Here is a 288,358-nt window from a genome sequence, read left to right as displayed (position 1 = left end):
CTGGGCAATTTGCAGATGACACAAAAATTGGCCGTGTAGTTGAGAGTGAAGAGAATAGCTGTGAACTCCAGAATGATATCAATGGTTTGGTTGACTCGGTGGAGAAGTGGCAAATGGAATTCAATCTGGAAAAGTGTGAGGTATTGGGGAGGGCAAACAAAGCAAGGGAATGCTTAATAAATGGGAAGTTATTGAGAATGGTTGAGGAAGTGAGAGGCCTTGGAGTGCATGTCCACAGGTCCCTAAAGGTGGCAGGACAGGTGGACAAGGTGGTCAAGAAAGCATATGGAATGCTTTCGCTTATTGGGCAAGGCGTTGAATACAAAAGCAGGGATGTAATGATGGAACTGTATAAAATGCTGGTTAGGCCACAGCTGGAATTTTGTGTACAGTTCTGCTCACCGGATTATAGGGAGGACATAATTGCTCTGGAGACAGGGCAGAGGAAATTTGCAAGAATGTTGCCAGGGCTTGAAAATTACAGCTATGAGGAAAGATTGGATAGGCTAGAGTTGTCTTCTTTAGAACAGAAGAAGCTAAGGGGTGACCTAATTGAGGTGCACAAAATTCCGAGGGGCCGAGATAGGGTAGACAGGAAAGACTTGTTTGCCCTAGCTGAGGGGTCAATTGCCAGGGGGCATAGATTTAAGGTGATTGGTAGAAGGACTAGAGGGGATATGAGGAAAAACTTTTTCACATAGAGGGTGGTGTGTGTCTGGAATTCACTGCCGAAGTTGGTGGTTGAGGCTAAAACACTCAACTCATTTAAAAGGTACTTGAATCTGCATCTGAAATGTTATAACCTACTGGAAAGTGGGATTAAAATAAGCGGCTAGTTTCTTTTTTCTCTTTTTGGCCGGCGCAGACATGATAGGCTGAATGGCTTCTTTCTGCACCATAGCCTTTCTATGGTTCTACTTCCTGAGGTCCAGATTCAATGTTGAGGACAACCAGGGCAACTCCCTCCCAACTGTACACCATTGTGTTGCCATCCCTGGTAATGGTGGTGTTTGGGACTTTTTTTAAACTTTCATTTACGAGATGTGGGCATCACAGGCTAGGCCAGCATTTATTGCCCATCCCTAATTGCCCTTGAGAAGGTGGTGGTGCGCTGCCTTCTTGAATCGCTGCAGTCCATGTGGTGTAGGTACACCCACGGTGCTGTTAGGGAGGGATTTCCAGGGTTTTGACCCAGCGACAGTGAAGGAATGGTGATATATTTCCAAGTCAGGAAGGTGAGTGGCTTGGAGGGGAACTTCCAAGGTGGTGTTCCCATCTATCTGCTGCCCTTGTCCATCTAGGTGGTAGTAGTCATAGGTTTGGAAGGTGCTGTCTAAGGAGCCTTGGTGAATTCCTGCAGTGCATCTTGTAGATGGTACCTTCACTGTCGCTGGGTCAAAATCTGGAACTCCTTTCCTAACAGCACCCTGGGTGTACCTACACCATATGGGCTCCAGAGATTCAAGAAGGTGGCTCACCAGCACCTTCTCAAAGGCAATTAGGGATGCTAATGGACAATAAATGCTGGCTTAGCCAGCAAAACCCACATTCTGTGAAAGAATAAAAATATACTCATCAGAGTTTAGAAGAATAGCTGGTGATCTCATTGAAATTTATAAGATTCTGAGGGGGCTTGACAGGGTAGATGGTGAGAGGATATTTCCTCTTTTGGGGGAAACTGGAACTAGGGGGCACAGTTTGAAAATAAGGGGTCTCACATTTAAGATGGAGATGAAGAATTTCTTCTTTCACTGGATTGTTAGTCTTTGGGATTCTCTTCCAGAAATCAGTTGGTACAGGGTAATTGAATACCACTCAAGGCTGAGTTGGACAGATTTTTGATCTACAAGAGAGCCAAGATTATGAGGACAGGCAAGAAGATGGAGTCAGATCGGCCATGGTCTTATTGAATGGTGTAGCAGGCTCGATGGGTTGAATAGCCTAATGTTGCTCCAGTTTCTTATGATCTTATGAAACGTTATGTTTTCCCAAGTATCCAGGAAGCCATCATACACCAGCCTGAGAAAGGACTGCAAACATGTTACCAAGGAGATTAATATCTGGAGTTTGGCCTGGAAAAGTACAACTGCCCTACACAGGTCAAGGGGTGACTGAAAGCATCTTCAAATCACATCTCATACCTACGACACCACAAATCTCACTCTGCTCAATGCATTAGACCCTCGTTACACACCCAATAGCATCCCCTGGCACTCAGGTGCCATGCCTAACATTTGCATACTGCACCTTACCAACACACACATTCCAAAGCTGCCAGCAACACAACCACCTGTCACTATCTCCACATTACTCCACTTGTTTAGTTAGGGATGGCACATCACCCAAGCACAGTGCCACACAATCACAGTCCGCCCTCTCTCTTGTAGGAAAAAATAGCGTACAACAGGGAAGCCCAGAGAACCAGAGTGGGTGGGAAGTGATACAACCAGGGTGGAGTGCTTCAAGACTCCTTCCCAAGACTCCTGCAGGAAATGGTGCTTGAGATCATGGGCCGGGAAGTGATACAACCGGAGGAGTTGTCCTGGATGATGGATGATGCCTTATTCCCAGTCTTAACAACCTCCCCAACCTATCCTGAGACATGGCAAAATAAATAGGGGCAGGAGTAGAGTATTTGGCCCTTCAAGCCTGCTCCATCATTCAACAAGATAATGGCCAATCTTCTACCTCAACTTTACCTTCCCACACTATCTGTATACTACTTAATTCCCTCCCTACCTAAAAATCTATTGACCTTTGTCTTAACTATACCACACTCTAGCAATAGCAGTTGCAGAGTGGGAGGGCGCTGGTCATCAGCAGGGTCTTGGTGCGCATAGCCATTGGAGATGGGAAACAGGAGCTATCCTTGGCGACAGAATTAAATATCAGGCATTGGACACAATACTCACTCATGTTGACTTGATGGCCGCAGTGAGTGAAATATGAGCATGTATATAAGAACATAAGAACTAGGAGGAGGAGTAGGCAATTCAGCCACTTGAGCCTGCTCTGTCATCCAATACGATCATGGCTGATCTCATTTCGGCCTCAACTCCAATTTCCCACCCTCTCCCCATAACCTTTCAATCCATTACTAATTAAAAATCTGTCTATCTCCTCCTTAAATTTATTCAGCGTCCCAGCATCCACTGAATTCTGAGGTCGTGAATTCCACAGATTCACAACCCTTTGAGAAAAATAATTCCTCCTCATCTCTGATTTAAATCTACCACCCCTTGGCCTAAAACTATGACCTCTCGTTCTAGAATGCCCCACAAGGGGAAACATCCGCTCTACGTCTACTTTGTCTATCCCCTTTAGCATCTTATAATGATCACTTAAACAATTCTAATGTAATTCTTTAATCTCCCACAGGGCCGAGAGTGTACTGTCACAGGACTTCTGCAGATCAAGCTCAGCTGCTCACACTTTAGTGGGATCATTAAGGAAGGTTGCTGGGTTATCACCTGCTGACTCAAACATAACAAGTGGACAAGAGCAGGTGGTGAAGGCAGAAACATTTCTAAAAAGTGGACAGACACAAAGAGGCTTGATGTTCATGTAAATAAATCTTTGAAGGTGGTAGGACATATTGAAAGAGAAGACAGCTTGGATGTCATAAATGGAGATAAATTGAGTAAAAAACCAAGAAAGTTCTTGATGAACCTTTTTAAAAGCTTTGGTTAAGCCTCAATTTGAGTAATACATCATGCTTTAGTCACGACAGGGACCAGGAAGAATGTGATGATTCTTCTAACAGGTGCATAGGAGATTTTAGCAACAAGGTTAGGCTGGACTAGATAGGATTGTTCTCCTTGAAGAAAAGGAGACTGGGGAGAGATTTTATAGATGTGTACAAGATTATGACAGGTTTAGTTACGGTAGACAAAGAAAACTTGCTCCCATTACTTGGTCATACAGGGAGTAGTAGGAGACACAGATTTAAAGTTTGGGGCAGAAGATATAGGGGAATGTGAGGAATAAGTTTTTATGCAGTTGCCTCCAAGGGTTGTGAATGGAAATGATGAATGATTTCAAAAGGAATGAATGGGTACTTGAGGGAAATAAACTTGCATGGTTACGGGATAGAGCAGGAATGGAACTGTTTGGACTGCTCTATGGAGAGCTGTCATGGACTTGATGGGCCAATTGGCCTCCTTCTGTGCTGCTATGACTGAGTATGCACAGCTCTCTGGGGTAGAGAGTTTCAAATATTTACCAGCCTTTGAGTGAAGAAATTTCTCCTCAACTCAGTTCTAAATAGTCAATCCCTTATTCTAAGACTGCAATCCCATGATCTAGATATCCCAGCCAGGAGAAAGATTTTCTCAGCATTCACCGTCAAACCCATTAAGAATTCTATAAACTTTAATACGATTATCTCTCATTGTTCTAAACTCCTGGGATTATAGGCCTCGTCTGCTCAAAATCTCCTCATAGGACATCTCCTTAATCCAAGAACCAGTCTAGTGATTTTTCATTGCGCTCTCTCTGGGACAAGTATGTCCTTCCTTAGGTAAAGAAACCAAAACTGCACATAGTGCTCTGTGTGGCCTCACTATCGCCTTATTTAATTGCAGTAAGACTTCTTTACTCTCATACCCCAATTTCTTTGTAACAAAAGTTCACATACCATTTGCCTTCTTGTAAATCCCTGTGTGCTAACTTTCTATGATTCATGCTCATGGACACACATGGCAGTCTCACCATTCAAAAAATATTCTGCTTCTTTATTTTTCCTACCAAACTGGATAACTCCATACTTCACCACATGGTATTCTATCTGCTTTGTTTTTGCCCACTCTCCCAACCTGTCTAAATCCTTTCACAGCTTCTTTAAATCCTCCTCACTGCTTACGTTCCTACCTAACTTTATATCTTCAGTAAACTTGAATACAATACACTTAAAACCCTCATCTAAGCCATTGATATAGATTGTAACAGCTGAGCCCCAAATCCTGATCCTTGCAGTACATCACTAGTTATAACCAACTTGAAAATGTCCTGTTTATTCCTACTCTCCATTTTCTGTCCATTAACCAATCCTCAATCCATGCTAATATATTACCCCCAATTTGATGAGTCTTAATTTTGTGTAATAACCTCTTGTGCGACAACTTATCAAATTCTTTTTGAAAATCCAGATACAATCCTACTAGTTACATCCTCAAAGAACTATTAACAGATCTGTCAAATCCAATTTCCTTTTCATAAATCCCTGTTGACTCTGATTAACCATATTATGATTTTTCCACGCTCTGTCACCACATCTCTAATAATAATTTCTAGCATTTTGCTTACAATGGATGGTAGACTAACTGGCCTATCGTTCTTCATTTCCTCATTCTTCCTTCCTTTCTGAAATAACCTTCAAACTACCTTCAAACCATGGGAATTGTTCTGGAATCTAAGGAATTCTGGAAAATCAAAAACAATGGATGGAATTTTGACTGTGGCGTGCTGCTCCCAATGTAACAGGCACTCTGCACCACTTCCGTTCTTTTGCTCTTTCTCGTTTCCCAAACGATTCCAAAGAAAAATCTCAGTGCCAGGGCATGCACAAGAAACATGTGCAATTCCACGGCATTAGTGAAACCTGGCTTTGGCTAACAATGCTGAGCTTGGCAGGCTATAAAAGACAAAAAGGGATGCTCTGCATCACGACCACAGAGGGAGGAAGTTCCAGGGTTTATACCCAGTGACAGTGAAGGAATGGTGATATAGTTCCAACTCAGGATGTACTTCAAGTAAAATTTGCAGGTGGTGGTGTCCTATGTGTCTACTACCCTTGTCCTTCTGGGTGGTAGGGGTCATGGGTTTGGAAGGTGCTGTTGAAGGAGGCTTGGCAGGTTGCTGCAGTGCATTTTATAGATGGTACTCGCTGCTGCCACAGTGCACTGGTGGTGGAGGGAGTGAATTTTAGTGGGTTGTTTTTTCCTGGATGGTACTGAACTTCTAGAACATTATTGGAACTGCACCCATCCAGGCAATGGGGAGTATTCCTTCATACTCCTGACTTCTGCCTTGCAGGTAGTGGACAGACTTTGGGGATTAAGGAAGTGCAGAGTTGCAGAATTCCCAGCCTTTAACCTGCTCTTGTAGTCACAATATTCATATGGCTGGTCCAAATCAATTTCTGGTCAATGGTAACCCCTGGCAAAGCCATTTAATGTCAAGGAGAGGTGGTTAAATTCTTTCTTTTTGTAGATGGTTATGGTACACCACTTCTGTGGCACGAATGTTACTTGTTACTTATCAGCCAAGTCTGAAAATTGTTTATGTCTTGGTGCAAGCAGGCACAGCCTGCTTCTGTCTTTGAGGATACTGAACATTGTGCAATCATCACCAAACATCCCCAATTTATAATGGGAGGTCATTGATGAAACATCTGAAGATGGTTGGGCCTAGGATGCTACATTGAGGAGCTCCCGCAGTAATGTCTTGGGACTGAGATGATTGTCATCTAACAACCACAATCATTTTCCTTTATGCTATGTTTGACTCCAACGAGTGGAGAGATTGCTCCTGATTGTCATAAAGTTCAATTTTGCTCTTTGATGCCACACTTGGTCAAATGCTGCCTTAATGTCAAGAATGGTTACTCTCATTTCACCTTTTTGGGCCAAGGTTATATTGAAGTCTAGAGTTGAGTGACGCTGACGGAACCCAAACTGAGGATCAGTGAGCAGGTTGTTGCCACTTGACAGCACTGTAAATTACTCCTTCCATCACTTTTCTGGTGATTGAGGGTAGGCTGGATTGGCAATTTTCCAAGTTATTGGGGAGATGCCAGTGGTGTAGCTGGATTGGAACATTTTAGCTCGGGCACAGCTAGTTTTGGGGCACAGGTCTTCCGTACTATAACAAGGATATTGTCAGTACCCATAGCCTTTTCAGTATCCAGTGCATTCTACCACTTCTTGTTATCACATGGAGTGAACTGAATTGGCTGAAGACTGGCATCTCTGATGCTGGGAATCTCAGAAGGAGGCCAAGATGGATTATCCACTCAATGGGTGGGATTTTTCACACCTGCCTGCCGCCGGGATCTTCTGGTCCCGCCCGCCGCCGGGATCTTCTGGTCCCGCCTGCCGCCGGGATCTTCTGGTCCCGCCCGCTGGGGCGCCACCTCGCCTGCGGCGGGTCCCGCCCACCACGGGGCCGGAAAATGCTGGCCAATATTTCGGGCTGAAGATGTTTGTAAAATAAATGCTTCAGACTTATCCTTTGCACTGACATGCTGAACTCTGCTTTATTGAGGGTGGGGATGGTTTTACAGCCTCCTCTCCTGGTTGTTTAATTGTCCACTGCCATTCATGGCTGGCTCTGACTGGAATGCAGAGTTTTGATCTGATTCAGTGGTTGTGGGGTCACTTAGCTTTGTCTATAGCATGCTGTTTCTGCTGCTTAACATGCATGGTCCTGTGCTGTAGCTTCATCAGGTTGGTAGCTCAGTTTTAGATATGCCTGGTTTTACTCCTGGCATGATCTCCTACACGTCTCATTCAACCAGGGTTGGCCACCGGATTTGATGGTGATGGTAGAGTGAGGATTATGCTTGGGCATGAGGTACTGTATTTTGATTGAATACAATTCTGCTGCTGCTGATAGCTCACAGCGCCTCATAGATGCCCAGTTTTGAGCTACTAGATCTGTTGTGGTCACTCCTACTAATAGTATCCTGGGCAGATGCATCTGCGACAGGTAGAAGGTGAAGTTAAGGAGGTTTATCCTCTGGTTGGTTCTCTAGCCACCTGCTGTAGGCCTAGTTTGGTGGATATGTCCTTGAGGACTCAACCAGCTCAGTCAGTAGTGGTGCTACTGAGCCACCGTTGTTGATGGACACTGAAGTTCCCACCCAGAGTACGTTTACATTTTCTTCCTATGCTCAGTGCTTCTTTCCAAGTGGTGTTGAACAAGGGGAATTCATCAGCTAAGGGAGATCGGTTGGTGATAAATCATGAGTAGGTTTCCTTGCCCATGTTTGACCTGATTACATGAAACTTCATGGAGTCCGGAGTCAATGATGAGGGTTCCTAGGGACACTCCCTCCCAGCTGTATACCACTGTGCCACTGCCTCTGGTGGGTCTGTCCTGGCAGTGGGGCAAGACATACCCAGGAATGCTATGGGGGAGTCTGGGACATCGTCTGGAAGACATGATTCGATGAGTATGACTATGTCAAACTGTTGTTTGACTAATCTGTGGGACATCTCTCCCACTTTTGGCACAAGCTTTTATGTTAACAAGAAGTACTTTACAAGGTTGATTGGGCAGTGTGTAGCTTTGTTGTTTTTGGTGCCTTGGCTGATACTGGATAATTCATCGGTTTTATTATTCTTCGACTTTCCTGCATCAGTTTCGTATAACTGAGTGGCTTGCCATCCCATTTCAAATGACAGTTAAGAGTCAACCACATTTCTCTGGATCTTGTGTCATGTGTAGGCCAGGCTGGGTATAGACAGCAGATTTGCTTTCCTTCAGGACATTAGTGAACCAGATGAGTTTTTATGACAATTGTTACAAATGCATGACTTTGCAAGATGGTTATGTTTTAACTGGTCATCCTTAACTCAGAATGTTTTAGATAGGGGCATGGTGGTTATACTAAACCTCTGCCCAGATACAGGCCCATGTGAGCTGGTTGTCATGGGGAAAGAAAATTTGAGAGGCGATGGCATAGTGGTATTGTCACTGCACTATTAATCCAGGGACCCCTGGTTGCCACAATATAGGAAGGATGTGGTTGCAGTGGAGGGGGTGCAGAGGAGATTCACTAGGATGTTGCCTGGGATGAAACATTTAAGTTATGAAGAGAGGTTGGATAGACTTGGGTTGTTTTCATTGTAGCAAAGAAGACTGAGGGACGACCTGATCGAGGTGTACAAGATTATGAGGGGCATGGTCAAGGTGGGTAGGGAGCAGCTGTTCCCCTTAGTTGAAGGGTCAGTCACGAGGGGGCATAAGTTCAAGATGAGGGACAGGAGGTTTAGGGGGGATGTGAGGAAAAACTTTTTTACCTAGAGGGTGGTGATGGTCTAGAATGCACTGCCTGGGAGGGTGGTGGAGGCGGGTTGCCTCACATCCTTTAAAAAGTACCTGGATGAGCACTTGGCATGTCATAATGTTCAAGGCTATGGGCCAAGTGCTGGTAATTGGGATTAGGTAGGTAGGTCAGGTGTTTCTCACGTGTCGGTGCAGACTCGATGGGCCGAAGGGCCTCTTCTGCACTGTGATTCTGTGAAAGAAACCCAAACTGAAAAACTATTGAAAATCAAGTCGCAGTTTTCAAGCTTCAATGAAGAAAAAGGACAGTTTCTTTTTACAGAGGGACACTGAGAGAGAGAAAGGGAGAGAGAGAGAGAGAGAAAAGAGAGAGGGAGAGAGAATGCAGCTACTGTTGTGAAGAGCAGGAAAATACTTTTATCTGGTGTTGGCAACCAAGCAGGATGCTGGTGAGAGCTGGTCCTCTGTTTGAAGAGAAGGGGGAACAGGTGGCAGAGTTTTGGAGATTTAAAGGACAAAGGGTCGCCAAGGTGGGCCTTGCTGGCGGAAGTCAGTCTGAGTGGAATGATTTTTGAGGGATGCTAGACGATTTGACCTGGTGTGGTAGGGAGAGGTGTGCCTGCTGGAAAGCTAGAAGTAACTTGGGACTTAAGAAAGTATATATCTGGAGTATGGAGAACAGTGAAGGGAGTTGTAAGACATATCTTGATTGCATTAATGCAAAAGTATCTGTTCTATAGTTTGGTGTATAGGTTGCCTGTTAAGTAATGTATGATCTATGTTTATTGCAGTTTTTTGTCACTGTAAAAGTCTTAAAATGTGAAATCTGGCACCTTGGTTTATTTCTGGCGGTCGCTGTTCAATTAATATATTTTTAAAGTTATTGGTCTGTTTAGGGGTCGTAACACAATCAAGGTCACCATTACTGAGACTATCTTTTTTGTCCAGATTTATTAATTAATTGAATTCAAATTCCACCAGCTGCCATGGTGGGATTTGAACTTGTGTCCCTGGATCATTATACCAGGCCTCTGGAGTACTCATCCAGTTATAATATGAGAAAGTCTATACTTTTATTTCTGGCATGAATTAATTTGATATCTAACTCATGGTATTTCATAAAAAATATAGCTAAATTTATTATTTAGTAATGAAAAAACAATAAAATATTTATAGTTTCCATAAGTTCCCATTAACTGTGATGAGTCTTTTTGCAGTGGCAATTGAAAGTGAGTAAGCAGGGGGTCTGCGGGGCCTTTTGCTCCGCTGAGTGGTCTGCGGACAAAACAGTTGGAGAACCATGATCTAGGCAACATCCACCGCATTCCCTTCATTAACCTTGTCTGTAACTTCATCAAAAAATTCAATTAGATTACAAATCCTTGCTTAATCCTTAATTAACTCAAATCTTTCCAAGTGCCTGTCAATCTTTTCTTGATTATTACCCACCACTGATGGTAAACTGATGGGTCTGTAGTTATTATAGGAATGTCCTTACACCCTTTCTTGAATAGGATGGGGAGTAAATTGCCACTCTCCAATCCTCTGGCATCTACCCTCTATCTAGCAAAGTTTGGAAGATTTTGGCAAACCCTTCTGCTATCTCCACCCTCACTTCCCTGAGCAATCTAGGACACAAGCCATCCAGACCAAATGACTTATCCACTCTGAGCACTGCCAATCTTTTCAGTACATCCTGCCTATCAATTTTCACCCGCTCTATTACCTCTACCATGTCCACTTCTATCGAATTTTGTCAGAATCCTTTTCCTTAGTAAACACCGATACAAAGTACTCACTAAGAATTTCAGCCTTGCCCTGCACCTCCATATGTGACCTTCTTTGTCCCTAATTGGACCCACCCCTGTTCCTACTACCCACTTACTATTTACAAGTCAGTAGAAGATTTTTGGCTTCCTTTAATGTTAACTGCCATTCTCTCTTTGGCAGTCTTATTTGTTCGAGTAAATTGCAGCAAGCTGGTTAAAAAATCTCCAAAGTTGTGCAGAGGCAAATGCTAACTGCTTTCTTCTAATGTAAACACAACTTGTCATCTTATTGTAGATTTTGATACCTTCAGTTCTCTAGCTACTTTCTTCATATGTGACCGTTGAGACTTAGCAGCTCTAGCCATTACACGTCGGTTAAGTTCCTCTTCTATGGTTTCAGTCAAGCCTTCTATAATAGAACCATACGAAAACAGCTCAGAAAATATATAAGACTTATAAATCAAGTTGCTATTAAATCAAACTACAATATACATTAATTTATGCATTTATAATATAATTTGATATACTGAAGCTCATCTAAAAATGTGTAGAGATAGGTGTTAATATAAACCCTTTGAATATGATTTTATTAATTAGGCAATAATGTACACTGCTTTCTTGTGTTGAGCTTCTTGACTGTTGTTGCAGCTGTATCCAATAAGGTAAGTGGAGAGTTTGCCATCACAGTCCTGACTTGTGTTTTGCAGTCGGTAAAGAAGTTTTGGAGAACCAGGAGGTAAGCTAGTCGCCAGATCATACCCAGTGTTGGTCCTGCTGTGATATTCATGGCATTTATGTGGCTTCTGGTCAATGGTGACACCCAGAGTGTTGAGGATGCAATGATAATACCACTGAATATCGTGGGGAAGTGATTAGGCTCTCACTTCTTGGTGATGGTCATTAGCTGGCACTTGTGTGGATAAATGCTAGTTGCTACTTTACAGTTTCAAGTTCAGATGTTGCTCTTTATTCCTCTTTCTTTCAACTATCTAGCTAACCAATTCCTAAATGTTGACATACATTGAGAATTTCTTTGGAGTTCCTCCTACTCCACCACCACAACTTCACTGGGAGTGTGGCAGAACCCCATTTACACTTGTAAATGAGATTTCTGCTGCATTTCCACAAAGTTACAGTGACAAAGCAGGAGTGGCTCAGAAGAAGCTTCCAGCCATGGTTTCTATTTCAATCACTAATTCGAGTAGTACATCCCACAGTTTCATAACTCTTCATGTTAAAAAGTTTCTGTTGCTCTCAGTCTTAAATCTCTTACATTTGATCTTATATCTCCGTCCTCTCAATGTGGACCTTCAATCACCAGACACAATCTGTTTCTACTTTCTGTTCACAATTTTCAAAACCTCTATCAAACTACCCTATGATCTCCTCTGTTCTAATGGTAACTGCTCCAATAGTAACTGAAAGTAGCCTTTTAAGCATGAAGAAGTGTATCTATTGGAATGATCCTTTACCTTACCAGAAGATTTTGTACCTGCAAGAAGATGTTATTGAATACCTTCAGCTAGCTGTGAATTCTGAAACCAAAATGCTTGGAAAGAGGCATTGTACAGCCTGTTTCAATATTTCTGGGAAAAATGCTTTAGGAACTGTTTTGGCAACAAGGTCAGCTTAGCTGTCATACAAAGAAGCCTTTTATTCAGGACAATAAAGCTTTCAGTCAGCTTCTTTGAGGTTCTGGGATAGTGTTCTGCATCTCTCTGTTAAAAACGTTTTTGGCAGGCTTTGCTGTAGAATAGGCCCTTAGATTCAGAGTTGTCAATATCAACAGTTCTGGAACTGTCCTTGATAAACCTACACAGAAAGATGCACTGTCGTCATGGGTTATCTTATGTTTGTGGGACCACAACGTGGCAAAACCATTAGCTTATAGTTTCAGTCTATTGTAGAAAGTGCGGGAATTGCTTATATTGGAAACATTGAAATTGATTGACGTGTGTACAAAGCAGGTTCAAGGCCTGATAATGTAATGAGCAATTAATGTGTAGAAGTTGGACATAGTGTTAGAACATTTCTTGGAGCAGAAATGAACACACTCAAGTGACTGAAAGGCATATGGAGTTTAATCACCTTAGAACTTTGTTGATGTTAATCATGTTGTATCTCAATGCCTAATAACTATGTCACGATTGTACCCTTCTGTATCTTATCATCTTTACTTCCTGTATTGGAGCTTCTTTTATAATTGATAAAACATATATTCTTTGGACTAAAACTCCCTCTAATTTTAAGTACCAAAGACTGAATCTAACATGAATTACTCACGCTTTCTAAATGGCTCAGAGGAGCTTCAAGGCCAATCAAAGTGGAATTTGAATAGTCTCAAGCTTTTTAAGTGGAAGTTCAGGGCCTAGAACCCTTCATAAAACAGCATTAACTGGACATTAAATGGGAAGTTGAAGCATGGGTTCTCAAAATATAGGGCAGAATTTTACATTCCCCTGCCAGCAGGTTTACAGGCATGGGAGGCTATAATTTTTTTCGGAAGGCCTTTCCACTGGGTTCTCGCCCTTCCCAACCTCTCAGCAATTTTACGGTGGGACAGGTGAGGCCTCGGCCAGCTCCCTTCCCTTGCCTCAGTTGAGGCCCTTAAGTGGCAAATTAATGACCCCCAGTCTCCCCAATCTCAATTTTCTGGCAGGAGTGGGTGCTTCTATCAACAGCCTACTTTTAACATCCCCCCAAAAGGTATGGCCCCTGTGGATGCTCCCTCCCCACTGGCCTCTCTACCAATACCCCCAAGCCCCTCTGCTCACCCCACTTGCCTCACTTCCCCTCCTTGCCCCGAGACCCTCACACTTAATGGTCCTAGACTCTCAGGACTTGCAACTCTGGGGTCTGCTTGCAGAGTTCTGTCCACTGCAGCTTCTGGCACTGCTGGGACTAGAGACCTGCTGGCCAGGGACTTCCTCCCAAGTGAGGGGCGGAAGTCCCAACCCCAATCAATTAACCCTCGTTGGAGTGTTAAGTGGCTACGGGACAGCCAGCATCCGGGGCAATGTGCTCGCTGCCAACCTCTCGGATGATGGGAAGAAAAACTCCAACATCCAAAAAATCCTGGCCATAGTATTGATGCAATGGGGATGATCTTCTAAAGTTGGGATTCAGCACATGAACTTCTAGCAGTGCTGCAACCGTCAGCAACTTTGGAGCTGAATTGTTACATCCAATGCAGTTTTTGATGCCCCTACCTGACATGGACTGAAGACTAAAGGACAAAAGATCTCACCAAGTCTGTTTGTGCAATTAGTCTACATTCATCAAAATATTTTGTGATTAAGAAACATAACAAACTTTATACTGCAAAAATTATTGGCATACTCTCAATAGTCTTTGGTCCAGCACTGTTACTTTCAGTTAATTTCTGTTCCTCGAAGGTACAGACTTCCTCCAGTTCACAGGTTTCAGATATTTCATTTTTGCTGCTTTCAGTTGATGTACTGTCTGAACTTAGAATGCCTACAAATTCATCTGAACCAGATGATGTGGTGCTATATTGAAAAGAAAGTAAAATTATTTTGCCTGTAAATTTTAACATACAATAAATAAGTTACTCAAGTGTTTTCTCAATATTACTTTCTTAAACAACACATATTGGCAGGGGTGTAGTGCCACCGGCACCTCCTATTTTAAGGCTTTAGTATTCACCGTTGGATCTTAAACTCTCCTTTGCTGACTGGCATGGTTATAACGGATGGTTATACATCCCACTTGATTTTTCTTTCCACTGATGTCTGTGGAATCCACTCCATTAATTGTCAGCGACAGAGATGCTGTCAGACCTGCTGAGTTTTTCCAGCATTTTTTGTTTTTGTTTCAGATTTCCAGCATCCCCCGTGGCATTTTGCCTTTATTCCATTAATTGTCAGACTGGATTTTCAATCTGTAAGATTGGTGTTGATTTTAATCCTCACTGGCTCCAATATTGAAGCTACTTGTTTCCAGGAGTAACATGTGCAGGGGGTTTTGGCTCACTGATGGCAACAATCAGAACTGGAGGGAGATCCTCTTGCAACCACGTGGGTCTGCGTGACTTGTGATGCAGAGGTGGATGGTGTGGGGACCATGTCGAGTGAACTCTATCTGTGTTATTATGTGTGCCACAAGGGAAAGTTTGACCATGAGTTTCTGGAGTTTGAGTTCATGTTGGATGGTAAGAGTTGACCGGAATGTCCGGAGCTTGTGATGTGGCTGTGGATCTGGAGCCTGGGGAGGTTAAAGTGAACCTGGGATTCACAGTGCTGCCGCTGAGTCAATGTGCAACAGCAGTAATCCTCCTGTATAGCTTCCTGACTGTAAAAAAAATACACACCTTACAACTCCCTGCACACAGCTTTCTCATGAACAGACTTTTCAGTGTCTTTAAAGCTCACAGTTCCCAGGATCTAAAGCAGCATCAATATCCCCAAACTCTCTGCTGCGTTTGCCTACTGAACATTAATTCCTTGGCTGTGATGGCCTGAGGATGTGAAACGCAGTACAGTGTTTGCATTCCCTGCTGGCAGCTTTACATGGAATTTACAGAATAGAAACAGGCCATTTGGCCCACCTCATCTATGAACTCTCTTCCACAAAAGGCGGTAGAAGCAGAATCTTTGAATATTTTTAAGGCAGAGCAAGATAGTTTTTTGATAAGCAAGGAGGTGAAAGGTTATTGGGCTCAGGCGGGAATGTGGAGTTGAGGTTACAATCAGATCAGCCATGATCTCATTGAGATCATGCTTGAAGGGCTGAGTGGCTTACTCCTGCTCCTAATTGATATGTTTGCATTCTCATAAATCTTTTCTGTAGTCTTTCTAAAACCTTCACATCCCTCCCGTTGAGGCTGAACTAGTGTTTTATGAAGGTTCATAACTTGCTCGCTTTTGTACTCTGTGTCCTTATTCATAAAACCCAGGATTCAGTTTAATTTATTAACTGCTTTCTCAACCTGCCCTGCCATCTTTGACGATTTATGCTCATATACACCCAGGTCCTTCTGTTGCTTCATTTCCTTTAGAGTTGTACCCTTTATTTTATGTCACCACACCTGCTTCTCCTGACCAAAATGCATCACTTCACACGTCTCTACATTAAAGTTCATCTGCCATGTGTCTGTCCATTCCACCAGCCTGTCTATTTTCTCTTCTTTTTATATATTCATTTGAAGGATGTAGGTGTTGCTGGCTAAGCCAGAATTTATTGCCCATCCCTAATTGCCCTTGAGAAAGTGGCGATGAACTGTCTTCTTGAACCGCTGCTGGTGTGGTGTAGGTACACCCACAATGCTGTTAGGGAGTTCCAGGATTTTGATCCAGCGACAGTGAAGAAATGTCGATATATTTCCAAGTCAGGATGGTGTGTGGCTTGAAACTGAAAGCTGAAACTGAAATAAAGAATCTACAAGAGAGTTGTAAGACTGACCTTGTTATATAGTGCAGAAATTTTGGTAATATCAAGAATAGAGGAATGATGACTGGATACTAATGAGATGTAGATGCAGAGATGGGTATATGGAGTAACGAAAAAGGACAAACTCAGGAACCAGCAGATCAAGGGATCAGTGAAGATTGTGTGAGTATTAGAGGAATTAGCCAAGAAGAGATTGAAATGGAATGGTTATCTGTTATGGAGAGAGAGAGGAAATGTGGTGAAGTGAGTGATGGAGATGGGACTGCAAGAAGTGAGAGAAGAGGGAGGTCTAAGGCCAGATGGAAAGGGGCGGTGACAAGAGACTTATATGCAGCATGATTGGAAGCGGAATGGGTGACACTCAGGATGAGATGGAGAAGGGTGATCAACCAGCATTGTGGTGACTCCAAGTAAAATGGATGAAGCTGAAAGAAGAGGAACTATATATCAAGATAGAAGTTCTGTCAGCCGACAATGCCAATCCAATTTGAACCTATACCTGATGTCAAGGTGTCGTGGGGAAACTGCTGTGCAAAAGATAACCAACATCTCTCATCTTGCAGACTAGACTGTTCTCTGGAGCTCGGATGATTGAGAGAAAATTAGGACTTTCATGGGGCAACATTCAGGAGAACACTGATGCAAACCAAAATATTTTGTACATTGGCAGGCTTGCCAGGCAGCTTGTTGTCATTTTCAAGGAGTATTGAGGAGTCTGGTCCCAATGTGGCACAGGGTAACATGCAGAGCAGAGGTGGAGATAGGAGGAATGCTCCCAAATAAATCCCTTCATGGTTAGGGCCTTTTGTGGTGAGTCCTGCTCCTCCTCTCTCTTCACAGAGATTCCTCTCTCTGCAGACTTCTTCTTCATTTCATGGTCATGATGTAGACCAAGCAGTATTGCAACCACAACCTCCAGACCTTGGTCACCAAATCCTGTGACCTCCAAAAATATAGCATAGCCCTACTACGAAATCAGCTTAAGCAGAAGTAAGTCAAAGGTGCCTGGCCCTTTAAATAGTGCTGGCGTTGGGACTATAAGGCTGCTTTGCCTGATCAGCATTGGTGTTGTTAGGAGATGCAGGAAGATCCCGAAACTAATGTTAAATTCTAGCTAACTTGATGTCATGACAGCACCAGTCCTGCCACCTCTGGTACACGCACAATATGCCTTTGCTAGAGCCCTTCGCACCATGGAGCGCCAAGCAGCCAGTGCGATTTTCATGTCTCAGGGCATATCATCATCACCCTGGAGCCTTATATATGCCCTTAATCTATGTTAAAGGAAATTATAATATATTTGACAGTAAAATTCCTCTGGGCTCATGAATGAGAAGAAATGATAATTTAAAGTCCTGTAAAATTGAATGAGAGGAAGTGACTGAGGATATGAGATAGAATCAGAAGATTAGACCACCCAATGGGGATTTAAGATCATCACCCCAGATGATTATGGGTGAATTTCAGAATCAAACCAAAGGGATTAAAGAAAGATATGAGCATACACAAAATTGCCTGAGCCTGATTCACCACAGAAATACAGAGGGACCTCGTCAAGCCCATGCCAGCTCTCTGCAAGAGTTTAGCTCAGGCTTGCCCAGCCTTTCGCGTGGGGGTGGGGCCACATTTCAATTTTTCTTACACTCGAGAGGCTGATGAGCAAATTTCAGAAAGATGAGGTTTGGCACAGCATTAAACATGAATTTTTTAAAAAGCTGATGTGTGAAAAGAAACAATTTGCTGAACAAAAAAAAACACAATAAATTATTTATTACTCATTTAAAAAAAACTAAGACATCCATTCTAGTGTGAAAGGGTGATCATGTGCGTGTCCAGCTCACTCCCAGTCTCAGGGTGCTCAATTAGTCACCCTCAACCACTGTGGGAGTGCCTTTTGGTTGTGCGAGGGTGAGGGTGAATGAGAACCCTAAGACTGGGAGTGAGCCAGACACACACTCCCCTCTCTCTCACCCCTACCCCTCTCTCTCACACACACACACATGCACACACTCACCCTCTCCCTCAGATACACACACATACTCTCTCAGACACAGTCACTCACTAACACACTCTCACTCATCCTCATACACACTCACCCTCTCTCTCAGACGCACACACACACACATACACCCTCTCTCTTAGACACACATACGCTAGCTCACTCTCTCTCAGACACACACACTCTCACCCTCTCTCTGACACACACATGCTCCTCCTCTCTCTCTCTGACACATAAATGCTCAACCTTCCTCTCTCTCTCAGACACACACACACACACCCTCTCTCTCAGACACACACACATACACACCCTCCCTTTTAGACACATATACGCTCACCCTCGCTCTCTGTCTCTCAGACACACACTCTCACCCTCCCTCTCTCTCACAGTCACACACAAGCTCACCCTCTTTCTCTCAGCGATACCCACCCTCCCTTCCTCAATGACCCATCCACCCTCACTCCATCACCCACCCTCACTCCCTCACCCACCCTCATTCATTCACCCACCATCACTCATTCACCCATCCTCACCCACTGATCCACCCACCCTCATCCTGACTTACTTAACATCACCAAATCGGCTGTGGGTGCAACGAGAGCGGAAGAGAGGCCTGGAGCGAGGCCTGAGGCCTAGTAACGCCTGAACATGGGTGCCCACCCAGGGAAGCACTGAAAGTTGGTTGAATGCAGGGAGGAGCTGGGGGAATACGGGGAGGAACTGGGAGAAAGCGGACGGAGCTGGGCCTAAGCACTACAAGCCCGAGGGGGGGGGGGCGGTGGAAGCATGGTGGGCTGAGGCCCTGCATGCTTCAGAGTTACCAGTGTTCACTGTTCGTCCAATCACAGCATGGTTTTCTTCCATGGTTGGTGCTGATGGTTCAATAGTGTGTCTATCAGCGGCAAACATGGAAGTGAACCAGACTGCGACTGGAGGAGCAGGCCCCTGCAGAAATCTTCAAACTCACTGACCCGTCCCACCAGCATTTTTAATAAACGGTCTGGGGCCACATGGAGGGGCTTCGTGGGTCACAATGCAGCCCATAGGCTGGACAAGCCTGGTTTAGCTAATCCCACTCCCCCCTTTTCCCATAGCCCTGCAAATCTATCGGCCTCCACTATTCTTTCAGGCTGTGCATTCCAGATCACAATCACTTGCCAAAGATTTTCCTTGTCATTTTGGTTCTTTTGTCAATCACTTCAAATCTGTATCCTCTGGTTATTGACCGTTTTGCCAATCTTCCTCTCTCTATTTATTTTGTCTGGACCCCTCATGATTTGAATACCTTTATCAAATCTTCTCTCAACCCTCACTTCTCAAAGGAGAACAACCAAATTTTCCCAATCTATGTCTGAAGTCCTTCACCCCCGAAACCACTCTCATAAATCTTTCCAGCAACCTCTGTAAAGCCTTCACATCCTTCTTAAATATTGGTGCCAGAATTAGACACAATTCTCCAGTTGAGGATAAATCAGTGTTTTACACTTTCCTTGTTTTTGTACTCTATACCTCTACTTGGAAAGCTCAGGATCCCGCATGGCTTTTTAAATGCTTTCTCACACTGCCCTGCCTTGAATGGTTTATGCATACACACTCTCAGGTCTCTCTGTTCCTGTAGTTTATATTGCCTCTCCTCGTTCTCCCCAACAAAATGTATTACTTCACACTTCTCTGCATTAATTTTCATCTGTCATGTCATAGATCAAGAAATGTAGGGCTTCTAGTTCCAACCCTCGGGGAACTCCGCTGTATTTCTTCCTCCAGTCCAAAAAAACAACCGTTCGCCACTAGTCTGTTTCCTGTCATTAAACTTTGCACCTATGTTGCCACTGTTCCTTCTATTCCATGGGCTTCAACTTTGCTGGCAGTCTGTTATGTGGCACTTTATCAAACATCCATGTACACTACATCAACTGGATTATTCTCATCAATTCTTTCTGTTACCTCATCAAAAACATAATCAAATTGGTTACACACAATTTGCCTTTAACAAATTTAAATTTTGTCCTGGATTATTATTTCTAAAAGCTATCCCACTGTCGAGGTTAAACAGATTAGTCTGTAGTTGCTGGGTTTATCTATTTTGAACAAGAGTGTAACTTTTGCAATTCTCTAATCCACTAGTACTACCTCTGTATCTAAGGAAGATTGAAAGATTATGGCAAGTACCTCTGCAATTTTCTCCCTTACTTCACTCAGCATCCTCTGATGCATCCCATCCAATCCTGATGAATTATCAACCTTAACTACAGCCAGCCTTTCTAATACTTCTTATTGATCATTTTTTAGCCCATTCAGTATCACAACTACCTCTTCTTTCACTATGACTCTGACAACATCTTCTTCCTTGGTAGAGAAATGCAAATTTTCATTTAGTACCTTAGCCATGTCCTCTGTCTTTATGCATAGGTCTCCTTTTTTACCCCTAATCGGCCCCACCCCTCCTCTTGCTACCCTTTTCGTATTTATATCCCTACAAAAGACTTCTGGATACCTTCTTATGTTAGCTGCCAGTCTCTTCTCATATTCTCTCATTGTCCCTCTTGTTTCCTCTTTCACCTTCCCTCTGAACATTCTACATTCAGCCTGATTCACGCTGTATGATCAACCTGAAAGCTTCTATGCACAATTTTCCCTGCTTAATCTTACTGCCTGTCTCTTTCATCATTTAGGGAGCTCTGGCTTTGGATATCCTACCTTTCCCCCCTCGTGGAAATGTACCTCGACTGTACCTGAACTATCTCCTATTTGAAAGAACCCATGGTTTGATTGCAGTTTTGCCTGCCAATCTTTGATTCCAATTTATTAAACCACTGAAATGGGCTCTCCTCTAATTAAGTATTTTAACCCTACATTTCTGCTTCTCCTTTTCCATTGCTAATCTAAACCTTATGATACTATGGTCATTGTTCCTTAAGCGCTCCCCTACTGACATTTGATCCACCTAATCCACTTCATTCCCCAGAACCAGATCCAGAAATGACACCTTCCATGTTGGATTGCAAACATACTGATCAAGAAAATTTTCCTGAACACAGGTCAGAAGGTCGTCACCCTTTCTCCTCTTTACGCTATTACTATCTCAAACTATATTAGAATAATTAAAGTCCCCCTCTATCACTACCCTATAGTTCTTGCATTTCTCTACAATTTCCCTGCAAATTGAGTAAGGGACATGCAGCAACTAGGCCGGAGTGAGGTGGAGACCGAGTGAGTAGTGGATTGGCTCACATGAGAATTCGGTGCACGGGGAAAGAGATGTGGTATACATAGGAATTATTCTAAGTCGGGAATAGAAGCAGCTGAGCAGAAATGGACCTGGGCGTAAACCTCACCTTCAGAGCTGAGTTTGGAAAAAAAAATCTAACAGTGACATCACGGGAAAACTGTAAGTTCAGTGGTCAGTAAGGAATTGCTGTTAGGGAGTGTCTGTAAATTAGAAAATTGTATTATTTCTAAAGAAGTAGCTACTTGGATTTGAGTAAGAAACACTAGGAATAAGAGAAGTTAGGGCCAGTAATGTAAAGTAAAATAAGTAAACTAAAATTAACATAAGAGAAGTAAAGACATAGCAGGGCAGCTCAGTTGTGTGGAATGTGTGTCCTGTAATATGTGGGAAGTCATGGACACTACTAGTGACATAGACGACCACATGCGCAGGAAGTGCTGCCAGTTGAAGAAACTTGAGCTCTGGATTTCGGAGCTCGAAAGGTGGCTGGAGTCACTGTGGCATATCCACGGGGCTGAGAGCTATGTGGATAGCACATTCAAAGAGATGATCATGCCACAGGTTAGGAGCATGGAGGCAGAAAGGGAATGGGTGTCTTCCAGGCAGTCCAAGAGAACCAGGCAGGTAGTGCAGGAGTCCCCTGGGTCTTGCTCGCTAATCGGTTTTCCGTTTTTGATACTGGTGAGGGCATTGCTCCTCAGAGGAGTGAAGTCAGAGCCAAGTTTGTAGCACCATGAGCTGTACAGGAGGGAAGAAAGAAGAAAGGAAGGGCAATAGTGATAGGGGATTCGTTGCATGGGGGAACAGGCAGGCATTTCAGCAGCCATAGACATGACTCCAGGGTGGTATGCTGCCTCCCTGGTGCCCGGGTCAAAGATGTCACTGAGCGGCTGCAGGACATTCTTCTGGGATAGGGTGAACAGCTAGAGGTTGTGGTATCAATGACTTAGGTAGACAGAATTTAAGGAACTATGTAGAAAATTAGCAAGCAGGACCTCAAAAGTCTTAAAATACCTCAAAACTCAAAAGACCTTAAATCTCTGGATTACTCCCAGTGTCACATGCAAGTGAGTACAGAAAGAGGAGGATAAGGCAGATGAATGCATGGCTGGAAAGATGGTGCAGGAGGGAGGGCTTTAGATTCCTAGGACACTGGCTCTGGGGAAGATGGCACCTGGACAAGCTGGGACAGAGTTCCTTGCGGGGTTTTTACTAGTGCTGTTGGGGGGGGGCTTTAAACTAATTTGGCAAGGGTGTAGGAACCAGGGGAGAATATTAAAGAGTAATACCATGGTGCACAAAATACTGGGAGAGACAGATAGAACTAGAATAGAGAATAGTAAGTCAATAGGTGGAGTCGGAGCAAGGGAGAAAGTAATGAAGTCTAAATCAGGGTTATACTGCATGTATGTGAATGCACGGAGTATAGTAAAGAAGATTGGTGAATTACAGGCACATATTGCCACATGAAATTATGATGTCGTGGCGATAACAGAGACCTGGTTCAAGGATGTGCAGGACTGGGTGTTAAATATTCTTGGGTACAAGGTGTTCAGGAAATATAGGGCAGGCAGAAAAGGAGGAGGAGTGGCTGTATTGGTTAAGGAGAAAGAGGATGTCCTAGAGGGTTCAAGGACAGAATCAATTTGGCTAGAGCTAAGGAATAAAAGGGTGCGATTACATTGTTCTATGTAGACTATAGTCACCAACTAGTGGGAAGCATGTAGAGAAATGAATCTGAAGGAAAATTACAGAGAGGTGCAAATACTATAGAGTAGTTATAATGAGAGACTTTAATTACCTGAATATAGACCAGGATAATGGTAGTGTAAACGGCAGAGAGGGACAAGAGTTCCTAGGTGTGCTCAGGAGAATTTTCTACAGCAGTGCATGTCCAGTCCAACAAGAAAGGAGGCACTACTAGACCTGCTTCTTGGAAATGAGGTGGGTCAAGTAGATCAAGTGTCAGTGGAGGAACACTTAGGAGACAGTGATCATTGCATCATAAGCTTTAGGATGACAGTAGAAAAGGACAATGGGCAATCCAGAGTAAGAATAATTAAATGGGGGAGAGCCGACTTCAATGGGGCAAGAATGGAGTTGGGCCAGATAGGCTGGAACCAAAGGTTGGTGAGGAAAGCTGTAGCTGAACAATGGGCTACCTTCAAAGAAGAAATGGTTCAGGCACAGTCAAGATATGTTTCCTCAAAATGTAAAGGTAGGGCAAACAAATCCAGAGCTGCCTGGATGAAAAAGGAGATCGAAATTAAGGTAAAGAAGAAAAAGTGTGCTTATGACAGGTGTCAGGTAGAAAATACAATTAAGAACAAAGCTGAAAACAGAAGGTTCAAAGGAGAGATGAAGAAGCAAATAAGGGAAGCGAAGAGGGATAATGAGAAAAGACGGGCAACCAACATGAAGGGGAATCCCAAAGTCTTCTATAGGTATATACATAGTAAAATAAGGTAAAGTGGTAAAAGAAGGAATAGGCCAACAAGCGGCCAAAACGACGATTAACACATGGAGGCAAGCAGCATGGCTGAGGTATTAAGTGAATACTTTGCATCTGCCTTTACTAAGGAAGCAGATGTTACGCAGGCCATGGTGACAGAGGAGGAAACACTGTCACCAGAAGGGTTTAAAATTGATAAGGACAAGGATTTCTTTTGGTTCATCCAAGGTGGGCGTTGCTGGTTGGCCAGCATTTATTTCTAATTGCCCTTGTTCAGAGGGCATTTTAAGAGTCAACCACATTGCTGGTTGACCCATTGCTGTGGATCTGGAGTCAGGCCAGGAAAGGACAGCAGATTTCCCTCCCTAAAGGACATTACTGAACCAGATGAGTTTTTTTTAAAAACAATCGACAATGGTTTCATAGTCCTCAAACTTTGAATTCCAGAGTTTTATTAAATTCAAATTTCATCATCTGCCATGGTGGGATTTGAACCTGGGTCCCCAGAGCATTACCCTAGGACTCTGGAATAACAGCTCAGTAACAATACCACTATGCCACCGCCTCCCCCCAAATTAGATAAACTGTAGGTACTTAAAATTGACAAGGCGCCGGGACCGGATGAGATGCATCCAAGGATATTAAAGGAAGTGAGAGTGGAAATTGCAGGGGCACTGGCCATAATTTTTCAGTCTTCCCTAGACTCAGGAGAGGTGGCGAGGACTGGAGAGTTGCAGACATCACGTCATTGTTCAAGAAAGGTTGTAAGGATAAGCTCAGCAATTACTGACCAGTCATTTTAACTTTGGTGGTGGAGAAGCTTCTAAAAACAATTATTTGGGATAGAATTAATAGTCACATGGAAAAATGTGGGTTAATTAGGAAGAGCCAGCATGGATTTCCTAAGGGAATATCGTGTTTAACTAACTTGCTGGAGTTTTTTGAAGTGGTAACAGAAAGGGTTGATGAGGGTAATGATATTGATGTGGTGTAAATGAACTCCCAAAAGGCATTTGATATGGTGCCACACGACAGACTTGTGAGAAAAGTTATAGCTCTTGTAATAAAAGGGACAGTGGCAACGTGGACGCAAAATTGGCTGAGTAATAGGAAACAGAGGGTAATGGTCAATGGATATTTTTCGGGCTGGAGGAAGGTTTGTAGTGGAGTTCCCCAGGAGTCAGTATTGGGACCCTTGCTTTTCCTGATATATATTAATGATCTAGATCTTGGTGTGCAGGGGACAATTTCAACGTTTGTGAATGATACAAAAGTTGGAGACATTGGAAATTGTGAGGCAGACAGTATAGAACTTTAAAAAGACATAGACAAATTGGTGGGTTGGGCAGATATGTGGCAGATTAAGTTCAATTTATTTTGGTAGGAAGAACATGGAGAGACCATATAAAATAAGGGGTACAACTCTAAAGGGTATGCAGGAGCAGAAGCACTGGGTGTATATGTGCATAAAAGGACAGGTGGAGAGAGCAGTTAACAAAGCATACAGTATCCTAGGCTTTATTAATAGGGGCATAGAGTATAGTTCTGGGTTTTGTTTATCATTCAGTATGTTAGGGTATTAATTATACCCTATAAAACAAATTGAAAGAAATTAGCATCACAAAATAGTTTGAGATAAATACTTGATGCTGATGAAATCACTTTTAATGGTGCTCATATAGACGATTACGGGTTGGGGGTTGGGGGTTGTGCTGTAAGGAAATAGTTAAATTCCTTAAATTAACCTCAGCTTTAAATGAGTTTCTATTAGGAAACTGAAAATGTTAATTTTGTTAATAGCAATATGTTTATGGAGATTTAACAGTTACTAGATAGAGACTTTAGCTGATAATCATTCAGCTACATGCTTTCTTTGGCCCAGACTCCTCCAAGGACACCATGATAAGAGTGTGGCAAGTATTTTCTGTAAAAATAAATTAGTTATGGCAGTTAATTAGATGAGGTAATACTTTGAAACATGTGGATTCTCACACAGCCTACATGAAAGAGGGGTATTAAAAGAGAGATGATAGCTCAGACACTTCAATATTTGAAAAGGTTTAGTCAGCTAATTTACGTAATATGTGAATTCTCCAGCAATTCAGGGCTAAGGGGAGAAGGTGGGGGGGTGACACTAGCTAAATTGCTCCTTCGGAGAGCCAGCACAGACATGACAGGCCGAATGACCTCCTTCTATGCTGTAACTGTTCTGTGATTCTGTGAATTCATATTATTGTAAGTAGCATGAATGCCCATGGGACAGGAGCCATTTTCAGCACCATTTCAGCCAGAATTGCCAGTCCACATAATGTTCCTTGCTAATTTCCTCCTCCTGCAATGGAAAGAATTCCTAATCCTTTCTGCAGGTTGATTGAAATGTATACTATAATACTGTAATAACATTTAATATAAAAAACTTTGAAGAATACCTCAATGTTGTTGATGATAGCTTTGCAGAAGGAGCCTTATTATTTTTACAGGTCTTGGAACAGGAAGGCTGTGAAATTTTACTCAAGTTCTTGTCTGGTTTTCCACTTGTGTTTCTTATGAGGTTATCTGTGAATATAGTAACAAAAAGAAATAAACATATAGTAACATAGCATAAGTGAAACAATGTTACTCAAGTCCCTGTGAGTGCACCCAGTCTACTTCCATACTTAGAGGTGAGAGTCATGTCACTGATTTACAACTGATATACACTCAAGGAGCTTGACATCATCCAGGACAAAACAGCCTGCACGATTGGCACCCCATCCAGCACAGTAGCACCAGTGTGTACCATCTACAAGATGCACGGCAGGAACTCACCAAGGCTCCTTAGACAGCACCTTCCAAACCCATGACCACCAGCATCTCGAAGGACAAGGGCAGCAGACGCATGGGAACACCATCACCTGGAAGCTCCCCTCCAAGCCACTCACCATCCTGACTTGGAAATATATTGCCGTTCCTTCACTGTTGCTGGATCAAAATCCTGGAACTCCATCCCCAACAGCACTGTGGGTGTACCTACACCATAGGGACTGCAGCGGTTCAAGAAGACAGCTCACTGCCACCTTCTCAACGGAGGACTTTAAACTAACTCGGCAGGGGTGTGGGAACCAAGAGGAAATATTAGAAAGGAATACCAGGATGCATAAATATTGGGTGGGACAGATAGCACTAGGATAGAGAATAGAAAGTTAATAGGTGAAGTCGGGGTGAGGGAGAAAGTAACAAAATCTAAATCAGGGTTACTATGCATGTATGCAAATGCACGGAGTATAGTAAATAAGATTGCGGAGTTACAGGTGCAGATTGCCATGTGGAAATATGATGTTGTGGCGATAACATAGACCTGGCTCAAGGAAGGGCAAAACTGGGTGTTAAAAATTCCCGGCTACAAGGTGTTCAGAAAAGATACGAAATGAAAGGAGGAGGGGTGGCGGTATTGGTTAAGGAGAGCATTGCAGTGTCGAAGAAAGAGGATGTCCCAGAGGGCTCAAGGACAGAATCATCTTGGCTAGAGCTAAGGAACAAAAAGGGTGCAATTAGATTGCTTGATGTGATCTATAGACTGCCAACCAGTGAGAAGGACGTAGAAGAACAAATATGCAGAGGAATTGCAGAAAGAAATGCAAGCATAATGGAGTAGTTATAATGGGGGACTTTAATTACCAGAATCTAGACTGGGACAGTGGTAGTGTAAAGGGTGGAGAAGGGCAAAAGTTCCTAAAATGTGTTCAGGAAAATTTTCTACAGCCATATGTGCCCAATCCAACAAGAAAAGATGCGCTGTTGGACCTGGTTCTTGGAAATGAGGTGGGCCAAGTAGATCAAGTGTCAGTAGGGGAACATTTAGGAGACAGTGATCATTGTATTGTATGTTTTAGGATGATGATAGAAAAGGATGATAGGCAATCCAGAGTAAGAATAATTAACTGGACGAGAGCTGACTTCAATGGGGCAAGAACAGAGCTGGGCCAGATAGATTGGAATGAAAGATTGGCGGGAGAAACTGTTGCTGAACAATGGGCTACCTTCAAAAAAGAATCGGTTTGGGCACAGTCAAGGTATATTCTATCGAAAGGGAAAGGTAGGGCAAACAAATCCAGAGGTGCCCGGATAAAAAAGGAGATAGAGATTAAGATAAAGAAAAAAAGCGTACTTATGATAGGTGTCGGATAGAAAATTCAATTGAGAACCAAGAGGAATACAGAAGGTTCAGAGGGGAGGTGAAAAAACATATTAGAGAAGCGAAGAGGGATTATGGGAAAAGACTGGCAGCCAACATAAATGTGAATCTCAAAGTCTCTTACAGGCATATAAATAGTAAGAGGGTGGTAAAAGGAGGTGTAGGGCCGATAAGGGAACTAAAAGGGAATTTACACATGGATGAAGGGGCCATGGCTGGGGTATTAAATAAATACTTTGCATCCTTCTTTACCAAGGAGGTAGATGCTATCCAGGCCATGGTGACAGACAGGAAACTCTGTCACGAGAAGGATTCAAAATTGATAAGGAGGAAGTGTTGAATAGATTGTCGTTACTTAAAGTTGACAAGGCACTGGGACAGGACGAGATGCATCCAAGGATATTGAAGGAAGTGAGAGTAGAAATTGCAGGGGCACTGGCCATCATTTTTCAGTCTTCCCTGGACTCAGGGGAGGTGCCAGTGGACTGGAGAATTGCAAACATTACATCCTTGTTCAAAAAAGGTTGTAAGGATAAGCCCAGCAATTACAGGCCAGTCAGTTTAACTTCAGTGGTGGGCAAGATCCTAGAAACAATGGGCGGAATTTTCTGTGCCTGCTGGCAGCAGGCGCAATAGGTGGCGGGCGCGGACAACATGGTGCAATCTGGTTCACGACTGCAGGAAGGCAGGTCGTGATCATCCGTTCAGCCCGCCAACGGCGGGCCACTTTTCCTGCCAACTGTCAGCAGGGAACTCATTGTAATACATCAGCGTCTCATTAAAAGGCCACCCCGCCAGGCTCTGGATCCCCGCCGGATCATCCGTCCACGTTGGCAGGAAAGCAGGTCGAAGTGTTTCACAACAAAACGCAGGTCACGTGTACTTTGCAGCCTTCACTTTGGGGGAACTGAGATGAGTGAGCAACATCGTTTTCCACAGCTCGCCAAGGTCACCTGCTGCTCTGCAGGCTTCAGGGGCACCGGAGGGCTGGTATGGAGTGCCACCCAGGCCCAGAGATGACTAGTTGGGGTGGGGTTGTCCGGGGGCAACTGCTGCCTGGCCCCGGAGGCAACTGTACACGGGGTGGGAGGCTGGGTGGTGTCCGGGGCAACTGCTGCCTGGCCCTAGAAGTGACTGTACTCGGGGTGGGGGAGCGGGGTGGTGTCCGGGGCAACTGCTGCCTGGCCCTGGAGGCGACTGTACTCGGGGTGGGGGCGTCTGGGAGCAACTGCGGCCCTGGCATTGGATCCCGCGCACAAGCAATCGAGGTGGGGGGGGCAGGGTAGGCGAGGGAACTGGCCATGCATTAGGGATACCTGTATAAACTGACCATCCCGCTGCAACTGAGACAGTTCAGGCGCAGACACAGTGATATAATTGAGGTCCGGCTCCTAGCCTGCCCACCCACACAAGCAATGCGGAGACACCAAGGTGCCACTGAGCCCTCCAGACCTTACCCCCCACCACCCCGGCATAGACTGCGAGTCTGCAACCACTTTACTGGACCACACAGCAGTTGGACTGCACAAGTTGCACAATCTCCTCGCCAACGCTGGCCATGTAGCAGTCACTGCTGGAGGTGCTCACAGCCCCTTGCAATCTCAGCATCCCAGTTTGGACCAGTGTCCCCCATGTCGCAGATTGACAGGGCAGCCATGCAGCGCACTCATCTGTGGCCATCCGAGAGGTGGCCAGCACTTCCTGGGAAGCATTAAGGGACAGTCACACAGGGCCAGGAAAGGATGCTAAGTACACCCACAGAGATGGCCTACAGAGAGCAAGGAGGATGGAGGAGAGAATGACTGAGGCTCCTGGCCACGCAAAGGCAGGAGCAGCAACCTCAGGGAGAAGTGGCAGGAGGCGCTTGCACACACTGCCCAGGAGTGACAGTGAGCTGTGGCTGGTTGGTGTCTAGCGACACCCAGGGTCCATAGATGCGGCCTGTCATTCCTAAGATGACCGAAAACCAGTGTCACCAATGACTGCACATGTCTAGGGGCCTGGTTGCTCATATCTGCCACTTACTGCAGCACTTGGCGCCAAGGGGGCATGGAGGGCATCCACTGCCAGTGGCTGTGAAAATGACTGCGGCGCTCAACTTCGATGCTAGTGTCTCCTTTTAGTGCTCCACAGGTGACCTCTGTGGGATCTCACAAGCCGCCACCCACAAATGTATCCATGGGTTCACGAATGCCAGCTTCTTGAGGGCACACAGCTTTGTGCATTTTGCCTGGGACCAGAACATCCAGGATGCAAGGGCCATTGGATTCACCTAGAACTCAGGATTCCCACAGGCGCAAGGTGTAATCAACTGCACCCATGTGGCATTCAGGTCTCCGTCGCTACACATGGGGACTACATCAACCACAAGGGATTCCATTCACTGACTGTGCAGCTGGTATGCGACCACCAGAAATACACCCTGTAGGTGAGCGCACAGTTTCCAGGGAGTGTGCACAATGTCTACATCCTCAGTCGCTCACAGATCGCTGCAGTCTTCCAGGGTCCACAGAAGCTGCAAGGATAGCTCCTCTGGGACAAGGGTGACCCGCAGAGGCCGTGGCTGATGACACCCATGCGGCGACCTCAGACTGCAGCAGAGCGACGGTATAAAGAATCTCATGCTGCAGCTCACAACTTGATGGAACAGACCAATGGGATGCTGAAGATGCGGTTCCGGTGCTTGGACTGGTCGGGCGGTGCCCTGCAATATAGTCCACAGAGGGTGTCACGCATCATCGTCGTCTGCTGCCCCCTTTACAACCTGGCGCTCCAATGGAGAGACGAGCTGGCTGATGGGGATGAGGCTCTTGTACTGGCTAGGTGAGGCAGACGCGCTTGGGAGGCCCTCATAACTGCCAGATTTGAGGATGATGATGACGACATGCAATGAGGTGTCCCCATAGATCCTCACATCGCAGTTGTGAATGTTTGACTCCAGTCTGGCTTATAGCAGCGCCAAAAGCCTCTGTAAGAATGCTCCTGTCATGGAGATACAGTGGAGGCCCTAATAGTTGCTCGATCGCAGGAGAATGATGGCAACATGCAGTGAGGACACTCCATGAATCTTCACATAGCCTCTGAGAATGTCTGACTCCCGTCTGGCCGAGGGCAGCTCGCTTGCACTCCATGATCAGGGCCATCTCATAGAGAGGCAGCCATTAAACTTTAGATGCATCTGATGCTGTGTCCGCCCTCACCATCTGAGCCCTTCAGGAGCTGATGCACAGCATCAATAATCACACATGCTGGTGCGATGGGGGCCAGACCCACCTTAAATGTCCTGAGAGCGCACAGAGAATGCAAGAACTATGTAGCACCTGCCACTACGATTCTAGCAGCAACGGCCAGCACCACTGAGGAGCAGGCATCAGTAATGTTTCCAGGGAGTGTGAGGCTGGGCCGTCACTGTGGTCTGAAGGCTGCACAGAGCACAGGGAAGAGGACCTGGACTGAGACACCTGCCTTTTCCCTTGTGCAGAAAAGTTTCACATCTGAACGAGGAGCCACAGGCAGGGAGATATTCTTAGGAGTTTATTGGCAATGTGAACAGTACAAGTGACCAACACCCCTGCCCAGGCTGTGCAACTACTTTCCCTTAACTGCTATGTCTTGGTGCTCCCCAGACATCCACAGCAGAGGTGGAGGCAGCCTGCTGACTGCGACACCCTGCCTGTGATGACTGGCTGGCGTCCTCTGGAGGGCCAAGGCTTAGAAGGCCCCGGCCTGCTTTCGGGGTCCTGCTGTGTGGCAGTAGCATCCTCTTCGGCCTGTGAAGCTAGAGCTGCGGAGGTCACAGGAAGAGGGGATTTGGATGGGCCGGAGTCACCTGGGCAAATGACCCTGGGGTGTTCACATGCTGATCCTCCTCCCTACGGGTGCCCGAGGGCCCCCGGCTGACTCCATGAGGAGAAGGGGTAGCTGGAGTGAGATCGAACTGCCCAGCACCCCTCTCGTGTACACACTGTTGGAGGTCAACTATGGCATCAGCGATGGAGTTAAGCCCGCACAGCAATGCAGGAGCGACATTCTGGACCAAGGTCTCCATGGCGGCTGCCATCCTGCCAGTGTTGACCTCAGTGCATTGCAATGCTGGCGCTATCACCTCAGCCAGAAGATGGGCAGACTCCTCCATCGTGCCTTGCAATCTGAGGAGTGCAGTGGACATCCCTTCCTGATGTGCGCCAGCTTGCCTCTGCAGTTCCAGCAACTGTGACATGACCAAGTCCAGAGGCTCATCATCTGACTCAGATTCATCAGGTTTCTGGCCTCCAGCAGCCCTCTGAATGCTGGGGACCTGGGAGGTCCCTGCTGCTGCCTGCTGTGGATCAAACTGTGCACTGTGCTTACCAGTATGTAGTCCCATGCCTATTCTAGAGCTAGGTCCCACTGAGGTGTGTGTCTCTGCACTGGTGGAGGCTGTGGGTGAGCGCTGTGATGAAACTTGTAGGGGGGTGCATTCCGGTTCCCATTTGGATGCCCCTTCCAAACTAGCTTGAAGGCCCTGGGTCATGGACTCCACTGGCTCTTGGAGTGATGGGCCTGCGGAAACAAGGGGAGATAATTAGTGCATGGCAGTGGCCTGTGGCACAGAACACATTGCTCACAGCATGGTTGTCTGATGGATGTTGCACTGCTAGATCCTCACTTGGTAGAGCGGCGTCGACCTCAGAAGCAGGACCGGTCCCAATCATCGCCGGCCAGCTGGATGGCTCCATTCTCAAATTCTGTAAGGACCTTGAACTCCAGCATTCCTCCACCAGTCTGCGGCCTTTCCCTCCTGTTGTGAGCCAGTTTGTCCTGCATGGATAGAGATGCAGAGAGTGTATCAGGACGCCTGCCGGGCCAGATGATAAATGTGCCTGACCTATGCGGGTGATGAGCGGTCCCATTGACGGGCTGAGGACAACGCAGGTGTGTGTGAGAGAGTGAATGGTGATGACCCTTGAACTGGCAGTGAGTGAGGGCCCTGTGGATGAGAGATGGGTTTGTGAGTGTATGTGTTGAGAGTGATGAAAAGAGTGCCTTACCCTGGTGGAGGAGAGGAGATCATTCATCCTCTTGCGGCACTGGGTGGCTATTTTCTTCTGAAGGGCGTTTTCCCCGTCCATCGCTACCACCGCCTCCCAAGCTGGGTTGGTGACGTTGCTGCCCATCCTGCGGCCAGAGCAGGGGTACAGGACATCCCAGGGGGCCTCCACGGCATTCAGCAGTCGCTTGAGAGACATGTCATTGAAGCGGGGGGTTGCAGTCTTTTTTCCTGTGCTGGCCATTTCTCCCAGGCAGCGGTGGTGAATTGGTAGCGATGAGTGCTGTGCTGCGGCTGCCTTTTAAACATGGTGGCCGGCATGATGCAATGTCGGGATGATGGCGTGAGGACAAATGCGAGCCCTTCCCCCATGGAAACGTCATGTTTCCCGGGAATGCATAAATAACTAGTTGGGTTTGGGACAATATGGCACAAAAACCCGCTATTGCTGTTGGCGGGTAGGATGCCATTTTGCCCGTCCACTACTGCACTTAGTGCAAATCTGGGAAAATTCCACCCAGTTATTCGGGATAGAATTAGTGGTCACATGGAAAAATATGGGTTGATAAGGGAGAGCCATAATGGATTTCTAAAGGGGAAATCGTGTTTAACTAACTTGCTGGAGTTTTTTGAAGAGGTAACAGAGGGTAATGTTGTTGATGTGGTGGACATGGACTTTCAAAAGGCATTTGATGCAGTACCACATAACAGACTTGTGAGAAAAGTAATTGTTCATGGAATAAAGGGGACAGGAGCAATGTGGATACAAAATTGGCTGAAAATTAGGAAGCTGAGAGTAATGGTAAATGGATATTTTTTGGGCTGGAGGAAGGTTTGTAGTGGAGTTCCCCAGGGGTCGGTATTGGGACCCTTGCTTTTCCTGATATATATTAATGATCTAGATCTTGGTGTGCAGGGGACAATTTCAAAGTTTGTGCATGATATGAAGAGTGGGTGTGTTGTAAACTGCAAGCAGGATAGTGTAAAACTTCAAAAGGACATATGCAAGTTGGTGGAGTGGGCAGATAGGTGACAGATGAAGTTCAATGCAGAGAAGTGTGAAGTGATGCATTTTGGTCGGAAGACCATGGACAGACAATAGAAAATGAGGGGTGAAATTTTGAAGGGGGACAGGAGCAGAAAGACCTGGGTGGATATGTGCATAGATCATTGAAGGTGGCAGGACAGGTGAAGAGGGCAATTAATAAAGCATATAGTATCCTAGCCTTTATTAATAGGGGCATAGAGTACAAGGGCAAGGAAGTTATGCTGAATTTATATCGGACACTCATTGGACCTCAGCTGGAGTATTGTGTACAGTTTTGGGTGCCACATTATAGGAAGGATGTGAACACATTGGAGAGAGTGCAGATGAGGTTTACAAGAATGTTTCCAGGGATGAGAAACTTCAGCTTTGAGGATAGATTGGAGAGGTTGGGACTGTTCTCCTTGGTGAGAAGAATGCTGAGAGGAGATTTGACAGAGATGTCCAAAATCATGAGGGGGCTGGACAGAGTAGATAGGGAGAAGCTGTTCCCACTTGTGAAAGGATCATGAACAAGAGAGCACAGACTTAAAGTGATGTGCAAAAGAAGCAAATGTGACGTGAGAATGAACTTTTTCACACAATGAATGGTTCGGGTCTAGAATGCACTTCCTGGAAGTGTGGTGGAGGCAGGTTCAATTGAGGCATTCAAGAGGGCATTAGATGATTATTTGAATAGAAACAATGTGCAAGGGTACGGGGAAAAGACAGGGCAATGGCACTAGGTCATAATGCTCACTTGGAGAGCCGGTGCAGTCACGATAGGTCGAATGGCCTCCTTCTGTGCCGTTAAAATTCTGTGATTAGGCAATAAATGCTAGCCTAAACAGTAACGCCCACATCCCATGAATGAATAAAAAAATACATGTAGTCTATTTTTCAAATTTTATGTGAGGATCTGACTCACCTGTAATTCCAAGGCAGACAGGACAATGAAGAGGTCATTTTTGCTTGGATCACTGGTGATCCGGGACTGACGCAAATAGATCAAGTGAATAGTAGCTACAGATAGTAATTTTTATTATTGTCTTTATGTATACCTGTGTTTTGCTTTACAAATGCTGTAGAACATAGGGAGGCAGTGGTGTAGTGGTATTGTCACCACATTAATGACCCAGGGTAATGCTCTGAGGATCTGGGTTCTAATCCCACTGTGGCAGATGGTGGAATTTGAATTCAATATTTTTTAAAAAAACCTGGAATTAGAAGTCTAATGATGACAATGAAACCATTGTCATGAAAAAAATCATCTGGTTCATTAATGTTCTTTATGGAAGGAAATCTGCTGGCCTACATGAGGTTGATTCTGAAATGACTTAGCAAGCCACTCAGTTCTCAAGGGCAATTACAGATGGACAATAAATGCTGGCCTAACTAATGATGCCCACATCCCATGGATGAATTTTTAAAAATTCCTATTGAGTTTGGTTATGAATTAGATTTGGTTATGTGTTAAAAATAGAGCAATATATTTTGGCCCAGGGTAAGGCCATCTGTCTAACCAACTTGTTTATTCAATTATCCCCTGAAATTTTATAGCAAGTAATATAAGATACTGGAAAAACACTTTCCAACAGCAAGGAGTGAAAGGGTAAAATCACTCACAATCAATTAAAGGTTCAGGGGAAAACAGTTTGAGTACTCAAAATTATATTTTAAAAATCCTTCAAATTAGTTTGATCCAAAATAATTGGATGCATGATTTTTTTTTTGTAGTTAATACAACTATTTCAGTGGTAAATGTGCAAGTAAATGTGCAGTCATTACTACAACTTTCTTTGCAGAAAGTCAGAGTAATTTATGGCACAGGCCATGGAGTCTATGCCGGCTCTCCATGAAGCAGTCCAGTCACTTCCATTCCCCTCTCTGTCCTTGTAGTCCTGCAGGTTATTTCCTTTAAGTACCCATCCAATTTCCTTTTGAAACCATTCATCGCTTCAGGTTCCAACACATTCAAGGACAGTGAGATCCAAGTCATTACCACTTGATGCATAAAAGGTTTCCCCTCACATTCTTCGATCCCTTGTCCAAAATCTTAAATCTGTGTCCCCTAGTCCTGTGCCATCAGCTAATGGGAACAGATTTTCCTTGTCTACATTATCCAAACCTGTCACAATCTTGTACACCTCTGTTAAATATCCCCTCAATCTCCTTTGCTCCAAGGAGAACAACACCAGCCCATCAAACCAACATTGTCACTAAAATCCTCCATCCCTGGAAACATTCTGGTACCAGTCTCATTTTCCTCTTCACGTCCCCTCTCAACCTATTGCTTTTGACCTGGTCTTGCTTGGAAAATTCACCTGACATTCATTATACATCTTTTTTTGTTTTGTCATATTTTCTATCGCCTTTGTCATCTACGAAGCCCTGGTTTTGGTCCGCCTATCTTTTGCTCTTGTTGGAATGTACTTGAAGCGTCTCCTTTAAGACCACCCATTGTTCTGTTCCAGTTTTCCCTTTCAATCTTTGGTTTCATTGTACTGTGGTTAGATCCCTTCTCCTCCCATTGAAATTAGCACTCTTCCAATTCAGACAGTCTACTTTAGATTGTTCCTTGTTCATCTCCTTTACTAATCTAAACCTTATGATATGATGATCACTCTTACCCAAGTATTTCCCCACAGATACTTTGTCCACTTGGTTAACCTGATTCCCCAGCACCAGATCCAGCAATCCTTTCTAGTTGGGCCAAGAATATATTGATCAAGCAAATTCTCCTGAACACATTTCAGGAATTCCATACCCACCCCTCCGCATTGACACCCACCCCTTCCCACCCCCATCTTTACTCTTTAATCTGACACTATAATCAAATCAGTATTTGGGTAACTAAAGTCACCCAATATCATTGCTTTATAATTCTTGCATTTCCCAGGAGATTTGCCCTATTTCACTATTTGGAGGCTTACAGAATACGCCCAGCAATATGCCCATACCCTTTTTACTTCTTATTACAGTTACCCCCTCAAGGACATTCTTTATTTTCAACACTGCAATATCTTCCCTAATCAATACTGCCACACTTATCTCCCTTTTCTCCTTCCCTATCTGTTCTGAACAATTCATATGCTTGAATATAAAGCACCCAGTCCTCACCATTTTTAAACCACATTGTCATAGCCACTACATTACATTCCAATGCAGCTATTTGTGCTTGTAACTCATCAAGCTTGTTCACCAGACTTTGTGCATTTACATTTATGCATTATAATCCTGTCTTTGTATTCCTTCTTAGTCTGCTTCCATCTAACATAGAACTACTTCCTTCTCTAGTACTGTCTAACACTCTCACTTTATGCATCTTATTCCTCTTTTCTACTCCTACCTACAGTGCGCAGCCCCCTGCCACTTTATTTTAAACCCTCTACTGCCACACAAGTGAACTTTCCTGCAAGCACATTGGGTCCCAGTCTTCTGTCTCAGATTCAGAATCTGAAGCCCTTCCTCCTGTACCATGTCTCAAAGCCATACACTGAACCTCCTAATTCCCTATTTCTACTCTCACCAGCATGTGGCTCAGGGAGTAATCCAGAGATTATTAACCTTTGTGGTCCTACTTTTTAACTTCCTCACTAGCCCCTGGAAGTCTGATTGTAGAACCTCAACATCGTCCCCTCTCCCAGCCATGTTGTTTTAACCGATGTGCACCAGAACCTTTGGCTCACTCCTTTCCCCCTGCAGAATATTCTGCACCCTCTCTGTGATGCCCTTTCTCCTTGCACCACACCGTTTGGGACTCACAATGACAGTTACAGAAATACCTGTATATCCTCCTAACTATGAAATCTCCAAACAAGTGCATTTCTACTCTTTGCTGTTTCCTCCTGTGCAACCTCTTGCCATGGTTTGATCTGCACTCCTTCAAGGTGTCGTCACCCACAATGTTGAGTACTTTTTTGAAAGTGGCACACAACCCAAAGACTCCTTTGCTTCCTGCCTCTTCCTACTGTTCCTGATAACCACTCATCTACTGTGCTGAGCTCATACTGCATGTGGGGTGGCCACCTCCTGTAACGTTAGATCCAAGAAACACTCATTCATCCTGATACATCGCAGGATTTTAGTTGCCTCTCAAGTTCAGAAATGCTGAGCTTGAGCTGAAACAGCTGGAGCCACTTCCTACACACATGGTGCCCCAAGACAATGAAATGTCCTGAATTTCCCACATGATGCAGGAATTGCAAGCAACAGGCCACAGATACCCATCCATGATCTAAAAACAACACCTCTATTTTCTCTTTGACAGACTAGTTTGCACCTTGTTTAAACTATTAATTTTAATTAATACCCCTAGACTTGCTCCAAGCTAATACTCTTATTAATTCACTTACTGTTATACTTACCCAATTAATTTCCTAATTGAACAAATGGTTCAGTTTGGAGAGAGAAAAAGGGAAACATACTCACAAACTAATCACTAACCTGCTTCCCTCTGATATCACACTTTTATTTTTTTTGCGAATTTACTTTGATTTTCATTCTATCCATTATCTCTCTTATCACCATTTCTACTGATGGTTTGTCAGATTCTTCTTTAGTAAAAACCCATACAAACACTTATTAAGTATTCAAGCCTTGCCCTGAGCCTGTAAGCATATATCGCCCTCTATGTTCCCAAATAGGACCACTCCACCTTTTATTACCTGTAGTGTAAGAGTCTGGCACATAAAGGGTTAACATGGGACTGAGTACAGTCCTGCTCACACAGTGATATGAGAGAACACATGACCCACACAGAATCACACAGTGCAGAAGAGGCCCTTTGGCCCACTGAGTCTGCACCGACACGTGAGAAACACCTGACCTACCTACCTAATCCCATTTACCGGCACTTGGCCCATAGCCTTGAATGTTATGACGTGCCAAGTGCTCATCTAGGTACTTTTTAAAGGATGTGAGGCAACCTGCCACCACTACCCTCCCAGGCAGCGCATTCCAGACTGTCACCACCCTCTGGGTAAAAAAAGTTTTCCTCACATCCCCCCTAAACCTCCTGCCCCTCACCTTGAACTTGTGTCCCCTCGTGACTGACCCTTCAACTAAGGGGAACAGCTGCTCCCTATCCACCCTGTCCATGCCCCTCATAATCTTGTACACCTCGATCAGGTCGCCCCTCAGTCTTCTCTGCTCCAACGAAAACAACCCAAGTCAATCCAACCTCTCTTCATAACTTAAATGTTTCATCCCAAGCAACATCCTAGTGATTCTCCTCTGCACCCCCTCCAGTGCAATCATAACCTTCCTATAATGTGGCGACCAGAACTGCACACAGTACTCCAGCTGTGGCCTCACGTCTAGGGGTCAGTGTAGCATTGGACAGAGCTGTGTGTAGAAGCAAGCATAGAGACAGCCCCTAGTTTGGGCAATACTGTACATATGCTAATGGTTATGTGTTACCAGTAAACACTACTTTTCAACCTTACAAGCCTCTGAACCTCTTAGTGAAACCTCCTGAACAAATCCTTACAACATGGTGGTAATGAATGGAACAGCTCAAAACCTCACAGAGACTGCAGAAGAAAATTAAAATCTTGGAAAACTGAAGAAAAGTTCAAGAAGCGAAGGAACAGAAGGAAATTGCCAGAGAAAAACTCCAACGAAAAGCTTGGAGCTGAAGGCAGTAATTAAATTCCTCACTACAGCTGAAGACGCCACTGAATCCTGTGGAGGTCCAGCTTAAATACTCAGAGTGTGCAGAGTCAGCAGATCTAGCAGGGGTTAGCTAAAAAATTAAAACTCCTGGACGACACAAGACCTGAAAAAAATCTAAATACTGCAGTGGTCAGAAATTGCCATTTAAATCGCAGTCCAAGAGACTTGATTCCCGAGTCAGAGCCTGAACACATGGCAGCCAAGCTCGCTCTGAACAAAGAAAAAAAAAATTAATTAAAAATTAACCGCGACTGAGTAGGCAGCTTAAAAAACCCAGCAAAAGTTGGGATTTGATGCTTCCAAGCCCCGATAACACTGCACTAAAGCTGGGAAGACTCTGACCAGTCGATACAGGCAGCCAGTGTTGAAAAAATTTAAACGTTGGGATCACGAACGCCCTTACTGTGGGAGTCCGCCAACACCAGCAAGCGTGGGAAAACCCTTTATGAAGAAGCGTCCAGCGGTATCATCTTGGATTTTCAGAAACCTCTTAAAGCTGAACCTACAATTTAAAAAATTTAACCATGGATCAGAAATCCACTCTTCCAGACCAATTTGGACTTATCCAAATGTTTAGATCATTCACAACTTTGGGGACTTTAGGGAAAGAGATTCCTATACATGGTTCTTCCAGGTCTGGATATAAAGACAGAAACCGAACAAGTTAACACACTGCTTTATTCAGCAGGCTTGATAACTGCCAATATAATAGCTAGACAAGGAATCAACGAATCATTTGCAAAATTTGATAAGTTTTAAAATTATTCAATACTTATTTTAACCTCAGAAGTAACAAAATCTTTGAAAGGGCTAAATTTAATGAACATGTCCAGCAGCCAGGAGAACCTGTTGACTCCTTCATTGATGAGCTGTACTGAATGGTGGAAAACTGATTACGGTGATCTGAAATCTGAGCTAATCAGGGACAGAATAGTTGTAGGAATGGCGGACGAAGCACTCTCAGACATGCCTCAAGCGAAGGAAGATCTAGCTCTTGAGAAAACCATCCAGATTGTCAGGCAATCTGAAATCTGTTTGCAGCACAGTTCCATATTAACGGGCGAAACCAAGCCGTAGTACAAAGTAAACCCCACTGTCCAATTAATGAAACAGCACAGAAACAGGGACACTCCAGGCCAAGGAAAGCAATACCCTGGCTGACCAGTTGAGCGACTATGCCAGTGTTGTGGGGCAAAGCGTCCCCACATGCGTGATTAATGTCTGACAATTGCAGCCCAATGCTTCCAATGTAACTGAATAGGACACTTCAGGAAGCTGTGCAAAGCCAAAACATCAAAACGCACAGAAGATCCCAAAAGGATTCACAGGGTTGACATAGCACACCAGAGGACGCACAGCCATGCTTCTTGGGTGATCCTGAATTTTCGTTCAGGGATGTGGATATCTTAGTTAATGGCCATCTCACAAACTTTAAGTTGGACACAGGAGCTAGTGTTATGGTCCTATTGGACAAAGGACCATGGCTGGGAGACCTCTGGCTACGAACAACAGACACACCACTTTATGAGCCAAGAGAAGTCTGACGTCTGGCCACAGGCATAGTTCTGGAGCTATTAAGGTATGGTGGCAAACAAATCTTCAAGCTGATGTAAGTCATCTGTAACCAGTCTTTTTTTCTCTTGAACAGAGATGCCTGTGTAGCCTTGAATCTCCTGAAAACAACAGAAAATGTCAAGACAACCACTGTCATAAATTATACAGAATTGCAAGTTCCTGAGAGCTCCAACAAGAAAGATTCTCTCCACGGGGATTTTAGCTCTGAATTGTCTTCTCTCTTTGCAGAGCAAGTTTGCCCACTTTTGTTACAGATGCCAGAAGCCCCTCATTAGTCAAACCAGCCAACCATTCAGATGGTTACCACAACACCTCAAGTAGACGACAGTCAAGAGAGGAACCAGCAATGAGAAGAGCCTCAACCTCCGGCTCTGATGCCAGTTGGAGAGATAAACCCTAAGACCACAGGGCAGATACTGCAATCCCCAGCCAGCATGACAGTGCCATAAATGATGCTGGAACTGAGTAGCAGCCATCCATTAACGACAGCACACCACTCAGCCAAACGCAAAGGTGAGCTTACTAGCAAGTCACATCCTCACAACAGGAAGGGCCATCTTCCATCCCAGTGTGTGTCACGGTGAGCTGCACGAAGGCAAAGGGGGAAAAAAACTGTAGAGACAAGCCCAGAGTTCATCCCCCTGATAAAGCAATCACTACATTTGGGGAATCAGCAAAAAGCAGTTCAATGCCAAAGAACAGAAAAAGAGGATGAAAAGGCACCCAGATGCCATAAAAACCTTTGATTCAACAAAGCTTACCTGCAGCAACTGAGCCTACCACTCCTTCACCAGTAGTGATAACAAGATATGGAAGGGTTAAAAGGCCCACAGACTGCCTGAAACTATGGACTTAGAGAATTTAGGGAGAGAGATGGGGTAGTAGTAACGATGTGAATGCATGGGGTAATCTGGGATAACTTGTAAATACATTGAATAATGACTTGGGGGAGCTGCAGTATAAAGATCTGCCATATAAAGGGTTAATCTGGGACTGAGAACAGCATCATCCACACATTGATGTAAGAGAACACATGACCTGCACGTAGGGGTCAGTGTAGTATTGGACAGAGCCATGTGTAGAAGCATGCATGGAGATAGCTCCGTGCCTGGACCTTTACTGTACCTATGTACATAGTTTCTGGTAGTTAATAATGTTGAACTGCCTAAGACTACGAATACCTTAATAAGACCTACTGAACTACGCCCAGCACCTTACAACATTACCTCCTTACTATTTACATGCTGGAAGAAGGTTTTTGGGTTCCTTTTTATGTTGGCTACCATTGTATTCTCATTTTCTCTCTTTGCCAGGCATATTTTCCTCTTATATAAAAACAAAAAGCTAAAAGCTACTATTTTCCTCTTCACTTCCCCACTCAGCCTATTGTATTTGACCTTGTTTTTGCATCTGACATGAGTCATACATCCTCTTTTTTCAGAATCTATGTGAATAAACTGACAATTAAAAAATCCAAGAAAATTATGTATCTTTGAAAGCAGTTAAATCAAATTAGTAGATAAACATTCAGGTTGATAATAAGTAGGTACTATAGCATAACTTTAATATTCTTTGCATTGTAACAAAGCCAACATTTTTTCACACATATTGATAGAAAAAAATATTAAAGTATACAATCTAGTGATGTAAAGGTACAAGTCTTACTTTTTAAATGACAAAGGCTGTCTTTTCCGTTAATCTTATCCTCAACCTTGCGTGACAAGCTTTCACGAAAGAGAAAAAAGTTTGGAAATGCTTTAGATTTTTCTTCTCTGTCAGAATCAACAACATCCAGAATTCTTGTAAGCTGTCCTTCAGAGATGCCTTGAACACCCTAGGAATTAATGTGTTCCATGTTATTAATGGCAAAAATCTGAGAACTGTGAATACTTTGAATAAAATTATTCATTACCCCACTCATAAATGAAGGGTATTACAAACTGGTAATCTCATGGGTAATACACTATCAAGGTGAAACTATTCTTACTACAGAGATTGAATTAAAATGTATTAAGCTGAAATAGGAGCTAAACTGTTTGCCCAGTTTTGAAATGAATATGCATGAACTTTCAACTCTAATCTGCCTGCTGTCTGGAAGTGTTGGTACATTAGGATTAGTAAAAATAATGCAGACTGAATGCCCAATCAAAAGTACCAGGAAGAATGTTGTTCAATGGCTAAACATTACTGGATCAAGCAGTGAGGTGGACAAATCATATGAGAAAGGAGAAGACAGCACAAAAGACCTTCAGATGATGATAGCTGACAGGAGGAAATATTCTACTGAATCCATGGATATGCCAGCAATGTGGCAAAAAAACTTCAACTGTCTGTGGAAGGCTATCACATGGGGATTACATTAGAGATGCTCCAAAGATATTCCAAAGCTGTCAGAATCGAAGTAAAATGCGAAAGCGAGAAACAAGCATTAATAAGTTTATCCTGCCTTACAGCGAGCCTTGCTAGATACAAAGGATGTCCATTCATCCCTGCTGTCCAGCATTGTCAATAGCAGCAGGGCAGAGAATTTAAAATTTCAAGTGACTAAAGACCAATACAATCAATTACAGGGCAATCCATTGCATTGGCTAGATGGGAAAGTAAAAATTTATGCACACTTTTTAGAGAACTGCAACCAATAGCTCATATACTACCACCCATGGGTGGAATTTTCCATACCCATTAGCATGATGGACGTGAGCAGATATTTTGGAGGGGAGGCCAAAAATTGGTTTCACAATCGTCCACTCAGCATTCAGCATTTCTCCCCACCGGACGTCGGAAACTTCACTGTAACACATATGCATATCATTATGAGTCCTGCTTTCTGGATTCATCCCCCCACATCAAATTTACTGCCCATGTGGATGGGAAAACATGCTGGTGCAGAACGTCATGATAAGTGAGACATGCAGAAGTTGGTACTTACTGTCAAGGCCTTGCTTACATGTGGACATCTGAAGAGCAGATAATGCTAGAGCCCTACAGCAACTGGGCCCTGGAGGAACGTGCATTGCATGCTGGGTGGATTCTCATTGGCATGGCTCCATCGCGAAGCAGTTCACGGAAGTTGGAAGGTCACCGTTGAGGGTCTGCTTTGGGACTTCGGTTTCTTGGCCATGGTCTGCTATGGATGATCATTGAGGGGGTGGAAAGGAAGATGTACCAGGCAGTGGGAGAGGAAGGTCTAGGTTTGACTGGGAGAGGAAGGTGTACCAGGGGGCATGAGGTTGGGAGGGAGGAACAATGGTGTTGGGGGGGTGTGAGGTTGGGAAGGGGGGGAAAAAAGATGGTGTCAGGGGGTGGTGAGGTTGTTGGGGAGGGAATTTGGGGGGATGAGGGTGCAATGGCGGAGAACATGGCAACTGGAGAGGGAGGTGTAAAGGGGGAGGAAGGTGTAAAGGAAGGAGCTCAGAGTGGGGGAGGACTTTGGGTGGGGGAAAGAGTTCAGATTGGAGCAGGATTTCACTAGGAGGAAGGAGTTCAGAGGGGGGATGGAGTCTAGGGGGAAGAAGGAGCCTGGAGAGGGGAAAGAGTCCAGGGGGAGGAAGGAGTTTGCAGGGGAGAAGGGGGCTGGGGAGAGGGAGGAGTTTGCAGTGGGGAAGAAGTCCAGGGGGAGGATGGAGTAAAGGTGGAGGAAGAAGTAAGATGAGGGATGTCCAGCTGAACGTGCAAGCGAGGAGGGTCTGTGGAGTCAATGACTGCCTCCTGGGAAGTGAAATGAGGGTGGGTGTGGTAGGAGGGAATGGTGAAAATGAGAGAGGGCAGTGAGCTGGTAGGGTGGGAGGGTGAGGGTGTAACGGTAACAATAGGAGGGATGGCAAGGGTGGTTGGTGGGGACTCGGAGGCAGACACAGACCCTGGAGGTGGGAAGCAGGAGTTCGGGGAGGTCAATGTGGATGGGGGTGGGATTCTTGGGAAGGTAGGGAACGTGCACATTCACCTGGACATCCTGGAAAGAAAAGACTTCTGGCTGGTAGGTGATTGGGAGGTAGAAGGTGATGCAAGGGGGGTCGACAATGATGGGGGAAAGGCCATGGGTGACTTGGGGGAAGGAAAGGACTGGGTAGCTGAAGACAAACTTTAACAGTACCATGCTTCTAAAATTGAAAGTGAAAGGAGGGAACAGGTGTTGCACGGGAGTGCGATCAATGGATGGGCGGAGATGCAGGTCAGCTCAGATGGACAACTGAAAGAGAACCCCAGCAGGCAGCATTGAAAATGCTCAGGACATTGAGATGAATGTGATGGACAAAGGATTCGCATGCGTGGGAGAGTGCTTGCATGAGGCTCTGAAAAAGGCCCTCCCACACACACTCCTCCCTCCAGAATCACTCGTGGGCCGACTGCATGCAGTTGAACTGCTAGTGGAGTTTATTTTCAGATATATAAAGTGATAAAATGTGTTTACCTGTGCAACCACTTGTGATCAGAAATTCTTAACTTTTTTAGGCCTTATAAATGCTGCCCTGATATCCGCAACAGGGGTGGAGACAGCCTGTGCAATGATTCGCCCTGTTGCTTCAGATGACTTTGGCGTGCATCCTCTGGACAGCCGAGGCTTTGAGGGCCTGGCTCGATTTGGCTGTCCTCCGGTGGTCCATCTGCTCCCTCTGCAGTGACAGAGGACGAGGTTGAGGGGGTCAGAGGCAAAGGGAACTCGGAGGGAGAGGACAGCTTCAGATTCCTGAGTGGATGACCCAGGGGTGTCCAGCTACCGCTCCTCTTCCCTTCGGGTGCCCGAGGGCCTCAACCTGACTTCTTGCGGGGAAGGAGCACCTGCAGGGATGTCAAGGTGCCCGTTTCCCTCGTGTTGCCACTGCTGGAACTCCCATGGCTACCCCGAGACCTTGGTCCAGGACATCGGTCCTGCGCTGCTGTGTGGGCTGAACTCCATCGCTGACACCATAGTTAGCCTCCAGCAGAGTCAACAGAAGAGGGGTGTGTGCAGCTCGATCTCACTCCAGCTTCCACTTCTCCTCAAGGAATCAGCCAGGGGCCCTTGGACACCCATAGGGAAGAGGAGGATCAGTAGGTGTGCACCCCGGGGCCAACCAACCAAGTGACTCCGGGAGTGTCCAGCCCATCCAAATCCCCTCTTCATGAGACCCTAGCAGCTCCAGCTCCACAGACCGAGGAGGGTGCCACTGCCACACTGCCCAGGTCTCCGCCCTCCAGAGGATGCCCATCAAGGTCATCACAGACGGGGTGTAGCAGTCAGTAGGCTGCCTCCACCTCTGCTGTGGATATCGGGGGAGCACCAAGAAGTAGCAATGAGGTTAGGAAGCTTAAGAAGATGTAAGTATTACAGCACCCAGCGTGGGCTCGAACTCACGATCCTGAGATTAAGAGTCTCATGCTCTAATGATTGAACTAAAAGATGTAACTCTTTCGAGTTATCAACAGATCGCATGTAACTCTTTCGAGTACATTCACAGTTCTTGGTTTCCGGAGTGGGACATGAACCCACAACCTTCTGATTCAAAGGCGAGGGTGCTATGAACTGAGCCACAGCTGACACCTCAAGAAATGTAACTCTTTCGAGTTATCAACAGTCACAGATTGTAACTCTTTCGAGTACATTCACAGTTCTTGGTTTCTGGGAGTGGGACATGAACCCACAACCTTCTGATTCAAAGGCGAGGGTGCTATGAACTGAGCCACAGCTGACACCTCAAGAGATGTAGTTACACAAACTGGGCACAGGTGTTAATCACTTACACTTAATTTTCACTTTGTTAATAAATTCCCAAGAATATCTCCCTGCCTATAGCTCCTTGTTATGGTGAGCAGTATTCGTGTCACTCAAATGTGAAACCTTGGTTCCTGCATAAGGTAAAAGCAGGTGTCTCAGTCCAGGGCCTCTTCCCTGTGTAGTGTGTAACCTTCAGACAAAAGTGATGATCTGGCTTAACACTCACTGGACACATTGGTAATGGTGTCGTCATTGCTCCAGAATGTCGTGGGCAGGCTTCACAGATTTCCCTCATTCTCTCTGTGTGCTCTCAACACCTTTTGAGGTGGGGATGGTCCCCATCTCTTCAGCATCTGTGACCGGTGACGCTGTGCTCCTGAAGGGCTCAGGTGCTGAAGGCTGACAAAGGATCAGGTGCATTTAAAGTTTCACAGCTGCGCTTCCATGGTATGACCCTGATAACAGAGCGCAAGCGAGCTGTCCTCAGCCAGACAGGAGTCAGACATTCACAGAGGCAATGTGAAGATCTATGGAGTGTCCTCACTGCATGTCTTCATCATCATCCTCCTGGAATCTGGTGACTGTTAGGATCTCCATTGCATCTCCATGACATGAGCCTGAGCACTGAGGGTATGTGCGCTGCCATCAGCCACACAGGAGTCATACATTCACAGATGCAAGGTGAATATGTCAGGACTGTCCTCATTGCACCTCGTTATCATCCCCCATGAATCTTGCAGCTATGAGGGCCTCCCGACCGTGCCTGCTTTGTTTGGCTAGTGCGATGGCCTCATCTCCGGCATCCTCGCCTTCAAGAGCCTCATCACCATCATCCCCTTCAATGTCCTCCTCATTGGAGGGATATGTGCAGCTCCTCCTCAGCCAGGTCTTCACCCCTTTGCAGCGCCAGATTGTGCAGCGCACAGCAAGCGACGATGATGCATGACACCCTCTGGGGACTGTATTGCAGTGCTCCACTGGACCTGTTGAGACATTGGAACCTCATTTCCAATCTTCTAAGGGTGGCAAGAAAATAAATAATGCAAGCTCTGACCATTTTCAAATATAGAACAAAATCAAAAATGGCTGGAAAAACTCAGCAGGTCTGACAGCATCTGCGGAGAGGAACACAGTTAATGTTTCGAGTCCGTATGACTCTTCATCAGAACTAAGGAAATATAGAAATGAGGTGAAATATAAGCTGGTTGAGGGGGGTGGGACAGGTAGAGCTGGATAGAGGGCCAGTGATAGGTGGAGGCAAAGAAGAGATTGCCAAAGATGCCATAGACAAAAGGACAAAGGGGTGTTGACGGTGGTGATATTAGCTAAGGAATGTAAAACAATGGATGGAATTGTTTCATCTCCACCTTTTAGTCTATTTAGATCCCTTCCCCCCACCCCACCCCCACGAGGGCTATCTGTCACTTGCTCGTCCTGCTTTCTACCCTTAATGTCACCATTAGCACATTCCTTAGCTAATATCACCACCGTCAACACCCCTTGGTCCTTTTGTCTATGGCATCTTTGGCAATCTCTTCTTTGCCTCCACCTATCACTGGCCCTCTATCCAGCTCTACCTGTCCCACCTCCCTCAACCAGCTTATATTTCACCTCATTTCTATATTTCCTTAGTTCTGATGAAGAGTCATACGGACTTGAAATGTTAACTGTATTCCTCTCCGCAGATGCTGTCAGACCTGCTGAGCTTTTCCAGCTATTTTTGCTTTTGTTTCAGATTTCCAGCATCCGCAGTATTTTGCTTTTATTTTCAAATATAGTCTGGCTACAGGCAACTGTGGACTGTTAACATTGGAACCCTTATTTAAAAGCCTGAGTAATTAGAGGCCTGTCAGCCTAACCTAGAACCATAGGACCACAGGAAAGTTACAGTGCAGATAGAGGCCATTCAGCTCATTGTGTCTGCACCGACCAAAAAGAGAAAAAACTAGCCGTTTATTTTAATCTCACTTTCCACCACTTGGTCCGTAGCTTTGCAGGTTACAGCACTTCAGATGCAGATCCAGGTACTTATTAAATGAGTTGAGCATTTCAGCCTCAACCACCAACTTAGGCAGTGAATTCCAGATGCCCACCACCCTCCGGGTGGAAAGGTTTTTGCTATGTCCCCTCTAATCCTTCTACCAATCACCTTAAATCTATGCCTCCTGGTAATTGACCCTTCACCTAGGGGAAACAAGTCTTTCCTGTCTATCATATCTAGGCCCCTCATAATTTTGTACACCTCAATTAGTTACTATAAGAAAAACAACCCGAACCTACCCAATCTTTCCTCATAGCTGTAATTTTCAAGGTCTGGCAACATTCTTGTAAATCTCTCTGCACTCTCTCCAGAGCAATTATGTCCTTCCTGTAATCCGGTGACCAGAACTGCACACAAAATTCCAGCTATGGCCTAGCCAGCATTTTATACAGTTCCATCATTGGAACACATCCAAACACATTGAATCACAAGTCCAACAAACTTTACATTGCTTCTGGATTTTCCCAACAGCAGCAAACATGCAGTAGGGCAGCAATTAAGGTTCTTAAAAAGCCAACTAACTGGAATTTTATGATTCTTTCCGGATTTTACTGATGTCATACAGGGACCACGGGGATTTAGACCCTCACCTCATTGAAGGAGCTTAGTGCTGGCTCTCTGAACCAGCCATTGCATGCCAGGGAAGGTGATGCACAGAGAGAAGGGCCAAACAACAGCAGAAGGATGTAAAAGGTGGCAGCACTGAGGGGTGCTGCTGCCAGGATAACAAAGGAGCCATAGCACTTGCTCCCAAGGGATGATTCAGGAAATGGTGAAGCACCGTGTGGATAGGAGGCCTTGGAGTAGGAAAGAGGCCACCTGCTATGGACCTCATCCACACAAGCTTTGAAGCTCACATTGAGGAAGAGACTGAGAGTGAGGGAGGTCCAGGCACTGGCTGGGGCACATCAATATCTACAGGACCAGCAAGAGTGCCAGCCTTGGGGTGCGCATGCAGGGAAAGGAAACAAAGAGACTGATCAACAGGAGCACAGGAGAAGCTATCTCCAGGAGTCTACCATCCAAAACTGAACTATCTCCAGATGTTTGAGTAGCGATGGTAGCAAAAACTATGACACTTGAGTGAGGCCAACACTGATCTCTGAGCTATGTTCTAGGACAAAATGAGATCCATGACAGTTTATGGGCACTCAATGCTACTGGCACTGAACATCACTAGGGTTCTCATCTTCTACATCTCCAGCTCTTTCCAGGGATCCGCTCAAGACATGTGTGGGAACTGCCAGTGTGTAGCTCTTTGGTACATCATGAAGGTGACCAATGACATGTTCAAGAGGGTCGGTGCCAGTGTCTGATACCGCACCGATCCGGACAATCAGGTGGAGAAGTCCATTGGTTCAGGGCCATTACTGACTTCCACCAGGTCCAGGGTGTCATTGAATGCATGAGTCTGGCCATCAATGCTCTCATGAATCAACCAGTGGCATTCATCAAGAGGAAGGGTTTTCACTCACTCAATGTTCAATATATGTGACAACTGAAAATGGATTTGTAGCTAGCTTACTCTGGTTTTTAGCAGAGCTGACTCATCTGAGTCTTAGCTAGCATACATGCAGGGCTCTCAGTGCAGCTTGCAAACAAAGTGAGGCTTGGACAGAGTGAGCAGCTGAGAGTTGGTGAGTGAGGGAGTTCGGTGAAGAGGGGACAGAGCAGTTCATTTTTTATTTTTCTACCTTTTCCAGATTCTTACTTTGGTACAGAGGAAGAAGCTGATTGGTGAGCAATTGGCAAGTTATGTAGTTTGTAAGGTTAAGGTTTGGCAGGGCAGCTCAGCTGAGTGGAATGTGCATCATGTGGAATGTGAGAAGTCATGGATGTATCATGTGTCCTAGACAAACATATCTGCATGAAGTATCTCCGGTTGCAGATACTTAAACTCCGGGTTTCAGAACTTGAGTGGTGACTGGAGTCAATATGGTGCATCCACGAGGCAGAGAACTATATGGATAGCATATTTGGGGAGGTGGTCACACCGCAAGTTAAGAGCCTGCAGGCAGAGAGGGAATGAGTGACCACCAGGCAGTCTAAGAGAACGAGGCAGGTAATACAGGAGACCTGAGTCCATCTCATTCGCTAACTATTTTCCATTTTGGATACCAGTGAGGACTATGGTTCCTCAGAGGAGTGCAGCAAGAGCCAATTCTGTGGCACCATGGGTGGCTAAGCTGTACAGGAGGTGAGAAAGAAGAGTGGGAGAGCAATAGTGATAGGGGATTCATTAGTTAGGAGAACAGACAGGCGTTTCTGCAGCTGTAGAAGTGACTCCAGGAAGGTGTGTTGCTTCCCTGGTGCCAGGGTCAAGGACATCATACAGCAGCTGCAGGACATTATTCTGGGGGAGGATGAACAGTCAGAGGTCATATTGATACCAACAACATGGGTACGAAGAGGGATGAGATCCTGAAAGCAGATTTTAGGGAGTTAGGAAAGAAATTAAAAAGCAGGATCTCAAAAGCAATAATCTCAGGGTTACTCCCAGTGCCACATGCTAATAAGCATAGGAATAGGAGGAGTGAGAAATTAAACACATGGTTAGAGAATTGGTGTAGGAGGACATCAGATTTCTGAGGCATTGGGACCTGTTCTGGGGCAGGTGGGACCTGTACAAGTTAGACGGGTGGCACCTTAGCAGGACTGGGACTAACATCCTCGCAGGGAGATTTGCCACTGCTGTTGGGGAGGGTTTAAGCTAGATTGGCAGGGGGATGGGAAGCTGAGAGAGAAAACAGCCTGGGCAAACTTATATTGAGAGTAAAACTAAGTAATTTTGACTGGTGGATACGGGCATTAAAGATTGAGACAACATATGCAGCTGTTAGAGAGGTAATTCTTTTGGAAGAAGTTAAGGATTCAATTCCTTCGGTAGTGAGAACTCATGTGGAGGAACAGAGGGCTGAAACGGTAAGACAAGCAGCAGAGATAGCTGATGATTATGAGTTAGTTCATAGAGCTAAACCTTTTCTCGTCACCCTTTTAAATCAGAGAAGGATAGAAAATGGGAAGGTGAAAGGAAGGTGGATAGTCAGGGAAGAGGAAGGAAATTTGCAGGAAGTTTTTTCTCAGAATAAAAAAGGAAGGTGCTGAGGGTAGAAGTGACATTCGAAAATTGAGGTGTTTTCATTGCAATAAAGTTGGACACATGACTTTGTTGGAAATTGCAGGGAAAATCTGTTGGAATTATTAGGGTGCAGAAAAGTTCTGGAAGTAAAAGTACAGTGGGTTCTGAGGTTCAGGCACAGGAAAAACCATTGGTTTCTGTACAGGTAAAACAGGAAGAATCAGTGATAGGTAAAGAAATGGGAATGTGTTCACAATTTGCCCAATTAAGGCCCGCCCAACGGGAGTGGGTGGGCAGCGGCGAATGTGCAATGACCACCGGGTCCAATGGCGACTCGACAGCTTGCTTTAAAAAGTTGCTGCAGCCTGTCAAAGGCTGCGAATTATGGCCAGTGGAAGGGCTTCCCAGAGCGCTGCTGGTGAGCAGGCCTGACAGGAGGGTAGGGCAGAGGGGCACTGTGCCCCTCGTTTTTCCGATGATTGCCTTGCTGCCCTCCTCGAGGAGGTGGCAGCACGGCGGGAGGTCCTGGTACCCCAGGACGGGACGAGGAGGCCCCACCACATGACCAAACGTGCCTGGGAGGAGGTGGCGGAGATGGTGAGCTCCCGCGACATGGTGCAGCAAACCTGGGTCCAGTGTCGCAAGCACTTCAACGACTTGTTGCGCTCAGGAGGGGTGAGCACCATGTTGGCATTGGTCACTTAACCCAGAATCACAGAATCTCACAGTGCAGAAGAGGCCCTTCAGCCCATCGAGTCTGCACCGACACATGAGAAACACCTGACCTACCTACCTAATCCCATTTACTAGCACTTGGCCCATAGCCTTGAATGTTATGACGTGCCAAGTGCTTATCCAGGTACTTTTTAAAGGATGTGAGGCAACCCTCCTCTACCACCCTCCCAGGCAGTGCATTCCAGACCGTCACCACCTTCTGGGTAAAAAAGGTTTTCCTCACATCCCCCCTAAACCTCCTGCCCCTCACCTTGAACTTGTGTCCCCTCGTGACTGACCCTTCAACTAAGGGGAACAGCTGCTCCCTATCCACCCTGTCCATGCCCCTCATAATCTTGTACACCTTGATCAGGTCGCCCCACAGTCTTCTCTGCTCCATCGAAAACAACCCAAGTCTATCCAACCTCTCTTCATAACTTAAATGTTTCATCCCAGGCAACATCCTGGTGAATCTCCTCTGCACCCCCTCCAGTGCAATCACATCCTTCCTATAATGTGGCGACCAGAACTACACACAGTACTCCAGCTGTGGCCTCACCAAGGTCCTATACAACTCCAACATGATCTCCCTACTTTTGTAATCTATGCCTCAATTGATAAAGGCAAATGTCCCATATGCCTTTTTCACCATCCCACTAACGTGCTCCGACTTCAGAGATCTATGGACACACACGCCAATGTCCCTTTGTTCCTCAGAACTTCCTAGTGTCATGCCGTTCATTGAATACTTCCTTGTCAAATTACTCCTTCCAAAGTGTATCACCTCACACTTTTCAGGGTTAAATTCCATCTGCCACTTAGCTGCCCATTTGAACATTCTGTCTATATCTTCCTGTAGCCCAAGACACTCAACCTCACTGTTAACCACCCGGTCAATCTTCTTGTCATTGCAAACTTATTAATCCTACCCCTCACATATTCATCTATGTCACTTACCCAGCAGGTACGCTTTCCCTCCTGGTGCTCCTCTCCACCCAAGTCTGAGTGTAGTGATTGCATTGAATCATTGACGTGATGTGTCCTTCGCTGGGGGGGCCAGCAGATATTGCCCATGCCGAGGTCACCCTGAGAGGATGGTGAAGAGATGGGTTCTGCACCCACAGCATGTGGTACACTGTGACCCACATTACTGTTTTGGAGGCAACCTGGAGGAGCTGCGCCTAGGCGCAGTGCTGGAACTCCAGGGCATTTCAAAGTCAGGGCGAAGACATGCTGGGAGGGGAGCTTCAAGGTGGCGTGGCACCGATCGATCTGCTGCCCTCTGCACTCCACGTGCTTGCGCCTCCTTGCTATGGAAGGTTAGACTGTGTGGTGCCTGACGTGATGTCGGCAGTATTTGGCCAAGAGGGGGGGCGGGGGCAGGTTTAGCATTATTGTGTGAGTGTTCGACAGCAGTGGGGTGAGAAGATACTGGAGCTCTGCAATGTACCACTCTGGTTGGGGTGGGCTGTCCATGAAGTGAATCCAGGTACAAGTAGCACTAATCAATGCTCTTCTCTCCTTTTCAGGAGAAGAATGCACATAATGCCACCTAGCGGGTGAGGACTGGTGACGGGCCGGCACAGCTAGTGATTCTCAGCCGTTTCGAGCAGGTGGCCCTAGATTTGGAGAGGCGCCATGTGCCCAGGTCCACTGGTGTTGGTGTGGCTGGGGTCCCATGATCAGGTATGTTTGCCCAGCAGTGAGGTTACCATTGTTCTCCCAGCAGCCAGTGCTGAATGTTCAGCGATTGAAGTTTGCAACATGGCTTGACCATTGCTTATTGAAGGATGAGCGCATAATAATTCGGGGGAAAGGGATACACATTGATATTGTCTCCACGTTAACGGTCCTTGTTCTTCCTTTCAGCATCAGCGGAGCACGGCCGGGAGGAGGAGCAGCAGAGGCCCCCTCTCACACCTGAGGGCCCAGAAGTCTCACCAGCGTCACACCATCTCTGCCAGGCAGGGACCAGCGCAGATAATAGCACCTCGGTGGGAATTAGAACATCGGCTAGTGTCCCAGGGCACAGTGTTGAGGGCACTTCAGTCGCTGGAGGAGCTGGCAGAGACAGAGAGTGCCCATGGCGCTAGCAGTCGGAGGACGGCAGGGGACCAGGCATATGCTCAGTCAGTGCTTGATGATGTGCCTCTGGAGTCATCCGCAATGCAGCAAGCGCAAGAAATGCGGCCAGGTGTGCGGGAGCATCTAGTGGAGATATATGAGGCCATGCTTGGCTTGGTATCCATGGTGGAGGAGTCTACCCGGATTATCGCTGAAGCAATGAGCCTCCTGTCTGAGCACCATGCGTCCTCCATGGACAGTGTGGCAACTCTCATGGAGAGGCTCCTCCAGGAGACCCATCAGGGCTTCCTGGGGATGCGCTCTGACCAGCAAGCCTTCACATCGGCATTGACCTCAGCTGGTCAGTGCCAGTGTGGGAGATGGTGTGAGCATTAAGTTTCCTAGCTCGGTGGCCATCCATCCACAGTGAGAGGGAGGTCCGAAGCGACCTCACATCGCTGCAGCAGCTGCCTGTCGTCTCTGCAAGCTCCCATCAGGGCGCTCCAGATGAGGGTGGCAGCTCCTCCGCCCCTCTGCCAGTGACTGTTGCATCCGGTGAGGCTGCGACAACTGGGGAGGTGCCAGCTGTGGAACTGGCAGCTCCCTCCCAGGCGGGGCCAGCACTGGCTCCACGGGCTAGAGGACGACCATCAAGGTCATCGAAGTCAACAGGACAGCAGAGTCAGCAGGCTGTCTCAGATGCCGCTCCCAGCGAGGGGTCAGCACCAAGACGCAGCACCCGTAAACATAAACATAAAGCACTTTAGGCACACCACGGGTTTACTAGTGGTGCTTTTGTGTTGACCCGCAATGAAGTTTTCATGAGTTGGTGTGATTTTTAACACCATTTTCATTTTGTGTCATTAAGTTTCTTTGGTTGCAAAAATAAATGCGGACATGTCACCATGGCTGAGGTTGCCTCTTTTGTTCTGCAGGTGGATGGTTTACAATAATGTAATGTATGCTTTGTGGGGCATTCAGCTTTATTAACAAGGCCCTTAGTTAATGTTCCTATCCAGGCAGATTTTGCACGTAGGTCTCGAATATGGAGCATACAGCCCAGGCTGGTCCTGGAGGCCCATCCGTGGTGGGCTAGCTGAAGGTTCATTGGATTAAAGCCTCCCGGGTGTCCCTGCCTCCCTGGAGCATGCCCCGGTCAGCGTCTACCCCCTCAGCATTTCCCTGTGTGTGTTCATCCTCGGACTCACTGCTGGGCTCATCATGTGCAGTCGCAGCCACTGCGTCTACGTCTTCATCGTCCACGGTGCTCCCCCCTTTCCAGCGCAAGATTGTGGAGTGCACAGCATGCATCCACTATCACCGAGACACGATCTGAGGGGTAATGGAGTGTGCCCCCTGAGCGGTCCAGGCATCGGAAGCACATCTTGAGAAGACCAATGGCTCTCTCAACCACAGCCCTTGTGGAGGCATGGCTCCTACTGTAGCGTTGCTCAGCTTCTGTTCTTCGATGGCGGAGAGGCGTCATGAGCCACCTTCTGAGGGGATAGCCCTTGTCACCCAGCAGCCATCCATCCAGCTGGGCTGGAGCACTTAAGAAACCCAGCACCTGGGGGTGTCTGAGAATTAGGCATCGTGGGAGCTGCCTGGGTACCTTGCACAGACTTGTAGAATCTGCATCCTGTGATCACACACTATCTGCACGTTCATGGAGTGTAAGTCCTTCCTGTTGATGAAGGCACCGGGCTCACCTGCTGGCACCTTGATGGCCACATGTGTGCAGTCTATAGCACCCTGGACGCGGGGGAAGCCAGCAATCGCCACAAAGCCTCTGGCTCGCTGTGTCTGGCTTGCCTGGTCCCAACGGTAGAGGATGAAGGTCAATGCACGCCTGAACAGAGCGTCTGTAACCTACTTGACACAAGTGTGGACAACTGATTGGGAAACACTGCAAAGGTCACCCACCGAGCCCTGAAAAGAGCCAGAGACATAGATGTTGAGGGCAGCTGTGACGTTCAGAGCCACTGGCATGGGGTGTCCACCCACACAGTTAGCGAAGATCTCAGGCCGAATCATCTAACAGATATAGTTGACTGTCTCCCTTGAGAGATGGAGCCTCCTTCGGCACTGCACCTCAGACATATTGAGGTAGCTGCTTCACCACCTGTATAGCCTGGCAGCAGGATAGTGGCGTCTTTTGTAGCCCCTTCCGCCTTGGGCTACCTTCTGCCTGCTCCTGACCTCCCAAAGGTGGCTCCCCTGGAGGCTGCATGTGCAGTCCTGGCCTCCTCCCCCTTCTAGCCCTTCCTTCCTCCTCAGAGGAGGTGCCTCCAGTGGCGAGTTCAGCTCCCATTCCCAGGCTAAGGGCAGGCTTCCTGAAATATGCAGGCCCAAAAAAGATTCCACACTGCAGAGTGCTGGCTTGAAGGCCGTGAGTCTAGAGCATGCAGCTGGTATGTGTTTTGAAGTATTGCAGGACACACAGGCATGTATCAGAAGCTTTGAAACATCAATATTTGACAAAGCACACTCGTGACCCAATGAGCCCTCTTATCCTGCCCATGGATGAGGTTTATACAAATGTGTCCTATCTGCCTGCCCATTGTGCCCATGCGCCGACCCGAAGATTGCACAGGTGCCGAAAAATCGCGGTCGATTTGCGCATTAAGGGCCTTAAGTGACCCGTTAATTAATGGTGGGCGCGCATCGGAGAGCATCACATGCCTGCCCAACAAAATATCGCGATGGCGCGCGGTGATGTCGGGACGCTTGCCCGACATCACTGGGCGTCATTTTACATGTGTGCGTGTGGGGCCCACCCTTGCGTGCCAACAGGAAAATCCTGCCCTGTGTGTGGACTATCGAAAGGTGAATGCGGTGACAAAAGCGGATTCATATCCTACACCACGGTTGGAAGATTGTATTGAGAAAGTGGGATAATCAAAATTTATCACAAAGATTGACTTGCTAAGAGGATATTGAGATATTGGGTTTTATGATGCCAGATGGACTATATCAGTTTAAAGTCATGTCATTTGGTATGAAAAGTGCACCTGCAACATTTCAAAGACTAACAAAGTAATTGCAGGTCTGAGCAATTGTGCAGTTTATATTGATGACTTGATAGTTTTCAGTCTGACGTGGAAGAGCATTTACAGCATCTGGAAGAAACATTTACTCGATTACAAGAAGCTAATTTGGTGATGAACTTAGCTAAAAGTGAATTTTCAAAAGCGTCAAGTTACGTATCTAGGCCATACCATTGGACATGGTAAGGTGGCTCCAAGAGATGTGAAAGTCAAGGCTATCATGGATTTCCCAGTGCCTAGAACAAAACGAGAAGTTTTCAGGTTTCTGGGTACGAGTAGATTTTATTGGAAATTTGTTCCAAATTTTAGCAGTGTGGTTGCTCCACTGACTGAGCTATTAAAAAAGAACAAGAAGTTTCAATGGACACAGGAGTGTCAGAAGGAATTTGATAGTTTAAAAACTGTTTTAAGTACGACACCAATTTTGGCAGTACCCAATTATGCCAAGCAATTTAACTCAGACTCATAGGCTCATAGAGGTTTACAGCACAGAATGAGGCCATTTGGCCCATCATTGCCACGCCAGTCAACAAAGATCTGACTACACTAATCCCATTTTCCAGCACTTGGCCCATAGCCCTGGAGGCTATGGCAACAGAATTGAATATCTACTTAAATGTTACGAGAGTTTCTGACTCAACCACCCTTTCAGGAAGTGAGTTCCAGATTCCCACCACCCTCTGGGTGAAAAAATTCTCCTCAACTCGCCTCTTAACCTTCTACCTCTTACCTTAAATCTATGCCCTCATTTTACTGACCCCTCTACTAATAGAAAAAGTGCCTTTCTATCCACCCTATCTATGTCTCTCATAATCTGATATAAGTCTATCAGGTCCCCTCTCAACCTTCGCTGCTCCAAGGAAAACAACCCCAGCCAATCCAATCTTTCCTCATAGCTCAGGCTCTTCAGCCCAGGCAGCATCTTGGTAAATCTCCTCTGCACCCACTCCAGTGAAATTACATCCTTCCTATAATGTGGTGACCAGAACTGCACGCAGTACTCCAGTTGTGGCCTAACCAGTGTTTTATACAGTTCCAGCATAACCTCCCTGCTCTCGTATTCTATGCCTCGGCTAATAAAGGCAAGTATTCCATTTGCTTTCTTAGCCACCTTGTCCAACTGCCCTGCTCCCTTCAGGGATCTGTGGATATGGACACCAAGGTCCCTCTAATCTTCAGTACTATCATTCATAGTGTAACCCCTTGCCTTGTTAGCCCTCCCCAAGTGCGTTACCTCACACTTTTCCAGATTGAATTCCATTTGCCACTGCTCTACCCACCTGACCATCCATTGATATTCTCCTGCAGTTTATGGCTATTGTCCTCACTATTTACCACCCTACCAATTTTCGTGTCATCTGCGAACTTCTTGATCATACCCCCTACATTTAAGTCGAAACCATTTATGTACACCACAAACTGCAAGGGCCCCAGCATCAAGCCCTGTGGAACCCCACTGGAAACAGACTTCCAGTCACCGAAACATCCCTCTACCAAAACCTTCTGCTTCCTGCCTCTCAGCCAATTTTGGATCCAACGTGCCAGTTTGCCTTGGATCCCATTGGCTCTTACTTTCTTGACCAGACTGCCATGAGGGACCTTATCAAAAGCCTTGCTAAACTCCATGAAGGCCACATTAAGTAGATGGGAGGGCATGTCTTGATGAGGACATAAGGAATCTGCAAGGGGATATGCACAGGTTGAGTGAGTGGGCAAAAACTTGGCAGATGGAGTTTAATGTAATAAAGTGTGAGCTCATGCACTTTGATAGGAAAAATCAAAAGGCAGACTATTATTTAAATGGAGAGAGACTCTAAAAAGTGCAGCACAGAGGGATCTTGGTGTTCTTGTGCATGAAACACAAAAAGTTAGCACGCAGGTGCAGCAAGTAATTACGAAGGCAAATGGAATTTTGGCCTGTATTGCTAGGGGGTTGGAATTTAAAAATAGGGAAGTCTTGTTACAACTGTACAGGGTGTTGGCGAGGCCACACCTGGAGTACTGCGTACTGTTTTGGTCCCCGTATTTAAGAAATGATATACTGGCATCGGAGGCAGTTCAAAAGAGATTCACTAGGCTGATTTCTGGGATGAAGGGGTTGATTTATCAAGAACAGCTAAACAGATTAGGTCTTTATTCATTAGAGTTTAGAAGAATGAGGGGTAATCTTACTGAAATGTACAAGATTCTGAGGGGGCTTGACAGGGTAGATATTGAGAAGATGTTTCCACTCATGGGGGAATCTCAAATTAGGGGAAATAATTACAGAATAAGGGGACGCTCACTTAAAACTGAGATGCAAGGGAATTTCTTCTCTCAGAGGGTTCTGAATGTCTGGAATTCTCTACCCCAGAGAGTTGTGAAGGCTAGGTCATAAAGTATTTAAAGAGGAGGTATATAGGTTTTTGAAATATCGGGGAGTTGAGGGCCAAGAGGAGCTGGCATGAAAGAGGAGTTGGGGCCTGGGGCAGATCAGCCATGGTCTTATTGAATGGCAGGGCAGGCTTGAGGGGCCAAATGGCCTACTCCTGCTCCTATTCCTTGTGTTCTAAATGCATTACCCTCATCAACATTCCTGGTTATCTCCTCAAAAAATTCGATCAAATTTGTGAAACACAACCTTCCATTAACAAATCCATGCTGACTATCCCTGACTAATCCGTGTCTCTCCAAGTACAGATATATTCTGTCCCTGAGAATTCTTTCTAGTAACTTCCCCACCACCGAGGTTAGACGGCCTGGCCTGTAATTTCCTGGTCTATCCCTTTTACCCTTCTTTAATAATGGGACAACGTTAACAGTCCTCCAGTCCACTGGCACCTCACCTGTGGCCAGAGATGGTTTGAAACTTACTGCCAGGGTCCCTGATATCTCTTCCCTTGCCTCCCTCAGCAGCCTGGGATACATCTCAGCCGGGCCTTTCGATTTATCCACTTTTCAGGCCGCTAAAACCGCTAGTACCTCCTCTCTATCTATGTTAATTTCCTCTAATATTTCACAGTCCACCACCTTGATGTCTATACCTGCGTTGTCCTTTTCTATTGTGAAGACTGATACAAAGTGTTCATTGAGGACTGTCTTCCGGATCCACACAGATTACCTCTATGGTCCCTAATTGGCTCCGCTTTTTCCCTAGTTATTCTCTTGCTCTTTATATATTTAAAAAACCCCTTTGAGTTTTTCTTTATTCTACCCACCGATGCTTTCTCATGCACTCTCTTAGCTTTCCTAATATCCTTTTTAAGTTCCCCTGCAATTTTTATACTCCTCTAGGGACTCTGCTGTATTGAGCCCTTGGTATCTGCCATTAGCTTCTCTTTTCTCCTTAATCCTAACTATATGTCTCTTGACATCCAGAGTTTTCCGGACTTGTTCCCCCCTTTGTCTTTATGGGAACATATTTGCCCTGTACTCTTGCTATTTCTTCCTTGAATGCCTCCCACTGCTCTGACACAGTTTTATCTGCAAGTAGCTGCTCCCAGTCCACTTGGGCCAAATCGTATCTGATCTTAGTAAAATTAGCCTTTCCCCTGTTTAGAATTTTTATTCCCAGCCCAACTTAATCCTTTTCCATAACTATCCTAAATTTAACTGAGTTATGGTCACTATACTCAAAACGCTCCCCTACTGATACGACTTTCACCTGCCTGGGTGAAAGGTCCAGAACTGCCCCCTCCCTTGTTGGGCTTTCTACGTACTGGTTAAAAAAGTTCTCCTGGGTTCAACTTAAGAATTTTGCTCCCTCCCAACCTTGCACATTAAAACTATTGCAGTTAATATTTGGGTTGTTAAAATCCCCTACTATTACTGCCTTATTACTCTCACACTTCTCTGAAATTTGATTACACATTTGACCCTCTATCTTTCCCTGATTGTTTGGGGGCCTATAGTACACACCCAACAGCATGTTTTCCCCTTTTGTGTTTTTTACTTCTACCCATATGGCCTCATTTGATGATCCTTCCAGGATATCATCCTTCCTCACTGCTATAATTGATTCCTTGATCTATATTGCAAACCCCTCTCCTCTTCTATCCCCCTCTCTAGCTCATTTGAATACCCTATAACCAGGAATGTTGAGCTACCAATCCTGCCCTTCTTTTAGCCAAGTCTCGGTCATAGCTATGACCACTGGCCGTTGATGCAAGCACTGTTACAAAAGATGACGCTGGAATTGAACAACCGATAGAGTATTTTTCACGGAAGTTGAATGTACAATATAGAAGATATTCAACAATCGAAAAGGAGACTTTAGGATTGGTGTTAACGTTGCAGCATTTTGAAATTTATATTGCAAACAATTCATCAGAAACAATTGTTTATACAGACCACAATCCTTTAAAGTTTCTGGGCAAATTTTGAGACAGAAGTGCAAGGCTATTCAGATGGAGTTTATCACTGCAACCATTTAATTTACAGATTATACATGCAGCAGGATGAGAAAATCTGATTGCAGATGCATTAACAGTTGAAGCTTAAAGGGATAATTGGACATTTAAAACCTGGACACTGGGCTAGAATGATTTCTGTTGATACCAAGAATTTGTGTATATATTGTTATGTTAATGCATGCATCTGGTAGTACAGTAGTGTAACAAGTATAAGAGGTAATGTGAGATGGGTTCAAAAAATGATGCCACCTTTTTGAAATTATGACGGTTCATTTTTTAATAAGGGGCGGATGTGAGGAAGATATATTAATTTTTATAATGTTATTGGAATTTATTGTAAAGTGGAGTAATAGTGGGGTTTGTGTCTACGTCAATGTGTGTGACTTAACTGAACTAAAGGCAAGTTGGTCCGAAGGCTTTGATGTAACAGAAGATAATCTAGGTTTGAAATGTTAAGAGGTAAACATAGTAAAGGGAACATTTGCATTTTTAAATAAACCAGACTACAATGAATCCAAAAGAGGGAGTGAAATATTACACCTAGCCAGGAGAAGTTAAGAAACAGTGTGTTTATTTTTCCCAAAGATTACTGGTAAAATTAGTACTATAATAGATTTTATTATTAGAGAGGTAAAAGTCTAAAGACATAGTGAAACAATGGGACTTTGCATTCAAAGGGGAAAATATGTATAAAGGAGTGAAGGCTGTGTGGACGGGTAGGCAGTCTAAGATCTAAAACAAGTGTGAAAATACCTCTAGGGGAGAATTTTCTCCCCGTTGGGCAGGCTGGGTGGGAGCAGGCGCACAGAGCTGCCTCAGGGAGATTAATTTAAGAATAAAAATTGCGATAAAGAAACAAAAATTACTCAGACATGTCCCCTCGTGTGACAGTGTCACATGAGCTGGGATATGTTCATGCATTTCAATAAAAATTTTTACTTCATTTATAAAGCCCCCATGAAACCTCATCCCGCCCAATTCTGAGTTTTTCTAAGTGCCCAGCTATAACCTCTTTAATGATCGATTCTAACACCTTCCCCACAACAAATGTCAAGCTAACTGGCCATAGTTTCTTGTTTTCTGCCTCCCTTCTTGAATAGAGGGGTTATATTTGCTACTTTCCAGTCTAATAGAACCTTTCCAGAATCTAGGGAAGTTTGGAAAATTAACACCATACATCTGCTACTCATTAGCCACCTCTTTTAAGACCCTATGATGAAGTCCATCTGGACCTGGAGACTTGTCAGGCTGCAGTTCCATCAGTTTGCTCAGTACTGCTTCTCTAGTAATTGTAATTTCACCAAGTTCTCTCTCCCCTCCACCTCCTACTTCACAGCTATTACTGGAATGTTTTTTTGTATCCTCTATAGTGAAGGGAGACACAAAATATTTGTTCATTTCATCCATCATTTCCTTATTATTTATTAACACCCCATTGTCACTCTCTAAAGGACCAACATTCACTTTACTTACTCTTTTACTGTAGAAACTCTTGCTATCCATTTTTACAATTCTAGCTAGTCTTCCTCTCATACTCTTTCTCCTCATTAACCTTTTAGTAATTCTCTGCTGTTCTTTATACTCTGACCAATCATCTGACCTGCCATTCATCTTTGCACAGTTATATGCTTTTTCCTTAAGTTTGATGCTTTCCCTAACTTCTTTAGTTAACCATGGATGGTGGGTCCTTGCTTTAGAATTTTTCTTTATGGTAGGAATATGCTTATTCTGAGTATTCTGAAAATGCCCTTAAATGTCTCCCACTGCTTCTCTATTGATCTATCCCGTAGCTTAGCATCCCAGTTCACTTCACTAGCTCAGCTTTCAGGTCCACTTAGTTGCCCTTATTTTAGTATAAAACACTAGTCTTAGACCCACTCTTCTCCCTTTCAAACTGGGTGTAAAATTCAATCATATTGTGGTTGCTGCTACCTAGGGGTGCCTTCACTCTGAGGTCATTAATTAATCATGTCACATTATACAATGCCTAGTCTAATATAACCTGCTGTTTGGTTGGTTCCAGAATGTGCTGCTCCAAGAAACTATCTCGAAAACATTCTATGAACTCCTCATCCAGTTTTTTCAGTTTATATGTAGATTAAAATCACCCATGATTACTGCCATCCCTTTATCACAAGCACCCAATATTTCTTCTTCTATACTTTGTCCTACACTGTAATTACTGTTAGGGGGCCAGTAGACCACTCCCACTAGTGACTTCTTTCCCCTATTCCTTAACTCCACCCAAACCAATTCTACATCCTGATCTCCTGAACCAAGGTCATCTGTAACTTTTGCACAAATGCCATCCTTGATTAACAGTGCTACCCCTCCACCTTTACCCAGCTTCCTATTCTTCTTCAATGTCATATACCCCTCAACATTCTGGTTTCAATCCTTGTCATCCTATAGTCACGTCTCCATAATGGCTATCAGATCATATTTATTTATTTCAATGTGCGCTATCAATTTGTTTACTTTATTATGAATGCTACTCGCATTCAGATACAGATCCCTTGGTTTAGTCTTTTTGTTATCTCTGTAACATCTAAGGCGGAATTGTCCCAGATTTGCATTAATTCCCTAGTTATGTGGTTCCCAAGAACACTGATCCCAGCACAGTTCAGGTGTAGACCGTCCCAACGGTACAGCCCCCACTTTCCCCAGTACTGGTGCCAGTGCCCCACAAACCAAAACATCAGTCTTTAAGTCACATATTCATCTCTCTAATTTTATGTATCCTATGCCAATTTGCACACAGCTCAGGTAATAATCCAGAGATTATAACCTTTTGAGTTCTACTTTTCAATTTAGTGCCTAGCTCCTCATACTCTCTATGCAGAACCTGATGCCAGTTATGATGTAATCGAAATAAGTGCTATGATGAAACATGCTACAATTGAGGAAAAATAAAATAGTAAAGAAATTAAATACAGAGAAACGCATACTCAAGCTCTAGCCTTTAGTGACCCAAGGACAGTTCCCTTACAGTGATGCTTCCCATGCCAATCTTCTGGATGGGTATTCAAGTACAGTTGGGTTTATAGAATCCTTGGTGAGTGAAAATGGGAAATTATGTCCCTTGTCCTGGGAAGCCAAGAAAATAAAAAGTGTAAAGTGCATTAGCTGTGGAAACAGTGGCTCTAGTCCAAACAATCGTTGTGGGGTTTTACTCACCAATATTTTAAGGGAAATACTAAAAGAGTCATTCTGAGGAGAGTTGCCCATTGAATGCTATGTAACATTCCCTATGGGATAATGTGCATTCAACAAAAACTGAGTATTGGACTGCATTATGAAAAGAATGTTTGCTCAAATAAATTATTGGAGGTCCTAGAAGGGGGACATCTTGTAATATGATGTTACATGAAATACGGAAAATCTTCTTGTTCCTTTTTTTCGATTTGTTTTTAAATCGTTTGTGTGTGTTACAAAGTTTCAATTTAAAGAAAAGGGAACCTGTTAAATTATATTATCAAGGTTAAGGACAAACTGGTGAAGGGCATTGTTTTCTTAAGTACCAAGGGGACATATAAATAGAGACTGATGGGATGTTGGTTAGGGAGGAGGGAGACAAATGTAATGCTGCATTCTGTAAATAAATCTAATATCAACGAAAAGATTGGCATCTGGGGTCCTACTTCACCAACTGACTTTGGAGTTAACATACAACACCTGCTACGGGTCAGCACGTGTGACAATTAAGCAGGCCATTGCATTTCTGAAAATGCAATTCAGGTGCTATATCGATCCATTGGCACCCTTCAGTATACCGCAGCAAGGGTCTCACAGATCATGGTGGTCTGCTGTGCTCTGCACAACCTGGCGCTGCAGAGGGAGGGAGGCTTTGGACAATGGGGACCTCGTGGATCGCGATGCCTCCTGCAATAATGAGGATGTGCAGGAGGCTGCTGACCAGGTGATGCAAGATAAGGGACCTCCGGGTCCACAGGAAAGGTGCAATGAGATACGTGCAAGGGAGGCTCAGGACTTGCCTATATACAGGCATTTCTTGTAACCGTTATACTCTTTTAGAAACATTCCAGTAAAGTAATCACCCCAGCTGTTGCCTCCTTCACTATGCACTCCATTACCCAGTGCCAGATAAACACAGCACACAGTGGGAAGGCTGAGGAACTGACTAACCACAGCTTCCAGCCCATTGAGGGAGTAAGGTTATGGATGAGATCTCAAAGGGCAGCAAGAATTGGAAGGACAATCAACAACGGTGTGTGAACCCTTTATTAAATGGCACCGCAAAATGCGAGGCTTAACATCTATATATTCTATTCACCTGTGAATCCTAAGTGCAGCTAGGTGAACTTCTTAACTCTCTTATGAGTGCTTCCCCTCTCTCACAGATGAGATGGAGGCAAGATATTGATCTTGCTGTTCTGTGGTTTGGGATGGCCTTGGCAACAATCCTCTGGCTGCCTGAGGCCTGGAGGGCTCCAGCATGCTGAGGGGCTCCTTCACAGATGTAGGACTCTCCTATTTCAACGTAACTACTCGAGGCACTAGTGTCACTGGCAGAAGGGTTGAGGAGCCACTGTCCACACTCAGAGTGCCTTGGGAGAAGCCCCAGAACCCCAGAAGCAGAAGGCAGCCACTTCTCCTTCCTTACAAGGCACATTTGCACCTCACTGCTGACTTGAGAAGAATAAGGACCTGGTGGAGACTCCAGATGCCTCGACCTCTTCTTGTCTTGTCACTCCTGAATGGAACTCAAGGACAAGGTAATGGTATACATATCGGCGCCTAAATCCGGCCTCCATTGACTGGTCTGCTGTATCAGGTTTCCATGAAGATCGCCAATCTCTCCATGGAGGAAGCCATCTCACACTCACCAGAGGCATGGCAACTCGTAGCCTGGATAGATATCTTCTTCATCTGTACTTGGGTGTGCATAACCTCTGGAAGCTCTGCCAGATGTTTTATCTCTCATTGCTGCTGCATAAGTTGCTATATTGCTGACAACTCCTGAGGCATGTCTTCACCCTGGGGCTCAAGGTGGGCCTGACCTCCAACAGTCTTCCAACTGTCAGTGGCCTCAGCTGTCACAGCTTCTTCGAGATGCTCGGGCATGTCTGTGATGCGTTCACCAGTTTGTGACCCTGAATCTAATCGCGATGTGAGAATATCTGCGTTCATGGAGGGTACAGGTGGATGATGTGACAATCCCTTCCCCTCAGAAGTGGCTGATCTCTCAAGCTCTGCACACCATGGCCTGACCCTGACCTACACGAGAGAACAGAAACATTGAAGGGTTAAGGGCTTCCCATTTCTTCAACCCAACTATGCCTAAGTCCAGTGGTTGTATGTGCCATATGAACCCTTAGGCCCCTGTGCTCGTTTACTCACTCTATTGGGTGGGCACTCCTGCTTCACCATCAGCAATGGTGCTACCACCTTGGTGCCCTACCATTTTAAAAAGTCTCTTTCTCATGTGGGTGAGTATGTGCAGGTACGGCACCCTCCACCAGTCTGGCCCTTTCCTTGCTGTCGCGTGGTGTCTTCTCCAGCGAGCACAAGACAGAAGACTGTTAAGTCCCGCCATGGAGGCAAGCACAAGCCCATGCTGGTGGCAGCCCAGTTGACCATGATGGAGGACACCTGCATATGCCACCTACATAGAGCCATTTTCGAAGGAGCTTGTGGAGGTCAGCAATGACAGACAGGCGATTCTCACTGAGATGCAGCCAAGCTTCTGACAAGATATGCTGCTTCCTAACCCCTTTGTCACTGACTAGGTGGTTACTCTATCTTTACCAAGTCTTGCGCAGTCACATGAAAGCCCCAAAGGGAGACAAGGTATGGAATATTTACTTCTGTGGACCGAAGGAGATCATTGACACACTTGCAGCACTGGATCCAGGTTCTCTAGGTGACCTCACAGCTGCTGACCACATCTGCAATCTCTGTCCAGATTTGCTTGGTGAGTCAGGCAGGTCTCCTCTTCCCGTGCCTGGAGTGAGGTTTTGCAGTGGTTTTTGTGAACTGTGGGGCCACCCATGGTCTTCCTTCTGCCATTTTTGATGCAGGCTTCCACTCAGTTCCTTGGCAGTAGACAGCAGTCAGGCAGAAGCTGTTTCAGAGCAGGCTGCAGTGAATTTTTAACATTAACATTAAATATTTAAACATTTAATATTAACATTTTAAATATGGTGCCATGACCTGCTGTGGCATCAACACATCACCTGACACCATCTTAGGTGCCTTGTTTCTCACCTCTGCTGTTCAATTGTTTGGCTCCGGCCTCCCCACTAAGTTAATTGCCTTAATGTCATGAGATTGCATGCGGCTGGTTGCTGAACAGCCACAGTCAGGACTAGTGGTCTTGCCGCAAAACCTAACCAATTTTTTCAGACTTCTGGGTCAGTCACAAAACAGAGAAAAATTCCGGAACTTAAACGTTTGCACTTGTAACCTTAGCTGTAAACTAGAGCAACAGTTGAAGGTAGCTGTTTCATGCTGCTACTATGTAGTAGCAACATGAATGGTATTTTCCACTAACTGGATGATGCTGTCAAGCCGTAAATGTTCTGCCTACTACACAAATTAGTAATGTGGTATATAAATTTCAGTGCTGGTGTGATACCAGGTACGCAGGCTATAGATCTCAATGACTGGTGGATTGTATCAAACAGCGCGCCCCTCCAGCTGTTCACAATAGGCAGAGTACTGATTGTGCTCAACTAGCCTGCAGGGCCCTGTCCTCTGTAGGCAAAGGGAACATGTCCAAGCATTACACCTTTTTTTGTATTAAATAAAAGCGTGGTCGGACAACAGTACTCCGGGTGCATTCTCCATGGCAATGCCTCGACCAATCAGTCAACTTGCTAACCAATCAGCACCCTCTTCTCATGCAGTATAAAGTGTTGCTTCCTTTGAAATTTGGCATTCTTATATCAAACCTGATGAGTGTAAGATTAAAAGATTCAATAGTTTATCTCTTTTTACAGCAATAAACTTGGGCCAGAATTTTAAGTCTCACGGACGGGTGTGCGCCCAACCCGAACAGATGTGAAACAGCGCGAGATGATGTCGGGTGAGCATCCCGACATCATTCCGCATGCCAGGTCATTGCTTGTGTGAGGGCTTGCAGGTTCAAGCGCAACCCCAGGAAACCCTGATTCTGTCCCTGGAGTTGCCTCTCCATGAGAGTTGCCACTCTCTCAATGGAGGAGGCAATGTGCTCGGCGATGAGGGTCAATGCAGTGCTCACTTATCATGAACTTCTCCACAAGGGAGACCATGGCACGCATACCCTCATGGATCTCCGCCAGATCTTCCCGCACATCCTGATTGGACATCCAGCATCTGTTCCCTAATGGATGACTCCTGAGGCTCACGATCTGCCTTCAATACAGCATCATCCTGGTCTCTAGCAGCCCTCTGACTGCCGGCGGCCTGAGCACTCTCTTCCTCCACCTGCTCCTCAAGCAAATGTGAAGTGCCCTCACCGCTATGCGCTAGCATTCTAGCTTTTGATCTAATGCCCAACGAGGTGCTGGTATCTGCACTGGTGCTTGGCTCAGAAAAGGGGTGTGATGCAGGTGCATCTAAAGCTCAGTGGTCCTCTGGCGTCAAGGGTGGCTCTTCCGGGTCCTTCATTCGTGGGCAAGCTGGTGATTCTGGGGAGAACAATGAAATGTTATTAATTTAAGTCATCACACTGTCACTGTGCAAGCCAGGTGCCCTGGTGAGACAATGGAGGATCTGTATCATGATGCCATCGTCTTTCAATGATCCATGGGGACTCCAGGTTTGAGACACCCATCAATGATGAGACTATACAAGAATATTTACACAATCCGACACTCTCACCTCTGTGCACTGCACTCTTACCTTCATCAGAGACCCCTGCCTCTCCACGTCCGGCTGACTGAGGTGGATGGCACCTCTCCAGTTCCAAGGCATCCATCTCATACCTCGTCAGAATAAGGAGGTTTGGGGGGGCTTCCACCTGTCTTAGCTCTTTCATTGGTGTTATGGCTTCTCTTCTCCTGAAATGATAGAGCAGCATTGATTTGTCCATTCTCTGCCTGTAGCGCCATTGCAGCCTGGCAATCGCACTGCCTCCTCCACCCCCTCCAGCCCTCTCTTCCGGGACACCTTGTAGGGCACGTCCAAGTTGTGGCTTTCGACCCGCAAGGTACTCAGGCCAAGCAGCCAGGGGTCACCCCCTTGGCCAGCTCTGGTGCCAGTGACAGTTGGCACTGAGACTCTAACACCCCTGAGCTCCATCGTGGGGTGGGGGGGGGGTGGCAGCCAGTCTTTAATACTTCTCCATACTGATCCATGCCAACTCGGTACATGCCCTTATCGAGCACAGCAGATGCTGAACCTTTTGCGGCACTGCACCCATGTGCGCCGCACAGTGTCGTGGTCGCTGACCTCAGTTGCCACCTTCTCCCAGACTTTTTTGGTCAGATGTGGTGACCTCCTCCTGCCATCCCTGGGTACTAGAGTGTTCCGCCTGACACCAACCTCCTCCACAAAGACTGCGAGGCACTCATTCATGAAACAGGGGGCCGAGTGCCCACCCAACTTGCCCTCCCACCTGACATCTCCAGCTGCAGGTGAGGCCATTGTTCAAATTAATTGGTTTCCTGGACAGGCTCCAAAGATTCTCCCTGACAGTCTTCAGGGAGCTGCCTCTGCCAGTTTTAAAGCGCCCGCTGAGTCGCCATTGGACCCGGTGCCCGACAGGCTCCCGCCTCCGCCTGGCCCTTCCTGACCATTGAGAAGACACATTTCATGCTGGGTGGATCTTAATTGGCCATCCAGCATGAAATTGCATTTACAACGTGACCGCAGCCGAAAGCAGATTACACATCCACTTCTGCTCCTGCCAACTCCAAGCGTGAAATTCAGGCCTTGGTTTTCTGCAAACGTAGTGTTACGATCTCCTTAGAGACCATTAACTTTAAAAAACAGAAATTCAAACTTCAGTAAATAGCGGAAAAGGTGACATGACAAGATTTCACGTTTTAGGGCTTTAACTGTAACCAAAAGTACTATGACTCGACACTACTTTTGTAGGCAACTTATGTTTTAAACTACAGGACCAGGTCTCTCCTTTTCACTTTTAACAAAACCGAAACAAATCCTTCACGGATACACTTCACACTTTTCTTTAAGTAGACATTCAATTTTCTTGATTTTTGTTTATTCTTTCACAGGATGTGGGCATTGCTGGCTAGGCCAGCTTTTGTTGCCCATCCTTAATTGCCCTTGAGAAGATGGTGGTGAGCCACCTTTTTTACCGCTGCAATCCATGTGCTGTAGACAGACCCACAGTGCTATTATGGAGGGAGTTCCAGGGTTTTGACCCAGTGGCAATGAAGGAATGGCAATATAGTTCTAGTCAGGATGGTGTGTAGCTTGGAGAGGGAATTACCATGCATTGACTGCCCTTGTCTTTCTAGGTAGTAGAAGTTGCAGGTTTAGAAAGTGCTGTTGAAGGACCCTTGGTGAGTTGCTGCAATGCAGCTTGTAGATTGTACACACTGCTACAACTGTGTTGGTGGTAGAGGAAGTGAATGTTCAAGGTGGATGGGGTGCCAATTAAGCAGGCTGCTTTGTCCAGGATGGTGTTGAACTTCTTGAGTGTTGCTGGAGCTGCACTCATCCAAGCAAGTGGACACTATTCCATCACCCTTCTGACATGTGCCTTGTAAATGATGATCAGGCTTTGAAGAGTCAGAGGGTGAGTTACTGACCTGCCATAATGTTTATATAGAAACATAAAAACATAGAAAATAGGAGCAGGAGTAGGCCGTTCGGCCCTTTGAGCCTGCTCCACCATTCATTACGATCATGGCTGATAATCCAACTCCATAACCTGCTCCCACTTTCTCCCCATATCCTTTGATCCCATTCGCCCCAAGAGCTACATCTAACTCCTTCTTGAAAACATACAATGTTTTGGCCTCTACTACTTTCTGTGGTAGCGAATTCCACAGGCTCACCACTCTCTGGGTGAAGAAATTTCTCCTCATCTCAGTACTAAATGGTCAATCCCATATCTTCAGACTGTGACCCCTGGATCTGGACTCCCCCACCTTCTGGAACATCCTTCCTACATCTACCCTGTCCAGTCCTGTTAGAATTTTATAGGCTTCTATGAGATCCCCCCTCATTCTTCTGAACTCCAGCGAATATAATCCTAACCGACTCAATCTCTCCTCATATGTCAGTCCCGCCATCTCAGGAATTAGTCTGGTAAACCTTCCGTGCACTCCCTCTATAGCAAGAACATCCTTCCTCAGATAAGGAGACCAAAACTGCACATAATATTCCAGGTGTGGTCTCACCAATTGCAGTAAGACATCCCTGCTCCTGTACAGGAATCCTCTCGCTATGAAGGCCAACATACCATTTGCCTTCTTTACCGCCTGCATGCTTACCTTCAGCGACTGGTGTACGAGGGCACCCAGGCCTCATTGCATATTGCCCTCTCTCAATTTATAGCCATTCAGATAATAATCTGCCTTCCTGTTTTTGCTACCAAAGTGGATAACCTTACATTTATCCACATTATACTGCATCTACCATGCATTTGCCCACTCACTCAGCTTATCATCATAGCCAACTCGCGCCTCATACCATCCTAGTTTCCTTTATTAAGATTCAGGACCCTAGTCTCAGAATCAACTACGTTACTCTCCATTTTGGTGAAAAATTCTATTTTATTATGGTCGCTCATTCCCAAAGGGCCTCGCGCAACTAAATTGCCAATTATTCCTTTCTCATTACACAATACCCAGTCTAGAATGGCCTGTTCTCTAGTTGGTTCCTCAATGTATTGGTCCAGAAAACCATCCAGTATACACTCCAGGAATTCCTTCTCTATGGTATTGTTACTAATTTGATTTGCCCAATCTGTATGTAGATTAAAGTCACCCATAATTACAATAGTTCCTTTATTGTATGCGTCTCTAATTTCCTGTTTAATGCCATTCCCAACATCACCACTACAGTTTGGGGTCTATATATAACCCCCACTAACGTTTTTTGCCCTTCGTGTTTCTCAGCTCTACTCATATAGATTCCATATCGTCAGAGCTAATATCTTTCCTCACTATTGCGCTAATTTCCTCTTTAACCAGCAATGCAACTCCACCGCCTTTTCCTTTTTGCCTGTCCTTCCTAAATACTGAATACCCATGGATGTTCAGTTCCCATCCCTGGTTACCCTGCAGCCATGTCTCCGTAATCCCGACTATATCATACCTGTTAACATCTATTTACGCGGTTAATTCATCAACTTTATTGCAAATCTCCTCACGTTAAGGCACAAAGCCTTAAGACTTGTCTTTTTAACATTACTTGTCCCATTCCCACTATTTTTCACTGAGGCCCTGTTTGATTCTTGCCTTTGATTTCTCTGCCTATCACTTCTCTTATTCCCTTTTCTGTCTTTTGTTTTTATCCTAAATTCCCCCTCCTCTGACTCCTTGCATAAGTTCCCATCCACCTGCCATTTTAGTTTCAACCCTCCCCAACCACTCTTGCAAATATTCCCCCTATGACATCAGTCCCGGTCCTGCCCAGGTGTAACCCATCCAGTTTGTACTGGTCCCACCTCCCCCAGAACCGGTCCCAATATCCCAGGAATCTGAAACCCTCCCCTTCACACCATTACTTCAGCCACGTATTCACCCGATATATCCTGCTGTTTCTACTCTGACTAGCACGTGGCACTGGTAGTAATCCTGAGATCACTACCTTTGAGGTCCTACTTTTCAACTTACTTCCTAACTCCCTATATTTTGCTTTTAGGACCTCATCCCTTAATTTACCTATGTCGTTTGTACCAATGCATACCACATCCACTGGCTGTTCACCCTCCCCCTTCAGAATGTCCTATAGCCGCTCTGAGACATCCCTGACTCTACTACCAGGGAGGCAACATACCATCCTGGAGTCTTGTTTGCAGCCACAGAAATGCCTATCTATTCCCCTTACAATTGAATACCCCATAACCATTGCATTCCCACACTTTTTACTCCTCCCTTGTGCAGCAGAGCCAACTGTGGTGCAACGAATTTGGCTGTTGCTGCTTTCCTGAGAGACCTTTCCCCTCAACAGTATCCAAAGCGGTATATCTGTTTTGCAGGGGAATAGCCACAGGAGATTCCTGCATTGCTTGCCTAGTCCTCTTGCTCTGCCTGGTGGTCACCCATTCCCTTCCTGCCTGTGGACTCTTAGCCTCCGGTGTGACTACCTCTCTATACCTGCTATCCACGATACTCTCCACCTTGCAGTGATCCACAGCGTCCCCAGCCACCGCTCCAGCTCTGAAACCCGGGCTTCCAAGAGCTGCAGCTGGAGATACTTCCCACACACATGCTGGCCCCGGTCTCTGGAAATGTTCCCGGCTTCCCACATGGAGCAGGAGGAGCACATCATGGTTTTGAGCTCTCCTGCCATGACTTACTCCTTTAAATTAAATTAAACCTTTTGGAAGATACTTAATATCAAATAACATCAATTACTCTAGGGCCCTTTTTCCCTGCTCCTCGTTGTTACAGAATATAGCCCTTACAAACGATGAACCACAAAATAAGACCTTAAAAACTATAAGCGATAAAAGTAGTAAACACTTACCCGACCGCACTCACGGTACTCAAAGGATCACCTCGTTACCACTTCACCGAACTCCCTCAGTCACCAAACTCCAACCTAAGCACTCTACTGCAGCCCAAAGCAGCACGCCAGTGCAGACAAAGATGGCCTGTTTTTATACTCTCTGAATCCAGCCTCTGAAAACCTGTTTAAGCCAGTTATCTAATCAACTAGTTGTAGCTACAAACAGAGCCTGCATAAACCCTGTTTCAAAGCTGGCCTAAAACTCACCTTATTCCACCCCAAACTGCAACTTTTAGTTAATTACTAAATTAAAGAAAGACTAGACTTTAGATAGAGCTTAACCCTTAAATTCCCTCAGTCACCAAACTCCAACTTAAGCATTCTACTGCAGCCCAAAGCAGCACTCCAGTGGTCCAGTTCAGTTTCTGGCCAATGGTAACTCCTAGGATGTTGATAGTGGAGGATTTAGCGTTGGTAATGCTAAGAATGTCAAGGGGAAATGGTTAGATTCTCTCTTGTTGGAAACGGTCATTGCCTGGCACTTGTGTGGTGTAAATGTTAATTGACACCTAAGAATCATAGTGATTCCAGAGGGTTCATTTCCAATCTTTTCTTTTCCTGGTCTGGTAATGTATAACTATGAGGCATTTTCCAGGTGATTCCTCCCATTAGCTAAAGCTAGGTGACACTTGCTTCAATCCTCACGATTTTGATTTTTTCAATCCCAGCGTGAGCTCCCACCTGCATTCCTGCCCGGTGGACGTGTCTGTTGGGGGTTTCAGGAACATCTGAGAAACCCTCCCCTCTCAAAGTCCAACTCCATGGCAACATGAATCACATGGGCCTTGTATCCAGCTAGAAATGTTGAATAACTACACTTTAGAGCCAAACTCCCTTGGAACTAAATAGACAATATAAAGCATAACTGTTTGGAACCTGACATTTTGACACCTTCCTGGGACTTAGGAGACTACCAGTCTAACCACTGAAAGCACAGATGCTGCTGCTGTCTCCAAGTGCAAACAGCTTACACCTGCTTTCCAGCAAAACAAGTTGGGCCTCCCCTTAACCTTTAACAACCACATCACAAAGACTTATTGTCGGCAGAATCCAGAACAGGTCACATGCCACCCTTCATTTTACTCTAAATTAAAAACGCAGTTCCGAAACATAACTATCTTATAAAACCTCGTAACTAGAACAGTGGGTTCTAATTAGCTGCAAACTATCTTGATAGAAAAGCAGATTGTTTGACGGTTTAGGTTTAAGCCACATTTAGTATCACTGGCATCAGTTTTACTGCATATCTCAACTCTACCAAAAAGCAAGAGGCTGTCATTAGAGCATCTCTGTGGAATACTCATAGTAAGTTTAAAATCTCAATAATGATCAGTTTCTATGTGCTAGGGGTCAAGATCCAGAAAACCACGAAAGGAATTCAGGAACCTGCAACAATGTAATGTTTACATGAACATGGATTACTGTGTATTCCTTTGCTGATTAAAAAAAGATTTTCATGAAGATGTAAAAATTGCTCCAAGTGCCAGCCTTTAGATGCTCACTAAGGAGCCAGGCATGATAGGCAGGTGCCTGCATCAATTGGGGCCCATCTCTTGCACACCCCATCAAAGGAAGCAGAAAATGTTAAATTCATTTGTAAAGAGGCCACAAAAATTACCACTTCAAACTATTCAGGTTATGACTCCGACCTGGATTCCTGATGGGCCACACTTTCTCCCTATGGCCTGGCTTCCCTTGGTTTACTGGCTTCCCACCTGTTTAGGGATATGAAATCCCTGGCCTGGTAGTCCCTGCTCCCAAACGTTGCTGGTTTTGTTTGAGACAGGAGGAAACTCTGAGCCTTACAAGACCAAGAAAAGAAAGTCTTGTATCAAAGCTGTTTACTTTTGAAGTGCAGTTTAAATGACATAGCTGCTAGACTGGATCTGCAGCAGGCGGTGAGGGAACCAACAAGAGGGAAAAACACACTTGGCCTCATCCTCATCAACCTGCCTGCCACAGATGCATCTGTCCACGACAGTATCGGTAGGAGTGACCACCGCACAGTTGTTGTGCAGACAGAGTTCCGCCTTCACATTGAGGACACCCTCCATCATGTTGTATGGCACTATCACTGTGATAAATGGGATAGGTTTCAAACAGATCTAGCAACTCAAGACAGGGCATCCATGAGGCGCTATGGGCCATCAGCAGCAGCAGAATTGTACTCGAGCATAATCCATAACCTCATAGCCAGGCAAATACTCAACTCTACCATTACCATCAAGCCAGGGGATCAACCTTGGTTCAATGAAAAGTGCAGGAGGGCATGCCAGGAGCAGCACCAGGCATAGCTAAAAATGAGGTGTCAACCTGGTGAAGCTATAACACAGGACTACTTGTGTGCCAAAAAGCATAAGCAGCAAGTGATAGACAGAACTAAGCGATCCCACAACCAACGGATGAGATCTAAGCTCTGCAGTCCTGCCACATCCAGTTGTGAATGGTGGTGAACAATTAAACTGCTCACTGGAGGAGGAGGCTCCACAAATATCCCCATCCTCAATGATGGAGGAGCCCAACAGATTGGTGCAAAAGATAAGGCTGAAGCATTCGCAACAATCTTCAGCCAGAAGTGGAGTGGATGATTCATCTCGGCGTCCTCCGGAGGTCCCCTGCATCACAGATGCCAGTCTTCAGCCAATTCGATACAATCCATGTGATATCAAGAAACGGCTGAAGGCACTGGATACTGCAAAGGCTATGGGCCCTGACAATATTCCAGCAATAGCACTGAAGACTTGTGCTCCGGAGCTTGCCGTGCCCCTAGCCAAGCTGTTCCAGTACAGCTACAACCCTGGCACTGGCTATGTGGAAAATTGCCCAGGCATGTCCTGTACACAAAAAGCAGGACAAATCCAACCTGGCCAATTACCGCCCCATCAATCTACTCTCAATCATCAGTAAAATAATAGCAGGGGTCATCAACAGTGCTATCAAGTGGCATTTGCTTAGCAATAACCTGCTCACTGGTGCCCAGTTTGGGTTCCGCCAGGGCCACTCAGCTCCTGACTTCATGACAGCCTTGGTTCAAACATGGACCAAAGGGCTGAACTCCTGAGATGAGGCTCCTTATCATCAAGGCAGCATTTGAACGAGTGTGGCATCAAGGAGCGCTAGCAAAACCGGAGTCAATGGGAATCGGGTGAAAACTCTCTGCTGGTTGGGGTCACACCTAACACAAAGGAAAATGGTTGTGGTTGTTGGAGGTCAGTCCTCTCAGCTCCAGGACATCACTGCAGGAGTTCCTCAGGGTAGTGTCCTTGGCACAGCCATCTTCAGCTGCTTCATCAATGACCTTCCTTCCATCATAAGGTTAAAAGTGGGGATGTTCGCTGATGATTGCACAATGTTCAGCATCATTTGCAGCTACTCAGATACGGAAGCAGTCCATGTCCAAATGCAGCGAGACCTGGACAATATCCAGGCTTCGGCTGACAAGTGGCAAGTAACATTCGCATCACACAAGTGTCAGGCAATGACCATCAATGAGAGAATCCAACCATTGCCCCTTAATATTCAATGGCATTACCATCACTGAATCCTCCACTATCAACATCCTGGGGGTTACCATTGACCAGAAACTGAACTGGACTAGCCATATAAATACTGTGGCGACAAGAGCAGGTCAGAGGCTAGGAATCGTGCGACGAGTAACTCACCTCCTGTCTCCCCAAAGCCTGTCCACCATCTTCAAGGCACAAGTCAGGAGTGTGATGGAATACTCCCCACTTTCCTGATGAGTGCAACTCCCTCAACACTCAAGAAGTTTGACACCGTCCAGGACAAAGCAGCCCACTTGATTGGCACCACATCCACAAACATTCGCTCCCTCCACCATTAACCAATACTAACAGTAGTGTGTACCATCTACAAGTTGCACCACAGGAATTCACCAAGGCTCCTTCAACAGCACCTTCCAAATCCACGACCACTACCATCTAGAAGGACAAGGGCAGCAGATGGACGGGAACAGCACCACCTGTTAGTTCCTCTCCAAATCACTCACCATGCTGACTTGCAAGTATATCGCTGTGCCTTCTCTGTCGCTGGGTCAAAATCCTGGAACTCCCTTCCAAACAGCCTTGTGGATGTACCTACACCACATGGACTGTAGCAGTTCAAGAAGGCAGCTCACCAACACCTTCTCAAGGGCAACTAGAGATGGGCAATAAATGCTGGCCCAGCCAGAGAAGCCCACATACCGAGAATGAATTTTTTAAAAGTTTGAAGTGCTGTACTGTAGGAAACACCACAGCTAATTTACAAACAGCAAACTCCCACAAACAGCAATGTTATAATGACCAGATAATCTATTTGTTGTGATGTTGACCAGGTATAACTCCCATGCTCTTCTTCAAAATAATGCCATGGAATCTTTTATGTCCATCTGAAAGAGCAGATAGAGCCTCAGTTTAATGTCTCATAGACTGTTGAACTCAAATCCTAGAAAGGGACTTAAACCCACAGTCTTCAAATTTGGAGCTGAACATGCTAACAACTAAGCCACAGCTGATGATTCAGAAAAAGGCCAAGGCCTGGCATATTACATGATGGGCTGAATGGCTTCTTTCTGTGCTGCAACTTTTCTTTCTATGGTTTTTCTATTCTATTTCCTAGGTATATACCAGTTCTTCTGCCACACTCTCAATAGGATTATGGTAAGGGGTTCAACTCCATGGGAATTTTATGCCCTCCCCCACTGACAGGGAGTAGGCTGGGATGGCAGGGATGGTGGGGGGTGCATTCCCATCACCTTCCTGCCTCCACAGGTATTTCACCAGCAGCAAAGTAGGTGTTGAATGGCCCACTCACCAGTTTAGGCTCTTAACTGATGGATGGGCACTGTCGCCTTGGGTACCCTTAGGCCCATGAAGAGCTTGATCAACAGCAAGGGCTAGCCACCCTCAATGGAAGACCTCACCCTGTCCTCATGATTGACACCCCCACCCACCTTGCTGGGGCCTCGATGATGACTGGTCTTGGCGTGCTGCATTCCCAGCAATGGCCACTGCTCTTAGTGGTGCTGCTGGGCCTGAAGAGCTGCCAGTCCTCTGATTGGCTGGCAGCTCCTCAAGGAGGGTGATCCTGCTTCAGGAGGTGCAAGCTGTTACTTCAGGTAATTAATTGCCTGAACAATGTAAAATTGTGTCTTGGCTTCCAAGGCTGGTGGAGGCGGACTTGCCCCTGGCTTTCCTGCTGGTGGGAGGGGCCAGTGTCTCCATGTAAAATCCACACTTTCATTAAAACATTCAACAAGTGGTCTTTAATCTAGTAATATTGATTTTTGTTACTTCCATAGGCTTTTTCTGCCAAGCATTATAAGGGCATCTTTACGATAATTAGCAAAGAAAAGGATTTTTTTTTGTATTCTAAAGTGAGTTGTTATGATCTGGAATCTGAAAGCATGGTGGAAGCAGATTCAAAGTAACTTTCAATAAGGAATTGGATATATACTTGAAAAAGGAGAAATGTTCAAAGAGCCAGCACACATAATGGGCTGAATGACCTCCATCTGGGCTTTATGATTCTGTTATTTTGTTATATTTTGCTCACCATTTTAAGCATGCCCATCGGGCTGCTGATATTGAGGGGGCTTAAAGCGGACAGATATAAATGATTTCACTGATTCACTTCTCTGGGTGTTAGATTCTTGGTACAGAGGTCAGGTAGCTAAGCTGAAATAAACTGTGTGTGACTTTTTCAACAATCATTACAGAAAGCAGAGCTAGAGTATTTAGTTCTTCTCCTGGTTAAATATTATCTGGGAAGGGTATTTTCCTCAAGCTGCTTAACAGTTTTTTAGTGTACATCAGAAGCTCCCTATTTTGAAACATGATTTCCTACCCAATGCAATACAATCATTAGAAAATTTCCTCTCAAGGTGTACTCTCGTGTGTATTGACTTTAGAGCACAGCTTTATTATTTGCATCATCTGTAATTTTTTTGCCTTCCAGAATTTGGATTTTTCATTTTTTATTTTATGACAGTCTCTGGAGCCTATTATTTCCTGAAAATTTTAGCCAATTTTACAGACTGTGCCATTGTGGTTTACTGAGAACAATGAGCCAACAAATAAAATCCAATATCCATGTAACAGGCCTTTTTCACAAGTACAGACATACCCAGTCATAAATCTGGTGAAGGCAGAGAGGATGCAATGTTCATGCTGAAATTTTAACATGCTGCACTAATAATTTTGCAAAACATTCTAGTCAAGATAATAATTATTATTTCGCATATATCAATACTTACTGGTTTTATCCCCAGGGTTTCTAATTTTTCTGCCAAACTTTGCTCCACTATTTTGTGCAATTCCTTCACTATAGTTGGATTTTTCTTCAAAACCTTTCTAAGGTCTTCATTGCATGTTGATACTTCTGGTAGATGTTTCATATCTGAAAAGAAACATTTATAATTGTTTCTCAAATTGTTCACCGTTTGCCAGATAAACACATTTGGGGGCAAGTTTATTCTGGAGAATTATGTGGTTTTGGTGCGGCTTAAAACTAGCAAAAATATGAGCATGTGAGGAAGCCACCTCCAACCCACTGACTTCTGCATTTAATGAGCGAGCTAGATTACTTGTGTGCTAATTACTTCCTTGGGAGAGATGGGTTGACTAGTAACATATGGGAATTGCTCAACTGTAGCAATATTTAAACTGACTTTCAAATTTACTGGTGCATCCAGGGGTTTCCAGGGTTTCCTGAAAGTTGGCAATGAAACCAAGGTAAGAGCACAATGGCAATGGAGAGGATTGGTTCAAACTCAAGGAAATACTGCAATAAACACTCAGAACTCACAGCTGAATTCTTACCTACTAGTGGGAAAAGATTTGTTCACATTACTTTTGTTGAGAGTTTACTTTTTACATTTTGGATGCTTTGTGATTCACATCAGGGTTGGTCGAGTCAGATGAGGAGCACTATGACCAGCATCAATACCAGCAGCAGTTTGCTGTTGCTCGCTGCACTTGGACAATTGAGAGGGAGCAGCAATAGCATGCTGTTCAGAGACCTGCAGCTGGACAGCAGAGAGGAAAGCAGTAGAGGGGTGCAGCTTGCAGGAGGTTCTTCTGTGACATAGGTGTACAGGCTGAGACTAAATTTCCTTGACTTGTCAGAACAACAGTGCTTCTAGAGGCCCAGGTAATTGGGTCAGATGGTGACAGACATCTGCAGCAAGACTTGCTGCCACTGGGCTTGGTGGCTAATCGTTATCAATCATTCACTACCACCCTCAACTTTTTAGCCTCTGATTCTTCCAGGACTCATCCAGTTGGCAGCCAATAATTGCAAAAAAACAGGTGACTGATTGGTATGTTTGTCAGGGCTGGGAATTATATGAGTTCGTTTACAATGTCATCAGTCAGAATGGACAGATGCTCAGGTTTGGCTCTCTGGCTTGCTTTCCACAAGTGCAGGCATCATCAACTGCACTCATGTGGCAATATATGCAAACCCAAATTAACCAAGAGTATTTGCGAAAGAACCACAAGAGCCTCCACTCTATCAATGTGCACCTGTTTGCAACCACAATAAGTTATTTCTGCAGGTATGTGCAAGATTCCCCAAGTTGGCCATGATAAGTTTGTCCTGCAGAAGTCCAAGTTCCCTGATGGACATGCAAACAGACTTAAGGGATAGCTACTAGGAGACAAGGGATACACTCTAGGATTTGCTAATGTCAGAAACTCAACCAATGGCTCTTAACAGGATACAATGAATGCCATATTACCACTAGATATGTCATTGAACATGCCATCAGCATGTTGAAAATGGTGCCTCAAATGTATAGACAGATCTGGAAGAATCCTTCAGGATGCATTAGCCAGCATCTCTAGAATGGTTGTGGTGTGCTGCGCTGTGCAATGTTGTGCAGAGCAACAGATTTGAACCTGTAGGAGGAACAAAGCACAGAGCACAGATTTTCTTCAGATGATTCCAAGGAGGAGGACAGTGTTGAAGGGAATGCAGCTGCAGGATCGGCAGAGTACTCTAAATAGGGGATGCCCCTAATAGTGTTCACTTAGGTTGCACCAGTGGACTGATGTCAGAAACACATATAATGCTCACTTTTTCCATTCTCATCAATTCTACGAACACAAAACAACTAAGCAACCCTTGTCCATCTTCCCATTGATCCCTGTCAATTTATTCCCATTCATCATCAAGCAAGTTCAAAGGTTCCTTACCACCTAGCAACTAAGAATGGTGCAAATGAATAAAACGTATGTAAACTAAATAGAACATTCATAACGTTCCCAAACGCCGATGCTTATATCACTGTGCAACTACAAAGCTTTACTTCTTCTTTTGCTAGCACTCCTACATGAATGCAACCCCTGTGGCTTCAGCAGAGGTAGAGGCAAACTGCTCAGATCCCTGCACTGAGTGCTCAGATGTTCTTGGCCAATGTCGTCTGGGTTTTGGTATTCATGAGAGCCCCACCAAAGATTGTTCCATTTGCACCTCTGCAGGGGCAGGCTCGGCCATTGTTTTCTTCTTTATTCATTCATGGGATGTGGGTTGCACTAGTAAGGGCAGCATTTGTTGTCCTTCCCTAATTGACCTTGAAACTGAATGGTTTGCTAGGACAGTGAAGAGTCAACCGCATTGCTGTGAGCCTGAAGTCACATATAAGACAGACTGGATAAGGATGGTAGATTTCTTTCCCCTGAGGCAGCATGCAGGAACTGACTTGAGGGGGATACGGGAGCCAACTCTGAGAAGTGGAAGCGTTTTGCATGGTTCCCACTTCCAGGTCCTCTTTTGCCACCATCCATTTTATGACCCAGCCACAATTCACTACCGCTACTCTGTTGGAGATCACTTTGGTGAAAATCAAAAGACACTGTCAGGCAAGGCATCCTATTTGAGATGGTGGACATGTTGGAATTCAGAGGCAGCTGGTACCACTGCAACTGTGAGCATCTGAGCTGATGCATGTGAACATGCATCCTCAGAAAGAATTAGTTCCTCTGGGGAATTGTCATACGCGATCTCTACTAACTGTTGATACACGCATGAAACCCCTGTCAATGATAACAGACATGAATTAGTACCAGAAAGGTAGGAACATCGCAAGGTATCTTTACAAAGATTATCATCTTGTATGACATGTGGATCACTGTTATTTATTTGTCACCAGGTAGATTGGAGGTCTCCATCTCCATGTCCAACGGCGTGGGTGCCAAAACAACACTGATTTTCTGTGCTTTCCCCTCTGCACGTGTAGGCTGGGAAATCTGTGGAGGACCACCTCTAGTTCTCTCTTCCCCCCTCTTTTGTTCTGTGCTCCCTTCTCATGTAACAAATGGAAAATTGGACTTATGAGTAATTATAATGGCAGTGTTCACACAATGGATTGCAGTACATTTTATGAGGACGACTGTCAGGGAGGGGCATGAAATTGCATGAGGATGAGAATAAATGATAGCAGTGAATGGATACAGGGGAAGTGAGGAAATGCATAGAAAGAGAAAGCTGGCAAAATAGGTGTATATGAGGAATGGTACGATAGAATAGTCTTGACAAAGCACAATGAGGGGATAGGCTGATAGACATAGTGGGATTCAGATAAATGAACAACTGCACTCACATTTCCTGAGCTGGATAGGTCATTAAAGCGCTTCCTGTGCCGAAAGCAGAAACATGACACAATGCTCCCATTGCTGACATCCAACAAGCCACCTACCATCGAGCCTTCTTGGTACCAGCAGCAGGTTTCTTCCTCCCATTTTTGGGGAACAGTATCTCTCCCTGGTTCCTCACTGACCCCCAGCAGCACATGAAGTGAGGCATCATTGAACCATTGAGCATCTGGAATCCATTTTTACAGTTCATTTTCTCTTCTTGTCAATTCCAAATATCTCCAAATTCCATCGGTGGATTAGCTCTTTAAATACTGGAGTTGAGACCATGTCAGGCATCAAGCTCACTTGCACGCTGAATCCGTTACAAAAACGCTAATGAGTTGATTGAGCTAAAAAGCTACTGACAGACAGAATGAACTTATGTACTTCTGGGTTTCGTGGATGCTAATGGAACCCCTCATCCTGATCCCAATGTATCTCTGAGATAATATTGGGGTCTTCCTACCTAATAGCATCATAGCAAATTATATTTAAACATTCAAAGCTACAGGTCTTTCTCTCTGCAAATGATAATTTGAATGTTGCTCCAATAATTACACATAGCTAAAGAATACGATCATGAGAACATTTCTTTCCATAAATATACATCAGAAAGCCCTACAGTAAATTCCATTGACCTTCACCAATATAATCAAGAAAATATTTTGTATAGTATTTTAAAATCTATTCCCTACATTATCTCTTTACATTACATTGCAAAACATGGTGGTTTTATTCTCAACCTATTATTTCACTCAAATGAATATTGGACAATTGGGAAATTTAATCTCAGGTGGGTAAGTGGCCTTGTATGAGGCCAGTTCACCTGGGAGCATCAGCGAGACCGAGAGCGAGAGCAGAGCGAGACTGGCAGTGGGGTGTAAAGAGTGACGGCAGAGCAGGCCCGAGTAGCATGAAGGTATAAAAAGTAAGGGGATTCGGAGTTGACGGACCATGCTTGAGAAAAAAGTGAAAAAATAATCAAAGTCTATGTCATAGGAAAGTAGTTAAGTAGTTGGTTGGTGAGTAGTTCTCTTTTTCTCTCCCTGAACTAAGACATTAATTTAAACTAGGAGCCAGGAAATTAAAAATTTCAACCCAGTTAAGTATAACAGTAAGTGAATTAATAGTAGGAGTATTAACAAAGAGCAGAACTAAAGGTGTGAATTCAAATTAATAATTTGAACAAAGTACAAATTGGACTGTAAAAGAGAAAATGGGGATTTGTTTTAGATCATGGGTGGACAGTTGATGCTTATAGCTTGTAATTCCTATGTCCTATGGGAATTTCAGGAAATGTCATGGGTATTAGAGGACCACGCATGTAGGAAAAATCTTCAGCCGCTTGAGCCCAGGCTCCAAATTTCCGAGCTTAAGGGTTAGCTGGAGTCGCTGTGAAACGTAAGGGAGGATGATAGTTTCCTGGATCTTACATTGCAAGAGGTCACCCCACAGGCAGTAACAGTTCAGGATAGCAAATGGGTGGCGATCCAGGAGAGTAGGAAGAGGCAGGAAGTACAAGAGTATTTAGGGTGTGTTCCACTCTCAAACAGGTGCACAGAATTGGAGCAGTGGCAGCAGAGCAGACCTGAGAGTCGTGACAACATCTTCCTGCGAGTGACAATACCTTGGAAGGTTTGCAGTCCAGACTATAGCATCTAAGGGGAAAGGACTGTATGGGGGGGACAGCAAAGAGTATAAATGCAGTTGTTACAAGAGATTCCATAGTAAGGGGGACAGAAAGGCATCTGTAACCGTCATTGTGAATCCTGCATGATGTGTTGCCTCCCTGGACAGGGGGAAGGGAGTGAGCCAGAAGTTGTTATACCTGTTGGTACCAATGACATAGAGAGGGCTTACAGGAAAATTTTCAGGAGTTAACGAGGATGTTAAAAAGCAGGATGTCAAAGGTAATAATTTCAGGATTATTCCCATTGCCACGTGCTAGTCAGAGTAGAAATAGAAGATAGGAAGGAGCAATATGCGGCTTGAGGTCTGGTGCAGGAGGCTGAATTTCAGATTCTTGGGGCTTTGGGACCAGTTCTTGGGGAGGAGACACCTATCCAAAAAGGATGGGCTGCACCTCAACAGGGCTGGGACCAATGTGCTCACAGGGTAGTTCACTAGTGTGGCTGGAGAGAGTTTAAACTAAATTGGCAGGGGGATGGACACCAGCATATAGAAGTAGAAAAGGGTTATAAGGTGCCTAATGCAAGTGTTGGATATTACTAGAAAAGGAAGTAGCACCATATTAGATAGGAGCAGTCAAAGAAGGACTATGAGCAATACAAAGGGAGGTTTAGAAGAGTCTTATGAACTCAAAATGTTAACTCTGGCTGGGAGTTTCCATGCCCGCCAGCGTCAGGCATGTTTGATGGCGTGAGCAAACAATATAACGCGATTGGTTTTACGATATTGCGAAACTAGTTCACGATTGGTTCTCTGCCATCGGACGTCATTGTAGTACATCAGCACGTCATTATAAGGCTAGCCGGCCGGATTCGACCCTCCCCCCCCCTCTCCCCGTTGGATCAACAGCCCACATCGGCGGGAAAACATGACAGTGTAGAATACGTCTTCACAACTTTGATGTGCAGAAGTGGGGCTTTGCTCACTTCGCAGACAACTGAGGAGCAGAAGGTACTGGAGCCCGACAGCAACGGCACACTGGAAGAACGTCCATGGCATGCTGGGTGGACTCTCATGGACATGGCTCTGCTGCGAAGCAGCGCATGGAAGTTGGAAAGTCACCATTGATGCTCACAGTAGATGATGGTCGAGGGGGTGGGAGAGGAAGGTCTAGGATTGGCTGGGACAGGAAGAGGTATTGGGCGGGGTGAGGTTGGGAGGGGGGAATGAAGGTGTCAGGATGGGGTGAGGTTGGGAAGTGGGGATATGAAGGTGGCAAGATGGGGTGAGGTTGGAGGGGGGATAAAGGCGTCGGGGGGAGAGAGAATGGGGGAGGATGGGGTAACAAGGGAGAAGAATGCAACTGGGGAGGAGGTGTTAGGCAGGGGTAGAAGGTATAAGGGAAGGAGTGCAGAGAGGGGAGGGTGTCCATGGGGACGAAAGGGTGCAGAGAGGGGAAGGTGTCCGGGAGAAATGGGTGTGAAGGGAGGAAGAGGTACGAAGGGGGGGAAGGGGTACGAAGGGGGGGAAGGGGTACGAAGGGGGGGAAGGGGTACGAAGGGGGGGAAGGGGTACGAAGGGGGGGAAAGGGGTACGAAGGGGGGGGAAGGGGTACGAAGGGGGGAGGAAGGGGTACGAAGGGGGGAAGGGGTACGAAGGGGGGAAGGGGTACGAAGGGGGGAAGGGGTACGAAGGGGGACAAAGGGGGGAAGGGGTACAAAAGTGGGGAAGGGGTACAAAGGGGGGAAGGGGTACAAAGGGGGGGAAGGGGTACAAAGTGGGGGAAGGGGTACAAAGGGGGGAAAGGGGTACAAAGGGGGGGAAGGGGTACAAAGGGGGGGAAGGGGTACAAGGGGGGGAAGGGTTACAAAGGGGGGAAGGGGTACAAAGGGGGGAAGGGGTACAAAGGGGGAAGGGGTACAAAGGGAGGAGTGGGTACAAAGGGGGGAAGGGGTGTGGGGGGGGTGGGGAATGTGTAGGTGAATGTGCACAGGAGGGGTTGGATAGGTCCATGTCTGCCTCCTGGGGAGCGAACTGACGGTGGGCATGGTATGGAGGAAGGGTAAGAATGACTGAGGGCAGGGTGATGTGGTAGGGTGGCAGGATGAGGGTTCAACGGTAGTGATAGAAGGGATGGCGAGAGTTGTTGGTGGGGACCCGGAGGCAGACACTGACCCTGGGGGTGGGAAGGAGGTCGAGGAGGTGAATGTCAATGGGGGTGGGATTTTCAGGAAAGAAGGGAATGTGCACCTTCACCTGGACCAAAAGAAAAACGGTTGCGGCTGGTAGGTAACAGAGGGGAGGTGGAATGTGATGCTGGGGGGTGGTTGACAGCTGTGATGGGGGAAAGGAAATGGGTGACTGGGGGAGGATAAAGGATGGCGGAGCGTAAGTAAAACCGAATTAGCACCATGCTGTCCAAATTGAAAGTGAAACGAGTCATGGTAGGCGAGATCATGTGCTGCATGGGAATGTGATCAGTGGGTGGGTGGAGATGCAGTTCAGCTCAGATGGACAACTGAAAGCAAACCCCAGCAGGCACACATACGTTTCCCTCCAGAGTCACTCGTGGGCCGGCTGCTCCCTCTGCGATGACGGGTCTTCTGGGCTGCTTGTTTCCACCATTTCACTGGAGGAGGAGTCCTCTTGACTGCAGATGAGGATGTGGATGGAGCTGAGGGACTGGCTGGCTGAGGGTGTTGGTCCCTTGGCAGAACTCCCTGTGAACCAAAGTAGAGATAAGTAGTGCATGGCAGCAGAGTCAAAAGCAGGACAGAAGGAGCACTCACAGTTGCACTGAAGGAGGTATGACATGGTGTAGGATCCTCAGGTGGGTGTTCACCGCTGACCTTACCGTCACCACTCACCTTCAGGCAGGGTCCACATCTTCACCAGACAGCACGATGGCATACCCCTCAAAGTGAGTGAGGGGCCTAATGTGGGCCACTCCCTCCCGGTCTGGGACCTCTCCCTGCTGACGTGAGCAGGCTTCTCCTGCATGAAAACAGATGGAATGTGAGCAGGACAAGTGGCACTCTGTGGAATATTTGTGTGGTGAGCAGTGCCATGGACAGAAATGAGGATGTGAGCTCGAAAGGATATGAGCCTGATGGAGATGTGAGGGTATGTGTGAGAGTTAGTGATGTTGTCCCTTGAGGTATGATGGATTTGTGAGTGTGTGAGTTGAGAGTGACGAGAAAAGTGAGTTACCCTGGCGGAACAAATGAGACCATTCACCCTGTAGTGGCACTGGGTGGCTGTCCTCTTTTGCAGGGCATTGGCATTGACCACTGCTGCCACCACCTCCCAAGCCGGGTCGGTAACGCCACTGCCCATCCTGTGGCCTGAGCTAGGATAGAGGACATCACGGTGGGCCTCCACAGTATCCAAAAGGCATTCCAGTGTCGCGTCGCTAAACATGGGGGCTGAAGTCTTCTTGTCTTTCATGGACATCTTCCCTGCAGTAGTCGTGGCATAGAAGCTCTGAGATTTCTGCGCGTGGCTGGACTTTTAATATGGTGCCCAGTGTGATGAAGCGGCGAGGTGACGGCTGACTGACAGAGAGCCCACCCACCATGGAAACAACGTGTTTCCCAGGAATGCATAAATAATGTTTGGGATGATACAGCATGAAAACCCACTATCATGGCCTTCGGGTATAATGTCGTTTTACCTGCCCACTACTGCACTTAGTGCAAATCTGGGATACCATCCTCTGTTTCTCTCTACAGATGCTGTCAGGCCTGCTGAGTTTATCCACCATGTTTTGTTTTTATTTCAGGTTTAGAATGCATGTATGTAAAAGCACAAAGTGTGGTGAATGAGGATGGTGAGCTACAAGCACAAATAGCCATGCGGAAAATTGATGTAGTGGCAATAACAGAAACATGGCTTAAAAATGGTGAGAGTCAGGCACTTAAGATTCAAGGATACAAAGTGTTTGGAAAATATAGGGAAGGAAAAAAGGGAGATTGGTGCCAGTACTGATTATAGAAGACATTAAAATTTTCGAAAGAGATGTCCCTGAGAAGGAAAGGACAGAATCAATTTTGTTTGAACTGAGAAATAAGAAAGGCATGATCAGCTATTGGGAGTATTTTATGGAGTTCCAAATAGTGAGAAAGAGATAGAGGAGCAAATCTGCGGAGAAATCACAGAGATATACAAGAAGTACAGAGTGGGTGATATGATTCAGGTGGTGTTAGAGCAAAGAGAAAGGAGGTGGAGGAATTTCTTGCGTGTTCAGGAGAATTTGCTTCACCAGTCTGTTCTCAGTCCAACTAGGAAAGAGGCTGTGCTCGATCTGATGCTGGAGAATGAAGTGGACCAGTTGGAATAGCCCCAAACATTACATTGCTGTAGTGTTTCCATCCCTCCCTCCTCCTAAAAAAAGAGAGGAAGAGGCAGTGCCTTCAGGAGTGCACCAGACCTGTGAGGGACACTCTTCTGAAAGTGGATTTTAAAGAAAAAGCAGCTGATTGGTGAGCAAATCCTGGGAGCAGACTCGGAGGGAGGAGCACCGGAGCGGTGAGTATAAATCTAGCTTACCTCGGGGATTCGCGGCCTTGTCTCCAGGGAGGAGCACCGGAGCGGTGAGCATAAATCTAGCTTACCTTGGGGATTTGCGGCCTTGTCTCCAGGGAGCAGACTCGGAGGGAGGAGCACCGGAGCGGTGAGTATAAATCTAGCTTACCTCGGGGATTCGCGGCCTTGTCTCTAGGGAGCAGACTTGGAGGGAGGAGCACCATAGCGGTGACCTCGGGGCACAGAGTAACTGAAGCCAAAACTGAAAAAGTGATGTCACAGGAAAGCTGTGACCTGATAGGTTGGTAGGAATTCTGCACCAAATTTGAAAAAAAAACACTGCAACACCGCAAAGCTAATTAATAAATTAATTATTTAAGTAGAGATGGCTGGGCAGGTGATGTGCTGTAATTGTATGATGTGGGAGCTGGCAGATCCCATTGCGAGCTGCAGTGACCACATCTGTTGGTTGCTGGAGGAACTCCGGCTCAGAATTGATGAGCTGGAGTCCGAGCTCCGGATGCTGCAGCACATCCAGGAGGGGGAGACTTACCCGGACGCTTTGTATCAGGAGGCAGTCACACCCGGTAAATTAAGTACCTCAAGTCCGGTCAGTGGTCAGGGTCAGCAGCGTGTGACTGCAAGTGAGGTAGGTAAAGGGATCCTGTGTTCAGGAACAGAGGAGCCTCAGCTCTTGACCTTGTCCAACAGGTACGAGGTACTTGCTCCCTGTGTGGAAGAGGAAGAGGGCTGTAGGGAGGATGAGCCAGCTGACCACGGCACCGTGGCACAGGAGGCCATTCAAGAGGGGGGAGCAAAAAGACAAGTGGTAGTTGTAGGGGATTCTATAATTAGGGGAATTGATAGCTTCCTTTCTAAGCAGGATCGAGAGTCCCGCATGGTATGTTGCCTGCCCGATGCCAGGGTGAGGGACATCTCTGACCGGCTTGAAAGGATATTGGAGAGGAAGGGGGAGGATCCAGTTGTTGTGGTCCACATCAGGACAAATAACATAGGTAAGACTAGGAAAGAGGACCTGTTTGGGGATTATCAGGAAATAGGCAGGTCCTCAAGGGTTATAATCTCCGGATTACTACCCGAGCCACGTGCAAATTGGCATAGGGACGTGAGAATAAGGGAACTAAACACGTGGCTAAAGGAGTGGTGCGGGAAAGAGGGGTTCCATTTCGTGGGGCACTGGCATCAGTATTGGAACAGGAGGGATCTGTACCATTGGGACGGTCTCCACCTGAACCGATCTGGGACCAATGTTCTAACAAAAAGGGTAAATAGGGTGGTCAACAGGACTTTAAACTAGAAAGTGGTGGGGGGTGGGAGGGAAGGGTAAAACTCCAAGAAGTATGACTAATGGGAAACAAAGCAGCAGGTTAGCGTGTGGTGGGGTGGATTCAACTTCATGGAAAATTATGAAAAAACTGAAAAGAAAGGAGAGCCCAGGAGAGGCTATTAAAGTCACCAGAACACAAAATAGGACAGAGTGTTTGGAAAAGGCTAGGAATCTAACTTCAAGCACATCAGATAAAAGGACGACAATGAGAAAGGGGACGGGAAATACAGGACTGAAGGTGTTGTATCTGAATGCACGCAGTATACAAAATAAGGTAAATGAGCTTGTGGCACAGATTAAAATCGGCAGGTATGATGTGGTGGGCATTACGGAGACATGGCTGCAAGGGGATCAGGACTGGGAGCTAAATATCCAAGGACATACATCCTATCGAAAAGATAGGCAGGTTGGCAAAGGGGGTGGGGTTGCATTGTTAGTAAGAAATGAAATTAAATCGACATCAAGAAATGATGTAGGGTCAGATGAGGTAGAATCTGTGTGGGTAGAGTTGAGGAACCGCAAAAGTAAAAAAACCATAATGGGAGTTATGTACAGGCCTCCGAACAGTAGTCAGGATGTGGGGCACAAGATACACCAGGAGATAGAAAAGGTGTGTAAGAATGGCAAGGTTACAGTGATCATGGGGGATTTCAATATGCAGGTAGACTGGGAAAAGCAGGTTGGTAGTGGATCCCAAGAAAGGAATTTGTGGAATGTCTACGAGATGGCTTTTTGGAGCAGCTTGTGGTGGAGCCCACTAGGGAACAGGCAATTCTAGATTTAGTGATGTGTAATGAGGCAGATTTGATAAGGGAGCTTAAGGTGAAGGAACCCTTAGGAAGAAGTGACCATAATATGATAGAATTTACCCTGCAATTTGAGAGGAAAAAGTTGGAATCAGATGTAACGGTATTACAGTTGAATCAAGGCAACTACAGAGGCATGAGGGAGGAGCTGGCCAGAATTGACTGAGAGATGAGCCTAGCAGGAGAGACAGTGGAACAGCAATGGCAGGAGTTTCTGGGAGTAATTTGGGAGACACAGCAAAAATTCACCCCTAGGAAGAAGAAGAATACTAAAGGGAGGACGAGGCAACCATGGCTGACAAGGGAAGTCAGGGACAGCATAAAAGCTAAAGAGAAAGCATACAATGCGGCGAAGAGCAGTGGGAAACCAGGGGATTGGGAAGCCTACAAAGACCAACAGAGGACAACTAAAAAAGAAATAAGGAGGGAGAAGATTAAATATGAGGGTAAACTAGCCAGTAATATAAAAGAAGATTGCAAGAGTTTTTTTAGATATATAAAGGGTAAGAGAGGGGCAAAAGTGGACATTGGGCCGCTGGAAAATGCGCTTGAGAAGTAGTAGTGGGGAACAAAGAAATGGCGGAGGAACTGAATAGGTACTTTGCGTCAGTCTTCACAGTGGAAGACACGAGTGACATCCCCAAAGTTCAAGAGAGTCGAGGGGCAGAGGTGAGTATGGTGGCCATTACCAAGGAGAAGGTGCTTGGAAAACTGAAAGGTCTGAAGGTGGATAAATCACCTGGACCAGATGGATTACACCCCAGAGTTCTGAAGGAGATAGCTGAAGAGATAGTGGAGGCATTAGTGGTGATCTTTCAGGAATCACTGGAGTCAGGGAGGGTCCCAGAGGACTGGAAAATCGCTAATGTAACCCCCGTTTAAGAAGGGAGTGAGGCAAAAGACGGGAAATTACAGGCCAATTAGCCTGACCTCGGTCGTTGGTAAGATTTTAGAGTCCATAATTAAGGATGAGATTTCAGAATACTTGGAAGTGCATGGTAAAATCGGGCAAAGTCAGCATGGTTTCATCAAGGGGAGGTCATGCCTGACAAAGCTGTTAGAATTCTTTGAGGAGGTAATGAGTAGGTTAGACAAAGGAGAGCCAATGGATGTTATCTACTTGGACTTCCAGAAGGCCTTTGATAAGATGCCGCACAGGACGTTGCTCAGTAAGATAAGAGCCCATGGTGTTAGAGGCAAGGTACTAGCATGGATAGAAGATTGACTGTCTGGCAGGAGGCAGAGAGTGGGGATAAGGGGGTCCTTCTCAGGATGGCGGCCGGTGACTAGTGGAGTTCTGCAGGGGTCAGTGTTGGGACCACAACTTTTTACTTTATTAATGATCTAGATGAAGGGACTGAGGGCATCCTGGCTAAGTTTGCAGATGATACAAAGATAGGTGGAGGGACAGGTAGTATTGAGGAGGCGGGGAGGCTGCAGAAGGATTTGGACAGGTTAGGAGAGTGGGCAAAGAAGTGGCAGATGGAATACAACGTGGGGAAGTGTGAGGTCATGCACTTTGGTAAGAAGAATAGAGGCATGGACTATTTTCTAAATGGGGAGAGAATTCAGAAATCTGGAGTGCAAAGGGACTTGGGAGTCCTCGTCCAGGATTCTCTTAAGGTTAACTTGCAGGTTGAGTCGGTAGTTAGGAAGGCAAATGCAATGTTGGCATTTATTTCGAGAGGACTAGAATATAAAAGCAGAGATGTGCTGCTGAGGCTTTATAAGGCTCTGGTCAGACCACATTTAGAATATTGTGAGCAATTTTGGGCCCCGTATCTCAGAAAGGATGTGCTGGCCCTGGAGAGGGTCCAGAGGAGGTTCACGAAAATGATCCTGGGAATGAAAGGCTTAACATATGAGGAACGTTTGAGGACTCTGGGTCTATACTCGATGGAGTTTAGAAGGATGAGGGGGGATCTGATTGAAACTTACAGAATACTGAAAGACCTGGATAGAGTGGACGTGAGGAAGATGTTTCCATTAGTAGGAGAGACTAGGACCCAAGGACACAGCCTCAGAGTAAAGAGAAGACCTTTTAGAACAGAGATGAGGAGAAACTTCTTTAGCCAGAGAGTGGTGAATCTATGGAATTCATTGCCACAGAAGGCTGTGGAGGCCAGGTCATTGAGTGTATTTAAGACTGAGATAGATAGGTTGATTAGTAAAGGGATCAAAGGTTACGGGGAGAAGGCGGGAGAATGGGGTTGAGAAACTTATCAGCCATGATTGAATGGCAGAGCAGACTCGATGGGCTGATTGGCCTAATTTCTGCTCCTATGTCTTATGGTCTTATGGACCAAGGGTCCGTGCGGCAATACTTGGGTAAGCGTGATAGTTGTATCATAAGGTTTAGATTAGTAATGGAGAAGAGCAAGGAACAATCTAAAGTAGAATACTATATTGGATAAAATGGGCTCTAGCCAAGGTAAAATGGAAAGATTGGCAGGAAAACTTGAAACAAAATAAAGAGTGATTGAGGAGGAGAAACTTCAGGTACAGGCTAGGTACATTCCAACATGGGCAAAAGATAGGGGAGACGTACCAGGGATCCTTGAATGATAAGAGAGATAGAGAATATGATGAATCAAAGAAAAGATGGTGAAGATGGTGCATGTTGCATGGCAAGCCAAATCTTTAAGCACAAACTGGGCCAAATAAAATAAGTTGCAAAGAGAAAATATGACACAAAATGGCAGTTAACATATAAGGGAACACAAAAATCTTCCACTGACATATAAATAATAAGGGGATAATAAGAGGTGGAGTGGGTCCTTTTCGGGACAAAAAGGGTGATATACACTTAGAAGCGTGAGGGAAGTCTATAAAACTTAACTAGTACTTTGTATTGTACTAGTACTTTTATTACTAAGAAAGATGAAGCTGACAAAATATCGGTAGAAGTGAATGGTAGAGGTAATAAATGGAGTGAAACTTGACAGGCAGGATGTACTGCAAAGAATGGCAATGCTTAAGAGTGGATTTAGAGTGGATCTGCTGTCTGGTCTGGATGGCTTTAATCCCTTGTTGAAAAGCAGCAGGTACTGAGATAATGCAAGGGCTTGCTATAACCTTCCAAACTTCTCTAGATACAGGGAGAGGTGCCAAAAAATTGGAAAGTGTCAAATGTGATACCTTTATTTTTTTTAGAAAAAATGATCAGAGAAAAGATTAACAGACACTTCGAGAGGTTTGAATTAATTAAGGAGAGCCAGCACAGGTTTATAAAATGCAGAGTGCACTTGACTAATCTAATTGAACTTTTTGATGAAATAACAGAGAAGTCTGATAAAGGGAATGCAATGAATGTTTTCTATATGGATTTTAAGAAGGCATTTGACAAATCACCACATAAAAGGCTTGTTAACAAAATTGAGGCTCATCGAATAGGAGAATCAATGTCAGCTTGGACAAAAAATTAGCTTAAGGACAGAAAACAGCAAGTCATGGTAAATAGACTAGAAGATGGTATTCTCAAGGATCAGTACTAGGAACGCTATTTTTTTGATATATATATAAATGAGTTGGATATTGAAGTAGAGAGTAAATTTTCAAACTTTGCCTATGATACTAAACTTTAAGATGTGCCAAACAATGATGATACAAATTGACTGCGCCGGACATAGATAGGTTAGCAGAATGGACAGACAAGGGCAAATTTTAATACACAGAAATGTGAGGTGATGCATTTTGGCAGAAGGAATAGGATGATACAATGTACACTTAATAGCACAGTTCTAAAGAGTGTGCAGGGATAGAGGGCCATATATGCATAGATATTTGAAGGTGGTAGGATATATTAAAGTAATTAACAAAGCGCATGGGATTTTGGGCTTCCTAAGTAGAGGTACTGAATATAAAAGCAGGGAAGTTATGCTGAGCCTCTATAAAGCACAAGTTAAGCCAAACCTAGGGTATTGCATCCAGTTCTGGGTCACTATACGTTAGGAAAAGATGTGCAGGTCGCTGAGCGGGTGCAGATGAGATTTGCCAAAATTAATCCAGGGATGAGTGATTTAGCTACAAGGTTAAATTGGACTGGAGGACATAGCTTTAAGGCTTTGGGCAAGAAATGCAGTGGGGAGATGGCAGGGAAGGGGTTGTCAAAGAATGCTAATGGCAATAATCTGGAACACACCTACAAAAATGGTGGATGCAGAGTCCATCAATGATTTCGAAAGGAAATTGGATGGGAACTCGAGGGAAATAAACTTGCAGGGCCGAGCTGGTCAAGCAGGGGAATGGGACTGACTAGATTGCTCTACAGAAAAACAATGGGCAAAATAGCCTTCTTCTGTGCCTGGCTATGGAGAAAGAGCCGGAAAGTGGGACTAACTGGACACATAGAGAGACTGTGTGTCTCTATGACTGTATGATTAACTTAATTGACCAAGTTTCAGTGGTCACAGTTGCTGCTGCACAGTAGAGATTGTGTCAACTGATTTGCACAAGAGCATGAAGCTACTCTCTGACTCAGGCTAGCACCTCATACACCTGAAAACTTATGCTTCCTTGTAGCCAAGTAGGAATTCAGTGGCTACTTCAACCACTATTTTCAACTGTCCCACTTGGTCTTTTCCCTTTTTGATATGTTTGTATGTTCATTCATATGTTCACAAATCCTTCTATATGTGAAACATAATCATCAAACATCAGAACAGTCTACAAGGCATGGTTTTTTGTCCTTTTGGATAGGTAGTAGAAATTCTTATTGCACTAAATATAGTAGAGGAGAAAAGTTCTCTTCCCTGTGGATGGTTACAATTTCTCATAGTATATTAATCAAGAAGTCTGAAGGAGGTGGTGAACAAAGTATGAAATACCAATTAAACCTACATTAATACAGTTTCAAATCTATATGGCTTGCACTGTACTTTAATTGAGTCTGCTCTAACTTAAGTCAGCGGATGTGCTAAGACAGAGTCCAGTAGGATTAGGCATGTAATGGATCTGAATGAGCTTGTTAATCTCTCTGGATGACAATACATAGTACTCTTTCACTGCCCTCATCCAATAACTGCACGTCCCAGAAATGTGGAAGGGAAGGCTGCTGAAGTTTTGCAGCTAGGCCATCTCAGGCCCATGCTCACAGAGGACAACAACCACAATAATCTAAGGAACCTTTAACAAAATTACATCAGTTACCTCCATTCCTCCAGCAAACGAGGCTGCACATTGAAGCAGCAGTGGATTTGGTAGTATGGCGCATCAGATATCCAAGGCAAAACACCAAGGTATAATATAATAGCAAGGAGCACAGATCAGATATAAGGAAACAAAATTTGGTGGCATAAAAGGCTGCCATTTGTCCCAACATGTCCATGCCAGCACTTGAAGGAGTGTCCAGTTAGTCCCACTTTCCAGCTCTTTCTCCATAGCCAGGCAAATTCTTAATTTTTAAGGATGTGTCCAATTTCCTTTTAGAAGCCACTATTAAGTCCGTTTCCACCACCCTTGCCACCAATGCATTCTCGATCATAACAATTTGCTGTATAAAAACAATTCTCATTTCCTCTGGGATTTTTTTAATTGATTATCTTAAATATGTGCCCTCTGGTTAATGGCTCTTCTACCAGTGGAAACAATTTCTCCCCATCTACTCTTATTAAAACCTCATAATTTTGAGGGCCACTATTTTCCCCTCAGGTTTTTTTTGAACTGGCTATTGGACCAATAATCTTTAGGCCCTTAACACTACTTTGTTTAACAAGTTTTAAATGATCTTATTAGCTAAAATCCAAGATGCTGTAAAGTATATTTGCAGTCTGAATATGACCAGTTTAACAGTTTGCAGTAGTATTGCATATATAAGTCAAATTTTTAAATGATATGCATGACGATGGGGAATATGGTCAAATTTCAAGATGGTAATTCTGGTGAAGCTGGTGTAAAGGGTTGTTTAAGTGTAGGTCTAAGGTGTAATTATGAGAAAGACTCCTGAATCAAATTCTGATGAATAACTCTGGCAGCTCTGGGTCAGAAGTAGCCTCTTCAAGCTTGTGTATGTTCCCACACTCCGAAGGATGAAGGTTCTACTTCCCAAAAGCTCCATGTTTACTTTGCGTGGCACAGTAAATTTGTACAGCAAATGGCAAACCATGTCGATGCATGACAGTGGCTGTATTACAAAAATATCAAGGCATCTGAGTTTTAGCTTCACCACTCTTAAAGGGTGTTCGATGGTAGCCATCATTGATGCATGAATCACATTATATCTATGCTCAGTAGCAGTAGACACCACAAGCATTTCATAAACCAGAGCTGCAGTTGGTACCTTTGGTATCCAGGTAAAAGAACCCTACAGTTTGTCTCCACATTCAAACAATGGAGCAACATGGCTCCTTTGGAAAAGTGGCCCTGCAGGATCCTGTACAGATGGTCAAAAAATAGTTGCATATTGATCAAGAATAGCAGCTATTGCAATTCATGGAGGCTCCACAGGCTGAGTGAAACACTCAGGTCTACTTGTGGCAATCTAGGACACCCTAGACTTTGGGTAATCTTACAATCTAAGCAAAATTTGTTTCCAAGTTTCCATTGATAAAGTGATCATTTGTTTGTTCTCCCATTACAAGGACTAGCAGTCACGGATTTAAGGTTTTGGGAAAGAGGGACATGGGGAAATGCAAAGAATAGCTTTTTTTCACTCAGCGAGTGGTAATGATATGGAACTTGCTGCCCATGCCAGTGGCAGAAGCAGAGACCTTCAATGATTTCAAAAGGAAATTGCATGCGCACTTGAAGGAAATAAACTTGCATGACTATGGGTTAGTGCGGGGGAATGGGACTGACTGGATTGCTTCATGGAAAGCCATCATCCACTTGATGGGACAAATGGCTTCCGCTGTACAATAAATAACTCTGTGACTCTATGATTTCTGCTGTTTTTGATTCTTCGCATATTGTTTGAAAACAACAAATATTTGCAGTAGAAAAGGGGAGGTGGTAGCATAGTGGTATTGTCACTGACTAGTATTCCAGGGACCTGGGTTCAAATCTCACCACAACAGATGGTGAAAATTGAATTCAATAAAAACATCTGGAATTAAAAGTCCAATAACACCAATTGTTGTAAACACCCCCCCTCTCCCCCCAATCTGATTCACTAATGTTGTTTAGGGAAGGAAATCTGCCTTCCTTATCTGGTCTGGTCTAGCGTACATGTGACCCCAGACTTCACAGGAACATGGTTGACTCTGAAATGCCCTCTGAACAATGGCAATTAGGGATGGAGACCCATATCCATGAATGAATAAAAAAAGAATAATGTGCAGCCTGGGAGACTCGAGAAGCTGAATGGTCCTGGTCCTAATTCATATGTTTGTGATGCACCTTGTGGTGTTGTAGCTGTTCTGCTGTGGAGTACAAGTTCCAAAAAGTGTAATAAGCCATGATAGGAGGGGATAGGGGATAATTCAAGGCACCTGTCACCTGTACAAGTATGCAAGATCCAAGCAATATTCACCAGCCAGAATTTCCACAAAGTGGAAAGTCTTGTATAACATCATTCAACAAAGAGGACTGGAGTATGAAGAAAGCTCATGCAATTTTCATCTGAAGAGAAAGAGAATGAGGAAGATGGAGGGCAACATATGTGCCATGCGAATCATCTTGCGACTCAAGATGCAAGAGATGCTCTCTTAGCTCATCACTTCAATTAACCATATGAAACTTTTACTACTTTTACATGGCAAGGTGCCCTTTCACAAACAGTTCTGCAACCCTTATCATCTACCAAGCTGTGACCAGGAAAATATTGGTCCAACATTCACATCTAAGGCATAAAAATCAGATCTGAAATTGCCTCTGAATCATGGATCACTTAAGGATGGAAAAAATGAATACGATCCACAATTCAAATCATAAAAAAGCCATTATCAAAAGCCTCAATAATCTATTTAGCCACGTGCTGTCTAACTCCACAACTTCTTCAAGGTGCTACTCCGGTGGCTTGAACATTGATGGTGGCAGGCTGCTGGGTATTTCCCGCAGTCGTCTGAGATGCTCACGCCTATGACTTCTGACTGACTACTCCACTTGCACCCTGCAGTGGCAGGCTAGGCCAGCTGGAGTTCAGGCAGCATATTGGCTGAGGACGTGGCTGTGATGAGACATTGAAATCCTGTGACAGCTCTGTATTTACTTCACCTGTTGTGCCAACATCTCCCTCCTTGGAGAATGGCATATCAGTCCGACAAGCTTGTGGAGAGCATACTGAAGGAGGTGCAATATGTCTTGGAAGCCCTGATCTGCTCTTTTCATCGACTTGTTTTGGGTGGAGGGGATGTTGGAGCCCAAGAGCCCAAGCGCATAGTGGCCTTATGAGCCAGGAGGCAAGCTACAATGGCTGGTAGCTGTAACTTCTGTTGTTGAATACTCAGAAGAAATTTCCATGGAGGTAACTCTATGGTAGATTGCGGAATTGAACACCCATGTGAGATCACCCCATATCCAGAATAGGTGTTCTCCTCCATCTTCTTTGTTATAGTAGACTGTATGCCTGGCAAAACTCCAACACCTTGCACACAATTATTCATGTGCCTCCAACATTCTCCTTTTCATTGCAGGGCCCCAAGGCTTTGCATCTCTGTACTGCTGATTAGAGCTTGTAGAGAATGACATCTGACATGTACTCTCCCAGGTCGTCCTAGCTACCACTATCTGTTCTTGGTCGTTTGTGTTGGGAGAATCATCAGGTGCAGGTCCATCTATCTGATTAACATGGCTACTCAATGTGCTGGTAGCTAAGCTGGTCTCTGCAAAAGATGTCACATCTGATGGTGCATCCTTGGGATTGATGAGGTTCTCAAAGGACTCTTCGTCCCTTTGTGGGAAGGGGAAGCTGTTTACTCTGCAAGGGTCCTGCAGGAAAGAAGAAACAATGAAGATTTAATAATGGTCTTGGAAGATTTCAATGTGCATATGAAACATGTGACCACACTGGTTGATGTGCTGCAGAAGCTGAATTTGTTTCTGGGGATGAGGAGTTGAAAGGTTAATGCAGTCACCCCACTCTACTGGTCTGCCAACCTCATCATGAACAATGCTAAAGGTGCTGGAGGTGCTGCTTATCTCCAGTACCTCTTCCTCCATCAGGATAACTCCCACAATCTCTGCTAATATCATACACTTGCAGAGATTGGCTGCAGTGTGCATTGAAGAGGTTTGATGGGGGTGAACTTACTGGCAACAGTGAAAGGAAGAAGTGGCAGGTGAGGATGTGTACAGAGTGAGGGACAGAAGTGGTACAATGCATCATTGTAAATGGTGGTGAAAGAATTAATTCAGTGGTGGGAAGTGGAATGAATGGTGTTGGACGGACAAGAGGAAACAAAAGGAAATGCATTGCAAGAGACAGGTCCTGACCTGTTAGATCACTAAAACTTTTCCTGCACTGAATCTGGGTCCTGAGCATGCTGCTGACTCCCTCAGCCACCTCAGTTCAGGTCCTCTTGTTTGTTGCAGCAGGTTTCTTCTTCACACTCGTGAGGAACAACACAACCCTCCTTGTCCTCAGTGCACCCAGCATTATCTCTAGTATGCATGGCTGAACCTGAGTCCAACTGACAATGTTAGAATTTCCACAGTCCTGTCCTTCACGCTGCTATTAGAGGTGAACTGAGTATTTAAATACATCATGAGAAACTGCAGCATGCATTCTACTGAGGATCCTGGGAGACTTATTTCAATGACAGCTGGCTAAATCAGTCAGCCTTATATGTTGCGTAATGCTGCGGGTTCTTCACCTGCTAACATTCACATCTTGCATTCCCATCTCCAGGACCTGGTCTGAATGACATCACTTTTGTTCATTTTAATTTTAGTACAAAATTCCTTCTAATTAGGTAGGAGCTGCAACTGTCCACGCTCTAAGCCACAACATTTTTCAGATAGGGGCAACTTCCACAGCCATTTAATGCCTCTAGAGCGTTAATTGGCTGGATGCAGAACTTCTGCCCCTCACTTGGGAGAAAGTCCTGCTTCAGGCAGCTGCTGGCCAATCTTACTGACCAATATTAATATATTAGAGCTTGAAAAGAACGGCATCCACTGACATGTGCTCTCCCAGGTCGTCCTGGCTACCACTATCTGTTCCTGCTAGTTTGTGTTGGGAGAATCATCAGGTGCAGGTCCATCTATCTGATCAACATGGCTACTCGATGTGCTAGTAGCTGTGCTGGTGCCTGCAAAATTTATATACAGTCCAATATAGCAGGAAAGATAGAGGAGACCACTTCTTCTGGTTGTGGGGTGATCTCACGGGGGTTGTCAACTCTGCAATTTACCATGGAGTTAATTATATAGTAATATCATTGGCTATGGTACAGGGACCCATTCAAGTAAAAAGGAATGTAGTTGTCGTAGAGTACGTATAGTTAGGGGGATAGATACTGTTCTTTGCAGCCGAAAGCACGTGTCCCGAAAGCTGTGTTGCCTGGTGCCACGGTCAAGGAGAAGGACTTAGAGTGGGTGAGGAAGGATCCAGGTGTTGTGGTGCACATGGGTACCAATGACACAGGTAAGACTTAGAACGAGGTTTTGCTGAAGGAATATGAGCAGCCGGGGCTAAATTAAAATGCAGAACCATAAAGATAATAATCTTTGGATTACTACCTGAACCACAAACAAAATGGCAAAGATTAACTAAGATCACAGAGTTGAATGTATGGTTCAAAGACTGGTGTGGGAGAAATGGGTTTTGATTCATGGGGCACTGGCACCAGTACTGGGGAATGAGGGAGTTATATCATTGGGACAGTCTTTATTTGAACCGTGCCGGGTCTAGTGTTTTAGTAAGTCCTATAATTAGTGAAGTGCACAGGATTTTAAATTATATAGTGGGGGGAGGGGCGTGGGGGCAGTGAAGGGTTCACGTCAGGGGAGATTTGGAAAGTTTAAGAGAAAGGACAAGACAATAATGTAGGGTAGTGATATGGGTAATGATAACCAGAGCATGACAGGAAGAAACAGAGCATTAAACATAAGAGTGCACCAGCAAATATGGCCATGGCAGGGAAAAATGGCTTTATACTAACAGGTTTTGGGTAAAGGGAGACTTAGAAATCCAAAGGTAAAAGTATATTGATGTGGGTGAAGAAAAACTGAGTGGGACAGGAAGGGATAGAGAGTTCAACAGTAATAGTGCATCAGAAAGTAATCACTTTATCCGAAATGGGATAGATAAACTAGTGGCACAAATAGGGAAAAATGGCTTAGATCTAATCCCCATTACAAGGTGACCCAGGTTGGGAAATAAGTAGTTCAGGGTCCAAAACATTTTGAAAAGACAGGCTGAATGGGAAAAGAGGATGGGTATCCCTGATAAATAAAGGTTGACATAAGGACATTAGTGAGAAAGGATCTTGACTCAGAAAATAAGGAAGTAGAATTGGTATGAGTGGGGATTAAGAACAGCAAAGGTCAGAACATGCTGGTGAGAATAGTTTGTATCATTCTTGGACAGAGCATTGAACAGGAAATTTGTGGAACTTATAACAAAGGCCATGTAATACAGGTACCGGCCTGCGTATCCAGGAAGCTCGGGACCAGAAGTGTACCAGACATTGGGATTTTCTGGATTTTGGGTCCTGGGTTGGAGGGAATGGGATAACTTAAAGCTGAGCTGATTTCTCCGCCGAGCTGGAGCTAGCCAGGATGGGGAAAGGAAGGGTTGAGGGGCGGACCAGGCTGGCTTCCATCGTTAATTCCAGACCCAAAGAGCAGGGCATCAGCACGTTGTGAACCAGACAGCAATGCCTGATGGGGATTGTAGCTTCTAGAGCAGGACCCGGTTTTCAGGACCTTCGAGATTTTGGGACAATAAAGGGGTCTGGGACCTGTAGTTGTGTGGGGCTTCAATCTTCATAAAGATTGGACCAATCAAATTGGCAAAGGTGGTTCAGAAGATGAGTCTGTACAATGCTTTCATGACAGTTTCCTGGCACAGTACATTGTGGAGCTAACCTAGAGATAAAACACTATTTGGGATCTAGTATTGCGCAATGAGGCAGGGTTAATTAGGAATGTGATAGAACACAAAAACAAGAGTGGGCCATTTGGCCCCTCGAACCTGCTTTACCATTCTATAAGATCATGACTGATCTGATTTTGGCCTCAATCCCACTTTCCGGTTTGCATCCATAACCCTTGATTCCCTTGTCGATCAAAAATCTATCGAACTCAGCCATGAATATATTCAAAGATCCAGAATCCACTGTTCTCTGGGGAAGAGAATTCCACAGACAAACAACCCTCTCAGAATAAAATTCTCCTCATCTTAGTCTTAAATGGAAGACTCCTAGTTTTTAAATTGTGTCCCCAAGTTCTAGACTCCCCAACATGGAGAAACATCCTCTCAACATCCAGCCTGTCAAGTTCCCCTCAGGGTATATGTTTCAGTAAGATCACCTCACATTCTTCTAAACTCCAATGGACAGGCCCAGCCTGTTCAACCTTTCCTCATAATATAAGCCTTTTAACCAAGGAATCAGTCGAGTTAACCTTCCCTGAACTGCTCCTAATGCAATTATATCCTTTTCCTTTCTTAACTATGGAGGCCAAAACTGTACACAATACTCTAGGTACGGTCTAAGGCCCTGTACAGTCGGAGCAACACTTCCCTACTTTTATACTTGATTCCCCTTGCAATAAACACCAACATTTCATGTGCATTCCTAATCACTTGCTGTAACTATATACTCGCTTTTTCTAATTCATGTACCAGGACACCCAGATATCTCTGCACCATAGAGTTCTGCAGTCTCTCTCCACTCAAATAACATGCTGCTTTTCCATTCTTCCTGCCAAAGTAGACAAGTTCACATTTTCCCATATATGCTCCATCTGCTAAATTTTTTGCCCACTCACCTAACCTTCTTAAATCCCTTTGTAGGCTCTTTATACTCTTGAGGATTTACTTTCCAACTTGCCTTTATGTCATCAGCAAATTAAGCTATCATAAATTTGGTCCCTTCATCCAAGTCATTAATATAGATTTTAAATAATTGAGGCCTTAGCATTTCACTAGTTATAGTTCGCCAACCCAAAAAAGCCTCATTGATTCCCGACTCTCTCTTCCCTATTAGCTAACTAATCCTCTATCCATGCTAATATGCTAACCCCTACATCTTGAGCTCTTATTTTATGTAGTAACCTTTGATGTGACACTTTATCAAATGCCTTTTGGAAATCCAAGTACACTGAATACCGTGTGCAATTTAGGTCTTCTTATTTAAGGAAGGATATATTTGTATTGGAGGCAGTACAGTAAATGTTCACCAGATTAGTCCCTGGGATGAAAAAGTTGTCCTATGATGAGGAGCTGAGTAAATTGGGTCTACATTCTCTGGAGTTTAGAAAATTGAGAGGTGATCTCATTGAAACGTTCAAGATCGTGAAGGTAGATACTAAAATGTTGTTTCTCCAAGCTGGGGAATCTAGAACAAATGAGCACAGTTTCAGGGTAAGGGGCTGATAATTTAGGACTGTGATGAGAAATTTCTTCACTCAAGGATTGTGAATCTTTGGAATTCTCTACTCCTGAGTTGTGGATGTGCCACCATTGAATATATTTAAGGCTGAGGGATTTTTGGTCTCTCAGAAAATCAAGGAATATGGAAAGTGGGTGGGAAACTGGATTTGAAGCCTAAGATTAACCATGATCATATTGAAGGGTGGAGTAGGCTTGATGGGTTATATGGTCTTCCACTGCTCCTATTCCTTATGTTATGCTTATTTATATTAATGAGTTTGAATATCTTCCTAGGATGCTAATTCATCTAGATGGAGGTGTCTGTGTCTTTGCAATTTTAGGAGGCTAGAATTTACTGGCAAATTATTATTCTTATTTATAATGGGGATGGTCCCAGTACATTCACATACAACCACTGGACTAAGATGTGATGTTAGATGCAAACCAGAATTGTTTATTCTCATTTCTTTTAATGGGTTTTTACCTTCATTTTCCTCACAAAGTTCCTTTATAGGTTCCAGTTTACATGTTGCCACTGGTTGTTCTAATATTCAGCCAAACACAGGATATACAGAGGCAGGTGGTAACCACAGACAAGAAAGAAAGCAAAGGCAATAAAAAACATGATTAATCTGTGTACTGTATCGATGGACTCAGTATTAGAGTAATATAAGAGGTGAGCAGCAAAATATACTATAGTTGAAACTAACCTCCACACATAACAGTGTTAGGCCCAGTTACCCTGTGGGAGAAATGATATCTTCTTGATAGCTCATATTCAGTTTGCTTGATCTGCACCTTGGCACTGGGCTCAATATCCACTACCAGTATACTCTGGCTGCAAATGTATGCAATCTACAGGATGCACAACAGTAGCTCAACAAGCTCTAACAAAATCATTTCCTTCTTATGAAACTTTGGCCATTAAGAAGGACAAGAGCACCAGTGTCATGTAAATGCTATAATGTCCAAATTCTTCTGCAAGTCACACACCATCCTGATTTGGACAAATATCTTTGTTCCTACATCATTTTAGGTCATTGTGGAAACATCATTGTCAGAAGAATCAATGTCTCCTGAAAGCACTAACGGATTAATCAGTCACATTTAGCTTAGTTCTGAAAATTTCCTTAAGGAGTAAAAACGCAAAAAGGAAGTGGATGGCGCAGGAAAACAAACAATGTTGCCCTATCAAAATTTTTGAGTTTTGACAGCATTTTCTAGCTGTGAAATCAAACTGAACACCGTAGGTCTGACCTGTAGTTGATCAATTTAAAAAAAAGGAAGATTTCAAAATATATCATTTAAGTGGAAAAGTACACATAGAGGAGTTTTTGACCTGGTAGCATGGGTGTGGAGGACATTAACAGAAATGTCATAGAGGAGCAGAGGAGAACCAGGACAAGGTAATTGGGAATGTAGAGGACATCATGAGTGCATAACTAGTAGTAACGCTATGGGGCTTGATTATACGCTAAGGGCGGAATTCCCAAACCCTTGTATAAATTTCAGGGACGAACTTGCCTCTGCTGAGCCAGCTTTAATTTTTCTCTAGGACTTCCAGCTTCAATCGCAGGCCTCTCCCGCTGCCCATTAAATTGGAGTAGTGGGTGGATGAGGCCCTTAATTGGGCATTAATTGCCCACTTAAGGGCCTCAATTGGGCCATGGGCAGTTGATCCACCCATGTATCCCCCACTGCCTGTAAAATCATGGCGGGGACAAATGGAATGGCAACAGCACACTGCTGATGGTTCAGTGCCCTAATCTATGGGTATACGTTACTGTTTACCCATGAGTAAATTCAGCCCATGTTTACCAAAACAGGGTCAGCTACATGGGCATGGCAGAGGAACAATACAGGAATAGGCTTAGGTTGACAAGAGAGATTATGATAGAGGTCTACCATCTGTTCCATGACAATATACAGGAAAAGTCAATAGTTTGCACACACTACCTGTGACAGTGATGAGCACCACTGGTCACAAATTTTCATCCACAGCCTCTGGTCTCTTGAGGATCATACCCGGAAGGTACCCCAGGGGATGCGCTGGCCCCACCCGCCACGAAGTCTCCTCGCAAGGTCTGCATGGGAATTGCCTGGGAAGTTCAAATTTCCAATGGGTAATTATCCCGCATTGAGAACCATCTGAAACTCCAATTTAAATGGGAGACTTTGGATAGTTCCGACTGTGTTGCCGGAATAGTTACCCTCCAAAAACCCTGCCCCTGACTACCCTCCCCACCCCCCAGCCCCCGACTACCCTCCTCATCCGACTACCTCCTCGCTCCCTGACTACCCTCATAACCCCCTGACTAACCCCACCCTCAACGTCCCTTCGGAACCCCGTTACCCTCCAACCCCACCAACCAACTACCCAAACATCTCACTGACCACCTGTCCGCCCCGCTCTGTCCTACCCTGACCACTGACTACCCAACCCCACCCACTGACCACCTGGCACCCCCATTCTACCCACCCCCCTCATCCTAGCCCTCACCCCCCCACAACCCATCCTATACACTTACCTTGCCTTCTCCGTTGGACCTTTAAACTTACCTGTTTTATGCAGCTAGTGCTGTAAAAATGGGGCATGGCTTTCTTTCCTCTGAATCTGCTGCCCTAGACTGAAGGCCTCAGGAATTTGCTGCACTGCGCATTTCCCAGCTGGCCTGAGTCGGAAGCTGGGCGAGAAAGGTGCAGCTGCATTTTAGTGTAAGTAAAAAAGAGCACAGTAGCAATCCATCTGTGATTGTCACTCCTTGGAAGTTCTGAATCTTTATATCGCAAAAATCTATCAAGCACCAACGGGTTACAATAGTGATGAAGAAGGGAATGCATGCTGTCCAGCAGATTGTTTGTACACAAAGAAAGAGGTTCATGAAGAGTCAATGTGGTTAGGGATCAAAGATAAAAAGCGGTGTTAAATTAATGGGGCTGTGCTAGATAAGACTTGGATGTACCCAGACTTAGATGAGATGTATACCAGGTTGCTCTGTGAGGCAAGGAAGGAGATTGCAGGGGCTCTGGCACTAATTTTCAAATCCTCTCTGGCCACAGGAGAGGTGCCAGGGGACTGGAGGACAGTGAATGTGGTACCCTTATTCAAGAAGGGTAGTAGGGATAAACCAGGTAATTACAGGCCAGTGAGTCTAACATCAGTGTAAAGAAACTATTGGAAAAATTCTGAGGGACAGGATTAATCTCTGCTTGGAGAGTTAGGGGTTAATCAGGGATAGTCAGCATGGCTTTGTCAGGGGGAGATCATGTCTAACAAATTTGATAGAATTTTTCGAGGAGGTGGCTAGCTGTGTAGATGAGGGTAGTGCCGTCGATGTAGTCTACATGGACTTCAGTAAGGCTTTTGACAAGGTCCCACATGGGAGAATGGTCAAGAAGGTAAGAGCCCATGGGATCCACGGCAATTTGGCAAATTGGATCCAAAATTGGCTCAGTGGCAGAAGGCAGAGGGTGATTGTCGAGGGTTGTTTTTGCGATTGGAAGCCTGTGACGAGCGGTGTACTGCAGGGATTGGTGCTGGACCCTTGCTGTTTGTAGTGTACATTAATAATTTAGATGTGAATATAGGAGATATGATCAGTAAGTTTGCAGATGACACGAAAATTGGTGATGTCGTAAATAGTGAGGAGGAAAGCCTTAGGTTACAGGGCTATATAGATGGGCTGGTAAGATGGGCAGAGTAGTGGCAAATGGAATTTAATCCTGAGAAGTGTGAGGTGATGCGTTTTGGGAGGACTAATACGACAAGGGGTACACAATGAATGGTAGGGCCCTAGAAGTACAGAGGATCAGAGGGACCTTGGTGTACATGTATATAGATCCCTGAAGGCAGCAGCACAGGTAGATAAAGTGGTTAAGAAGGCATATGGGATACTTGCCTTTATTAGCCGAAACATAGAATATAAGAGCAGGGAGGTTATGTTGGAGCTGTATAAAACGTTAGCGAGACCACAGCTGGAGTACTGAGTGCAGTTCTGGTCGCCACACTGTAGGAAGAATGTTATTACACTGGAGAGGGTGCAAAGGAGATTCGCAAATAAAAGGTGTGACTATGCGTAAGCGCCTGGGCCCCAGTTATGCCTGTCTCTTTATGGGGCATGTAGAACATTCCTTGTTCCAGTCCTACTCAGGCCCCCTCCCACAACTCTTTCTCTGGTACATTGATGACCGCTTCAGTGCCGCTTCATGCTCTCGTCTGGTTCTGGAAAAATTTATTAATTTTGCTTCCAATTTCCACCCCTCCATCATTTTCACATGGTCCATCACTGACACTTCCCTTCCTTGACCTCTCAATCTCAATTTCTGGTGATAGACCGTCCACCAATATTCATTACAAGCCTACCGACTCCCACAGCTACCTCGACTACAGCTCCTCACACCCCGCTTCCTGTAAGGATTCCATCCCATTCTCTCAGTTTCTTCGCCTCCATCGCATCTGTTCTGATGATGCCACTTTTAAAAACAGTTCCTCTGACATGTATTCCTTCTTCCTTAACCGAGGTTTTCCACCCATGGTGGTTGACAGGGCCCTCAACTGTGTCCGGCCCAACTCCCACGCATCCGCCCTCACACCTTCCTCTCCCTTCCAGAACCATGATAGGGTCCCCCTTGTCATCACTTATCACCCCACCAACCTCTGCATTCAAAGGATCATCCTCCGCCATTTCCGACAACTCCAGCATGATGCCACTACCAAACACATCTTCCCTTCACCCCACCTGGCAGCTTTCTGCAGGGATTGTTCCCTCCGGGACACTCTGGTCCACTCCTCCATCACCCCCTACACCTCAACCCCCTCTCATGGCACCTTCCCATGCAACCGCAGAAGGTGCAACACCTGCCCCTTTACTTCCCCCCTCCTCACCGTCCAAGGGCCCAAACACTCCTTTCAAGTGAAGCAGCATTTCACTTGCACTTCCCTCAATTTAGTCTACAGCATTCGCTGCTCCCAATGCGGTCTCCTCTACATTGGAGAGACCAAACGCAGACTGGGTGATCACTTTGTGGAATACCTTTGGTCTGTCCGCAAGCATGACCCAGACTTCCCTGTTGCTTGCCATTTCAACACACCACCCTGCTCTCTTGCCCACATGTCCGTCCTTGGCCTGCTGCAATGTTCCAGTGAAGCTCAACACAAACTGGAGGAACAGCACCTCATTTTCCGACTGGGCACTCTACAGGCCTTCCGGACTTAATATTGAGTTCAACAATTTCAGATCATGAACTCTCTCATCAATCACCATCCCCTTTCCGATCCCCCTTTTTCCAATAATTTATAATTTATTTTACATCTATTTTTTTCTCTTCCCTCCTATTTTTAAATTTATTTCAATCTATTGTTTCATCTCCACCTTTTAGCCCATTTCGATCCCTTCCCCCCACCCCAACTGCACTAGGGCCAACTGCCACGAGCTTGCTTCCCTTAATGTCCCCATTAGCACATCCTTTAGATAATATCACCACCGTCAACACCACTTTGTCCTTATGTCTATGACATCTTTGGCAGTCTCTTCTTGGCCTCCGCCTATCACTGGCCCCCTATCGAGCTCTCCTGTCGCAACCCCTTCTACTAGCTTATATTTCATCTCATTTCTATATGTCTTAGTTCTGATGAAGGGTCATACGGACTCGAAACGTCAACTGTATCCCTCTCCTAGATGCTGTCAGACCTGCTGAGTTTTTCCAGGTATTTTTGTTTTTGTTCTAGATTTCCAGCATCCACAGTATTTTGCTTTTATTTAGATTCACAAGGTTGTTGCCTGGGCTGGAGCTATGACGAGAGACTGGATCGGCTAGGGTTGTTTTCCTTACAGCAGAGAAGGCTAAGGGGGGATCTGATAGAGGTATACAAAATTGTGAGGGGCATAGATTGAGTAGATAGGAAGAAACTTTTCCCCTTAGCGGAGGTGTCAATGAAGGGGCATAGATTTACGGTAAGGGGCAGGAGGTTTAAAAGCAATTTGAGGAAAACATTTTCCACCCAAAGTGTGGTTGGAATCTGGAACACACTGTTTGAGGGGGTGGTAGAGGCAGGAACTCTCACAACATTTAAGAAGTATGACTTGAAATGCCGTAGCATAAAGGGCTATGGACCAAGTGCTGGAAAATGGGGTTAGAATAGAAAGGTGCTTGATGGCCAGCACAGACACGATGGGCCAAAGGGCCTATTTCTGTGCTGTATAATTCTATGACTCTATGACACTAGACTCCAAAATTGCACATGGAGAAATGGAGAAGGAAATCCGAAGACAGATGAGAGAAATGAGTAGGAATAATAAAACTACCAGTTTGGAAGATTTCTATTATTTGTGAAGACATTAATTAACCAGAAAAGACAATGATATTCTGAAAAGGTGTGCAGAATTCATTCTTCAAACAATATGTTTAAATGCCTACATGGCAGAGGCATTGTACATAATAAAGTAGATCAGGCAAACGAGAAATTTGTGAGAGTCTAAGATGGTAAAACTTAAGGTTTTAAATAGAAATGGAAAATGTTAATACAAAGAAATGAACCAGATTGGAAGATAAGAAGTGAGTGGAATGGTGTAAAGGAACAAATAGATCTATGGTACAGAGGCACAAATTACATCAAGTAGCAATGCAGGTCAACAAGACTGAAAAAAAGAAAATTAAGCACTGGGTTCATTTTTAGAGAGACAGAATAGAAAAGCAGAGAAATTATGTTGAACTTGTATAGAACTTTGATTAGACTACACTCGGAGTAACATGAACAGTTTTGTCTCTATATTATAAAAGGACATTGAGGCAGTGTAAAAATGATTTACAAGTTGATACCAGAATTGAGAAGATATGCTTATCAGGATACGATGAGAGGCTGGGTTCATTTCTCTGGAAAAAACAAGGCTGAGTGGTGACATTATGAAGGGGTTTTATAGAGCAGATACTGACAGCGGGTGAGTCCAAAGCTAGAGGTCATAAATATAAGACAGTCTCTAATAAATGAAGACAGAATTCAGGAGAAATTTCTTCATGCAGGGAGTGGTATAAATGTGGAGCTCGCTAACACAAAGATCACTTAAGGTGAGTAGCATAGATGCATTTGAGGAATGATAGATAAGTATATGAGAAAGAAAGAAATAGAAGCAATGCTAATAGGATTAGATGAAGCAGGCTCGGCTGCAGCATAAATGTTGATATCGATCAGTTGGGTTAGAAGGCCTGTTTTTGACTATAGACTCTCCAGCCAGGATTTTGTCAGCGCATGGGCCGGGAGCAGGCAGGAGTAGGAAAATGGCAGTAAATGGCATAAGGAGGGAAACCTGACCTGTTTACAATTCAAGGGAATATTCACAGAGGCAGCCAGGCTGGTGGGAAGGTAATTAAGTCTGATAAAAAGGTATCTAATCTGAATTTTACCAGCTCTTTTCCATTTTGCAACAAGGAAGCAGAAGCTCAGAGGAAGGTCAATCTTGGTTGTAATCAACAGTCATCGCGAGAGATGGTATTAGGATTTATAAGGGTTAATGTGTGGGACTGTGTAATTAGCACCTCCCATAATGATGATGTAAGAGAACACATGATAAGGAGTGATGGGGGAGAATGTTCATGGCTTCAGCAGTGTAACAGCTAGTCATGTATAGCTGTACATGGTTCAGTTGCATCTAATAAACCAGTTACTGTTTAGACATACCAATGTCTCAGCAATAATTTCTCAGCTAGACTAACCAGCATACAACATGGTCGCAGTGGTGGTTGCAGCAATGTTGGACCCCAAAACATTGAAAATTCAATTTTAAAAAAGATTAGTTGTCAGACCTGTAAAAGTGGTGCCAAAACTGCAGAACTCTGTAAGACACAGTTGAAGAACTCCAAAGTTGTTCCATAGATAAAGTGGAGACAAGAAGAGTCAGAAAATTATCTTTTGAGGTCATTCAGGGCTGCACCACAGAATATGGTGGTCTGTGAAGAAAATGCCGATCCACCGATCTGAGGCTTCACTACGAGGAACGAAGCAAAGATCATACAACTGGTGAGCAACACTTTAAAAAGGGTAAAAGATTTGTTTTTAAAGGCACACTAGGCAGGCAGCACTGGGAAAACTAGATCCCTAGGAAGGGAAGGTTACGCAAAACCTTGCAGTCTGTGTCTGAGTTTAATGGTCACTGTGAGGCAGCACAAAAGTGAAAAAAAAAACAGCTGCAAATACTCGCTGCTCCAGGGGAAAGGGGTGAAGAGGTTATTGAAATAATTAAGCAAAGCAGTTTTTAACACCTTTGCAGTAATTAAGAAATAAATACCAAGTATTGCTGAAAAAAAGAGATACATCTAAGCTTTATGCCTTGCACTCATCGGGATACTCTTCGATGGAATTTCACCTAATCTCCTACACCTCGTATATTTCCAATATGTGCATATTACGGCTGCTATATTTAAATCCACAACTGCATGTAATGATTTTCTTACATGTCTTAATGGGCTCTAACCTGCGCTCAAATTCACCTATAAAACGGAGCAATCAAATGAACTCCCCTTCCTTGACATACTAGTTGACAAATCTGCCAGGTCTATACCTCTTCCATGGTCTACTGCAAACCTACCTTCACTGGTCAATATACGCGTTGGGATTCTTACAGTTCCACACGCTATAAGATTGGCTTTATCGCAACCTTGTAAGTAGGGCCCAAGTCATTCGCTCACCATGCAAGCTTGATGCTGAAATAGGGCACATCAAAGACATCCTGATCAGGGTACCCTGATCAGATTATTTCATGCTCTATATCATGCAAACTCATGAATGGGCCTAAGGCCGTCACTTTTGGCCCTGAAAAGTGCCCAGTCTAGCTCAGATTACCCTAGAAGGGCAAGGTATCTCAAAACTTTGAGCAACAGGTGAAACTCACTATTTCACAGTGCTACTATGCACTAGCAACACAAGTGGTATTCGCCACTAACAGGATATTGCCAACAAGCCAAAAAGACGTTCTGCTTATCACACAAATGATTAATGTGGTATATGAATTTCAGTGCCAGTGTGATGCTAGGTATGTAGGCTTTACGTCCCAAAGACTGGCGGATCACGTCAAACAGCATGTCCCAACTGCTGTTCACAACGGGCAGGGTACAGATCATACCCTATCAGCCTGTGCTTGCAAAATTCAAAACACAGGGTACAACATTAGATGTGATTCTACAATTGGACAACATTTGCTAAATAATCCTCAGCGTGCTCAGAATTATGCTGACAACCAATTTAAGATTGTCAGTCCGGTTCACAATGTGCCGCGTTTGTGTGTACTGGAAGCCACATATAATAATATACAGGGCCCTGTTCTTTACAGAGAGAAGGAACATGTACATACATTGCGCCTGTTTCAGCTAAACAAAATAAGTGACCGCCTTTTGCTGACTCATTCTTCAGGGCAATGTCTTGACCAATCAGGGTCAAGCTGCCTGGTTTAAATTTCAAACAATGCTTGGCAGTTAAGTGTCAGTCACCATCCATTCTCCAAGGCAACGCCACTTGCCAACCAATCAACACTTTCTTCACATACAGTATAAATTGTTGTTTCCCCCTTATACTGGTATTCTTGCGAGTCTCTTGATGAGTGCAAGACGAAGAGCTTAGACATGTCTTTTTTCAGCAATACTTAAGTGCTGTGCCAGACGACTATTTAAATACCAAGTCTTGCTGTGAAATCCCCCGGAGAGAGACTTTAACCACAGCGGGTCTGGGTGAGAGGCTGAACAGTGCAAAAAGTTTCAACTACTGGAAGGGGGAGGCGATGGCATAGCGGTATTGTCACTGGACTAGTAATACAGAGGCCTAGGGTAATAATCTGGGGGCCCAGGTTGAATTCAATAAAAATCTGGAACTAAAAGTCTAATAATGACCATTGTCGATTGTTGTAAAAACCCATCTGGTTCACTAATTCCCTTTAGGGAAGGAAATATGCTGTCTTTACCTGTGGCCTACATGTGGCTCCAGACCCACAGCAATGTGGTTAAATTCCCTCTAAAATGGGCTAGCGAGCCAATCAGTTGTATCAAACTGCTACAAAGTCTCAAAAATGGAATGGATCAACCTAGGCACCGGAAACGACAATGGCAAACTCAGCCCTGTCAACCCCGCAAAGTCCTCCTTACTAACATCTGGGGGCTAGTGCCAAAATTGGGAGAGCTGTCTCACAGACTAGTCAAGCAACAGTCTGACATAGTCATCCTCACGGAATAACCCAGATAATGTCCCAGACACTACCATCACCATCCCAGGGTATGTCCTGTCCCACCGGCAGAACAGACCCAACAGAGGTGGAGGCACAGTGGTACACAATCGGGAGGGAGTTTCCCAGGAGTCTTCAACATCAACACAGGACCCCATGAAGTATCATCAGGTCAAATATGGGCAAGGAAACCTCCTGCTAATCACCATGTTCTGCTCTCCCTCAGCTGAACACCATTTGGAGGAAGCACTGAGGGTGGCAAGGGTGCAGAATGTACTCTGGGTGAGGGACTTCAATGTCCATCACCAAGAGTGGCTCAGTAGCACCACTGCTGACTGAGCTGGCTAAGTCCTAAAGGACATAGCTGCTAGGCTGGGTCAGCGGTAGGTGGTGAGGGAACCAACAGGAGGGAAAAACATACTTAACCTCATCATCACCAACCTGCCTGCCGCAGATGCATCTGTCCATGACAGTATCGGTAGGAGTGACCACTGTACAGTTGTTGTGGAGAAGAAGTCCCGCCTTCACATTGAGGATACCTTCCATCGTGTTAAATGGGATAGATTTCAAACAGATCTAGCAACCCAAGACTGGACATTCATGAGGCACTGTGGGCCATCAGCAGCAGCAGAACTGTACTCAAACACAATCTGTAACCTCATGAAACAGCATGTCCCCCACTCTACCATTACTGTCAGGCCAGGGGATCAACCCTGGTTCAATGAAGAGTGCACGAGGGCATGCCAGGAGCAGCACCAGGCATGCCTAAAAATGAGGCGTCAACCTGGTGAAGCTATAATGCAGGGCTACTTGCTTGCCAAACAGCATAAGGAGCAAGTGATAGACAGAGCTAAGCAATCTCACAACCAATGGATCAGATCTAAGCTCTGCAGTCCTGCCACATTCAGTCATGAACAGTGGTGGACAATTAAACAACTCACCGCAGGAGGAGGTTCCACAAATATCCCCATCCTCAATGATGGGGGAGCCCATCACATTGGTGCAAAAGATAACGCTGAAACATTTGCTACAAGTTTCAGCCAGAAGTGCCGAGTGGATGATCCAACTGGGCCTCCTCCAGAGGTCCCCAGCGTCACAGATACCAGTCTTCAGCCAATTTGATTCACTCTACGTGATATCCAGAAACGGCTGATGGCACTGGATAGTGCAAAGGCTATGTTACCGAGGAGTCCCTATCAGACTTATTGCAATCTAAGGAAGACCTAACCTTAAAAAATACAATACAGCAGGTGGGACTAACAGAGGTCCATAAACAGAACAGCATAATTCTGATAGGTGAAGAAAAACCTTGACTCAGGAAACCTTTAGTGACCATGCAGTTCCTTAAGCCTGGGTTTGTAAAAGAAGCATCAGAAAAGAAGGTACAATCTGGAGTGAAAGTACAAAACGCCAAAAAATGTTGCCAGCAATGTGGTGCCAAAAAGACCCACGGGCACAGTGACAAACATTGTAGAATGCAGAAAAATTGGCCATTTCAGGAAGATGTGCTGAAGTAAAACCTCTAACTTTGCAGACGTCAAAGAAATAATCCTCATACATAAGACTATTAATGAAGTTGAAGAATTTCCACCAGAAGAGGAACAAAAATGTTTCCTGGGTGCAATCAATGAGCTCAATCATGTATTCTGGAACACAGATTTATATGTCAATGGACGTATCATCAAGTTTAAACTAGGTACTGGGGCGGGTGAAACAGTTGTATCAAACAATGAACTGTGGTTACCAATGCACTGCCTACAGCCACCCAGCTAGTTGGTCGAGAGGGGGATCGAACTACAAGTCAAGGGAAAGTCACAGGCAACACTCCAGTACAAGGGAAAGCAGATATTGGAAACATCGTACGTTCCGCAGAATCAAGAATTCTTTCTTTTAAGTAGAAGAACTTGTACAGATCTCAACCTTGTCAGGAAAGTGGAAGAAGTCGATCAGCACAAATCCAAGGGTGACTTCAGAAATGAATCCCCAAAACTACCCAACTGCAATGAATATCTAGATTGCAACTTCAGTGCTGACTTTTGACACTCTTCACAGAGATTGTTAGGCCAGCAGTTTTTCAAGATTCTTCCCTAGGCTCAGGGGAGGTGCCAGAAGACTGGAGAATTGCAAACATTATGCTCAAAAAAGGTCGTAAGGTTAAGCCCAGCAATTACAGACCAGTCAGTTTAACTTCAGTGGTGGGCAAGATTCTAGAAATAATTATTCGGGATAGAATTAGAAGTCACATAGAAAAATATGGGTTGATAAGGAAGAGCCAGCATGGATTTCTAAAGGGGGAATCGTGTTTAAATAACTTGCTCGAGTTTTTTGAAGAGTTAACAGAAAAGGTCGATGAGCGTAATGCTGTTTATGTGGTGTACATGGACTTTCAAAAGGCATTTGACATTGCCGCAGAAACGACTTGTGAGAAAAGTTATTACTTAAAAAATAAAAGGGGCACTAGCAACGTGGATACAAAATTGGCTGAAAAATAGGAAGCAGAGGATAATGGTCAATGGGTATTTTTCGGGCTGAAGAAGGTTTGTAGAGGAGTTCTCCAGGGGTCGGCATTGGAACCCTTGCTTTTCCTGATATATATTAATGATAATTTAAAAGTTTGCGGATGATACGAAGCTTGGGAGTGTTATGAACTGCATGGAGGATGGTGTGGAACTTCAAGAGGACATAGACAAGTTGATGGAGTGGGCAGATAGGTGGCAGATGAAGTTCAATGAGGAGAAGTTCTTTTTTTTTTACTCCTTCTTGGGACTTTGGCGTCATTGCTATTATTGTCCATCCCTACTTGCCCTTGTTTCAACGGCATTTAAGAGTCAACCACATTGCTGTGGGTCTGGATTCACATGTAGGTCAGACCAGGTAAGGACGGCAGATTTCCTTCCCTATAGGACTTTAGTGAACCAGATGGGTTTTTACGACAATTGGCAATGGTTTCATGGTCATCATTAGACTTTTAATTCCAAACTTTTTTCATTGAATTCAAATTCCACCATCTACCATGGTGGGATTCATACCCTGGTCCCCAGAGCATTACCCTGGGTCTCTGGATTACCAATCCAGTGACAAAACCACTACGTCACCGCCTCCTCCAGGTATGAGGTGGTGCATTTTGGTAGGAAGAACATGGACAGACAATATAAAATAAGGGGTGAAATTTTGAAGGCAGTGCAGGAGCAGAAAGACTTGGATGTATTTGTGCATAGATCATTGAAGGTGGCAGGACAGGTGGAGAGAGCAGTTAAAGCATATAGTATTCTGGGCTTTATTAATAGGGGCATAGAGCACAAGAGCAGGGAGGTTATGTTGAATTTATATAAGACCTCAGTTGGAATATTGTGTACAGTTCTGGGCACCATATTATAGGAAGGATGTGAACAAATTGGAGTGCAGAAGAAGTTTACAAGAATGGTTCCAGGGATGAGAAACTTCAGCTATGAGGATAGATTGGAGAGGTTGGGGCTTTTCCCTTTGGAGAGAAAGCGACTGAGAGAAGATTTGATAGAGATGTTCAAAATCACGAGGGGGCTAGACAGAGTAGATAGGGAAAAGCTGTTGCCACTCGTAAAAGGATCAAAAGCAAGAGGTCTCAGATTTAAAGTGACTTGCAGAAGAAGCAAGTGTGATGTGAGCAAAAACTTTTTCACACAACGAGTGGTTCAGGTCTGGAATGCACTGCCTGGAAGTGTGGTGGAGGCAGGTTCAATCGAGGCATTCAAGAGGGCATTAGATGATTATTTGAATAGAAACAATGTGCAGGGGTACAGGGAAAAAGGCAGGACAATGACACTAGGTCATAATGCTCATTTAGAGAGCTGGTGCAGACATGATGGGCTGACTGGCCTCCTTCTGTGCCGTTAAGATTCTGTGATTCTGAGGATACCTAGGAGGGGGTAAGTGGCTTTGCTCACACAGAATGCATTGTGAACCAATTAGATCAGAAGAAACAGGAGAATGAGAATGACCACTCGTCATTCTGCTTCGAAAGTGGAGGATGAAAATCTGACGATGGAATACTTTGTTCAAATACCACATTCATCCAACAGCGGTGACCTTCTAGAAAGTACATCTGTGTCTCTCCACTCTCAAAGATGGTCATTAACGCTGCTAGCAGTCAAAGAAGTCTAGACTAGACATGAGGCAGAATTTTCCATTGCGGGGGGTGGGGGAGAGCAGATGCAGGCCAGCGTGGACCTGATCGGTGCCTGTGATTGGGTCCGCGACGCCATTTTACGTGGGTGGGCCTTCAGCGTATTTTCTGACTTCGTGGATAGCAGGAGTGCGCAGGCGTGCACAGACCACCGAATCCAATGGCGACCCGGCAGTCTGTTTAAATGACGGCCTGGCAGCCTCCTGTAGGCTGGTGACAATGGCCAGTTCGAGGGCGCACCACAGGGGCTCGGTTGAGCAGGCTAGGTTGATGGGAAGAGCAGAGGAGCGGGGCAGGCTGCAGGGTCTGCTACAGGAGCAGTGCAGGCTGCAGGGTCTGCTACAGGAGCAGGGCAGGCTGCAGGGTCTGCTACAGGAGCAGGGCAGGCTGCAGCGTCTGCTACAGGAGCAGGGCAGGCTGCAGCGTCTGCTACAGGAGCAGGGCAGGCTGCAGGGTCTGCTACAGGAGCAGGGCAGGCTGCAGCGTCTGCTACAGGAGCAGGGCAGGCTGCAGGGTCTGCTACAGGAGCAGGGCAGGCTGCAGGGTAGGCCAATGCACCCCTCGTTTTTCAGATGAATGCCTTGCTGCCCTCCTCGAGGAGGTGGCAACGCAGCGGGAGTGTTGGTCCCCCAGGATGGGAGGAAGAGGACCCCCCACATGACCAAATGTGCGTTTGGGTGGCAGAGGTGGTGAGCTCCCGCGACGTGGTGCAGCGCACCTGGATCCAGGGCCATAAGCGCTTCAACGATTTGTTGCGCTCTGGCAGGGTGAGTACCATGTTGGCGTTGGGCATTTAACCCAGCAGGTAGCCTTAGCCTTTGAGATTCCCCCGCCCCAAGTCTGACTGTTGTGACTGCATTGAATCATGTTGGGCATTTTTCCTTTGCTGGGTGAGCAAGCAAATAGTGCCCATGCTTAGATCAGCCTGAGTGGTTCATGAGGAGATGAGTTCTCCTCCGCACCGTGTGTTGCTCTTACTCACACATGATTAGTCTGGGGCAACCTGCAGGAGATGCAGCTAGGCGCAGACTCAGAACTCCAGCACGTGTCCTATTCGGGGTGATGAAATGGTGGAAGGGGAGCCTCAAGGTGTCGTGGCAAAGAGCCATCTGCTGCTCTCGACGCTGCACGTAGTTGCGCATCCTTGCTATGGGAGCAAAGACCATGTGGTTCCTAAAGTGATGTATCCAAGGTGGCCGTTGGGGGGCATTGGGAGCAGGTGTATTATCTTCGTGTGAGTGATCAGCAGTAGCGGGGAGAGGAGGCACTGGAGGCCCACTGTGGTTGGGGTGCAGCGTGCATCCATGTGCAATTTGCCGTAACGAATGGTGTTCTCTCTTTCTCAGGAGAAGAATGCTCATAATGCTTCGGAGCATGCGAGCACTGGAGGCAGCCAGGCACACCTCGTCATGTTAAGCCGCTTCAAGCAGGAGGCCCTTGAGCTGGAGAGGCACCATGCACCCAGGTCAACTGGTGTCAGTGAGGCTGGGGGGAATGGCCAGGTATTTGAGGCCAACAGTGAGATCCGCAATGTCCTCCCAACATCCATAGCACTGATGATTGTTAAATTTGTTATTGTTGCAACATTGCTCGGTCATAGAGTGATAGAGTCAGAGGTGTGGAGCACAGAGAAAGGCCCTTTGGCCCTTCGAGGATGCGTGGGTCAAACACGCACCTAAATATTCTAATCCCATTTTCCAGCACTAGGCCCATAGCCTTGTATGCCATGGCATCGCAAGTGCACATCCAAATACTTATTACATGTTATGAGGGTTTCTGTGACTACCACCCTTTCAGGCAGTGCGTTCTACATTCCCAAGGCAGTGCGGTCCACATTCCCACCACCTTCTGTGTGCAAAAGTTGCTCATCACATCCCCTGTAAACCTCCTGCCCCTTACCTTAAATCTATGCCACCTGGTTACTGATCCCTCCGCTAAGGGGAAAAGTTCCTTTCTGTCAACCCTGTCTATGCCCCCCATAAGTTTATACACCTCAATCATGTCCCCCCTCAATCTCCTCTGCTCCACGGGAAATAACTCCAGTCTATGCAATCTCTCCTCATAAGTCAAACTCTCCAGGCCAGGCAACATCCTGGGAAATGTCCTCTGCACTCTCTCCACTGCAATCATCCCTCCCATAAAGTGCATTGCAGAACTGCACGCAGAATATAGCTGTGGCCCAAGCTGCGTTTTCTGCAGTTGGAACATGATCTCCCTGCTCCTATATTCTATGCCTCGGCTAATGAAGGCAGTATGGCATATGCCTTCTTAAACACCTTACGTACCTGTCCCACTACCTTAAGGGACCAGTCGATATATACACCAAGGTCCCTCTGATCCTTGTTACTTCCCACGGTCCTACCATTCATCGCGTTTTCCCGCGCCTTGTTTGTCCTGCCCAAGTGCATCACCTCACACTTATCCACATTAAATTCCATTTGGCATTCATCAGCCCACCTGACCAACCTGTCTATATCCTCCTGTAATGTAAGGCTATCTTCCTCACTATTTACCACCCCATCAATGTTCACGTCCATTGGTTCTGGAAGGTTGAGCACATAATGAGCCAGGGGACGGGAATGAAGTGTGTCAGTGTGTGCACACTAACTGATCCACTGTCCTTGTCGTTCATTTCAGAATCATCAGAGCATGGCCGGCAGTTGCAGTTGCCCCCTCTCACACCTGAGGGCCCTCAAGTGTCACCTGCGTCACACCATTTCTGCGAGGCAGGCACCAGCGCAGATACTAGCACCTCGGTGGGCATTGGAACATCGGCTAGTGTCCCAAGGCACAATGGAGAGGGCACTTCACATTCGCTGGAGGAGCTGGCAGAGACAGAGAGTGCCCAGGGCGCCAGCAGTCGGAGGACTGCAGGGGACCAGGCACATGCTTGGTCGGTGGCTGATGGTGTGCTTCTGGAGTCCGTGAGGCAGCAAACACTGGAAGTGCAACAGGGTATGTGGGAAGATCTGGCGTGGCATGGTGCCCGTGCTTGAGGATTCCACGCAGAGCATCACCGATGCAGTGAGCCTCATGGCCGAGGGCCATGCTTCCTCCATGGAGAAAGTGGCGACTCTCGTGGAGAGGCTCCTCCAGGAGAACAATAAGGGCCTCCTAGGGTTGCACGGACCTGCAAGCCCTCACAGCGACATTGACCTCAGCTGGTCATTGCCCGTGTAGGAGATGGTTTGGGCACCAAGTATCCCAGCTCAGGGTCCAAAGCGACCTCACACTGGCACAGCAGCTGCCCACCATCTCTGCGGGCTCCTCTCAAGGCACTCCAGATGAGGGCAGCAGCTCTTCCGCCCCTCTGCCGGTGACCATGGCATCCGATGAGGCTGCGGCGACTGGGGAGAAGCCAGCTGTGGAACTGGAGGGGCCATCAAAGGCTCTACGGGCCAGAAGACGCCCACCAAGGTAATCGAGGCCATCAGGACAGCACAGTGAACAGGCTGTCTCAGATGCCAATGCCAGCGAGGGGGCAGCACCTGACGTAGCACCCGTAAGCATAAATTTAAGGCACCTTAGGCACACCACGGGTTTCTCACTGGAGCTTTTATGCTGGCCCATAGTAGTTTATTGAAGACCTGGTGTGACGTCCAACTTTTGTTTTTGGTTTATGAAGTTATATTTGTTATCTCAAAAAATTTTGATATGTTGCCATGCCTCAGGGTGACTCCTTACTTCTGCTGCTGGACGGGAACCCATGATGTAATGAGTGAGTTGTTTGACACTGAGCTTTATTGACAAGGACATTAGTTAATGTTACTATCCAGGCAGATTTAACACTCAGGTATCGAGTATGGAGCCTACAGCCCTGGCGTGTGTTGAAATTCCATCTGTGGTAGGCTAGCTGAAGGTTCTTTGGATTAAAGCCTCCCAGGTGTCCCTGCCTCCCTGGAGTATGCCCGGGTCAGCGTCTACCCCCTCAGCATTCTCCTGTGCGTGCTCATCCTCAGAGTCACTGCTGGACTCATTGTGTGCATCCGGAGCAACTGCGTCCACATTTTCCTCGTCCAATGCGTCGCACCTTTCCAGTGCCAGATTGTGGAGAGCGCAGCATGCAATCACTATCAGCGAAACACGATCTGGGGTGTATTGGAGTGTGCCCCTGAGCAGCCCAGGAATTGGAAACGCATCTTGAGAAGACTGATGGTTCTCTCCACCACAGCCCTTGTGGAGACATGGTTCCTATTGTACCGCTGCTCAGCCTCTGTTCTTGGATGGCGGAGTGTGGACAAGTGTGGACAGCTGATTGGGAAACTCCGCAAAGATCACCCACTGACCCCTGGAAAAAGCCAGAGGCATAGAAGTTGTAACCTTTAGCGCCACTGGCATGGGGTGCCCATCCACACAGTTTGCAGATCTCAGGGCCTATCATCTGACAGATGGAGATCACCGTCTCCCTTGAGAGACGGAGCCTCCTTCACCACTGCACCTCAGACATATTGAGGTAGCTGCTTCGCCGTCTGCATATCCTGGCAGCAGAATAGTGTCGTCTTCTGCGGCTTCTTCCACCTTGAACTTCCTGTTGGTCCAGCGCCCCTTCTACCTGTGCCTCTCCTCCCAAAGGTGGCTCCCCTGGAGGCTGAATGTGGACTCCTGGCCTCCTCCCCCTTCTGGCCCTCCCTTCCTCCTCAGAGGAGGTGCCTCCAGTGAAGAGCACAACTCCCATTCCCAGGCTAAGGGAAGGCTTCCTGAAAGCTTCAGGCCCCAAAAATGATATTTACTATAGAAACCTGACCTGAAGGATTTCACTCCTGCACAAGCAGCTGGTATGAGTTTTGAAGTATTCCTGCTCACACAGACAAGTATCAGTAACTTTCACAATTAAACAGCTGACAGATAACATTCGCGACCAAACTCACCCCTCTTATCCCGCCCATGGATGACGTTTATAGAAATGTCTCCTACCGGCCTGCGTTCGGGGCACGGGCCCCAAAAAATTGCAGTCAATTGCTGCCTCAAGGGACTTAACTACATGAATCATTAATGGTGAGTGTGCATCCGAGAACATAGCGCGCCCACCCGCCTAAATATCGCAATGGCACGTGGTGACGTCGGGACGCTCACCTGATGTCACCGCGCGTTAATTTACGCGTTGGCGCACAGGGCCCGCCCCCCTCCACGCCGACGGGAAAATTCTGGCCTGTGAGTTTTAGCTTTCTGATCTGCCTTCACTTTCATCACTTGCTGTGATGTCTTTAAATGTTCCCTAGCCAGGTCACATGCTCTGTTCAATCTTTCCCTGAAATTTGATATGAAATCCAGGAGAATAGTTTCTGAATTTTGATCCAACAATTTCTCATGAATCAATTTCATTGGTCCCCTTACCTCATGACCATAAATTAGATCAAAAGGGCTAAAACCAGTTGACGCATTAGGAGCATCTCTAATAGCAAATAACAAAAATGTAATTCCTGAATCCCAATCCTGTGCATAATTCTGACAGTATGCTCTTATCCTAGTTTTTAAAGTTTGATGCCATCTTTACAAAGCTCCTGGTGACTCCGGACGATAAGCTGTTGACTTAAACTGTTTTATTCCCAAACTGTTCATTACTTCCTTAAAAAGCTGTGACATGAAATTTGACATAGACATAGATGTAGAAAATATGAGGAGGAGTCGGCCATCCGGCCCTTCGAGCCTGCTCCGCCATTCATTATGATCATAGCTGATCATCCAGCTCAATAGCCTGCTCCCGCTTTCTCCCCATATCCTTTCATCCCTTTCACCCCAAGAGCTATATCTAACTCCTTCTTGAAAACATACAATGTTTTGGCTTCAACTACTTTCTGTGGTAGCGAATTCCACAGGCTCACCACTCTCTAGGTGAAGAAATTTCTCCTCAACTCAATCCTAAATGGTCTACCCCATATCCTCAGACTGTGACCCCTGGTTCTGGACTCCCCCACCATTGGGAACATCCTTCCTGCATCTACCCTGTCTAGTCCTGTTAGAATTTTATAGGTTTCTATGAGATCCCCCCTCATTCTTCTGAACTCCAGCGAATAAATAGTGGGGTTACATTAGCTACCTCCAATCTGCAGGAACTGTTCCAGAGTCTATAGAATCTCGGAAGATGACCACCAATGCATCCACTATTTCTAGGGCCACTTCCTTAAGTACTCTGGGATGTAGATCATCAGGCCCTGGGGATTTATCGGCCTTCAATCCCATCAATTTCTCCAACACCATTTCCTTACTAATACTGATTTCTTTCACTTCCTCCCTCTCACTAAACCCTGTGTTCCCCAACATTTCTGGTATGTTATTTGTGTCCTCCTTTGTGAAGACAGAACCAAAGTATGTATTTAGTTGGTCAGCCATGTCTTTGTTCCCCATTATAAATTCCCCTTTTTCTGACTGTAAGGGGACATATGCCTCTACATTTGTCTTCACTAACCTACAGAAACTTTTACAGTCAGATTTTATGTTCCCCACAAGCTTACTCTTATACTCTATTTTACCCTTCTTAATCAATCTCTTGGTCCTTCTTTGCTGAATTCTAAACTGCTCCCAATCCTCAGGTCTGTTGTTTTTTCTGGCCAATTTGTATGCCTCTTCCTTGCATCTAATACTATCTCTTATTTCCTTTGTCAGCCATGGTTTGGCCACCTTTCCTATTTTACCTTTGCGCCACACAGGAATAAACAATTGTTGCAGTTCACCCATGCGCTCTTTGAATGTTTGCCATTGCCTATCCACCGTCATCCCTTTAAGTAACATTTCCCAATCCATCATAGCCAACTCATGCCTCATACCATCATAGTGTCCTTTATTAAGATTCAGGACCCTAGTCTCAGAATCAAATACGTCACTCTCCATCTTGATGAAGAATTCTATCATATTATGGTCGTTCATCCCCAAGGGGCCTCACACAAATAGATTGCCAATTATTCCTTTCTCATTACACAATACCCAGTCTAGGATGGCCTGTTCTCTAGTTGGTTCCTCAATGCATTGGTCCAGAAAATCATCCCGTACACACTCCAGGAATTCCTCCTCCGCGGTATTGTTACTAATTTGATTTGCCCAATCTATATGCAGTTTAATGCCATCCCCAACATCACCACTACAGTTTGGGGGTCTATATACAACCTGCACTAACATTTTTTGCCCCTTAGTGTTTCTCAGCTCTACCCAGATTCCACATCGTCGGAGCTAATATCTTTCCTCACTATTGCGTTAATTTCCTCTTTAACCAGCAATGCCTTTTCTTTTTGGTCTGTCCTTCCTAAATACTAAATACCCCTGGATGTTCAGTTCCCATCCCTGGTCACCCTGCAGCCATGTCTCCGTAATCCCGACTATATCATACCTGTTAACATCTGTTTGGGTGGTTAATTCATCCAATTTATTTCGAATGCTCTTCGCGTTAAGGCACAAAGCCTTGAGGCTTGTCTTTTTAACATTACTTGTCCCGTTCCCACTATTTTTCACTGAAGCCCTGTTTGCTTCTTGCCCTTGATTTCTCTGCCTATCCCTATTCTTATTCCCCTTTCTGTCTTTTGTTTTTGTCCTTGATTCCCCCTCCTCTGACTCCTTGCAAAGGTTCCCATCCACCTGCCATTTTAGTTTAAACTCTCTCCAACCATTCTCGCAAATATTCCCGCTAGGACATCAGTCCCGTTCCTGCCCAGGTGTAACCCGCCCAGTTTGTACTGGTTGCACCTCCCACAGAACCGGTCCCAATGTCCCAGGAATCTGAAACCCTCCCCCTCACACCATCTCTTCAGCCACGTATTCATCTGATATACCCTGCTATTTCTACTCTGACTAGCACGTGGCACTGGTAGTAATCCTGAGATCACTACCTTTGAGGTCCTACTTTTCAACTTACTTCCTAACTCCCTCTATTCTGCTTTTAGGACTTCATCCCTTTTTTTACCTATGTCGTTTGTACCAATGTATACCACAACCACTAGCTGTCCACCCTCCCCCTTCAGAATATCCTGTAGTTGCTCTGAAACATCCTTGACCCTAGCACCAGGGAGGCAATATACCATCCTGGAGTCTCGTTTGCGGCCAAAGAAACGCCTATCTATTCCCCTTGCAATTGAATCTCCTATAACTATTGCATTCCCACGTTTTGTACTCCTCCCCTGTGCAGCAGAGCCAATCGTGGTGCAACAAATTTGACTGTTGCTGCTTTCCCCTGAGAGGCCATTCTCCCCAACAGTGTCCAAAGTGGTATATCTGTTTTGCAGGGGAATAGCCACAGGAGATTCCTGCATTGCCTGCCTAGTCCTCTTCCTCTGCCTGGTGGTCACCCATTCCCTTCCTGCCTGTGGACTCTTAGCCTACAGTGTGACCACCTCTCTATACATGCTATCCATGATACTCTCCGCCTCGCAGATGCTCCAAAGTGTCCCCAGTCGCTGCTCCAGCTCCGAAATCCGGGCTTCCAGGAGCTGCAGCTGAGGCACTTCCCGCACACATGCTGGCCCCAGGCACTGGAAATGTTCCCGGCTTCCCACATACAGCAGGGGGAGCACACCACGGCTTTGAGGTCTCCTGCCATGACTGACCTCTTTAAATTAAATGAAACCTTTTGGAAGATACTTCATATCAAATATTATCAATTACTCTACAGCCCTCTTCCTGCTCCTCGTCATTACAGAATATAGTCCTTACAAACGATGAACCACAAAATAAGACCTTAAAAAATATTGATAAAAGTAGTAAATACTTACCCGACCATACTCATGGTACTCAAAGTATCACCTCATTCCCTTAAATTCCCTCAGTCACCAAACTCCAACTTCAGCACTCTACTGCAACCCAAAGCAGCACTCCAGGGCAGACAAACTGACCCCTGATCTGGTTGTATTTCTTTCGCTAAGCCGTATCTTGTGAAAAATTTAATTAACTCCTCCACAATCTTCTTAGTTGTAATATTCCTTAAAAGTATCGCTTCAGGAAACCTGGTAGACACATCCATTATTTTCAGTAATGCTGATTTTTAGTCTTAGGGAGGGGTCCTGCACAATCAATCATGACCCTGGTAAAAGGTTCTTCAAATGCTGGTAATGGGATTAAAGGCACTGACTTAATCACTGCCTGCGGTTTTCCTGTTATTTGACATTTATAACAGATTGTATAGAATTTGACTACAGCTCTATGCAATCCTGGCCAAAAAAAAAACCTCTGTATCTTTTTCTGTGTTTCCCTATTTCCTAAATTTCCCCCATTGGAATTTCATGAGCAATCCTCAGAATCTCATTTCTATACCTTAATGGGATAACAATCTGATGCACCTCTCTCCAGCTTTCATTTGCTGAGACATGATCCAACTGCCGCTTTCTCATTAAAATATCTCCTCGAAGATAATAACATACTGGAATACATTTTGCTTCGATTTCTGAATAAGCTTTCTGATATAACTGTTGTAATTGCAAATCATTTTTTTGTAACTCCTCTAACCTCTTTGAGTTAAACATTTCAGCTGAACTATCCTGTATTCCTTCCTCCTGAACAATGTTATCAAACACAGTGCCAACTTATTGGATTTTGACACCTTTGAACTGCCTCCCCTTCTTGTTTTTCTTGTTCTTCCCTATGAGGCTTTGATCTCGTTACAACACAATCAGGAAACAATCCAGGATGTTCCTTCTGTAATACCTCTGTTGAAAACACTTCTACAGGCTGCTTAACTACCATAGGCATCACCCACATTTGTGATCCAGCTATATCATTACCCAGAATAAACTGAACCCCTGCAATGGGCAATTTTTCCACCGCTCCAACTGTAACTTCACCAGTCTTCCACTTGCTCTTTAAATTTACCTTCCACAATGGAATATATTTAGTATCTCCATGAACCCCTCTTATTATTACCTGCTCCTGCAATACTCCCTTTGAACAACAAATATTATTATCCCACAACATTAAGGATTGACTAGCCCGTGTCTCTTAAAATTTTAACATCTTTATCTACTCCACCCTGTATACATGGAAAGACTTTCCCTTCACATACAACATCTTTAAACATTTCTGTAACCTGCTCCTCAGAATTCTCTTGAGTAAACTGTGAACACATTTCCCACTTCTTCACCTATCACTGATTCTCCTTGTTTCACCTGTACACAAACCATTGGTTTCTTCTGTGCCTGAACCTCAGAACCCACAGTACTTTTACTTCCAGAGCTTTTCTGTAACTCAGCAATTCCTACAGATTTTTCCTGCAATCTCCAACACACGTGTGCCCCATTTTATTACAATGAAAACACCTCAATTTTCAAATGTCACTTCTACCTTCAGCACCTTCATTTTTATTCTGAGAAAAAAACTTCCTGGGAACTTCCAGCTACTCCTTCTCTTCCCTGACTATCTACCTTCCAACTTTTTATCTTTTTTCAATTTGAAAGGGTGAAAAAAATGTTTAGCTCTATGAACTAACTCATAATCATCAGCTATCTCTGCTGCTCATCTTAAAGGATCAAACCTCTGTTGCTCCACACGAGTTCTCACTACCGAAGTGATTGAATCTTTAAATTCTTCCAAAAGAATTACTCCCCTAAGATTGCATAGGTTGTCTCTATTTTTTATGCCCGTATCCACCATTCAAAATTACTTTATTTCACTCTTTCAAACTCAATATAAGTTTGCCCAGGCTGTTTTCTCATATTCCTAAATTTCTGTCTGTATGCTTCAGGAACCCACTCATATACAGTAAAAACAGCCTTTTTCACCACATCATAATTCAATGACTTTTCTTCTGATAGCGCCCTACCTCGCAACTTAGATTGTAATAATAACATCCAGTTTTCCTGTGGCCATTCCATCTGTTCAGTTATCTTCTCAAATTAAATAAAGAATGCTTCAATATCTTTTTCCTCAAACTTTGGAAGAGCTTGTACAAATTTAAACACCTCCCCACTGGGTTCTACTCTAGACATAAGACCTTTCTCACTCACTGACGTCTCTTTTTTAACTGCCAACATTTTCAGTTGGAATTCTCTCTCTTTTTCGCTTTCCTCCTTCTTTATCTTCACAATTTCTAATTCCCTTTTAGAAGCCATTTCTCTGTCCTTTGCTTCAAATTCAAGTTTTACCAGTTCCTTTGCTTGTTCAAATTCAAGTGTCTTCATTTGTAACTGAAGTCTCACCACCTCCTGCTGTGACTCGCCAGTGTCAGGTTTCACTTCCACCTGTAGATGTTGTGCTATACTCTTTAATTATATCTGATTTCCTAGCACCCTCAGGTAACCTCAATTTTACTTTATCCGCCAGCTCTGTTAACTTACTTTTGGTTATTTTTTCCAACGCAATCAGAGTTATCCCTTCTACTCCTGTACTCGTCTTAGCAATTGCCAAAGCCATCTCGCAGTCTCACCACTTCCAAACTACCTCATCAACTCCTGAATTCAAAGTGATTCTTGTACTCGTTACCTTAAGATTCACCAATTCCAAACCAATCAAGGAATTAGAAATATTTTTATCCCGCTGGAGCCCCAAATTGTTATGACACAGCAGCTGGTAAAGCTGAGTTATGTAAAAATCCCAGAGGGAAACTTTAAACAACTCTCATGGCCTATATTTTTAAGTGGTATGTTTGAGATGCAGCTCCAACTTCAGGAATCAGACAACCAGTTCTCGAGAGCTTTTTAGATCAAATTACATGAGACATTTATTAATTTACACAAGTTAAATATATACACATGGCTACAAATTACTACTATCATAACTTATAACAAATTCCCAAACTAATCTCCATTAAGGCAACAACAACCTATAGACTTTAAGCAGACACCAAGCAAAGCATTTTCACCTTACAAATTCAAAATAAGGTTCCTTTCACTTTGATTCCTTTGCAGACACAGTGGTAGGCTTACATTGCCTCTGCTCCGCACACATGAAACTGTTATCTGTTACAGCACATCTCAGTGAATGCAAATTCTCATTGTATCACCAGCCCTTTTGAACTCCATCGCTTCTAACGATAAAACCCCTTTCAAAGTACCAATTTTATTAGTAATATAAACATTGCTTGGTCTCTGCAAGCTAGATGCCAGATTTCACTCCCCTTTATGAATGCTCTATTCAACAAAATACAAATGCACTCTACCTCTCTTATATCTCAAAACTAGTACACATCAAAGCACCCAGACTAGCTGGCTTTAATCCAATTAAAACACACCCACAGGCTAACCTTCTATTAAAAAAAATTTCTAATATAGTTATATACATTAATAGCTTCATGACAGTGAGATGTTGGAGAAGCTTGGCAATTGTATGGTGCAAATATTACTTGCCACAACCCAAGCCTGTATGTTGTCCAGGTCTTGCTGCATATAGAAATGGACTGTTTCAATATCTGAGGTGTTACGAATGGTGCTGAACATTATGCAATCATCAGTGAATATCACCATTTATGACCTTATGATATTCTTTAAATACCTTTTTACTGTTTTCTGAAGGACAGCAGAATTTCATAGCAGTACACCTTAACCCAAAGGAGTGTGGATCGAACACTCCAAATTCAAAACAGCCTCAGTAAGTATTTTGAAAGCAAGACCAGAGCATTAAAGACAAGGCTGTTGCAGAGCACACACACAATGCCTTCTTGAATGTAATCCTCCAGATGGTCCGGGAACAGCAGGAGGTCTTGTTCCCAACTGATGGAAGGAAGAGTCCCTCCAGCCTAACCAAGGAAGTCTGGGCATAGGTTGCGGCGAAGGTAAGCAGCCAAAAGGTGCAACAAAGAAACTAGGTCCAATGCAGGGTGAGGGTATATGACCTGCTTCGCACCACATGGGTGAGTTTGATTGAATGATGTGCTTACTGTGTTGCAGGTTTGGCCAGAAGTGAAGGGTCACTTACTTTGAAGGGATCCTAAGTGCAGCCACCTATACACTTGCTTCCTGCAGCAAATGCCTCAGGAGCAATGGCTGCATGTGGATGACAAGCACCTGGATCGCAGTGCCATTGTCCTCCAAGTCACATGATAATGGACATGTGAGGGAGACAAATGTTAGGGCCCATGATAAGTCTGAGCCAGCAATAAGTGGCCCACCTCATCATGCTCTAGAAACTCACCCTCCCTTTCTACCTGCAGAATAAAAGGGGCCACAATAACCAGAAAAGAGCAAAGACGGTTGGAGTGCCAGATATTCAAATCCTGATCCCCACTGAGATAGAGGCACTTGGCCAGAGAACATTCCATATCTGATGCAGGGATTGGAATGCAGGGCGTTGACAGTGAGGATTACAGCTTTGTCTAAACATCTGGGCAGAAAGGAAGTATGATGCACACATGGATAGTGCAGATGTTTGGAGGGCAGAGGAGCTAATTGTTATGTTATCGCTTATAGTAGTGCACACACACCAGAGAGCCCTGGACAAGCTGCTACTCAAGCTTTTCAGATCTCCTCTGAGGAAAAGAGTGCACATGCCCAGAGATAGTGTCACATCTTTCCCCCGCACCATCCAGCAGTGAAGATACAATCACCTCGGTGGATATGCACTTGTGAATTGACTCAAGGTCACAATCTGGTGAACGCTTCACTGAAATGCAAGAGCAGGTGGCGGAGACTGTGACAGCTGAAGGTCCTGACAGTTGGAGAACTGATGGAGGCCAAGCCCATGCTGAAACCCAAGTTGATGATGGGACTCTGATGTCAGCCACACACAATCTGTTGGAGTTGCAGTGACAAAAAGTGGAGAGTCCGAAGGAGCTGCCTGAAGCATTGAGCAGACATTCTCCATCAATGGAGGGGTCCATTCAGGCCATGAGTTCTGTCATTGATCAGTCATGTGAACACATGGCTTCCTCCATGGAGAGGATGGCGACCGTCATGAACAGCCAGATCCAGCAAGCCACTCAGTGGATGCCTGGCATGAGCACAAACCTGTAGACCATCACTGTGGTCATGAGCTCACTGCAGCATTGGCCAAGCAAGAGGTGCGCCTGGGACACCCTCTCCAGGTGAACCTCGAGCTATAGAGAGCAGGGAGTTGCCATCCCGCACTGAGAGGCCAGAAAAGCTGCAGCATGCCAGAACTGGGAGCTCTTTTCAAGGTGCTCCAAGGATGGACAGGAGCTCCCCAGCCCCTCCAAACACCTCCAGTGGAAGTGGTCAGAGAGAAGGCTTCTTCTCTGGTGATTGCCACTGCCCTCTAAGCCTCAAGCGCTCAAAGGACAGCTGCCACAGTCATCACAGGCTACGGGGCATGGAGATCAGGAGCCTGCCTCCACCTCAGCTGCAAATGCCACGGTGCACCTCATCGCAGCACAAAGAAACGCATTAAAGAGTTATTAGACTGTGATAACCCATGTGCTGTGAAAATCCTCTATTTTCTTCTGTGCAATGCCCCTTTAAGATCAAAGTAAGCTGGGTAGTATTCTGAAGGAGGGTTAATTGGTTTCCTGATAATTACATCATTTGGTTCCAAGAAATGCCGTGTGACCTGAGGTTGCCATGGGTGTGAACAGTGTTACAATCTCAGCTGATGTTAATACTGGACAAGTCAGATCCCAAAGTGAAACCTGGCTTGATAGATTCTAACTTTTGTTTTGAAACTGTGGAGGAAGGTTACTGAACAAATTCACAGGAGTCTGCTGAATTTTTAAAACAAAAAATAAAATATTTATTAAACAAGAAAAATGAAGAAAATTACTCCAGACAAAAATGTTGGAAAGTTCTCAATACAAACACAAGAACATGATTAAACATTCATTATTCCTTCACCCCAGCTATATCTGTAGAGACACATACAAATTTGAAAAAGATAAAACGATTTACCATATTTATCTTATATTCGGATATTCAAGGTAAGTATGTGGTACATGTATCTCCTAGGTCCCCTATCTGACCACCCTTCAGATCTCCGAGGTGAGATATAGCTGGGGTGAAGGGATAATGAATGTTTAATCACGTTCTTGTGTTTGTATTGAGAACTTTCCAACTTTTTTGTCTGGAGTAATTTTGTTCATTTTTCTTGTTTAATAAATGTTTTATTTTTTGTGTTAAAAGTTCAGCAGACTCCTGTGAGCACACCGGCTGTGCCATGCCCTAGGCACTCCGAACTTTACATCAACCAAAAATGGAAGTAAACACCTCAAGGAGATCCGTCTCCCAACAAGCTTGTCATAAAGCAGCAGCCCATTCCATTATGGCCTGCACACATGAACAGTGAGGCAACAAAGCCATCACAGAAACCACTCATCACTTATAAGGAACCCAGAACTCATTAGCTCCTCATATTCATGTACTCATGCCCAGCTGATGCTACATTCACCATAAAATAAATTCACACACTGATTTCTGTTCTTCCTGCACCCCAATAGCAGAATGTCACAGCCATCCAGCAGCCAGGCATGCACACCCCAAGGTTCACAGACGCAGACTTTCCAGATTTTCTTTGATGAGTTGAGGCAGCAGAAGCACTGGAGGGATATCATTTTCCCAAAGGGCCAAAAACTGTCACCCATGTTCATGATGAGGACATGGAACTACATTCCTGATTCCATCAGAGCCACAGGAGAGCAGCCCCACACTTAGCTTCAGTGCTGTAAACAGTTCAGTGACCTTTTGCAGTGTGGTAAAGTGAGTCCAACCTCCAAGTCACCTAGGCCTTGGCCATATAGGCTGCAACATGTCCAGCAGCTGAGGGAACATGGGATGCATGCTGCTGCTCACCCCTGGAGGAACGTGTGCCCAGAATGCTCACACAGCCTATGGTGAAACTTGGCAGCATAGTGACAACACCAGGTAACCAGAGTCCTGCAGCAGGAGCAAGTTGGATGGTGAGACCGTCATATCAGGTGCACACAGCTGTTGAAGAGGCCCATGAGCATGTGGTGTGTGGAGTGTGGTGCAAATGCACAATGCCTGATTTGAAAACATGCCGAGCACCAGGTGGTGTGGAAGGTCTCAGCACCACAGAGTCCTCAGGATCTCCAAGGTTAACTCTCATCAATTTCTCTTGTGTCTCACACACATGATGTCAATGGAATAAAGCATTGAGCAGCTTGGATAGATGCACGAAAGGTCTAATGGTGGCTGGAGGAAATACCAGCTGCGCCCTGGCAGCAGACTCCACATGGGCAATCCAAAGGCTGAGGACGTGCTGGAGGAGGACAAAGGTGTCACACAAATTGTGCACCCTTTTTATCCTCAGTTTTCTCAAACCATGTGACAGAGGGCGCATCCATGTTCCAGGTTCCGATGATGGCGGCTGCCTCTGCAGAGTTGCAGACAGAGCGGTCCCAGGAGAGGCCCCAAGGGTTTGCCCAACATGAGGACAGTTGCCATGAGCTTCACAGCTGCAAAGCCAGAGATGTGAGCAGGCTGTGTTCACCTCCTCTAAGGCAACAAGAAGAACAAATGTAGGAGTGTCTGAAGTCAGATGGCACTCCATTGGGTAGATCATTAAATGGGACACTGTGGTGTGTTGTAAATGTTGTTTGCAAGTATTATGTTTGAGTCACTATGTTAAATATTTTCACAATTCATTAAATGAGATGACTTACCTTTATAATTTTGTACTAAATAGTAGTAACAGCGTGTAAACAAAACAATAGCTTCTCACCAGTGAAAGTGAAGACTGCAGGTAGTAGTCCAACTCTCTGTGACAGTAGGATTGCATAGGCTGGATGCGCAATTGTCTTTCCTATGCTAGCACATGCTTATGGTATTCACAGCCATGTGGTTAGTCCAACAGACATGCATCTGCTGGATCAGAATGTCCCTCAAAACAATGGATTCCTAGAAAGACCTCGTAGTGACACCCTGGGCCTGAATGCCTCCATAGTCACTCGCACCACCTCACACGGCAGAAGACTCTTCCTCTGCATCTCCTCCCACATTCTCCTTATCTTCTTTCACTGGGACATTACACCTTTGTCTCTCTCTGCCTCTTCAAGGGTCAGTCCCCTTTGCTGGGCTCTGTGGTGAAGCATGCAGCAGACCATGTTTGTGTGTTATGATCCACGTAGGGAAACCATGAACCAAAATTATCAAATTTACTGAATGACTCCTAAATGAAGAAATTATTAACAAGATTCCACTTTTTGCAGCTTTTGCTTCAACATGAATCAGAGGCAATGCAAATTACACAGGACTGATACTTCAAACAAAAAGGTAAATTTCGCTTTAAATATTCAACATAACTCGGTCCCCAGAGATGGTCATCAGAGTGGCATATTCCTGCAGAGCCTCCTCAGCTAGGTTCATGATGGCACAGATTCCCCAGACACTCCTTTATCTAATCCTATTAATAAATCCTGTTAAATGGTCTAGTTAGTTCTGAAAAGACTCAGCAGCAGCAAAATTGCCCAGTCCAAAATCCCTGCACTAACTCTGTCTTTGGATTTCTGTCCTGTTTAACTGTATTGCAAATGTACAAACACACACACACACACACCTCCTTGTGAATGTGCCTCCTCTGTTCTCCCCTCTGCTGCAGCTTTGCTTTGTCTGCAGCTCTCCTTTGTGTCTACCAATCACAGGGCTCCTGGTCTTAGCTTCCTTCCTGTTGGTACTGCTTGCAAGCCAAGGGTCGCCAGGTCACATGGACCAGTATTACTTATTATCCAAGAATGGTACAATTGATCAATCAATTGGTACAATAAAAAGCCCTTTTGAAATATTATTAAAACCAATTCAAGATTCCACACGCATTTTAAAGAAATGACAAATTCACCTTACTCTACTGCTACGGGTCAAAAAACATCACACTCCACTACCCCCCCACCCCCCCCCACCCTCACCACACCTGCCAGCCACCCCCGTCACTTTGGGAAATAGAGGGCTTTACCGTTTCTTTACAACAAGTTCTTAACATTTTAACAAATAGCATATGACATATTACACAGGTAACACACAATGATACCTTGTATTTCACAAAGTAAGCTTCATTATCTTAAAACACAGTATGTTCAAACGACTTTAAGGCATTGTTACTATCCCTTGTTTTTTAAACTCTCAACAGGATGTCTGCAATCACATTGTTTCTGCCAGCATCATGCAAAATTTTGCTGTGAAAATGGCTGCAGCAAACTCCACTAAAACAGCCTTTGGTTCTTGGTTTTGAACTTTTCATGTTTTTAAAAATCTACATTGGACTTTGCGCAGTCTGGACCCTGGATTAGAATTTGTAATGGGCCCAAAGGTTGCACAAACTGTTTGGTCAGCTTAATTTTGACAATAATAACACTGCTAATCGCTGGCAAGCCATCTGGCTTCTGGGTAATGGCAACTGTAAAAGGAATCCATGGAAAAGGAATCCCCTGTCATATTGCTTATTACCCTCTGGATTCAGCAATTTGCTTTGTTCTTCTTTAAAGCCAGACATTAAATTGTCATTAGGGTTTCCATTTTTTAAACAGACTCTGAACCACTCTGTTCAGGTTTTAACTCCTGATCTCCATTTTCTTCCATGTCTCCATGTATTTTAATGTTGAAGTCTTGAAAAAAAAATTCAACCAACCAAATATCTGAATTCTTCTTCATAATAATTAAGTTCACTTCATCCTACTTAAATTGAGGATTATTTTCAACTTTATGTTCTCTAAGATTTAACCTTTTGGTTATCTTTTCCGGGAGATGCAGATTTAACTCGGCTTCCATTTGCCTTCCGTAGCGTAAAATGCTCTTTAGCTACTTTAAGAGCTTTATTCCGGTTAAGTCAATGTTCAGCTAAGAAAGCCTTAGTTCACAAATTTTCTTAATTTCTTTTTGCTTTTCATCCTCCTATCATGTTTCAACTTAAATTCATGAACATGTATCCTTCCTTGCAGCTCTATAGTATCAGCACTGGACTCAGCTTTTCCATTCTCCTTCAAAGCACGTTTTCCCTCTGTTTCATTACTAGCTTTAAGTACTGTTGCCATCTGCTCTGCCTCATCTTGTTCAAACTTTTTTGCATTTTCAATTCAAGCTATTTTAACTCATCTCCAATTGTCATTAAATCTTTCTTTTCGGCTGGATGCTCCAATGTCCTTTTTAAATTAACAGATTAAGTTTCTGACTCTTTGGACACATCTTCGGTCAAAACATTATTTTTTTGCAGCCAGTTTACTGAAAGTCATTGATTCTTTTAAGTGACTTGGCTTTTCCTGTGCAACTTCAGTTTCAACAGCCTCATAGGGCTTTCACGAACCCACTGGAGTCAGCAATACCTTATACCCAGCTAGGTCACTTCCTAACAAGAAATCAACACCAACAGATAAAGTAAGAACAATACCCACAACATGGCAATGGATTTTGTGAGTGAGTTGGTGGGTTGCTTCTTCGCTGAGAATCTACTGAGCAACCAGGACCAGTGATTAGGCCACATTTTAAATTAACCTTATACAAAGGTATGGGTAAACAATTTTCAGCTATACCACAAATTAATACCTTTTTATTCAGCGAACATTTTGGAGAGAGCTTACGTCACCTGCCAACGTCATTGACTGTATTTCTAAGGGTAATAATTGATTTGCTTGCCTCACATGGGGATGAACATGGGGACACTTTAATCTCGAGAAAAATATCTCTATAGCTTTCCATCACCTGATTCACCCTCTCAGTGAATGTGGGGAGACTCCCTGCCAGTCATGAATTTTACCACTCAGGACATTATCATCCCTTGACTGGGCAAATGTGAAAGACTTGTTTTCTAACTTCCAATATTCACATGCTCTTATGATAAAAGTAGCATATTGCTTCCTTTGAACTAAATCTGCCTTCCGAACCTTCACTTCTACTAATCTGAGAAAGTCTTAACAGGGACAGACCTATCCTCATCATCAATTGTCCTCTCATTCCAGTTTCTCTGGAAGGACCCAAAGTGGGCCTTGTTATTAATCATCTTATGAGTTAACTCTGCCATTACCAAGGATTCTCTTATTTTGCAAACTTTGTGGTCTTCCAGGTGAGACATTAATCCAAAAGGACACTATTTTGAATTGCTCCAACATCATCTCCCTAAGGCTATCGAAGTTCTATGCCACCTTAATTTACCTACACCACCTATCAAACATCATTTCCTTTTTTTGATGACAGTACAGTAGGGAAAATTTGCAATTTCTTTAAAAGGTCTGAGAATCTGTAATCATTTTTAAGAATGTTTGCAAAGGACTTTTAAGAGTTTGCATCAATTATAAAGGGATCAATTATAATTTTCTTGGATAATAAGAAGTACTGGTTCTTGTGACCAGGCAACACTTGATGTAGAAGCAGTACCAACAGGAAGGAAGTTAAGAAAGAAGCCATGTGGCGAGACACAAAGGAAAACTGCAGACGCAAAGGAGAGTTACAAACAGAGGAGCCAGAGGGTGAGGGCCCAGGTGTAGACACAAAGAAAAACCGACAGAGACAGGAAGAGAAACACACCAAATTCTTGTGAGAAGCAAATCACTCAGAGGAAGAGGTCAGTTTTTCTGTTTGGCAGAAACTGAAACAGAAGCTCTTGGAGGTAATGTATAATTTGGCTAATAAAAGATCTAAAACCTCAAAATCCATGTGAATAGCTCGGAGATGCTAAAGAGCTGGGTGTTATCCCAAAAGTGGCCAAAACATAAACTTGAGTGTTATTGCTTGGTCACAGTATTTTTACCGTGCAGAAGGAGGCCATTTGAAAAGGAATTCTGGAAGAGTTCACCATTAGGACTGTCATGGTTTGAGGGAGAAAAGGTTTGTAGAAGTGTGCCTTGCTGATGTTAATTGTACCTGTGAAACTCGGAGGTGACAGCTGGTGTTGGATAGACCTACCCTGCATGAACAAAGAACAGCATATTGTGGAGTTTATATGGGGACTGAAGCGGGTACTTCTGGTCCTGTAAGATGTATCTTTGTTGTGTCGACTATTTAAAGTGAAGTTTGCATTTTGATTTGAAGTAGCATTTGCCTATTAATTCATGTTTCATTTGCATTAGTTCCAAGTCATGTTAAAGTAACAATTACAAAAAGTGGAACCTTGTTGGTAATTTCTTCATTTGGGGGTCATTCAGTAAATTTGGGTTAATTTGGTTTATGGTTTCCCACAGGAATCATAACACTTTTCCTTGGCAAATTCCACATAGGTCTGGCCTGTTCTCTTTCTCAAATTTCTGAATTTCTGCCTGTCGATTTCTGACACCGACTCATAAATGTTGAGTGTAGCAGTCTTTACTTTCTCATAATCACATGAATGCTCTTCTGAAAGAGATGAGTACACCTGCAAAGCCTTCCCTGTGAAGATACTTTGTAGGAAACTGTTCTTTAGGCCAATTCAGATTTGTGGCAATTTTGTCAAAGGATACGAAGTACACCTCTACACACCTACTAAATAAGCAAAAATTATTTGCCAAATCAAAATTAAGAGGAGTTCTCTTGGAGTCAGTTTCATTAACTCAAGTTCTCCTCATTAACTCAAGTTCCCTTTATCAGAACTCATGCTGCATTTCAAGTTTTTCGTTTATCTCTCTTTATCTCTTTCCTCTCTTTCCCCACTTCTTTCCTTATCTCTTTCATCTCTTGCTAATTTCTCTCTTTCTCAGTCAATCTTTCTTGGTTCTATTTCTTTTTCAATTCTGGCCAATTGTATTCGACTGCTAACGGAACTGGTCCTTCCTTCCTCATGCTCCAGGTGCCTAGCCAATTCTTCAAGGATCCCAATCCCCTTGTGTTCTGCTACAGCTTGTAGATCATCTTTGCTAAACTGTTTCAAGTCTCTGAATGTCAGATCCTCTCTTTCAACAAAGGCTTGAGCATCAAAGGTACTCAGTAGGTTTTCAATACAATATCGCAAAAGCAAATATGAAGTCTTGTTTGTTTAAATGCTGGAAAGTTCCAGTGAACCCATTTTACATTCTCTTTGTTCAATCCCAAACTTGAACCCCCAATTTTGTTATGATCCCCTTGGAGAAGTTGTAAACCAAAATAACCAAATTTACTGAATGACCCCAAATGAAGAAATTACCAACAAGATTCCACTTTCTTGTAGCTTTTATTTTAACCTGAATCAGAAACAAATTACACACGAATAAACAGGCAAATGTTACTTCAAATAAGAAGGTAAATTTCTCTTAAAATAGTCGATACAACAAAGGTCCATCTTACACATCTTCATCACTCCCTGCAGACATGTGGTATCATGTGCAGTTCCAAAGTTCTCTATCCCATCCTCTGGTACGTAGGATCTCTCATTTTCCCAGTCGATTGATTTTGCCCTTGAAGTCGTGCTCAAGGCAGCTATTTTCCATCTGAGTTCCCTGGAGATGATCATCAGCTGAATGGCATATTCCTGCGGAACCTCCTTAGCTAGATTCACGACAATCTTAATGGCACAGATTCCCCAGAGGCTCCTTTAATGCTGTTAAAAAGCAGGGTCATCTCTGGCAAAACTTAGCAGCATTAAAATTGTCCAATTCATAATCCCTGCTCTAACCCTGTCTTTGACTTAGTCCTGTTTAAAACCATATTATACACACACACACACACCTGCTGCAGCTCTGCTTTGTCCTTTGTGTGTGTCAGCCATACGGCTTCTGGTCTTCCATCCTATTGGTCAAGGATCGCCAGATCAAGGATCGCCAGATCACATGGACCAGTATTTCTTCTAGAAACATGGTAACATTGAAAATAGGAGCAGGAGTAGGTCATTGAACCCTTTGAGCGTGCTCCGCCATTCAATATGATCATGGTTGATCCTCTATCTCAATGCTGTACTCTCGCGCTCCCCCATACCCCTTGATACCTTTAGAGTCCAGAAAACTATCTATTCCCTTCTTAAATATATTCAGTGACTTGGCCTCCACACCCTCCTGTGGTAGAGAATTCCAAAGGTTCACCTCCCTTTGACCTCAGTCCTAAATGGTCCACCCCGTATCCTGAGACTGTTGACCTTGTTATCGGCCCCCCCAGCCAGAGGAAATATCATCCCTGCATCCAGTCTGTCCATCCCTGTCAGAATTTTATATGTTTCAATGAGATCTCCTCTTATTCTTCTAAACCCCAGTGAATACAGGCCTAGTTTGCCTAAGCTCTCCTCATACGACAATCCTGCCATCCCAGGAATCAGTCTGGTGAACCTCCACTGTACTCCCTCTATGGCAAGTATCATCAAAGAAAGGGACAACTGATCCTTTTCTAACTGATGCAAACTCTTAAAAGTCCTTTTCAAACATTCTTAAAAACAATTACAGATTATACAGATATTTGAAAGAAATTACAAATTTTCCTTACTGTACTGCTTCTGGGTCAAAGGTCATCACACATGCAAGAAACTCTGGTGGGTGTGTATTGCAGTGCACCACAGAACAATCCTGGCATCTTGAGAAGGCCGCTGGACTACTCAACAACGTGTTTTGTTAGCGCTTGGGCTCTGTTTGTGGCACACATACAGGGTGGGAGCCATTGCCTTATTGGGTAGCCCTTGTCTTCTAGAATCCACCCATGGACCTGTGAGTGGGATGAAAGAAGAGCGGAAGGCTTGACAGGCAGAGAATATACGCATCATGGCAGCTTCCAGGAAAGCATCTGTAGACATGAAGGTTTTTTTGTTGTGGTCGCACACCAGCTGTACATTCATAGAGTGGTACGTCTTCCTGTTGATTGAGTCTCCCTGGCCTGTCACTGGGTGTCCTGATGGCCATATGGGGTGCAATCAATGATGTACTTGTGTAAAATCGATGATTTTGGAAAATCTAAGTGCCCTCTGAGTTTGGGAGGCCCCATCAGTGAGGAACTGATGTAGACTCCAGCCTTGGCAAAGAGGACATTGTGATGCAGCTGTGCGCAGCCAACTACGAAATGTTGCAGGGACCTGCAGCTAAGCCCTGAAATGACCCAATGGCGAAGAAATTCAAGGCAACAGTTACCTTGACTGCTATTGGCAGGGCCTGGTTATGAATGGATTGAGGTATGAACTCTTCATTGACGAGGGCACAATCTGTGACTATCTGTCTGCAACTATCTTCTTGGAGAGCTGCAGCCTCCGTTGACACTGCCTTTCTGACATGTCAAGGTAGCTTCACCTGTTCTGGTACACCCTGTGCTCTGAGTATCTTTCTCCTCCATGGCCCTGGCTCCGTGGCTGTGCAATCCTAATGCCTGTGGACCCCTCCTTGCTCACCATACTTCTGTTGCAATGCCTTGATGGCCTCTATGTGTCATGGAGCCAGTGCCATTTCCAAGTCCACCTTCCTGTTGCCCAGGTAATGCTGGGCAATCTGGTTCAATGCCCCTATGACAGGGCAATGCCAGTCGTTTTCACAGCCCCTGAGGTGGCAGAGACCTCACCCCTGCCTCTCTACCCTCCCTGAGATCCTGAATTCAGTGTGTGCATGCAGTAAGACCTTTCTATCAGTTCAAACAATTCAAATAAAGCTTCAGAGACTTTCCTTGCTTGCTGACTCGCCTCCCTTGCTGTTGTTACAATCACCGTTGAGACCTGCCTCACTGAATTTATGCACTAGGTGAGTATTCCTTGCCAAATCAAAACCATGAGTTAAATCTGACCCAGTGTCAAGTCTGCCTGTTACTCCCTGTTCACATAATCGCAGCCTTTCCCTATCCAGTTCAAATTTCCTGCCTCCCCTCTTTGTAATTCAAGGCTTTCCCTTGCTCTTACTCTTTGAAATTCGAATTCAAGTTTTTGCATTTCTCTTTTTCTTTAGCTTCTCTTTGGAGTTCAATTTTTTTTTTTCCATTTCTCTTTCCCTTTATTTTTCTTTTTCTTCCGTTTGCAATTCTCATTGCAGATGCTTCATTTGTAGCTGAATTCTAGCTAAATCAATCTGGATTATCTTTTCTCACCCCCAAGGTCCAAGTATTGAGCTAATAACTCAATACTTCTGCTTCTGTAACACCTACTTTTAATTCTATTCCCAACATTTTTTTGCCACTGCTTTTAAATTAACCTTTGTTAATTAACCTTTGCAAAGCACTCAAAGATTAATCATCTTTCAAGAAAAGCTTCTGCAATAGACATATAGCCAGTTTTAACTTTTCAATGAATACAGAAAAAGTCACTGTGAAATCTTGTTCATTTAAACTCTGGCCAAAACCAGTGCACTTGTCTCAGCCTGTGAATTCAAGATCCCACAGAGAGCCCCCAATACTTTTACGATCCCCATAGAGACCGATAACATTTGAAAAGAAATTCAAATTTTCAGTTAAAAGCTGAAAGAGTAAGATATCAAGATTTCACGTTTTAAAACATTTACTGTAACAAATGAGTAAAAACACTATTAACTAAACACTATCTTTGTAGGCAACTTATACTTTAAACAGAATGGAAACCCCCTTTCTTATTTTCAGCCCAACTGAAAAATACACACTTCACAGGTATACTTTACACTGTCCTTTACATTCAATTTTCTCAGAATTGATCCAAAGTGATTCTTAGCTCTCGAGGGTTTTATTCCTGTTCCTTTCTTTTCTCAGCCTGGTAAATTGCAATCACAGAACTGTCTTTCGGTTTTCTTGTCCTGATATTCTCCCTCTGGCCCAAGCTAAGCAACTTTTCCAGCCTTGTTTTAACTCCCCATGAATTTGGTCTTTTCTATCCAAGCACAAGCTTCCATTCCCATTTCTGTGCAGTGAACCACAGAGATTTTTTTGACCTCTAGCTGCTCCCTCTCTTTCCAATCCAGGCAGGCTTAAAACACTGTCTTGACATTCACTAATATTCTATGAAAAACCTGTAACCTGATTTTTATAATGGTTTCCCCTGCATCCTTTCCCATGGCAAAATGAAACACATTGGACTTGTATCTAGGTTGAATTGCAAATTAGCTATCCTTAAGAGCCTAACTCTCTTTCATTTTAGAACTAAATGGACAGTTTAAAGCACAACTGTTTACAACCCGATATTCTCAACACTTACAGTCTCCACTGTTAACACATGGGCTGCTGCCATTGTCTTCAAGTGTAAATACCTTGTACCTATTTCCCAAGTAAAACAATATAAACCTTCCTCTGATCTCTAATGATCAAACCATCCAGGCTTACTGTCAGGCAGACTTCAACACAGGTTACATGACCCCCTCCATTTTATCTTAAATTTAAAGGCACAGTCCTAAAACATAATCACATAAGCCTCAATTGCGACACTGTTCAAGCCTCCACTCACTGGGCGTGATTGCTGATGGCTCCCAATTCCCTCCCACCTCCTAGAAAATGATGTTGCATTTATAGTTGGGTCTTTTACTGTGCCCTAAATGAGGTTGATTGCTGCTTTAATGGTGGGGGTCTGGTTTGCAACCTGCATCATTTCCTAGCTGAAATGAAGGCAGGATTCATGGCCCTGATGCTTGGGGCCATTTTGTTTGCCATCCTGCCTCTGTTCCATCCCAATTCAGGATGTGAAATTTGTAGCTGAGAGCTTCCATATGAAAACTGCACACTAAGCTATGACTTTATTCTGCAGTGACATTTGTTTTTCACTGTAGTTCATCAAATATAATTTTTCCCAAAATTAGTTTACGCTAAACTTATTCATTATAAAATAATCAAAATGTTAACTTAAATGAAGTTTAAAGCAGAATTTACCTATACGTAATGACTTTTGTCGTGAAAGCGTTGATGAAGCTGCTATACAAAAAGAGAAAAATAATTAGTTTTTCATTTATCAGTCATTTTCAAAAATTCAGTAAATGGTTTCACAAGAACAAAAAGAATCATGCTTTTCAAAAAACTAATTTTTAAGTGATATTCTATTAATAACTTTACTACTAAAATATTCAATTAATTCTGAATAAATAAGCAAAGAGATTTTTTTTTTAAGTCCACTGTAATTATTCTTAGTCTGCAATCTCTAAATACTAACCATAGCCTTCACAGCAGCAGCTCGATAGAATAGGTTCCAATCTCAAGTTAAGCTCAATAAATCCACAATTGGACCTCAATTTTACACTGTAGGCAGAATGTACCTGCTGTAGGCGGGGGTCATGGCGGCGTCAGCACACAATATGAAGGGAAGGCCAAAAATCAGTTTCACACTGTCATTTGGTGGGGGGGGGGGGGAGATGTCGGACCTCGGGTGGAAGGGTGGGGTGGGGGGGGGGCGCGGCAGGCAGCTGGACCTCTGGAGGTGAGGGGGGGCGGGGGGGAACCTCGGACCTCGACAAGGAGCAGTGGGGATATCAGTCCTTGGTGGGTGGAAAGGGGTGTGTCAGGCCTCGGTAGGGGTGGGTGGGAGGGTCAGGTCAGGCCTGTGGTGGTGGTGGGGGCCTTGGGTTGGATTGGGCCTGTGGGTGGGGTCGGGTCGGACAATTGGGTTGGATCGTTGTGGTGGGGGAGTCAGGCCTCGGATGGGTGCGGGGGTGAGAGTCAGGCCCGGGTGAGGGGGTAGGACTCCTATACGGGTGGGGGTGTCCCATGGGGGATCGGTGGGATGGGGAACACCATGGGGGGGGTGGTTAATCGGGGTGGGGGGAGGGTCCCCTGGAAGGGGGGGGGAGGGGGTGTGGGGGGGAGTCTCGTTGTGGGTTGGGGCTGTGTGGGGAGTCTTGTGGGATCTCGGGGGTCTGGGAGGAGTCCTGTGGGGGGGATGGTGTGGGTCTTTACAAAATTATCCAGAAGTTAGAGGAGGTTTTAATTCTTTTAACTTTTTCTGAGTAACTATTGGTGCAACCTTTTCAGAACCATCCGAAGTTTGTGATTTAAATCACATTTTCGGATGGTTCCCAGCCCAAGGCAATCGTCCAGAGGAAGTTTACGCTTCTCAGTAATTGCCATGTGAACTCTTAACTATGAAGTTCTGAGAGAGGTTCCCCGACGCATCTTTGGCTACCCCCCAACACCCCCGCCCCCTAATCCGACACTGGGGAGCTCAGACATTGCAGCTCAAAATATAATCCAGATGCCAAATATATCTAAAGTAAAATAACCCAAAAATGCAACTCTAATTATTTCAATTGCTGTTGTGGTACCTAGCTGGGTATATATTGCTCATCATACTTGCTTACAAAATAAAGTGGTTGCACTTCACAAATAATTAATTGGTTATTAAATGCTCTGGGACATTCAGAGAACAAAATAAATGCGAATTCTTTCTTTCCATCAGTTTAAGGAGCATCACCACACGTTGCTCACTCATCTAGAAGTATAAAAGCCCTTTTTATGAAGTCCTCATCCCAAATTCCCTCAGGATCCATGCTGGAGCTAATTCTCCTCATTTTCTTTTTTACAAGTTAGAGTAATAAATGTTTTATATCAGTATAGTCTACTTAGTCGTGGAGATTAAAATAATAAGGATGATAGATTACATACCACCAATCTTGTCATTCTTTAATTGACAAACAATCTTTATGTATAAAATGCCCTATGCCAATACAATGATTTATTTTTGATCTGAAGCGGGTTGAATATGTATCAATTTATTATCAATGTCTCACTGTTAAAAAAACTTTTAACATTTTTATACATTTAAGTGCTTTCACTGTAAATCATGGTCGTTGTAGATTTTTTTTTAATTGAACTGTGATTTTCCACCAAGATGGAGGAATTTCCAATTATGTGCCGAGACTAATCTTTAATCAAAAAGGCAGACAGACTCCAGCTACAGTAATTATTCTTCTCTTTCTTTCTTCAAATCCATTTCAGAAGCTGTCCTATTGCTGCAGTTTTAATTTGAAATTGTTTTATTCAAGGCATTTGAGTGGATTCTAGGGACTAGACAGTTTTCATTTAGGATTAGCAGTAACTGCTTTTAACCTATGAAAATTACTGTTTGTGTGAAATATGCAACTTGAAGTATGGCCAGATACAAAGACAACAATTTGATAAGGTTGATAAGGTATATGTGCAGCTTTAATGAAAACTGCAGAATGAGTAGTTAGTTCAGAGGGGCAATGCATAGTCTTTTATTGTGTCTGTATTGAATGTTCATGATTTGCTTGCTGTTAGGGCATGAATTGCCTTCTCAGAATGCAATCTGCATATCAAAGTCTTGTTTTTGGTTCAATTTCAATTTATCTCCATAGGAATTAATTAGTCATTTATATTTTTCTTTCTGAAAAACCTCGATAAATTTTACTGGCTGAAAAATTAACAGGACAGTACCTTGGAGGCAGCTTAGTAAGGGTTAGGTATGTGTACTATCTGTAAAGCTAACAGGCAGGCAGTCAAAAACTACAAGGAAAGGGCTCCAATTTGACATTACAAAGTTTTAGATATAAAGTAACAAAATTTGACAGGGTTGAGGAAACCTAAGAATTCTGAGTCTTTTCACTTTGCTCCAGCTGCACCATGGTGGTAATCTATGACGGCACTTCACACAGAATACAAATATTGGCACAAAAAGAACAAATCATTTCAAGATCATGAAATTAACATCTTACATGAAGGCTCCAATATCTTCTTTGGTGATTTGATAGGACATGTTTTCAGCTGGAAAACAAAAGCACAGCTCTATTTAAAAATTGGATTTATTATATGGGCTTATTCTGGCATGGGCTCGATGAGTTGAATAGCCTCCCTCCATGCTGTAAATGACTCAACGACTGTACCTTGGACGTGTGCTCTCTTAGGGTTGTCATATGAAAATATATATCCAGAAAATAAGTTCTAGAGACATGAGCAAAATTTTCTGCCTGTTGGGCAGGCGGAGCGGGAGCGGGCACCGCCATTTTACGTGGGCGGACCAATTAAGGCTTGCCCAGCGTGAATCACGGCTCCCAAGGACAGCGGGAATGGGCGGGCGGTGGTGGGACTGCAATGACCGCCGGGTCCAATGGCGACCCAGTGGCCTGTTTAAAAAGCTCCTGCAGCCTTTCAAAGGCTGTGAAACATGGCTAGTGGAAGGGCTTCCCAGAGCGCTGCTGGTGAGCAGGCCAGGCAGGAGGGTAGGGCAGGGAGGCACTGTGCCCCTCATTTTTCTGATGGATTGCCTTGCTGCCCTCTTTGAGGAGGTGACAGCACGGCAGGAGGTCCTCATATCCCAGGACGGAAGGAGGCCCCACCACACGACCAAATGTGCCTGGGAGGAAGTGGCAGAGGTCGTGAGCTCCCACGACGTGAGGCAACGCACCTGGATCCAATGTCGCAAGAGCTTCAACAACCTGTTGCGGCATGTGTCCTTCGCTTGGTGGGCCAGCAGATATTGCCCATGCCGAGGTCACCCTGAGAGGGTGGTGAAGAAATGGGTTCTGCACCCACAGCATGTGGTACACTGAGACCCACATTACTGTTTTGGGGGCAACCTGGAGGAGCTGCGCCTAGGCGCAGTGCTGAAACTCCAGGACATGTCAAAGTCAGGGTGATGACATGCTGGGAGGGGAGCTTCAAGGTGGCATTGCACCGATCGATCTGCTGCCCTCTATGTGCTTGCGCCTCCTTGCTTTGGAAGGTTAGACCGTGTGGTGCCTAATGTGATGTAGGCAGCATTTGGCCAAGGGGGAGGAGGGGTGGGGGACAGGCCTAGCATCTTTGTGCGAGTGTTCAGCAGCAGCAGGGTGAGGAGGCACTGGAGCCCTGCAATGTACCACTCTGGTTGGGGTGGGCTGTCCGCAAAGAGAATCTAGGTACAAGCAGCACTAATCAATGCTCTTCTCTCCTTTTCAGGGGAAGAATGCACATAATGCCGCCGAGTGGGTGAGGACTGGTGGAGGGCCGGCCCAATTGGCAATTCTCGGCCAATTCGAGCAGGAGGCCCTAGATCTGGAGGGGCGCCATGCGCCCAGGTCCATCGGTGTTGGTGCGGCTGGGGTGCCATGGGTAGGTATGTTTGCCCAGCAGTGAGGTGACCATTGTTCTCCCAGCAGCCATGGCAGTGCTGAATGTTCAGCGATTGAAGTTTGCAACATGGCTTGACCATTGCTTATGGAAGGATGAGCGCATAATGATCCAGGGGACAGGGATGGACATTGACATCGTCTCCATGTTAACTGACCAATGTCCTTGTTCTTCCTTTCAGATTCAGTGGAGCAGGGTCGGGAGGAGGAGCAGCAGGGGCCCCCTCTCACATCTGAGAGCCCTGAAGTCTCGGGCTCACCAGCTTCACACCATCTCTGCCAGGCAGGCACCAGCGTAGATACTAGCACCTCGGTGGGAATTAAAATTTTGGCTAGTGTCCCAGGGCACAGCGGTGAGGGCACTTCACAGTCGCTGGAGGAGCTGGCAGAGACAGAGAGTGCCCATGGCACCAGCAGTCGAAGGGCTGCAGGGGACCAGGCACATGCTCAGTTGGTGGCTGATGATGTGCATCTGGAGTCGTCCACGACACAGACAATGCAGGAAATGTGGCAAGGTGTGCGGCAGCATCTGGTGGAGATACATGAAGCTATGCTTGGCTTGGTGTCTGTGGTGGAGGAGTCTACACGGACCATTGCCGATGCAATGCGCCTCATGGCCGAGCGCCAAGCATCCTCCATGGAAAGAGTGGTGGCTTTCGTGGAGAGGCTCCTCCAAGAGACCAATCAGGGCTTCTTGGGGATGCGCTCGGACCAGCAAGCCCTCACATCGGCATTGACCTCAGCTGGTCAGTGCCAGTGTGGGAGATGGTCTGGGCACCAAGTTTCCCAGCTTGGTGCCCATCCATTCACGGTGAGCAGGGAGGTCCGAAGTGACCTCACGTCAGTGCAGCAGCTTCCTGTCATCTCTGTGGGCTCCTCTCAGGGCGCTCCGGATGAGGGCGGCAGCTCCTCTGCCCCTCCATCAGTGACCGTTGCATCCGATGAGACTGCCACAACTGGGGAGATGCCAGCTGTAGAACTGGTAGTTCCCTCCCAGGCAGGGTCAGCACAGGCTCCACAGGCCAAAGGACAACTGCCAAGGTCATCAAGGCCAACAGGACAACAGAGTGAGCAGGCTGTCTCAGATGCCACTCCCAAAGAGGGGGCAGTACCAAGACGTAGCACCCGAAAATGTAAACATAAGGCACCTTAGGCACACCACGGGTTTATCACTGGTGCTTTTATGTTGGCCCGCTGTGAGGTCTTTATGAGTTAATATGATGTTTAACACCTTTGTCATTTTGTTTTCTTAAGTTCCTTTTGTTATAATATTAAATTCAGACATGTCACCATGGCTGAGAGTGCCTCTTTTGTTCTGCAGGTGGATGGTTACCAATAATGTTGAGTGATTTGTGGGACATTTAGCTTTATTAATAAGGCCCTTAGTTAATGTTCCTATCCAGGCAGATTTTGCACTCAGGTATCGAGTATGGAGCCTGCAGCCCAGGCTTGTCCTGGAGATCCATTTGTGGTGTGCTAGCTGAAGGTTCAGTCGATTAAAGCCTCCCGGGTGTCCCTGCCTCCCTCGAGTATGCCCAGGTCAGCGTTTATGCCCTCAGCATTTCCCTGTGCATGCTCATCCTCGGACTCACTGCTGGACTCACTGTGTGCAGCCGCAGCCACTGTGTCTACATCTTCATTGTCCACTGCGTCTCCCCTTTCCAGCGCAAGATTGTGGAGAGCACAGCATGCAACCACTATTAGCGACACACGATCTGGGGGGTACTGGAGTGCGCCCCGAGTGGTCCAGGCATCGGAAGCGCATCTTGAGAAGACCACTGGCTCTCTCCACTTGTGGAGGCGTGGCTCCTATTGTACTGCTGCTCAGCTTCTGTTCTTGGATGGCGGAGAGGTGTCATGAGCCACCTTCTGAAGGGATAGTCCTTGTCACCCAGCAGCCATCCATCAAGCTGGGCTGGAACACTGAAGAGCCCCAGCACCTGGGAGTGTCTGAGGACATAGGCGTCGTGGGAGCTGCCTGGGTACCTTGCACAGACTTGTGGAATCAGCATCCTGTGATCACACACTATCTGCACGTTCATGGAGTGGAAGCCCTTCCTGTTAACGAAGGCAGCGGGCTCACCCGCTGGCGCATTGATGGCCACATGTGTACAGTCTATTGCACCCTGGACGCGGGGGAAGTCAGCAATGGCCGCGAAGCCTCTGGCTCGCTGTGTCTGGCTTGCATGGTCCCAACGGTAGTGGATGAAGGTCAATGCACACCTGAACAGAGCATCCGCGACCTGCTTGACACAAGTGTGCACAGCTGATTGGGAAACACCACAAAGATCACCCACCGAGCCCTGGAAGAAGCCAGAGGCATAGAAATGGAGGGCAGCTGTGACCTTTAGAGCCACTGGCATGAGGTGTCCACCCACACAGGGAAGATCTCAGGCCCTATCATCTGACAGATATAGTTGACCGTCTCCCTTGAGAGACGGAACCTCCTTCAGCACGGCACCTCAGAGATATTGAGGTCGCTACTTCGCCGCCTGTATAACCTGGCAGCAGGATAGTGGCGTCTTCTGCGGCTCCTTCCACCCGGACTACCTCTTGGCCCTGCACCCCTTCTGCCTGCGCCTGTCCTCCCAACGGTAGCTCTCCTGGAGGCTGAATGTGCACTCCTGGCCTCCTTCCCCTTCTAGCCCTCCCTTCCTCCTCAGAGGAAGTGCCTCAAATGAAGAGTTCAACTCCCATTCCCAGGCTAAGGGAAGGCTTCCTGAAACTTGCAGGCCCAAAGAAGATTCTTCACTACAGAGTGCTGACCTGAAGGTTGTGAGTCTAGTCCAAGCAGCTGGTCTGCATTTTGAAGTATTGCAGATCACACAACCAAGTAACAGTAACTTTGAAAATTCAATATTTGACAAAGCACACTTGCGGGTCGCGAGTGGGGTCCACTGAGCCGCCGAAAAATCACCGTTAATTGGCACCTCAAGGGCCTTAAGTGGCCCGTTAATTAATGGCAGGCGCACATTGGATATCACCGCGCACCCGCCTAATGAAATATCGTGATGACGCGCGGTGACGTCGGGACACTCGCCCGACGTCACCATGCGTCATTTTATGCATCGGTGTTCGGGTCCCACCCACACATGCCAATGGGAAAATTCTGCCCAATGAAATTATTTACAGCTTGGACATACTAGAACAACAAAGATTCTACCATGCTATTATTCTATGAGTTGATTTTAGCAAAGCATGCTCATGGCAGATCATGGTCCGGCATGGACTGCACATTTATAACATAAATGCTATAATTCTAACAGCAAAATCAAACGTTTACATTTCAAGCTATACTTCCCCAATATTTTTCAAACTTTCTATTGTTCATTTTCTGAATGTGCACTACTGACATACAATGGTTGGAAAATAATTGAAAATGCAGCAAGTCAGCTATTTCCCAATACAGGTGGCTGCCATGCAAGGCTCCATGCTGGTAGTGCACACTGAGAAAATCAGCCCTAATAGCTTTATAAAGACCAGATGATCCACTGTTTCATTTGAGTTTTCTTGAATTTTAATGTTACATAATATATATACAGGCGTGAGAAAAAGTTTACTCAGAGGTAGGAAATTATATTTATATTGTTATAAAACTACAGTTTTAATTCCGAAGACTTGCTTGATATTAGGAAGTCACGTTAAGAGAACATTAGACACAACATCAATCCTAAATTCTAAGCGTTAAATACATTTTCCACTGTGGGTATCCAGTAACAACATCAATTGCTCCTCGGTCAGCCTAACAGGAACAGATGCCAATAAAGCTCTTTACTTTTGCAACAGTGTGCCTTTCCCTAGGAACATCCACTTTCGGATGAGTCTTCTTTTCTCTTCTCAAATCAATAATCTTATAGCTTTTTTTAGTGAGATTACCAATTGATTTTTGCTATGGTCTTACTAAACTTAAACTTGAATATTGCTGAAAAAGAGAAATGCTGTCGAAGTTTTTTGTCTTGCGCTCAACAGGTCAATTCACAAGAATACAATATATACTGCACGAGAAGAGAATCCTGATTAGTTAGCAAGTGGACTCTGGTTGGTAGAGGCATCGCCATGGAGAATGCATAAGTTTAAACTGGCCCAAAATTAATTACAGCTATGAAACAGCCTAAGGCTTCTTGGTTTGAGTTGGGTTTGAAACTGGGGTAAAAGGACAGCATCAACTCAAAGTTTTTCACTTTCACTCCTTATAACACTGTAGTCGTCCTGTAATTAATATCTAAAGTTGTGGTTGATGTAGATGCCATGTCCATTTATTTTACCTTCGGAATGAAGTCTGTTTGTGATGCAATGCTCCTCCTTACTCTGTTCTCTTCCCAAAATCATATTGATTATGGAACGGTTACATCACATAAGGAGGCCATTCATCCTGTTGTGTCTGTGTGGCTCTGTAGAAGAGCAACTCAATTAGTCCCACTGCCCTGCCCATTTCTGCGTAGTTCTACAAGTATTTTCTCTCCTTCGAGTTAAGACAATTGGTTTAATTTTCTACAATATCCAAAAGGGTGCCATCTTGGTTCTGCAAGTAAAGGAATTTGTCTATAAAACTGGAACTCGTAGCTGAGCTTTGAACTGTGAGTACATACTATCATTGCTAATGTCATTGCTGATGAATTTCCTATGAAGGTTGCCCAGTATAAAAAGACCCCTCCAGTGAACTCCCAACCTGTTGTTTGATCCATTGCTGTCCTCATCTGCTGCCTCTGAAGACTCAGTTTTGAGCCTGCTAGTCCAGTATTTTGCTACTCCCCACTGCAAGTGGCTTCCCTCTGCCAAAGGAACAGGCAGCTACTCACAGCATAACTCTACAAGTGTGGACAACAGCCCAGCTCAGATGCTGCACCCCACACATAGATCTCAACTTTACAACCCCTTACAACTCCCCTCTCCCTGCAACCTCAACAGCAGAGGCCAGACACTGAGAAATCCCAAGGCTGCTCCCAGCCTTACCCCATGCCAAAGCATATATGTGCCCTTGAAGGAGCTCTGGCCCCACACAACATTGGGACACAGTCTCAGTGCATGCTACCCTGGCATTTGTACAGCAAGGGTGTGGTCACCAAGCCTCAACATGGAAAACCATTCACTAATATGTCAGATCATAAAACACCATACCCTCACTATCAAGTCATCCTGTCAAACTAATGAAACACCACACACATGAACAACACATATAGTGATCCATTCCAATGCCAGGATGACTGAAGGTGGAAGCGTCCAAGAGAGCCAGGAGAGGCCAGCTCCATGATTCATTAACAGAGATCTCGACCTCCTGGCCCAGGCAGTGAAGGGAGGAGGGACTCTCTGCCAAGCCACAAACTTCTCCCATTGTAACCAACAGGGCATAGATGGAGATTGCGCAGGTGGCCAGTGTATCAGGAGAGCACTGGCATACATGAGTGTAGTGCTGATAGCGGTTCAGTGACCTACTGCATTCTGGCAAAGTGAGCAATATTTTCACCTACTCTGTGTGCCCCCTTGGATCATACCATCCAACATGCAAAGCATCTGGGGACTCAGGGTGCATGATGTTCCTCAACCTTAGAGGAAGATTGTATGCAAAGGTCACTAACGCAGCACTCAGTACTAATGTGTAAGGCTGTCAAAGAGGTGATTCTGTTTCAATCCAGATAGAGGAACCTCCCTTTGCAAGAAAAACGGAAGCATAAAGTTCATGAGATGGAGTGAGCCAGTGGGGTGGGACCTCACTGCTGAGGGCCATACGAGCTATGGAGGAGCGGGAAATAAAGTGCAAGGGTCCCGTCTGGAGAACATTTGGGTAATTGAAAATCCTCCATTTGAGGTGCCGTGTAGGTGCCATCCTTGAGAATGGTATGATAGTGGTTGTCATGATGATGGATCTTTGGGAATATCATACTGGTGGGGCGGCAGGGAGTGTTTGATGATGCAAGGATAGCAGTCAATCCTCCAGGAGAGCCTAGCATCCCAAGCAATGAGTGCGGTTTGCAGACTTCAATGGCCACTGATGAGGGTCTCCATGCCTTTTTCTCATATGCTTCTCTGGTTCCTCCCAAAGGTCTCATCAGTGTGGTTACAGCTCCAGGATCCATGCAGTGCCTCAGAAGCCACAAGGAATAAACATTGTCCTCAGAAGTAGCAGCACACCAAAAAAGCTCACCAGGAACCAGCGCAGATACATTCACCTCTGTGGGGCCATGTGTGGTTTTAGATTTGGGAGCGCTTGGTGAGAAGCCCAGCACTAGTGTGCAGGGGGAGGTGTCTGAGACAGCCACCTCTGTGGACAGTCCCCCTTCCTAGGGCAGAAGAAAGTTGCAGAGATGCTCCATGGGGCAGTGAGCAAGAGCCTCAGGAGTCACAGTTTGGGAATCTAGCACCAGATGCGTGGCAATCTGGCAGAGTTTTCTGAGGTATTGAGAGTTTGTGCGTTGTGAATGGAGGAATCCATGCAATGGAGGAGAACAGCTTGATCATGCCTCCAGGCTTTGAATGTATGAACTCTATTCATAAAAACATGGTCAACCTCGCGTGTCAACTGCATGTGGCAGAACCTAGAATGCTTGCAGGAGTAGCATTATGTTCTGCACCGGTGTGCAGCTTTCTCTGTAGCCTGCAACAGTCAGTTCACTGATGTTCATGGAATAGTGGGGAGCTTTGGATCATGAACAGACTGTCACAGGTGGCCCACTGGTGACTGGAGGGGCTGCTAGCTGCGCCCCAGAAAACACCAAGGGATAAGGGTGATCCAGAGGAGGTTGATTCCCTCCGTGCTCCTGGAGGGAATCTCACCACCCTCCACTTCCTTGGCACCTCTATCTGGGGAGCATCTGTAAGTCAGGACCATTCAACATGGCTGCTCCTGCAGACAATGCAGTCACAGGAAGGGCCTCCACAGGGTGTCAGTTTGACGTGATCAACCATCACATTCCTCACAATCACATAGCCAGACGTGGGAACAGGTTGCCTCCACTTCCTCCAAGGCAACAAAGGGAGCATTGCGCATGAGTGTCTGCGTTCACAGGACACAGTGTCACGTTGAACACTGAGTGGATTATCCTGGTGTTTAGTCCATTTATGTAGATATTTAAACTGACACTATTCTATGATAAAATAACTGGTTTATGCAACGGTTTGCCTGCTTTTGACATCATTTCCATTAACAATTATTTCCTATATACTCAGAGGTCAGCAAGTTCTCATCGAGGCGGTGGATACTGCAACCTGTAGACCTTCAAAACTTGACAATTGTATTGGGAAGGATGTGGCTTGGTTGCTGTCCCTGTGAAGCTTGTCCAGTGCCAACCATGTGTTCCATCACCATCTACTCCGAGATCGCTCAGCTGAATTGCTGTTGGATCAGTAGCTCCTTTGTGATAATGGCATCCTGCAGAGACTCCTCACTATGTCTCCATCCTCCACCCTGTGGCTCAGCCTATTCTGCCCTTCTTCTCCACCATCATCATCATCCTCCTCCAAGGATATGGGGCCTCCCTCTGCCTCTTTGAGCACCAAACCCCTCTGCTGCATTATGTTGTGCAGCACACAGTACACGACGGCCATCCGGAAGACTGTGGCAGGCGAGTACTGTAGCACTCCGCCAGAGAGGTCAAGGCATTAGAATCTCATTTTGAGCAGGCTTCTGGTCTATCTCCCCTTACCATAGCCTAACCCTTGTCCCTTTTTCATTTCAAATACCCAAGAACTAGAACCTGCCTAGTCAGTGAAGTAAGAGGAAGAAGAAAGTGAAGATGAACAAGCATCATCACTCAATCTTACAGTTGCAACCAGATACAGACACTGCATGTAGCTTAGAGGCCAGGGGAGGAATCATCCAGTCCCATTGGCGACGGGCATCAAGGCGGGCACAAGTGATCAAATATGGCGAGAAGGCCAAAAATTGATTTCACGTCGGCATGAAATGACAGCGGGATCATCCGATGATGTTAGTCATGGCAGAACACGAATCCCGCTGGAGGCCGGCGTGAACCTGATTTGCATCCCGATTAGGGATTGCATAGTAAGGCTCAACAGAAATTGTCCCCCCATGCCCGATTTAATGTTAAACCGGAAGGAAAGCACGCCGGCCCAGAACACGTCTGGAGAAGTCTGACATGCAGAAGTTGGGATTTACCATGAGGGTCTTGTTCAGATCGTGGACTTCCGTGGAGAAGATGATGCTGGAGCCCCACAGCTACTGGACCCTGGAGGAACATGTACATTGCATGCTGGGTGGATCCTCACGCACATGGCTCCACCATGGAGCAGCTATCAGAAGGTGGGAGGTCTCTATTGATGCTTCGGGTCTGCTTCAGAACATTACGGTCTTGGTCATGGACAGATAATCGATGAAGTGGGAGGAAGAGGAAGGTCTAGATGTGTGTGGAAGAGGAGGAGTTTGTGGGAGGGAAATGAAGATGTCAGGGGATGAGGTTGGGATTGGGGAGAATGTCCAGAGGGAGTAAAGGTGGAGGAGGGAGTGATAAGGGGGGGGGGAAGGCATCCAGGGAGGAGGGAGTTCGGAGGGGGGAAGGTGTCCTGGGGATCGAGGGAGGTCGGAGGAAGGAAGTTGTCTGGGGGGAGGAGGAGAGAAAAAAGGGTGGACGAGGGAGTAAGGGGTGGGGGATGTCCAGGTGAACGTGCAAGGGAGGGGTCTAAGTTTTTCATTCATTTACAGTATGTGGGTGTCGCTGGTTAGGCCAGCATTTATTGCCCATCCCTAATTGCCCTTGAGAAGGCGGTGGTGAGCTGCCTTGTTGAGCCGCTGCAGTCCACATGGTGTAGGTATACCCACAGTGCTATTAGGGAGGGATTTCTAGGATTTTGACCCTATGGAGTCAATGACTGCCTCTTGGGGAACAAACTGAGAGTGGGCAAAGTAGGAGGGAATGGTGAGTGAGAGAGGAGGCAGGGGGAGCCAGTAGGGGGAGACCTCCATGCACGCACATGTTGGCACCACTTCATCAGAGAGCAGGCGATGCACTCCTCCAACTCACATGTTACTCTGTTGAGGGCTTCCAACAGCTCTGCCTGATATTCCCCTGCCTTCTGCTGACTCTCCACAATAAGTTGGAAGGCCGAATCCAGGGGCTCGTCATCTGACTTTGATCTCACAGATACCTCTTCCCCAACAGTCCTCTGAGTGCTGGGGAGCTCAGCTGGACCTGCCTCCCCCTGCTGCGGACACATGTTCATGCGGTGACCACCAGATTGTGAGCCCAAGTCTGCTCTAGGTCTAGGTCCCACCAAGGTGTGCCTCTCTGCACTGGTGAGGGGTGTGGGTAAGCGCTGTGACGGGTCTTCCAGGTTGTTTATTTCTAGCCCTTCCTTGGCTGGAGGCGATGACATGGAAGGAGCTGAAGGACTGGCTGGCTGAGGGTGTCAGTCGCTTGGCAGAGTTGTGAACCAAAGTAGAGATAATTAGAGATAAACAGGAGAGAGAGCACTCACAGTTGCGTTGAGAAAGGGATGATGTGGTGCAAGATCCTCACGTGGGTGTTCACTGCCGACCTCACCATCGCCACAGGCACAGTCCCTGTCCTCACCAGTCAGCGCGACAGCACGCTCCTCAAAGTGAGTGAGGAGCCTATTGTTGGCTACTTCACCTCCAGTCTGGGACCTCTTCCCTCCTGTTGTGAGCCAACTTCTCCTGCAAGAAAACAGATGGAGAGAGTGTGAGAGCAGGACACATGGCACTGTGTGGAATGTTTGAGTGGTAAGTGGAGCCATGGACAGGATGAGGACGCAAGCTCCAGAGGATATGAGCCTGATGGAGATGTGAGGGTGTGTGTGAGAGTAAGTGGTGTTGTCCCTTGAGGTGTGTCCCTTGAGTGTAAAACAGAGAGGGCAGCTGGAAGTTTAGTTTAAAACAGCGAGGAGAGAGCCGGGAGTTCAGTTTAAAACAGTGAGGAGAGCTGGGAGTTCAGCACATGGAAAGCAGACCTGCGTGAGAAGGGCAGCGGCAGTGGGAGATAAATGCCAGCGACAGAGAGGGAAGCCTAGCACACGGAGAGCAGACCTGCGTGAGAAGGGCAGTGGCGACGGGAGATAAAAACAGGCAACAGAGAGGGAGGCCCAGCACACAGGAAGCGGACCTGCATGAGAAGGGCAGTGACGGCGGGAGATAAAAACAGACAGCAGAGTGCCCCGTCAATCTGTTTCTACCTGAAAGAGCCAAAGTGTGATGTCAAAGGAAAACAGGTGATTTGTGAGTATCTCTTCCATGTCTCTTTTGATTGGCCAAGTGATTTAAATCAGGAGATGTTATTACAGCTGAAGAGTACAGTTAAGAAATTCATTTTTAAAATATTTAACATCCAAGTTAATTAATTAAATAGAATAGAGATGGATGGGTAGGCGATGTGTTGCAGCTGTAGTATATGGGAGCTGGTGGACGCCGGTGCGATCCATGGTGACCACATCTGCAGCAAGTGTTGCTGCTCGAGGAACTTCGGCTCAGAGTTGATGAGCTGGAGTCCGAGCTGCAGACACTGTGACACATCAGGGAGGGGGAGAGTTACCTGGACACTGTTTCAGGAGACAGTCACACCCCTTAGATTAATTACATCAAATTTGGACCGTGGTCAGGGACAGGAGTGTGTGACTGCGAGTGGGGCAGGTATGGGGATCCAGAATTTAACTTTGGAGGAGCCTCAGCCAGTGCCCTTGTCCAAAAGGTAAGAGGTTCTTGCTCCCGATGTGGACGAGGGCACAGACTGCTGGGAGAATGAGTGAACTGACAACAGCGCAGTGATACAGAGCACTATTCAAGTCAGGGGAGAAAAGAGAAATGTAGTAGTAATGGGGGATAGCATAGTTAGGGAAATAGATACTGTTCTATGCAGCAAAGACAGAGAATCCCGAAGGCTGTGTTGCCTGCCTGGTGCCAAGGTTAAGGACATCCCTTCTGGGCTGGAAAGGAACTTGGAGTGTGAGGGGAAGGATCCAGTTGTCGTGGTCCACGTAGGTACCAACGACATAGGTAGGATTAGGAAAGAGGTTCCACTGAGGGACTACAAGCAGCTTGGGGCTAAGTTAAAAAGCAGAACCGCAAAGGTAATAATCTCTGGGTTACTACCTGAGTCACATGCAAATTTACGTAGGATAAATAAGATTAGAGAGGTAAATGCGTGGCTCAAAGATTGGTGTGGGAGAAATGGGTACCAATTCATGGGGCACTGGCACCAGTACTGGGGAAGGAGAAGAGCTGTTCTGTTGGGGCAGGCTTCATTTGAACCATAAGACAAACACAGAAAATGCTGGAAAAACTCAGCAGGTCTAGCAGCATCTGGGGAGAGAGAAACAGAGTTAATATTTCAAGTCTGTATGACCCTGTGATCACAACATAGTGGAATTTCAAATTCAGTTTGAGGGTGGGCAACTTGGGTCTCAAACCAGTGTCCTCAACTTAAATAAGGGCAATTACAGAGGTATGAAGAAAGACTTCTCTAAAGTAGGCTAGGAAAATAGACTAAGGGGAAGGTCAAAGGATGAACAGTGGCAGACATTTAAGCAGATATTTCATAACGCTCAGCAAAAATTTATCCCAGTCAAAAAGCAGGACTCAATGAGAAGGTTGAACTACCCATTAACAAATATGGTCAAGGAGAGTATCCAATCAAAAACTAAGGCAGACAAAGCAGCGAAAACTAGTGGTAGGCCAGACGATTGGAAATTTTTTAGGAACCAGCAACAGATGACTAAAAAGCTAATAAAGAAGGATAAAATTGAATATGAAAGTAAATTGGCAAGAAATTTAAAAACTAACAGCAAGAGCTACTACGCTTATATGAAAAGAAATATAATGACTAAAGTGAGCATGGGGCCCTTGGAGGATGTGACTGGAAAATTGATAATGGGGAACAGGGAAATGGCAGATAATTTAAACCAATGTTTTGCATTGGTCTTCACGGTGGAGGACACTATTAACAACCCAAAGATATCAGGCAACCAAGGAGCTAATGAGAGGAAAGGCCTTGTAACAGTCTCTAGCACAAGGGACAAAGCATTTGACAACTAATGGGACTAAAGGCAGAGAAGTCGCCAGGACTGATGGCCTGCATCCAAGAGTTTTAAAGGGAGTGGCTGCAGATATAGTGGAGGCATTGGTCAAAATATTCGAGAACTTGCTGGATTCAGGGAGGGTCCCAGGGGATTGGAAAACCGCTAATGTGACGCCCCTGTTCAAGAAGAGGGAGAAAAAAAACAGAAAACTATTGGTCAGTCAGCCTGCCTAACATCTATAGTTGGGAAAATGCTAGAGTCCATCATTAAAGAAGGAATAGAAGAATATTTAGAAAAGCTTAACGCAATCAGAGTCAACGTGGTTTTGTGAAAGGGAAATCATGTTTGAAAAATTTGCTAGAGTCCTTTGAGGATATAACAAGCAGAGTTGATAAAGGGGAGCCGGTATTGTATTTGGATTTCCAGAAGGCATTCGATAAGGTGCCACATAAAAGGTAGGAGCTCACTTTATTGGGGGCAATGTATTATTGTATGGATTGAGGATTGGTTAACACATAGAAGACAAAGAGTCGGGATAAATGGGTCTTTTTCAGGTTGGAAAGACGTAACAAGCCGAGTGCCACAAGGATCAGTCCTACAGCCCCAATTATTTACTATCTATGTTAATGACTTGGAGGAGGGGGCAGAGTGATATGTATCCAAATTTGCTGACACTACAAAAATAGGTGGGAGTGCATGTTGTGATGAGGACATAGGAATCTACAAGGGGATACAGATAAGTTGAGTGAGTGGGCAAAAACTTGGCAGATAGATTTTAATATAGGAAAGTGTATTTTGGTAGGAAGAGTCAAAAGGCAGACTATTATTTAAATGGAGAGAGACTCAAAAAGGCCAACACAGAGGGATCTGGATGTTCTTGCGCATGAAACATAAAAAGTTAGCATGCAAGTGCAGCAAGTAATTAAGAAGGCAAATCAAATTTTGGCCTGTATTGCTAGGGGGTTGGAGTTTTAAAATAGGGAAGCCGCACCTGAAGTACAGCGTACAGTTTTGGTCCCCGTATTTAAGAAAGGATATACTGGCATTGGAGGCCGTTCAAAAGAGATTCACTAGGCTGATTCCTGGGATGAAGGGGTTGACTTATCAAGAACGGATAAACAGATTAGGCCTTTAATCATTAGAGTTTAGAAGAATGAGGCGTGATCTTATTGAAAGGTATAAGATTCTGAGGGGGCTTGACAGGGTAGATGTGGAGAAGATGTTTCCACTCACGGGGGAATCTCGAACTAGGGGACACAGATACAGAATAAGGGGATGTTTATTTAAAACTAAGATGCGAAGGAATTTCTTCTCTCAGAGGGTAGTGAATGTCTGGAATTCTCTACCCAAGAGCGTTGTGGAGACTAGATCACTGTAAGTATTTAAAGAGGAGATAGATAGATTTTTGAAATATCGGGGAGTTGAGCGCTACAAGGAACTGGCATGAAAGTGGAGTTGAGACCTGGGGAAGATCAGCCATGATCTTATTGAATGATGGGGCAGGCTTGAGGGGCTGAATGGCCTACTCCTTCTCCTATATCTTATGCTCTTATGTGAGATCCCTGTGGATGTATGATGGGTTTGGGAGCGTGTGTTGAGCGTGATGAGGTGGCTGACTTACCCTGGCAGAACAGATGAGATCTTGCATTAGATGGTTGACCTCCTCTGTGCTCTGTTGGCACTGACCACCGCTGCCATCGCCTCCCAGGCCAGATTGGTGACTCTGGTGGGCCTCTTGTCGCCAGAGCGGTGGTAGGGATATCGCGGCAGCCTTCCACTGCATCCAACAGGCGCCCTAGAGAGGTGTCACTAAATTTGGGGCTACCATTTTTTTTGCCTTCGGGGGCCATCTGTCACTTGGAGCAGTCCTGGTCTGTAGACATGAAATAGACTGCGCTCTGGTGCGCTTTAAATATGGCACCCGGAGCAAGGCAATGCCGTAATCATAGCCTGGTGGGCAAATCTGAGCCGGCCCGCCAGCAATCCAGTGTTTCCCATGAATGCATTATTAATGAGGTGGAAAGGGCCAGAAATCCCACCATTGCAGCCAGTATGTAAAACATCTTTTTTCACACCCATTATTGCACTTAGTGCAAATCTGGGACGATTCCACCCTAGGATAAAGGAAGGATCTAAATATGTTGTGACACAAAAGTGCACAGGGGTTAGGACAGAAGGAAAGGATAGCCCAGGTGCCAGCCTGGTGAAGTCGCACACTAGTTTTGCTGCAGAAAACTTAACTAAGGATTTCGATGGGCCAGGCTACAGAAGAAGGCTAGTATAACAGCAAAGTACTGCAGAAGCTCTGATGGATGGTCACTTGAAATGTGAACCGTTTCTCTCTCCATAGATGCTGCTAGACCTGCTGTTCTGATGAAGGTTCACTGACTTGAAGCATCGATTCTGTTTTTCCCTCTCCACAATTGCTGCCAGATCTGTTGACTATTCCAGACTTTTCTGTTGTTATTATGAAGAAGCTAAAGATATAAAAAAGGAACTCCAGAATCTAAATTCATTGAGGATGAAAAAAAAATTATAAAATAAAGTTGTAAAACCACAGTTCTAAGTTTAAGAAAGCTGCTAAAAGCAATGAAAAAAACAAAGTACAGAAAAATAAATTTGAATACAGTTGATCAAAATTTAAGGAAAACACGATAAAATTCATGAGCAAGGCAAAGAAAGAGGAATGAATCTGAATGTTCTCAGTAAAAATCCAAGGAAGGGTTGCAGAAATTTAAAAGTAATGAGATGAGAATGGAAAAGGGTCACAATTTCAAAAGTTTTTATTCAAAATATAAGGAAAGTGTTGGGAGCTCTTGATCAAAATCTATGGATAGGCACTTTTACTAGCTTGTAGATTTGAATTTAAATACCTTTAACTTAAAACACTTATTCTGCTGAAAGTTAGTCTGGATATCTTCATTGTTGTGGGCACAGTCATCTGCAAAAGAAGCTCTCTGATTACTGCCTCTGTGACTTTGGTGGAGGTGCACAAGAGCACTTAGTAAAGTTACAGCATCATTTCAAGTTAAAAAGGTAAGAAAAATCTGAAAACCAGAACTTTCAACAACAAAAATATTCATCAAACAGCACAGCAATCCATATTGTGCTAAATGGGATATTAATTTAACATTAGTCCAGGAAGAAAATTAATTGTAAACCTCTCCATTGACAGACTGAGTTCTCTGCTTCTGAGTACAGTTTAACAAATGAGGAAGAAGGAACTCTCTTTACTGTGCTAACTATTATTTACAAATATAAATCTTTTGAAGCCTCTATGAATGGTCATCATCAGGCCCACTTTCCTCAGCCAAAGAAAATCATTACATTGTGCTAGGTCATCAAAGCCAAGTAATTAGCATCATCTCCACTATACAACTAAGATTGTTTGCACCCAACTTAGAAATAGGGTCCTGGGACCCAACTCAGACAAATTGGACAAAATTGCCAGCTAATTATCACATTTATGTAACAGTACATGTAAGATTTAGTTGAATGGATCTAACCTCTTCCTTCTGTTGAATTATCAGTTGATGCTGATTGTGTAGTTTTCGACTTAGTTCTTTAATTTTTTTCTTGTAGTAGTAGGAGCTTGCATTCTGATTTTTCGTAATCGATGACATCAAACTTTCTATTTCAAGCTGGAGCTATAAGGCACAAAAATTGATGAAGATTTATTTTAATAAAATGCTTTAATTTGCTTGAATAGTACAAATAATTTATCAATCATTACTTTTTTTAACAAAAAAATGCTAGGTTAAGTATGCTTTTCCTTATTAAATCTACTCTGCCTTTGCAATTTTTAGAAGATCATGAAATCAATTCACCAATTTCCATTGTTGTCTAGTTATTAAAAGTATAACTTGAAAGGTAAAATAAAATCTATTAATTAACTTTATGGAGAAAGGGTAACAAAGTATTTTGGAGCTATCCTTTTCCCCGGATGCCCCACTCATCCACCTCCTGGCCCAGGATGGCCACACATGATCCCTGCTACACACTGCCCCCTATAAAGATGGTGGCCATGCATGTGCCCAGCCGCAGACTGCCCCATATAAAGATGGCACCTATGCATGCACCCTGCTGCACTTTGCCCCTATAAAGATGGTGGCTGTTCACCTGGGCCTGTATTCTGGAGAAGCCCTGCACCAGGTGCTTCGCTTGTTGCAAACAATGGACCAGTAGTTTCTCATTCATAGTTTGGGGCCTACAGGACCTACATAAGTACTTGAAAGGATAACATTTTTTTCACAAGTTACTTTAAAACACAGATTTCCATACTTACATGTTAATCAATAATATGTGAACTATAAATATTATATAGTGAATGTTATTATGCTGCTGTATTGCTGCTTTGTTCTTGCTGGCATTTGGGGTCATATTAATTTTCAAGTGTTAAAATGGGGTCACATTGGAAAAGGTTTGGGAGGCACTTATCTACAAGATGCAGCAACTCACCAAGGCTCCTCCAAAGCACCATCCAAACCTATAACCTCTATCACCAAGAAGACCAAGGGAAGCAGATGCAGGGAAAACCACCACCTCCATGCAAGTCCCCATCCAAGTCACACATCATGATTTGGAATTATATCACCGTTCCTTCACTGTTGCTGGTTCAAAATTCTGGAACGACCTTTCTAATAGCACTGTGGGCGTATCGACACCACATGGACTGCAGTGGTGAAGAAGACAGTTCACCATCTCCAACTCAAGGGCTAATTAGGGATGGGCAATAAATGCTCGCCTTGTGAGCAATGCTCAAATTCCAAGAACAAATAAAAAAAATCAAATTTGCCAATGACACAAACATAGGTACCATTATAAGCATTGTAGTTAGAAGCATAAATTTATGAAAAAAATGATAGGTTAAATGAATAGACAAAACTGTGGCAAATGGCTTTCAATGTAGGCAAAGCTGAGGTCATCATTTTGGACCTAAAAAGTACACTATCCTCTTTGAATGATGAAAACCCAGAAACAGTGGTGGTCCAAACATACTTCTGAGTTCAGGTACACAGATCATTAAAATGCCCAAAAGTCTTCTACCAGTATGTAAATAATAAATTGGGTAGTAAGGGGTGGAGTGGGTCCTATTAAGGGTGGCATATGCTTAGAGGTGCAGGGTAAGACTAAAATACTTAATGAGTACTTCATATTGGTGTTTACTAAGGAAGAAGAATCTGACAAAATATAGGTAGAAGTGAAAATAGTAGTTAATGGTAGAGTGAAAATTGAAGGGGAGGTGGTACTGGAAAAGTGGATATGCTTAAATAGATAAGTCACCTAGTTCAGATGGCTTGCATCCCAGGCTAAGATGGAGATAGCGGAATGCCTTGACAAATTTTCCAATCTTCCTTGAATATGGAGGATGTGCCAGAAGATTGGAGAGTGGCAAATATGACACCCTTATTCAAGAAATGATGTACAAATAGTCCTAGTAACTGGAGGCCAGTTAGTTTATCAGGAAAAAAACAACAGGCACTTGGAGAGGTTTGAATTAATTAAGGATAGACAACATGGATTTGTTAAAGGGAGATTGTGCTTGACTAATCTAATTGAATTTTTTGATGAAATAACAGAGAAGGCTGATGAAGGGAATGCGGTGGATGTTGTCTATATGGACTTAAAGTATTTGACAAGGTGCCACATTGAAGGCTGGTTAACAAAATTGAGGCTTATAGAAGGGTCAGTATTCAATTGATTTTAAAAATTGGCTGAAGGACAGAAAACAGCGAGTCTTGGTAAATGGTTATTTTCAGACTGAAGAATGGTAGACAAGGGTGTTCCCCGAGGATCACTGCTCTTTTTGCTATACATAAATGACTTGGATCTTGGAATAGAGTCGTACTGACTCGAAACATTAACTCTGTTTTTCTCTCTCCACAGATGCTGTCAGTCCTGCTGAATTTTTCCAGCATTTTCTGTTTTTATTTACTAGTGAACGGGATTGTCTTTTGCCCAGTAAAGGCATGACATATTCATAACTTTTAAAATACAAGCTGTATTTAATGTGGAATCTTTGAACACACAAACCGGGTCTTCTGGCCTCCAGCAGTCATGCTGTCAGAGCACACAGTCCATTTTAAAAGAAAAAGTCAGTTCACTGGCTAACCCTCACCTCACCGCACCCTCACCCTCCACTGCAACCCAGGACTTGACCACAGAAACTGTAACCTACAGAAAGTCCATCCCTTCGAGAAAATCATGCAAACAACTTCTGCATATGACTTCAGCTTTGAACTCATCCAAACTGCACTTTGGGTGTGAAGGAAACTTTCCAACAGGGCTGCAACATGTTCCTTCCAAAAAAAAGGTAACCACATGAATTATGAATTATCCCTTTTATTTGTAACCTGTAGAAGTGCACTATTCTCTCCAACTGTCCTTTTCTTGAGTGTGTTTTCATTGTGATTGTATGGGCAAGTGCCATAGTGTTCCATTTTGGGGTTAATTGCTTAAATAAATAATTATCTTCCTTTATTTAAACCCACAAAAAGCCTGCTGATGGTAATTCAAATCGTCCACGCACTCAGGGGCTGAAAACCACACACACATTTCCCTCTCAAAAATTCACTGATTATGGACAGCTGGGAAGGGTACAGGGAGATTTCAGCAGTTCTCTCTAAGCCTGTCCATAACAATAAATAAGGCTGTGGATAAGGTTTCCAGCTCGTAAGGTGGGAGGAAGAATCCGGTAGAAATAAAGATAAAGGAAATAGGAGAAATAGGAGTAAAGGCCAGACCAATATAAGGAATAAAGATTGCTTAAATGGTTAGTAACATAGACACATAGTAGTAGGGGCAGGAGTAGGCCATTCGGCCCCTTGAACCTGCTCTGCCATTTAACTAGGTCATGGCTGATCTTCTACCTCAACGCCATCTTCCCACACTATCCCCGTAACTCTCATTCATGCCTTTGCTACCTCTAGAGTTGACTATTCCAATGGCTTTCATAAACTTGAGGTCACCCAAAACTCTGCTACCCATGCCTTAACTTACAGCAAGTCCCATTCCCCTATCACCCCTGTGCTCACTGACCTAGATTAGCTCCCGATCAAGCAACGTCTTGATTTTAAAATTCTCATCCATGTTTGCTCATCCCTCCATGGCCTTGCCCCTCCCTATCTCTGTAAACTCCTGCAAACCCACAACACTCTGAAATATATGCATTCCTCTAATTCTGGCCTCTTGTGCATTCTCAATCATAATTGCTCCACCAATGGTGGCCATGCCTTCTGTTGACTCGGCCCCAAGCTCTAGAATTCCCACCTTATACCTCTCAGCCACTTTACCTCACCTTCTTCTTTTAAGGCAATTCTTAAAACCTATCTTTTCGACCTAGCTTTTGGTAACCAGACATAATAGTCCCTTATGTGGCTCAAAATCACACTTTGCTTTATAATGCTCCTGTGAAGCAGCTTGGGATGTTTCATTATGTTAAAGGTGCTATACAAATATAAGTTGTTGTTGTTGCTTGACCTTCCTGCACAATAAAATCATCCCTGAAAAACATACACAGAATCTGACTATAGGTCCAGTCATCAGCAATCCTCCTATGACATTCTGCTCAACTCCCAACAATATCTTATAGAACTTTGTACATGGCATAGCACAGCACGTAACATATGAAATAACATAGCATAGCATTTGTGTGTCCAATAGGTCGATATGATGCGTCTAGTGTATCGGTGAAGAGAGTTAGCATGCTTTCTGCTTTTGAGAGATAGTTTGCTTCTCATTTTCATCCCTTTTGTGTCTTGGGTAAATGAGTTCGTTGGTCAACCAAACTAACTGCACACCTTCCTATGTTCTCCTCAGTTGTTGCTCGCAATCAATAGCGGGAAGAGACTGATGTAAGAATAAACAGTGATGGTTTATTGAGACATAGGGCAGAGCACCAGATCATACATGCTCACTCAGAAACCTTCAGAACTAGGCTTACAGTTCCCAGTTGCCCTGCGCTGTACAGTGATTCGTCAATGCTGTCACATAATCAGTATACTTGCATTCTCTTAAAGGGGCAGGGTACATCACTTTACCACATTCCATTCCCCTTTGCTTAAAAGTACAGCTAATAAGCTTAACTATTTACACTATAACTATTGTTAACTATAACCTGTAGGTCAAGTCTCTCAGGAGGCCTTCTTTGACAGTTTGAGCATCGTAGCCCAACAACTTCGGCTGGTGCTTCTGAGACCTCCTTTTCAGGGGCAGTTGCCCACTATGGCTTTCAGTGGATGATTTCACCATCTTCTGGGTGCAGTCACGTTCACTCCTGCTGCCTCTCCCCTCCAAGCCGAAACAGTTAAAGGGCAACATGCACAAAGCAATACAGCGATGAACTACATGACGTGTGAGGAGAAAGAGGAAAAGGAAAAACAAAAAGAATTTTGTTTTTCTTTCCAAGGGCTGTCAATAATTTCTCTTTTTCCTCCTGTGTGTGCTTTTCTTGGTAGCACTGACTCGTATCTCTGTCTCCTCTTTAATTTCACTGTTGGCTGGACTAACTCAGGCATGAGCTAAACATGAATGAGCTCAGTTGTTGGGTTTTCCAACAGCTCTTCTGAAAATTTAGGGCCTTCTAGCTTTAAAACTTCAGGGCTTTTAGGCAGTTGCTGCTTCAGCTCTTCCAATTCTTTCCTATTATCATTAATAGTTTCCTGGAAAATCAGATATCATTGCCCCTTCTCACCTAATTTGTTCCTTAACTCAGCCAGAGACAGGCATAACTCTTACTTTTCTTCTTCGTAACTTTTTTGTGGTACAAATTGGGAGTTGATTGAATTTTGTAGCGCACGAAAGTCCTTTAATAGATTTTCCATTTCCTTTCAAAGGATACTGGCTTCAGCTTGAACTCTGTCCCAGTGTAACACTTCTACGGGCTTCTCCCATTAGATCTTTGCATACCCATTTTTTCTTGCAGCAACACTCCTGGTTTCAAATTGGGAACTTAGCGGGCCCTCAAGATTTATGTCTCCCAGCCAGTTCCTTCAGATGACACTCTGTCCCCTGCCTGACATGACAAATGGGGGTAATTTTGCAGACTGTTCCTCATACTGTACCTTGACTTGACATGCCCCTTTCACATTTATTTCTTCACCCGCGTATGTCCTCAGCTTTATGTCCGAAACTTCTAACTTCAAAGGATGGGTTCCTTTACTCAGGTGTCTAAATGCATGCTCTCCAATAAGCATGGACATCGACGCTCCTGTATCAAGTTCCATCTTAATGGGTTGTCTGTTAACTGTAATGAGTACTTGGGTTGGCTCCATTCGACCCACTTTGAGGTTACATAACGGATGGATGTCTGATTCTATTTCTTCTGGTTCTTCAGTGAGGCATATTTCATGATTTTTCCTTCTGCCTTTATAGTGCTGTTTTAGCCTTTCTCTGCAGTGCCACCTTATAGCAGTGGCAGAAAAAGCACTCGACTTGTTTGAGTTGTCGTTCGCTCACTGGAGGCCAGGATGTATTTCTCTCATACATTTTGCGGGTTTTCACTGCAGTATCATTGTTTCTCAATAGTCTAGAGCTAGAGAGCACTTCCCATCTTGCCATGGAGTCCGAAGTTTTCACGCCTTTTGTTGCCAGGTTGTCCTGCTCGACCAGATGGACGGCACCAATTTGTGTATCTTTTACAACTTTGGAATTTCCAACAGCGCTCTCCATTGCGGTAGCTAATTCTAATGCCTTCTTGAAGTCTAGGCTAGGTTCGGCTAGCAAAAGCCTTTGGATAGTATCATCTCCAATCCTGCATATCAGCCGGTCTCTCAACATATGGACGTTCCAAATTCGCAATGCTCAGTTAATGCCTTTAAAATGGCCACATAGTCAGCTATTGTCTCCTCCGGAAGCCTGTTCCTTGAATTGAACTTGAAGCGCTGGATAGTAACTGAGGGCTTTGGTCTCAGGTGACTCTGTACAATTTTTATTAACTCGTCAAAAGTGCGTGAGTCTGGTGCGCTAGGTGACGTAAGGCTGCAGATCGGCCCGTATGTTTTACTCCCATACAAGGGCAAAAGAATCACCCTCCTCTTCTCCTCCCCTGTGATGTCGTTAGAGTGAAAAAGAACCCTAGGCGTTCAACATACTGAGACCAGTCAACTGAAATGGGGTCGAATGGATCGACACGCCCAGACTGCGGTATCATGAACGACTGCAAGGGGACTGCACTACCGATAGGCTTTCCAGGTAATGACGAGTTTAGGCATTTGGCTTACTGCGGAGTTACCGTCTCTCTGGGGTCTCTTATAATTTTCTGTCCAAAGCCATTTTTCATGTATTTACCCTTTTAAATGTATTGCCGCTTTAAGAGCAGTCACTTTATGTTTTAAAAACTCCGTCTCTGCAGCTGTCTCGGCTTTTCTCTGCTGGGTTTCGCACTCTTTTCGGGTTTTGGCGGGAGCCCCGCAAACACGATTCTGCAGGGTTTTTTTTTTAAACTGCAGCACTGCTTTCTGATCCAATTACCGGCTGTTGCCTAATTTACAATGTAAGTACAGATGCTCTTTCCAATGCTTTGCTTACCCATCTTGAAATTTATTTTCTTTTGTTCTTTATCCTCATCACCACTTCTATGTCTTGGGTAAATGAGTTCGTTGGCCAACCGCACTCTAACTGCACACCTTCCTATGTTCTCATCAATTGCTGCTTGCAACCAATAACGGGGAGAGACTGATGTAAGAATAAACAGTGATGGTTTAGTGAGACATAGGGCAGAGCACCAGATCATAGTGCTCATTCAGAAACCTCCAGAACTAGACTTACAGTTCCCAGTTGCTCTGCGCTGTACAGTGATTCGTCAGTGCTGTCACATGATCAGTACACTTTCATTCTCTTAAAGGGATAGGGTACCTCACTTTATCACAAGTCCATACTGCTGGTTAGCAGCAATGAGATAAAAGAGCCAATTGTGTAAGTCTCCTTCTCTAAGTACACAGCCTCTCCATCAGCAAACTGTCAGCTGTGTCTCCTTGTGGCAACACACAGAAACTGGATCCATCGTGGCGCTAGGCCAAAGTTTCAGAGGAACTCAGAGGAGGCTTGGCCCCAGACATGCAGTCTGCAGACCCACCAGCATGTGGACATTCCCTGGTGTTCATTAACCAAACTCCCAGCGCTTGGCAAATAGCTCCACTGCCTTGCAGATACCGCGAGAGAGCTGAAGGCAAATGGAGTAACAAAAATCTCTAGTGGAGCCCAAAGACCGTCTGATGTCTAAATGTGGCATCTTTCCAGCAACTGCTGCAACCAAGCCGATGCTAAACATAGTGCTTTGTATTCCTTTGGTCTCAACCAGGGAGGTAGAGAGGCAGACCCAGATGTTTGGGCAGCCCAGGGTCTCCATAAATTTTGCCCAGGCTTGCACCCTGGAAAGAACACTCCAGTTTTGCTGCAGAACATAACACAACACGAAAGACAGCAGTTACAAGTGATAAGCCCAACTTGCTTTGTGCAGAGAAAGGGTGCTATGGACTGTCTCTAATGGCAGGAGGGTCAATTATGTCCCACTGGTCAGCCACCACCACCACAAGTTGGACAGCTCCCGACTAGTAAGGTCATGGTCCATCTGCTTCAATGGGTGTCTGGAACTCAGAGTCTCTGCTCAACAAGTGGACAGATCTATTGCATCAGGCAGACAGAAAAAAACAAAAAGAAGATGCCAATTCTTTGATTGGCAAACTGGAATTTCAGATGACTTGTAGTTGCTCAATAACATGCACAAGACAGCTGTGATTGACATGAAACTTGATAGGCTGAACATTAACATAGTATCCCTACAAAAGACCAGGCTCACTAAGAGCAGATCATGGAAACAACAACATTACATGTTCGTTTGGCAGGGGAAGAGTTCAGATGATGGACATGAATAAGTTGTAGGCTTCGCTGTAAGGAACATGCCACTCTCAATGATAGAACCCTGCACAAATGGTTGAGAACATGGGCCAGAAGTTTGTGTCCCACTGGTGGGCGCGTGCCCAACACGAATGGATGTGAAGTAGCGCGAGATGACGTCAGGCAAGTTTCCTGACCTCATCCCGCACTTGCATGATAACTCACTCAGCAGGCGCACGAGGCAGTCGGAAGCAATTAGATGGGCAATTAAGCCCATTAACAATGCAATCAACAGCGATTTACGTGGCCCGTCCACATTTACGGTTGGCAGACGGGCCATTCTCCCAGGCGACATTCCCATTTTTGCTCAAACCTCGATCCAGGGTGGGATGAAATCTCCCTGGGGCAATAAAATAAGAGATATCTGAGGACTGTTTTTTTTTAAAATGGGGTATGCTTTCAGGTGCTTGATTCTGCTGCACGGACATATTTTGCAGCATTTTTGTCATGTCCTTTAGTTTGTGGAGGTCTGCAGATCCCTGGGGCAGCTGTCTGCCTTCAGGGAGCTCTCTCGAAGTGCTCACCTGCGCCCTTGGTTATGTTGGCACCTGCCCTCTTCCTGTCCCCACCCCAGCAGCGCTGAGTATTTTAGCGTGCCTTTCACGCTGGCTGGTCATTAATTGGCCATTCTGCATGAAATCGCAGTCAGGAGCCGGTTGCAGCCGGTGGCCCATTTCCCTTCCACTCCCGGGCCCGTCAATTGTGTGCACCCGACGACCAAAAAATTCAGGACATGGTTTCTCCGTCTGCCTCTCAACTCAAACAGGACCAGTTATGCTGCAATTCTACGCTCCACTACAGAGGCGACTTTGAGTAACTTGACACTGCTAACACAGAATCCCTAAGTGAGAACATCTTCATCTACTTGGGAATTTCAATGCAAGTGTGAGGGCAGACCATAAGGCATGGTTCTCCTGCCTCAGACATCATGGCCTGGGAAAGATAAATGAGGAAGGAGAGACCACTTGAGCTTTGCTGCTACCATGAGCTTTGTGTAACTAAAACTTTCTTTCAAAACAAATCCTATGCCACAAGATGACCTGGAGACATCCAAGTTCAGGGCATTGGCACCAGCTGGATCTGATCATCACCAGAAGTGACTCTCTGAACAGCACTCTCAACACACGCAGCTACAACAGCATTGACTGTGATAGATTACCCTTTGATGTGCACTAAAGTGAGGATACAACCCTTGAAGCTTCCTCATTCAAAGCTGAAATGCCATTCTTGTATCAACATCAGCCATACTACCTACCCAGATAAAAACCAACAGTTCCATGACTCGATTAACAGACACTCCCTGGCATTCCCAAACAAGAGTGCAGAAACATAATGAAACATACCTCGAGACACAAACCACAGTACCACTCTCAGAACATATGGTAAGGAAGAACAGAAAAGTGCAGACAGGTTTGAGATTAATATCACTGTGATGGAACCTATTCTGGAAGCCAAGAGGGCCACTCTCATTAATTACAGGAGAGATCTGAGTGAGAAAACTCTGAATGCACTAACAGCCACTCAAAATAAGTCCAAAAGACTGCCAGGCAATGCACCAATGACTACAGGTTACAACTCTGCGAGGCTATCCAGATGTCCTCCGACACAGGGAATGTCAGAAGCATGTATGAAGGGATCAAAAAGGCAACAGGTTCATCAAGAAAGAAAACTGTTCCATTGAAAACAAAGGAAGTGGAGGTCATCACTGACTGCAATAAACAGTTGGAGAGATGGGTGGAACACGGCCTTGAGTTGTATGCTAGGGAGAAAACTGTCACCAATGAAGCTGTAGACTCCATAGAAAGCCTGCCTATCATGGCAAGAGCTCAATATCAAACCCACAGTGGAGTAGCTTAGCAAAGATATTGACTTGCTTACCAATAGCAAAGCTCCGGGTGTTGATGCAATACTGCCTGAACTCATTAAGCACGGGAACTCAACACTCCTGCAGCATCTACACAAACTTCTCTGTCTCTGCTGGAGTGGGCAGTGCCACAGGATCTGCATGATGCATAGATTGTCACTGTGTACAAGAATAAGGGAGACCGCAGCGACTGCAACAATTATCGTGGAATCTCCCTGCTGGGCATCATTGGAAATGTATTTGCCTGTGTAGCCCTTGTCAGACTGCAGATCCTGACTGAACGCATCCATCCCAAATCCCAGTGTGGTTTCAGAACTGGAAGTTCCACAATTGACATGATCTTCTCAGTTCAGTCCAGCAGTTGTGAGAGAAATGCCATGAACAAAGGAGACTACTATATATTGTCTTCATCAATCTCACCAAGGCATTCGACCATGTGAGCAGAGGCAGTCTAGTTAAGCTGCTGGAGAAAATTGGCTGGCCACTGAAGCTGCTCACTGTGATCTCTTTCAATGACAACATGATGGGTAAGGTCACATATGATGGCGCAACATCAGGGTCGTGTTCTGGCACCAACACTCGTCAGCATATTTTTTTTTTGCTGCTGTCATATGCCTTAGGTCATCTACAGAGTGTGTTTACTTATATACCAGAACTGGCAGAAAGCTGTTCAACCTAGCTCACCTAAAGTCCAAGACAAAGGTGGGCCAAGGCCTCTTCAGAGAGTTGCTCTACACTGATGATGTCGCATTAACATTCCAAAGTGAGGAAAACCTTCAGCAACAAATGGACAGACTCTCTCATGCCTGTGAAGAGTTTGGTTTGACCAGGAAGACAAATGTCATGGTCCAGGATGTTGCCATACTGACATCTATCAACACTGATAATGTGACACTGGAGGTTGTTGATAGCTTCACGTAACTAGGCTCCACAATCCCCTGCAATTTGTCACTTGATGAAATCAGCACATGTATTACAAATGTTGCAGCTGTTATATCCAAGCTGAATAAGAGAGTGTGGAACAACAGCAACCTGACTGGAACACAAAACTGTGAGTCTACAAGCCTGCATCCTCAGTGCACTCTTCCACAATGGTGAGACCTGATAACATAGGCTAGGCAGGAGAAAAAGCTGAGCAGTGACCTTCGCTGTCTCAGACATAGCCTTGGCATCTCTTGACAGGACAAGTTCACCAACTCAGAGGACCTGGAGCATGCTAGTTCCAACAGCATACACTCATTGCTAAGCCAACGATGTCTCCGCTGGCTCAGCCACATTCATCAGATGGATGACGTTCGTAAACCCAAAGACCTTCCGTCAGTGAATGCCCACCAGGTCACGACATCCGGGGCATCCATACCTCCACTACATGGATACCTGCAAGCGAGATATGAAGATGGCAGACATTGACACTGACAACTGGGAGACAATTGCTGACGGCAACGACCTCTGGAGGTTGACTGAAAGGGCATTGGAAGAGGCGAGCAGAAATGAGAGGCTCCAGCTGGCTGCGAAGAGGGCCCAAAGAAAACAGAAGCCAGCAAATTGTGCACCTTCTCACCCCATTGACTTCCTCTGTAGCAAATGCGGCAGATGCTGCTACATCGGAGAGGGGATCCTGAGCCACACCAGACGATGCTTAATAGAGTTGACCACCAGATGCAAACCATCATCTTATGGGATGGAAGGCTGCCACAGAGGACATAGCTTAATCCGCAGCCAACACATTTATGCTGATATTGAAATGGTTATTTATAGCCTAATTTTTTCCACCATGCGGCTTGCCTTTTCTAACAGTAGATGCCTTCGTGCATGGCTAAGTAGTCTTGTGCCTCAACCAAATGCTTACTTTAAGGGAGGAACAGGACAGGAGGAGTTCAGTTTGCCAGTGTCAGGTTTTGGGATCTGAGATGCTTCTCAATCATCGAAAGCTTAATGATGTAACTCATCTGTTGCTTTGGGAGAGTTTAGCCCTGCCTGAAAGAGGTAGGAAGACATCTACTGACAAGAGCCATCTGAAAAGAAGGTACCAACATTAAATATCTGTTCCAAGTTACCCCTTCTCCCAATCCCTGTAATACTCTATTCACCAATAAATCCCTGTGAAAAAAATGGTATTCAGCACTGTAACCCCAATTTATGTCCTAGTGTGAGCAACTCTTCTGTAAGCATGTCCCTTAAGTGGCCATACTCCAGCCAAAGATTGTATTGCAGCAGTCTGAAGGTTCTTGCTGACTTTGGTTCTGGAATTTCAGAATGGGATCTTCTAGTCTGAGTGATTTATTCCCTCAGGGTGTGCCTTTAACCACAAGGACATTGTGAGGCTAGCAATTTCTTTTCAGCTTTATGACTTAATAACTCAATACTACTTAAACTTTGTGCTGCTGGATGTTCAACTCTTATCTAATTGGCTGCCTCAGAATAGTAACGATCGTGAATTAAAAATAATCACCATGTATGTTTACAAGTAAAGAACACAATGTGGTAACTATTAACAGCTTAACTTTTGTAAAGGATTGCAATATGACCCAAAGTTTGCTGGAGCAAGGCACGGTGCATTGTGTCCATTAATGAGACATTTTACCTCAACTTACCCTCAAAAAAATATTGGACTGCAAGGTGCTAGAAGTATGTGAGCTGATGGCAGCAAATTGAGGGCAATGGAGCATATGGGGCCTTAGTGAATGATGGGGCCAACAGTCTATCTTGGCAGTCAATAAGATTTAAGTTTCAGAAAGAAACATGTGGAAGGGAATAGGGTCAAATCAGGTACAGAAGGAGAAATAACAACAATAACAATCTGCATATAAATAGTTGTTTGGTAGTACATAACTTGAGTATTGCTGAAAAAAGACATTTTGTCGAAGCTTTTCGTTTTGCAATCAGCAGGACAATCACAAGAATACCAATGTCAGGGGAGGCAAGAACTTCAAATTGTATGAGAAGAGAGTGCTGATTCGTTGGCCAGTGGACTCTGTTTGGTAGAGGCGTTGCCATGGAGAATGCACCAGTTAATTGTGACTGATAGTTAACTGCCAAGCATTGTTTGAAATTTAAACCAGGCAGCTTGACTCTGATTGGTCAAGGAATTGCTCTGAGGAATGAACCAACAAATGGCTATCACTTATTTTGTTTAGCTAAAACAGGCGCAATGTGTGTACACGTTCTGTCTGCAAAGGACAGGCCCTGTGTATTAATATATGCAGCTTTCATACACTCAAATGCACCACACTGTGAGCCCAACTGACAGTCTTAAATTGGTTGTCAGCATAATTTTTAGCACACTAAGGATTATTTAGCAAATGTTGTACATAAATAATTTAACTTTTTTTTTACTTTATTTAACTTAAAGTAAGGGTTTTTTCATTAACTAGAGGCATGGCAGGGCAGCTCAGTCTCGTGTTATGTACCGCCTGCAACATGTGGGAAGTCCTAGATGCTCCTTGCGCTCTGACCGACCGTGTGCGCAGGAAGTGCCACCAGCTGCAGCTACTTGAGCTCCAAGTTTCGGAGCTTGAGCGGCAGCTGGAGGCACTGAGGTGCATCCACGAGGCTGAGAGTTTCGTGGATAGCACGTTTTTAGACATGATCACACCACAGCTTACGGAAGTGCAGACAGAGAGGGAATGGGTGGCCATCAGTCAGAAGAAAGGTGTCAAGCAGGTAGTCAGGAAATCCCCAGGGTGCATCTAGCTCGAGAACCGTTTTTCTGTGTTGGAAAATGGTGAGAGTGACGGTTCCTCTAGGGAGTGCAGCCATGCACATGGCACTGAGAGTGGCTCAGCTGCACAGGGGTGCAGGAAAAAGCGGGGAAGAGCAATAGTAGTAGGAGACTCGATAGTAAGGGGAACAGGCAGGCGTTTCTGCAGCCATAGCTGTGACTCCAGGATGGTATGTTGCCTCCCTGGTGCCAGGGTCAAGGATGTCACTGAATGGTTGCAGGGCATTCTAAAGGGGAGGGCAAACAGACAGAGATCGTGGTACATATTGGTACCAATGACATAGATAGAAAGAGAGATGAGGTCCTGCAAGCAGAATTTAGGGAGCTAGGAAACAGATTACAAAACAGGATCAAAAGATAGTAATCTCTGGATTACTTCTGGTGCCACGCACTAGTGAGTATAGAAATAAGAGGTTAGTCCAGATGAGTGCATGGCTGGAGAGATGGTGCTGGAGGGAGGGCTTTAGGTTTCTGGGACATTGGACCATTTCTGGGGGTGGTGGGACCTGTACAAGACGGACGGGTTGCACCTGAACCGGAATGGGACCAACATCCTTGCAGTGAGGTTTGCTAGTGATGTTGCAGAGGGTTTAAACTAACTTGGCAAGGGGATGGGATCCTGACAGGAGGTTCAGCAGGGGAAGAGACACAGCCAAAATTAGAAGAGAGAGCAAGTGAGTCTGGAAGGCATAGAAATTATAGGCCAGTTAAGGCACAAGGGAGTTTGGCAAGGTTGGATGATATTTATTTTAATGCAAGGAGTCTGACTAATAAGGCAGATGAGTTGAGGGCACAATTAACACATGGAAGTATGATGTCATTGCTGTCACAGAGACATGGTTGAGAGAGGGGCAAGACTGGCAACTCAATATTAGAGGATATAGTGTCTTCAGACGAGACAGGGAAGAAGCTAAAAGAGGAGGGGGTATCGCAATATTGATCAAGGAATCAATTACAGCAGTAAGGAGGGATGACATCTTAGAAGGCTCCTTAAATGAAGCCATATAGGTAGAACTGAAAAACAAAAAAGGAGCAATCACATTGCTGGGAGTGTACTATAGGCCCCAAACAGTCAGAGAGAAATAGAAGAGCAGATATGTAGGCAAATTTCAGAGAAGGGTAAAAATAATAGGGTAGTAATAGTGTGGGATTTCAACTTCCCCAACATTAACTGGGTTAGTCAAGGTGTGATAGGTTTAGAGGGAGCGGGATTACTAAAAAGCATCCAGGAGAGCTTTTTAAGTCAGTACGTAGAAGGACCTACATGAGAAGGGGTGGTCCTGGACTTAATTTTAGGGAATGAAGGCAGGCAAGTGGTAGAGGTATCAGTGGGGGAGCATTTTGCAGATAGTGATCATAACTCCGTTAGGACCAAGGTTGTTATGGAAAAGGATAAGGGTGCGTCAGAAATTAGAGTTCTAAATTGGGGGAAGGCCGATTTTGATAAGACCAGGTATGATTTTACCAGAGTGGACTTGGAGCAGCTATTTTTAGGTAAAATATAGCTGTCAGAGCAGTGGGACTCATCCAAGAAGGAAATAGGGAGCGTACAAGGCCAACATATTCCAGGAAAGACAAAGGGTGGGACCAACAAATCCAGGGAACCCTAGATGTCGAGGGATATACAAGATTGGATAAAGAGAAAAAGGGAGGCTTATGGCAGATACCGAGGGCTCAAAACAGCGGAAGCCCTACAGGAGTATAGAATGGTTAGGTGGGAATTTAAAAAAGAAATTAGGAGGGCAAAAAGGGGGCATGAAAAAACATTGGCAGGTAAAATAAAGGAAAATCCAAAGTTACTTTACAAATACATTAAGAGTAAGAGGATAACTAGGGACAGAGTAGGGCCCATTAAGGACCATACTGGTAATTTGCGTGTGGAGCCAGAAGACGTAGATAGGGTTCTTAATGAATACTTTGTGTTGGTGTTCACAAGTGAGAGGGATGACGTGGGCATGGAAATCAGGCAGAAGGACTGTGATATAATTAAAGAAATTAGCATAGAAAGGGAGGAGATTCTAAGTAGTCTGGCAGGCTTAAAAGTAGATAAATCTCCAGGCCTGAATGAAATGCATCCCAGGCTGTTGAGTGAGGCAAGGGAGGAGATAGCAGGGGTGCTGCTAATAATTTTCAATACCTCTCTGGCCACATGTGGTACCGTTATTCAAGAAGGGAGGATGGGATAACCAGGGAACTACAGGCCAGTCAGTCTAACTCAGTAGTGGGAAAACTATTGGAAACAATTCTGAGGGACAGAATTAATCTACACTTGGAGAGGCAGGGGTTAATCAAGGACAGTCAGCATGGTTTTGTTAAGGGGAGGTCATGTCTGACCAATTTGATTGAATTTTTCGAAGAGTTGACCAGGTGTGTAGATGAGGGCAATGCATTTGATGTAGTCTACTTGGACTTCAGCATGGCTTTTGATAAGGTCCCGCATGGGAGACTAATAACAATGGGAAGAGCACATGGGATCCAACGCAATTTGGCAAATTGAGTCCAGAATTGGCTGAGTGGCAGGAAGCAGAGTGTGATGGTCGAGGTGTATTTTTGTGATTGGATGCCTGTGTCCAGTGGGGTTCCACGGGATCAGTGTTGGGTTCTTTGCTGTTTGTGGTATATATAAACAATTTAGACTTGAATGTAGGAGGGTTGATCAGTAATTTGGCGGATGACACGAAAATTGGTGGTGTGGTAAATAGTAAGGAGGATAGTCTTAGATTACAGGAGGATATAGGTGGGCTGGTCAGATGGGCTGATCAGTGACAAATGCAATTTAATCCGGATAAGAGGTGATGCACTGGGGCAGGACAAACAAGGCACAGGAATACACGGTGAATAGTAGGACCCTGGGAAGTACCGAGGATCAGAGGGACCCTGGTGTGTAAGGCCACCGGCCCTTAAGGTAGCAGGACAGGTAGATAAAGTGGTTAAGAAGGCATATGGGATACTTGCCTTTATTAGCCGAGGCATAGAATATAAGAGCAGGGAGGTTAGGCTGGAACTGTATAAACTGCTGGTTAGGCCGCAGCATGCGTATTGTGTGCAGTTCTGGAATCCACATTTTTGGAAGGATGTGATTGCACTAGAGAGAGTGCAGAGGAGATTTACCAGGATGTTGCCTGGGCTGGAGAGGTTAAGTTATGATGAGAGATTGAATAGACTGGGGTCATTTTCCCTGGAGCAGAAGAGATTGAGGGGGAACATGATTGAGGTGTATACAATTATGAAGAGCATAGATAGGGTAGACAGGAAGCAACTTTTCCCCTTGGAGGAGGGATCAATAACCAGGGGACATAGATTTAAGGCAAGGGGCAGGTGGTTTAGAGGGGATGTGAGGAAAAATTTTTTCACCCAGAGGGTGGTGGAAATCTGGAACTCACTGCCTGAAAGGGTGGTAGAGGTAGAAACCCTCATAACATTTAAGAAGTATTTGGATGTGCTCTTGCGATGCCATGGCATACAAGGCTATGGGCCTAGTGCTGGAAAATGGGATTAGAATAATTAGGTACTTGTTTGACTGGCGCAGACCCAATGGGCCGAAGGGCCTTTTTCTGTGCTGCAGACCTCTATGACTCTAGATCATCAGTAAAATATTGGAAAGGGGTCATCAACAGTGCTAATCAAGCAGCACTTGCTTAGTAATAACCTGCTCACTGACCTCCAGTTTGGGTTCCGCAAGGGCCACTCAGCTCCTGGCATCATTACAGCCTTGGTTCAAACATGGACAAAAGAAATGAACTCCCGAGGTGAGGTGAGAGTGACTGCCCTTGACATCAAGGCGGCATTTCACCGAGTGTGCCATCAAGCAGCCCTAGCAAAACTGGAGTCAATGGGAATCAAGGGGAAACTCCACTTCATTCCATTCATACCTAGCACAAAGAAAGATGGTTGTGGTTGTTGGAGGTCAGTCATCTCAACTCCAGGACATCTTTGCAGGAGTTCCTCAGGGCAGTGCCCTTGGCCCAGCCATCATTGCTTCATCAATGATGTTCCTTCCATCATAAGGTCAGAAGTGGGGATATTCACTGATGATTGCACAATGTTCAGCAACATTCAAGACTCCTCAGATTCTGAAGCAGTCTGTGTCCAAATGCAGCAAGACCTGGACAATACCCAGGCCTGGGCTGACAAGTAGCAAATAACATTCACGCCACACAAGTGCCAGGCAATGACTATCTCCAACAAGAGAGAATCTAACCATCGCCCCTTGACGTTCAATGGCATTGCAATCACTGAAACCCCCACTATTAACATCCTGGGGGTTACCATTGACCAGAGACTGAACTGGCCTAGCCATATAAATACTGTGGCCACAAGAGCGGGTCAGAGGCTAGGAATCCTGCAGCGAGTAACTCACCTCCTGACTCCCCAAAACTATCCACCACCTACAAGGCACAAGTCAGGGGTATGATAAAATACACCCCACTTGCCTGGATGAGTGCAGCTCCCACAACACACAAGAAGCTTGAAGCCGTCCAGGAGAAAGGGGCCCGCTTGATTGGCACCACATCCACCACTGACGCACAGTAGCAGCAGTGTGTACCATCTACAAGGTGCCTTGCAGGAATTGACCAAGGCTCCATAGACAGCACCTTCCAAACCCATGACTACTACCATCTAGAAGGACAAGGGCAGCAGATAGATGGGAACACCATCACCTGGAAGTTCCCCTCCAAGTCACTCACTATCCTGACTTGGAAATATATCGCTGTTCCTTCATTGTCACTGGGTCAAAATCCTGGAACTCCCCTTCTAACAGCATTGTGGGTGTACCTACACGATATGGACTGCAGTGGTTCAAGAAGGAAGCTCACCACCACCTTCTCAAGGGCAACTAGGGATGGGCTAGAAAATGCTAGCCCAGCCAGCGAAGCCCACATCCCGTGAATGAATAATAAAAAAAATGCAGCATGAAATGATCTGATCAGGGTTGCCATTAACCCGCAAGATGTCTCTGGTGCGCCCTATTTCAGCATCAAGCTTGCATAGTGAGCAAAAGGCTTGGGCCCTATTTATGAGGTTACTGATGAGGACAATCTTATAGCACATGGAACTGTAAGAATCCCAATGCATGTACTGACCAGTGAAGGTTGGTCATGCGTTAGGCCGTGATAGAGAATGTCCTGGCAGATATCTCAACTACTACATCAAGGAAGGGGAGTTCATTTGACTGCTCCATTTCAAAGATGAATTTGAGTGCAGGATGGAGCCCACTAAGACATGGAAGGAAATTATTACATGCTGCTACAGATTTAAATATAGCTAACGTATCATCCACATATCGAAAATATGCAAGGGGTAGGGGTTTAGGTGTCATTCCATTGAAGACATGTTTCTCATGAAACTCAACAAAGATGTTTGCAAGAGCTGGGACCAGAGGGGATCCCATGACAACACCATCTATTTGGGCATACATGGTGTTGTTATAGCTGAGCTCAACTGCGCAAGCTGCTGAGCTCATAAGTACAATCAATACTGATTCACGCAATGGTGATGGGTCTAGATCACCATGATATACTGCTGCAGTGTAAATATCTATGGCTTCCTTAAGTGGTGTATAGGCTAGCAATGTCAAATGAGCACATGGACACAGCATTGCTTTCGATAAAGCTGGTTGTAGCAAGTCGCTCAACCATTTGGCCAATTCATGCTGTGTAGAACTGGTCGTAGATAAGATCGGGGGTAAGGGGACATCACTTTGTGTGTCTTCCGATTGTCCTGATGAGTGCAAGACGAAAAGCTTTGACAAAATGTCTTTTTTCAGCAATACTCAAGTTCTGTACTCCAAATGACTATCTGTATACCTGAGACAGAGGTATAACGAGGAATAAATTTGGACTATCAACAGCATCGTTCAACAAGCAGGTAAGCTATCTATCATAAGAACATAAGAAATAGGAGCAGGAGTAGGCCATTCAGCCTCTCAAGCCTGCCCTGCCATTCAATAAGATCATGGCTGATCTGCCCCAGGCCTCAACTCCTCTTTCGTGCCAGCTCCTCGTAGCCCTCACTGATATTTCAAAAATCTATCTACCTCCTCTTTAATACTTTCAGTGATCTAGCCTCCACAACTCTCTGGGGTAGAGATTCCAGACATTCACTACCCTCTGAGAGAAGAAATTCCTTCGCATCTCAGTTTTAAATGAGTGTCCCCTTATTCTATAACAATGTCCCCTAGTTCGAGATTCCCCCACGAGTGGAAACATCTTCTCAACATCTACCCTGTCAAGCACCCTCAGAATCTTATACGTTTCAATAAGATCACCCCTCATTCTTCTAAACTCTAATGAATAAAGGCCTAACCTATTTAGCTGTTCTTGATAAGTCAACCCCTTCATCCCAGGAATCAGCCTAGTGAATCTCTTTTGAACGGCTTCCAATGACAGTATATCCTTTCTTAAATACGGGGACCAAAACTGTACACAGTACTCCAGGTGTGGCCTCACCAACACCCTGTACAGTCGTAACAACACTTCCCTATTTTTAAACTCCAGCCCCCTAGCAATACAGGCCAAAATTTGATTTACCTTCTTAATTACTTGCTGCACCTGCATGCTAACTTTTTATGTTTCATGCACAAGAACATCCAGATCCCTCTGTGCTGGCCTTTTTGAGTCTCTCTCCATTTAAGTAATAGTCTACCTTCTGATTCTTCCTACCAAAGTGCATGACTTCACACTTTCCTACACTAAACTCCATCTGCCAAGTTTTTGCCCACTCACTCAGCCTGTCTTTATTCCCTTGAAGATTCCTTACATCCTCATCACAACTTCCCACCTATTTTTATATCGTCAGCAAATTTGGATACATTACACTCTGCCCCCTCCTTCAAATCATTAATATAGATAGTAAATAATTGAGTCCCATGGGCTGATCTTTGTGGCATTCCACTAGTTACGTCTTTCCAACCTGAAAAAAAACAATTAATCCCGACTCTCTGTCTTCTGTGTGTTAACCAATCCTTAATTCATGTTAATACATTAATCCCAATGCCGTGAGCTCTTGTCTTGTGCAATCACCTTTTGTGTGGCACCTTATCGAATGTCTTCTGGAAATCCAAATACACTACATTTCTCCAAGAGTGTATTCTACCCAAGGTTGTGCCAGTTTTCACTTCCAAACGTATTGATAATGTTAAAGTGAGACACAGTCCCACAATTGAGTGAGCATTAATGCGAGATGAGATTGAACAGATTAGTAATAGAGTTACTCATTTACGCCGTGCCCGACACTGCGCTTTGGTCTGAGGTACTAAAATTTATTTCATTTTTTGATTTGATCTGTTTATGCCATGATATTGCTTCAATAGATGACCGCACCATAAACAGTACCCATTTGAAACGTGTCCGCACTACAAACTCACTTTAGCGAATGCGGTTTGGCAATGCAATTAACGATGCCACTGAACATGTAACAAATCTCTGACCATGTACTCTCAGAAAGTGAGGAGTTTGTTCATGCGTATGGTTTCAATTTTGGTGTGCCTTCATCCCAAATCAAATGGTAAGAGGTATTTGCTGAGTTCGAACTCCTTTACTCCCAACTATCCCACCACAAACCAGCGCCCACTGAATCCTTGAAAGTGTGCCTAGCTGATCTAGTGCACACATATTGCAGTATTCTAAACGACCTGTCTGATTTTCACATGCAACACGAATGTCTTACAGCGTTGCGAGGCTTTAAGATGAACCCGGACATACACATCAGTAAACTTGACAAAAGGATGGGAATAGATATCCTTAACTAGCATGGCTATATCAACAATATCCACACTATTCTTAATGACGGGTCCAAATTAATATCCATTGGACCTGCCGCTCAGCATGACCAGACAGCCTTGCTCGAAAGTAAGCTAAAAAAAAGCTTGCTCGACTTCTGAGAGAGTGATGAGCTGCCGCATGATACATATAACAGGGTTCGTCCTCACGGCTTGCTGCGTCTGCGTCTATAAGGGCTGCCCAAGACACGCAATACTGATGCCCCTTTACACCTTATCTTAGCTATGACTGGTTCAGCACAGCATGAATTGGCCAGATGGTTGGGCGAAATGTTACAAACAGTTTTGAGCAAGTTTTACAGATACACGGTGAAGGATTCGCGATTTGCGAAGACCATACAGGGTTTGCATATCGATAGCAATGCTGTGTCCATGTGCTAATTTGACATTGCTAGCCTATTCACCAATGTGCCACTTAAGGAAGCCATAGATATTTGCGCTGCAGCACTACATCATGGCAATCTAGACCCACCACCATTGCGTGAATCAGTATTCAATGAGCTTATGAACTCAGCAACTTGCGCAGTTGATTTCAGCTTTAACGACACCATGTATGCTCAAATAGGTGTTGCCATGGGACCCCTCTAGGCCCAGCTCTCGCAAACATCTTTGTTGGGTTCCATGAGAAACGTGTCTTTCATGGAATGACAACTAACCTCCTACCACTTACATATTTACAATATGTGGATGATACATTTACTATATTTAAATCCACAGCTGCATGTAATAATTTCCTTACATGTCTTAATGGGTTCTATCCTGCACTCAAATCCACCTTTGAAATGGAGCAGTCAAATGAACTCCCTTTCCTTGAAGCAATAGTTGAGAAACCTGCCAAGGGGTTCTCTATCAAAACGTACTGCAAGCCTACCTTCACTGGTCAATACACACATTGGGCTTCTTACAGTTCAACGTGCTATAAGATTGGCCTTATCGGCAACCACATAAATGGGGCCCAAGCCATTTGTTCACCATGCAAGTTTGATGCTAAAATAGGGCGCATTAATGACATTCTGCCGGGTAATGGCTACCCTAATCAGATCGTTTTGCGCTGTATATTGCGCAAACTCATGAACAAGCCAAAGGCCATCACTTTCAGCCGTGAAAAGTGCCCAGTCTACCTCAGTTTGCCCTGGAAGGGCAAGGTATCTCAGATACCTGGCCCTTTTTGTTACTAGTAGTAGCAAAACCATTTTGCTACTATGCAGTAGCAACAATAGTGGTATTCACCACTAACAGGATGCTGCCCTCAAGCCAAATGGACATTCTGCCTATCTCACAAATGAGTAATGTGGTATTTGAATTTCAGTGCCAGTGTGATGCCATATATGTAGGCTGTATGTCCCAAAGACTGGGGATCATGTCAAAGAGCATGTCCCTTCTGCTATTGGCAACGGGCAAGGTACAGACTGTACTTAACCAGCCAGTGCTTGCAAAACTCAAAACACAGGGTCCAACATTAGATGTAATTTCACAATTGGACAACATTTGCTAAATAATCCTCAGTGTGCTAAACATTACATTGACAACAAATTTAAGATCGTCAGTGAGGCGCTTTTGTATGCATTGGAGGCTACATATATTAATACACTCTGCAGACAGAAAAAACATGTACACACATTGCGCCTGTTTCAGCTAAACAAATTAAATGACAGCCATTCGCTGGTTCATTCCTCAGGGCAATGCCTTGACCAGAGTCAAGCTGCCTGGTTTAAATTTCAAACAATGCTTGTAAGTTAACTGTCAGTCACCATTAACTGGTGCATTCTCCATGGCAATGCCTCTACCAATCAGAGTCCACTTGTCAACAATCAGTACTCTCTTCTCATATGGTATAAAGCTGCTGCTTCCCCTGACATTTTTTCAATTGTCCTGTTGAGTAAAAGACGAAAAGCTTCGACAAAATGTCTTTTTTCAGCAACAATTTGTATCTTCCAAGTGGAAAGATAGTTACGCTGTTCAGTACCATACTTAACTTTCTGCAGTGAATCTAATTTCTAATTAAAATGCAAACGCAGCAATTTAGTGAAACTCATAGTGAGGTCGAGGGTGAGCTGTCCCGTTTTTGTGAGGCTAATGGCGGAGCAGCACAAATTGTCCAGCAATGTGCAATGATTTATAATTCACGGGGTATCTCCACCTTGTCACAAATTGCTGGATGATTTACATATTAATAATGGCGTGCACCATTAAACTGGCTATCTGTCCCTTTTAATACTTGTAAAAATAAATTTTTATACGTCAGTGTTCAGATGAATATTCTCCAAAAATTATGATAAAAATTACCTTATGTTTCTCATGGTCATGTCTTTCGAAAAGACTATTTATTTCTGAAGTCCACTTATGTTCCTTTAAATGAAAGTATAAATAAATCATGTTAAATATCTGATATTTATGTGGCATGGATATATTCTGACTGTTCTTTATCAGCAAGCACATTATCACAAAAAATATGCAGTGCATTAGTTTGGCTCAGTTAGCAGTATTTTCCCCTCTGGGTCAGAGTCCAGCATTGGGGCATAATTTAATCTGACATTCGTGTGCAGTCCTAGGGGAACAATGCATTATCATCCAAAATGCTAACCGTGTCATACCTGCCTTTTCAAATGGATATTGAAATTGAATTATACAATTCAAAATGTTGCAGGAAGTTCTCCAATACTTCATCCAGCACTACACCCTCAATTAACTTAATATAAAAAGGGAAGACTGCTGCTTGCACAATGATATAGATGCATAATAGTTTCTGGAATTATTTGTAAAATAATAATCACCTTCTAGTTGAGGAGTATGTGAGGCTCAATTTGTTTAGGTACAGCATAACTGTAATGAACAGATTACATTGGAAATTTCCATTATGAATATTTGCATAGGCAAGGTCAATGACCAATATCAACATAAAAACACCTAAACTCACCAAACAATAGGAAGTAGATCATGAAGTAGTCATGTAGGAAAGAATTTTAATAATAAATAACTATAGTACTTTGGTAGTACATAACTTGAGTATTGCTGATGTTATGGCACAGCCAATGGTAAATGCTGAGTTGCTCAAATCCCAGAGGGGACTTGAAACAACTGCCACAACCTGTATGAATTTGCAATTTGTATTAATTTCGAGATGTGTGCCTTGAATTCAGTAGTAATAAGACCACCAAGTCTTATATGTTTCCTACAAAACTAAATTAAACCTTTATTAACAGAAGAAATGATTTTAAATGCATATATAGATCTATAAATTACTACAATGTAACTTCTAAATCCCCTAGTTAATCTAGCTCCCAGTTACACTTTCGTTAAGGCAACAGTAAGACACATAGATTTTAAAAGGCCCAGGCAAAGAAATACGATACGCTGAACAATCCAATTCAAAGTGAATTTGCTTAACTTCAGTTCTTTGCAGACAGTAGCTTTCGGCTTAGATGCTGAAAGCTTTTCACACTTGTTTAGATCTTAGAATGTCTCCCCTTACACACAGCCTTCAATCATTTATACATATTTTCCCCTTTGAATGCAAATTCCCATTGTTTCACTATGTCTTTGGACTTTACCTTCCAAATATAAAAACCTCTTTTAGTACCAAGTTTACCAGTAATATTTAGGAAAAATAAACACACTGTTTCTTAACTTCCACTTGCTTGGTGTAATATTTCACTCCCTCTCTTTGAATCTAAGCTAGTCTGGTTTAATTAAAATGCAAATGTTCCCTTTACACCTTACATTCTAAAACTTCCCTCATGTTTACCTACTTAACGTTTCAAACTTACCTTATCTTCTGACACATCAAAGCCTTCAGGCCAGCTGTCTTTGATTCAATTAAGTCACACACAGGCATAGACCCATAGACACAAACCCCATTATTACTCTATTTAATAATAAATTCCAGTAACATTATGAGAATTATTATATCTTCCTGACACTGAAAAAAGAGACACGCTGTCTAAGCTTTTCATCTTGCATTCATCAGGATATATTGCAAGATTACAAACAGTAAAGAGAACAACAATTTATACTACATGACAAGAGAGTGCTGATTGGTTGACAAATGGACTCTGATTGGTAGAAGCGATGCCAGGGAGATTGCAGCAGGGAACAGTTAATTGGCAAGCTTTTGTTCAAATTCAAATCAGGCAGGTCAACTCTGATTGGTCAAGGCATTGCCATGGGGAATGAACCAAGGAATGGCTGTCTGCCAAGCTTTTGTTTAGTTGAACAAGACACAATGTTTGGATATAGTCCTTCTGTCTGCAAGAACAGGGCTGTGTGTGTGGATATATGTGACTTCTAGCACGGGTAAGTGAGCCACACTGTGAGCCCAACTGATAATCTTAAATTGGTTTTCAGTCTAATTCTTAGCACAATCAGTATTGTTTAGCAATTGTTGGCCAATCGCAGAATCACATCCAATACTGGACACTGTGTTTTGAGTTTTGCAAGCATGGGCTGGTTGGATACCATCAATGCTTTGCTTGTCACGAACAGCCAAAGGTACCTGCTGTTTTATATGATCCGCCAGTCATTGGGACATGCAGCCTACATACCTGGCATCACATCAGCACTGAAATTCATACACCACATTACTCATTTGTGTGATAGGCAGAATGTCTTTTGGCTTGATGCCAGCATCCTGCTTGAGGAGAATTGCACTTGTGTTGCTACTGCATAGTAACAGTATGAAACGGCTAGCTTTGCCTGTTGTTCAAATTTTTGAGGCACCCTGCCCTTCCAGTGTAATTTAAAGTAGACTGGGCACTCATTAGGACCAAAAGTGATGGCCTTAGCCCTGTTCATGTGTTTGTATAAAATACAGTGAGCAATGATTTGATCAGGGTAGCCATTATCCCGCAGGATTGCTTTGATGTGCCCTATTTCGGCATCAAGCTTGCACAGTGAGCAAATGGTTTGGGACCTATTTACGAGGCAGCTGTGGATAGTGAGAAAAAATAACTATCATCTAAGAATACACAGGTTAGTACAACAGCTTTGGCTCAGTGATAGGATTTTTGCTTCTGAGTCACCTAGTCACGGGTTTAGGACCCACTCACGAGGTTGAGCCCATAACCTTGGCTATCAGAGCAACACTGATGAAGTACTGTTATATCAGAGATGGTGTTTTTCATCTGACCTCTCAGGTCTGATCTGATGATCAGTAGGGGCACGCGATGAGACAGGCGACTATGCTGGAGTGAGATGGGGACCAAGTGAGTAACTAATTAGGTTCACCTTTTTCAGGTTTAAATATAGATTAAGAATCAAGCACTGACATAGAACTGACAACCTGCAAGTAAATTAGACTAGCTAGTTAAACAGAGAGCTGCCTGATTCTGACAGTTAACTGTCAATCAACTGAAAGCAGTTGGTTCAATTGCTGTTAATTACTGTAGCAGGAAACTAAACTAGCTAGTGAATCATCAGAGGGTCTATAAAACAGACAGGCTTTTCAAACTGCATGATCAGTAAGGGGCATGCGAGGAGACAGACTGTGCCGGCGTGAGATGGAGGCCAAGTGAATAGTGAAGTAGGTTCACATGGGAATTTTGTGCACAAGGGAATGAGGTGTGGTATACATAGGAATTATTCTAGGTTAATTAAGAAAGTAATCAAATTAAGTTAAACAACATTAGAGAGCCCATAAAACAGCAGGGTTTAGGAGAGAGAAAAAGTCCATAAAACAACAGAGAGAGAGAGAGAGAGAGCCGTGAGTTTACAGATAAAATCTCTAAGTTATGTCACAGGAGTCCCATAAGTTGATTGGTTGTAAGTATAGGCCTTTTTGGACTCAGCACAGAGGAGACAATTGGTGAGTTATTATATTATACCATACTGTAGTAAACAATTTATTACCACTGTAAAAAGACATTTTGTTGAAGCTTTGTCTTGCACTCATCAGGACAATGGTAAGAATACCAATGTCAGGAAGCAACAACTTTATACTGTATGAGAAGACAGTGCTGATTAGTTAACAAGTGGACTCTGATTGGTAGAGGCACTACCATGAAGTGAATGGTGACTGACAGTTAACTACCAAGCATTGTTTGAAATTTAAACAGGCAGCTTGACTGATTGGTCAAGGCATTGCCCTGATGAATGAACCAGTGAATGGCTACCACTTATTTTGTTTTGCTGAAACATGCAATGAATATGAATTTCAGTGCCAGTGTTAGATATTTAGGCCATACGACGCAAAGGATGTTGATAGTGGGGGATGCAGTGATGGTAATGCCATTGAATATCAAAAGGCAATGGTTAGATTCTTTCTTGTTGGAGTTGATCATTGCCTAGCACTTGTGTGGCACAAATGTTACTTGCCACTTGTCAGCCCAAGCCTGGACATTGTCCAGGTCTTGCTGCAATTGGACATGGACTGCTTCAGTATTTGAGGAGTTACGAATGATGCTGAACATATGCCATCAGCAAACATTCCCACTTCTGCCCTTATGATGGAACAAAGGTCATTGATGAAACAGCTGAAGATCATTGGGCCTAGGACCCTACCCAGGGGAACTCCTGCAGTGATGTCCTGGAACTGAGATGACTAACCTCCAACAATCGCATCCACCTTCCTTTGTGCTAGGTATGACTCCAACTAGTGTAGAGCTTTCCCCCTGATTCCCACTGATGCCAGTTTTGCTATGGCTCCTTCATGCCATACTTGGTCAAATGCTGCCTTGATGTCAAGGGCAGACACTCTCACCAGAACTTAATTTCACTTTTTTATCCATGTTTGAACCAAGGATGTAACGAGGTCAGAAGCGGAGTGACCCTAGCAGAACCCAAACTGAGCATCAGTGAGCTGCTTGATAGCACTGTTGATGACCACTTCCATCACTTTACTGATGATCGAGAGTAGGCTTATTAGTTGGGTTAGATTTGTCCTGCTTTTTGTTTCAGGACATACCTACACAATTTTCCACATTGCCAGGTATATGCCAGTGTTGTAGCTGTACTCGAACAGCTTGGATAGGGGCGTACCAAGTTCTGGAGCACAAGTCTTCAGTACTATTGCTGGAATATTATCAGGGCTCATAGCCTTTGCAGTATCCAGTGCCTTCAGCCATTTCTTGATATCACGTGCAGTGAGTCAAATTGGCTGAAGATTGGCATATGTGATACTGGGGTACTCAGGAGGAAGCCGAGACGGATCATCCACTCGGCACTTCTGGCTGAAGATTGAGCCAAATGCTTCAGCCTTAACTTTCACACTGATGTGTTGGGCTCCTCCATCATTTAGGTTGGGAATATTTATGAAGCCTCCTCCTTCAGTGAGTTGTTTAATTGTCCACCACCATTCACAACTGTATGTGGCAGGACTGCAGAGCTTAGGTCTGATATGTTGGTTGTAGAACTGCTTAGCTCCACCCATCACTTGCTGCTTATGCTGCTTGGCATGCAAGAAGTCCTGTGTTACAGCTTCACCAGATTAACACCTCATTGTCAGGTATGCCCGGTACTGCTCCTGGCATGCCCTCCTTCACTCTTCTTTGAACCAGGGTTGATCCCCTGGCTTGGTGGTAAAGGGAGGGTGGGGGATATGCCAGGCCAGATTGTGATTGAGTACAATTCTGCTGCTGCTGATGGCCCACAGTACCTCATGAGTCTTGAGTTGCTAGATCTGTTTGAAGTCTATCCCATTTAGCATGGTGGTAGTGCCACACAACATGCTGGAGGGTATCTTCAGTACGAAGATGGGACTTTGTCTCGACAAATACTGTCATGGATAGATGCATTGCAGCAGGCAGGTTGGTTAGGATGAGGTCAAGTATATTTTTCCCTCTTGTTGGTTTCCTCACCACCTGCCACAGACCCAGTCTAGCAGCTATGTCCTTTAGGACTCAGCCAGCTTAGTCTGTGGTGGTGCTACTGAGCCACTCTTGGTCATGGACATTGAAGTCCCCCAACCAGAGGACATTCTGCACCTTTGCCACCCTCAGTGCTTCCTCCAAATGATGTTCAACGTGAGGAGTATGGATTCATCAGCTGGGGGTGTCAATATGTGGTAATCAGCAGGAGGTTTCCTTGCCCATGTTTGACCTGATGCCATGAGGCTTCATGGGGGCCAGAGTCAATGTTGTGGATTTCCAGGGCAACTCCCTCCCGACTATATACCACTGTGCCGCCACCTCTGCTGTGTCTGTCCTGCTGGTGGACGACATAGCCAGGCATGGTGATGGTGGTGTCTGGGACATGATCTGTAGGGTATGATTCTGTGAGTATGACTATGCCAGGCTGTTGCTGGACTAGTCTATGAGACAACTCACCCAATTTAGGCACAAGCCCCAGGTGTTAGTAAGGAGGGCTTTGCAGGGTCAACAGGGCTGGGTTTATCATTGTTGTTTCCAGTGCCTAGGTTAATGCCAAGTGGTCCATTCAGTTGCTTTCTAATAAAAGCAAGGAGGGAGCATGAAAAGAGACAGGTAGCTAATATAAAAGGGAATCCTAAGGTCTTCCATGAGCATCTAAATAATAAAAGTGTGGTCAAGGAAAGAGTAGGGCCGATTAGGGGACAGGAGAAATAGCGGAGGTATTAAATGAGAATGAGAGAGAGAGAGATAAGATAACTGGTTTACTGGAAGAATTTACAATTGAGGAGGTGGAGGTGTTAGGCTATCTTTACTTAAAATAGATAAAGTACCAGGACTGGATGAGATGCATCCATGGGTTCTGAGGGAACTGAGAATGGAAATTGCAGAGGCACTAGTGACAATCTTCCAGTCTTCCTTAGACACAAGGTGTGCTAGGGGCTGGAGAGAAACTTGCAGTGGGAAGAGGATGACCTAGTCGTTGTGGTCCATGTAGGATCCAATTACATAGGCAAGACAAAAGGAGGAGGTTCTGCATAGTCAGTATGAGGACCTAGGCACCAAATTAAGAAGAAGAACCGCAAAAAATAATAATTTCCGGATTATTACCTGATTCACGTGCAAATTGGCATAGTTCAAATCAGATTAGGCAGATGAATGTGTAGCTGGTATGAGAGAAGTGGGTTCCAGTTTGTGGGCCACTGGCACCAGTACTGGGGAAAGTGCGATTTTGTACCATTGGGACCCGTGTTCCCAGGTAAGTAGAGAGGGTTTTTAAACTAAATAGTTGGGGCAAGGGATCAAACTTGGTAAGATGTGGTAAATCAAAGAGCAGAGACAAGACAAAAGAAAAAAGTATTATTATGGGAAATGAAAAACAGACTGACAGGAAGGGATATAGAGTGCAAATCAGAGTGTAAAGAGTACAAACAGAGTACAAAGGGATAGAGAGTATAAATCAACAGATGAAACTAAGGGGTATAAAAAGGATAAAACTGAAAGCTCTGTATCTGAATGCACATAGCATTCAAAACAAAACAGATGAACTAAGAGCACACAGAAATAAATAGTTACGATTTGATAGCCATTACAGAGACATGGCTGCAGAAGGACATGGATTGGGACCTGAATATTGAAGGGTACAGGATATTTCAGAAGGACAGGAAGTGAGGAAAAGGTGGAGAGGTGGCTCTGTTAGTTAATGATAGCATTAGCACAATAGAGAGGATGACCTAAGTTCAGGAAACTAGGATGTGGAAGCGGTTTGGGTAGAGATGAGAAATGGTAAAGGAAAGAAGTCACTTGTGGGAGTTGTGTACATACCGCTTAACAGTAACCACATGGTAGGGTTGAGGATAAAGGAAGAAATAATTGCAGCTTGTCAGAAAGACATGGCGATAATCTAGGGAGATTTTAATTTACATATAGACTGGAAAAGTCAGATGCGCAAAGATAGCTTAGATGAGGTGTACATTGAATGTTTTCGGGATAGTTTCTTAGAACAGCATGTTTTGGAGCCAACAAGAGAGCAGACTATACTCGACCTGGTATATTGCAATGAGATGGGAGTAATTAATAATCACATAGTGAAGGCCCCCCTAGGTAGCAGCAACCATAATATGATTGAATTTTACATTCAGTTTGAGGGAGAGAGGAGTAGGTCTGAGACTAAGTTTTTAAACTTAAATGAGGGCAATTATGAGGGCATGAAAGCTGAGCTGGCGAAAGTGAATTGGCAAATTAAGTTAAGGGGTAGGTCAATAGAGATGCAGTGGCTAATATTTAAGGGGATACTTCAGAATGCACAGAATAGATATATTCCACCAAGTAGGAAAAAATCCAAAGGGTGGACAGACCATCCGTGGTTGACTAGAAAGGTTAAAGGTAGTATCAAACTTCAAGAAAAATTATATGACTGTGCAAAGGTAGGTGCAACATCAGAAGATTGAACAGAATGTACAGAACAGAAAAAAATGGCTAAAAGACTAATGAGGAGGAAAAAAAATGGAGTATGAGAGAAAGCTAGCCAGAAATACGAAAACAGATACTAAGAGTTTTTATAAATATTTTAAAAAGAAAAGAGTTAACAAAGTGAGCATAGGTCCTATAGAAAGTGAGTCTGGAGAATTGATAATAGAAAACAAGGAGATGGCAGATGAATTGAACAGGTATTTTGCATCCGTTTTCATTATAGAGGATACAAGTAACATCCCAGCTATACACCAGGAAATGATCTCTCTTGGTCGCATCTGCCATTTATTGTGCAGTGTGGTGTGCTCGGACACAGTTTGCCTGTTAATTCTGAATATTAGGGTATAAGCTAGATATTGTAAATTGTTTTACTTTTCAGATTTTGTTTTGTAAAGTTTATTTTGTTTGTTTAAAAATCATTGAATCTTGTACCGTTATTCTTATTGTCAGTGCTTGGGATTTCAAACTTTGTTTACTTTGAACAAAAAGTTACTCATCCCTAACTGGATTGTAATACAGGAAACAGGAGACTGGAAGAAGGTATAGAATAATATTACCCAGAAGTCAGTACTGGAATTAATACTTTCCTTGATATAAATTAATGATCTAGACTTGGGTGTATAGTGAACAATTTCAAACTTTGGAAATTGCATAAAAGTTGGAAACACAGAATTGTGACGTGAATATTGATAGCCTTCAACAGACATGGACAGGCTAGTGGAATGGGCTTACACATGGCAGATGAAGTGCAAAGCAATACATTTAGGTGAAAGAATGAAGAAAAGCAATATAAACTAAAAGGTACTGTTCTTCAGGGGGTAAAAGTGCATAAAGCATTGAAAGTGGAAGGACAAATTGAGAAAGTGGTTCAAAAGGCATACAGGATACTGATGTTATGACTGATGCAGCTGCTAAAGCGGAGTTATTTAAAAATCCCAGAGGGAAACTTTTACTGTCATGACTTATAATTTTAAGTGTGATGTTTGAGATGCGATCTTAAATTCAGGAATCAGACCATCAGTTCTCTAGGCTTTACATTAAACTAATTGAAACATTTTATTAATTTACATAGGTTAAAATATATATACCTGGCTACAAATTACTACTATCATAACTTTTAACAAATTCCCAAACTAATCTCCATTAGGGCAACAGCAACCCATAGACTTAGCCAAACACCAGGCAAAGCATTTTCACCTTATGAATTCAAAATTGGGTTATTTTCACTGTGGAGCCATGTGGAGGCTTGCAGCTGCCTTTTGATCTTTTATTGCCTCTGCCTGCACACCTGAAAATTACTGAAGTCATACCTCACCACTGATTGAATTCAAATTCTCATTGTATCAACAACCTCTTTGAACTTCACCTTGTTACAATGAAACCCCTTTCATAGTAACACATTTATTAGTAATATAAAAATATGGCTTGGTTTCTGCTAGATAGGTGTCAAATTTTCACCCCACTTCTTGAATGCTCTATTCAAAAAAAAAAATGCAAATGCATGCTGTGTCTCTTCCATATCAAAACTAGTGCCCATCAAAGCACCCAGACTAGCTGGCCTTAATCCAATTAAGACACACCTGCAGAGTAAACCTCTATTTTAAAAGAAAAATATTTTCTAAAATATTATATACATTAATAGCACTTCATGACAACTGGGCTTCAAAATGGAGGCATAAAGTACAAAAGCAAGGAAGTTGCAATGAATCTTTATAAAATGCTGCTCTGGCTGCAACTGTGTTCAATTCTAAGCACCACACTTCAGGATGGATGTGAAGACCTGAGAGAGACTGCAGAAAAGATTTATGAGAATGGTTCCAGGGATGAGGGCCTGTAGTTACATGGAGAGGTTAAAGAAGCTGGGTTGGAATTTTCCAGCCCCTCATGCTGGCGGGATCTTCCGGTCCTGCCAATGCAAATGGAGATTTCAATGGCTCACCAGCCCTGGCACAGAGGGGACCTGCCACGATGGGGCTGGAAAATTCCTGCCCTGGTGTCCGGTTGGAAAAAATTGGACCATGAGAGTAAACAGAAACAGTAGAAGGATCTGTTACATTAAGAGTTAACCTGGTACTGAGTACAGTACTACCTATTGGTGATATAGAAAGGCACCTGACCTAGAACTTAGATCAGCAATATACAGCCAGGTAGCACTATGTAAGGACATGCCATGGACTCCCCTCCATACCTGTACCTTCTACAGTAAATATGTACATCAGTAATGCTAATAAAGGCTAACTTCTACAAGTCTGCTTAAGCAGTATACATCATGGATAGTGGCTACCCAACAAAACATGATGACAGGGGGAGATCAAAATCTACATCGTCTCTAAAAAAGACTAAAGAAATCAAGAAAAGGAAACCTCCAGCAAATATCTACTCAAAAAAAACCTCACTCAAGAAGCAAGAAACTAAGAAAACTCACCTGAAAAGCTCCAGAGACAGAAGATTCTGGCAGCAGGAAAAAAGGCAGAAGTTAAGCTCAAGCTAAAGGGTGGAAGCAGCTTCAACAAAACAGCTGGCAGTCAACAGCCTGCAGGGCGAGTAGAATCTTTTCAAGTTCCAGGGAAGCCAGTCCTGTCAGTCAGAAAACTCAGTGGAACATTCGTCACTAGCCCAACCTCCAATTTGGCTCCCTCTCAAAATGACCCCCGAGTCCAGAGTGCAACAAAACGCCTGTATAAATGAAGGCCTGAGTGCCTCAAAATTTTCAGCCTCCCAGCCAGCGAGACTTCTGCCCTCCCCACCCAGACCTGACCTGCAGCAGGCCGACGCCTTTCGATTGACCCAACCCACGGCCATTTTGTAGCTCCTTCCTCCCCCTGGCCTGTTGCCGCCATTTTAAGTTGTGCCAAGATTCCAAAGCCAGTGAAAATCTTCTCCACAATACCAACGGCGCTATTTTAAAATCATTCAATCTCTTAAAGGGGCATCCAAACTTTAAAATTTTTCAACCATGGATCACAATTCTTCATTGCCATACCCAATGTGCCTTACTAGGGCCTGGACAAATCTCACAATTGCAGTTCTTGGAGGAAAAAGGTTCCTCAGATATAGCACAGCTACAGGATTAAAGAAAAAATTGGAGGCAGAACAGGTTAGCACATTACTTTATTCAATTGGACTGGTTGCAGACTATATCATCGGCTGGCAAACATAGATGAATCATTTGCTAAGTTTGAAGATGTTTTAAAATCTTTTGACCTCTTTTTCAACCTGTGATCTAACAGAATCTTGGAACAGGAAAGTCCAGCAGCCTATCAATTCCTTATCATTGACCTATATTGCATGGCAGAAGGATGCAAATACAGGCATCTGAAATCAGAACTCACCTGAGAAAGAATTGTGGTAGGTGTCGTGGATGATTCGCTCTCCGACCTCTTCCAAGTCAAGGAAGGCCTCACTCGACAAGGCTGTCCAGCTAGTCAGGCTGTCCGAGCTGCGAGACCAACATCGAACCATTCTTAGAGCTGAGAGTACTTCATGAGGCAGAAGTCCACCACATCCAGCCACAAATGCAGAGACCATCCAAGCCAGGGTAAGCCAGCCACCATGCTGAGCGACTGTGCCAGGGCTGCGGGATGAGTTGCACCCACAGGAAGGACCAATGTCCAGCCAGTACTGCTAAACGCTTCCACTGTCACAAACGAGGGCACTTCAGCAAGCTATGCCAGTCATGCCCTCCACACCACGCAGACAATCTGAAAGCCGTTCACGAAGTTGAGGCCACTGACCTAGAAGACACGCAGTCCTTCTTCCTGGGTGACATCAGACAATGCGGCTCCTCTTTCTGGAATGCAGACACCACAGTAAACAGCCATCTAACCAATTTCAAGCTGGATTCCGGCGCCAGAGTGGCCATCTTATCGGATGAAGAACCGTGGTTCCAAGGCCGCTGGGGCCTAACCACGGGCGCCCCACTTTCCGGTGCAGGGGGAGTCCAACTCCTGGTTATTGGAATGATTCAAGAGCCATTAAGGTACAAACAGATCACAGAAGTTATGTACACCATGCGAAATAAGCCCTTTTCACTCCTCAGTAGAGACGCCCGCATAGCTCTCAACCTGCTTCAACCGGCAGAAGATGTGAAGATAACCATGGTCCCCAAGCAGCCATAAACCGCTCCACTCAAGTCCAATTACAAAGTAACAACCCATTGTTGACTTTCTTTATGAATTCTTTTCCCGAACCAAGGTTCTTCGAGAGCTAGACCAACTCAAAGCGCAGGAGGTTACCACAGCACTCCCAGTGGAGGTGACGCCGGAGCCAGAATGAGTTCCAGAAGAGCCTTTGCCTCCACAAGCGACCACAATGCAGTCCATTAAGATGATAACTTACACACAACCCCAGCAACTACCAGCCAGAGTGATTAACCACAGAGTCCACTGGAACCAGGTAGCACCCTGACACAAACACTACTCAACAAAGGTGAGCCACTGCTACACTCTTCTTCCATCCACAGGACGGCTCCTTCAACCCCAGAAGGCTTCCAGAAGCCGGGAAAGGCAGAAGAAGAACGAACGCAACCAATGGAAAAAGCGCATGAAGCCATGCCTGCTCCAACCCGGCTCCAACCAGTGATCCACCAGCAAGATCAAGAGCCCTTTGGTACTATCATTCTCCCAACCGGACGGCAAATAAGACGTGGTAGGGGTACAAGATCTCCAGCCTGCCTCAAACCCTGATTTCAAAGACTTGAAGGGGGGAAATGGGGTAGTATGAATTCTGTTAATACATGCAGTTAATGTTGTAATGTTAATCACAAGGTAGTTTAGAGCTAGAGTGATTATAGTTGCAACACTGAAGTTAATTACACAAGCCTTATGACAATACAAGACTTGAATCAAACTAAGTAACTATTGTCAGGAGGAGAGGTGAAATAGAAGGATCCGGTACATTTAAGGGCTAAACTGGGACTGAGCACAGTACTGCCTTCTGGTGTTATACGAAGGCATCTTACCTACAGCTTAGGTCAGCAACATGTAAGGACATGCCATGGAGTCTCCTCCAGACCTGTACCCTCTACTGTAAAATGTACATACTTAAGTAATGTGAATAAAGGCTTCTTGGTGACTTCTACAAGGCTGCGTAATGGTGTCTAAGCAGTATACACCATGGCTACTGACAACCCAAGAAAATGGATTGTTGGAACTCCTAACAAGTATGCATAAATGACAAGGGTAGCAAAGGTAAACATTGGTCCATTAGAGGCTGAGATGGGAGAATGTATAATGGGGTATAAGGAAATGACAGATGTTAACTAAGCAGCTAATGAGTGAGGAAGTGAGAATTAATATCAGTAGAGGAAAAGTACCAGAGAAACTAAAAGCCAACAAATCCCCTTTGCTTGATGGCTTACATTCCAGGGTTCTAAAAGAGGGGACTACAGAGATAATGCATAGAGTGTTTGTGCTCTTCCAAATTTCCCTAGATTCTAGAATGGAGGGTTTGTAAGAGGGCCCCAAAGTAGTGCTTTAACTTCTCCATGGAGCAGACAGTCAACTTGGTTCCCAGCCAGCCCTTTGAAAATTCACCCGGAGACAGAAAGGTGTTGGGGAGCAATCACAATGCATTTTACCAGCAGGTCTGCCTCTAAACCCGTCTCCACAGGGTCAGGAAAATTCAGTGTGCCACATTATGAATGGTTACAGCATTGAAAGAGGCTATTCATCCAGTCAGGAAAATGCTGGAAGCTATTATTGAGGAGGTCTTAACAAGGCACATAGAAGCTCATAATTAGGCAGAGTCAACATGGTTTTATGAAAGGAAAATCAAATTTGACATATTTATTAGAGCTTTTTGAGGAGGTAACTAACAGGGTTAGATGAAGGGGATGGAGTGCATGGATTTCCAAAAAGACATTTGATTAGATGCCACATACAACATTATTACACATGATAAAGGCTCAAGGGATTGGGAGTAACAAATTAGCACGTTTAGTGGGTTGTTTAATGGATAGACAGCAAAGAGCAGGGATAAATGGTGCGAGGTGCTGCATGGTGCAGCTATTTACAATCTATTAATCACTTATTTGAAAGTACCAAGAGTAACATATCCAAATTTACAGATGATACAAAGCTAGGCAGGATAGTTGTGGGGAGGACACAAAATAGCTGCAAAGAGCTTTAAACAGGTTAAATAAGTGGGCACTAAGGGGCAGAATCTTATCAATCCAGCAAAAGCAACTTTGGAGGTTGGTGACGGAGAGTTTTTGAATGGTCCGCGACAGGTTGGCAACCCAACGCATTCTCGTCTCAATTCAATCTTGCTGGAGGTGGGTTGCCGTGGGAACTGGCACCCGGCTCCACAGAGGCGAGCAGCCAATTAGGGTAACTAAGGCCCCACTTAGATACCCGTTCCAGAGCTTGTTGGCATTTCATGACATCAGGCTGCCTGGAGCCCAGGAGCTATCAGAGGTGAGATGAGGGCGACTGCCCTGGACATCAAATCAGCGCTTGACTGGGTGTGGCATCAAGGAGCCCTGGCAAAACTGGAGTCAATGAGTATCAGGGGAAATCTCTCTGCTGGCTGGAGTCATATCTAGCACAAAGGAAGATGGTTGTGGTTGTTGGAGCACATCATCTCAGTTCCAGGGCATCACTGCAGGAATTCCTCAGGGTAGTGTCCTCGGCCCAACCATCTTCAGCTGCTTCATCAATGAACTTCCTTCCATCATGAGGTCAGAACTGGGGATGTTGGCTGATGATTGCACAATGTTCACCACCATTCGCAACTCAGATACTGATGCAGTCCATGTCCAAATGCAGCAAGACCTGGACAATATCCAGGCTTGAGCTGACAAGTGGCAAATAACATTCACGCCACACAAGTTCCAGGCAATGGCCAACTCCAATAAGAGAAAATCTAACCATTGCCCCTTGGCATTCAATTGCATTAACATCACTGAATCCCCCACTATTAACAGGGGGGTTACCATTGACTAAAAAATGAACTGGACTAGCCATATAAATATGGCTACAAGAGCAGGTCAGAGGCTAAGAATCCTGTGGCAAGTAACTCGCCTCCTGACTCCCCAAAACCTGTCCACCATCTACAAGGTACAAGTCAGGAGTGTGATGGTATACTCTTCACTTGCCTGGATGAGTGCAACTCCAACAACACTCAAGAAGCTTGACACCATCCAGGACAAACAGCCCGTTTGATTGGCACCCCTTCCACAAACAATCACTCCCTCCACCACCGATGAACAGTGGCAGCAGTGCGTGTCATCTACAAGATGTACTGCAGGAATTCACCAAGGCTCCTTAGGCAGCAAACCCATGACCGTTACCATCTAGAAGAGCAAAGGCAGCAGATACGTGGAAACACCACCACCTGGAAGTTCCCCTCCAAGCCACTCATCATCCTGACTTGGAAATATATCGCTGTTCCTTTGCTGTCATTGGGTCAAAATCCTGGAACTCCCTCTCTAACAGCACTGTGCGTGTACCCACACCACAGGGACTGCAGCGGTTCAAGAAGGCAGCTCATCACCACCTTCTCAAGGGCAATTAGGGATGGGCAATAAAAGCTGGCCTCGCCAGTGAAGCCCAAATCCCGTAAATGAATTTTAAAAAGGTGGCCAGCTGGGGCTATCAAATTCTCCTTCAATCACCCAATCACGAAGCCACTAAAAAGTGAAGGCCACAGCCACAAGCAATCCACACTGATGGCCTTTACAAATGTGAGCATTCCTTATTTTTAAATTTTCATCACGCTTCAGAGAGTGCCCCCATTTTGAGGTATCCTTGTGGTCCCCTCCTACTTCAGGAACACTCATCTCTCCTGGTATGGCTGCCAACTATCCAGTGCTGCTGATTGGATCTCCCACCTTGGGAACCCATCCACCATCTGATTACACAGGCACAATCTGTCAATTGGCCATCTCCCAGAAAATTTGAACAGTGACGTACCTCTGACCAGTGAGGGACCCAGAAATGGTTCTGGGCTCTGAAATCTTTCACATGGCATAAGATTTCACTTAAGGTCACAGATGAAGTATAATGTGGGGAAATGTGAGTTTATTTATTTCAGTAAAAAGAGTAGAACAGAAGATTTTTATTTTAAATGGTGAGAAACTTTTAAATGTTGACGTTCAGAGAAATTTGGGTGTCCTCATCTAAGGAAGACAGAACGTTAGAATGCAGGTACAGAAAACAATTAAGAAGGTTAATAGCAGGTTGGCATTTATTGTAAGGTGACTGGATTACAAGAGTAAGGAAGTCTTGCTACACTCATACAGGGCTTTGATAAGACCACATCCGGAGTACGGCACATTCTGTTTCCTTATCTGACTTGGAGGTAGTGCAACAACAATTTACTAAATTGATTTTTGAGATGTCCTTTGGTAAGAAGTTGAGTATATTTGTAAGATACTGTCTAGGGATTCAAAGAATGAGATGCGATTGCGTTAAAACCTATAAGATCCGAAAGAATAAAACTGGACGCACCACCATGCATTGACCTAGGCACCGGAAATGACAATGGTACCCGTGCTCAGTCAATCCTGCAAAGTATTCCTTACCAACATTTGGGGGCGGGTACCAAAATTGGGAGCTATTCCAAAACTAGTCAAGCAGCAGCCTGACATAGTCTACTCACTGAATCATAGCTTACATCCAATACCCCAGACACTTCCATCGCCATCCCTGGATATGCCCTGTCCCACCAGCAGAACAGACCCACCAGAAGCGGCAGTGAAGTGGTATACAGTTGGGAGGGAATTAGCTTGGAAGTCCTCAACATTGACTCCCAAGGCAAATTGAGAAAGCTGTTACTAAAGTATAATTGAATCCTTCGCTTCAGTAATAGAGAAATAAGAGTACAAACGCAACGAGTTAAGCTAAGCTAGGCTAGGTCTCAGTTGGGGGTATTGAATTCAATTCTGGGAACAACACTTTAGAAAGGGTATCAAGACTTTGGAGGGAATGCAGAAGAGAAATATGAAAATGGTGACAGGGATAAGGAACTTCAGTTATGTGAGGCTGGAGAGAAGCTGGATGACTGGTTGGCCCAAGCGGAAAATTCACTGTTGCCTTCTATTCAACCTATCTAGTATAGATTATATTCAGGTCTTGATTGTATCACTATGTGACCAGGTTAAAAATATGATAAAATATATGTCTTTGTTGTCTGCTCAGGTGAAAATCTGATCCTTTAGCTTTCAAAGGCTTCAGGTCAATTTTCTGACACTTCCTCCTACCTCCACTTGGACCATGAGCCCACTACTGAACATCAAGCCATTATATCCAGGGCAGTCACTTCAGGACCTCATCGCCTCTGGAGATCTTCTCTCCAGCCTCCAAACTCATAGTCCCCAACCCTGAGCTGCCAGCTTCTACCTTCTTCCCAGAATCCATAAACAACACTGCCCTAGTCGACCCATCATTTCAGCCTGTTCCTGCTCTACTGACTGTATTTCTTCCAATCTCAACTATTTTTCTTCACTTACCTAGTCCCTTCCTACCTACATCTGTGGCTCTTTTGATGACCTACATCATTTCAACAGTTTCCATTTTCCTGGCCCTAACTCTTCACCACAGGCATCCAATTCCTCAACACCTCTATTTCCCACAAGAGAATCTGGGAGTTCTCCGCTTCTTCCTTGAACAAAGGCCCAACCAGTCCCTATCCTCCACCACCTCCATTGCCTGGCTGAACTTATTTTGCATTGAACAACTTCCCATTCAACTCCATTCACTTCCTCCAGATAAAGGGTGTTGGCATGGGTAACTACATGGGGTCTAACTATGCCTGTCTTTTTGTGGGGTATGGAGAACATTCCTTGTTCCAGTTCTACTCAGTCCTCTCCCTCATCTCTTTTTCCTATACATTGATGACTGTATCGCCGTTTCCTGCTCTCACCATGAACTGGAAAATTTTGTTTGACTTTGTTTCCAATTTCCACCTTTCTCTCACCTTCACATGGTTTATCTCAGACTTTTCACTTCCCTTCCTGGACTTCTCTATCTCTATTTTTGGGAAAAGGCTAGCAACTAATATTCATTACAAGCCCATGGACACACACAGCTACTTTGACTACACTTCCTTACACCCAATTGCTGCAAGGACTCTATTCCACTCTCCCAGTTTCTCCATCTCTGTCACATCTGTTCAAACAAGGTAACCATCAATACTAACACTTCCGATATGCCTTCCTCCTTCCTCAACCGGGGTTACCCCTCCCAGCATGGTTAACAGGCCCTCCACTGTGCACGATCTATTTCACTCAGTTCTGCTCTCAATCCTTCCCCTCCCTCACAGAATCACGATAAAGTTGTCTTGTCCTTACCTACCACCCCACTAGCCTCCGCATTCAAAGGATCATCCTCTGCCATTTCCACCAACTCCAGCGTGATCTCACCACCAAACACAACTTCCACTGCCCTCCCCCTTCAGTGTTCTGAAGCGACTGGTCTGCTTATCAGTCCTCCCCAATCAATAACCTCCATTTCCTATGGCACCTTTCCATGCAAGTGCAGGAGATGCAACACCTGTCTTTTTATCTCCTCCCTTCTCACCATCCAAGGCCCCAAACACTCCTTCCAAGTGAAACAGTGATTTATTTGTACATCCTTCAATTTGATATACTGTATTTACTGCTCATAATGTGGCCTCCTCTGCAATGGGGAAACTAAATGCAGACTGAGTGACCACTTTGCGGAACACTTCTGTTCAGTCCACAAACATGACCCTGAGCTTCCTGTCACCTGCCATTTCAATTCTCTAACTTGCTCCCACTCTGACCTTTCTGTTCTTTGCATGTTATAGTCTCCCAATAAAACTCAACACAAGCTTCAGGAACCTCATTTCATCTTTCAACTCAGCACACCATAGCCTCTGAGCTCGACATTATGTCCAACAATTTTAGATGATAACCTCTGTTTCCATTTTGTTTCTTTTTATTGATTCAGTTTTGTTGTGTTTCTTTCTTTATTCCTTCACGTGGCATTTGGATGGCTGCCGTTCACACCTCATCTGGACACATCTTTTGCTTCTTTATAATACCCATTACACTCCCTTTGGATTTTGTACCATGAAACCTTGTGTGATTTAATCTCTCCTCTCCTCCACCCTAGGATGGATCATCCCTTTCATTCTTCCACAACCTCATCCCTTCCAATTGTTCAAAACCTATTACATTTCTATCTTTACTTAGCTCTGATGAAGGGTCATTACAACCTGAAATATTTACTCTGTTTCCCTCCACAGGTGTTGTCTGACCTGCCGAGTATTTCCACATTATCTGTTTTTATGTTAAAAACAATGCCTTCCAAGTCATTATTGAGCTTTGTCCACAGATTTTTAAAATACAGTTGTAAACATTTTAAGTATGAAAATTTACTTTAATAGCTTATAGGCAGTAGGAACAACTATCATGTGGAGATTACCAACAGGAAAATACCACCTTCTAAATCAAGTTGTTGGACTTATTGTAATCATTGACTCAATGTTGATATCCTATAATTTAATATTAGCAAAATTAAAAATAGTTTTGTCAGCAGTTATCATAGATAACATGGCAATACAAATATTCGTAACTTTCCTTTCTGTCCGCCCCCAAAAATGTCTCAAATTAATATTAAAAATGGCATAGTTGTAGGGAAGAGGGAAATCGAATCACTAGTTTTAAAATCTATGGGGGAGAAATTCATTTGTGTTGTGCCATTTCTAGCCATGCAAACTACTTTGATTCCCCAGGGGCAGTCCTCGCAGTAGGCCACTGCTCTTGTGGGGCTCTTCAAAACTTTCAATAGAGAAATCCATGCAGACTGCAAAGATAGCAGCCAGTGGTGCTGCTTACACCGAGAGAATAGAAAAATATTCAGGGAAGTAGTCGTTCAATATTAAACGTAAATTATATTAATTGCAATTGGCAGGCCATATATTTAAGTGCAATGTACATACTCTACTGGTAACATCGTGGTGGAGGAAATAACCATTTAGATCCAAACAGCTTATAATTTTCATTTCTCCATCACATAATCCATGAGAAAATAAAAAAATGTAGGCCTCTGTTGCTGATCTGTATCATATGATCTCAAGGGATTGGACAAAAATAAAACATTTTGGCTTGTTACAATGGAAGTTAATCTAGCAAAATCTGAAACAGCTTCATAAACAAATCTTTCAATTGCAAGTAGAATTCTTTTTGACTTTTGTCTTTCAAAATGCCAGAGTTAATGTTGCACTCTATCAAGCTATCACCAAATCTAATGAAATTACTTTCTGAATGTAATAAAAAGGTAGTTAAAATAATCATATAAACATGGAAATCAACCACAACAGTTACAGCATGTGGTCCAGACATATATTTACAAAGTTATAATACAATTTATTTGGGTTTCTAATAGCTGAGTCCCAAAAATCTGAATGAAAGAACTTAAATGGCTACCTACTTGGAATGGTGCTTCCACTAAATGAAAACTACATCAGTGCTTCAGAGAAAGTTACATTTATAACTTGCTGTCTCTCCTTCGGTATCAAAGGTTATTGTGACCCATTTGATGTTTGTTTGGTCATTACACATGTTTTCAGGTTTTTAACTTGCCTGCTTAGAAATATGAATATACAAAATGATCCCCTATAGAAAAGGGAAATGTGCACCATGTAAATACTGTTTTTTAATGGTACTTTAATTTTAGTTAAACGCTTCAATCCAGCTTATAGATAAAATGTTTTTAGACATTAAGTCTAGCAAAATATAGCAAGAAAAATGGGTAAGCTATGGAATTAACTTGACAATTTAATATGTTCCCATTTTTCTGTAACAAAATCTCCAGATTTAGAACTGGAAAACCGATCATTGGATATACAGATCATGTTCAAATAGAATTCAGCACACAATTTGCTAGGAAAGTGAGTGAAATCTGGCATGTTTATTAACCTAGCATTTTCTGCTAAAATAATGGAGAGTTTAACAGTGCTTGGCATTATTGATGTAAATTATGCTATGGAAGAGATACCCCATGAATTGCAAAACACTAATTTGCTGGATGATTAGCCTCGTGAAAGAAGCAGCTCGTCCTCAACATCCCTGCAAGTTTTAGAAAGTTGCTGCTTTTCCATATCAATTGACAACGAAACTCACCATAGAAAGTTAGGGGTGGTATTTAACAGGATATGTATCATTTTAATCAGGAGATTTATGTCCTGCAATGCCAACCTCCCCAGCCCAGAAACAAAATAGTTTAAACTATTGAGTCTCATTCCGACAGGTAATAAATTGTTATTTGAGAACCATATTTAAAATAGGATCCTTTGGTGCAATATGGGTCACAATTTAATTTAACTACTGGATCAAAGGTTTCCCACATGTCGGTGAAGTTACCAGAGAAACAAAGGTGGGACAGGCATTTTATTTAGGTGCTTAAATGTGAGTTCTCATGTGAAAACTTCTGCAATTGCAGGTGCTCCACACTTCTTTATAAGCTACTGTTTAATTATGGTACTTGGCTTCAGGTATGATATTGAGACTGAATTGTTGGCAAGGGGGAAGTCCATTATGTGTGCTGCCACTGCTGCAATGATCTAAACTGATGTAAAGTTGGTGGAAGTGAACTGCCAGCAGCAAAAGTAACCTGAGTGGGGAGCTACAATGCAGCAGAGAAGGCAGCAACATAAGGCCTGTACTTGCAGAAGGTCATACCTTATAAGGTCTACAAGCAGAAGCTCAATTTCCTTGTCTTCTCAAGGAGGGCTGCTTGAGGAAGCTATGGATGCCACAACAATTGGTTGCCAACCTCTGCAGCTTTCCAGAGGATGTCCTTCTGCCAGCTGGACCCAGGGATATACCATGCCCAGTGACAGTGAAAATAACCACTGGCCTAAATTTCCTCACTTGTGTTACGTTTGAGGCTGCAACAGAATTCATTTCGAATGTTGCAGTTGGAAACTCACAACTGCATCAGGCAGGTCACAGATTATTTTCCAGGACCAACAAATATACAGGAAGAAAAAATCAGTTACGGAGCATTGTGTAGACATGTTGGTGGTGTGGTGGATGCACACAGGTGGAGCCTTGCAGGCTGTGCGACATCAGGCAACTAGCAGAGATGTCCCCTGCATGCGCCTGGAGCTTGAAATGGTGGGATTTTTTTCAGGTTGATGCAATACACAAATACAAAAATTGGCCAACAAATGTGCAGCTAACTCCTTCCTTATTCATTCCTGAACCAACAAGCTTTAGCAAGATGATGGGCCCTGTTCTGGGGTAATTTAAAGGATCATTCATCAAGTTGTTGCTGACGTACTTTTAACTTACTTGTACTCAATCCAAGTTGTTGGAAGCACTATACTGAGTTGCTGGAGAAGCATGAAGGTTTCTGCTGGCCACAGGGGGGCTAAGAGAGTTACATAGCCTTTGGTAAGTATGGAGACAGTAACGCCACTTGCTTTGCAGCATCAGCAGGACAAGCAAAGAGGGAACTTCAGCAGGTGGATAGGCAATGGCAAATGTTCAAAGAGCGCATGAGTGAACTGCAACAATTGTTTATTCCTGTCTGGCACAAAAGTAAAATAGAAAAGGTGGCCAAACCATGACTTACGGGGGAAATTAGAGATAGTATTAGATCCAAGGAAGAGGCATACAAATTGGCCAGAAAAAACAACAAACCTGAAGATTGGGAGCACTTTAGAATTCAGCAAAGGAGGACCAAGAGATTGATTAAAGGGAAAATAGAGCATGAGCGTAAGCTTGTAGGGAACATAAAAACTGACTGTAAAAGTTTCTATAGGTATATGAACAGGAAAAGATTAGTGAAGACAAATGTAGGTCCCTTACAGTCAGGAAAACGGGAATTTATAATGGGGAACATTTGGCTGACCAACTAAATACATACTTCGGTTCTATCTTCACAAACGGGGACACAAATAACATACCAGAAATGTTGGGGAACGCAGGGTTTAGTGAGAGGGAGGAACTGAAAGAAATCAGTATTAGTAGGGAAATGGTGTTGGAGAAATTGATGGGATTGAAGACCGATAAATCCCCAGGGCCTGATAATCGACATCCCAGAGTACTTAAGGAAGTGGCCCTAGAAATAGTGGATGCATTGGTGGTCATCTTCCAAGATTCTATAGACTCTGGAACAGTTCCTACAGATTGGAGGGTAGCTAATGTAACCCCACTATTTTAAAAGGGAGGTAGGGAGAAAACAGGGAATTATAGACCAGTCAGCCTGATGACAGTAGTGGGGAAAATTCTAGAGTCCATTAGAAAAGATTTAATAGCTGAGCACTTGAAAAACAGTGGCAGAATCGGACAGAGTCAGCATGGATTTATGAAAGGGAAATCATGCTTGACAAATCTACTGGAATTTTTCGAGAATGTAACTAGTGGAGTTGATGAGGGGGAGACAGTGGATGTGGTTTATTTGGACTTTCAGATTGCTTTCGACAAAGTCCAACATAAGAGATTAGCATGTAAAATTAAAGCACATGGGATTGGGGGTAGTGTATTGAGATGGATAGAAAACTGGTTGGCAGACAGGAAACAAAGAGTAGGAATAAATGGGTCTTTTTCCGAATGGCAGGCAATGACTAGTGGGGTACCGCAGGGTTCGGTGCTGGGACCCCAACTATTCACAATATATATTATTGATTTAGATGAGGGAACTAAATGTAATATCTCCAAATTTGCAGATCAGACAATGCTGGGTGGGAGTGTGAGCTGTGAGGAAGATGCAGAGATGCTTCAGTGTGATTTGGACAAGCTGAGTGAGTGGGCAAATGCATGGCAGATGCCATATAATGTGGATAAATGTGAGGTTATCCACTTCGGTAGCAAAAACAGGAAGGCAGATTATTATCTGAATGAATGGCTATAAATTGAGAGAGGGGAATGTGCAACGAGACCTGGGTATCCCCGTACACCAGTTGCTGAAGGTAAGCATGCAGGTGCAGTGCAGCAGGTGGTAAAGAAGGCAAATGGTATGTTGGCCTTCATAGCCAGAGGATTCGAGTACAGGAACAGGGGTGCGTTGCTGCAATTACACAGGGCTACACCTGGAATATTGTGTGCAGTTTTGGTCTCCTTATCTGAGGAAGGATGTTCTTGCTATCGAGGGAGTGCAACAAAGGTTTACCAGGCTGATTCCTGGGATGGCGGGACTGACACATGAGGAGAGATTGAGTCAGTTAGGATTATATTTGCTGGAGTTCAGAAGAATGAGGGGGGATCTCATAGAAACCATTAAAATTCTAACAGGACTAGACAGGGTAGATGCAGGAAGGATATTCCCGATGGTGGGGCAGTCCAGAACCAGGAGTCACAGTCTGAGGATACGGGATAGACCATTAAGGACTGAGATGAGGAGAAATTTCTTCACCCAGAGAGTGGTGAGCCTGTGGAATTCGCTACCACAGAGAGTAGTTGAGGCCAAAACATTGTATATTTTTAAGAGGGAGTTAGATATAGCTCTTGGGGTGAAAGAAATCAAAGGATATGGGGAGAAAGCGGGAGCAGGCTATTGAGTTGGATGATCAGCCACAATCATAATGAATGGCAGAGCAGGCTCGAAGAGCCAAAAGGCCTACTCCTGCTCCTATTTTCTATGTTTCTACGGAGGAAGCACTGAGGGCGGCAAGGGCACAGAATGTGCTCTGGGTGGGGAACTTCAATGTCCATCGCCAAGAGTGGTATGGTAGCACCACTACTGACCGGGCTGGCCGAGTCCTCAAGGACAGAGCTGCTAGACTAGGTCTGCGGCAAGTGATGAGGGAACCAACAAGAGGGTAAAACATAAAAAACATAGTGGACCTCATCCTCACCAACCTGCCTGCCACAGATGCATCTGTTCATGACAGTATCGGTAGGAGTGACCACCGCACAGTCGTTCTGGAGACAAGGTCCCGCCTACACATTGAAGATGCCCTCCATCGTGTTACATGGCACTACCACCGCGCTAAATGGATAGATTTCAAACAGATCTAGCAACTCAAGACTGGGCATCCGTGAGGTGCTTGTGAGCCATCAGCAGCAGCAGAATTGTACTCAAACACAATCTATAACTTCATAGCCCGACATATTCCTCACACTACCATTTAACATCAAGCCAGGGGATCAACCCTGGCTAAATGAAGAGTGCAGGAGAGCATGCCAGGAGCAGCAGCAGGCATACCTAAAAATGAGGAGTCAACCTGGTAAAGCTATAACACAGGACCACTTGCATGCCAAACAGCATAAGCAGCAAGTGATAGACAAAGCTAAGTGATCCCATAACCAAAGGATCAGATCTGAGCCCTGCAGTCCTGCCGCATCCAGTCATGAATGGTGGTGGACAATTAAACTCACTGGAGGAGGAGGCTCCACAAATATCCCCATCCTCAGTGACGGTAGAGCCCAGCACATCAGTGCAAAAGATAAGGCTGAAGCATTTGCTACAATCTTGAGCCAGAAGTGCCAAGTGGATGATCCTTCTTGGCCTCCTCCGGAGGTCCTCAGCATCACAGATGCCAGTCTCCAGCCAATTTGGTTCACTCCACGTGATATCAAGAAATGGCTGAAGGCCATTATTCCAGCAATAGTACTCTAATTGTGCTCCAGAACTTGCCGCGCCCCTAGCCATGCTGTTCCAGTACAGCTACAACACCGGCTATGCGGAAAATTGCCCAGGTATGCCCTTTACACAAAATGCAGAACAAATCCAACTGGGCCGATTACCACCCCATCAGTCTACTCTCGATCATCAGTAAAGTAATTGAAGGGGTCATCAACAGTGCTATCAAGCAGTACTTGCTTAGCAATGACCTGCTCACTGACACCCAATTTTGGTTCCACCAGGGCCACTCAGTTTCTAACCTCATTACAGCCTTGGTTCAAACATGGACAAAAGAGCTGAATTCCCAAGGCGAGTGACTGCCTTTGACATCAAGGCCACATTTGACTGAGTGTGCCATCAAGGAGCCCTAGCAAAACTGGAGTCAATGGGAATCAGGGGGAAAACTCTCCACTGGTTGGAGTCATACCTAGCACAAAGGAAGATGGTTGTGGTTGTTGCAAGTCTGTCATCTCAGCTCCGTTCTGGAGGAATTCCTCAGGGTAATGTCCTAGGCCAATGGCCATCTCCAACAAGAGGCAATCTAACCATCGCCCCTTGACGTTCAATGGCATTACCATCACTGAATCCCCCACTACCAAGATTCTGGGGCTTACCACTGACCAGAAATTGAACTGGACTAGCCATATAAATATTACGGCTACAAGAGCGGGTCAGAGGTTAGGAATCCTGCGAAGAGTAACTCACCACCTGACTCCCCAAAGCCTGTCCACTATGTACAAGGCACAAGTCAAGGGGTGTGATGGAATGCTCCCCACTTGCCTGGATGAGTGCAGCTCCCATAACACTCAAGAAGCTTGACACCATCCAGGACAAAGCAGTCCGCTTGATCCACAAACGTTCACTCCCTCCACCACAGATGCACAGTAGCAGCAGTGTGTACTGTCTACAAGATGCACTGCAGGAATTCACCAAGGCTCCTTAGCATTTTCCAAACCGACGACCACTACCACCTAGAAGGACGAGGGCAGCAGATAGATGGGAACACCACCACCTGGAAGTTCCCCTCCAAGCCACTCACCATCCTGACTTGGTAATATATCGCCTTTCCTTCACCGTCACTGGGTCAAACTCCAGGAACACCCTTCCCAATAGCTCTGTGGGTGTACCTACACCACATGGACTGCAGCAGTTCAAGAAGGCAGCTCACCTCCAACTTCTCAAGGGCAACTAGCAATGGGCAATAAATGCTGGCCCAGCCTGCGAAGCCCACATCCCATGAATTAAAAGAAAGACAATGCAGCTGCGGTCAAAGGTCAGCTCTCCACTGCCTCTCGTCTCCAAAAAATTGCCAAAACGTATTCAAAACCACCAAAAAAAATACACGGCAGCCTTAAACTACTATCCAGCAACTTACCTGATCAATATGGTGATTGTTACAATTCCAGCTCGTATATAGCTTTCTACCCACAATATTGGATGCTCAGCCACCCAGATAGCACCTAAAAACAGACACATTTTCATCTATATCCTGGCCACTATTTTTCCTCACATCAGTGGGGTTGCATTACTTGATGTAAACAAACCTATTTCTGACTACACTCCTGCAATCTCCTTCTCAGCCAACCAAAAACTCTCCTCTACTGCTTGTGCTTCTATCTTTCTTGTTGTCTCTTCTATTCACAACCAAAAATAGTCTGCCAGGCAATCCCTGCTGAATGTTAGAGACATCCCAACACTAAAAATGTCAGGTGTTTCGATCAATTACTGAGACAAACTAATGAGATTTTTCTAGTTTACAGTCCATGGGGAAAATAACTTCTAATAGTATATTAGCAACCATTGTGGCAGTGCTCCTTTATAAAAACTTGTATGAATACACTATGCTTTGAAACACAATATTAAAAAATCTTTTTGTGGAAAATTGGCCAAAAAAAATCTGAAACATGGGACAGAATTTTTAGGTTGGCGTGCGGGCATGCGCCCAACCCAATCGGTTGTGAAATTGCGCGAGATGACATCAGGCAGGCGTCCCAACATCATCCCGTGCTCGCACGATTTATAATTAAGAAGACAATTAAAGTTGTTAAAGTTCCAATTGTCCCCAACTTTTCGTGGTCCATCAAATGTTACAGTTGGCGGATGGGCATATCTGCCAGGCGGACTTTGCATTTTTGATGAAACCTCATCCAAGGACGGGATGAGATTTCCGTTATTAAATGAAAAAAAAATCTATGGACGGAATTTTTAACTTGTGTATGTTAAGGTAACTGATTGTGATGCTTGGACATATTTTTGTGATTTTAAAACCTTTATATAATTGATTTGAAGCCTTCAGGTCCCTGAGGTAGCTCTCTGCCTTCAGGGAGCTTTCATTCAGCACTCACCCAAGCCAACACTTACGTCAGCGCCCACCCTCCTCCTGCCCCCACCCCAGCAACGCTGCGCATTTCAGCACGTGCTTCATGCTGGCTGGCCGTTAATTGGCCAGCCAGTGTGAAATCACAGTCAGGGGCTGATCGCAGTCGGTGGTCCATTCCCTGGCCGATCCTGGACCCGCCGATCGAGCCCGCTGACCTAAAAATTCTGCCCTTGATACAGTAATTTCTTAATTTATGCAAGCATTTTATATTATTATGCTTTCATTATAATGCAATCCACAAGATTAGATAACCATACCTGTTTTTCTAAAATATCCTTAAGATCCTTCACTTCCTGTTGGTATCGCCGGCTTTCTTCCTGAATGCCATATTCATGTTCATCTTTCAAAGTTCCAAGGCTAGATTGAAGCTGCAAACTTGTACTCTTTACCTGCAGAAGCTCCTTAACAGGATAGATAACAAACATAAAATTAACATTTAATAACAATAAATACACTTAACTTCCTGGATGTCCTCAACCCTCGCTCTGGCCGCAGGAGGGGCAGCAACATCACCAATCCGGCTTGGAAGGCGGTGGCAATGGTCTGCAAAAATGGACAGCCATCCAGCGCCGCAAGAGGCTATATCAACTCCTCCATTCTGCCAGGGTAAGTCACTCATCACTTCCAACTCTCACAATCACAAACCCATTACACATCCACCCACTCACAGCCATTGAAGGGACATCACCATTCAATCTTTCACACACACCTTTATTGTCCTCATCCCGTCCATGGGATCACTCACCACCCACACATACCAGGCATACTTATCATCTGCCTAGCAGGCATCCTGCTTACACTCTCCCCATCTGTATTCATGCAGGACAAGCTGGCACACAACAAGAGAGGTCGCAGACTGGTGGAGGAATGCCTGAAATCAAGGTCCTCACAGACTTTGAAAACAGAGACATCCAGCTGGCCAGCAAAGATCTGGACCGTTCCTGTGCTGACGGTGAGGTCGGCGGTGCTCTAACATGTGAGGATCCAGCAGTGCAACATCCATCAGATAACGATGCTGTGAGTCACTTCCCCTGTTCCGCAGTCCCCTGCCATGTACTAATCATCTCTCCTTGCTTTCACAGGCACATCTGGGAGACAGCTGATGGAGTGCATGACTCAGGGCTTCCAATCAAGCCCCAAAGAAGCCTCTGAAGAGGAATCTGAAGGCACCTTCATTGAAGCCCCGTCACAGCGCTCACCCACACCCTCCACCCGCGCAGAGATACACACCTCGGTGGGACCAAACTTTAGAGTAGCCTTGGGATCACAATCTGGTGAGCACATCTCACTGTCTGATCCATAGCAGGCAACAGCAGGGACTTCCCAGGTTTCCGGCACTCGAAGAACTGCTGGAGGCCGAATCTACTGAGTCGGAGTCAGATGACAAGCCTCTTGACTGAGTTATACCTGTTACTAGATCTGCAAAGGCAAGCTCAGGAACATTAGGAAGGGATGTGCGTTGCACTGCTCAGGTTGCAAGGCATAATAGAGGAGTCCACTGGCCTTCAGGCTGAGGTGATAGCTGCGGCATGCACTGAGGTCAACACTGGCAGGGTGGCGACTGCCATGGAGACCTTGGTCCAGGACATCACCCTTGCACTGCTGCGTGGGACGAACTCCATCACTGACGCCATAATTTGCCTCCAACAACGTGTACATGAGAGGGGTGTGGGGCAGCTCGATCTCACTCCATCTTCCCCTTCCCCTCAAGGAGTCAGCCAGGGGTCAGCAGGCACCCATAGGGAGGAGGACCAGTATCTCGACACCCTGGGGCCTTCTGCCCATGTGACTCCGGGAATGTCTGGCCCATTCGAATCGTCTCCTCCTGTGACCCCAGGAGCTCCAGCTCCACAGGCCAAGGAGGGCGCCACTGCCACTACCAGGACCCCAAAAGCCGCCCAGAACCCTCCAGGTCTCGGCCCTCCAGAGGAAACCTGCCAAGGTCATCACAGACAGGGTGTACTAATCAGCAGGCTGCTTCTACCTCCACTGCGGATATCGGGGAGTACCAAGACGTAGCAGCAGGGTTAGGAAGGTTAAGAAGATGTAACTCTTTTGAGTCAACCAAGTAAACTAAATTATCAAAATTAGGGACAAAGTAAAAGGCAGCCCCTTAAGGGGAAACTGCAAAAGCAAAGACAAAATTTAAAGGAAACTTACAAATGTTAAACCAAAATGCGATTAATAGAGTCAATAAAACACCCCAGCCCCCGCGGTGCCCACCGAACACGGAAGGCCTCGACAGTGCCGGCAGACACCGCATGCTCCCTCTCCAGGGACAGCCGGCTGTGAACATAACAGCAGAAGAGGGGCAGACAGTCAGGTCGAACAACCCCCTCGATCACCCGCTGCCTCGGCCTCTTAATGGCCAACTTGGCCAGGCCCAGGAACAGGTTCACGAGGAGATCCTCCTCCCTCCCAGCCCCCCTCCGCACCGGCTGCCCATAGATCAGGAGCGTGGGACTGAAGTGCAAACAAGACAGCAGTAAAAGATTTTTTAAATAACTGAAAAGGGAGTGCAGCCTTCAACACCCCAAATAAACACGGTCCATTGACTCCACAAAACCGCAAAAGGCGCAGATCTCTTGGAAGTCCATGAACCGACACATCCTACAGTTGTACGGGACTGCTGCGTGCAACACCCTCCACGCCAGGTCCCCGATGGAAAGTGGGAGGACACCTCCATCGAGGGACTCCCACTGGGGACCTCCCCCGCCAGAAGGCAACAAGGCACGGGATGGCATGTCCCGGTGCTGAGTGCAAGGAAGTGAAGGGTGTGCAGCAGCAGCCCTGACAGAAACGCCTCCGCGCAGTGCTAAAGGGCACAGAGGGCATTTCTGCAAGGCGACTTAGGTTGCGGGGCACCAGCTCCCGAGGGAAGGTTTGGGGTTTGGGGCCAATGTGGAATTCCGTCCGAACAGGGGTACGTTCGAATGGAAGACCACTGCGCACCTGTGCCACCTCGAGTACCAGTATAACGTCAGGCCCGAGCATGACTGTCCTAAGGTCTTGAATGGCATTGGCCGCGAGCCGGATGTCCACGGACGCACGATGCGCCAACTCCTGTGGAAGCATCCAGCCCACTCCTCCCCGATCCTGGTCACCCCGGCAGCCACAGCCCTCCTCTCTGCCAGCCACTGAAAAGGGCGGAGGGGCGAATTGTTGAGCAGCGGCTCTCTGACGATAGCCGCTACTCCTGACGGCGGAGAGTTGCGTCGCGAGGCGACCATGTTCCAGACTTTGATCAGGTCCTGGTAAAAGACGAGCAACGCCTGCAAGGGGACACAAAGGCCCCCCTCCGATCTACAAACAGGAGCTGCACGTTATAATTCAGGCCGTGCACCTGACGGAAGAAATACGTCGCCAGGGCACACCATCTCGGAGAAGGCTCGGCGTAAAGGTATCGCTGCAGGGCCTGAAGATGTAAAGTCACACCTGGGTGCGTAGGCACAACAGCGCCTGACCGCCCTCCCTAAGCAGGAGACTCAGAACCTCAGCAGCGACCCAGTGCAGCCTTTTGTCCCAGAAGAAGTCGACGACCATTCTCTGGATTTTTGTGACCAAATCTGGGGGAGGGGTCAAAGTGACCAGCCAGTACCACAACATGGCGGCAATCAGCTGGTTTATGACCAGAACTCAACCCCGGTAAGACAGCACTAGGAGCAGTCCTGTCCAGCGCCGCAGGTGAGTGGTGACTTTGGCCTCCAGCTCCTGCCAGTTCGCTGGCAGGATTCCTTGGCAGGGCAGAGGTGGGCCCCCATGTAGAGGAGGCTGTTCATGCTCCAGGCAAAAGGCCTGAGCTCCTCAGGGAGGGGATCCATCTGCTGACCAACCAGGAGTCCAGAACACTTGTCCCAGTTGATCCTGACAGAGGACACGGCAGATTAAACCTCCTGGCTCTCGTACATCCTCCGCAGGTCAGCTGGGTCAGTGAACAAGAGGAGCACGTCATTGGCGTAAATCAAGAGGACGACCCCCATGCCCAGCCTGCACAGAACCAATCCTGACCAGTACCAACCTCCTCCACAAGAGGTGCAGGAAAGGCTCCACGCAGATGGAATACAATTGGCCAGACAGGGGGCAGCCCTGACGCACTCCTCTCCCAAAGCGAAGGGACACCATCAGGGACCCATTAACATTAACTAGACACTACGGCAGCATGCAGAAGTCAGATCCGGGCGACGAAATGCGTCCTGAACCCGAATGCTCGCAGAGTCCCAAATAAATATTCGTGATCAACCCTGTCGAACACCTTCTCCTGGTCAAGAGGCAGGAAGGCGTTCGAAAGATCACTCCTCTGGGAAAAGTAGATGATGTCCCAGACCAGATGGATATTATCGAAGATGGTATAGCCCGAGACCGTGTAGGACTGGTCAGGGTGGATCATGTGGTCCAGCACGATGCCAAGGCAAGACGACATTGCCCTGGCAAAGATCTTGTAATCCGTGCTGAGGAGGGAGACCAGGCGCCAGTTCTTAAGGTAGCGGAGATCCCCCTTCTTAGGCAGCAGGGCAATCACAGCCCTGCGCCACGAGAGGCAATATGGTCCCCCAGGACCCCCACGTAGTCATTCCCTGGGACGTCCCAGAACGCCCTGAAGAACTCCACGGTCAGCCTGTCCAGCCCCGGGGATTTCCCCTTGAGAGACTGTCAAGGGTGCCAGTCAGCTCCACCAGACTTCTAATGGAATCAAGCTTTCCGGTGCCCTCCGGACCGACATCCATCAGGTCCTCCCACAAAACTCTGCGAGAATCCTCGCTAGACTGATCCGGAGAGAACAGGGCGGTATAATAATCTCGGGCGATGGCCCTGATGCTCTCTAGATCCAAGACAAGGGATCCGTCGTCAGCCAGCAGCATAAGGAGCTGCTAACAGACCCCGTGTCTTTTTTCCAGCGAGTAGAAGAAAGGTGAGCCGTGGTCCAGGTCCCAGAGGAACCAGATCCGTGACCTCACGTACGCGCTGTGAGACCCGATGAGTTGCAGGTCCCGCAGCGCACCCTTCTTCTCTTAATATGCCAGCCACAGGGGCCAGGTCCGCATCGGGCTGACAGAGACGTGCCTCCAGATCGAGCACCTCCTTCTCAAACTCCTCGACCCTGGATTTCCACCTCTTTGTCGACCCCCTCACGTACTCCTGACAGAAAACGCAGACGTGAGTCTTGCCCACGTCCCACCATAGCCTCAAGGAGAGGATCATCCCCTCTGGCCCAGAAACGATGGAACGAGTCCAGGAACTGCTCGTCCTCCAGTAGCAGGTTGTTAAGTGCCAGTACGTGGATCTGTCCGAGCGGAGAACGGAGCGAGCTCCGCCCACACCAGATGCACAGAAGCCGCCGGAATGCAGGACACATACGCCTTGGAAACGTAAAGGTGGTCGAGTCTGGACACTCCAACTCCAGGTGACCCAAGTGAAAAAGCTCGAGTCAGGATGGAGATGTTGCCAGACATCCACCAAGTTGAAAGACCCAACCAGGTCCCACAATTTACTCACACCTAGCGAGCAGCACTGGACTCCATGACAGCCCCTGGCTCGAGGGTACAGTTGAAATCCCCCACCGAGGATGATGCACTCGCCCGCATCGATGGAGCCGAGCTTAGTGGACACTTCCTCAAAGAAGCTCACTTGCTGCTGCATGCCCAGGGGAGCGTACACATTCACAAGGTGAAGCGCTGTGCCCCCTAGGCGCACAGTAACATGCAGCAACCAGCCTGGCGCTGGTTCCTTGACCTCTAAGATCTCCAGCTGAAAATGTGGGGCCAACATGATAGCCACCCCACCAGAATTGGAGGCGAGGTGACTCATGTAGATCCCCCCTCACCACTCCGGAAGCCACGTAGCTTTGCCTCCCAGAACAGTATGAGTTTCCTGCAGGAAGCACACCACATACTTCCTGTCCCTGAGGACCGGGAAGTTCTGGAACCTGCACTGTGCGTCCCTGCTGCCGTGGATGTTAAGGCTTGCTATGATAATCTTCATTGTCAGAAGTATGTGCTACCATCACATAGTGCAAGAATGAGAGGACGATTTTAATCTCCTTCATGAGCCCAGCGAGGAAGGTGTGAACCCTCCCCTTAGTGTTCCAGTCCAGCCCAGGGGGTTTTAGAGCCTCACGGGTGGACCAGAACACAAGGGAAAAAGAATGCCACCGGTCCAGGGCCAACTGGACCCTGTCTTGGCATCCTGTAAAGGGATGAGGGGAGAATCGATGGAGGGCACCAGGGGATCCACCACCTCACCCGACAATGATTCGAAGTCATCCGCGGTGCTCACCACCGAAACCCCATCCTCCTCCAGGTCGTTGCCTCCAGCTTCCAAACCCTCCCCCGTATTGAGTAGGGGGCTGGTTCGAAGCTGCCAGTCAGCTCCACCTCCACCTCGATCCCATCCCCAGGATCAAGGGCAGAGGGGTCCTCTCTGGTCTCTTCTTAGAGACATGGGTCAAAGGGTGGCAGCGGCTCAGAGCCCTGCTCACCCACAGGCACCGGGTTGCCTAGCAAGTCCAGAAAAGGCTCTGGACCTAGCACGGAGGCGGCCCGATGACCCAGTTGTCGAGGCCATGAAGGGACTGCTGCAGTCCCCTGGTGGGCTAGATGGCATCTTGGGGGTACAAGGTGGGTCAAGGTGGGGCAAGGACGATACCCTAGATCCGGAGCTTTTACTGGACTCACCGGGCGACCCGGTGCCTGAGGGGGAGCGGGGCTCTGAGCTGCCGTCACATTGTACATTCTCCTTGCTAAAGCTGGCCATGTAGCAGTCACTGGTGGGGGCACCCACAGTCCCTTGCAATGTTATCATTCAGGTTGGACCAGTCTCCCCCCATGGTTCAAGCTAGCAGTGCAATCTTGCAGTACAGGTTAGGAGAATGCCTGAGCTGAGAGCACAGCATGCAGTCCAGTGGGCGAAGCTGCCGCCAATCGGTCAGGTGGAGTGGGGCGGAGGTGGGTGGGGTGTCGGGCAGCCATGCAGCGCACTAAACTCTGGCCATCCAAGTGGTGGCCAGCACTTTCTGACATGCGTTAAGGAGCTTCCAAGAGAGGTTCTTTGTACACCCAAGATAACCCATGATCCTCTCTCTTTTATCCTGCAGGAGGAGTACAACAGCAGCATGGAGCTGCATGCCTTGTGGCGTACAGAGTAGAGATGAAGGAGAAGACAGCAATGGAGGCGCCTGGCTGGGCAGAGGGAGGAGCAGCACCCTCAGGAAGAGATAGCATGCCGCTGAAGAGCCACAGTGAGCCGTCGCTGGTAGGCACCTAGCTAGGCCCAGGGTCTATAGACGTCACCTTTCATCCCTGCTGGTAACCAAGAACCAGTATCGCCAAAGACTGTGCATATCTAGGGAACTGGTTGGTCATATCTGTCAGCCACTGCAGAATTTGGCACCATGGGAACATGGAGGGCAACCACTGTCAGTGGCCGTGAAAGTGACCGCAGTGCTCAATTTTTAAGTGGATCCTTTCAGGGCTCCACTGGTAACCTGTGTGGGATATTGCAAGCCTCCACCCACAAATGTATTCATGAGGTCATGGATGCCATCTTCCGGAAGGCACACAACTTTGTGCATTTCACCCGAGACCAGGAAAGCCAGGATGCGAGAGTGCTGGAATTTGTCCAGACCTCGGGTTCCCCACAGGTGCAGGGTGCCATCAACTGCACTCACATAGCGCTCAGATCTCCACGGCAAAAAGTGGTTGACTATGTCAACCACAAAAGCTTCCACTCGCTAAATGTTCAGCTGCTATGCGACCAGCACAAACGCATCCTGCTCAGATCCCAGGGAGTGTCCATGACTCCTACATCCTTAGCAGGTCTCAGACCCCTGACATCTTCCAGGGTCCAGAGTGGCTGCAGGGTTGGTTCTTTCATGCCTCTGCATTGTTCGAGTGGGCAAATAAGCTAGAGGCTGACTCCAAGCATGTCAATGTGGCTGCATCTGAACTGTCTTAGCTGTGGAGGAATGGCCACTTTATACAAGATTTCCCTAACGTGTGGCCACCTCCCTCCCCCACACCCCGCAGGTGCCTGTGCACTACCATCAACCGCAGTGCAGCCCTTGCTCCCCCAGACTCGCCTCGGCCACAGTGCAACCCTTGACCCCCCCCAAACTAGCCTCGGCCACAATGCAACCCTTGACCCCCCCCCAAACTAGCCTCAACCGCAGTACAGCCATTGACCTCCCCAACTCTTCTCAAGCACTGTGCAGCCTTTGCACCCACACCCCCAAACTCACCTCTACCACAGTGCAGCCCTTGCCGCCCCCCCCAAAACTCGCCTCAACTGCAGTTTACGCCTTGACCCCACCCCCACTACAATTCACCTCCATCTTGAAGTCCAACAAGTGACCCTGTCGACTGCTGCGCAACCTTACTGTGCACTCACCTCCGAGTTCCCCTCAAAGTGCAGCCCGCCAAGTGCACGCCTTATATATGCTGTTGTGAAACATGTAGGCATGCAATCTCGGATGATCCAGTATGGGGTATGATTTTGGTGGGCTGGGCTTAAAAAGATTTGCAGATGTATTACAATGAGATTCCCGACATCCGATGGCGGGAAACGTGATCCGCCATTGAATGGCGGAGTGGACGATTGCAAATTGGTTTCACGACATCGTGAAACCGATTTTTGGCCTTCTCGCCATATTGTCTGCTCACGCCGCCGAACACGCCTGACGCCAGCAGGCATGGAAAATTCTGCCCAAGGAGCTGTCCAGTGCTTATCGATTCTGTTGTTCGTATTTTAAATGTCTGGTTCATACTTTATAGCGTTGGTGCAGCAGCAGGTTTTTAAGAAAATCATGTATGGATTTTTTTTAAGCATTTCCACATATTATGTCTCATTCCAGGCACCACACTTATGGATATCAAGGCCTTGGAGAGGATGCAAAAGGGAGTTAATAAAATGGTAGTAGGTATGAGGGACTTCAGCTACATTAGAACAATTAGAGAAGCTGGGATTGTGCTGCTTAGAGCACGGAAGCTTAAGTGGGGATTTAATACAGGTATTCAAAATTTTGAGGGATTTTGATAAAAATACATAAGGAGAATCTGATTCTATAGGCAGCAGTGTCAGTAACCAGAGGACATAGATATATGGCAATTTGTAAAAGGATCATAGAGGAGATGGGAAGAATTTCTTTTTACGCAGCGAGTTGTAACAATCTAGAATGCACTGCCTGAAAGGGTGGTGAAAGGAGATTTAATAGTGACTTTCAAAAGAAAATTGGAAAATAACTGAACAGAAAAAAATTGCAGGGCTATGTAGAAAGACTTGGGGAATGGGACTAATTGGATAGCTCTTTCAAAGAATTGATAGAGGCTATTTGGTCCATTTTGCCTCTTTCTGTGCTGTATGATTTGGTGATTCTAAGTCATTTAAAATGGAAGTGCACATAAAATGTTATGTAAGTAGTAAAATTAGTTGTGACGGTTGGCACGGTACGATGAAAGAATATGCTGCATATAGATAAAATCAAAACAATATACCTGAAACAATACTGAAAGCAGTTGAGATCTAGTTGTTATTGTGCACAGATCACTTAAGGTTCATGCCAATGCAAAGATGTTGTAACTAAAGCAATCCAAGGGGAGGCAGTGGCATAGTTACTGGCCTGCTATTCCAGAGACCCAGGGGACCTGGGTTCAAATCCTATCATGGCAGATGGTGAAATTTGAATCCAATAAAAATATGCCCGTGAAACCATTGTCGATGATTCACTAATGTCCTTAGGAAATCTGCTGCCCTTACCTGGTCTGGCCTACATGTGACTCCAGGCCCACAGCAATGTGGTTGACTCTTAAATGCCCTCTGAACAAGGGCAATTAGGAATGGACAATAAATGCTGGCCTAGCCAGCAACACCCACATCCCATGAGAGAATTAATTTTTAAAAATCAATTCAATAATAATCAAAGGACACCATTTTGGCCTCATAAAGGCTCTTGGTTAGACTGCATCCAGATTTGGTTCCCTTATATGCTGGATGAAATAGTGGCCTTTGGAAAGGTTGAGAAGATGATTCCCAATTTAAAGAACCTTGGTTGCTCATTACTAATTACTTTAGAGCAACGTATACTTTGAGGACACCTAATGGAAGTTCACAAAATAATGATTATTTCAGTTTGAAAGATTGAGGAGGAAAGTGGTCACAATTTTAAACTTTGCAAGAATAGGAGAATGTTAAGCACTTCTTAGAGCTTCTGGAATTTGATACTGTCTTGTGCATCACATTGTATAAAATATAACTGGTTCAACAGTTAACACATGCCTGAGAATTATTGCTATTTATTTTGTCTCTCCCAGATGGCTGTTGAAAGATAGGAAATGTCTAGTCCTAACGTACCAGGCATTATGTGAATGGGGAATGTTTGATGGACCAGTGGTCTTTTCCTGCCTGCCATTATTTTATACTCGTAGAAATAAAAACGTTTTCAGTCTGTGAGTATGAAAACAATTAAAATCCTCTTTAAAGTGATAAATTAGTTTTCAAAAATAAAATGTTTATGTACATACCTATTCCCCATATTTCCTAGTATGCTCATTTTTAAAGGAATTACTTTGGAAAATTGGAAGATATACTTAGTGAGCTTATAACATTTTTCTTCTTCCCTTCCAAGCTTCTACCCTCCTCTATTGAAGTTGCTGACTAATGCTCGGTTATGCATGCTTGACCACAAAGTGACCTCAGTGCTTCTCCCAAGTAACCATTTTTCTTGTATGAGCCTGGATAGCAGCTGCTGGTTATTTGATTGGTGGGGCACTCACAACTGAGGAAAATCCTACCCTCATTATTTATTTTCAAGTAAGGGTGAATGAATAACAACCACAAGCAGGAAATCTGTCTCATTCAATTCCTGTTACCTATCCTAGACTTCTGGGGGCCTGTACCTCAGTATTGCTCCTAATGTCCCTGGGTTGATCTGGCTAACTCAGTTGGTGGGAAGGTAGAGAAAGAAAGAGAAAGTATTTCTTGACATACTTTAAAACAAACAAGTGGCATTATTTTTCAATAACATCATCAATTGCAAGTTATCAGAGTTGCCTCATTTGATGAAAGAAAAAGAGTTGGTGCCATCCTTGCCTTGTTTTATGAAAGGTCATCGACCTGAAATATTAACTCTGTTTCTCTCTCCACGTATGCTTCCAGACCTGCTTGATATTTCCAGCATTTTCTGTTATTAATTCGTTTAAATGAGGCTTGAAGTGTATCATTGGAAGTGGCGCAAGCTTATTTGTTCTTCCGCAAGGATCATTCCTTGCCCTATGTTCAGACCAATAGGCCAGCAAGGACCGACCTTCAAAGCCAATAATTTATTTTGAAATGCAGTGGTTGTTCCATAGGGAAGTGTGATAGTCATTCAGCACAAGTTAAAATTCCCCGAGCAGGAATGAGATTAACGATTAGTTAAACTGTTTTTAATAGTGTTAGCGGAGGGAGAAATAATAGCCAAGCTTAATTAATTAGTTATTAAGCAAATAAAGCAAATTAAGAACAGGAATCATACTTTTATTTTATATTCATTCAAGAGATGTAAATATCGTTGGCAAGGCCAGCATTTGTTACCCACCCCTAACTGCCCTTGAGAGGGTGATGGTGAGCCACTTTCTTGAACGGTTACAGTACACCTGCAGTACTTCTAGGAAGGGGAGTTCCAGTGTTTTGACCCAGCAATGGTGAAAATGTTCCAAGTCAGGGTGGTGTGTGACTTGGAGGGGAACTTGCAGGTGATGGTGTTCCCATGTATCTGCTACCCATGTTCTAGACATTAGAGGTTGGGGGTTTGGAAGATGCTGTTGAAGGGGCCTTGACAAGTTGCTGCAGTGCATCTTGTAGATTCTACACACTGTTGCCACAGCAGTGATAAAGGGGGTGAATGTTTAAAATGTTGTTGGAGTGCTGATCAAGCAGGATGCTTTCTCTTAAATGGTGTCTGCTCTTTCAGTGCTTTTGGAGTCACACATCCAAGCAAATGAAGAGCATTCCACACTCATGACTTGTGTCTTTAGGGGAGGCAGTGGCACAGTGGTATTATCACTGGACTAGTACTCCAGATACCCATGGTAATTCTCTGGGGACCAGGATTCAAAACCCACCATGGCAGAAGATGAAATTTGAATTCAATGAAAAATCTGGAATTAAAAGTCTAATGACGACAGTAGAAACCCATCTGGTTCACTAATGTTCCTTTAGGGAAGGAAGCCATCCTTACCTGGTCTGGCCTACGTGTGACTTCAGACCCACAATAATGTGGTTGACTCTTAAATGCCCTCTGAAATGGCCTAGCAAGCCATTCAGTTCTTAAGGGCAATAAGGGGATGGGCAATAAATGCTGGCCGAGCTGGTGATGCCCACATCCCAAGCTAGTGGACAAGCTTTGGGAGTCAGGAGATGAGTTACCTGCCACAAATGCCCAGCCTTCATGGGCACAGTATAGATGATCCAGTTCAGTTTCTGGTGTAAGTTCCTGAGGATGATAATGGTGGAGGATTCAGCAATGGCAATGCCATTGAATGTGAAAGGGAGATTCTCTCTTGTTGGAGATGGCCATTGTCTGTGGCAAATATTGCTTAATATCAGCTTAAACCTGAATGTTGTTCAGGTCCTTATGCACGTAGGCATAGACTGCTTCATTATCTGAAGAATTGGATACTGAACACTGTGCATTCGTTAACATGCCCACTTCTTACCACCTGATGAAAGGAAAATCATTGATGAAGCAGCTGAAGATATTTGGGCCTAGGACACCACCCTGAGGAACTCCTGCAGCGATGTCTCAGAACTGAGGTGACTGACCTCCAACAACCATACTCTACCAATATCCAGGAATATTTCAGATCTATAAGTTTACTAGTTTTATTTCAGTATAAAAAAAAATAAATCTAATCCCTCAAAAGTGATTCTCCTGTCAACATGCAGCTCTGGATGAAAACAATAACTGCTTAAAGGAGAATGAAGCCAACAAACTTGAATCACACTGCAGCTTGGTGTCTCAATCCATTTAGGAGAGAAAAGAAAAAGCTCTGAGCAATTGCGCTTGGGAAAAGAGTGCTCTGTACCCACACAAAATATATAGTACCTTGGGGCCTACAAATGTACTTAACTGTTTCCAATGCAGCATTCTTTTCAGTCATTTCTTTAAACTCTTCAACAAACATTTCTTTCATTTTCTCCATCTCATAGTTCAGCTTCTTTTTTTCTTCCTCCTTCCATCTTTCAAAGCTTTTTGTTGTTTCCTCTTCTTTCATTATTCTATTTTCAATTTCCTAAAATATACCAGGTGATGATAAGTTTGTAAAGTGCAAAATAAATGTATCAACGTATTTTTTTGACTTCAAAGATAGCAGAACCCCACTCCCAAAGGAAAAGCACAATTCTCAGAACAAATACATTACAGGATCACTGCATTTACAGAACCTTTGCATATGCATTCTTCTGTTTTAGCTATGTCCAAATAAACACAAATGCAAAATCAGATATCAGAAGTGAAATAAAATAAAAGCATCTGAACATCTGCAATATTTCAAAATCATCCTTCCCAGTGTTTTGTTACCCATATATACTTGGTCCTGATTTAAGGTTTTAAAAGTACGTACTACTTAACATTACAGGGATATATTTTTCTTGATGCTAAGTGTAGATATGAGTTAATAACACAGAAAACCGATAGAAAGCTTAACAATTTTTGTGCATGATTACCTCTTCTACTGAGTCTTGATATCAGCCTAAATTTGTGCCTAGAATTATTTAAACAGTAAATTTACTTAAGAGCTTAATCCTGTTGTGACATGTTAAGATATTAGGAAAAATGTACAGAACTGAATGTTTGTGCCTATATGCAAGGGAAAAGTGAGGCTAGAATTCAAATTTGGAGTGGTAGTTACATGCTCCTCCTCACCTTTGTGGCACTAAAATTCACTTTTTGCTTCATTGATTACATTATTTAATACAGTTTTGGTTCAATAGGGCTGTGGATACCGGGTTAATTGAAATTTTCAAGACTAAGATCAACATATTTCATTAGGGATATGGATCAAAATTAGATAAATGAAGTTGAGGTAATGATCAGCCAACTGAATCGTGGAATAAGCTCCATGGCTGAAAGACCTACTCTTGATCTAATATTTCTAATTCAGCAAATTCTGCTAGAGCAACAGTAGAGAGAGAGAAATAGCAGAAAAGAGGTCAGTAAATGACAGCAAAAGAAAGAGCCCTCCCTTGCCTAGGGAATAAATCAGGTCAATCATCCCAAAGAGAATCAATAATTCACACCGGCTCTGGACAGTACCTGGGTTGTTTCATGTACTTACTAGAACTGGACAGCAAAATTCTCTCTCACTGGAGAGAAATAAAAAGTGTAACGGCTATGGAGGTAGTGTTAAGGCAGCGATGTGCCGAATTGTTTTGAATGTGTAAAACATATATATATATTTTCACAGGCTAGCCTCTATGTGGTATTTGAGTTAACAGTTCATTTAAGTTTGTCACTTTATTTATGTTGCTGATCAGCTTTTACTGATTTTCTAGTTGTGCATGTAGGTTCATTTAAATTAAGAATTTTAACAATATTAACCACTGTGATATGTCTACTTGAACTTCAGCAAGGCTTTTGATAAGATCCCACATGGGAGACTGATAACGAAGGTAAGAGCCCATGGGATCCAAGGCAATTTGGCAAATTGAACCCAGAATTGGCTGAGTGGCAGGAAGCAGAGAGGGATGGTCATGGAGTGTTTTGTGTCCAGTGGGATGCCTGTGTCCAGTGGGGATCCACAGGGATCGGTGTTGGGTCCCTTGCTGTTTGTGGTATATATAAAGATTTAGACTTGAATGTGAGAGGGTTAATCAGTAAGTTTGCGGATGACACGAAAATTGGTGGAGTGGTAAATAGTGAGTAGAATAGCCTTACATTACAGGAGGATATAGACAGGCTGGTCAGATGGGCTGATCAGTGGCAAATGGAATTTAATCTGGATATGTGCGAGGTGGTGCATTTGGGCAGGACAAACAAGGCATGGAAATACATGATTAATGGTAGGACCCTGGGAAGTACCAAGGATCAGAGGGACCTTGGTGTGCATGTCCGCCATTCCCTTAAAGTAGCGGGACAGGTAGATAAGGTGGTTAAGAAGGAATATGGGATACTTTCCTTTATTAGCCGAGGCATAGAATATAAGAGCAGGGAGGTTATGCTGGAACTGTATAAAATGCTGGTTAGGCCACAGCTAGAGTATTGCGTGCAGTTCTGGAATCTGCATTATAGGAAGAATGTGATTGCACTAGAGAGAGTGCAGAGGAGATTTACCAGGATGTTGCCTGGGCTGGAGAGTTTTAGTGATGAGGAGAGATTGGATAGACTGGGGTCATTTTCCCTGGAGCAGAAGAGATTGAAGGGGGACATGATTGAGGTGTATAAAATATGAGGGGCATAGATAGGGTAGGTAGGAAGGAACTTTTCCACTTGGTAGCGGGATCAATAACCAGGGGGCATGGATTCAAGGTAAGGGGCAGGAGGTTTAGATGGGATGTGAGGAAGAACTTTTTCACCCAGAGGGCGGTGGGAATCTGGAACTCACTGGCTGAAAGGGTGGTGGAGGCAGAAACCTTCATAACATTTAAGAAGTATTTGGATGTGCACTTGCGATGCCATGGCATACAAGGCCATGGGCCTAGTACTGGAAAATGGGATTAGAATAGTTAGGTACTTGTTTGACCGGCTCAGACTCGATGAGCCGAAGGGCCTTTTTCTGCACTGTAGACCTCTACGGCTCTATGATATAACCAATGAGACAATTAAATATTTATCTGAATCCAATTGTATGGAGCAAGTACAGAGATTAATAGCCTCATGTCCTAGCTTCTGTATTCTGTGATATATGATCAGCATACATCAGGTCCAGTTAAAAAAAGGGAACGAAATACACTCATTGTTTTTGCAATTGTCTGATTATCAAGCAATTAATGCAACATTTTACTAAAGGGCAATCTCCCCAAATTGAGAATATTTTTAAAATATGTCAAATCCTTTTTTTTATAGCAAAATATCTAGCACTCTGCAGAAAACTTGACAGAGTGAATTACAGTAAAAGCAAAACATATGACACTTACAATTTTAATAACAACCAAAGGTTTAATTCGAAATTGGGTTATTTAATCCTATTGTTGCGTTCCATCTCCCAGGAAAACTTCCTGCATATTAGCTAAATGATACTAAATTAAACTTTTAATAACAAAGCCACAATATTTCCACAGTAGATCTGAAGTTATTAAAGAACTATAATTTCAAATTCATGCCTCCGGTAAGTTTTCTATGATTGAAAAGTTGAGTGTATCCTGATGCCTGAGACACAGTGGGAGTTATTTTGTTGTAAGGGTGAAATATACACTAAATAGTGTTTTGTTAATAAGATATGCCGGTTTGAAAGTCTGATTTTAGCATGACCTAATTGCTGATTATCGGATTTGAACTTTCGTGGAGGCACTGAAAAAAACACCTACATGTTTTGCACTCAAGCACTGATTTAGAAGCAATTTTCGTGGAGTGCTAAACTGAGTATCCACATACCTACTTCCATGTAAACTGGTAAGTGCCTTGGCTGACACTTAATGGCACGTTTCAGGCTAGCTTAGGGACTAAGGGAAAGGGCGCACCAGTTCTTGGAGGGGACACTGAAGGTCCAGAGGAGGGGATCCTGAATCCAGAGTGGGGATGGGCAGGGTGGAGGGGGTTGTAGGGAAAAGAATCCAACCTTGCTTTCCTTTCTCTCTCTCCTGAAGCAGTGGGTCCTGCTCTGTCGGGGCTCATGTCCTCCTCCAGACCAAAGGGGACCCCTAACAAGATACAAAGGATCAAGCATTCCGTTTCTCTTGGTAATTCCCATAAGATCTCAAATAAAATAGAGGCGGTGAACTGATGAAAGGTCATCTCAAGCTGAAACGTTAACTGTTTCTCTCCATAGATGCTGCCTGACCGTCTGAGTAGTTCCAGCATTTTTAAATTTTATTTCCAATTATAGGAGGCATTGGTCACAGTGGCCTAGAAATTTTGGTAATAAATAGGTGTAAAATGGGCATAAAACCAAAAGGGTCCAATATGCCACCTGCATGCATGTGTAAATTCAGCGCCAGAAGTGCATTACCTGACACCTTGGTATAAATATCAAAACAGGCAGCTCGGGACTGCGCCTGAAACAGATGCTAGAATCTTTGCATATGAAAATAAGGTGCCTGGTGTTGCCCACACCAGGATTCAGAAAACATGATGTACATTACTAAAAGCTATGTTTTTGGTGTGGAGATGGGAGGAACTGGAGTTCCAAAGGCCATTGCCAGCTCCTGCTTGCCCCCGCCCACCATCTCTTGACCTCTTACCCACCCTCCCAGAACTTATTTGAGGGTCTTGTCGGTGATGTAGCAGCCTGAAATTGAAATTCTCTTTGCCAGTTGGCTGCCTGGAGATGCCAAGAAAGGGTGTGGAACTTGCCTGAGGGCCAAGGCCCAATATCAGGTGCACTTCAAGCTGAACCCGTGCGCAGGCATCATCCCCTGTGTCCAGTTCACAAATGCACCATGACCCATCCCAGTGCACCCACTGCACCTCCCAGCTGCTACCACCCCAATCCCAACTGACTACCCACCCTTCTTGATCCAAGCCACAATTACATTCCCAAACATCACCACTACCCTCCTTCTTAATTACTGCTACTTTCCAACTGATCACAACCCCCTTCTAAGTTGGCGGCTCTCCTGATCTCTCCCTCTCCTGATTGTCCCCCATTCCAGTCATTTTCATTCCCAGTTCCCTTTAAAGGACTTCCCTGAGGGACGCTAATATTGTCACAATATCCCAATCATCAAGTCCTCTCCTTCAGTGAACTGTGGAAATCCCATTAGGTGTCTGCACTTCACTGGCTCAATAATAATTAGGCACAGAACCCAATATTATTTGTGCCTCATGCCTATTTATTCAGGAACAAACATTGTTCTCCTTACTTATAGGTGTGCTTAAATTTTTTGATGGGCAAATGGGGCTTGGTGTGAGTTAGGATACAGGCAGCAGAATTCTAGATAAGCACAAGTTAACAGAGCGTGGATGATAGGAAGCCGGCTTAAAGGGCATTGGAATAGTCAAGTCCAGATATCAAAAAGGTATGGATGAGGAATTCAGCAGCAAACAAGCTAAAGCAGAGGCAGAGACGGGCAATTTTACGGAGATGGAAGTTGACCGTGTTGATGGAGGAGTGGATCTGAAGTTGGAAACTCATCTCAGTGTAAAATACGACTCCAAGGTTCTGAACAATCTGGTTTAATCTCAGGCAGTTGCCAAGGAGAGTCAGTGGCTAGGAAAGACTGAAGACAATGGCCTTGGTCTCCCCAATATTTAGTTAGGAAAATTCTGTTCATCCATGATTGTGGAGAGTAACGCACCACACTGCTGACTGAATACCCAGCCACGGACCTGCTCTATTAGCCTTGGCATTACACGTATGGTCCAGTTCAGTTTTTAGTCAATGGTGACACTGAGGATGTTGATGCTTAGATACCTAGCAATGATATTTCTGTTAAAAGGGGAGATGGCTCTAACCTTTCTTATTGGAGATGATCATTGAGTAACAATTTGCTGTTAATAAGGAAAATGTTAACTTTGGACAATACCATTGAATGTGCAATATTGGATCAGCCACCCATTATACATTGTTCCAAATTTTCATTTTGATTGATTTCAACAGAAATGAACATTGAGAGAGGTGTATAATGAGCGACAGAACAGACAACACCGGTTTTGCACAATCGCCAAAAGTTAAAATTATTCCCAGTAAGTCCTCATTTATATTTTAAAAGTCTCACTGGTGGAACTTCAACTTGTGTTCTGAAAATCTAAGTAATCTCCTGATAGAATTCAACTGCTGATTTAATTATTGCTACACTAACAACCAATTTAAAATAATCAATCAGGCTTGTAACATGGCTTGTATATACTTGCTCGGAATGACATACATTCATTTGCAGGGACCATTCTCTGCAAACAAAAGGAAAATGTCCAAGTCTTTTTTGAATTACTCGGAAGCATAGGGAGCCAATAGTTCCCCATTGCTTTCTCCCTGGCAACACCTCGGTCAATCAGAATCAACTCACCAACCAATCATCACCCTTTTCTCCTGTAGTATAAATTGTTGTGATTGCTTGAATTTGGCATTCTTGCATTTGTCCTTATAAGTGCAAGACAAAAATCTTCAGCAACATGTCTCTCTGTTCAGCAATATTTAATTCGTTTTTCAAAGATTTTGAGATCAGTATGGCTTGACTTTTCGGAGCTTCTGCTGGTTAGATCAGGATCCCTATAAAATAGCCTCAACAATTTTGCCCACCACAGCTTTGGACTGATCGAGGTCAAAGCATCTGCAATCCACCCTCTCACCTTCAATGCACCACACCCCCATCACTCATCCATCGGCATTCCCTGGCACTTAAGACACATGCCTAATATCCAGATATTCTACCTCGCCCTCACACCTAACAATGCTGCCAGGCTGTACTCTTTGCTCTCTCTTCCAGGAAGAGATCACACACAATAAAAGCAAGTACAGCAGAAGCAGCAGAAAACAGAGGACAAGGACATCTGCATCTCCTGAACCCTATGGTGGAGATGGCTTCCCACATCATGGGGCCAGTTGCAATAGGAGGGATTTTCCAGTCCCATCAGCGGCAGGTGTCATGGTGGGTGGGACAGGAAAATTTGGAGAACGAGATGAAAGTCGATTTCCCGCTGGCGTGAAAATAGTTTGCAATTTTACGCTCCCGACTTTCATGGTGGGTCAGGTAGCCCACGATGCCATGTCAGGAACCACAATTGCATTGATTTGAATAGCGTGAATACTCATTAAAAAGGCAGCTCACCAGAATCACACCCCCACTCCAGATCAAATGGCCACGCCAGCAGCTAATTAGACCTGCATCATTCACGACCAGATAAGTGACGAGCACTTTGTGAACACCACTTCACTCGTGATCTTGAGGTACGTACGCCTACTTTTCATTGCGCTGTGCTTGTGGCTGCTCTGATTCTGTGCCAAGGATGTACAGGCAAGACCAGCAGAAACTCAAGGGAGGGGTCAAAGCCAAGGCTTACCATGTGAGGCCAGCGAGAAGGGGTGGGGGGGCAGGTGGTGGTTGTGGTTGAAAGATGCTGGAAGGCAAAGGCTCGATTGGTGGAGGACGGGGCGGGGGGGAGGGGTGCGTTGGTGGTTGGAAGATGCTGGAGGGCAAAGGCTTGATTGGTGGAGGACAGGGGGTGATGAGGGGCTTTATGTAAGTCACAGAACTATGGGCCTCCAGATGGGGAGGGGTCAGGTCTACATGGAGCCTCGGGACATCAACACCAAACAGTTCAGGGGGGAGGTCAGGGATATCAGTGACAGGATGATGGGGTCAAGGATTAAAGGGGGGAGGATGGACAGTGATTGGAGGGAGGAAAACCTGCACATGATGCTCCTCCAGCATGATGAGAAGGGCTTCGACAGTCACAAGGGCTTGAAGTTGGTCTGGTAGTAAAATCTCAGCACCACCATTTTTGGAGCTGATCCAATAATGCTGTTGAAAAACAAGCTGTGTAAAAATTGCAGGGGAGGCCACTCAGGGCTTGTGGGAGGAGTCAACTACTGCACTTATGGGCCAGTTGAAGGGACACCTTACTCATTTCCGCTTTTCCAAATGGAGATGAAGGCACAGCTGAGACATGTTCGGAACTGTCAAATGCCAATTTAGGGAACATGGCACCTTAACTCATGTTGTGCAATCCTGCGAGACTATAAACCTGATTTGGGGCTTTTGTAGGCTTGGCTTCCAAAGACCCTTTGTCCCTCTCGTGGAAAAGCCTGAGTGTCAGATGGAACCAACTGAAAAAGGGCCACGGGTCAAAACGCATTATGCATAAGACCTCCAAACCTTGCAGCTGGCAGTTTAAGGCTTTGAAGGCCCCCCTCACCCCCCACTCACAATACTCTCATAACAGGAGTGCAATTTGGGACTGTCGTGTAATCCAAAGGACAAAATCTGACAGTGCCCTGACTGAGGCTTCTCTCACCTGGCAGAACTCAAGTCAGATCCATGCCCTGTGTCAAAGCCCTGTCATACCTGTGTCATTTGGGGGAAGTGGTGGTTGGAGGGGTGTTTCATGTTCCCAGTCAATGTTTCTGCAGACATGAGCACGAGAGCTGGAGCAGGCAATATTGCGTTCATGCTGGCAATCAGGCAACTAAGGTGGAGAAGAAGGATCCATTGCTGCTAGGTTGGGCTAAGGGAAAAGCCTCACCCTGAGAACAAGGGCCAGCAAGGTACTCTCAAGACCCAGAGGCTGAGGCTGACAGAGCCACTGAACGGAGGCGTCTGGCAAGACCACAAGTGTACAGAAGACGCCACTCATACCTCCAGATGAGCGAGAGACAGTGCTGTAGACGTCTTCACACGTCTAGGGATGTGGTGGCTTACATCTAGCACTATCTCCAGGAGGATTTGACGCCACAGGGGCTGGGAGGCCATCCACTGCCAGTGGCTGTAAAAGTGACTGTTGCTCTGAACTTCATCCAAAGCTCCACTAGGGACTGCTGTGGGATTCCTCAAGCATCCACTCACAAATGCATTCGAGAGATTACAGGCGCCCTTATTAATGAGGTGCACAATTACATCCAATTCTCCCTAGATGAAGCCAGCCAGGCTGTGAGAGCAGTGGGATTTGCAGCAACCTCCAGATTCCCACCCCCAGGGTGCCATCGACTGCACTCATTTGGCTTTAATCTCCCTGGTAGCAGCCACGACAATTCGCCAAAAGGGTTCCAATCTCAAAATGTGCCTAGAAGCAGATAATGCAGTATGTGCGGGATACCTTGGAAGTTCCCACAACTCGTACATCTTGAGTCACTTGCAGGTGCCACAGATCTTCGAGGGCCATCAGTGCATCCAGGGTTGGCTCATCGGTGACAAAGGCTACCCACAAAAGACATGGTACGACGGCTTCAAAGTGCCTCAGAGGAGAGGTATAAAGCTGCTCATTTTGCAACATGCTCATTGGTTGAGCAGACCATTAGCATTTTGAAGTTGAATTTTCAATGTCTGGACAGGTCAGGCGGTGCTCTCCAGTATTCTTCCCAGAGGATCTCCTGCATCATTGTGGCTTGCTAAGCTCTACACAGCCTGCCGCTCCAAAGGGGGGAATGATGAGGGACAGAGGAGCTGCACATCTGCTCCAATGATGAGGACGTTGAGAGAGCTGAGCTCGATGAGGGCGAGGAAGCTGAAGCTCCAGAGAAAGAGGCCATGGCATGGGCCAGCCGAGGCAGGTGTGCACATGACATGCTTATAGCCACCCGGTTCCAGGAGGATGATGATGAATAGCTCATGCAAGCATCTTTGACCAATGCGCTCCATGCTGGGTCCAACTTAACACCTTTGTTGCGATCCTCATCATCTCAATGAAACACATGTCAGGAAGATATAATAATGTTATTGTAAAATAGTGGTATCTGTGTCTATGTATGCATGTGTGTGTGTGTGTCTTAATTGAATTAAAGCAGCTGGTATGAAGGCTTTGATGTATTAAAAGATGAGCTAGGTTTGAAATGTTAAGTAGGTAAACATTGGGGAAGTTTAGAATGCAAGGTGTAAAAGGACATTTGCATTTTTAAATAAACTAGACTAGCTTGAATTCAAAAGAGGGAGTGAAATATTACACCTAACCAGCAAAAGTTTAAAAAAAGTGTTTATTTTTCCCAAAGATTACTGATAAAATTGGTACTATGATAGATTTTTATGATCAGGGAGGTAAAGTCCAAAGACATAGTGAAACAATGGGAATTTGTATTCAAAGGGGAAAATATGTATAAAGGAGAAAAGGCTGTGTGTAAAGGCAGGCATTTTAAGATATAGAAAGTGTGAAAAGCCCTCAGCATCTACGCCTCAAGCTGCTGTCTACAAAGGACTGAAGTTAAGGAAACTGTTATTGGATTGTTCAGGGTATCATGTTTCTTTGCCTGGGTCTTTTAAAATTTGTGTCTCTTACTGTTGCCTTAACAGAGATATAACTGGGAGTCAGATTAATTAGAGGATTTAGAGGTTATTATAGTAGTAATTTGTAGACATATGCACAACTATTTTTCTTATTAATAAATGTTTAGTCTAGTTTTGTAACACCTATAAGGTTTAGGGGTCTTATTACTACTGAATTCAAAGCCTACATCTGAAAACATACAAATTGCAAAAAATAGTTGTGACAGTTGTCTCAAGTTTCCCTTCTAGGATTTGAAAAACTCAGCATTTACCATCAGCTGTGCCATAACACACATCAGTCTCTGAATGAACACTCTTGCATCACAATATCCTCATCCTTGGAAGGTAAGGCAGCCTCTGGAGCATGTGGTCTTTCTATTATGGGGTGATTAATGCAACAGCGAGCAGAGTTGAGATGGTGCAGCCTCTTCAAGCATCTCGCCAACATATAATTGCCTGCTGCAGCCTTCAAGAGGCAGGAGCAGCACAGCAATCTTCAGTGTACTTGTGGCAGCATGCCTGCAGTGTAGCAAGGTGCCACAAGGAGGAAAATGCTCACTCAATGGTTCTTGCCTTGATGGCTGAAGTCTAATCTGAATCCGCATTGCGGTATTCCCACACAGGCAATTGTTCATGCAAGACAACGATTCAGGCTTCATCATCACCCTGAATATCCTGCATGAAACTGATCTTCAGGAAGCAGTCAACTGCAGCTCTCAGTAATGGATGTGAGCCTGCACTTCAGCTTAGATTTCAGTGGACTGTGAATGTTTCAGCTACAGCAGTATGGTCTGCCCTCTGTCAAGCACTCATGTCCATGGCTCCGCTTGGAGTCTCTCAAGTTACCATACAGCCTAACCCTGGCACCTCTGGCTCCAAAAATGCTGACACTCCACCTAGGCTTTAAATACTCTAATATTTGATAATAAAAAGCACACATCATATGTATTGGAGCTTTGTCTGATCCCATTTGAGGCCTCTACATTTTCATTCCACTGGTGCGCTGGCAAGTCTGCGCAACTACATCAGACTGAACACGGAAGGACTCCTCCATTGTCTGTTGTAATCTGATGACGGCATCTAACAACCCTCCTGATGTTCCCATGACTGTCTTTGTAGCTCCAATATCTCTGTTAGGGCTGAATCCAGAAGCTCATCATTGGACTCGGACTCAGCAGGAGCCTGGACTCCAGCAGTCGTCCATGTGCCATTGACCTTAGATGTCCCTGCCTCTCCTGCTGTGGACCCGATTCTGTGCTGTGCTCACCAGATTGTGATCCCAAGCCTGCTCTAGAACTAGGTGCCACCGAGGCGTATTTCTCTGATCTGGTGGAGGGTGCAGGTGAACGTTGTGAAGGCTCCACATACAGTGGGTCCTCAGGATCCTCATCCAAGGTGTTCTGGGGGCTGGGGCTGATGGTCGGGCTACCGGTGGCCCTCTTTCTTTTGCTGCTGGTGCCCGTTAAAGAGAGGAGATATAATTAGTGAGTGGCTGCATAGTCATCAACATAACAAAGCACTCAGTTTCAGATGAGCTGGTAATGGGTCCTTAATGGCTTTGGAGATGCCGATTTCACCCTCAGTGCATGCACAGTCCCTTTGGTCCTCACCAGCCAACTCTGCCGCCTGCTCTTCATATTGAGTGAGGGGTCTGAGCTCAGGCATCCCCCCCAGGTCTGGCGTCTTTCCCTAGTGTTGTGGGCGATCTGGTCCCACATAAAGACATATAGACAGACTGTGTGCAGGGCGGATGGCAAAGCTGATGATAAGCCTTTTGTGTGTGTTGAGTTGGCCTGTGTAAGGGGTGAGGATGCAAGTACAGGATGTGAGAAGGGATGAAGATGTGAAGATGAAGAGAGAGATTCAGTGGTGATGATCCTTGTGGTGGTAGTGTGAGGTCCCTGTGGACTGTAACCCTGCAAATGACTGATGGGCTTGTGAGAGAGTGAGTTGAGAGTGAGAAGAAGGTTGACATACCCTGGTGTAGCAAATTAGATCATTCATCCTCTTCCTGCAATGGATGGGTTTCTTCTCCTGGGGCACTTTGGTGCTGAGTGCCCTGGTAACCTACTCCCAAGCCTTGATGGACCTCCGGCTTCCATCACGGGGGTAAAGGATCTCCTGTTGGTTCTCGACTGCCTGGAGGAATGCCGCCAGCGCATTGTCACTGAACTCGGATGCACAGTGCTTCTCTCTTCTCGGGGTCATTCCGGTGCTTGCCAGGACAAGTCCTGGGCTGCAGAGAGTGAAGAATGTGTGCATGGGTGCCATTTAAATATGGTGCCTGGAAATATGAGCCGATGAGGTAATAGCAGGGTGGATGAATCCCTGTCCACGAGGTACGGCATACTGCATGTTTATGCATACATAACGAGCTAAAAAGCAGACGATCCAGCACGGCAACCTTTTGCCTTTCTCATCCGCCACCACACTTAATCTCCGGAGCAGAAAATTCTGCCCAGAGCCTCTGGAATTCTCTTGGCCCTCTGGAGAGCCAAGGCCTGGAGAGCCCCAGTCTGCTTTGGCTCTCCTCCTGTGGGCAGGTGCACCCTCCTTAGCCAGTGGAGATGCAGCTGATGGGTACCTAGGGAGAGGGGATTGGAAGTGGCTGGACACTCTTGGGGTCACCTGGTTGGATGACACTGGGGTATCCAGTTGATGTTCCTCCTCCCTGTAGATACCCTACAGCCCCTGCCTGGCTTGTTGAAGAGAAGGGGCACCTGGAGTGAGGTCGAGGTGCCCCATCCCCTCTCGCCTAGCAACTGATGGATCCCATCGATGCTTAGAGGAATAGAGTGCAGGCCTGGCACAGATCAGGCACAAAGTCCTGGACCAAGGTCTCAATGGCAGTCACCATCCTGCCACTGTTGACCTTGGTGCTCTGGCATGATGACACGACATCAGACTGACAGTGGAAAGACTCCTCCTGAGAGCATTGAGGATGACAGTATCTCCCTGTCTTATTCCCTACCTCAACTCTGAGCTCATCCTCATCCTGCTATTTGGCATGATGAGCAAGCTGCAGGTGCTGTGACCTCCTGTTTTCCACCCAACCTACTTCCCTACTCTAAGTCTTCCCCCTTGTGATTTTCAGCTTTTAGACACACAAGAACTACCATATGTCCAGCCAAGTAGCCCAAAGAGGAGGAGAGAGAACAATACCACAGTACTGCAGGAGAAGTACTGTCCTTGATCAGACTCTTGTGGTCACTGGCTCAGATACAGCTCTCCTTGTAGCTTAAATGCTGCATGCACATCAAGTTACTGGGTGAAGAAGTAGTTCTGAAGAAGGGTCATAGGGACTCAAAACACTAACTCTGTTTCTCTCTCCTGCTGAGTTTTTCCAGCATTTTCTGTTTTTAATTAAGTTACTGGATGCTTTGGCTGGCCTACCAAACTGCTTTCTGGAACTGTTAATGAACATGGAGGAGCCTGGTTCTCAGTTAGTAGGTGACATCGCGCAGAGCTTCCCCTCTTTGCAGACATTATTCCACATCCCTGACATCCAGCAGGTCCAGAGGCATTGCATCTGCAGCCACCATATATGTTGCATCAATTGTGTGGAAAGGTCCCCTACTCCTCTGCCATCCCTGTGAGGACACAGCAACACTCTTTGCCAATATAAGTACTCACCACAATATGCCCCAAATACACTCCAGAGTACGTCCAGACATTTTGCAAGGCACAAGTTCCTCAAAATCAGTTTTCTTGCAAGTTGGATGCCTGGTCCTTTAAATGACTCTGCTGGAGGACCCATTTTGCAATTCAATACATGATCTTTGGAGAGTAGCGCGTGTATTCATTCAATGAACCTGTGTGGTCCAACTTAGGAGGTTTGGCATCATGTCAGCTGCTAGGGCTATGTGGCATGAGAAGAGCACCAAATCAGTTGGTTCTGGCTCAAACAGGGGTTCCTGCACAGGTACCCCTCTCAAGAGGGCACGCCACACAGGCCATGCCAAAAACAGATGGTGGCACAGTGCGCATCCCCAGGTGCACGGCCTATATGGTGCAGCCTTCTATGAGGCTACAGAAATCACATTTGCACCCCATGTGTGTAGTTATAAACAAAATATTTTTGCTTTGCAATGGCTAAATGTTCATTTTTAATAGAAATGAGTCAGATTTGTACAATTTTATTAACCATACCTGAGAATGTGTTTTAAAGTATAGCTGTTTCTCAGCTTCCAGCTGGGACTGAGTATGTTGCAATTGTTTTTTCAGTTGATCTATTTCTTCTTGGATTTTGTCAGATTGATTCCTCTTCTGCTTTTCTATTAACAGAACAATTATATAAATTAAGCCACAAAGAATTTTCAAGATTTTAGAATATATACTGAATCTTAATATCTGAAGAATGTCTTGAGAACAAAGTTTGAAATCCAGAAGTTCCAGGTGATCTCAGAATGGAGAACATAGGATAAGAACAAAAAAATTGAAAGCATCAGAAAACAAGAACGATAGTTTATCTATAAAAATAGATAGATAAAAAGAATATGTTCAGTACAAAAGGACAAAATACAATTAGGTTGGTTATAAACAATTCAATCAAATGTGGAAGCTAAATACTATTTTCTTTGCAATCCCATGAATACATCTTTGAAAATGTAATAATGTTTTCAATATATTTAAAAGTTTTGTGGTCAAAGAATATATTCTTATATCAATCATACCATGTTTAAAAACATAAGGATAAAAGAAATAAAAGCAGGAATAGGTCATACAGCTATGTGAACATACTCTTCATTCAATAAGATTGTGGCCGATCTTTGACCTCAACTCTACTTTCCCATCTGATCCTCATATCCCTCGGTTTCCTTAGTGTTCAAAAATCTATCTCAGCCTTGAATATACTTAACAACCGAGCACTAGGGTAGAGAATTCCAAAGATTAACCACTCTTGGTCTTAAATGATCAATGCCTCATCTTGAACTTACAGTTATATTCTCAAATCAGGAGAAATAACTTCTCAACATCTACTCTCTCAAGCCCCCTCAGAATCTGATATGTTTGAATGAGATCACCTCTCATTCTTCTAAACTCCAGAGAGTATAGTGTTAGAAATATAAAGTTTCTAAGATTGTTAGTGCTAGAGTTAAAAAATGGTGCTAGAGAAATTAATGGAGTTAAAGGCTGAAAAATCCTCAGGGCCTGATAATCTACATCCCAGAGTACTAAACAAAGTGGCCCTGGAAATATTGGAGGCATTGGTGTTCATCTTACAAAATTCTATAGACTCTGGAGCAGTTCCGACAGATTGGAGGGTGGCAAATGTAGCACCACTATTTAAAAAAGGAGGGAGAGAAAAAATAGAGAATTACAGACCAGTTAGCCTAACGTCAGTATTGGGGAAAATACTAAAGTCTATTATAAAAAACGTGGTAACAGGACACTTAGAAAGCATTAAAGGGATTAGACAAAGTTAGTATAGATTTATGAAAGGGAAATCATGCTTAACTAACCTATTGGAATTTTTTGAGGACTAGAATAGATAAGGGAGAACCAGTGGATGTGGTGTATTTGGATTTCAAGAAGGCTTTTGATAAGGTCCCACATAAGAGGCTAGTGGGCAAAATTAAAGCTCGTGGGATTGTGGGTAATATACTGGCATGGGTTGAGAATTGGTGGACAGACTAGAAGCAGAGAGTGGGAACAAATGGGACTTTTTCTGGGTGGCAGGTGGTGACTAGTGGTGCACCGCAAGGATCAGTGCTTAGGCCCCAGCTATTCACTATATTTTGCTGATGGCACAAAACTGGGTGGGGTTGTGAGGAGGATGCAAGGAGGCTTCAGGGCGATTTAGACAAGTTGTGTGTGTGGGCAAACACATGGCAGATGCAGTATAATGTGGATAAATGCGAAGTTATACGCTTCGGTGTGAAAAACAGAAAGGCAGAGTAGTATTTAAATGGTGATATATTGGGATGCACAAAGGGTTCTGGGTGTCCTTGTACACCAGTCAATGAAAGTAAACAGGCAGGTGCAGCAAGCAATTGGAAGGCAAATGGTATGTTGGCCTTCATTGTAAGAGGAATTGAGTTCAGAAGTAGGGATGTCTGCAGTTATATAAGACTTTGGTGAGACCACACCTGGAGAACTGCATGCAGTTTTGGTCTCCCTAACCAAGAAAGGATATACTTGCCATAGAGGGAGTGCAGCGAAGGTTCACTAGGCTTATACTGGGGATGGCTGTTGTATGAGGAGAGATTGGTTCGACAGGGCCTGTATTCACTAGAGTTTAGAAGAATGAAAGGGGATCTGATTGAAACGTATAAAATTTTAACAGGGCTAGGCAGACTAAATGTAGGGAGGGTGTTTCCCCTCGTTGTGGAATCTAGAACCAAGGGCCACAGTCTCAGGGTATGGGGCAGGCCATTTTGGACTGAGATGAGTAAAACTTTCTTCACTCAGAGGGTGGTCAACCTGTGGAATTCTCTACCACAGAAGACTGTGGAGGCCAGGTCACTGATTATATTCAAGAAAGAAATTGATAATTTTTTGTACATTAGGGGCATCAAAGGGTATGGAGAGAAAGCGGGAATATGGCGTAGGTATAGAGGATCAGCCATGATCATATTGAATTGCAGAGCAGGCTTGAAGGGCCGAATGGCCTACTCCTGTTTCTATGTTATGTGTTGGGACTGTGTCTTTAATTTAGAGTAAGATGGAGGAATGAAAAGGGTCCTGTGACCTGCTCTGAATTCTGCTGACAAGAAGCCTGAGTGGCTTGGTTATTAAAGGTTAAAGGGGGGTGGATGGTGTGGTCAGGTTGCTTTACAGGGAAAACGGTGCAAGATATTCACACCTACAAAGAATGACCCGAGCAGCTGTGTAGTCTGTAGGTAGTTTGTTAGGGACGATTTTTGTGGAGCTGCGGAGACTCCACAAAGCTTCCAAAACGTGAGTGGGACCCGGATAGGAGGGCCTGCTCTCAGTTCCAACAGATTCTACATTTGCCAGTAGGGGGAAAGACAAAATTTTAGCTGTTGCAAGGGCCTTGAACCACAACATAGGAGTCACAAATTTATGGAGTACACCTAAAGGCTCCAGAAGGCTGGTTAAGAGACATGGTATTGTTATTTAAATCCCCAGCCCTTTAAATTTTAAACAAACAGGCTGCTGGTGTCAGTGAGAGGTAAAAGAAAACTCTGTTCTAGCAGTTACTATAGCTGTTTGTTGACAATTACCTAAGGGCTATCATGAATGTTTGGCCGATTTCCAAAAGCTACAATTATATCAGCAGGGAGTGGTTTAAGTTCAAAGTTTGATTGACAGCTCAAAGAGGCTATTAAAGGATTACCTATCGTCCTATCTTTGATGTGGGGTTATCAATAGACTTTTATTTTTATAAGAGATTAACCACTTGGGGAGATGTAAAAAGGTTTAATGGGAGCTTTCTGTAAATCATAGTGAAAGCTGAATTACATTTTTTGAACTTTATTTTACCTAATCTCAACATGGCTCCTGAGGTCTGCCCGTGGTATAAACTGGGTGAGTTGGCAAGGGAGGTGTAAAGGTGGGGGCGTTGCTATTGGTCGGCACAGTTGGTATTGAGTTGTCACGGGGGCTATAAGGGTGGTGGGTAGGCTGGCATAAGTTGGCACTGAGATAGCATGGGCTCTATAAAGGGCTATGAGAGTGCGTGAGGAGTATGAAGTAGCACTGAGTTGGCATGGGAGCTATAAGGTGCCATGGGATTGTGGGGGGCATGAGTTGGCAATGGGCTGGTTTGGGGTTATGGAGAGTGGATGGGGTGAAGGGTGAAGGCCAGATATTAGGCCCTAATATTTGACAGTGCAACTGGGACAAATTCCCAGAAAACCAAGGCGGGTCCAGCCTGCCTGTACATTCAGTTGCCCTTGGCCACCTGTCAGAAAAGATATTAATGTGTATAATGTTTTTAGATTTTTTTTTAAATAGAGGTTTAGTCTGTGTGTGTGTTAATTGGATTAAAGCCAGCTGGCCTGGGTGCTTTGATATATAGTTGTTTCAAGATGTACATAATAAGGTAAAGGGTGCATTTGCATTTTGTTGAATAGAGCATTCCAAGAGTGGGAGTGAAATCTTGCACCTAGCTAGGAGACACCAAATAATGTTTATATTACCAAAAAAATTGGTGCTATGAAGGGGATTCAAAGGGCCTGGTGATACAATCAAAATTTACATTCAAAGGGGAAGGCTGGGTTTAACAGAAAGGAGTTTGTGTGTGCAGGTCAGAGGCATGTAATATCTAAGCAGCTGTAAGCCTACAACTGTCTGCAAAGGAACCAAATTGAAAGGAATCTCATTTTGAATTTGTAAGGTGTAAAATACTTTGCCTGGTGTCTAAGTCTGTTGGTTAAAGTGGCTTTAGTGGAGATTAATTTGGGAATTTGTTAAAAGTTATGATAGTAGTAATTTGTAGCCATGTGTATGTGTTTAATTTGTTGTAACTTAATAAATGCTTCATTTAGTTTGATATAAAAACCACTCAAGAACTGGTGGTCTTATTCCTGAATTTAGAGCTGCAACTCAAAACATACCAATTGAAAATATAGGTTATGACAGTTGTTAATGTTTCCCTCAGCCTTTACAAACTGCTAATCCACCTCTGATCTGCCACAGGGGTGGTGGACCCGACTCCATCCCACCCCTGCACCCACCCACCCCCAGAGTAATAATCAGATCTGGCTACCGAGGCGGCTCTGCTGAGTCAAGAAATTTCCCGATCTAAGCTACCTGCTTTGGTAGCAAAAATCCGGCCCCTACTCTCCACCTCCCTCGCAGGTATTAGGAATATCAGGTTTTATAAATGGTTATACTTTAAACTATTTAATCCCAAGATAGAATGTAGTTGGGGGTCTAGAGGATGGCTACTTAGCTTTCTACCCAGAGACAAGGCCTATTGTGATTCACGCAGTCATGGAGATGGGCTTTGAGATGGGAACAGTCCATGTGAAGCCACTGTAGGATCAGATTATAGGTATTCCTAAATATCACTTGAATCTCACAGACAGGGTCAGTCTGCAAGAAAAACATAGAGATAGAGAGAGTGATCAGACATATGAAGATAGTAAGTCTATTGTTCACCACACATGATGCGGGTAGGAGCTCAGGCTTGGATTGAAGAGATCAATTCATGAGGGTTTAAAGACAGCTGGAAAATTAGCCTAGCTTTGGCAAAAGGAGGAATCTCCAATTCGTCCCTTACCATGAAAGTCAGTTTGGGGACTAGAACTTATCCAGCTGGAAAGGAAAAAGGAGCTGAAAGTAGCTTTGGATTGGTTCATAGAGAATGAAGTATCCACTTAAGAGACAGGTATGACCACGTATGACCATGGCAGGGGGATTTTTGGTTGTTGTAAAAGTTAAATAGGAGATCTTTTCTGTAGTTTAGAGTATCAGTTGCCTACTGAAATAGTGTTCAGTCATGTTGATTTTGGTTTGCTTGTTACAGAACAGTCTTAAAACTTGAAATCTTCTGTGATCCTTTCAGTCATTAACTGGAGGTTCAAATTTATTTTTTAAAGTTATTGTTCTCTACAGGGATGGAAACAATAGGCCATTCTACTCAACCTCTTATCACAGCACAATGCTCTCATCCCAAGTATCAATCTAGTGAACATTTACTGCACAACCTCCAAGGCAAGTACGGTATGTATTTCCTGAGGTAAGGAGCCCAAAACTGTCCACAGTTTATCAGATGCATTAAGTACTGCACTATGAATCCGTGCCATTGGTACTGTTTACAATCACTTTTTACTAATTATTAAACCATATGAAGTAAATATTTTAGTTTCTAATGTAGATATGAAATAGATTGAAAAATCTACGAACAACAGAAATAAAAGGGACAAATTTGTACAAAGTGATTACAATAGAATCAAAGGTTGAGTGCAAGAGGTTGAAACTATGAAGCACCTTAACAAAATCCACTTTAACCAATGAGTCACAGAGAACTCAATCTACCAATGGAGGCCATCATAAACATAAATTTTATTACTTGTTTTGAATTTGCTTGGAAGTGGTGTATAAATGTGTCTATCCAAATCTCTATCTTAAACACTTAGCAGACAGTTCAAACGTTTAGGATTGCATTTTTCAGTGCGCTGTATTCTCCAACTAAAAAGTCAATAGAGAGCCCGCCAGCCATTTTACGCTGGAAACAGCATTAATTGCCTATGGACAAGAATTCTACCCCCATCTGGGGAGGAGGCCCTGCTTTAGAGAGCTGCCAGCCAATCTGATCAGCTGACAGCTTTGTAGTCCCAGCAGCACTACGTTGGAGCTGTGGTCACTGCTGGGAATACAGGCAGTCACCAAACAAGAGGACTTCAAATTAAGTCCGGAGTATTGGCAGGGCCTGGCTGGCAGACCCCAGTGAGAAGGGTGGGGGGCTGGGTTTGAGAGGCTGGGGAGGGGGAGGGTTCAAAAATGGGAGGTTGTATGACCTAGGAGGGGTGCCTCCAATGGGCACAGGGGACCCCCAGAGGAGGTTCCTTATCCCTCTTGCCCCACACCAGCGCTCGCAATAAAAGATGCTGGGCTACCCACCTGGTGTGGGCCTCCCCCTGCCTTGGGTAAAATAGCAGCAGAGGCAGAATGAGGCACTTAAGTGGCCATTCATTAGCTACTTAAGGACCTCAATAGTCCCAGTGGCAGAGAGTCTGCCTGATGCCTCCCCCCACCACCATAAAACGGGAGACAGGTCAGAGCGGGCAGAAAGGTGATGCACTGCATTTTACAAGCACCCCTCCCACCACCCCCCTGCCTTCAAGCACACTGGCAGTGGAGAGGGTGGGGGGGTGCATTTTACAAGCCCCATAAACTCCAGCCTTGAGTGTGATGCCAACCTCTGGACATATGCTTCTGATATGGACATATGCTTCTGATATGGATATATGAAATTTGAAGATGGAAAATTAGTTAAACTGGATTATATTACTGAAGATAATCATTACTCACCAACATTAGTATGGCCTGGGTGCCGACGCTGAATGTGACTTTGCATAAAAAAACTGTTCAGAAAACTTTTGTCACAATATTGGCACTGGAAATAAAAGAAAAGATAAATTTACATCCAACAACAAAGAGGTCAAAATGAAGTGAATTATCAGCTATAAAATTTGCAAAGAATTTTGTGAGTATATCCTCAGACTTAGGAAGCAATAAGAAAACTACTTACTGCACTGGGATAGATGGATAAATAAATAAGTGTTTTGCTTATCCATGGTAGGTAGATTAATAAATTAGTATCCCTCTCATAACTACACCTCTGCATGTAACATGGAGATCAGCACTGCCTTTACAGTCAATCTATTTATAGTACAAATTTTTTATGATGAGGACAAAGAAAAATAAAAACTTATCAAAGAAATGTAAACTAACAACCAAATATCTCTGGAATAATACATATTGTTGTGCCACTAAATGGATCTGCTTAAATAAATCCATTTAAATACAGCACTCTTATTATGAAACGTCTTACAAATTTGATTAATGGCACAATCTGCCTAGAATTTCTGCTGCTTATGTTAAACTGTTTTCTTGATTGTGAGAACTCACCAAGCAAGTCAAAGATAAACACGGAAAAGCTGCAGCCAATATGAGAATGCATTCTAAAATATAAAGATTAAATAATGGAAAGCTATAAATTGCAAGTTTTAACTGTCGCACTTATGAGGCTGCGGAATTCGCCTCCAGTTAGTGGTGGCTAATCAATATTCAAGATAAGATTGCAAAGGTAGATGAAGGAAAATTGGATAAACTGATACAGGAACAGGGTGGAAAATGGAGTTTGTAAAATCCTTACACAGACTGAATTTGTTGGAACATGTAGATGAATAAGCTAGGGCTGTAAGGGTAGATAGGTAGTATTTGACATTTAGGCTAGGAAAGGATTAACCTGACAGCAACCTAAGGATCAATACTAGACGCATATGAAGGCAGAAGCAGGAGAGCGTTAGTTGTACCTAGCCAAGGTTAAACTCCTTGTTCGGAATATGGCAAACACGTGAAGAAAGGTCTGGATTACTCCTGGGAGACAGGATTGTGACATCTCTCAGGAACTAGAAAGACAGAGCTGTGCTGATAAGGGGGGCCCAATGACCAAAACCAAATGATGCAAAAGCCATACTAAGCAATTTGAGCACTGTGTACTTGGTACCTATAGGTTGCATGAAGGGCTTTTGATTCTAAATTAGTAATTGGTTACTGGATTTAACAGTTTCAGATACACAGTAAAGATTAAAATAGTTGATTGTGTTTGTGTGAGATGCCTGGCCTCCGCATATGTCAGATCAATTCTGAACTCCAAAGGAATAAAGACCTTCACTCGAAAAGAAGTGTGTGTGTATATTTTGACACATTCATCCCAGCATCTGAAGAGGGTAATAGAGGCATCAGGGTTAACTGGCATGTTTCTATGTTATAACTACTATGCATTTTTGTGTATGCATTCAGGGATTGTAAGTTGCTGAGTCTCATCGGATATGGGTTCTGGGAAACAGCATGAAATCAAGACCTAGACTTCCTGGAGAGGTATAGGCTTTCAATGTAAACCATTGGGAGGCCCTTTCAAAAACACTGAAATGCTATTGTACAGATAGACTTATTTTTTTCATAAATGTTATAACATTTATCTCATTATTTAAAATACAGACCTGGGTAGTAAGTCTTTCGCTTAGTAGAAAATCCTTAGCTAAAGACATAGCATGGGAGGGTGTGTGTGCGGCATATTTCCACTATTTTCTCACTCAAGGGATCGATGGTTATCAGAAAGATAATCACAGAATCACAGAGTGCAGAAGAGGCCCTTCGGCCCACCGAGTCTGCACCGACACGTGAGAAACATCTGACCTACCTACCTAATCCCATTTATCACGTGCCAAGTGCTCATCCAGGTACTTTTTCAAGGATGTGAGGCAACCCGCCTCCACCACCCTCCCAGGCAATGCATTCCAGGCCTTCACCACCCTCTGGGTAAAAAAGTTTTTCCTCACATCCCCTCTAAACCTCCTGCCCCTCACCTTGAACTTGTGTCCCCTCGTGACTGACCCTTCAACTAAGGGGAACAGCTGCTCCTTATCCACCCTGTCCATGCCCCTCATAATCTTGTACACCTCGATCAGGTCGCCCCTCAGTCTTCTCTGCTCCAACAAAAACAACCCAAGTCTATCCAACCTCTCTTCATAACTTAAATGTTTCATCCCAGGCAACATCCTGGTGAATCTCCTCTGCACCCCCTCCAGTGCAATCACATCCTTCCTATAATGTGGCGACCAGAACTGCACAGTACTCCAGCTCTGGCCTCACCAAGGTTCCATACAACTCCAACATGATCTCCCTACTTTTGTAACCTATGCCTTGATTGATAAAGGCAAGTGTCCCATATGCTTTTTTCACCACCCCACTAACATGCCCCTCCGCCACAAGCCACGGTCCCTTTGTTCCTCAGAACTTCCTAATGTTCGGCATAACATCAAATATGAATTTCAAAAATAAGGTGACCATTAGTGTGGGGGTGTGTGTGTCTGACACACACCCAGCTCAGGGTGCTCACTCACCTTCACCCACTGTGAGAGTGGGTGAGAATATGTGTTGTGATTTGGGGGTAAGGGTAAATGAGAATCCTGAGACTGGGAGTGACACAGACTTACACTCAAACACACACACACCCACTCTCTTTCACACACATTCACGCACAAACGCACTCTCTCACACACACACCCTTTCTCTCACACACGAAGACACACACAACCACACTCTCTCTCACACAGACCCACATTCTCTCGCTCACACATGCAAACACAGATTTGCAGATACCACTCTCTCACACACACGCTCTCTCTCTCTGTCCCTCACGCACACACTCTCTCTCACTTTCATGCAGACTTTCTCTCTCACATACACACACACTAACACAGACAAACACACATACACTAACACAGGCACATACTCGCACATACTCACACAAACTCACTCTCTCTCACGCACACTCACACACACACACACACACACTCTCTCTCACTGACACACACAAAAACATACTCTCTCTCTCACACACACACACACAATCTCTCGCCCTCTCTATCTCACACACACAGTTATGACCGATGCAGTTGGTAAAGCAGAGTTAGGGAAACTTTAAACAACTGTCATAACCTATCATTTTAAGTGTTATGTGACTCTAAATTCAGGAATTGGACCATCAGTTCTCGAGGTTTCACATTAACCTAAATGAAACATTTTATTAATTTACACAGGTTAAAAACACATGGCTACAAACTACTGCTATCATGACTTATAACAAATTCCCAAACTAATCTCCGTTAAGGCAACAGCAAACCATAGACTTAACCAAACGCCAGGCAAAGCATTTTCACCTTACGAATTCAAAATGAGGTTTTTTTCACTTTGGTTGCTGTGGAGACAATTGGAGGCTTACAGCTCATATCTTCTCTGCACACCCAAAAACTGCTGAAGTTATACCTACTACCACTGATTGAATTCAAATTCTCATTGTCTCACCAGCCTCTTTGAACTTCACCTTTTAACAATGAAACCCCTTTCATAGTACCAATTTTAATAGTAATATAAACATATTGCTTGGTAGCTGCTAGATAGCTGTCAGTTTTTACCCTACTTCTTGAATGCTCTATTCAAAAAATGCAAATGCATCCTATCTCTCTTACATATCAAAACTAGTACACATCAAAGCACCCAGACTAGCTGACTTTAATCCAATTAAGACACAACTACAGACTAAAACTCTATTTTAAAAGAAAAATATTTTCCAAAATGTTATGTACATTAATGACAACATGACAACACACACTGTCTCTCACACACATACGCACAAACACACATTCACACACACACACACACATTAACACACACACACACACTCTCTCTCTCACACACACATGCACACACATGCACACACACTCTCTCACACACTTGCACACACACTCTCTCTCTCACACACTTGCACACACACACTCTCACACACATTCACAGTCTCTCGCACGCACGCAGACACACTCTCTCTCTCACACAAACATGCACACACACAGACTTTCACACGCACACACACAGACTCTCACACGCACACATGCAGTCTCTCGCACGCACACACACACTCTCACACACACACATGCACACACGCAGACTCTCACACGCACGCACTGACACTCGCACGCACAAACACGCTCTCACACACACTCACATACACACAAACACAGACTCACACACACATTCTCTCTCTCTCTCACACACACTCTCACAGGCACTCTAACACATAAACACAAACACAAGACACTCCCTCTCACACACACTCCCTCTCACACACAGACACTCTCACACGCACAAACACAGACTCTCACTCAAATTCTCTCTCACACAAACACACACTCACACAAACACACACTCTCACACAATACACACAGAGACCTTCACACACAATACACACAGAGACCCTCACACACAATACACACAGAGACCCTCACACACAATACACACAGAGACTGTAATGACCAATGCAGCTGGTAAAGCGGAGTTATTTAAAAATCCCAGCGGGAATCTTTAAACAACTGTCATAACCTGTAATTTTAAGTGTTATGTTTGAGATGCGACTCTAAATTCAGGAATCAGATGACCAGTTCTCGAGGTTTTACATTAAACTAATTGAAACATTTTATTAATTTACACAGATTAAAATATATACACATGGCTACAAATTACTATCATAATTTTTAACAAATTCCCAAACTAAGCTCCATTAAGGTAGCAGCAACCCATAGACCTAACCAAACACCAGGTAAAGCGTATTCTCCATATGAATTCAGAATAAGGTTATTTTCACTGTGGAGCCAGTTGGAGGCTTACATCTGCCTTTTGATCTTACATTGCCTTTGCTCTGCACACCTGAAAACTGCTGAAGTTATACCTACCAGCCCCATTGAATTCAGATTCCCATTGTCTCACTAGCCTCTTTGAACTTCATCTTTTAACAATGAAACCCCTTTCATGGTACCAATTTTATTAGTAATATAAACATATTGCTCGGTAGCGACTAGAAAGGCATCAAGTTTTCACCCCACTTCTTGAATGCTCCATTCAAAAAAATTCAAATACACTCTACCTCTCCGTTTACATTTCAAATTAGTACATATCAACGCACCCAGGCTAGCTGACTTTAATTCAATTAAGACACACCCGCAGACTAAACGTCTATTTTTAAAAGAAAAATATTATATACATTAATAGCTTCATAACATCCCCCTCCTTATCATAAAATGAACCCTCATAATTCTAAAGGACAGCTTCTTATTAATAACGCATCTCACATTGTCTCCTATACTCATTACACTATTACATTACCAGATGCATGCATTAACATAACAATATATACACACAAGTCCTTGGTACCAACAGAAATCACTCCAGTTCAGTGTCCAGGTTTTTTTTTAAATGTCCCAATTTCCTTCAAGCTTCAAACGCTTGATAGTGCATCTGCAAACAGATTTTCTCTTCCAGCAATATGTATAATATGTGGATTAAATTATTGTAATAATAGACTCCATCTGAAAAGCCTTGCACTTCTGTCAGGAAATTTGACCAAAAACTTCAAAGGATTATGGTCAGTGTAAACAATTGTTTCTGATGGATTGTTTACAACATAAATTTCAAAATGCTGCAATGCTAACAACAAACTCAAAGTCTCTTTTTCAATGGTTGAATATCTTCTCTGTTGTACATTCAGCTTCCATGTCCTATTGGTTTTTCAATTCCAGTGTCATCTTCTTGGAACAGTACAACCCCAATGCCTATATCACTTGCATCAACGGCCAACTTGAATTGCTTGGCATAATTGGATACTGCCAAAACTAGTGCAGTAGTTAATATAGTCTTCAAACCATCAAATGCCTTCTGACACTCCAGTGTCCATTGAAACTTCTTGTTCATTTTTAAATAGTTCAGTCAGTGGAGCAACCACTTGGCCAAAATTTGGTACAAATTTCCAGTAAAACCCAATCATGCCCAGGAATCTCAAAACCTCTCGTTTTGTTGTGGGCGTTGGGAAATCGACGATAGCCTTGACTTTCGCATCTCTCAGAGCCACCTTACCATGTCCAATGGTATGGCCTAGATATGTAACTTGTGCTTCTGAAAATTCATTTTTTAGCTAAGTTCATCACCAAGTTAGCTTCTTGTAGACAAGTAAATAATCCTTCCAGATGCTGTAAATGCTCCTCCCACGCCTGACTGAAAACAATTAGATCATCAATATAAACCGCATAACTGCTTAGGCCTGCAATTACTTTGTTTGTCAGCCTTTGAAATGTCACAGGTGTATTCTTCATCCCAAATGGCATAACTTTAAACTGATATAGTCCACTTGGCGTAACGAAAGCTGATGTATCCTTTGCTCTCTCTGACAATGCTACCTGCCAATATCCTTTTAGCAAGTCAATCTTTGAGATAAATTTCAATTGTCCTACTTTCTCAATGCAATCCTCCAACCGTGGTATGAGATATGAATCTGCTTTTGTCACCGCATTTACCTTTCAATAGTCTACAAACAGTCTTGGTGTTCCATCCGGTTTTGGTACCAATACAACAGGCGAACTCCAGTTACTGCAACTAGACTCAACGATATCATTTTGAAGCATAAAATCAATTTCTTTTTGTACTTGTGATAACTTTGCCAGATTTAATCTATAAGATTGTTGCCTCATTGAAGATGTTATTTCTATTCCTACATCATGTAAAGCTAAATGTGTCTTTCCCAACTTATATCCACAATTAGGTTTGTGTGACTGCAATAGCTTTTCCAAATCACCTTAACACTTGCTTAGAAGGTAACTCAATGCTTCATTTAAATTTTCAAGCACCCCCTCATTATTCAATTTGGTTAGAGGAAAATCAATTTTAGAGTCCTGCACTTCTAGCTCTTCTCATCATCCTCCATCACTAAAACCTCTTTTTGTTCCTCTTCCTTGTCAAAGTAGTTTTTAAGCATATTTACATGACACACCCTCTGCTTCTTTCTTCTATTTGGAGTATTTATTAAATAATTTACTTCACTCAATTTCTTTTCAATCCTGTAAGACCCATTAAATCTTGTAGTTAATGAATCACCTAGTACTGGTAACAAAACAAGTACTTTCTCTCCAGAAAGAAAACTGCGAATTTTAGCCTTCTTATCTGCTTTCATTACTTGCTGTGAGATCTTTAAATCTTCCCTAGGCAACTCACATGCTCTGTTCAATCTTTCCCTTAAATTTGATATGTAATCCAGGACATTCGTTTCTGAATTTTTACCCACCAATTTCTCATGAATCAATTTCATTGGTCCCCTTACCTCATGACCATAAACTAGTTAAAAAGGGCTAAAACCAGTCAATGCATTAGCAGCATCTCTAATAACAAGTAACAAAAATGGAATTCCTGTATCCCAATCCTGTGCATAATTCTGACAGTATGATTTTATCACAGTTTTTAAAGTTTGATGCCATCTTTCCAAGGCTCCTTGTGGCTCCAGATGATAAGCTGTTGACTTAAACTGTTTTATCCCCAAACTGTTCATTACTTCCTTTAACAGCTGAGACATGAAATTTGACCCCTGATCTGATTGTATTTCTTCAGGTAAGCCATATCGTGTGAAAAATTTAATTAACTCCTCCACAATCTTCTTAGTTGTAATATTTCTTAAAGGTATCGCTTCAGGAAACCAGTAGACACAGCCATTATTGTTAATAAATACTGATTTCCACTTTTAGTCTTAGGGAGGGGTCCTACACAATCAATCATGACCCTGGCAAAAAGGTTCTTCAAATGCTGGTGTTGGGATTAAAGGCGCCGCCTTAATCACTGCTTGTGATTTTCCTGTTACTTGACATAAATGACAACATTTGACTACATCCCAATGCAATCCTGGCCAAAAAAAACCTCTGTATCTTTTCCTGTGTTTTCCTAATTCCTAAATGTCCCCCCATTGGAATTTCATGAGCAATACTCAGAATCTCATTTCTATAACCTAATGGGATAACAATCTGATGCACCTCCCTCCAGCTTCCACCTGCCAAGATGTGATCTGGCTGCCACTTTCTCATTAATATATTCCCTTGAAGATAATAACAGACTGGAATACATTTTGCTTCGGTTTCTGTTGTATAACAGTTTCTTAGTTGTAATATTTCTTAAAGGTATCGCTTCAGGAAACCAGTAGACACAGCCATTATTGTTAATAAATACTGATTTCCACTTTTAGTCTTAGGGAGGGGTTCTACTGATATAATTGTTTTAATTGCAAATCATTTTTCTGTAACTCTTTGAGTTAAACACTTCAGGTGAACTGTCCTGCATTCTTTCCTCCTAAACAATGTTATCAAATACAGTGCCAGCTAATTGGATTTCCACTAAGATAAAAGCAAAAAACTGCGGATGCTGGAAATCCAAAACAAAAACAAAAATACCTGGAAAAACTCAGCAGGTCTGGCAGCATCTGCGGAGAGGGACACAGTTAACATTTCGAGTCCGTATGACTCTTCAACAGAACTAAGTAAAAATAGAAGAGAGGTGAAATATAAGCTGGTTTAAGGGGGGGTGGGGGGGGGGTAGGACAAATAGAGCTGGATAGAGCGCCAGTGATAGGTGGAGATATACTTAAGAGCTTCCTCCATATCACACTCTCTAACTCACACACACTCTCACTCACACACACAAAAAAACTCTGTCTCTCACACAGGCACACTTTCTCTCATAGTCAAACTCGCACACACATACCCACTCTCTCTTTCTCTCTCTCTCCCTCGCACACCCACTCTCTCTCCCTCGCACACCCACACCCACTCTCTCTCTCTCCCTCGCACACCCACACCCACTCTCTCTCTCCCTCGCACACCCACTCTCTCTCTCTCCCTCGCACACCCACTCTCTCCCTCTCCATCGCACACCCACTGTCTCTCTCTCCCTCGCACACCCACTCTCTCTCTCTCTCCCTCGCACACCCACTCTCTCTCTCTCTCCCTCGCACACCCACTCTCTCTCTCTCTCCCTCGCACACCCACTCTCTCTCTCCCTCGCACACCCACTCTCTCTCTCCCTCGCACACCCACTCTCTCTCTCCCTCGCACACCCACTCTCTCTCTCCCTCGCACACCCACTCTCTCTCTCCCTCGCACACCCACTCTCTCTCTCCCTCGCACACCCACTCTCTCTCTCCCTCGCACACCCACTCTCTCTCTCCCTCGCACACCCACTCTCTCTCTCCCTCGCACACCCACTCTCTCTCTCCCTCGCACACCCACTCTCTCTCTCCCTCGCACACCCACTCTCTCTCTCCCTCGCACACCCACTCTCTCTCTCCCTCGCACACCCACTCTCTCTCTCCCTCGCACACCCACTCTCTCTCTCCCTCGCACACCCACTCTCTCTCTCCCTCGCACACCCACTCTCTCTCTCCCTCGCACACCCACTCTCTCTCACCCTCGCACACCCACTCTCTCCCTCGCACACCCACTCTCTCTCCCTCGCACACCCACTCTCTCTCTCCCTTGCACACACACAACCACTCTCTCCCTCGCACACACACGCACACCCTCACTCTCTCTCCGTCACGCACACACGCACACCCTCACTCTCTCTCCCTCGCACACGCACACCCTCACTCTCTCTCCCTCGCACACGCACACCCTCACTCTCTCTCCCTCGCACACGCAGACCCTCACTCTCTCCCTCGCACACACATCCTCACTCTCTCTCCCTCGCACACGCACACCCTCACTCTCTCTCTCATAGTCAAACTCGCACACACACCCACTCTCTCTCTCCCTTGCACACACACACCCACTCTCTCTTTCTCCCTCGCACACACACACCCAGTCTCTCTCTCTCCCTCGCACACACACACCCAGTCTCTCTCTCATAGTAAAACTCGCACACGTACACCCACTCTCTCTCTCTCTCACACACGCACACCCACTCTCTCTCTCGCACACACACACCCACTCTCTCTCTCTCCCTTGCACATGCACACCCACTCTCTCTCTCCCTCGCACACGCACACCCACTCTCTCTCCCTCGCACACGCACACCCACTCTCTCTCTCCCTTGCACACGCACCCCCACTCTCTCGCACCCTCGCACACAAACACACCCACACACCATCTCTCTCCCTCTCTGTCACACACTCACAGACATACACACACACTCTCTCTCTCCCTCACACACGCACACCCACAATCTCTCTCCTCCACACACACTCACAGACATACACAAACTCTCTCCCTTACACACACACTCTTTCTCACACACTCACACCCACTCACTCTCTCACATTCACTCACTTTTTCTCACACCCACTCACACTCACTCACTCTTTCTCACACCCGCTCACATTCACTCACTCTCTCACACACACACACATACTGTCTCTTTCACACACACACACAATGTTCTCTCTTTCATACACACATTCTCTCTCTTTCACACACACACACATTCTCTCTCTTTCACACATACACACATTCTCTCTCTTTCAACATACACACATTCTCTCTCTTTCACACAGACACATTCTCTCTTTCACACACACATATTCTCTCTCTTTCACATACACATATTCTCTCTCTTTCACACACACACACATATTCTCTCTCTTTCACACACACACACATTATCTCTCTTTCACACACACACACACACATTACCTCTCTTTCACACACACACATTATCTCTCTTTCACACACACACATTCTCTCTCTTTCACACACACACATTCTCTCTCTTTCACACACACACACACCGAATCATAGATTCACAGTGCAGAAGAGGCCCTTTGGCCTATCGAGTCTGCACCGACACGTGAGAAACACCTGACCTACCTACCTAATCCTATTTACCAGCACTTGGTCCATAGCCTTGAACATTATGACGTGCCAAGTGCTCATCCAGGTACTTTTTCAAGGATGCGAGGCAACCCACCTCCACCACCCTCCCAAGCAGTGCATTCCAGACCATCACCACCCTCTGGGTAAAAGGGTTTTTCCTCACATCCCCTCTAAACCACCTTGAACTTGTGTCCCCTCGTGAGTGACCCTTCAACTAAGGGGAACAGCTGCTCCCTATCCACCCTGTCCATGCTCCTCATAATCTTGAACACCTCAATCAGGTCGCCCCTCGGTCTTCTCTGCTCCAACAAAAACAATCCAAGCCTATCCAACCTCTCTTCATAACTTAAATGTTTCATCCAAGGCAATGTCCTGGTGAATCTCCTCTGCAGCCCCTCCAGTGCAATCACATCCTTCCTATAATGTGGCGACCAGAACTGCACATAGTACTCCAGCTGTGGCCTCACCAAGGTTCTATACAACTCCAACATGATTTCCCTGCTTTTGTAATCTATGCCTCGATTGATAAAGGCAAGTGTCCCATATGCCTTTTTCACCACCCCACTAACGTGCCCCTCCGCCTTGAGAGATCTATGGATACACACGCCAAGGTCCCTTTGTTCCTCAGAACTTCCTAGTGTCATGTCATTCATTGAATACTTCCTTGTCAAATTACTCCTTCCAAAGTGTATCACCTCACACTTTTCAGGGTTAAATTCCATCTTCCACTTATCTGCCCATTTGACCATCCCGTCTATGTCTTCCTGTAGCCCAAGACACTCAACCTCACTGTTAACCACCCGGCCAATCTTTGTGTCATCCGCAAACTTACTAATCCTACCCCCCACATAGTCATATATGCCGTTTATATAAATGACGAATAATAGGGGACCCAGCACAGATCCCTATGGGGTCCGCCACTGGACACTGGCTTCCAGTCACTAAAGCATCCTTCTATCATCACCCTGTGTCTCCTACAACTAAGTCAATTTTGAATCCACCTTATAAAATTACCCTGTATTCCATGGATGCTGGCTTAGCATGTAAGGTGTGAAGGGAATTTGCATTTTTAGATAAGTGGAGGGATATTTGGATTTCAAAGAGATCTTAGTCTGTTTACAACTAGCCAGATAAGCAGGGCAAAGGAATGTGTTTATTTTTCCCAAAGGTTACTGACAATCTATAGTGGCAACATGAACGTTTTTCTTTTATGAGGAAGACAAAGTTTCAAAGACGTATGCAACAATAGAATTTACATATTAAAAAGAGAGAAACATGTATAAAGGAGAATGAAAGTGTGAGTCAGAAGGCCATGTAAGATCTAACAGGAGTGTGTGAAATAGCCTCAATGAAGCCTCCAGCTTTTGTTCATGAGTCTGCTGTGCAACAAAACTGAAGTTGGGGAAAAGCCATTTGGGACTCCACTGTCCAGGGTATTGTGTTAACTTGCCAAGCTTGTTTTAAATCTAAAATCTATTTTTGGATCATTGCCTTAGAGGGAGTGTAACTGAGTGTCCGGTTAATTAGGAATTTTAGGAGTTACTATAGTAGTAAGTAATTTGTAGTCTTATGTAGGTGCTTGAAATCTTTTATATTTTGTTAATAAATGTTTTAATTTAATTTTTTAAATCACTAAAGGTCTTGGTGGGCTTATTACTTCTGAATTCAGTGCACACATCTCATAAGTACAAATTGCAAAACCTTTGTGATAGCACGACCAAGTTTCCCTCGTGCATTTGGTCCGCCTGGCACAAATCATCTGCCAGATCACAACAAGTAATTAGTAAAAGAAGCAACAGCGATATAAGAAACAACTTTTTCACGCAACAATTGGTTAAACTGGAATGCACTGCCTGAGAGTGTGGTGGAGGCAGGTTCAATTGAAGCATTCAAAAGGGAATTAGACAGTTTTCTAAAAAGGAAGAATGTGCAAGATTATGGGGAGCAGTCATTTTTTTATCCTAGCTCACACTCACTGTCCTATCCATGAGGACAGGAGCATGTCCATGAATTATGCCTTCTCCAACGAAACAAAAGCTGGTTCAAAAACATTCCCTGGTTCATTCCCTATGACAATGCCTTGACCAGTCAGAGTTGATCTGTCTGGTTTGAATTTGAAACAAAAGCTTGGCAGTTAGCAGTTAACTGTTCTCTGCTGCATTCTCAATGCAATGCCTCTGCCAATCAGAGTCCACTTGTCAACCAATCAGCACTCTCTTCTCATGTAGTATAAATTGTTGTTTCCCTTGACTGTTGGTTTATCTTGCGTAGCCGTCCTGATGATTGCAAAATGAAAAGCTTTGATAGTCTGTCTCTTTTTTCAGCAAGTTTTGTATTACCAAATAACTATAAGTTAGATGTACTTAATGTTTGCAAAATGAAAAGCTTTGATAGTCTGTCTCTTTTTTCAGCAAGTTTTATATTACCAAATAACTATAAGTTAGATGTACTTAATGTTTAATCATATGTTATGAACTGTGTGTACATTTTTCACAGCTTTTGCAATTGTCTCGACGGTTCTTTGGGTACATCCTGAAAAGTGGTTTAATTGCTGTCTTGATTATTCTTGGCTTCCAATTGTAAATCTGTAAATCTGATTTGCATTGACAGTCTTTGACTATTGCAGAGGCATTCTTCAATTCATATGCAAGCCCACGAAACTGTGACTTTATACATAAAGTAATCCACAATAGCAGACTGGAGAGCAAACAGCGAATACTTTTCACTATTGCAAACTGTATGGATCTCATACCCTCATTATCTTCCTGGACTATCAGATATCTCAGACTAAAGCCACGAATCAAATTAATTAAGGTCAACAGAAGCAAGATAAAACCCTATAAATTTTTGTTAGGTTACAGTATTTCATTTTACTTAGAGTAATATAGCTTTTTAAAACAATAAAAACTCTGAATCTATAACAGTTCTTGGTAGCATGCAATATTTTTTGATTCATTGTCCTTGATGAAAGGTTTGTGAGAATTAATGAATTACTCACGAACCCTCATCTGCTACCAATTGTTCAATTCAGATTTCAAAGTACCAATTCTTTAGTATATTCTTTGTTGTATTGCTATACAGTGGGAGATTAACAAAGGTCTATGGGGATTTTTTTTTTTAAATTTCATACACTGTGAAGTGCCCTGAGATGTTCCATTCTGTTAAAGGCATATGTAAGTACAAGTTGTTTTTCAGGATCAGCTCCACCTAAATAGCAAAGTCTCATCCAATCAGGATGTGGGATGAATTCATTTTAGATAAAATAGTCCTCGAGTCCTTCTGATAATTCTTTTCTCAGGTCTGCTGTTCACCCTTCCATTGGAAATTGAGGCTGATCAATTAAATCCTGGCTTTCAATCCTGATTCGAGAATTACCTGCACATTGCAGGTTATTGTAGATGATGCAAGCTTCTTCAATTCGGCACTAGCAATATGTCACAGAGTCATAGAGGTCTACACCACAGAAAAAGGCCCTTCGGCCCATCAAGTCTGCACCAGTCAAACAAGTACCTAACTATTCTAATCCCATTTTCCAGCACTAGGCCCATAGCCTTGCATGCCATGGCATCGCAAGTGCACATCCATATACTTCTTAAATGTTATGAGGGTTTCTGCCTCTACCGCCCTTTCAGGCAGAGAGTTCCAGATTCCCACCAGCCTCCAGGTGAAAATATTCTTCTTCACATCCCCTCTAAGCCTTCTGCCCCTTACCTTAAATCTATGCCCCTCTTAATTTTATACACCTCAATCATGTCCCCCCGCAATCTCCTCTGCTCCAGGGAAAATAACCCAATCTCTACTCATAATGAAAACTTTCCAGCACAGGCAACATCCTGGTAAATCTCCTCTGCACTCTCTCTAGTGCAATCACATCCTTCCAAAAATGCAGATTCCAGAACTGTACGCAATACTCTTGCTGCGGCCTAACCAGCAGTTTATACAGTTCGAGCATAATCTTCCTGCTCTTATGTTCTATGCCTTGGCTAATAAAGGCAAGTATCCCATATGCCTTCTTAACCACTTTATCTACCTGTCCTGCTACCTTAAGCGCCGCTGGCCTTACACACCAGGGTCCCTCTGATCCTCGGCACTTCCCAGGGTCCTACCATTCATCGTGTATTCCTGTGCCTTGTTTGTCCTGCCCAAGTGCATCACCTCACACTTATCCAGATTAAATTCTATTTGTCACTGATCAGCCCATCTGACCAGCCCACCTATATCCTCCTGTAATCTAAGACTATCCTCCTTACTATTTACCACACCACCAATTTTCGTGTCATCCGCCAATTTACTGATCAACCCTCCTACGTTCAAGTCTAAATTGTTTATATATACCATAAACAGCAAGGGATCCAACACCAATCCCTGTGGAACCCCATTGGACACAGGCATCCAGTCACAAAAACACCCCTCGACATCACCCTCTCCTTCCTGCCACTCAGCCAATTCTGGATCCAATCTGCCAAATTGCCTTGGATCCCATGGGCTCTTACCTTTGTTATCAGTCTCCTACGTGGGAACTTATCAAAAGCCTTGCTGAAGTCCAAGTAGACTACGTCAAACGCATTGACCTCATCTAAACACCCTGTCACCTCTTCAAAAAATTCAATCAAATTGGTCAGACATGACCTCCCTTTAACAAAACCATGCTGACTGTCCTTGATTAATCCCTGCCTCTCCAAATGTAGATTAATTGTGTCCCTCAGAATTGCTTCCAATAGTTTCCCCACCACTGAGGTTAGACTGACTGGCCTGTAGTTCCCTGGTTTATCCCTTCTTGAATAACGGTACCACATTGGCTGTCCTCCAGTCCTCTGGCAGCTCTCCTGTGGCCAGAGAGGTATTGAAAAATATTAGCAGCACCCCTGCTATCTCCTCCCGTGCCTCACTCAACAGCCTGTGGTACCATTTCATCCGGGCCTGGAGATTTATCTACTTTTAAGCCTGCAAGACCACTTAGAACCTCCTCCCTTTCTATGCTAATTTATTTAATTATGTCACAGTCCTTCTGCCTGATTTCCATACCCACATCATCTCTCTCACTTATGAACACCGACACAAAGTATTCATTTAGAACCCTACCTACGTCTTCCGACTCCACACACAAATTACCACTATGGTCCTTAATGGGCCCTACTCTTACTCTTATTGTACTTGTAAAATAACTTTGGATTTTCATTTATTGTACCTGCCAATGTTTTTTCATGCCCCCTTTTTGCTCTCCCAATTTCCTTTTTAAGTTCCACCCTACACATTTCTATACTCCTCTAGGGCTTCCGTTGTTTTGAGCCCTCGGTATCTGCCATAAGCCTCCCTTTTTCTCTTCATCCAATCCTGCATATCCCTCGATACCCAGGGTTCCCTGGATTTGTTGGTCCCACCCTTTGTCTTTCCTGGAATATGTTGGCCTTGTGCTCTCCCTATTTCCTTCTTGAACGAGTCCCACTGCTCTGATGCAGATTTACCTAATAGCTGCTCCCAGTCCACCCTGGCCAAATCATATCTAATCTTATTAAAATCGGCCTTCCCCCAATTTAGAACTCTGATTTCTGGCCCATCCTTGTCCTTTTCCATAACAACCTTGAATCTAATGGTGTTATGATCACTATCTGCAAAATGCTCCCCCACTGATACCCCTACCACTTGCCTAGCTTCATTCCCTAAAATTAAATCCAGGACCACCCCCTGTCTTGTAGGGCCTCCTACGTACTGGTTTAAAATGCTCTCCTGGATGTATTTGAAGAAATCCGCTCCCTCTAAACCCATCACACTATGACTAACCCAGTTAACCCAGAAACGTTAAACTGTATTCCTCTCCGCAGATGCTGTCAGACCTGCTGGGTTTTTCCAACTATTTTTGTTTTTGTTTCACATTTCCAGCATCCGCAGTATTTTGCTTTTATCTTTTTGCTTTAACCCAGTTAATGTTGGGGAAGTTGAAACCCCACACTATTACTACCCGATTATTTTTACACTTCTCTGAAATTTGCCTACATATCTGCTCTTCTATTTCTCTCTGACTGTTTGTGTCCTATGTGCCATAATGCCAATACCAGAAGATACCTTTTTGGCATTTCTAGTTCTATATCAGCAAACTTATTGTGCCTGTGAGTAAGGGGTCATTTTTGAAAGGTTATCTTTTGTGGACCTGCACCATTTAGGAGATTAGACATCTTTTTAGCTTTGTCTGAATCCCATAGGTAAAAGAAGTGTCCGCCACTCAACTCACTTATATTTCTTTTTGTGAATGGTAAAGCAAAATCATCTTTTAAGCGAAAAGAATGTGTGTGTACATACAATGTAATATAGCCAATTTCAGTGATCAAATACATATATACCAATATAAAAATGCTAAAGTCTGTGTTTTTCTACAAGCAAGAAGAACAAGATAGCGTAATTATTAGTATATAAAGAAAACAGACAGAAAGGATTACAGACTAAATGCTGGTCATTGCTTTTATCATTTAAAAGGGGAAAGGAAATATCCAGAAACCATCTGGTCAACCTCTCCTCGCACAAATGGTGCTAGTATAATAATGCTGAGCTATATTAAAAGATGATTATGTTTCAAATTTAAGGTTTAACCTTTGCATTTACGTTATTTTTGTGTCACAGCTTAAATTTCAAAACCTCATTAACATAAGTTTGTGTTTCTAGCTTGTAACAATGAAAACCTTTATGATTTTAAATTAACTGAATTCAGTTTCTTACACATTTCATACCTTATAATAATTATTAGCACCGGACTGGATCATCATCTGTTGAGTAGAAATTATCTGCTTCCTGCGTTTACATTCGTCTTTCTGAGACTTCATCTCATCAGCCAATTTGCGAAGCTCCTTTTTAATTTGCTCTTTTCCAAATTCTGATGCTTGCAATTTTTCTTCAAACATCTGCAAATTAGATGTAAGGTAGTCCTGAGAATGAAGAAGATACTCGATGGTAAACTGTGCTAATCTGAATATTTTCAGTAGGGTGGGATCTAGCTGGTTTTGGCAATAAGGGCATTTTTCAGCATCCATGTTGCAAAAGGTGATATTCATTATATTTTCCTGCAAAGTGACAAAATCCAATTCGTTGGCCACTCTGTCCACATCAATGGCACTAATTCGTCTCCAGTTGACAGTTTCATGACGATTTTTGAATTTGAAGAGAGGAAGTTGACCTCCGCGCACACCTGCTGTTAATGCTGACGGCAACGGGGTGCTGTCTGCAAGCGGATTATGAGAAAAATGTACTGCCGATATCCCATTCAACCACATCCTAGAACTTGAAATAAGAAAAGGATCAGAGAAAATGAATGGTTGTTATTGATCGATTAATTTTTTTTTAAAAAAGCTTTGCTTTGAGCCTTTACATTTTGACCTTGCAATAAATATAAATTCATTCAAATATTGCTAAAATTAAAACCCAAAACATTACAGGCATAATTTGCAGCTGAAATATGCTAATCATCACTCACTTATATGCAACCGAGTTAACGGCACACTTCCTGGTGTTTTACATATCTGAATTTCCTTCCCATGTTGTTATGAAAATCCTCTTTCGTAGCGATTACCTGATGAGACTGCCAAGGGTACAAATATCTGCAGCAGGTATCTCAATCTGACATCCCTCTCCTCCTTTGTGCTGTTCGTCAATCTGACAGGATGTCCCTCCTATTGTCATGGTAACCAAGAAGGACACGATCAGCGACAAACCACTGCAACAGTAAAGGAACAGGACCAATTAAATACAATAAAATTACAGTCCGACACAGAACAGAGCAACAGAAAATTAAACAACTAAGCAATGCATGGAAGAAAATAAGCATCCAATATTAATCACCACTATGAAGAAGGAACACTAAATTCAACTACATTAGAATTTGTGCGCTATGATCTCAATACAGGTGGAATCAAAATGAGCTCAACAAAGGCAGAAACATCGAGTAGCACAAAATGAAATCAGCATCCTACTAAAGTAATAACAGCCCTGTAGTAATTTGTAAAATACCTGCAATATAATGTTATTTTTTGGTCACTTACAAAATATGCATGGGATCCAATATAATTTGGATTCAAAACACAATGGAGACTGCTAACTTATAAGAAACGCAATTAAGAAATAATAGAGTATATAGGGGTGTAAGAGTTTTTTGTACTATAAAGCGAAATGTGTAAAAAGTATATCTGCTGAGCCTTGACCTTTTGCGAAAAGCTTGCTTAACAAAATGGATACATCACATACAGTGATCATTATGCAGTGCTCATTGCACATACTGCAAAATAAATTTTTTGGATCAACTTTCATATTTCAGTCAGGCTTTTAAAATATTTGTGCTTCACAATACTTATGATGATATCTGCTAATTTAAACATACATTTTAGTAGTCAGCACTTTTCAGTGCACATTTCAATCATGTACTTTAAATGTACTTTGCTGCTAAAATAATTGTGTAAAGTGACATTATATTGCAACATTTTTACTCTTTTACTGCATTTTAGTAATGCTCAAAATAGAAAACAGACTTTGTTCAGTTTAGCCTGTTTTTTGAGCTCTAATTTTTCATTAAATTTAGTATCAAAAACTGAAAAATTCAAAGTTGGAAAAGCTTGGGTTTCTGAAAAAGCAATAGAAACAGACCTTAAAGGTCCTTAAAAATAACCAAACAACTGATAGAAAAGACGTGCACTTCATTTAAGACTATGGCATATAATTTCTGTCTTCAAGGAACGGTTAGACCAGTGGGTCAAAATTGATCTTCTCCTATGTTAATTCAGCTTTCTCTCTCCTTGCAATGTTTTCTGCTTCTTGCATGATCAATCATTCCTAATTATAATGGGATAAACTTGGACAGAAGATTTGATTGATATTTATTATACCTTAGATCTATGTTGCAAAATTGACTAATTTGACTCTTTCCCTAAACTTTACAACTAGGGCTGAGGGGTGACCTAAAAAATTTAAATTATGAATGGTTTTGATAGAGTGGATACAGAGAGAATGTTTCCACTTGTCAGGGAGAGGCCATCAATGTGCGGTAGTCACCAAGAAATCTAATAGGGAATTCAGAAGAAACTTATTTATCCAAACACTGGTGAGAATGTGAAACTCACTACTATAAGGAGTGGCTGAAATAAATAGTATAGATGCATTTATGGGGAAGCTAGACAAGCAAAAGAGGGAGAAAGGAAAAGAGGGTTAAGATGATGGATTTAGATGAGGTGGGAGGTGATTCGAGTGGAGTATTAATGCCAGCTGGCATTGGCTGGTTCGTTCAAATGGCCTCTATCTGTGCTGTATATTCAATGCAAAGGTGGAAACAGTCCTGGAGTTGAATAAATACACATTGTGTTAACATCAGCTTAGCACTGAGGAGGATATCAGGACAAGCCTTAATGTCAACTTGGTGGAAGGACTGCATCTAGGTGCCACATGGGAATAGGAACATGAAATTGTACAGTAAGGCAAGCAACAATCTCTGTTTCCTTTTGTAGCAGAGTAGCATGCCTGCATCTATTACAAAAGCTAGCCCAGCTCCAAATACAAGCCCAGGTCCAACTCAATTCCTTGGGTAGGCTCCAGAAACTTGGAGGCAATAAGGCAGCAGAGATGTGATTCTATTGACAATTATTGTGTCTGAACTCTTTAGGATCTTGAATATTTGAATAAGATGATCACAGAAATTTCTCTTTGGTGTAAAGGTTTCCAGATTTTGCAGCCTCCCTTCATTGATCAGATGCCTACCAGAGCTGTTAATTTTGCTGTCCATCCCTGCAAGATTGGGGAAGATCCCCAATACCTGTATGTCTTTTGCATAATATGGAGGACCATAACCGTACCCCCTCAGAACACTAGGATAGGTACCTGACAATTGTTTATCAAGGCATATTGCAACTTCTTGTTAAGGAACTCCCTGAGGTTTAACATCCAGACTATGCCTAGGAATGAGTGAATGATATCTAGATTTGGCTCACTGAAAAATCTTACATAAGTTCTCTTACATGAATCCACAGTTATTAATTATTTAATGTGAATCTGGCTACTGATTTCACTTTGAAAAGTTTTAAAACAACTTTCAAAGCTTAATGTCTACAACACAGTATTCCAGGTGGGGTCAGACAAGCATTATGTACAAATTCACAATCGCTTCCTAAGATTTGTGCTCCATTCAAGTTGTTAATACAGCCAAAGATCACACTTGCTCTCTCTGTCCCCATTGTGCTGCTGACTTTATCAATCTATCCAACAGAATCCCCAAATCCCTTTCCTCTATCATGCTTTGTATGATTGCTTTTTTATCCCCCACCTTTCTCGTTAATTTACATTTGTCCACATTAACTGATACACATGAGCCCAGCTTCCCAATCTATTTAGTTCCTTCTGTATTTGATCAGACTGTTTCCAATTGCACCACTTCCCAATTTGTTGTCATCCTCAAATTTAATTTTGCTTCTGTCCCCACTTCCAAGTAATTCCTAGACATTGTAAACAGCTCCAGTTCCAATCCCCTTCTTATGGTCACAGGGAAAATGCTGGAATCCATTTTAAAGGAAGTGACAACATGATAATCGAGAAAATCATAGGGCAGAATTTTTCCCTCATCAGGCGGGTGTGTGCCCAACCTAAACAAGAGTAAAATAGTGTGTGATGACGTCAGGCAAGCGTCCCAACATCATCGCGACATTTCACTCGGCAGGTGAGCGCGAGAGGCGGCAGTGTGCCTATTAATGCGCTCAATTAATTAAATCGAATTTTTCGCTGCCCATCCAGCCATTCAGTTGGCAGGTGTGTGAATAGACCAAGCGGCCTTTGCATTTTTTGTGAAACCTCACCAATGGGTGGGATGAGGTTTCAACCAGTGATTTAAAAAAAAACTTTTAAAACTCATTTTTAACATGTCCCTGCTCCTGTGACAGAGTCATGTTTTCCTTATTTTTTAATTCTTTATTTTTAATGTTAAACATCTTCAGGTCCCTGAGGCAGCTCTGTGCCTTCAGGGAACTTTCACTGCGTGCACCCCCACCCATGCACACATTTCAGCGCTCGTGCTCCTCCCACCCCCACCCCGACAGCGGTGAGGCTCCCAGCGCACGTTTCACGCTGGCTGGCCATTAATTGGCGAGGTAAAAATCCTGCCCATAATATGATGAGGTACAGTCAATCAACACAGTTTTATGAAAGGGAAATTGGGTTAGCAAATGTATCAAGTTTTTTAAGGATGTGACTAAAAGGTAGATAAAGGGGAACCAGTAGATGTCGTATAACTTGGTTTTCAAAAGGTATTTCATAAAATGACATACAAAAGGCTGTTACACAAGATAAGGGCTCATGGGATTAGCATGGATGGAGGCTTGGTTAAAGGATAGAAAGTAGGAATAAACAGGACATTTTCAAATTGGCAACCTGTTAATAGTGGGGTGAGACAAGGATCTGTGCTCAAGTTTCAGCTATTGACAATCTATATAAATGACTTAGATGAAGGGACCAACTATAACGTATTCAAGTTTGCTAATATATAGCTCGGTGGAAGCAAGCTGTAAAGAAGACAGAGTCTGCAAAGGGGCGATGGATAGATAAAAATGAGTGGACAGGGAGGGGTCACATGAAGTTTTTTTTTATTGGTTCATGGGGTGCGGCGTTGTTGGCTAGGCCAGCATTTATTGCCCACCCCTAATTACCCTTGAGAAGATGGTGGTGAGCTACCTTCTTGAACTGCTGCAGACCATGTGGTGTAGGTACACCAACATTACTGTTAGGAAACGAGTTCCAGGATTCTGATCCAGCAACAGTGAAGTAACGGCAATATACTTCCAAGGCAGGATGGTGAGTGCCTTGGAGGGGTCTTCCAGGTGGTGGTGTTCCCATGTGTGTGCTGCCCTTATCCATCTAGATGGTAGCGGCTGTGGGTTTGGAAGGTGCTGTCTAAAGAGGCTTGGCAAGTTCCTTGCAGTGCATCTTGTAGATGCTGCACACTGCTGCCATTGTGCGTCGGCGGTGGAGGGAGTGAATGTTTGTGGATGGGGTGCCGTTCAATCGGGCGGCTTGGTCCTGCATGATGTCAAGCTTCTTGAGTTTTCTTGGAGCTGCACTCATCCATTCCATCACACTCCTGACTTGAGCTTTGTAGATGGTGGACAGGCTTTGAAGAGTCAGGAGGTGAGTTACTCGCCACAGGATTCCTAGCCTCTGACCTGGTCTTGTAGCCATAGTATTAATATGGCTAGTCCAGTTCAGTTTCTGGTCAATGGTAACCTCCAGATTGTTGATAGTAGGAGATTCAGTGATGGTAATGCCATTGAGTGTCAAGGGGCGATGATCAGATTCTATCTTGATGAAGATGGTCATTGCCTGGCACTTGTGTGGTGCGAATGTTACTTGCCACTTGTCAGCCCAAGCCTGGATATTCTCCAGCTGCATTTGGACATGGACTGCTTCAGTATCTGAGCAAATGGTGCTGAACATTGTGCAATCATCAGTGAACATCTCCACTTCCGACCTTATGATGGAAGGTCATTGATGAAGCAGATGAAGATGGTTGGGAGTATAATTTTGGGAAATGTAAGGTTACTCACTTTGGTAGAAAGAATATAAAAACATAATGGGCCAAAACTTCTGAGGAGTGGTAATCACAGCCGGATAGTGACTCCACTCCTTTTTTTCCTACGTAAGTCGGGAGCTGCACCTTCCTCACCTGACCTTCCGACTCATGCTGGGTGAGAAAAGTGTAGTTCAGCAGGTTCCAGAGGTCCTCAGTGCAGGGCAGCAGAACAGTATGAAAGGAAGCACTTTGTGTTATAAAGCAATTAAGTTTAAAGGTACTAGACACTTTGAGAAGCCAAGGAAAAGCTAAGTGTGCAAGGCTAGTGGGTTGGGGGATTGGGTGGTCACTGAGGGCGAAAGGCAGGATGCATCGGGGAGGGTCGGGTGGTCAATGGGGTGGGAGGGGTCAGGTGGTCAGTCAGGGTGGTGCAGGGGGGGTGCGTGGTGGGAGGAGTAGTCTAGGGGTCAGAGGGATCCAGTGGGGATAGGGGGCAGTTGAGATTAGTCTCGGGGGGTTTCGGGTAGGGGGTAGGGGTTGGCCATGGAATCCTGTGGTGGTTGGGGGAGGGTCAGTACTATAGTTGCTCAGGAGTTAGAAGTGGTTTTAATTCTTCGACCTTTACTGGGCAACCATCCTGATAAGACAATCAGAATCATCTGAAGTCTGTGATTTAAATCAGAGTATTGGATGGTTCCTTGTGCAGGGTAATTGCCATTGGCAATTGTCCATGCATGGGTCAGTGGGGAGGGCGGGGGGGGGGGGGGGGGGTGTTTGCTAGCATATCTTCTAGAGTACCTCCCAGGTACAAGCCCCTGGAGATTGGGAGATCTGAGCCAATATTTTTTAAATGCCAGTGGTTCAGAGGAATTTGCATTTCGTTGTAGATGAAACACAATTGCTTGTTGTACCAACCTATTTATAAAGTCCAATGGTTTCAGTTTGTGAGTAAGGAAATCTTGCTACACTTGGACAGGACGAGAGCCAGGTCACACCTCAAGTAGTACGTACAGTTTTGATGTCTGTGCCTAAGTAAGGGTCAACTTACCTTGAGGGGGTGCAAAGATTCAGTAGACTGATTCCTGAGACGAGGGCTGCCCTACGAGGAGAAATCAAGTAGAATGTGCCCATACTCTTGGAGTAAGGATGGGAGGTGATCTCATTAAAATATAAGATTCTGAGAGAGTATGACAGAGTAGATGCTGAAAGACTGCTTCCTCTGGCTGAAGAGTCTAGGACAAGGGGGTATAGTCTCAGGATAAATGCTCAGTCATTTTGAACTAACATGAGGAGAAATTTCTTCACTCAGAGGAATGTGAGTCTTTGGAATTCACTACTCTAGGGGGCTGTGGATGCTCAATTGTTGAATAACTTCAAGGTTGAACAACAGATTTTTGGACTTCAAGGCCAGGATTTTATAGCCCCACCGCGTGTGTTCCCCCCACAGTGGACGTGGCGAGCCATTTGATTCTCCATTCAGTTTGATAGGACCGTAATATACCACTGGGCAAGAAGGGCCGTAAAATCCTGGCCCAAAGGAATTAGAGCAATATAGGGATTGTGCAAGAAAACGGAGTTGAGATAGATTATCAGCCATAATACTATTGTAATGGCAGAGCAGGCTTGAGAGGCCACATGGCCTACTCCTATTTGTTGCTTTTTTATACTTGTGCCTGAAGTCAAACTGTTCACAACCTGATGTTGTATTTGAACTCAAGATTGAATTTTCAATGAAAAATTTGCACCTTAACTATGATTGCCCATTTCCTCCTCTGGAGTATTGTACGACACTGCCCCTGCCTCAGTTCTTCGGCGACTGAAGCCCTCATCCATGCCTCTGTTACCACTCCTCCATCCATGCTAATGTATCACCCCAAATGAATGAGCCCTTATCTTGCAAATTAACCTTTTGTGTGGCACCTTATTGAATGCCTTTTGGAGATCCAAGTGTACTACATCTACTGCTGATTGTTAGGAGATCATACAATGTTTCCTAACATCAGGCAATGTATGATCGAAGATGGAAGGGCAGTGGATGTTATATACTTGGATTTCAGTAAGGCCTTTGACAAGGTCCCTCATGGCAGACTGGTACAGAAGGTAAAGTCGCACGGGATCAGAGGTGAGCTGGCAAGATGAATACAGAATTGGTTTGGTCATAGAAGACAGAGGATAGCAGTGGAAGGGTGCTTTTCTGAATGGAGAGCTGTGACTAGTGGAGTTCCGCAGGGATCAGTGCTGGGACCTTTGCTGTTTGTAGCATACATAAATGATTTGGAGGAAAATGTAACTGGGCTAATTAGTAAGTTTTCAGACGACACTAAGGTTGGAGGAGTTGCAGATAGTGAAGAGGATCGTCAAAAGATACAACGAGATATAGATCGGTTGGAGACTTGGGTGGAGAAATGGCAGATGGAGTTTAATCCGGACAAATGTGAGGTAATGCATTTTGGAAGGTCTAATACAGGCAGGAGTTATACAGTAAACGGCAGAACCCTTAAGTGCATTGACAGGCAGAGGGATCTGGGTGAACAGGTCCACAGGTCACTGAAAGTGGCAACGCAGGTGGATAAGGTAGTCAGGAAGGCATATGGCATGCTTGCCTTCATTGGCAGGGGTATTGAGTATAAAAGCTGGGAAGTCATGCTGCAGCTGTACCTTGGTTAGGCCACACTTGGAATATTGCATGCAATTCTGGTCGCCACGTTACCAGAAGGATATGGAGGCATTGGAGAGGGTGCAGAGGAGGTTTACCAGGATGCTGCCTGGTCTGGAGGTTATTAGCTATGAGGAGAGGTTGGAGAAACTCGGATTGTTCTCACTAGAGCGACGGAGATTGAGGGGCGACTTGATAGAAGTTTACAAAATTATGAGTGGCATGGACAGAGTAGATAGTCAGAAGCTTTTTCCCAGGATGGAAGAGTCAATTACTAGGGGACATAGATTTAAGGTGAGAGGAGAAAACTATAGAGGAGATGTGCAGGGCAAGTTTTTTACGCAGAGGGTAGTGAGTGTCTGGAATTCGCTGCCAGAGGAGGTGGTGGAAGCAGGTACGATAGTGGTGTTTAAGAGGCAGCTTGACAAATACATGAATAGGATGGGAATAGAGGGATACGGACCCCGGAAGTGCAAAATGTTTTAGTTGACGGGCAATATGATCGGCGCAGGCTTGGAGGGCCGAAGAGCCTATTCCTGTGCTGTACTTTTCTTTGTTCTTTGTATGGACTCTATCCTGGGAAACCAGAACCCAGCCCCTAGGTAAGGTTATTTGATTGACCTTGTGAAAACCATGAGCTATGTGGAGCCATCCATTATTTTCTTTTAAAACCCATAAAGTTAATTAGTAAGGAGGCCACTGTGCTGACTGCTGTGGTGAAACTGTGACCTTTGTAGCTGCCAATCTAGTCTGACAGTCCAGTTACTTCAGCGGTCCAAGGCGGTACACAGGGTATGCAGCAGAATGTAAGGTATTACTCCACAACTCCAGTGACTTCAAACAGCATGGTGGGAAAAGTCAGGCAATTACTGAAGCTATTATTTAATCCCTACTATATCGTCCTATCAATTACCAAAATAGGCACATGTCAGAAATGGACAAATGAGGAGTTTGCTCAAATCTTTCCTTTTGTGGACTGAAGAGGTTGGGAAGGCAGAAAAAAATCTAAAGGAGAGCTGAAGCAGGATGAGACTTGAGGAGCTAGAGAAAAGATTCCCACTGTCCACTAGTAGAGCTCCTCTGTCAAACACTGAGGAAGAAGGTTCACAAAAGGTTAACAACCTTTCTGAACGTGAAACCTGAAGTGGCATGGTTAATGAACACCTTGTAAAAGGTAAAGTCAGGGTTAAGCCTTACTATATAATTGAGAATGATTTTTTGTACAGGGTGACCAGTGAGCACGGGATAAGGATTAAAGAACTATTGGTTCCACAACCTTTTACACCTAGTATCAAAATCAGGTTTTGGCTCCTGCCACCATACTAAAATGGATCTTACCAAAATCATAAATCACATCCATGTGATCAACAAACATAAACTATCCCTCATCCTTCTCTACCTGTTTAAAGCCTTTGGCACAATTGACCCCACCACTCTTCACCAACACTTTTCCTCTTTCATCCAGCTTTTCGGGCAAGGAACTTGTCCATTCTTACTTACTTATCTAATTATAGCCAGAGAATCACATGTAATGGGTTACTGATCCTGTTCCTTGCTCAGATATCTCAGGTATCTCCCAAGGATCTATATTTACCCCCCTTCCTATTTCCCATTTACGTACTGCTCCTGGGCAACATCATCCGAAAACACCGTCAGTTTTCACATGATCTACTTTACCACCACCTCTCTAGACTCCTACACTGTCTCTAAACTGTCAGAATACTTGTCTGACATTCTTCAGTTCTGGATGAAATGTTTTTCCCCCCCAACTAAATATTGGGAAGATCAAAAGCATTACCATCCTTCCTGGTCATAAATTCCACTCTTTTGCCACTGACACCTAAGTGCTGAATTTCACTCTAAACCTCTTCATCTCTCTCCTTCCAAGACTTGCTCAAAACTTACCTCGAAGCTTTTCATCACTGTTCCTAATAACTGGTTTATTTGGTTCAGTGTCAATGTAAATCCTATGAAGTACTTTGGGATGTTTTCCTGCAAGGAAATATTAATATATGTATTGTCATGTTTGTTTGGATGACATATGATGAAAATCTATCAATCTAGTCAATTATTAGGGCAAATTAACCAACTTTCAAACCTGTTGATTTCTACTGAGTCCAAGCTTTGCCTTTCAGGCACAATTTAAACCACTGAGTTCAGGTTTAAGACCCCACAGCTTTTCTTGTAAGACAAAAAAAGAAAAAAATAACACTTGTATTCTACAGTATTACATTATACTAAATTTATAAAGCACTGTATGTCATATTTTTCCATTATAGATACTTATAGTAGTAACCTTTTACAGACACTTATAGCAGTAAAACCAATGGGGTAAAATTTTATAATACTTAACTACTAAACTTCAAATGATGCATTTGAAAGCATTTTTTTTTAAAATGGTATAATATAAATCATGCTCTTACTACAGAAATGATGACATGACCTACAGGATAAAAGGTTCCATGGGCAGATAATTGCAGAAACACAATAACCATTATTAAATTGACCTGCCTAGTTGATCTCAATTGTAACAGCTGTGGAACATTAAGTTAATAAAAACTGACAAAAAGAGAAATAAACAATTGAATTTGCTTCAAATATATAGGGTTGAATTTTTGTTCCAGGGCCCCCATCCAGGTGCTGGGAACTAGAACTGCCAACTGTGGAACCCTGGACGTGTTTTTCAAGGAGAAAACCAATTGGTGGGTGGGATCCCAAGGCTGGAGGGCCACTAGCACTGAAAGAAGGCCCACCATCAGAGGTGGGAGTTGCAGATGTAGGTAGGTGAAAGAAAGCATTTTAAGATGGATACGCCTTCTAAAAACTTTTATAAAATTTAAAAACAGAAAGAGGCCTTGGCTACCAGGCTGACCTTGTAGATGGGGAACCCATAACTCTATAATGACAGGGTGGCCTGTGACCCCAACCATGAGCCTGTGGTTATTGAGGCTGTTGGGAGGTTGGGGGGTGCAGATGGAGGTCTTAATTTTAAGGTGGAACACTGGTTTCCTGATCTGCCACCTGGAGATCCTCAGCTGGGTTTCACCTTCATGGGGGTCCTGCAAGCCAAATGGAAAATTCGAGTTGGCATCAGCACAGTGGCCCTAATAGATCCTTAAGTATGCCTAATTGGCAACACAACACTTGAGGGTGGGTGACTGTTCCCACCTTTCTCCAGCGCCATCCACCACCCCTCCAAACCAGCAGGTACAAAAACTCAACCCTGAAAACATTAAAATCCTTTTATATCACTAGCAGTGTAAGGATATAATCAGGATAAATATAATTTTCAATTATGATCTGTACAAACTGTAAATTTGTCACCATCCTCTGCCTCCTCCACGATAACATGCAAACTGTGATCCTCACAACAGAACCACCACAGACCATGCCTCAAAGACTGGAGTCAAACATGGCTATGTCATTGCACCAATCTTCTTCCTTGCCGCAATACTGCACGTCATCTCCAAAATATTACCCACAGGTGTGGAGAGATAATTTACAGAACAGACAGGAAACTGTTGAACCCTCATCTCCTTCAATCCAAAACCAAAATCACTTCAGTCATTGGGCTCCAGGGTGCAGATGCGCTTGTGTGCGCGCTCACTCAAAAACTTAGCTCCAGATGATAGTCGACTCAGTCTCCAAAGCATATGAGAAAATAGGCCTTTCACTAAACACCCTGAAAACTAAGATCCTCTTCCAACCAGCTCCCACACCACAACACCTCCCCACATCGATTCAGATCAACAGCAAGGTGCTGGAAAACGTGGACCATTTTTCATATGATGGAAGACTCCTCTCAACAAAGGTAAACATAGATGACAAAACATCATTGTCCCCACGGCCGATTGAGGAAACAAATATTGAGGATCAGGATCTCAAACCCCACTGATACCCAGTAATCTATGGCTGAGGTCATAGTTTACTGGACAGCAGTGATCCCTGCATTCCTATGTGCCTTCACAAGATCCTCCAAATCTGCTATCAAGTAAAGCAGTCCAACAGCAGCATCCTCTCCCAAGCCAATACATCTAGCATCAACTCATTCTCAAAATCAGCTCCACTAGGTGGAACATGTTAATCATATGCCTGACACCAGACTCCTGGAAGCAACTGCTCTACTCGGAACTCGGACACGGCAAAATACTCGCAGGAGGTCAGCAAAAACACTTTAGTGATGTCTTCAAAGAAGAGGTCAAACATCCCCAACAACAGATGGGAGTCCCTGCCTTGTGACTGACCAAAATAGTGAAAGTTCATTCGGGAAGGCACTGAGCACATCAAGAAACTTCAGAGGCAAAGTCAAGGCATCAGGGACAGCACACAAACCTCCAAACTCCTCCTCATTTATCGGACCCTACAAGAACCACCTGCCCAGTATGTGGAAGAACCTGCAGATCATGCATTGGATTTATCCGCCATCTCAGAAGCCATAGAACCGGAGTGGAAGCAAGTCATCCTCGAACCCAAGGGACTGCCGAAGACGACGACACAGACTCTGCATGTTTTGATAGAATAATAATTTTTCCCCTCTGGATTTTAATGCTCCTTGTGCCATTCCATCAATTTTGCTTTGAAAGAACAGCCGATAATTTACATTACTTGCACAGCAAGGATTTTATTCATTATTCAGCATTCAGCAGATTCTCATCACTCCAGGAACTGGGGCTGCCATAGAAATCATAAAAAAACAATTGAATTCTGGAACCAGCTACCACTTAACGCAATAAAAGCAGAAAATGCTGAGTGGAAACACTCAGCGGGTCTGGCAGCATCTGAGAAAAGAGAAACAGGGTTAACGTTTCTGGTTGTGACCTTACATCATGTTTAGTATTCCCGGCATTTTCTGTTTTTATTTCAGATTTCCAGCATCCACTCCTTCAACCTTTAGTGTACATGGCAATATGTAAACACAGCTAGAATGGAACTTACTGTATAGCTCCACAACTTCACATTGTGGCTGATTAAATCAGTCAATTCCAGCTATGTCCCCCACTCTAACTGGTTAGCTCAGTCAAAACTGATTAAACCCGTTAATCTCTCTCTCTCCCCTCCCCCACTCTAACTGGTTAACTCAGTCAATCTAGTTAATTTCTGTCTCTCTCTCTCTCTCCCCAACTCTAACCAGTTAACTCTTTCTGTTCGCCAACCGCCCTTTGTCTCACGTCACTTCCCCTACTCTAACCAGTTAACTCTTTCTGTTCACCAACCGCCCTTTGTCCCACGTCACTTCCGGATTTATTCCATTGCTTAGCAACGGAGCTGATTCTCTTCTCTGGTTGTCCGATGATAGCGACCCCGGTTTCGCCAATCAGGATCAAACTTGCTTTCGCGCCCCTTGTTAAACAATATCCAGCGGATAAAAATGAAAGCAAAGCACATTTATCGAATTGAATCATAATGTCCAGGCTTTCACCGGCCAGGGAGAAAGCGGCTGAGGAGAAGCCAGCGAGCGGCTACCATTCACTGTGGGCGAGGAAGTGAGTTCAGGCCCTGCACAGGGACTCATACAGTATAGGCCTTTCCATTCTCGTCATATGCTTCTTAGGTCTTCGGGAATATTTCGCGAATTGGGACAGGGAATAAGTATTAGATATTCCGCTTATGTTTGCATTGATATTTTACTATTACAGCTCCAATGTTTTCTTCGCAAGCATGAACGAACTTATAATTGAAATTGAAGTTTTGCCTTGGCATCTGGACAAAACGAATGATGTAGGGTTCTGTCCTCTCCGGGTGCGTTGGTATTATGGTATCCTTAGTTATAAATCATTTGGACTTGGAAACAGAACAGAATCAGAATTTGCAATCAGATTGTGAGGTTTGGGCAAATTGGAAGCAGGACTGTCACGGGACAGAGATAAAAGCGCGAGCTTGGCAGATATGTAGAAAACCAAAAGAAATGAGAAAAATAATGTTTAAGAGGTTATAGTAGCGGAAGGAAGCACATCATAAGTGGTCGAATTTATTGTGCTGGTACACGTAGAGCAAAGAAGATAGCAGAACAAATAGATCATGCCATAAAAAGGACAGCAGAATCCTTGATCTTTTGGTCTGAATTTTAGAACACAAAATATAGGAAGTAATGTTGAATTTGTACAAAACCTTAGGCTGCTGTTGAACTATTATATTCAATTTTAGATGCCCTGATACAGGAACGATATTAAACAATGAAAAAGGTTAATTCACTGGAATGTTATTAGGGATAGGAGGTTTAGAGTTATGACGAGAGACTTGAGACATTAGCGTCTTTTTCACTTAAGAGTCTAAGATCTTTGTAAACATGAAGGATTACGATAAGGTTAGTCGTAATAGATAGTTTCCTCTGATCAGGGAGACGATAATAAGAGTACAATTTAATAACAAGAAGAATTAAGGCAGAGGTGAGGGAGAGTAGACAGCGTGTGCAGTTCTCTGTCTCAGTCTTTTCCTACTTATACAGTGTTACCTCTGATGTCCCCCAAGGATCTAGATGCCTTTATTACCTCTAAACTTTATTTTCCCAACACACTTCTAGCTGGCTTCCCACCCTCTACCCTGGATAAATTTTAGGTCATCCAAAACTCTGTTGCCCATACCCCAACTTGCAGCAAGTCCCTTTCACCCATCTCCCCTATGCTTGCTGATGTACTTTGTGTCCTCGTTAAGCAATGCCTTAATTTTAAAATTATCATCTTTGTTTTCAGGTCCTCACCCTTCCCCATCTCCATAACCTCCTCCAACCCTAAAATCCTCTGAGATATCTGTGCAGCTCCAATTCTGACCTCCTGGACATCCCTGATTTTAACCATCCTATCATTGACATGCATTCCTTTTGCTGCTAAGATCTGAAGTTCTGAGAATTCCCTCCCTACACCTCTCTGTTCCTCTACTTCACTTTCCTCCTTCAAGACACACCCCAAAACCAACTTTGACTAAGCTTTTGGTCCTCTGCCCTAAAATATCCTTATGTAGCTCAGAGTCAAATTTTGTTTTGTAACACTGTTGTAAAACACTTTGGGAAGTTTTACTACATTAAAGGTGCTATACAAATGCAATGTTATGTTGTGGTTGATTTCCATAACTTATTTTAAAAATAAATATTAATCAAGCAAAATACCAAGAACTTACTAGGTTGTTGTTATGGAAAAAAAAACTTTGGCACAGACTTGACGGACTTAGTGACCTGTTTCAGTGCCATAACATTCCATACAAAAGAAAAATATTGCTGAAAATCTAAATAAAAACAGAAAATGTTGGAAATACTCAGCAGGTCAGGCAGCATCTGTGGAGAGAGAAAACAGTTAATGTTTCAGGTCTGTGATCTCTCGTTAGAAACATAACATTCTATGCCTTTCAATAATTGGAATTAAATCTAGAAAGATTCAAATGAATTAAATTATATGAAAAACAGAAATCTTCAGGTGCATCAGATAAGAGACAAACCTGAAGGCCAGGTTGAAGGAGGATTATAGATCCTGTTTTGTACAGAGCCAGTGCCACAAAAACAACTACAAGTACTGATTCTCCATCCCACCAGAGGTAAGGTAATACCAATAAATAGCAGATGGCCTTACCAAATGAAATAAATGCCAATAAATCTTACAACTTTGAAATTTAGGTCAATGAAACAATGGATGTTCTGTGCCAGGCAAACTGAAATCTGTTAGCAAAGTAATGGAGGGAGCTTTGAGGTTAAATGTGTACATTTAGTGAGGAAAATATTGAGAATTGAGTACCAAAATAATTAAATGTGAATAACATATACATTTTTCATGGAACTATCTTATAATGTTGAGAAACATTTTCCTTACTGGCCTAATAAGTAACCATGACATGAGTCGGGTGAGATTAGACTTTTCTTGGTGGATTATTATTGGCTGAATAATTATTTTACCATGGAGGTAAATAAATAAAATAAATTATGAGATAGGCAAGATCTCGAACATCAAGGAGTGATACTAGATGGTTTAACTAAACTATGTAAAGCGTGTGAAACTATGAACTTCAAATTTTTCAGTTGTTTAATGTTTAATTTAAAATATATCCTTTGTGTTTGATCCAGATATTTGTGTTTACAGGAGAAAACAGGAAAAAACATCTGTGAAAATATTAATATTAATGCAAGGAATTCTGGCAAGACTGTACCATCATTCAAGTTTGAAGGGACATGTTCTACATAAAAGACCTGAATTTAAGTGTTATTCTAATTTAATTACAATTACAGAGGTATTTGGTTGATAAAAGTTTGGGATTTTTGCAACAGATTTTCATTCAGGTTCAATGTTATCAGTCACTTCCATAAATCGACCTTATATTCAGCAGTGCAAGTCCTGTTGCCGAATAGTTAAATGGTAACATGACCTGGGGACTGGATCAGAATCCTTGCTCCATACACCAGCTACTGAAAATAGTGTGCATCAATTTGTGTGTTATTTCCTTACTGAAAAATGCTCAACTAAGATGAGGCACATCTTCAAACTAGAACTTGTAGATACATAGATTATCCCTGTATACAGACTTATACATATCAGATTTATTGCAACACAGAAGGAAGCTATTCGACCCATTGTGTCCGTGTAGCTATCTATAGAACAAGCTATTCAGTCCCAACACCCTAATAGGTAGCAGGTTACATGTCATTACCACTCGCTGTGTAAAAATGCCCTTCCTTGCATCTCCCCTGCATCTCTTGCCCAAAACTTTAAATCTGTGTCACTGGTCCTTGTACCATCAGCTAATGGAACAGCTTCTCTTTGCCTGCCTTATCTAAACCTGTCATAACCTTGTACACCTCTCAAAAATCTCTCCTTGATCTTCTTTGCTTCATGGAGAAAAACCAGAGCTTCTCCAACTTAACCTTATTGCTGAAATCCCTCACCCCCGAAACAATTCTGGTAAATCTCTGCAGCCTTTCGAGGATCTTGACATCTTTTCTAAAGTGTGATGACCAGACTAGACACAATACTCTAGTTGTGGCCTAACCAGAGCTTTATAAAGGTTTTAGCATAGTTACCCTGCCTTTGTACTTGAAACCACAACTTGTGAAACCAAGGCTCTGCTTTGCTAACTACTCTCTCAATATGTCTCACCACCTTAAAAGATCTATACACATGCGCCCCTGATCCCTATGACCCCGCAAACACTTTAGAACTATGTCATCAGATCAATATTGCCTCTCCCTATCCCGTCTGCCAAAATACATCACCTCGTACTTCTCTGTATTAAATTCTGTCTGCCCACTCTGCCAGCCTAGCTATGTCCTGTTGAAGTCGATTGGTATCATTCTCACTGCGTGCCTGTTATGACTCAGCTGTTGGTAAAGTTGAGTTATTTAAAAATCCCAGAAGGAAACTTAAAACCACTGTCGTAACCTATAGTTTTAAG

General features: G+C 44.5%; 2 protein-coding genes across 2 annotated transcripts in view; both read right to left on the bottom strand.

The window, feature by feature from the left end:
- Positions 1–89,461, bottom strand: part of LOC144682980 (uncharacterized) — a 110,062-nt gene extending 20,601 nt beyond the window's left edge. The window contains exons 1-6 of the mRNA XM_078545913.1: positions 88,849–89,461; positions 81,290–81,432; positions 43,011–43,179; positions 26,297–26,423; positions 14,118–14,287; positions 11,084–11,187 (exon numbers count right to left, since the gene is read on the bottom strand). Of these exons, the coding sequence (XP_078402039.1) occupies positions 11,084–11,187; positions 14,118–14,287; positions 26,297–26,423; positions 43,011–43,179; positions 81,290–81,430 (711 nt within the window). The 5' untranslated portion in view covers positions 81,431–81,432; positions 88,849–89,461. The remainder of the gene's footprint in view (positions 1–11,083; positions 11,188–14,117; positions 14,288–26,296; positions 26,424–43,010; positions 43,180–81,289; positions 81,433–88,848) is intronic.
- Positions 89,462–145,476: 56,015 nt separating this feature from the next.
- On the bottom strand, positions 145,477–284,169 carry LOC144682978 (cilium assembly protein DZIP1-like). The gene is made up of 11 exons (XM_078545911.1): positions 283,813–284,169; positions 271,369–271,512; positions 270,533–271,079; positions 252,883–252,967; positions 246,088–246,212; positions 232,002–232,163; positions 219,159–219,302; positions 190,997–191,059; positions 166,957–167,097; positions 150,077–150,125; positions 145,477–147,326 (listed from the first exon to the last, which is right to left on the bottom strand). Exons 1-11 carry the CDS (start codon positions 283,833–283,835, stop codon positions 147,253–147,255), a joined length of 1,557 nt encoding a protein of 518 aa, XP_078402037.1. The 5' UTR covers positions 283,836–284,169; the 3' UTR covers positions 145,477–147,252.
- Between the last annotated feature and the right edge of the window lie 4,189 nt (positions 284,170–288,358).

Source organism: Cetorhinus maximus, chromosome 7 (assembly GCF_964194155.1).
Source record: "Cetorhinus maximus chromosome 7, sCetMax3.hap1.1, whole genome shotgun sequence".
In the NCBI taxonomy this organism is placed as follows: Eukaryota; Metazoa; Chordata; class Chondrichthyes; order Lamniformes; family Cetorhinidae; genus Cetorhinus; species Cetorhinus maximus.
This window is presented reverse-complemented; position numbering and strand designations above follow the sequence as displayed.

Coding starts and splice junctions, on each gene's coding strand:
- LOC144682978 (XM_078545911.1), bottom strand. CDS start 283,835: ATGCCGGGAATACTAAACATGAT. Junction 271,513..283,812: donor CCGGGAATACTAAACATGAT/GTAAGGTCACAA, acceptor TTACTGTTGCAG/TGGTTTGTCGCTGATCGTGT. Junction 191,060..219,158: donor AGGATATTTTAGAAAAACAG/GTATGGTTATCT, acceptor TTTCATTTAAAG/GAACATAAGTGGACTTCAGA.